At 42.3% G+C, this 245,689-nt stretch overlaps 2 protein-coding genes across 2 annotated transcripts; both read right to left on the bottom strand.

The window, feature by feature from the left end:
* Nucleotides 1-20,433: 20,433 nt before the first annotated feature.
* On the bottom strand, nucleotides 20,434-72,611 carry LOC307122059 (receptor-type tyrosine-protein phosphatase eta-like; the record flags this gene model as incomplete). The annotated part of the gene is made up of 8 exons (XM_079809874.1): nucleotides 72,470-72,611; nucleotides 54,979-55,006; nucleotides 47,679-47,936; nucleotides 22,742-23,005; nucleotides 22,159-22,422; nucleotides 21,604-21,867; nucleotides 21,050-21,313; nucleotides 20,434-20,705 (listed from the first exon to the last, which is right to left on the bottom strand). Exons 1-8 carry the CDS (start codon nucleotides 72,524-72,526, stop codon nucleotides 20,434-20,436), a joined length of 1,671 nt encoding a protein of 556 aa, XP_079666000.1. The 5' UTR covers nucleotides 72,527-72,611.
* Nucleotides 72,612-85,417: 12,806 nt separating this feature from the next.
* LOC307121267 (receptor-type tyrosine-protein phosphatase beta-like) lies at nucleotides 85,418-234,991 on the bottom strand. Its single transcript, XM_079808799.1, has 44 exons — nucleotides 234,668-234,991; nucleotides 179,023-179,047; nucleotides 178,654-178,704; nucleotides 173,476-173,526; nucleotides 166,304-166,354; nucleotides 163,067-163,117; nucleotides 159,833-159,883; nucleotides 154,633-154,674; nucleotides 140,925-141,188; nucleotides 140,315-140,578; nucleotides 139,895-140,158; nucleotides 134,938-135,201; nucleotides 134,355-134,618; nucleotides 133,799-134,062; nucleotides 133,191-133,454; nucleotides 125,024-125,287; nucleotides 124,412-124,675; nucleotides 123,856-124,119; nucleotides 123,248-123,511; nucleotides 120,619-120,882; nucleotides 120,063-120,326; nucleotides 119,455-119,718; nucleotides 115,895-116,158; nucleotides 115,339-115,602; nucleotides 114,731-114,994; nucleotides 112,966-113,229; nucleotides 112,410-112,673; nucleotides 111,841-112,104; nucleotides 111,272-111,535; nucleotides 110,803-111,066; nucleotides 108,608-108,871; nucleotides 108,070-108,333; nucleotides 107,536-107,799; nucleotides 98,682-98,781; nucleotides 98,528-98,572; nucleotides 98,424-98,438; nucleotides 98,244-98,331; nucleotides 97,992-98,082; nucleotides 94,830-94,903; nucleotides 94,605-94,739; nucleotides 94,379-94,495; nucleotides 94,098-94,258; nucleotides 93,839-93,974; nucleotides 85,418-87,249 (listed from the first exon to the last, which is right to left on the bottom strand). Exons 1-44 carry the CDS (start codon nucleotides 234,731-234,733, stop codon nucleotides 87,124-87,126), a joined length of 8,076 nt encoding a protein of 2,691 aa, XP_079664925.1. The 5' UTR covers nucleotides 234,734-234,991; the 3' UTR covers nucleotides 85,418-87,123.
* Nucleotides 234,992-245,689: the final 10,698 nt, after the last annotated feature.

The raw sequence follows: 245,689 nt of genomic DNA, 5'->3' as shown, positions 1-245,689 counted from the left end.
CAGCCCTCCACGTCTCCCGCATCTGCTGGTTTCTTCTTTGTAAAGAAAAAAGATGGAGGTCTAAGGCCCTGCATTGACTACCGCGCCCTCAACGAGATCACGGTGAAGTTTCGCTACCCACTACCATTGGTTCCTGCTGCCTTAGAACAACTTCGCACAGCCAAATATTTCACAAAGCTAGACCTTCGAAGTGCTTACAACCTGATCCGCATTCGAGAGGGAGACGAATGGAAGACCGCTTTCTCTACCACCACGGGGCACTATGAATACCGGGTCATGCCGTTCGGACTGGTCAATAGTCCTTCCGTCTTCCAGGCTTTCATCAACGACGTCTTCCGGGATATGCTCAATAAGTGGGTCATCGTATACATTGATGACATTCTCATTTATTCAGACACCTACCCCGATCACGCCGTCATGTCCGCTCAGTCCTCCAAAGACTCATTGATAACCAGCTCTACGCCAAGATTGAAAAGTGTGAGTTTCATCAGACCGTCATATCCTTCCTGGGGTATATAATCAGTTCTGAGGGGGTCGCTATGGACGACAGTAAGGTCCAAGCAGTACTAAACTGGCCATTACCCACCACTCTAAAAGAGCTGCAACACTTCTTAGGCTTCGCGAATTTCTATAGACGTTTCATCAGAAACTTTAGCATAACTGCATCACCTCTTACCTCTATGCTCAGGAGGGGGAACCCCAAATTGGTCTGGTCAGCCACATCCCAGGACGCCTTTCGTAAGCTGAAGGAGATGTTCACAACGGCTCCCATACTGCATCATCCAGACCCCGAACAACAATTTCTGGTCGAGGTGGACGCTTCCAGCACAGGTATTGGGGCTATTCTCTCCCAACGCCACGGCAATCCACCCAAGCTGTTTCCCTGTGCTTACTATTCACGCAAGCTCACACCCACCGAACAGAACTATGATGTGGGAGATCGTGAACTACTGGCCATGAAGGCTGCCTTGGAGCAGTGGCGACACTGGTTGGAGGGAAGCAGACACCCATTTGTAATCCTAACTGACCACCGGAATCTTGAGTACCTTCGCTCTGCCAAACGTCTCAACCCCCGACAGGCCAGATGGGCCCTGTTTTTCACCAGATTCCAATTCACCGTTACCTACAGACCCGGGTCCAAGAACACTAAAGCCGATGCCTTGTCCCGTCAGTTTGAATCTTCGTTGGCTCCGCCCACTCACGAACCCATACTGTCTCCCACCATCATACTCGCTCCAGTTCAATGGGACATTATGACAGAGATTACCGACGCCCAACAGGCCGAGCCGTCTCCCCCAGACTGTCCCAACGATCGCACCTATGTTCCCACATCCCTTCGCTCGAGGGTTATTCAACACATCCACACAGCACCCAGTTCGGGTCATCCTGGTATTGCAGCTACCATTCACCTCATCAGTAACCGCTTTTGGTGGTCTTCATTACGGTCCGAGGTCGTCACCTTCATCCGTAACTGTGCCGTTTGCCAGACATCCAAGTCATCACGTCATGTTCCTGCAGGTCTATTGAATCCACTACCCATCCCTCAACGCCCCTGGTCTCATATCGCCATAGACTTTGTCACTGATCTCCCCAAGTCGCAGGGCCAGACCACGATTCTCACGGTCGTGGATCGCTTCTCCAAGGCTTGCCGCTTCATTCCCTTGCCTAAAATACCCACCGCCCTGGAGACCGCTGAACAGCTCTGCAATTATGTATTCCGGTTCTACGGACTTCCCGAAGAGATTGTCTCCGATCGTGGTCCCCAATTCACGTCACGACTTTGGTCATCCTTCTTTCAAAGACTCAATGTTAATATCAGTCTGACTTCTGGTTATCACCCTCAGGCCAATGGCCAGGTCGAGCGCCTCAACCAGGAGCTCACCCGCTATCTTCGTTCCTATTGTCACCACAATCAGACTGACTGGAGCCGGTATCTGTTCTGGGCAGAGTACGCGCAAAACTCACTCCAAAAACCATCAACGGGGCTCACATCTTTCCAATGCATACTCGGATACCAGCCCCCGCTGTTTCCATGGTCAGGAGAACCCACGGATCTTCCAGCTGTGGATCATTGGCTCCAGCGGAGTGAGGCAGTCTGGAACAGGGCCCATGTTCACCTCCAGAGGGCAGTAAGGCGCCAGAAGGAACAGGCTGACAGTCATCGTCGCCCACATCCGGATTACCACCCGGGCCAATGGGTCTGGTTATCAACCCGGGACCTTCGTCTCCGATTGCCCTGTAAAAAGCTCAGTCCAAGGTACGTGGGTCCATTCAGAATCATTAGGCAGATAACCCCAGTTTCTTATCGATTAGCGTTACCCCAGGAATACCGTATCTCACCCACTTTCCATGTCTCTTTGCTCAAGCCCGCAGGTGGTCCGAGAGGAGTGGAGAACCTAGATGGGGCCCCTGACCAGAGACCTCCTCCCTTAATCGTGGAGGGCGAGGAGGCTTACCAGGTACACAAACTTGTGGATTCCAGACGCCGGGGCAGATTCCTACAATACCTCGTCGACTGGGAAGGGTATGGTCCGGAAGAACGTTCCTGGGTCAATGCAGATGACATACTGGACCCCTCGCTCATCAACGAGTTCCATAGGAACCACCCGGAGGAACCTGCCCCTCGGCTTCGTGGAAGACCCCGGCGTCGCCCGCCTCCTCGCTTCAGGAGCCGCTCGCAGGGAGGGGGCTCTGTCACAAACTCGGCCCCTGTGGCTCCCTCCGATCGCCACCAGAGGGCTCCCTCACCTGAATACTGATCTTGCTTGACTACACTTCCCATCAGCCTTCACTCGAGCTCATCACACACACACACCTGTTTCCCATTACCCGGACTATTTAGGCCAGTGCTCACAAACGCTCATCGCGAAGTCTTGTTTTGCCACGGTTGACATCTCTGAGCATTCTCCCTGTTTATTGTTACTATCGTGTTCTGGACCTTGGACTGTTTTCGACTATTGTGAGTGTTTTCTGCCTGCCCTGAACTCTTGCCTGTTTCTTGGATTACTCTGCCTTGTCTGCTGCCTGTCCTGACCCATTGCCTGTTCCTGTTCACGATCTGCCTTGCCCTTGATACTGTCGTTGCTGGTGTTTGACCCTTGCCTGTATTATTACGGTTACTTCTTAATAAAGCTGCTGATGGATCCCACTGAGTCTCCCGCCTCGTCACACAGAGATTTATACAAAGAGGAAAGACAACAAAATGAGCTCTGGTGGAGTTGGGAACAGGGAACATTTCTACAGCATTTATGAATTTGTAAAATAATTATTCATAAGTCATATTCAAATAGATTGAGCACGTATGATATAGCAAAAAATATATATATATATATATTAGTGCTGTCAGTTAAACGCGTTATTAACGACGTTAACGCAAACCTATTTTAACGGCGTCAATTTTTTTATCGCGAGATTAACGTTCTTTTTGGTCTAACAAACTTTGTAGTTTTTTCACATGCTGTTGCAACAACTAGTAACGTTAGAAAAACTACAACACCACTCCGGATGTAGCTAGACCGGAAACAAAACATCAGGCACGCTGCGGCTGCCCGCACTCGTTTGGGCCATTAAAAGAGTAGACGTGGATGGCAAGCGTGAGACGCCGAAATGAGAAACGTATTAAGCCATGGTTTAACTCAGGGGTCTTCAACTAAAAGTGCTTGTCTTGAGCGCTGCTTTCTGCTCTGATGGTGCGTACACACCAGGCGCGAATGAAGCGTTTTGCGCGAGTGATTTAAGTCAATGCAAAGACGCAAATAGACATTCTGCGGCGCGGACTAAGCGGCGTGCATGTCGCGGCATTCGCGTCCGGTGTGAACGCACCATCAGTCTCTTCTTCACTGCATGCTTGACCGCGCGTCTGGGTCTGAACGTAGTAACTGAGCATTGCAACGTTAACTGTTTCATTACGTCAAAAGGCTTCGCGGTCCGGATTCGGACCGGAGTCCGCTAGTTGGCGACCCCTGGTTTAACTGCACTATAGGCGGAGTCCTAGTTTACCTTGCATGTGCACTTTGTAATTTTATTTTGTATCACCCTGTTTTGATCCCTTAGAAAGGGCTGTTGAAGGGGCTGTTTGTGCAACAAAGTATTTGTTTCACCCTTTTATTGATGGGCAGTGTTACATTGTGTGAGCGATTATTTGCTCCAAGTGAGAATGTTGGTGTGAAATCGAACACTAAAGTATGCCAATGTTGTTTTCAATAAAACAAACATTTGAACAAAGCAAGCCGATCCACTTTTCTATGTTGATAAGAGCATTAAAATAAGAAAAAATAATGGGACAAAAAGAAATCAAGGGACATTTAGAATAAATAAAAATGTGCGATTAATTGTGATTAATTGTGAGTTAACTATGACATTAATGCGATTAATCGCGATTAAATATTTTAATCGTTTGACAGCACTAATATATATTAAAATTCTACCTACCGGTATATTTTGAGATGCAAAAAGGTTCACTTTCTGTCAAGTTATTTGCAGTAACAGCAGTGACACAAAATGTGTAATTGACTCCAGCAGTCAGATCAGTGATGAGATGGGAAGTGTTACTAGTTTCCATTGCATTTCCGTTTGTTTTATCATCAGTCCATTTTACTTTAAAGAAAGATCTATTTCCAATTGGTTCATGCCATGTCAAAAACACAGATGATGTTGTGATGTTAGACACTGTGAGATTTCTGATCACATCTGGCTCTGTGTGAGGGAGAGAGAGATTGTAAATATTGATTAAAAAAACATCATATAGGACAACAAGTAGAAATACATAAAGGACAAAATGTGAATTGGTGTTACTTCTAATGGATTCACAAATTACTATAAGTCTATTGGTGGGTAAGAAGTAAATAATTTAAACAAACTATGCAGAAAGAAAAATATATTTTATAATTCTACATACTGGTATATTGTGAGATGCAGAAATGTTCTCCTTCTGTTGATCTATCCGCTGCCACAGCAGTGAATTATTGAAAGCTCGATATTTTACTTTATAAAGTTTTAAATATGAATATTTTCTTACAAAAACGCATCGCTTCGCTTCAGAAGGCCTTTATTAACCCCCCGGAGCCGTGTGTAGCAGTTATATGATGGATAGATGCACTTTTATGGACTTCAAAAACTAAACAACAATTCACTGCCATTATAAAGCTTGGCAGAGCCAGGATATTTTTAATATAACTATGGCCTAATCCACAAGTACATGGTATTTTTATAACCAGAGTTTTTCCTCCGTTTAAAAAAACAATCGCGTCTACACAAGCACAGTTTAAAAAAAATCTGTATCCACATGAAAACGCAAAACCACGCTATGCTTGGCTGCCTGATTTCCACATGGGTCCCATCCACGGCACCGATGCACTGAGGGATGCCATGGGCTCAGTGAAACCCTTCTACAAGTTCCTTTACTTTAGACTCAGTGACAGGTAACTGTATCACAGGAGCAGGGCGCAAGTGGACTGTAATAGCTTCACACACTTGCCTTACTATTTTGTATTATTGCATTCTGGCGCCTCTGTTCTGCAATACAATGAGATAACTGCGCATCTGCGTATACATGTGATAAGCGCTGTTAGCAGAGTTATTAAAAGCTACATCCGCCATTGCATAGACTCGACTCATGTAAACAAAAGCGATCTGTCTCAGAGCACAATCTGACGTCAAACAAAGGAGAGATCGGTGCACACTTTGACTTCACAAGCCGAAATCTCCGGTTTCACCATCTACACGACAACGCTGCAACCGGAGTTTCTAAAAATCTTCACCCTGGCCAGAGTTTTCAAAAAAGTCTGGTTTCAGTAACCGGATACTGCGTTTGCGTGTAGACGAACAGCCAAACCGTGTAGAAAAAGCTTTGGTTTTGAAAATACCTGTGTTCGTGTGGACAGGGCCTATGATTGTATTCGTCTGAAAGAAGAATGTCATATGCACCTAGGATGGCTTGAGGGTGAGTAAATCATGGGCTAATTTTCATTTTTGGGTGAACTAACCCTTTAATTGTCAAATAATTTTTTATATATTTGCTCCTTTACAGGAATTTTAGACAGAGATTTATACAAAGAGGAAAGACAATAAAATGAGCTCTGGTGGAGTTGGGAACAGGGAACATTTTTACAGCATTTATGAATTTGTAAAATAATTATTCATAAGTCATATTCAAATAGATTGAGCACGTATGATACAGCAATATATATATATATATATATATATATATATATATATATATATATATATATATATATATATATATATATATTAAAATTCTACCTACCGGTATATTTTGAGATGCAAAAAGGTTCACTTTCTGTCAAGTTATTTGCAGTAACAGCAGTGACACAAAATGTGTAATTGACTCCAGCAGTCAGATCAGTGATGAGATGGGAAGTGTTACTAGTTTCCATTGCATTTCCGTTTGTTTTATCATCAGTCCATTTTACTTTAAAGAAAGATCTATTTCCAATTGGTTCATGCCATGTCAAAAACACAGATGATGTTGTGATGTTAGACACTGTGAGATTTCTGATCACATCTGGCTCTGTGTGAGGGAGAGAGATTGTAAATATTGATTAAAAAAACATCATATAGGACAACAAGTAGAAATACATAAAGGACAAAATGTGAATTGGTGTTACTTCTAATGGATTTACAAATTACTATAAGTCTATTGGTGGGTTAGAAGTAAATAATTTAAACAAACTTATATTTTATAATTCTACATACTGGTATATTGTGAGATACAGAAATTTTCTCCTTCTGTTGATCTATCCGCTGCCACAGCACTGATGCAGAATGTGTAACTGACTCCAGCAGTCAGATCAGTGATATTATAGGAAGTGTGACTAGTTTTTGTGTAATTTCTGTTTGTTTTATCATCAGTCCATTGAAGTTTAAAGAAAGATCTATTTCCAAATGGTTCATGCCATGTCAGAAACACAGATGATGTTGTGATATTAGACACTGTGAGATTTCGGATCACATCTGGCTCTGTGTGGGGAGAAAATAATAATTCATAAATGTTGATAAAAAAATAACAACAGACAAGCAAAGTATTAATAAACTGGTCGGCCAAATTATTGAATAATTAACTGACAAGGGGGAAGGAATTATTCTGATATTTACTCTAACAAAATATTTAGATAGAGTAAGGATAAAAAAATAAGGGAGCAAAAGAGTCTTGGTGGACATGGGAATAGTTCTAGTGCTTTTACAATTTACTAGAAAAAAATATTTATGGTCAGTATGTACTATGTAGCAAGAAACAGATATTTTACATTCTACATACTGGTATATTGTGAGATGCAGAAAGTTTCTCCTTCTGTTGATCTATCCGCTGCCACAGCACTGATGCAGAATGTGTAATTGACTCCAGCAGTCAGATCAGTGATATTATAGGAAGTGTTAGTAATTTCTGTTACATTTCCAGTTGTTTTATCACCAGTCCAATGAAGTGTAAAGTAAGATCTATTTCCAACTGGTTCAGTCCATGTCAGAAACACAGATGATGTTGTGATGTTAGACACTGTGAGATTTCTGATCACATCTGGCTCTGCGTTGGGGAGAAAATAATAATTCATAAATGTTGATAAAAAAATAACAACAGACAAGCAAAGTATTAATACATAACTGTTCGGCCAAATTAAAGAATAACTGACTGACAAGGGGGAAGGAATTATTCTGATATTTACTCTTTAACTAAATATTTAGATAGAGTAAGGATAAAAAAATAAGGGAGCAAAAGAGTCTTCGTGAACATGGGAATAGTTCTAGTGCTTTTACAATTTACTAGAAAAAAATATTTATGGTCATTATGTACAATGTAGCAAGCAACAGGTTTTTTAAATTTTACATACTGGTATATTGTGAGATGCAGAAATGTTCTCCTTCTGTTGATCTATCCGCTGCCACAGCACTGATGCAGAATGTGTAACTGACTCCAGCAGTCAGATCAGTGATATTATAGGAAGTGTTAGTAATTTCTGTTACATTTCCAGCTGTTTTATCACCAGTCCAATGAAGCTGGAAGAAATATCTATTTCCAACTGGTTCATTCCATGTCAGAAACACAGATGATGTTGTGAGGTTGGTTACTGTGAGATTTCTGATCACATTTGGCTCTGTGTTGGGGAGAAAATAATAATTCACAAATTTTGATTAAACACATAACAACAGACAAGCAACGTATTAATACATAACTGGTCGGCCAAATTAAAGAATAATTGACTAACAAGGGGTAAGACATTCTTCTGATATTTTATCTTTAACAGAAGCTTTCATTAGAGAAGGGAGCAAATAAAACTTCTTGGACATGGAAATAGTTCTCATGCTTTCTACAATTTACAAGAAAAAAATATTGGTGGTCAGAAGTCAGTTTAAATGTAGCAAGATATTTTATAATTCTACATACTGGTATATTGTGAGATGCAGAAATGTTCTCCTTCTGTTGATCTATCCGCTGCCACAGCACTGATGCAGAATGTGTAACTGACTCCAGCAGTCAGATCAGTGATATTATAGTAAGTTTTAGTAATTTCTGTTACATTTCCAGTTGTTTTATCACCAGTCCAATGAATTGTAAAGAAAGATCTATTTCCAACTGGTTCATTCCATGTCAGAAACACAGATGATGTTGTGAGGTTGGTTACTGTGAGATTCCTGATCATATTTGGCACTGTGTGTGGGGGAGAGAAAAGTAAATGATAAATAACTTCTGTACAGTATTTTCACATACACCAGCGCTCAGTGAGTGTGTGAGCATAAGATGTTGCTGTACAGTGTTTTGCTCAAAACAAAGGGGTGAGACTTGATCCCCTTTGAAGGACATCAAGAAAACATGTAGAGGAAGTCGCAGAAGACCCTCAGTCAAAGGCCCTCTGTCCCAGAACCCGCGCTCTGGGCTTTTATCCCAACCCCAAAAGCTCTACTTGACATAAACACCGCTATCATTATCCCAGCTAAGGAAGACATTTCTCCTGATCCTCTTCTGGTTCTGTCCAGCATGATAGACTCCATGGTTCCACTCAGGTCCATAACTCCTCATCGTCCTCTGGTTCCATCTTGTTTTCAACCTCTCCTGAGTCTTTATCCTTCTCTGGCAGTGAACGCCGGTCCTTCTTCTTTGCCAGCTCACCAAGAAACTTCCCATCTCACTGGCTTGCTCACAGTCTCTTGGCCCACCAGAGTCACTATGGTTCTGTTTTGTTGCCTCAGCCAAAGAGTTCTGATTCTCTGGCTCTGCTTTGGTCCCCTAATCTCACGGCTCCACCCTTCCCCTCCAATTCCTTGGCTCTACTGTTGTCCTCCATTCTTTCAGCTTCACCCGTCCCTTGTTCCCCCAGCTCCGTATTGACCTGTCAATCCCTTGGCTTCTCTTTGGCTCCACCTGAATACTCCACCAGCTCCACCTTGGTCCTCATTTCCAGTAGCTCTGCCTCAGTCATCTGAATTTTCTAGGTCTGTCTTTGTCCTTCAATCCTTCTGCTCTGCCTCAGTCTCCAGTTCCTCCAGCTCCCCCTTGGTCTTCATTTCCCTGGAGCTGGGATATGTTTCTCTTCTGTGGTCCTGGCCCTCCCTTCCATTACTGCCACCTACAAACAAACAAACTGCCCACCTGAACTGTTTTTTTATTTTTATTTTGGTGTTCCTTGTACGTGTGAGGAGCTGCCCTTGAAGGGAAGTGTGTTTGGGTAATGTCAAAAATCATTTGTTTTTTGCTTTTTTATATTCAAAGACTTTATATATATTAGGGATCGACTGATAACGATATTTTTAGTGTCGATGCCGATACCGATTTTTTTTCATCAGCCTTAGCCGATGAGCGATACGGGCTGCCGATTTTCTTGAGCCGATATTTGGAGACGATACTGTTTTTGCTCCCTCAATTTACATAATAAAAATGACACAATGATCATGATGATAACAATGTTACAAGTCTCAATTTAAAAAAGGAACATTTATTGTACTAAAAAAAATATATATTTTTAACAAATAGTAAAAACAGGCAAGGTAACAAGTAAAAAAAGTTCAGTGCTGAAAATAAATTCTGAAAATAAATATTTAAGCATATTAAAAATGTAATTAAAAGTATGATGCAGCAAAAAAAAAAATATATATATATATTTTAAAATTCTACCTACCAATATATCTTGAGATGCAAAAAGGTTCACTTTCTGTTAAGTTATTTGCAGTAACAGCAGTGACACAAAATGTGTAATTGACTCCAGCAGTCAGATCAGTGATGAGATGGGAAGTGTTACTAGTTTGCATTGCATTTCCATTTCTTTTATCATCAGTCCATTTTACTTTAAAGAACGATCTACTTCCAATTGGTTCATGCCATGTCAAAAACACAGATGATGTTGTGATGTTAGACACTGTGAGATTTCTGATCACATCTGGCTCTGTGTGGAGAGAGAGATCGTAAATGGTGATATTAAAAAAAACTTCTCACAGGACACGAGTAGAAATGCATATAGGACGAGAAATGAACTGGTCACCAAATTAAGGAGTAAATGACTGACAAGGGAGGAGGCATTTTTTCTGATATGTACTTATAATGTGAGCTTTGGAATGATATTTATACTAAAATGAATGAAGACAGCACATGAGTGGTACTGAACATGGGTATAGTTATAGTGCATTTACAAATTATTACAAAATATCTATTGGTGGGTCAGGAGTCAATTAGTTTAACATGTACTTTTTACAGTAGCAAGAAACTTCTCGGTTACGTATGTAACCCTCGTTCCCTGAGGAGGGAACGGAGACTAACGTCAGTGACTGACGAATGGGGGTTTCGCCTAGAAGCCAATTACCTTCGAGGTGTTTAACAGCACCCAATGGCGTGCCAATGCCATGGGCATGCGGAATTTGCATGCGTAACTCCGCCCCACCGCGTGGGTGTATAAGGAAGTATGCTAGCAACATCGCATTATGTATCTGCTGTGGAGCCAAGATCTGAAATCCGCGTTCCAGCAGCACAGCTGACGTGGCTGAGGAACGTACGTCTCCGTTCCCTCCTCAGGGAACGAGGGTTACATACGTAACGAGACGTTCCCTTTCGTTCAGTCACTCCGACGTACGTCAGTGACTGACGAATGGGGGTTCCAATATAACCGCGCCACTCAGCTGTCGTCCAGTGCCCTGCGTAAGTGTGAGATCCCGCCACTTAAGGCCGTAGGACTCCCACTTATCACAGGATTACCAAGGTACACTGGGAAGCATAACCCAGTGAGGGAATGCCAAAGATGCCTACCCGTGGGGAGGACTTAGAGAGTACACATATGACCCGCTGTGGGCTGCATATGGGAAACTCTAGGGTACCAGCCGAAGGTGGATTTTTAACCCTAGGGGTGGCAGGGCTTGCCAAGGGAAAGACACCTGCTCACTGAGGAGGCTTACGGTGGAAATACTTGTGTGGGGGTCGCCGGAGGGAACCATGCACACGGGGCACCTGGCCGGACATGAGGGTCTGGGCTCAAAAGGGCAGACTGAACTGATGTCGGTGTCGACAGTGCTGGAGGAGCTCAGGGCTCTCGGGGAGCTCACCTGAGGAGAATATCGCACGTATCCAGTCCGTGGAGTGGAGTGGCGAGCAAGTGAAGACACCAGAGCCTGGTCCATTACCGGCCCCTCGGGGGGGCGAGTACATAGTCGCACACTGGCTCCACTCGGAGATTGTAGAACCTGGCGAATGTGTTGGGTGTCGCCCAGCCTGCAGCTCTGCAGATGTCTGTTAGCGAGGCGCCATGCGCTAGAGCCCAAGAGGAGGCCACACTCCGGGTGGAGTGTGCCCTCACACCAAGGGGACATGGTCGACCTTGCTGCTGGTAAGCCAAAACAATAGTGTCCACTATCCAGTGAGACAACCTCTGCTTTGAGAGAGCTCTTCCCTTCCGCTCTCCACCATAACAGACAAAGAGCTGGTCTGAGGTCCTGAAACACTGCGTCATGTCTACGTAATCGCAGAGAGCGCGTACTGGACAGAGAAATGCCAAGGCTGGGTCTGCCTCCTCCAAAGGCAGCGCTTGCAGGTTCACTACCTGATCTCTGAAGGGAGTGGTAGGAACCTTGGGCACATATCCAGGCCGGGGTCTCAAGGTCACGTGAGAGTTAGCCGGCCCGAATTCTAGGCACGCTTCGTCAACCGAAAAAGCCTGCAGGTCCCCGACCCTCTTGAGAGAGGCCAATGCGGTCAGCAGAGCCGTCTTCATCAACAGAAACTTAATATCGGCCGACCGCAAAGGCTCAAAGGGAGGCCTCTGCAGAGCACTTAGGACTACTGAGAGGTCCCAAGAGGGAACGAGAGGAGAGCGAGGAGGATTCAGTCTCCTCGTCCCCCTCAGGAACCTAATGATCAGGTCGTGCTGACTTACCTTTTTGTCTCCCAAGAGGTCGTGATGGGCAGATATTGCAGCCAAATACACTTTCAGGGTGGAGGGAGACAGCCTTCGCTCCAGCCCCTCTTGGAGAAACTCAAGCACGGACCCGATCGGGCAATTCCAGGGTCCAGGGCGAGAAGAGCACCAGGTGACGAAGAGGTTCCACTTCAACGCATAGAGGTGTCGTGTAGACTCTGCCCTAGCGGAAGTGATGGTGGCGGCCACCGTAGGTGGCAGGCCACTCAAACCTGCCGCGTCCCATCTAGAAGCCACACGTGGAGCTTCCAGAGCGCTGGACGCGGGTGCCATAGGGTGCCCCGTCTCTGAGAGAGGAGGTCCGGTCTCAGAGGGATAGGCCAGGGAGGGGCTGTCGCAAGGAGTAGCAGTTCTGAGAACCAGGTCTGGCCGTGCCAATACGGGGCGACCAACATGACCTGCTCCTTGTCCTCCCTGATCTTGCACAGTACTCGTGCGAGAAGGCTCACTGGGGGAAACGCATATAAGCGTAGGCCCTGGGGCCAGCTGTGCGCCAGTGCATCCTTGCCGAGCGTGCCCTCGGTCAGGGAATAGAACAGGCTGCAGTGGGAAGAGTCGTGGGAGGCAAACAGATCTACCTGTGTGTCGCCGAACTGTTCCCAAATCAGCTGGACCGTCTGGGGATGGAGTCTCCATTCTCCAGGAAGTGGCTGAATCCGTGAGAGCTCATCGGCTGCACGGTTCAGGTCTCCCGGGATGTGGATAGCACGAAGGGACCTCAGGTGCTTCTGACTCCATAAAACGAGATGGCGGGCGAGTTGAGACATACGGCGGGAGCGTAGACCGCCCTGGTGGTTGATGTACGCTACAGTGGCCGTGTTGTCTGTCCGGACAAGTACGTGTTGACCCCTCAGGAACGCTCGGAAGCGGTGCAGGGCGAACCGTACTGCCAGCAACTCGAGGCAATTGACATGCAGAAGGCGCTGGGGTCCTGTCCAGGAGCCCGCGGCTGCTTGTCCATTGCACATGGCACCCCAGCCCGTGGAGGAGGCATCCGTTGATACAACAACATGCCTGGAAACTCATTCTAAGGACACGCCGGCCCGTAGAAAACTGAGGTTCGACCACGGAGTGAGTGTCTGTAAGCAGGCCCGGGTTATTTGGACCCGGAGCGTGCCAGACCGCCATGCCCATCTCGGGACTCGATTGCGAAGCCAGTGCTGAAGCGGTCTCATATGTAGCAATCCGAGCGGCGTTACCGTGGCTGCAGATGCCATATGCCCCAGGAGCCTCTGAAAATGTTTCAGTGGAACCGCACTCTTGCTCTCGATTTGACAGAGGCAAGTCAGCAGAGACTGCGCGCGCTCGCTCGTAAGCTGCGCGCACATGGCGACCGAGTCGATCTCCATACCGAGAAAAGAGATCCTCTGCACGGGGCAGAGTTTGCTCTTCTCCCAGTTGACCCGAAGGCCCAGACAGGCTAAGTGGTGGAGAACCAGATCTCTGTGTTCGCAAACCTGCTCTCGAGAGTGACTCAGTATGAGCCAGTCGTCGAGGTAGTTCAGGATGCGAACCCCGTGCTGCCGTAGGGGCGCAAGGGCTGCCTCGGCAATCTTCGTAAAGACGCGAGGGGACAGAGATAGCCCGAATGGGAGGACCGCGTACTGGTATGCCCGCCCCTCGAAAGCAAACCGTAGGAACGGTCTGTGTCGAGGTAGGATGGAGACATGAAAGTAGGCGTCCTTCAGGTCGATCGCTGCAAACCAATCGCCGGGACGAACGCATTCGAAAAGACGTTTCGCTGTCAACATCTTGAACAGAAACCTGTGTAGGTAACGGTTCAAGATGCGCAGGTCCAGGATTGGCCTCAACCCACCGGTCTTTTTGGGTACAATGAAGTAGGGGCTGTAAAACCCGGACTTCATCTCCGCTGGAGGGACATGTTCGATCGCACCCTTCGCCAGTAGGGTGGCAACCTCCGCTCGCATGACAGGGGCATTAGCCCCGACCATAGTAAAGCGGACTCCCCGGAAACAGGGAGGAACCTGCGCGAACTGAATCGCGTAGCCGTGCCTGACTGTCTTCGCGACCCAGCGGGACAGCCCTGGAATCTGAAGCCAGGCTCCCAGGAACTGCACCAGCGGGGTCATTCGGACTACAGACGTACCCGGTGTGGGGCAGCGATGCAGCGTTACCGACCCGGACAAGGGAGGCTGTTGGGCGTCCCGGTGTGGGGGTGCGGTTAACGGCTGCGTCCTGACAGAGGAGACCAGGGAAGGACGCACGTTCCACTGGGGTCTGCTCTGCCAGGAGGCTGGCGACAGAGTGGGATGCGAGTGGCGGGACCCGTGGGTGGCGCGCACTGATATCACCGTGTTAATTCTTTCTTTGACCAGATTAGGGTGCTGCTGACCCGGGGGCCAGCAGCTGAACAAAGGATTCTCCCCCGGCCCTCCACCGGGGGAAGGAGTGGTCCTGCTACCATCTCCTGGAAAGAATTTCCCATCCCTGAGCCGTCCGTCTCAGGAGCGCCGCTTGGCCTGGCGTTTAGCGGGGCGCGGGGCGGCCTGAGGGGACTGGGACGCCTTCCTACGGCTTCCTCCGCGACCCGGCCCGGGTGAAGGCTGCTGCTTGGACCGGGTGGGAGGGGCGGGAGCCTTAGGAGGGCGTCCTCGGCGGCGAGCAGGCTGAGGCGACTGTGCCGGCGGCTGGGTGGAAGCAGCAGCTGGCCGCCGGGGCAGTATATGTTTGATTGCCTCAGTCTGCTTCTGGGCGGTTGAAAACTGTTGGGCGAAGTTTTCAACCGCTCCGCCGAAGAGGCCAGCCTGGGATATGGGGGCATCGAGGAAGCGTGTTCGCTCGGTGTCCCGCATATCGGACAGGTTTAGCCACAAATGTCGCTCCTGGACCACATTTGTGGACATCACTTGACCCAGGGAGCGTGCGGTCACCTTCGTCGCCCGGAGAGCGGGGTCGGTGGCGGCACGCAGCTCATTTAAGAGCCCCGGATCAACTCCACCCTCGTGCATGTCCCTGAGGATCCTGGCCTGGTAGACCTGAAGGATCGCCATGGCATGCAAAGAGGCGGCAGCCTGCCCCGCAGCTCTGTGCGATTTCGCCACCAAGGCTGATGTGAATCGACAGGCTTTGGAGGGGTGCTTAGGATCGCCTCGCCAGGTCTAAGCGCTCTGAGGACACAGTTGCATCGCAACAGAACGTTCAACCTGGGGGACCCCAGTGTACCCTGTGGCCGCGGCCCCATCAAGGGTGGAGAAGGCGGAGGAGACTGCAGACCGGTCACGGGAAGACAACGGGGACTTCCAGGACCGGGCAATCTCCTCATGCAGCTCGGGAAAGAAAGGTATTGGGGCGGGGACTGACGTGAGTCAGCGCGGGCTCCCAAAAACCAATCGTCGAGCCGTGATCGTTCGGGACAGGGTGGAGGGTTCCACTCTAGCCCTAGACTCGCGGCTGCCTGAGACAGCATGGCTGTCAGCTCTGGGTCCGACTCGGGCAATGCTGGCGTGCCTGAAGGCGGCAGCACAGCCAAGTCAACATCCTCAGAGGACTCGAGCCCACCTTGTGATGCGGTGACCGACATCGCATCATCCTCCGGAGCGCCAAACGAAATGCGCGAGGGAGCCGGAGCTGGCCCCGCGATTTCGGTCTGAACACTCGCGGGTTGCGGAGTGCTAGAGGGGGGTGTGGCCCGAGGCATGAGCGTCGGGGCTTTGTTCCACACCGTAACCCTCAGGTCACCCTGACCACCAGCCGAAGTACCGACCACGGGGGGTACGGTAGATCGGGGTGTGGTTGAGGGGACTCTCACTTCATTACGAAGATCCTTGAGTCTCGACCGCAGAACCGCGATGGTCATGTTCCCGCAGTGAGAACATGACTCATCCACGAACGCTGCTTGAGCATGCTGAACGCCCAAGCATACCAAGCAGAGATCGTGCCCATCGGAGGAAGTCAGCGACCGGCCACACCCAGAAGTACACGGGCGAGACATCCTGAAAAGGACGTGCCACGTGTAAGCTCTTTTAGGAGAGGAAGCTTCGCAGAGACGCCGAAGCGCCCAGGGACCACACACCAGCTGTCAGACGGACCACTGCGCAGATCAGCAGGCAGGCAGTATGTGATCACTGGAACGCGCCGTAGATCCAACGCCTCTGGAAAGCTGCTCGTCTTGAAGGCTTGACAAAGACTCAGTTGTAGGCTTGAAGGAGTGAAGAGGTACTCTTGGCTCCAAAGCAGAAACATAATGCGATGTTGCTAGCGTACTTCCTTATATACCCACGTGGTGGGGCGGAGTTACGCATGCAAATTCCGCATGCCCATGGCATTGGCACGCCATTGGGCGCTGTTAAACACCTCGAAGGTAATTGGCTTCTAGGCAAAACCCCCATTCGTCAGTCACTGACGTACGTCGGAGTGACTGAACGAAAGGGAACATATTTTATAATTCTACATACTGGTACATTGTGAGATGCAGAAATGTTCTCCTTCTGTTGATCTGTCCGCTGCCACAGCAGTGATGCAGAATGTGTAATTGACTCCAGCAGTCAGATCAGTGATATTAAAGGATGTTTTAGTAATTTCTGTTACATTTCCAGTTGTTTTATCACCAGTCCAATGAAGTTTGAAGAAAGATCTATTTCCAACTGGTTTATGCCATGTCAGAAACACAGATGATGATGTGAGGTTGGTTACGGTGAGATTTCTGATCACATTTGGCTCTGTGTTGGGGAGAAAATAATAATTCACAAATGTTGATTAAACACATAACAACAGACAAGCAACGTATTAATACCTAACTGGTCGGCCAAATTAAAGAATAATTGACTGACAAGGGGTAAGGCATTCTTCTGATATTTTATCTTTAACAGAAGTTTTCATTAGAGAAGGGAGCAAATAAAACTTCTTGGACATGGAAATAGTTCTCATGCTTTTTACAATTTACAAGAAAAAAATATTGGTGGTCAGAAGTCAGTTTAAATGTAGCAAGATATATTTTATAATTCAACATACTGGTATATTGTGAGATGCAGAAAGTGTCGCCTTTTGTTGATCTATCCGCTGCCACAGCACTGATGCAGAATGTGTAGTTGACTCCAGCAGTCAGATCAGTGATATTATAGGATGTTTTAGTAATTTTTGTTACATTTCCAGTTGTTTTATCACCAGTCCAATGAAGTGTAAAGAAAGATCTATTTCCAACGGGTTCATTCCATGTCAGAAACACAGATGATGTTGTGAGGTTGGTTGCTGTGAGATTCCTGATCATATTTGGCACTGTGTGTGGGGGAGAGAAAAGAAAATGATAAATAACTTCTGTACAGCATTTTCAAATACACCAGCGCTTAGTGAGTGTGTGAGCATAAGATGTTGCTGTACAGTGTCTGCTCAAAACAAAGGGGTGAGACTTGATCCCAACAAGGACATCAAGAAAACATGTAGAGGAAGTCGTAGAAGACCCTCAGTCAAAGGCCCTCTGTCCCAGAACCAGCACTCTGGGCTTTTATCCCAACCCCAAAAGCTCTACTTGACATAAACACCGCTATAATTATCCCAGCTAAAGAAGACATTTCTCCTCATCCTGTGCTGGTTCTGTCCAGCATGATAGACTCCATGGTTCCACTCAGGTCCCCAACTCCTCATCGTCCTCTGGTTCCATCTTGTATTCAACCTCTCCTGAGATTTTATCCTTCTCTGGCAGTGAACGCCGGTCCTTCTGCTTTGCCAGCTCACCAAGAAACTTCCCATCTCACTGGCTCGCTCACAGTCTCTTGGCCCACCAGAGTCACTATGGTTCTGTTTTGTTGCCTCAGCCAAAGAGTTCTGATTCTCTGGCTCTGCTTTGGTCCCCTAATCTCACGGCTCAACACTTTCTCTCCAATTCCACAGCTCTACTGTTGTCCTCCATTCTTTCAGCTTCACCCGTCCCTTGTTCCCCCAGCTCCGTATTGGTCTGTCAATCCCTTGGCTTCTCTTTGGCTCCACCTGAATACTCCACCAGCTCCACCTTGGTCCTCATTTCCAGTAGCTCTGCCTCAGTCATCTGAATTTTCTAGGTCCGCCTTGGTCCTCTGAGCCTCCAGCTCTGCCTTAGCTCCCGGTTCTTTGGGCTTCACCTTGGTCCTTGAATCCTTCTGCTCTGGCTCAGGCTCCAGTTCCTCCAGCTCCCCCTTGGTCTTCATTTCCCTGGAGCTGGGATATGTTTCTCTTCTGTGGTCCTGGCCCTCCCTTCCATTACTGCCACCTACAAACAATGCCAACCTGAACTGTTTTTTTTTTTTATTGTGGTGTTCCTTGTACGTGTGAGGAGCTGCCCTTGAAGGGAAGAGGGTTTGGGTAATATCAAAAATAAGTAGTTTTTTGCTTTTTTATATTCAAAGACTTAAATATATATATACATATATATATATATATATATATATATATATATATATATATATATATATATATATATATATATATATATATTAGTGCTGTCAAACGATAAAAATATTTAATCGCGATTAATCGCATTAATGCCATAGTTAACTCACAATTAATCACAATTAATCGCAAATTTTTATTTATTCTAAATGTCCCTTGATTTCTTTTTGTCCCATTATTTTTTCTTATTTTAATGCTCTTATCAACATAGAAAAGTGGATCGGCTTGCTTTGTTCAAATGTTTGTTTTATTGAAAACAACATTGGCATACTGTAGTGTTCGATTTCACACCAACATTCTCACTTGAAGCAGTCATTCACACTTGGAGCAAATAATCGCTCACACAATGTAACACTGTCCATCAATAAAAGGGTGAAAAAAAATACTTTGTTGCACAAACAGCCCCTTCAACAGCCCTTTCTAAGGGATCAAAACAGGGTGATACAAAATTACAAAGTGCACATGCAAGGTAAACTAGGACTCCGCCTATAGTGCAGTTAAACCAGGGGTCGCCAACTAGCGGACTCCGGTCCAAATCCGGACCGCGAAGCCTTTTGACGTAGGCTAATGAAACAGTTAACGTTGCAATGCTCACTGTTGCGTTCAGACCCAGACGCGCGGTCAAGCATGCAGGTACACCGGACGCGAATGACGCGACATGCACGCCGCTTAATTCGCGCCGCAGAATGTCTATTTGCGTCTTTGCATTGACTTAAATCACTCGCGCAAAACGCTTCATTCGCGTCCGGTGTGAATGCACCATCAGAGCAGAAAGCAGCGCTCAAGGCAAGCACTTTTAGTTGAAGACCCCTGAGTTAAACCATGGAAACAATACGTTTCTCATTTCGGCGTCTCACGCTTGCCATCCACGTCTACTCTTTTAATGGCCCAAACAAGTGTGGGCAGCCGCAGCGTGCCTGATGTTTTGTTTCCGGTCTAGCTACATCCGGAGTGGTGTTGTAGTTTTTCTAACGTTACTAGTTGCTGCAACAGCATGTGAAAAAACTACAAAGTTTGTTAGACCAAAAAGAACGTTAATCTCGCGATAAAAAAATTGACGCCGTTAAAATAGGTTTGCGTTAACGTCGTTAATAACGCGTTTAACTGACAGCACTAATATATATATATATATATATATATATATATATATATATATATATATATATATATATATATATATTAGGGATCGACTGATACCGATTTTTTTAGTGCCGATGCCGATACCGTTTTTTTTTCATCAGCCTTAGCCGATGAGCGATACGGGCTGCCGATTTTCTTGAGCCGATATTTGGAGACGATATTGTTTTTGCTCCCTCAATTTACATAATAAAAATGACACAATGATCATGATGATAACAATGTTACAAGTCTCAATTTAAAAAAGTAACATTTATTGTACAAAAAAAAATTATATATATTTAACAAATAGTAAAAACAGGCAAGGTAACAAGTAAAAAAAAGAGTTCAGTGCTGAAAATAAATTCTGAAAATAAGCATTTAAGCATATTAAAAATGTAATTAAAAGTATGATGCAGCAAAAAAAAAATTATATATATATATATATATATATATATATATATATATATATATATATATATATATATATATATATATATATTTTTTTTTTTTTTTTTTTTTTTAAATTCTACCTACCAGTATATCCTGAGATGCAAAAAGGTTCACTTTCTGTTAAGTTATTTGCAGTAACAGCAGTGACACAAAATGTGTAATTGACTCCAGCAGTCAGATCAGTGATGAGATGGGAAGTGTTACTAGTTTCCATTGCATTTCTGTTTGTTTTATCATCAGTCCATTTTACTTTAAAGAAAGATCTATTTCCAATTGGTTCATGCCATGTCAAAAACACAGATGATGTTGTGATGTTAGACACTGTGAGATTTCGGATCACATCTGGCTCTGTGTGAGGGAGAGAGAGATAGTAAATGGTGATATTAAAAAAAAACATCACACAGGACACGAGTAGAAATGCATATAGGACGAGAAATGAACTGGTCACCAAATTAAGGAGTAAATGACTGACAAGGGAGGAGGCATTTTTTCTGATATGTTCTTATAATGTGAGCTTTGGAATGATATTTATACTAAAATTAATGAAGACAGCACATGAGTGGGACTGAACATGGGTATAGTTATAGTGCATTTACAAATTATTAGAAAATATCTATTGGTGGTTCAGAAGTCAATTAGTTTAACATGTACTATTTACAGTAGCAAGAAACATATTTTATAATTCTACATACTGGTATATTGTGAGATGCAGAAATTTTCGCCTTTTGTTGATCTATCCGCTGCCACAGCAGTGATGCAGAATGTGTAACTGACTCCAGCAGTCAGATCAGTGATATTATAGGAAGTGTTAGTAATTTCTGTTACATTTCCAGTTGTTTTATCACCAGTCCAATGAAGTTTGAAGAAAGATCTATTTCCAACTGGTTCATTCCATGTCAGAAACACAGATGATGTTGTGATGTTAGACACTGTGAGATTTCTGATCACATTTGGCTCTGCGTTGGGGAGAAAATAATAATTCACAAATGTTGATTAAACACATAACAACAGACAAGCAAAGTATTAATAAATAACTGGTCGGCCAAATTAAAGAATAATTGACTGACAAGGGGGAAGGCATTCTTCTGATATTTTATCTTTAACAGAAGCTTTCATTAGAGAAGGGAGCAAATAAAACTTCTTGGACATGGAAATAGTTCTTATGCTTTCTACAATTTACAAGAAAAAAATATTGGTGGTCAGAAGTCAGTTTAAATGTAGCAAGATATTTTATAATTCTACATACTGGTATATTGTGAGATGCAGAAATGTTCTCCTTCTGTTGATCTATCCACTGCCACAGCACTGATGCAGAATGTGTAATTGACTCCAGCAGTCAGAACAGTGATATTATAGGAAGTTTTAGTAATTTCTGTTACATTTCCAGTTGTTTTATCACCAGTCCAATGAAGTGTAAAGAAAGATCTATTTCCAATTGGTTCATGCCATGTCAGAAACACAGATGATGTTGTGATGTTAGACACTGTGAGATTTATGATCACATTTGGCTCTGCGTTGGAGAGAAAATAATAATTCACACATATTGATTAAAAAAATTACAAAAGACAAGCAAAGTATTAATACATAACTGGTCAGCCGAATTAAAGAATAATTGACTGACAAGGGGTAAGACATTCTTCTGATATTTAGTCTTTAACAGAAACTTTCGTTAGAGAAGGGAGCAAATAAAACTTCTTGACATGGAAATAGTTCTCATGCTTTTTACAATTTACAAGAAAAAAATATTGGTGGTCAGAAGTCAGTTTAAATATAGCAACAGATATTATATAATTCTACATACTGGTATATTGTGAGATGCAGAAATGTTCGCCTTCTGTTGATCTATCCGCTGCCACAGCAGTGATGCAGAATGTGTAACTGACTCCAGCAGTCAGATCAGTGATATTATAGGAAGTGTTAGTAATTTCTGTTACATTTCCAGTTGTTTCATCACCAGTCCAATGAAGTTTGAAGAAAGATCTATATCCAAATGGTTCATGCCATGTCAGAAACACAGATGATGTTGTGACGTTAGACACTGTGAGATTTCTGATCACATCTGGCTCTGTGTGGGGAGAAAAGAGCAATTCACAAATGTTGATTTAAAAAAAACTGCAACATATAAGCAAAATATTAATACACAGGAGGAAATATGAACTGGTCGGCCAAATGAGTGAATAATTGACTGACACAGTAGAAGGCATTATTCTGATATTTACACTTTAACAGAATATTTAGATAGAGATTTGCACAAAAAATAAGGGAGAAAAAGAGTATTGGTGGACATGGGAATAGTTCTAGTGCTTTTACAATTTACTAGAAACAAATATGGACGGTCAGTATGTACTATGTAGCAAGAAACAGATATTTTACATTCTACATACTGGTATATTGTGAGATGCAGTATTTTTCTCCTTCTGTTGATCTATCCGCTGCCACAGCACTGATGCAGAATGTGTAACTGACTCCAGCAGTCAGATCAGTGATATTATAGGAAGTGTCACTAGTTTTTTTGGCAATTTCATTTGTTTTATCACCAGTCCAAAAAAGTTTAAAGAAAGATCTATTTCCAATTGGTTCATTCCAAGCCAGAAACACAGATGAAGTTGTGAGGTCGGTTACTGTGAGAATCTTGATCATATTTGGCACTGTGTGGGGGAGAGAAAAGTAAAGGATAAGTAACTTCTTTACAGAATTTTCAGATTCAGATCTGTGAGCACAAGATGTTGCTGTACAGTGTTTTGCTCAATGAAATGGGTGAGGTTTGATCCCCCTGAAGGACATCAAGAAAACATGTAGGGGAAGTCGTAGTAAATAGCCTGCCACAGACCTTCTGTAAAAGGCTCTGTCTGTCCTGGAACTAGCGCTCACGGCCCTTTTTGACATAAACACCGGTATCATTCTCCTGGCTATAGAAACCATTTCTCCTCATCCTCTACTGGTTCTATCCAGCATGATAGATCCCTGTTTCCAACCAGGTTGTCCATAGCTCCTCATTGTCCTCCAGTTCCATCTAGTATACAAACTTCCCAGAGTCTTCCTCATCTTCCTTCTCTGGCAGTGCACCCTGGTCTTTCTGCTCTGCCAGTTCTCCAAGAACCTCCTGCTGCACCGGCTCGACTTGAGCCACTGTGGTTATGTTTCTTTGACTCAGCCAAAGATTTCTGATTCTCCTGCTCTGCTTTGTCCCTTCAATCCCACGACTCCACCTTTTCTTTCCAATTCCTTGGCTTTACTGTTGTCCTCCATCCTTCCGAATTTCAGTCCTTGGTCCTTTGATCCTCGAACTTTGCCTTAGTTTCCGGTTCTTCGGGCTGCACCCTGGTTCTGCGATCCTTCTGCTCTGCTTCAGTCTCCAATTCCTCTAGCTCCCCCTTGGCATTTATTTCCCTAGAGCAGAGATATGTTCTCCTCCCATGGCTCTGGCCCTCCCTCCCATTACTATGTAGTGATTTTACTTTAAGCCACCCAGGGACCCCATTTATGTAGTGATTGGTACTCGCGTCACGGCTGACGTTGTTTTTTAGATCACACGTCAGTGAAGAACCAGGAGGTCGACCAATTGACCGTTCGCAAAGACCCGCCCCCTTTAGTTACTGTTGCTATGTCCGACAAGCCATGGCGCTCTCACACCAAACACGTTCTCACGTAGAGAAAATACATCACGGAGCAAAGAGGACACTGACAACACTCAGACAGACAGGACAGAGCAAGTTACTTTTGATATGAAACAAAGTCTGTCAATCAAACTTCAATACAGTTGAAAAAAGAAGGCTACGGGTGAATTGATCAATTGATCAGCACTAATAGCTGATTGGTGAAACAACCGGTAAGGGGCAAAAGTCAATACTGATTAGTTTTTCTGGGTTGCGCCCATTGCTGGAGCGGCTGAGAATGGTCCGCTGTCATCATACAGTATGAGAGCGGCCTCTAGAGGCGAAATCACTGACGCCTCATGCTGCTTGTTTTGAAAATTTTGATGCTGTGCACTGCGCAGAGAGCGCTGACACATCAGGTGCGCATTTAAAGCAAAAATGTGTATACAGCACACTACAGTACATGTTGCCATATCATTATAAAGTACAATTTTTGATGACTAGATGCAGCATTAGCAGAGAAAGAACAACAGTATGTTTGTTTGCCGTCGAGGCTGAGAGGACGCTAACATTAGAAGTACCTCAAGCATTTAAAACAATGTGACAAAAATACACAAAAGTCCGACCCAAATGTTTAATGTCACAGTTGTTACCATCTATTTGCATTAGTTTATATCCAGATGGTCACTTCTATGCATTCATTAGCTGACGTGAGAAAGCAAATTGATATGTTCATGAAGCCGACAGAAACATATACACAAATCAGAAACACATTCGATTTCAGGTTTTTTTTTTTTTCATAATTTTAATTAGATAATCGTCAAGTGTTTGAAATGCCTTTGCGTAGATACACTATATTGCCAAACGTTTTGGGATGTCTGCTGTAGCGTCTTAGGGTTACATATATATTTAAATTAAAAATTAGCTCAATAGGGAATTGTGGGTGTTAATATTTAGGGATTTATGATTAATCACAACGGGTTATAATCTAATCACAAATCTCCAAAATCACCCAAAAGGGGAATACCTAACCTCGGTATTTATGCAATATACAATATATATATGGTTAACAACAATTTATTGCAATTAACTACAGATATATCTATATTAAATAATCACAGAATAACCTCTAGGGAGTTGATTCAAAATTCCTCTCCGTTCTGTTTAAAGAACGAGCTGTAATTCTTTATCCACTCACTAGGTCTATTCTTCCTACCCAATTTTCGGGAAGTTTATCCCTCTGGCCACAAAGGACAAACTTTGGTATTAACTAAAGCATTCAACGATGCTTATGAGAGCTCGTAGCTTAGACCTGACATTAAAGGGACTCGTGTTCTGTGAGCAAAACAATGACAATCAAAACGTGGATATCATGATTTTAATAAAGATTAATACTACGATTACATATGACTAAATAAAGAATACATGTATTTACAGAATAGTGGAAAGTAAAGAGGAGGATGGAAAGGATAGAAATAGAGGGAGGACAGAGGAGAAGAGAAAGAAAGAAGGGTATGATCGTGTCCGATCCGACACCTTCCCGAACATAACCACTAGAGCCAGCAAGAACCATATCACCTTAAACAGGGGTACAATCTTAAAACGCATCTAAATTTCGATATAATTGATACTTGCATGGTTTCTTTGTGTTGTGTAAAGCGAGATGCGTGCGTTGGCGTTTCTTAGTGTTCGTGCGCTGAGGCGTTCTCTCCGTTTGGTTTTTCCGGAGCTTAGTTGGTCAGCGGGAGTTTTAAAGGTGTTTGGGAAGGGAGCCTCTTGGAAGGGAAAGTTCATCTCGTCCAAGCTAGGTTCCTCGGTCTGATGGAGCGCGCCGCTGGCTGTTGTCGCGGAGCGCGTCGATCCTCAAAGGAAACAACAGCTTGGCTGGACCGCGCCGGCTCGCAGGTCGAAGCCCGCGAGCCGCGCTGATGAGATGGGAGGAAAAGGAAATTTGTCTCGTCGGGGTCCTTGCAAGTTGACTGAGCCCAGATATGCTAGTGTTACTGTCTTTTGAAGTCCATTAACCTACGGCCCTCTTCCTTGAGACGACCAATCGTTGGTCTGAATTTCAGGCGGGAGAGTGTTTCTTTGTTCAGACTTTATTACTCAATGGAATGTTCTTGCTGGAAGCCAGAATTGGTAACGTTTCACTCCAAAAGGACTAAACATACTAACGGTACATCTCATAACCATATATTTTACACCATTGACTAAGACAAAGAAAGAGGAACCTTTAGACATCAAACATGCCTTGGTTTAAAGACAGGAAAAGCAGTGCATCTTCTATACAGAGCCATTTTGAGCGTTTAAGATGGCTCTTACATCACGCAAACATAAGAAATATAGGGAGCATACATACACTTAAGAAATCATCATATATGTAATTTCTGGGATAGTTTAATTAGAGGCTAAATAAAGAGGAATGCTTGTGTATGTGTGTGTGTTCGGGTCATTCCCCGGCCGTTCTCGACTGAAGGGGGAGGTAGGTGCCCTGGCTGATTAGAATCTGATTGAAGCTCAGAAAGGGCCATCATAGTATCTTCTGGTCACACTCTAGCCGGTCTTAATCAGTCGGTGGTGCAATCTGACCCAGACTCAATGGAGCCAGTGGGGCAGGGATTTAATTTATATGCAGAGCTGTTTGGAGGAAAGCATCTGAGGTTTCTCCAAACGACTCATCACTTTGATCCCATTAGAGAGACACTCCAGACGCTACAGTCCCCCTTTGTCATGTGACGAAGTCCGGGTGACCTCGTCGGATGACAGTTGTCATTTCAGTCGGATGGCAGGTGGATCTTGGTAGTCGAGCGGCAGGTGGATCATGATGGTCGGCTGGCAGGTGGATCATGGTGGTCGAGTGGCAGGTGGATCATGATGGTCGGATGGCAGGTGGATCATGGTGGTCGAGTGGTAGGTGGTCTCTAATTGTTCTCAGCCTTTGGTTCCTCAGGCTGAGAGTCCATCTCGATGAGGATTGGCATTGTCTCTGTCTTGGTACCTCTCTTCCGTGGGTTTCGTTTGAATCCTAGGGGGAAAGAGGCCGTGTCCTTGGTCATGGACTCTCACATCTCGTGGACCCTCTTGACTAGGATGAAAGCCAGGCCCAGTGTCAGGGTGTGGCCTAATGCTATAGCGAGGTAAAGAGCTGTGTCGGCGGTGGTCCGCGCTTGGCCAACAGGGGAGTTGGTCAGGATGGGCAGCCGGGACTGTTCTTGGAGGGCCGTGTCGATGAGAGTGATGTCAATTGGCTAGGACCCCCCTTTCTCAATCTTTAGTTCCAGTTCTGGATCTAGAGTGAAGTTGTGATTCTTGAAGAAGGATGGGGTTTCCAGCTCTGACCAGTACTCTTCACTTGGGAGGTATTACGATGCCAGATCATCAAGGTGGAGGATGGCACCCTTTGGTACTTGAATCCACATACTCTGGTTGTTTGTGTCCCCTGGAGTGATGGTCGCTCCACGGCAGATAAAGCAGGCAGTAGCCAAGTTCAGGTCTCTGACCTTTTGCAACAGGTGTCGAGGCAGCAGGTGCCATGATGGTGCGTCACCCGTCATCCTGAAGTCCGTCTGTGTGGCGCAGGTTTCTGCTTGTGGTCTCAGGAAGTGGTAAGGGGTCTGTGTGGCCTGAAGAGGGTTTCAGACTGACCTAGTGCTGGTGACAGGAGGGAAGCGGGTAGTTGTTAGCCTCTCAGTCACGAGAAGTCCGAAGGATCGGAGTTCTGCTCTGCTTCTTGTGGCAGTGCTGTTGTGAGCTTGCCTGAGCTGTGTGTGGCAAGGAGTTGGAAGCTTGTCCTTTGCAGTACTCATCTGGTGAGTCCTGTTCAGGGGCTATTTTGCTGGTGTCAGCAGCTCCTGTGACCCTGAGATAGTCGTGTCCAGCTGTCCTTGTGCAGCCTCCGCTTGACACCTGCGTGAAGGGTTTGGCAGAGGGCGTTGTTGTCGACGGCTGCGGGACATCCTGTGGTGTGCGCAGGTTGGACGCGCTGTCTTCCATGGCTTCGCCCAGTGGCTTGTCTGGTACTTGGCGTTTGCCATAGTGACAGTTCTGCATGGGTCCTGTGCTTGATCTGTCCAGCTGCTCTCATGGTTCAACAGCTGTCTGAGCCACTTCAGGTGTAGTTTGTCAATGTGCTGGTGAGCAGTGTAAGTTCTGACAAAGCTAGAGTCTCTTGTTTGATGCAGCAGGGTCGTCTGACACCCAGTCACAAGTTCAGAAGTAGACACATGAGTTGATTCATGCGGGGTGGCTCTGATGGTCATGAGCACCAACGGACGTTTCACATCCCAATCTTTCTGGTTGGCAGACACATACTTTCTCAGCATGCTGGCCCCAGCTCGATTGGTTCGTTCAACTTGGTGTCGTTGGGTGCTCAAAGATATTTAACTCACTTGGAGAAATGGCATACAACTGTGAGGAAGTCCCTGTGGTCCCTCGTCGATCTGGGAAGGGATACTCCCCAGTCTGTTTGAAGGTTTGACCACGGGACTGTGACTCCTCTGCGTTGCAGTGGCTCTGGGGTTTGGGTTTGCCGGTTAGAATTGTCAGCAAACCAGACACTTCTCTAACATACTCTGACACGACTTGCTGCATGCCAGGCCAATATGCCACTTGCTTCTGTGTCTTGTGGCTCTGGTACCGTGGTGTCCGGCACATGGTGCGTTGTGGGCATACATTTAGCATTACCCCCCTTTTGACACTGTGGCATCACAAGCTTTAGCGCTGTGAGGGCGTCAGAGGCATACCACAGAATGTTTGTTTTCGCACGCAGCATGTGTTTGCCGCCATGCGGTCGTCTGAGGCCTGTGGTAGCAGTGAAGTCAGACATCGTGACAGGGTGGTTGGAGGGGTCTGAGAGGTGGTTACTCATAGCTTGTATGGCTGTGTCAGAGGCTTGCATGTCAGCTGTGTCAATGATGGAAATTGTGGAGCCAGCGTAAGCGGCTGTGATGTTGGAATCGTCGCAAGAATAGTTTGTTTGCTGCGGGTTATCGCAGCGCCATCACGGGTGGTTGCGTGGGTGGGAGGTGACCATAGATTGCCGTGAAGTGTGCCAGTCTTGGCCAGGGAATCAGTTTGGTCATTCAAGTCTTTGTCAAGGCCGGGTTGCCTTGAGTGTCCTGTCACCTTTTTCCAGTGGACAGTCATGTTGTGTGTTCTTGTGATGTCATCACAAGCTTGGAACAGGTGTTGGACTGATGGCTGAGTTGTCTGTCCATAGTGAGAGTATGATGTCTGTAGTTGTTACATCATTCAGCTGGAGGTCAGTCATGACCTTGGGGCAGTGAAAGTCAGAGTCTATGGTGAGTTGAAAAGTGCGGAGTAGCAAACTTGAACTTTGCTCTGGTGCTGAGACAGTGTTCTCGCAGCTGGTAGCAAGATTTCTGGTGACCTCTGTGACCTGACAGTCTGGCTCAGGTGATCTGGGTGGCTGGAGAGTAGGGTTGGGCATCGTTTTGATTTGAACGATTCTGATTCCGATTCCGATTCTTAGTTTCGATTCCGGTTCTTTTCGATTCTCGATTCCGATTCTTTGAGGGGTGGAGTCACAACATCTCACAGGCTCATTTCACAGAGGAAAATTGTATTTTGATTCAATAATGAGTTTTAGTTTTTGGGACTTTCTCCGCTGGCATTTTCACTTGCTTTGCTGCAAAGGTGAATGGAGTTTCACATGAGTCCCGGTTTAGCAATAGCATTAACAGCAGTCATATTAGGACTGCTACTAGCGTGGGCAATTTGCGTATAGCTACATTTAAATCTACAAGGGGGAAAAATAATTTCAGTAACGTTGTTGTTCACCACAATTCGCAATTTGGTCAAGGGCTTTGTTATTACACTACCTGATTATGACGAGGTGGGATAATGTTAGTTCACCCTGAAATGAAAATAAAGCCATCTTTTACTCACCCAGCTGTTGTTCAAATGCGCGTGTTCATGTGTGTGCGCACTCCAAGCCGCAGTAGCCTCGTGCAATATTGTCATGACAACCGGTACACAATATTCACTTAAGGAGGTTATATTATTAGTATTATTTCTTATCATATACGTTGTAGAAAAGACGAGAATCGCGTTTTTTTCTATTGAGCTTGATTTCTCCAAATGGTGCGTGTGTGTGTGTGCTTATCCTGGGTGCAATGACGAGTGCGAGTTATTATAGTAGGCATGAGCGCCGGCGGCTGCTGACGGCTCATAGTGTACACAGAGGAGCGCGCTCAGAATAACGGCTGAGCTCAGTGTTTTTACTGAATAATACGGTTTCTTTCTCGCAAAACCTTATAGTGTGCCCCCTGAACACTTTCCATATGGCGCGCGTCTCCCTGTATCGTTGCGGGATACATTTGTTTATTTTTTGTAATGTTTTAGCTGATCGCCATTCACTGCCATTCCATAATAGGAAGGAGCGCGTGCAGGAACAGTATTTTAAATGTCATAGGACATAGGGCACTGGGACAACATCAGGGTAAGTAAAAGAAGGCTTTATTTTCATTTCAGGGTGAACTATCCCTTTAGTAACGTTGGTTAGCGCAGGGTTGCCCTAGGAGGACAGACCTGCGCAGCATTTTAAACACGCTACACTCGTTAATTTATACACCACATATTTGTAGTGCATCCTCCCGTGCACGAAATAAGTTTGTCATATGTGTTGCACTGTGCCGACCCAGGCTTTTTTTTTTTTAAGTGAAATAAAGCCACACTTTTGAGCGCCGATTGCCGTGCTCCATGGCTGCAACAGAACAAACGGGCGTGGCAAGCACTTCCGAAAACTTGCGCGTTTGGAACCGATGATCGGAATCGAAAACAAAATTTCTAAACGATTCCAATGGCATCGTTATTTTTTAAACGGTTCCAAGTTGGAACCGGTTCTCGATGCCCAACCCTACTGGAGAGGCAGAGGTTCTCGTACTTGAGCCCAAATCTTTAGCTGTTTGAAGTCTAGTAGGGGCTCAAGACGATCTAGCAGATCTTTGCAGACGAGAAAGGGGTACGTGTCCATTGGTTGGATGTACACTGGGTGTACCAGACTCATTAGGCCCATCGTTAGCTGGATGGGAGCCATCTGTTCGAGTTGGATCTCGTTTTGGCTGTATGACTGCACATTTAACTCACATTTTGGGATTTCAGAGTTCGATTGTTTAGGAAGTGCAGCTGTCAGCTAAGGGGGTTGAGCGACGCTGTCACTTGGTGATGAAGTCTCTGGATCTTTGGACTGTGGTTGGTGCACAGTGCTTGGTTCAGTCAGAGAGCAGTCAGGAAGGACGTTGGGTGCCGGTCTTAGTCACAGTCGTAAGGTGTCTGGCCTGTCCTTCTTGTCTCCCTTGCGAGAAGTTCTTTCAGAATCCTCAGGATCTCTGCTGACTCAGACGAAGCTGCACCGTCTGGCTTTGGTGAGTGCTCAGACTTGGGTTTGTTTGGGGCGAGCCGTTCCGCCGCTGGCTGTTTGGGCTAGGTGTGCTGCTGATGAGGATCGTCCATTTCTGGGCTGTCGGCTGGCATCTCACGTGGCTCCACCTTTGGGTGGTTAGACAGACGTGGCTTGTCTCAGAGTCTTTCAGAGTGCTCGGACAGGTGCTTAAGACGGGCACCATGCCGGTTGCGCTGCTCTCTGCTGACTTGGAACGGTCTTGACGGTTACAAAGTCTGTCACTGCGTTGTTGCAGGGCGCCCCCTGGAGCCAGCTCTGAACGGTGATCAGAGACAGGGCAAAACATTGGGTTTCTCACAGTCTTTTCAGAAACAGTCTTTTGGTCGGCAGTCCCGTAGCTGTTGGTAGTCCAGCTTTACGGTCTCAGGTTGCCGATCGAGGAAATGCCACGCCTCAAGGCTGGACGTACCTCGGAGTAGACCTAATTGGTTCCATGCGGTCACGTTAGCCACAGGTTACAAGTGAAAGTTCATATCCCGCAGGTAGGTGTGCACGTCTTGGCTTCCTGCAGGGTTTGGGGTGAGAGTTGGGATGTTTCTGGCCAGCTTGTAGAGTTCTTGGGAAGCCATGGTGTGTCTGAGAACGATTCTCTGGATTGGCTCCCACCCCCTTTGCTGCTGGTGGGGGCTCTTGGCTGCTGGCTGGTGACAACTTGGGCAGTGGGCTTTCACCCCCCTTTTGAGCTTGGAACTCTTGGCTGGGGGTTTCTTGGCCCACTTGTCAGGGGAAACTGTGTGGTGTGTGTTTCCCCTTGCTGTTCACTGTGCAATGTACATGTGAACTTCAGTTCTCTGTGAACAGTTTCAAGTTCTTTGTCTTGAATGGTCTTTTTGTTGAACCAAATCTTGGACCTTGGCATGGGCCGTTTGCAAGTGGGTTTCACAAGCTTTGGCCTTGCTGTCTCTTTCCTTTTTCAGTTCAATCTTTGCTCTTGTTAGGAGAGCTTCACCTCGTTGGAGTTTTTCTTTTGGTTCCTCTTCGGATTCTTTCTCCAACTGCTCTCTGTGCTTGTCTCTACACGAAGTTCTGCCAGGGCATTTTGGAGTCTCTTAACTTCCTCCCGAAGTTGTAGGTCCGTTCCATCCTTCCGTCCGCGTCGGTCCTGGGTCTCGAGGAGTAGCTGATCTAGTCGACTCTGCGCGTGGTCCTGGTTCCTCCTCAGCCTGGAGCTTCAACGCTGCCGTTCTTGGCTTAGGGGCTGCAGGTCACCGTGGCTTTAGGCAGGAACGCAGCCTGGTGCAGACAGTTAGTGGAATCTAGGCCGTGCACCTGTTGTCTTGGCCGTGAGCAGCCAGGTGGGGCCGATTTGTGTGGGTGAGTGTTGGATTTAAATAACAATTTTGACAGTGCGGTAACCTAGTGGGTCATTTACTGACACTGGCTGCTGATCGTCAATCTATTATTCAGCTTTCCTTGATGGCTCTCATAGGTTCTGTCTTTAGGTGAATTGGAAGAAACAAAACAACAGAACGGTAGAGTAGAAAAGCGCAAAATAACCAAGAATACTAAGAAGGCACGAAATAAAACAAAATGAGAACATGAGAAGAGATAGATATGGAAAGGCTCTAAGCTTAATACCAATGCTAGGGTTTATGACAGGGCCAACGAGTGAGGGGGCGCTGTTGAGCTATGAAGCCTAGGGGAAAGGTATGGCTTAAAAAAGAAAGGAGAAAGGTGTGGCCAAACACTTAAATGACCGGGAATATGTATATTCTAGGGCTTGCAATAAGTGAATAGGCTTATTTAACTTACTATGCCTGGGGTGAATCGGGGTCGCTTCAGGTGAGAACCGATGGTGAGGTCAATCTCGCCGGCGGTCCCTGGACACTCGACTGCAGTGTTCCCAGATCCTCGTCCCTTGGTACCACGGTGCGCCCACTCAAACAGCGTGTGACTTTTAGCATGACTGGGCAGCACTCAGGTAAGTTTGGTCAACGGCCAGACTGAAGGGTTGAAATTGGGTTTCCTCTGAAATCCCTTTGGAGTGCAAACGGAGGATCAGAGTAATTAACCAAAATGCCCTTGAGCGGTTCAGTTGGACTCGTTGACTTCTCCCTGGAGTGCCCGAAATGCTTAGTCTGCTGCGTGCCGCCGCCAATGGTACGGAGACAGAGGTGTCTGTGATTCACACACGACCGGTGTCAGTTACGCAGGCCAGGTGACTCCACTCACCGGAACCCAGCCAGAAGACAACCGTAAATTCACCACAAGCACTAGGGGAGGTACTACCTGTAAATATATAAATGGCTAACACGGAAAACGTGACATCAGCTTAAGCTTAAACTTGTTTGAACCAAATTCAAATAATTCTGTAAAGTAAGTGAGGTAAAAGACTATTCAATAAAAAGTACTAAAACATAAAATGATTATAATGTTGGTAATTATCAGAACAACCTTGAAAAAGGGAGAAATAGAATTAATTAAATTAATCTATTCAGAAATGGAGCCAAAGGAGAAGAGAGAGAGGAAAGCCAACTTATGAGAGTGCCCAGCAGGGGGCATGCTACTGATAAGTGGCTATCGCAGGCTGAAAAGAGAAGGCTTAATTTAAATTCAGGTTCAAACTTGTTTAAACCAAAATTTAAATAAGTGCAGGGTATCAGACTGGTATGAAATGGATGAAACCATTTGATAAAAATAAAAAAAGGAAAGTTGCTCAAATTGAAACAATGAGAAAGAAAGGGAAACTGACTTAGCAGAAGATGTCACAAAAGGGGCTTATTCCCCTTAGGTAGCCTCACCGGCTGAAAGGAGAACTTAATTTAAATTCAAATTCAAACTTTGTTTAAACCAAATTTAAATAAGTGTGAAAAGTCATTGAACCCGAAAGATTGAATGATATCAAACAATAGCAATAACAGGAAATAAATGAAAATAATTATAATAGTAAACAAATAAAATAACGAGAGTTCGCTTGAGAGAGTTTACTAAGGAAAACATCTGCAGACGTCCACAAGATGGCGTAGTGGAGTCAGGCGTGGGTAATTTGAGAGGTGCAGCACACCTAGCGGGCTGCCCCCTTGTGTTACTCGGAGGTATTACATTACCCATAAATTAGGTGATTAGAAGCTTGAGCGTCCGACAATGGGGAGGGTCTAGCTTCCTAACGCAGCGATTTAACTGCAATCACAAGTGTGAAGGGAATTTGTTTTCAAATTTCCTTTGTGCCAATTTGAAGCACAGAGTGTGTGGCCGGATTTATTTACCGCATATACACACAAATGTAGAACAGAGTATTTTCTCTGCAACAAATTTTAACATGATCAAGGTAAAATAAAATACTCCCATTCACACATCAAGCAGATACTGGCCAGCAGTTTTTTTCTGGTTGATTTGTGCAAGGTGTGTGTTCTGGTTAGCTATGCCAAAACTCCACCTAAGGGGGTGAGATCTCTCAGTTGAATAACATTGGAACACGCAATGATTCAAATCTAGCGATTGATAAGGCCTTTTACAAAACGAATAAGAGGAACACGCTCAAATCGTTATATCATCACGCTGAAAGAAGACTTCTTCGTTCTAACAGGTGGAATTTTTCATATCATCACGCTGAAAGAAGATTTCTTCGTTCTAACATTTACATTTACATACATTTACATTTATGCATTTAGCAGACGCTTTTATCCAAAGCGACTTACAACTTGGGGGTACAATAAGCGATTGGTCGTGAAGAGTCGAGTGAGCGCAACAAGTGCCTGAAATACTTGGTCCGTGTACATTTCTCAGTGTAGGATACGTGTACATACGTGTACATCTCCGTGTACATTTCTAACAGGTGGGATAATACTAAAATGTTCTGCAAAAGAAGTTTCTTTCCCTTTACAGAGACTTTTTATGAACTGCAGTTTCTTTTTTAACAATTAACAGTGACTAAAATGTTTGACCAATATAGACGCTGTTACATAGGACTAACTGAAATGAGCTTTGGGCTTTTCAGTTACAGATACGTGAATTCGCGATTGCGACTTGTCTCACTGAAGCGCGCATACAAGACAACAATTAACACAAATAATATACACATAAAATTGACAAAGTTGCTCACAAAACAGAGTTTAAAATGCCTTTACATGCACATGAACTTTAATGATATCCCATTCTTAATCCGTAGAGTTTAATATGGAGTTGGCCCACACTTTGCAGCTATAACAGCTTCAGCTCTTCTGGGAAGGCTTTCCACAAGGGTTAGGAATGTGTTCATGGGAAATTTTGACCTTTCTTCTAGATTTGTGAGGTCAGGCACTGATGTTGTAGAATAAGGCCTGTTAAAATAATTTTCTGTTGAATTTGTTCTGTGTAACTTTTAATCCAGTATCCACTTAAAAAATATTGGTTGATAGGTTATCGGTAACTACGGCCAACCTATTTATCAGTGTCTGTAAAATTCACTGTCAACCTCTACTTATTATGCATCAAACAAATGAATGAAAGATTATTTATAAACTAGCATCAGCTATATTACCTCCAATGAAAATTAGAAAATCATATACTGATCAAATACAACAATGCCAAGGTCTCCAGAAAGAGGTTTGGTTAAGTGATAGTGACTTTCCCTTTCGAAAGGGAACTCGCGCTGCGTCAGCTTGACGCTACGGGGAACGCCTCCAGCGTGACTGGTGCCTGAAATCACTATCAAAAAACTCAATCCTATTGACCGGCGACAGCCTATGATGTCATCAAGGTGCGACCAGGAAGTATATAAGGGCGCCTTGCCAACATGACAGTATGACTGCATCCCAATTCGCATACTATCCGTACTAAATAGTATTCGAAAAAAGAATTAGTATGTCCCAAATCTTAGTATGTTGAAAAAAGTATTCCAAAGATTCCCGGATGGTCTACTATTTCCGGTCAGAATCCGAAGTGCAGATCGATGCGCACTCTAACGGCTGATATTGCCCACAACCCATTGCGAGATGGACGAGGATTCTATTAGAACTACAAACGCGGATAAAAAGTGTTAAAAAACTACAAACATGACGGTTACGCGAGTCTGACGGTTAAGTGGAGAGGATTAGATAAAGGGGTTTGAGTGAGCAATTATCAGTATTTAACCTGACGAAAAGATATTTATTCAATATTATCCACATTATATTTCTCCTTCAGCAGCATTGAGAACTTTTGTAATGATACGTTTGGCCACTAACTTTGCAAACACATGAGAGGAGTCTCTGCATTAAAGACCCACGAAAGGCAGATCAACGAGCGACTAACGTTACATTTCTCTCCGATACGGTAGGAAATTAAATTGAAAGTGGAGGATTTTAACTGTGACGATGATTGACAGGGCAGTTTAAACGGTGACGGGACGCACGTAACAGAGTCCGTTAAAGATGACGAAGTAGAGAAGCTTCTGCTACACACTCAAAAGTATGTACTTTTTCTTCACAAAAAGAGTACATACTTTTAGGACGTAGTATAAGTAGGCGAATTGGGACGCAGCCTATCTCTTCGTCTTCAGGGACTGTTTTGCCTGTCTTCACGTGAAACGTCTACAAGAAGGATAACAATGAAGTGTGCTGAGGCCACTTCTGCAGAAGTGTGTTTTGAATGTGTAGCTTGCGCTTTGGATACACACACACTGTTTGATACCAAGATTGATACCAATCTTTCGTTTGAAAGCCACGTTTCTAGCATCTGTAAAACTGCTTTCTACCATCTTAAAAATATATCTAAATTACGGCACATGCTCTCAATGCAAAATGCTGAACAGTTAGTTCATGCGTTCATGACCTCAAGGTTAGATTATTGTAATGCTCTACTGGGTGGTTGCCCTGCTCGCTTAATAAATAAACTCCAGCTGGTCCAAAACGCAGCAGCTCGAGTTCTTACTAGAACCAGGAAGTATGACCATATTAGCCCAGTTCTGTCAACACTGCACTGGCTGCCTATTAAATATCGCATAAATTTTAAAATCTTACTTATTACTTACAAAGCACTAAATGGTTTAGCTCCCCAATACTTGAGCGAGCTCTTAACATATTATACTCCATCACGTCTACTGCGGTCTCAAAATTCTGGCCAGTTGATCATACCGAGAATATCCAAATCAACTGCAGGCGGTCGATCGTTTTCCTATTTAGCACCTAAACTCTGGAACAGTCTTCCTAACATTGTTCGGGAAGCAGACACACTCTGTCAGTTTAAATCTAGACTAAAAACACATCTCTTTACTGTGGCATACACATAAAACACTTTTTCAATGAAATGATTGTTAGGCTGCATTAACTAGGTCAGCCGGAACCGGGAACACTTCCCATAACACCTGATGTACTCGTTACATCATCAGAAGAATGGCATCTACGCTAATGTTAGTCTCTCTGTTTTATCCCGAGGTTTACTGCAGTCAGCCGGATCCGGGCCGTATCCAGATCAGATGGTGGACCTGCGCCCAGAGAAGACCAACACAGGACCCCGAAGTGTCTGGGAGACCGTGATTAGACTCCCCCTGAAACTGCCTCATCGACACGGCATCTCAATAAACCCGTCTCCTGCGTGTTGCCTCCGATCATTCGAATATTGCACTTTAATAATTATTTAATCAACATCATCCTCAATAAACCCGTCTCCAGCATGTTGCCCCCGGTCCCTCGAATATTCTGATCTATTATGACCTCCGAGCTGTAAAACTGCCTGAATAATAATAATAATACGCTGTTTGTTAATTGACCAGAGGAGAACTGGCACCCCGACTGAGCCTGGTTTCTCCCAAGGTTTATTTTTCTCCATTAGGTCACCTAATGGGGTTTTGGTTTCCTTGCCACTGTTGCCTCTGGCTTGGCGTGCTCAGTTGGGGACACTAAATTTTTCAACTAAACATCGAAATACATCTAAATAATAAACTAAATTAACCATTTAAACTAAATTACTGATCAAATTATTGATCTAAAGCCCACACTGTCACTGTATGATACTTGAAATTTTTCCAGAATGGCTATACAGCTGAATAAAATTATGCTGCATTATTTTCCTGTTTAACACTGTAAAGCTGCTTTGAAACAATCTACATTGTTAAAAGCGCTATATAAATAAAGTTGACTTGACTTGACTTGACACTGTGTGTTTACTGTCTGGGAGAAGAGCATGCAACTCGGCTGGACCTCTTCTCGAGGGGAGAGGTTTCAGCATCTGGGAAAGACCACGCTCAAGCTGAGGCTGAGCGGCGTCTGAAATGCGCTTCCCAGATGGATCTGGCTCGTCGCTTGGAGACAGTTATGGTTCTTGAGGACGATCCAGATCGCGAGAGGCTCGAGCAGAGGTTGGGTGAGTCAGTTAAAGATGCTGAAGCTTTTCTAACCATCCTGTCCCATGTACAGGGAGTTGCTGGAAGTCATGGAACGCGCTGCGGGTAGACTGCAGCTGCCTTTGCGGCGCGTGAGGAGAAAGGCTGAGCGTCCAAACAGTTCGGACGATCGGTTTCTCTCCGCCCATGACCTCCCAACTCCTGGGAGTCTTCCATTCCTTCCAGATCTCCATCAGCAAACCATACTCAGCCCCGCATCTGTCGACATCGGCGAGCTAAATTTCGCTGATGTCGAGGGACTGCCTGGCTGGGTATGTGTCGGGGCTGCCCGTGGACGAGATGTTATGTTTATCTCGCCTCTGGGCGGCCTGCGACACTGTGGCTCCCACCCTGCCGGTCTAATGCCTGAATGGCAGGGCGTACATGTCAGTGGGTCACGCTGCGGCGGCTTTGCACACCACAGCTGTGTTGCAGGCGTACCAGGCAGACCTGCTGAGGGACCTCGATCAGGGGGAGGGACTCCCCGCGGAGGACTGGGGCGCAGGGGAGGCGGGACACCCGCAACAAGAAGAGGAAGGAAGCCGGGGCTGGTAACCGGAACCAGCATAGGCAGCGAACTCCGCCCTCGAGGACGCGGAGATGAACGCTGCCTTTTTTCCCTTCCTCTGGCTTTCCCCCAGGCGCTTTACATCAGGCCGGTGGGCCTATGATGAGCAGAAAATGTAAGACTCTGCCGGCCCGCCTGGTTTGTTTGTTAAAAGCGCCCCCCTCAGGATGGCGGGCGGATACTAGCTCGATGGCTGGGTTGAAGCACCGCGAGGAGCGATTGGTAAGTCCCCCTCTATGAGGGCGAAACATTTTCAAAACTATGTTTTTCAGGACTTTTTGACCGTCGCTCCCCTGAGGGATTGCTTGGGGAGATTTTGGATCATCGAGGGATTTCGCAGGGCCTGCAGCTCCCCGTGAGTAAGCTAAGAACGATCTTCTTTGCAACATTATGTGGTTGTCGTTCCCTTTTAATGAAGGTTGTTCGCCCCTGGCCTGTCTTTTGATATAAGAACATGGCGTTGTTTATGCATCCTTGTTTCAGCCTCCTCTTGTTACAGAGTCGTCCGGCCAAGGCCCGCCTCCTTCTCTGCATTCTGGGGTTATGAGTAACGCAGTCGGGGTGTTGCAGCAGACAGCGACTTTTGCCAGTGGTCATGGGGCGGAGTTAAGCGTCTTTCGCCGGTTGGCGATTAGACTTTATCTGCGTTTCCGCCTTTCAGAGCTTGGTGGCCGCCATCTTTTGGCGGCCCTCGGCCTCTTCCTGGAGGATGGTTCGGCCGGTGGGTTCTATATTTTCTAAGGAAAAGGTTTGTTTCACCCTTGCTCTATGTCTCTGCTCCACCTCTCTAGGGCTCGGGTTGAGCTAAACATCAGATATAACCTCTGTTTGCGGTTCTGGTCGGATGCTCCTCTGAGGCCCGAGCATTGCCAATGGCTGACGCCCTCGCACTTACGGATGGCCGCTGCATGGAAAGTAAGACAGCCGCCCCGAGGCAGGTGACGTAAGTTGTACTCCCCTTGCTTTAGAGGGTTTTTCGTTATGCACTTCTGCTGAGTACACTGCTGTTGGCAATGTGATTAGGTCCATGTTTGTAGGCACTGCCCGAGAGACTGCGCCGTCCTGGGGGCCCTAGGACACGGCGATGCAAGTTGTCCCTAGCTGCCTCTGGGATGGAGCCAGCCCCAGGTGCGGGCGTAGGAGCCAGCTGGTTGTTAGTAGCCAGCTTGGGCAGTCTGGGCAGCTGGACTTCAGGACAGGTAGTAGGCGTCAACCGGCCTCCCTGCAAGGAAGTCTCGACGCCGTGGCCCACGAGTGGGCCCTGGAGGATCTTCTCCACTGGTGTCGACATCAGCAGTAACTTCGTCAGCTAGTCTCCTTGGGGATGAGTCCCCAGGTGTGATCTGGATTTCCAGGCGTCAGCAGCAGACAGCTGCCGCCAGCCCAGGCGCAGCAGCCAGCCTTTTTTGAGGCCGCCCTGAGGGGTAGGCTCCCGGTTTGGGTTTCCTTCACTCAGGTGGTAGGCCTGATTGGCCTCCCTGAGGGCCTGCTGTGGTCAGCGGGCGCTGCCTGGTCTCCCCTGAGGGGGCACCACGGGCATTGAGTCCCTCGACGGCTGGTACAAGCTGCTAGTAGGTGCTGGATGGCTAGCACGAGTGCCAGTAGGTAGTAGGCCTCAACCGGCCTCCCTGAGTGCAGCCGCTGAGGCGGTGACCATGAAGTGCTATGAGTAGCACATTCTGGCTATGGGCGGCACGCTCTGCTATCAGGTGGAGGCATTGCGCCTCCCTGAAATCGTTCCCCGGTCCCCAGGTTCGGTAACGGATCGTAGCATGGGATGCTATCAGGCAAGCTGCACGGGGCTTCCCTGAGGGGATTCGCTTGGAGTAGTAGGCCCCACGTGGCCTCCTCTAAGGGCACGCTCCTGTCTCGTGGTCTCTGGATAGGTCCAGTCACTGAGCAGAGGGCTGTGATGGAGAAATGCCTGGCATTTTTGCAGGTGGTAGGCCCGCTAGGCCTCCCTGATGATGCGAGTCCCTATCTTCCCAGCTACCTCGAGGGCTAGCACGACTGCGATCAGGTTTCAGGCCCGTATGGCCTTCCTGAGGGTGAGCTCCGCTGTTGGACACGCGAGCACGCGAGTTGAGATGGCGCCGAGGACGGCCGCAACGTCGCGAGCTCTGCTGAAGCATTGTAGTTTTTTGTTTGTTCTGTTTATAGTTTTTGTGTTTTTTGTCTTGGATGTTGTCTGCCTTACTACGTACGACAGACAGACACTTTTGGACATTGGTTCGGCAATCGCACACCGAAAACCGGACTTTAAATTCATCAACGACGACACGCCGTTTACAAACACAGCAGCGGAACCCTTTGTCTGGGTGGCCCGGCCGCGGAGACGCGGCCGGAGAAGGGGCTGTAGAGCTGGCGTACTCGTCAGAGTAAGATGCCGCGCAAACCGACCCCCGCTTCCCAGTATTTTACTGGCAAATGTTCAGTCTCTGGACAATAAACTCTGCGAGCTGAGAGCGCGGATCTCTTTCCAACGAGACACGAGGGACTGCTGCATTATCTGCCTTACAGAAACTTGGATGTCCGCTGAGATTCCAGACTCAGCCATCGAAACCACGGGGTTCTCCGTGCATCGGATGGACAGAGAAAAAGATCTCTCCGGGAAAAGCAAAGGCGGGGGTGTGTGTTTTATGATCAACCGATCCTGGTGTGACCAGAGGAACGTACACTCTATCAAGTCTTTCTGCTCTCCTGATCTGGAATTTCTCATGGTTCTGTGCCGACCATTCTGGCTACCGAGGGAATTCACCGCGGTCATCATCACAGCGGTGTATATTCCCCCACAAGCCGACACAGACCGGGCACTAAAGGAACTGTATAGGTCAGTGAGTGAGCAGGAAACCGCGCATCCTGAGGCTGCGTTTATTGTGACCGGGGACTTTAACAAAGCCAACTTCAAGCGCATCGCACCCAAATACCACCAACATGTTAGCATCAACACGCGAGGGAACCGTGTTTTAGACCACTGCTACTCCCCCTTCAAGGAGGGTTACAAGTCCCTCCCTCGCCCACCATTCGGCAAATCAGATCACGCGTCCATTCTACTTTTGCCCGCTTACAGGCAGAGACTGAAACAGGAAGCACCAGCCCTCAGAACCATCCAGTGCTGGTCGGACCAATCGGACTCTATGCTACAGGACTGTTTTGATCACGCGGACTGGGAGATGTTCCGGTCGGCCTCTGATGACGACATCGAGGTCTACGCTGATAGCGTAACGTGTTTCATCAGGAAGTGCGTAGATGACGTTGTTCCGACCAAAACAATTCGGCTGTACCCAAACCAGAAGCCGTGGATAAATGGGGATGTTCGCGCGGCACTCAATGCGCGGTCCCTCACCTTTAACTCCGGTAATGCGGAGGAGCATAAACAAGCAAGTTATGCCCTCCGGAAAACAATCAAAGCAGCAAAACGCCAGTACAGGGACAAGATTGAAGGACAGTTCAACACCACCGACTCCAGAAGCATGTGGCGGGGAATTAACATCATCACAGACTATAAAAGGAACTCAAACTCCACCGTGAACACCGCTGCCTCTCTCCCGGACGAGCTCAACACCTTTTATGCTCGCTTTGAGGGAACAAACACCGCCCTCGCGGAGAGAGAGCTCGCGGCTGAAGATACAGAGGTTAGTGCACTCTCCGTATCTGAAGCGGATGTAACCCGATCCTTCCGGCGGGTGAACGTCCGTAAAGCTGCGGGTCCAGACGGGATTCCCGGCCGCGTCATCAGAGCGTGCGCGCGCCAACTGGCTGGAGTTTTCACGGACATTTTCAACCTGTCCCTCTCCCTGTCTGTGGTCCCCACATGCTTCAAAACGTCCACCATTGTTCCTGTACCTAAGCAGTCAAAAACACTCTGCTTAAACGACTGGCGTCCTGTTGCTCTGACCCCCATCATCAGCAAATGCTTTGAGAGACTAGTCAGAGACCACATCTGCTCTGTTCTCCCCCCCTCACTGGACCCACTGCAGTTTGCATACCGCAAAAACCGCTCCACTGATGATGCCATTTCATCAACAATTCACACTGCTCTCTCCCACCTGGAAAAGAGGAACACATATGTGAGAATGCTGTTTGTAGACTACAGCTCAGCATTCAACACCATTGTACCCTCCATACTTGACATGAAACTCCGGGCTCTCGGCTTAAACAGCCTGTTATGCAGCTGGATCCTGGACTTCCTGTCAAACAGACGCCAGGTGGTCAGAATGGGCAGTAACATCTCCTCACCACTGACTCTCAACACTGGAGCCCCTCAGGGCTGTGTTCTCAGCCCACTCCTGTACTCCTTGTACACACATGACTGTGTGGCAACCCACAGCTCCAACACCATCATCAAGTTTGCTGACGATACGACGGTGGTAGGTCTCATCACTGACAATGATGAAACGGCCTACAGAGAGGAGGTGCACACTCTGACACGGTGGTGTCAGGAGCACAACCTTTCCCTCAACGTCAGCAAGACCAAGGAGCTGGTGGTCGACTTCAGGAGGAATGAGAGAGAACACCGCCCCATCACCATCGATGGAGCCCCGGTGGAGAGAGTCAGCAGCTTCAAGTTCCTCGGTGTCCACATCACAGAGGAACTCTCATGGTCCGTCCACACCGAGGCCGTTGTGAAGAAGGCTCATCAGCGCCTTTTCTTTCTGCGACGGCTGAGGAGGTTTGGAATGAGCCGCCACATCCTCACACGGTTCTACAGCAGCACCATAGAGAGCCTGCTGACTGGCTGCATCACCACCTGGTACGGCAACAGTACCGCCCGCAGCCGCAAAGCCCTGCAAAGGGTAGTGCGCACGGCCAGCTGCATCATCGGAGGTGAGCTTCCCTCCCTCCAGGACATTTACGCCAGGCGATGTGTGAAGAGAGCTCAGAGGATCATCAGAGACTCTAGCCACCCGAGCCATGGGCTGCTCTCACTGCTGCCATCAGGCAGACGGTACCGCAGCATCAGAACACGCACCAGCCGACTCCAGAACAGCTTCTTCCCACAAACAATCAGACTCCTTAACTCTTGACCCATCAGGATCATAACACACACTGGACAGAATATCACTCAGCACAACCCACTGTAGATACACACACATTATATACACATTTATTATAATTTATTATTTATCATTTATCATATAGCACCTATTGTACATTGGATCTCTACTGTGAATAATAATGGATACTGTACATTGTATATTATTATTATTATAGCTTAATGTATACTGTTTAATGTATGTTTAGTGTATATTGTTTAAAGTATATGTATATTGTAAGTATGTGTATATTGGTTAAAGCTGTGAGAACTACACTCACATTGTGTAAATTATTTATTGTAGTGTTTTACTGTGCTGTGAGTAATTGTGGGCGCATCAGATGTGTAATCTGATGCTGCTTTAAATGTTGTACATGTCATGACTGCTATGTTGCTCGGAACTGCACCAAGAATTTCACCTGCTGTTGCACTTGTGTACATGGCTGTGTGACAATAAAGTGATTTGATTTGATTTGATTTGATTTGATTTGATTTGATTTGAGCAGTCGGCAAGGGTTACCAGGTGGAGGCTCCTCTCGGCCTCCATGGCGGGAACGCACAACTGGCTTTACGCTGACAGCTAGTGGTCACCCGCTATCAGGCGCCGGTCTCTGGCCGTTCGCGAGACCTGGAGGCGGTGTTCTTACCCTAGCACGACGAGACGTTACTGCTGCTATGCGGTCCCCACGGGAGGGGACTTTCATAGTGTGCCTACTGCATGGCTACCTACCAGGCAGGCTTATGAGCTCCTCTCGAATGAGGGTCTACTATGAGCTTACGGCCGCTTGGCGCTGGTTAAGGATTGTAGGCCCCTCGGGGCCTCCCTGGCATAATCAGCCTGTAAGGCCTCTGGCCTCCTAAGCACGTTTTAAAGTAGGTGCTTGGTAGATCCGAGGATCGAGCGGCTAAACTCCCCTCGCTAGCAAGGGTTATATAGCACTTCGCTGAGAGCTGCTCTCCGGGATAACCCGTCTCTGAGATCCGGCTAGTGGATGTTACTGCCTTTCTTGCAGCACCCTAGCGGGATGCCTCTTCGGAGGCGAGTACCAGAGGCTCTGTACTGTACAGACAGGGTTGACCGTATTACGTGTCCCACATTAGACTGGGTCACCTGGTCAGGTCTCCCTGGTGGCATTCGGTGAGAACCTCCCGAATACTGACTGGCATAGGGTTCCCTCGTAGTTCCCTTGCCACGTTCCCTTAAAGGAACCCCTTCTAAGTCGAATGGGTGGTTCCAGGCCTTCGAGCAGGGCCTGGGAAGGACCTCATGTGGGTGAAGGTTCCTTCTTGGGCGATAGCTTGGGCTATGACCGTAGGGAGCGCTGCCACTGACAGCCTCATGTGACCAGAAGGGGAGTGGTTCAGGCATTTCAGTTGAATTTGCTTGTCTTGACAGTTGTCACTGCCAGTGGGCATGCACTCCCGTCGGCATGGCGACGTGGGTATATCGTTCCCCGTAGCGTCAAGCTGACGCAGCGCGAGTTCCCTTTCGAAAGGGAACGTCTCAGGTTACGAATGTAACCATTGTTCCCTGAGAACAGGGAACGAGACGCTGCGTCGCTGTGCCATGCCGCAGGGCCTGCCTGCCGAAAACAGTCCCTTCAGACGATTAGATACTGTCATGTTGGCAAGGCGCCCTTATATATTTCCTGGTCGCACCTTGATGACATCATAGGCTGTCGCCGGTCAATAGGATTGAGTTTTTTGATAGTGATTTCAGGCACCAGTCACGCTGGAGGCGTTCCCCGTAGCGTCAAGCTGACGCAGCGTCTCGTTCCCTGTTCTCAGGGAACAATGGTTACATTCGTAACCTGAGACGTTTTCCCACTGGTTGTGCTGGGTAACAATGCAGCGGGGAAAGGGGCCAGAATCCATTTCAACAGCCTTGAAAATTAAGTTCTGTGGGATGCTGATCTCCTGGAGCATCAAAAGGGTCCTCAAATCTGGAACATGCAGATGAGGCCCTGAAGTGGGTGCAGAAGACCCTTAACAATCTGGAACAAGCAGACAAAGGTACATTGAAGTGAAGGTTTGCTCTCCTGAGCTTGACCTTGTTGCAAATGCTTATTGCTTTGCTGGAAGAAGACTCTAAACATAGTCTTTGTAAATGTCTCTTTCCTCACAGACTGGAGGCTCAAAACATAAAGTCATATCTGTTGCTGCCTCACAAGCTGTAGATTCAGAGCATGGAACCAGGATGGCATATCTGTTATGTCTCCCCCGATGGGAGACGCAGAACTTGGTTGATCTGTTTCCGTCTATCCCCTTACCCCAATAACCTAAGGCGGTTATTGACAGTCGTTCCCCACCAGTGTCTAGTGACGCAGTACGAGTGGCATATCAATACTAACGTAACCTCGGTTTCCTGAGACACGGGAACGAGTACTGCGTAGATGGCCATCCTATTATGCTGCACAGCTCAGTGTTCGTTGCTTCAGTCGAATTGATCTGAAATCCTAAGGCAGAATGCCCGATTATACAGCCAGATGGCCCCAGCCATTTAGGCGGGCTCTGGCAGGCTTTATCGCCATAGACTCGTGCAGATCTGCTGCCTTGTCATTTGTTCAAACTGCTTTCACTGCACAAACCAAATCTCACAGTGTCTAACATTACACCGTCAGCTGTGTTTGGTCGTGCAATGGTCGTGCAACCAATGGTCTTGCAGTATCACTGCATGATTAAAAAAGGCTTCAGGAAATCAGAGAAATAGAGTTTTCCCCAACAGTACTCATTCCCGTATCTCAGGGAATTAAGGTTAAGTTAGTAACCGAGTACATTTTCAATTAAACGATACCTACCTTTTGACTCTCCTTGCTAAAGTTTTGGAGTTATGAGTTTTTACTTTTTTTTCAGAAAAAACAACTCAAAAAATGCCTTTAGGCCTAAAGGGTTAAGAGGCTGAGGGGGTAATGTCACAAATCATTTGTTATTTTAGATTCAAAAACATATTTTGAAATGTTCACAGGCTCTTGGATGTATTTCTGCTTCCGGTCATATATTTCCTGTTTATCATGGTTACCTGTTTATCATAGTTACTAATCATTATAAGGTGTTTCTAGAATAGTTTCTATCTGTTGTGTATTCATACCATTTGTCCTCATCAGTTCTTTGTCAAATCTTGTTTAACGCAATCCCTATTCATGTTGACATCTTTAACTCTAATGCTGTAAAGATTTAGACTTTGAAATTGTGTGTTTCCTGGATTCAAGAGTTTTGGATTTCATTATTAAAGCCTGCAATTAGATCCACATCTCGACTCCTTCCCTTCTGCTCCACTACCCCATTACAGATGGAGGTTACATTAAGAGTCAAATCATTATTTGACAACAACTTAGTAGAATAATGATTCTTATGTCATAAGTCAAATAGTTTGAGCATGTACATTGCAGAAAAAAATTATATTGTAAAAATTCTACCTACCAGTATATTTTGATATGCAAAAATGTTCACTTTCTGTTAGGTTATTTGCAGAAACAGCAGTGACACAAAATGTGTAATTGACTCCAGCAGTCAGATCAGTGATGAGAGTGCTACTAGTTTCCATTGCATTTCCATTTATTTTACCATCAGTCCATTTTACTTTAAAGAAAGATCTATTTCCAGTTGGTTCATTCCATGTCAGAAACACAGATGATGTTGTGATGTTAGACACTACAAGATTTCTGATCACATCTGGCTCTGTGAGAGGGAAAGAGAGACATAGTAAATTAAGATTTTTAAAAATTCATACAGGACACAAATATAAATACATATAGGAAAAAACATGAACTGGACGGCCAAATTAAGGAATAATAGTCAGACAAGGAAAACCAGATATTTTATAATTCTACATACTGGTAAATTGTGAGATGCAGAAAATTTCGCCTTCTGTTGATCTATCCGCTGCCACAGCAGTGATGCAGAATGTGTAACTGACTCCAGGAGTCAGATCAGTGATATTATAGGAAGTGTTACTAGTTTTTGTGTCATTGATGTTTGTTTTATCATCAATCCATTGAAGTTTAAAGAAAGATCTATTTCCAATTGGTTCATGCCATGTCAGAAACACAGAGGATGTTCTGACATCAATCACTAACTGGTCTAAATGTTCTTATACACTTGTAATCAAAATTATTCAACCCCCATTGCAAATCAGGTTTATTGGCAAAATGTCAGCTCTTTGCAAGGAAAAAATCAAATAAAAAGTAATTCAAATATCTCAACACAACAAATGTTCAAGTGGTTTCCCCAAAATTAACTGAAAATGCAACTTTTAATGACTTCTGCAGTCTCAATTATGCAACCTCTTCATGGCAAGCATCTTTAGTACTTAATAGAACATCGTTTTGCTGTTATGTCCTGCTATTCCTGAGGAATCGTAGCCCATTCCTCATGAGCCTCCAATATTCTTTTGTTTGCATGCTTCAACTGCCTTCTTCAAATCCCAACAGAGATTTTCAAGTCAGGTGAATGTGATGGCCACTGTAGAATCTTTTTTCTGCAACCAAGCCTTGGTGGAATTTGAGGTATGCTTGGGATCATTGTCCTGAGCGCAGTCCAGTGTCGGCTCCAGCCCCTGAGCGCAGTCCAGTGTCCTGTCCCAGAGCCTGCTTCAGAGGAAGCTGTCCCAGAGCCCGCTTCAGAGGAGGCTGTCCCAGAGCCCCGCTCTCGAGTCAGTCCTCGAGCACGCAAGTGCAGCCCAGGAGGGTGCTCCCGAGTCTATCCCCGAGCACACCAGTGCAGCCCAGGAGGGCGTTTCCGTGTCTGTCCCTGAAGTCCTGGAGGGCCTTTTAGCAGCCCCCGAGTCAAGTCCTGTGTCTGTCCCTGATGTCTTGAAGAATGTTAAGTCACTTCCTGAGTCTGTTCCCCAAGGATCCACCTTCCCTGCCAATGCAGTCATGGCCCCTGAGTTCTTCCCTAAGTCTTTCCCCAATCAAGAACTTATCCTCAAGACTGTTTCTGACACCATAAGAGCAAACCCATGCTCCCAGTAAGACTCCTAATTTTGTCCCTACTCCTCCCATCCCATCCTCCCTGTTACCTGGTCCTTATGGGTTCCCGAAGTCGGCACCTCTCTGGTAAGCCCCTAACTACTCCCCTGGATTATTTTCCTCCGTCCCAGTTCTGCCCCCCCATGTTTGCTGGCTGCCCTAGAACTCCCAGTTTTGTTCCCCGCCCACCCTCCCAATTGTTGCCACCTTTGTTTCCTTTGCCCAGTTTGGACCCCGGAGACGTCCGTTGGGGGGAGGGTACTGTCAGGATCCTGCCCTAACAGTCTTGTCTGTTGTGTCCTTGTTTAGTGTTTCTTTGTTTGTTTTGTGTTGCGCACATGGCTGTGTCTTTGTTCGTGTGTGCCATTTGTTCCGATTGCTCCGGCTTCTTGTTTGCTGTTTCCACGTCCCCTTGTTTAGTCTGGTCTAGTCCTTGTTTCACTAATTGTGCTCACCTGATCCTCATGTGCTCTGGTCCCTTTATATTGTGCTTTTTTCCCTCATGTCCTTTCTGGTTCGTTGCGTTTGTGTGTATTTGTTGTATGCTCTGTGTCTGGCTAAATCACGTCCTAGTGAGAGTATTTGATCTTGCCAAGTTATAGTTCTTTGCTTTATTTTCCCTAGCCTTATTTTTTGGATTTCTCTAGTTTTGATTTTGTTACTCTCTCTTTATGGTCTTATTTTTCTCACTCTAGTTTCCTTCAAGGTTGCCGTTTTGACCTCCAATTTTTGCTCTTGTCTGTTTATCTCTTGTTGTCTTGTATGGTGTATTCTAGAGGTCGACCGATAGTGGATTTTACCGATACCTAGGTTGGACCGCACCGATTAATCAACCGATAGTTTTTAAAATGAATACTGGATAAAAAAATAAAAAAATACATTAAACCATAACACTCTAAATAAAACAGTGCTGAAACCATGAAAAAGGGCCAAATGAAATACATATGTAAATATGAATATATTAAAATGAGAAGTTCTAACACAACAAATTCTAATAAATAATTTAAACATTAAAATAATATTATAAATACATTTTTTTTTAGCTATAAACTAGAAACATGTACATTTTATAGGTAACACTTTGCAAGTCCCATTTTCTTAGCTAGCTTACATGAACAATATGCATTATGCAATATACATTTTACAGCATGTATTAATATTTTAGCAATACAATTGTACCTTGATCATCCATGTTAGTTCATAGTGCATCAACTAAGTTTAACAGATCAAATTAAAATGTAAACTCAATTTAAATATGTATACAATACTTTTACAGCCTTTATTAACCTTTGTTAATGTTACTAATGGAATATTATTGTAAAGTGTTATTTCAAATAAATCCAAACAGTCTGCTTTTTTAGAACACTAGGCGATTATCTAAACAAAATAACAAAATATGTATTGAAATTGAATGCATTTCTGATTTGTTTATATTTTTGTCAGCTGCATGACGATACAGTTTGCTTTCTCGAGTTGTTACATTGTTTTAACTGCTTGAGGTAGCCTACTGCTGATATTAGCATCCTCTCATCATCTAGACCAAGTACATACATACTTCTGTTCTTTATCTGATAATGCAGCTTCTAGTCAACAAATGAATTACTTATGATTTGGCAACATGTACTGAAGTGTTCTGTATTCATACCGTTTCACTGTCTGTGTTTTAAACGCGCATCTAATGTGTCAGCGCTCTCTGTGCAGCGCTCTCTAGGCAGCGTGTGCTTTCCGTGCAGCTTCACGTGTCAATGTAAACAACTTCAGTGCGTTTTCATTTCGCCTTTAGAGGCCGCTCTTGTGCTATATAATACCAGCAGACCCTTCTCAGAGCTCTCGTACTGTGTAATGACAGTGCACCCTTCTCAGCCGCTCCAGCAACAGACGCAACCCGGAAAAACTATCGGTATGGATTTTTGCAGATAACCGATTGTTCCACCAATCAGCTATCGTGCCAATTAATCGGCAAAACCTCTATTTTCTTCTGTCTTGTGTGTTGTCTTGTGGTGGTTCCTGTCCTGCGTCCTGTTCCATCCTGGTCATTGATTCTCCTGGCCTGGCAACTAGTCTGGTTCTACGGCTAGTCTCATCACCTGCTGTCAAGCCTGGTTCCCTTGTCTCCATCATTGGCCATCACATCTTTGCTGTCTCAACCCTGACCAGCCAGTTCTCCCATTGTGTTCTGCCCCTATTGTTTGGACTTTGTTCCCGCCTCACTATTTCTTGTGCTGTCTCTTATTGTTAACCCCCTCAAGTCGGCGGTTGCGCCGGCGCGATCGACTCGCTTTTTTTCTTATCAGTGCCAAAGAGACTCAAATAACTCTGTCGTTTTTTATCTTTCAGGCAAGTGTTATACATCATTATAATCTGTAAAGTTTCTATTTTTTGTGTACAGTCACAATAAAATCAAAATGTGTTTTTTGCAAAATAAAGAAAACAAACATGATGCGCGATATGCAGCCTCTCTGTCAAAGACGTTCATTCAGATAGTCTTCAGAAAAGGAACTCTAGCTTAGTGAATACTTGTCTCACAAACATGAGACATATGTCTAAAGAAACATTGAAATGTCAGGTTTTAAATAATGTAAACCAAATCGAAATCAAATATTCTGCATTTATGTAATCTGTTTGAAAACAGAGAGATGTCAGTCATTCGTGAGCTTCTTCATTATCCGCTAATGCGACCACACCCACGGAGCGCACGTTCTTTAGAGATTCAAATTCTGACGATCCATGCGTCAATGCCCACATCAACTCAAATTAACACATCAAGTACTGCTGTAGCCTACTTCAACTACATCGTTTTGAGGCGCATTGAATAATCCTGGAATAACCTCATGAAAAGCTGTTAATTTCTGAGAGCAACGGATTCCGCCGCTGAGTGTAAGGTAGGCTAAGTTTATTCTGTTAGCATCTGTGAATATTAAACGCAAAAACCTGCGTGATTACGAGGACTCACTGAAGCTTTCTTTGTTTAAATTAGCTCAAAATTACTGTCAGATGTAAGTAATTACCTTGACAAACTAAACATCATTAAAAAGATCTAAGACTCAAGCTTCTATTTTTTACCTCTGTTTTTTTCTCAAAGTCTTATAGTGACCGTAATTTGTTAATATGTGTCAGGAGTTATGAATATGAAAACCGGCGTCGGTTCCTTTTTTATTGTAATATTTGCGTCAGCTGCTCTCATTCATAAAAAAACTCCTCTATGCTCGTCACGAAGAATTGCAACAAAGCAACATCCCTCAGGGCTTTTAGTTCAAAAGTGTGCAGATGAGGAGAAATATTGATAGATTCTCATATGTCTGTGTAAAATTTCAATACAGAGAAGTATTATTTATTCAATCTTTACCAAAAATGCGCAGATTTAATCATTATGAGCGCTGGATACTCTGATGCACTGTGTTTTCAGTACATTCTAACAGCCGGAGGGAGCTCCGTGCACATGTAGTCCATATATGGTACAGATGAAGAAGATATATTCCATGTGACATTCCAGGAATTCCCTGACATAAACAAAGCTTCCTGAGATCACTATAACATGCAGATAGACACGTTTGATGACAATAAAACACACAGTCGCAACAATATATGGCTTATCTGTGTAATTTATACCATGTTGGGTGTATTCATAATAGATTACATTTATAATGCAATGCTATTCGACATAGCTTTTATAATTATGCAGAATATTGTAAAAATTATATATTTTCTGTCAGATTTTTTGATCCGAAGCCAAATTAAATCACAGAAGGTTATTTAAAACATTTGACTTGTGATATAAAGTAAGTTTGGAGTAAAAACATGGTTTTAATCTCTTAAATTGTTGTGTTTTAATAAATTGGTTTAATAAATCATAAATTATGGTTTAATAAATCATAAATTGTTGTGGCAGATAATTTAGCTTGTTTTAAGCAAAAGCTCACTTCATTTAGATTTTTTCCCCCAGAAAATGTTTACTTATCTAGTAAATTAATCTTGATTTAAGAATTTTAAATATTTGGACTGGAAACAAGAAAAAATACTAAATAAGAAGAGCATTTTTTGCAGTGTAGTCAAATATTTTGATAATTTAAAATATAATAGGCCTTTGTTGACAACATTCTAAATAAACTACAAAAATATATATTTCCTTTGTCCTGTTGCTTAGCTCCCTCTCAGTCACATACCTGAAGCTCATTCATTATGCAGGTCATTATGCGGCCCATTATGCATTCTTTTGTTCTCTCCGGTGTGATACCCATTATTATTTATGATCTTACACGCCTCCTCGCATACTGGCTTTGTAAAGAAAAAGTTTTTAAATCAGTGTATTGTTTTATGTGAATGTGTAGGCTCAATGATTAACATTTGAATCCACTCATACAGTTATCACTCTCATCTGAGACAACATCACACTGAGTGAATCATTTGAGAATGGCTTTAATCCACATCCCTTTCCTTACACCTGAAACTTCCCCAAACTCCTACTCCCTCTCCTGCTAAGATCACCTGAAATACACCCAAAATCTATTTGATTTAAATGTAAATTCTTCATATACAGTATTATTAGTGTTGATATCGTTTGAAATGTTTCAGTGCGACTGGTACAAAGATATCATCACCACAGAAGTAAACAAGAAGATAATAAGAGTTTTTAGAGTTTAGAGATATTTTGCTTATTACGGTGGGTGTGGCTTTTGGAGCCATTTGGTCTCGACCTTTTGGGTCATATGGGTCCGATAAATGGAGTCAGATAAAAGTTGAATTGGAATTAAATCCCAGCTGAAAAGACCAAAACGCGCAGCGACCTTCAACCGCGATCATTACCTTCATTCAACGAATTTCAGCGGCCTTACAGTTTTTGCAGGTTTTAATAAAATGTTATTTAATAACAGTAGTCATATAAGCATAATTCCAGTAGCATACGTCACCCCCTCAGACTTGCGTCGCCAACTCAATCATCAAAATCCTTGGTAATCCTCTGCAAACTTCGACAGCTGTTTGAACCAGCTTTTTCGGTTCTTTTTTAATCGGACGTGCTACTTCGACTTTTGCGTCTTGCGACATCAACCCGGAACTAAAGTTTGATTCAGTCCGATTAATGAACCGGCTCAACTGGTTACTTGCTGGCTCAAACCGGCTCAAAAGAACGATTAGTTCAAGAACCGAACATCACTTGTGTCAAGCCAAGCCAAGCCAAGCCAACTCCAAGTTTTTATTTTGTATCTGTTCATTGGGATTCAATAAACTGCTGTGTTCATCACTTCAACTTGCCTCCAGTGGATTCCGTTACAATACCACATTAAAAATAAACCTTTTAAGTAATATTTTTGCTGCCATTGATTACAAGGACCTTTTTTGCAAACAATCAAATTCTATTCTGCAAAATGTTATCAAAATACAAGATTTTGCTGTAAACTGTATGAATACAATTAGTGACCTGAAAAAAAGTACAATTATTATTACAATATACCACATTAATACTAAAATGAGTAAAATCCAGGTATAATTTCCTAGTAAACATGTTTACTCAATTGTCCATTAATATAAATACTCAATTGTAGAAGCTGAGGTTTTAAAAAAGCGTGTAGTGGCAGGGAGTGCTGAAATATTTAGATGAATAAAGAAGTGGAAACTTAATTTAAGTAATATTTGTTGCTTAAAAAGACATTTTGCATGCAATAAAATATTAATCAAAGAAGATATGACATTGACAGTAAACTGTATTAATGCAGTTTTTCATATTCAAATATCATACTTGTCAGTCTACTCACCTGTATCAGTGATCTGTGCATTCAACCCCTGAGGAAAAAGGTGATGTTAGTAAGTAAGAGATTTTCAAGAGATGTAAAATTGAGGTCAGAAAAATGACTTGCATCTTGCCTTTGACTCATTAACGCTCAACTTCAAACTTGATTTGGACTTAAATCCAGACCTCAGTGAACAACAGTCAGTAGCCATATATACCCAAAAATAATTTCTTCAAAAACCCCCATTTTGTCATGTGCTCCAAGTTCAACACAATGTTAATAAATAATTTTCACAGTATAAAGCCATTAACGACTGGTACAGCACATCAAAAGCAAAAGACCTGTTTTAAACACCTCAATCTGTAATTGTGCTTGTAGCCGCTTGTGCTTTTAGGGGGAACATTTTAACATTTATCTTACAGGTGTAGTTCAACTAAAAATTTAATTTCTGTCATCATTTACCCTCAAAGAGGATATTTTAATTTTGTTCGTATTGTATTCTTTGTTTTTGTTGTTTTATTTTTTCATCCACACAATTGAAGTCAAAGGGCACCAAAACAATTTGGTTCTTCAAAATAACTTATTTTATGTTCAACAGAAAAAGAAAGAAACATCTCGGTTACGTATGTAACCCTCGTTCCCTGAAGGAGGGAACGGAGACGTACGTCGGAACTGACCGACGAATTGGGATCTGTTTTCAGAGACCGACCTACTTCGAGTAATTAAAAACGAGCCAATAAACATTGGCATGCGATCACACATTCCACGCACCGCCCCGCGTTGCAGGTATAAATAAGGAAGTGGAAGTGCCGCATACCGTTTTCAACTGAGGAGCCGAGATAAGTGGCTCTGAAGCACAGCCCCTGGCGACGGGACGTACGTCTCCGTTCCCTCCTTCAGGGAACGAGGGTTACATACGTAACCGAGACGTTCCCTTTCAGTCGGTCACGTTCGACGTACGTCGGAACTGACCGACGAATTGGGATCCCTACCAACACGCCAGGAGGCTGGCCCTTCCAGCGTCCTGCCTGAGCTCGCTGGACCACTCCTATGTTAGAGTGGGAGTCAGGGCTCCGGGCAGGGAAGGACAGTCACTGCTGTTCCTGCAAGACCCACTTAGCGTGACTATTGGATAACGCTGGGAAAGCGTGCCCGTCTCGGAAGATGGTACGCTGCGGACCACGTCCTTCAATGGAAGGAGAGGTGGAATACACATAAGGACTAACCTAACAGGGTAGTGCAACAAATGGCAGTCTCTAGAGTGGACCCAACCTGGTTCCAGGGGGGGAAGAACACAACTAGAGACGACAGAGGAAGCTCTGTCGAGGGAAAGACACGGGGCTAGCCGAGTAGGGTAGCTGGTACCGTGGAAAATACACATTTGGGGTAGCCTAGAGGGGACCGCAATATATGGAACCCAGCCTACACACACGTTCCACAAGCATACGGGTGCAGGCCTGGCATCAGACGGCCACCACGTCTGACACCGAAGGGGTGACGGAGGAACTCACAGGGTTAGCCGAATATCGGGGAACACGACTGGAGCAAAAATAGACGCACGTATCCGGCCCAGAGGGCGGGAGTGGCGTATGCAAGCCGACACTAGAACGGGCACTTAGCGCTGCTGGCCACTGGGGGCGAGAATGCGGGAAGATACCGGCTCTACACGGAGGCTATAAAATCTAGCGAACGTGTTAGGTGTCGCCCAGCCCGCAGCTCTACATATATCTGTCAGCGAGGCGCCTTGAGCCAACGCCCAGGAAGAAGCAACACTCCTTGTTGAGTGTGCTCGTAACCCGAACGGGCAAGGTACGTCTTGGGACTGGTAGGCCAAGACAATGGCATCCACTATCCAGTGGGCCAACCTCTGCTTGGAGACAGCCTTTCCCTTCTGCTGGCCTCCGTAACAGATGAAGAGCTGCTGTGAGGATCTGAAGCTCTGAGTCCGGTCAACGTAAGCGCGAAGAGCGCGGACGGGACACAACAAAGCTAGGGCTGGGTCTGCCTCCTCCGAAGGCAGCGCTTGCAGGTTCACCACCTGGTCCCGAAAGGGAGTGGTAGGAACCTTGGGCACGTATCCAGGCCGGGACAACGTGAGAGTTGGCCGGCCCGAATTCTAGGCACGATTCGTCGACCGAGAGTGCATGCAGGTCCCCTACCCTCTTGATTGAAGCCAATGCAATCAGGAGAACTGTCTTCATGGACAGGATTTTTATCTCAACAGACTGCAAAGGCTCAAATGGGGGACCCTGAAGTGCTCTGAGCACCAGGGCTAAGTCCCAAGAGGGTATCGAGGTAGAACGAGGAGGATTTAGTCTCCTCGCACCTCTGAGGAACCTGACGATTAAGTCGTGCTTACCTAAGGATTTACCGTCTACTGCATCATGATACGCCGCTATTGCTGCGACGTACACTTTGAGGGTGGAGGGAGACAGCCTTCGATCCAACCCATCCTGCAGGAAGGAAAGCACAACGTTAATCGAACACTTTCGGGGGTCTTCCCGGCGGGAAGAGCACCACTCGACGAACAGGTTCCACTTCAGAGAGTAGAGGCGCCTCGTAGAGGGGGCTCTAGCAGAAGAGATGGTGTCTACCACTGCTTGTGGTAGGCCACCTAGAACCTCCGCGTCCCGTCCAGGGACCAGACATGGAGATTCCAGAGGTCTGGACGCGGGTGCCATAGAGTGCCCCGCCCCTGAGAAAGCAGGTCCTTCCTGGGGGGGATCGGCCAGGGAGGGGCTGTCGCGAGGAGTGTGAGTTCTGGGAACCAGGTCCGGTTGGGCCAGTAGGGCGCAACTAACAAGACCTGCTCCTCGTCCTCCCTGACCTTGCACAGTGTCTGTGCGAGAAGGCTCACTGGGGGGAACGCATATTTGCGTAGGTCCCGGGGCCAGCTGTGCGCCAGTGCATCTATGCCTAAGGTACCTCCGGTCAGGGAGTAGTACCACTGGCAATGGGTCGAGTCCGGAGAAGCGAACAGGTCTACCTGTGCAACTCCGAAGTGGTCCCATATCAGCTGGACGCTCCGGGGGTGGAGTCGCCATTCGCCCGGAGGTGTCGACTGGCGAGAGAGCTCGTCGGCTGTCTGGTTCAGCGCACCTGGGATGTGAATGGCACGAAGTGACCTCACAAACTTCTGACTCCACAGGAGGAGATGGCGGGCGAGCCGGAGCATGCAACGGGAGCGTAGACCACCCTGACGGTTGATGTACGCAACGGCCGCAGTGCTGTCCGAACGGACCAGTACGTGCTTGCCCCGAAGCGGTTTCTTGAACCGGGCCAGGGCAAGACGTACCGCCAGTAACTCTAGGCAATTGATATGCCAACGCAGTTGGGGCCCCATCCACAGACCCGAAACTGCGTGCCCGTTGTACGTGGCCCCCCAGCCCGTGGATGAGGCATCCGTGAAGACCACAGCATGCCTCGACACCTGTTCTAGGGACACTCCGGCCCGGAGAAACGAGGGGTCTGACCACGGACTGAAGGTTTGGCGACAGTAAGGAGTAACTAGGACCCGGTACTGACCGCTCTGCCACGCCCATCTCGGGACTCGGTCGTGCAACCAGCGTTGAAGCGGTCTCATATGAAGCAATCCGAGCGGCGTTACCGCAGCTGCAGATGCCATATGCCCCAGGAGCCTCTGAAAGAATTTCAGTGGGACCGCTGTCCTGCCTTTGAACGTATTCAAGCAGTTCAACACTGACCGGACGCGCTCTGGAGTGAGGCGCGCTGTCCGGCTGACCGAATCCAGCTCCATACCGAGATAAGAGATCCTCTGCGCGGGGCAGAGTTTGCTCTTCTCTCGGTTGACCCGAAGTCCCAACAGGCTGAGGTCACTGAGCACCATGTCCCTGTGTTCGCACAACTGCTCCCGAGACTGGGCGAGTATGAGCCAGTCGTCGAGATAGTTGAGTAAGCGAACGCCGCATTCTCTGAGCGGAACAATGGCTGCCTCGACGACCTTCGTGAAGACGCGAGGCGACAGGGACAGCCCGAAGGGCAAGACTTTGTACTGATATGCCCTCCCCTCGAACGCAAAGCGCAGGAACGGTCTGTGTCGAGGAAGGATAGAGACATGAAAGTACGCGTCCTTCAGGTCGATCGCTGCGAACCAATCTTGGGGACGGATGCATTGGAAAATGCGTTTCTGCGTTAACATTTTGAACGGAAGCTTGTGCAGGGCCCGATTCAGAATGCGCAGGTCCAAGATTGGTCTTAACCCACCCCCTTTCTTGGGTACAATGAAGTAGGGGCTGTAGAACCCCGACCTCATATCGGCAGGAGGAACCGGCTCGACCGCGCCCTTCGCCAGCAGGACATCGATCTCGGACCGCAAGACATGGGCATCGCTGCTCCGCACGGAGGTGAAGAGGATGCCCCTGTACTTGGGAGGCCGGCGTGCGAATTGAATCGCATAGCCGAGTCTGATGGTACGGATGAGCCAGCGAGACGGCCTGGGGAGACCTAGCCAGGCCCCCAGAGACCGAACTAGCGGGACCAACGACACCACAGACGTACCCGGGGTGAGGCAGCGAGGTGGAGTATTCAGACCCGACTCGGGAGGCCCGGAGGCAGCCCGGAGTGTTGTCTGAATACTCCAGGTGGGGCAGAGAGTGGGTGAGAAGGCCCGGGGGTGTCCTCGGTGCCCACTCTGCTGCCCCCTGGCGAGGGGTGAGAGGGAAGGAAAGGAGTGGCAAGGCCCGGGGGCGTCGCGCACTGCCAACCTGTCCCTCTCGGGGCTCAGGGAGGGAAGAAACTGCTCTTTTATTGAGAATGTGGGTACCGCTGGACCCCGGAGGGCCAGCGGCAGGATGTTTTTTCCGGTACCAGTCTTGACATTCTCCCCCCGGTCCTCCTCCGGGGGGAGGAGGGGTGCGGACACCACCTCCCCTGGAGCAGCTCCTCTTCTCCCTGGGCTCCCCGTGTCAGGGCCGCTTGCCCTTGCGCTTGCCTGCCGACTTAGCGGGCCCCGACACGGGTTGGGCGGCACCCTGACGGCCGGCACCCTGCTTCCCCGATGGTGGAGGCTGCTGCTTGGGTTTAGCAGGGGCGGAGGCGGCCGCAGGGGGACGCCCTCGGCGACGAGCAGGCGGAGGTGCAGCCGGCGACTGGGTGGAGGCAGCAGCAGGTCGCCGGGGCAGGATGTTCTTGATGGCCTCCGTCTGCTTCTGTGCCACCGAGAACTGCTGGGCGAAGCTCTCGATGGCGTCGCCGAAGAGGCCGGCCTGACAGACAGGGGCGTTGAGGAACCGCACTTTGTCGGTCTCACGCATATCTGCCAGGTTCAGCCATAGGTGGCGTTCCTGGACCACCAGAGTGGACATCGCCCGACCCAGGGTGCGTGCGGCAACTTTCGTCGCCCGGAGGGCGAGGTCCGTTGCGGTACGCAGTTCCTGCATAACCCCTGGGTCGGAACTACCCTCGTGCAATTCCTTGAGCGCCTTGGCCTGGTAGACCTGCAGGAGCGCCATGGCATGCAGAGAAGATGCGGCTTCTCCACAGGCTGTGTAGGTCTTGCCCGTTAGGCTGGACGAGAACCTACACGCCCGGGAGGGGAGACGCGGATGGCCCCGCCAGTCGGAGCCGGTCTTAGGACACAGTTGCATCGCAACCGACCGTTCCACTGGAGGGACCTCCACGTAACCCTTAGCCGCGCCTCCATCGAGGGTAGTGAGGACGGAGGAACTCGCTGATCGTGAACGAGCGCTGTAGGGCGCCGTCCACGACTTCGTGAGCTCCTGATGCACTTCCGGAAAGAAAGGCAATGGGGCGCGGCGCTGAGAACCAGCACGGGCCGTCCCGAGATACCAATCGTCCAGCCGCGAGGGTTCGGGACACGGTGGAGGGTTCCACTCGAGCCCGACACTCGCGGCGGCCCGGGAAAGCATAGCCGTGAGCTCTGGATCAGACTCGCGCAAAGGTGCCACACCCGAAGGGGGCAACGCAGCCGAATCCTCATCTCCAGAGTCCATTAGCTCGTCCCCCGATGCAGCTATCGATAACATATCCTCAGTTGGAGCCCCGAAAGAAACGGGTGGCCCCCTATGGGAAGGACCACCGCGATCTTCCGGGAACTGCGCCGGCGCAGTGGAGGGGGGAGGGGCCCGAGCAGCCTGTTGACTGGGCAGGGGTGCCCTGACCGTCACCCTCAGATCTCCACCAAAGGCATCAGCCAAAGTAGCAGCCCTCTGCTTTGCAGCGGGAGGACCACTAGATCGGGGGATACGCAATGGGACTCCACCCCTTTTCAGGTATTGGAGCCTAGACCGTAGCACTGCGATGGTCATGTTCGCGCAGTGCGAACATGAGTCATCCACGAAAGCCGCCTCTGCGTGCTGAACGCCCAAACACGAGGGACAGCGATCGTGTCCGTCAACTGGGGACAGAAATCGACGGCATCCAGAAACACACGGTTTGAATGACATCTTGAAAAAGACGCAGGGTCAAACCGTGTTGCTCTTTTAGTGATAGAGAGAGAGAGAAAACCGCTCCGTCAGTGCCGAGGCACGCAGGGGAAATGGCCGCGGCTCACAGCAGTTCAAAAGTGCAAGCCCGCTGTGAGCACTCAGAGAAAAAAAGCCCAGCAAGCCGTGAGAACAGCTGTTCGTCCTTTTCTTCCTGGTCGCGACCACCGCTGCAGGGCACCGTCACACCAACACTGGAACACTGGAAGCAGGTAAGGATCTTCTCTCGACTCGTTGTAGAAAAACTCTTCGTAGGAACACACAGATTACTGCAATGCTCGGCTCCGAAGTTGAAAGCGGTATGCGGCACTTCCACTTCCTTATTTATACCCGCAACGCGGGGCGGTGCGTGGAATGCGTGATCGCATGCCAATGTTTATTGGCTCGTTTTTAATTACTCGAAGTAGGTCGGTCTCTGAAAACAGATCCCAATTCGTCGGTCAGTTCCGACGTACGTCGAACGTGACCGACTGAAAGGGAACTGTGATTGAAACTGTGAAAGAAAGAGAGTAAATTATTACAGAATTTTGATGATGACACTTGACGCATACATTTTAACTCTGATCAAATATACAAAATGACTTTATTATTTTACTTTGCTGAACGAAATTCAAAGTCGTCAAATTAAGTCAGTAAAATTGTCTGATGTATCACTGCTGCATATATAAAGTTCCCATTCAGTCGGTCACCGACGAATAGGAATCTCGCTAAAATGGCCAATCTACTTCGAGTGTAACTGAAACAAGCCAATGCACATTTGCATGCAATGATTGCACCAGCTGCTCTGCCTCACAGCGCAGGTATATAATGAGAAGCAGGTGCGTTGCATCTTAAGCTTTTCGCGTTGGATCTATTGCTGCATCAGAGGGTGAGGCTGACCTCTCTCGATTCGGCTGCTTTACCTCCTTTGGGAACTGTGGCGTTGCCCGATTCAGATCCAGAGATGATGGCTATGCTTTCCCGGGCCCCCAACAGGGTTTGGCTTATGTGGAATTATACACTGTGTCCTGAACGCTCAAGGCTGGATGATCAGTTCTCAGCATTACACCCCGGTCCCTTTCTTATCGGAAGTGCATGAGGACCTCACTATGTCTTGTACTCTGGGTTCGGGCCAAATTCCGAGCTCGAAGCCCTCCTCCCCGGACAGCACGCCAAATATGCATTTAAATTTACTCTCCATAAATTATATGTAAGTGTGAACTCGTGAAAGTCAGGTTTCTTAATTTCACCATGCTGCGTCCACCCATCTGCCGGCTGCAGCACCCCAGTTTGCTCATCGCCGAGGGAGCCAGCAGTGCCCAAATTATCAATAAAATAGCAGTTTCCTCTATCTCTGGGTCTCAAGGGGGCATGGAGAGCAGCGGACGATGCAGATCAGGGTCACTCTCATCCTCCTTTTCCTTCACCAGCGGGTAGCAGCAGGCGGTTCAAGGACACAACCAAGCCTTCTCACGCACCCTCTGACCAACCTTGGAACCAGGTAAGTGTTGCACAGCACACTCAGACCTTGCTGCAGTCCGCCTCAAAAAGAGAGCCCCCGAGTCAGATCCCTTTGGTCTCTGCGAGCCTGGCTAGCACTCCCCAGTCCGTCTCGCTGGCTCATTCAGACCATCAGGCTCGGCTATGCGATTCATAGATGTCCCCCCAAGTTCAGGGACATCAAGTTCATTTCAGTGAAGGTTGTCGATACTTGTGAGCTGAGATCGCAGACCTACTGGTAAAGTACGCGATAGAGCCAGTCCCTCCAGCCCATATGACAGGGATTTACAGCCCTTACTTTATTTTACCCAAGAAAAGCGGTGGGTTACAGCCAGTCTTGGACCTGCGAGTTTTGAATTGGAGCTTCAAATCAAGATTGGTTTGTATCGATAGACCTCAAGGACGCGTACTTTCTATTCTCCCTTGACAGAGGCCTTTTCTGCGCATTGTGTTTGAGGGTTGAGCATATCAGTACAAAGACCTGTCCCTGTCCCTGTCTCTCCACGTCTTCACAAAGTCGGCTTTAGTCAAACACTCTCAAACTGTTAATACAGCTGCCACAACACATTATTCAGTGCGTGGACATTTTACCTTTATTTTTCAATAAGATAAACATGTGCCATTTTACTATTACTGGACATGAAGAAACTTTTAAAAAGGTATTTCGCCATAACTGATACAGTATATCCTAACCAGCCTTGTTCATGACAACAGGATCAGAAACTAAAGGGGGCTTGGATCAAAAATAACACGAAAATGAACAAAATGCTTCCACAAAATTAAATTAAATCCATGGCGGGTGTCATGATTAAAGTGAACTTGCATGAAACTGCGATTAGATCCTGATATCCTCTTCCTTTGCCTGACCCGTAACAGTAGACAGATTACAGGAGTTTTGTGAAAGTGCATAATTCATGCTCGAATGAAGTCATAGAGTGCTTCAGTGATGGGAAACATTCTTTGATTGTTTTCTGTATAATTTATTCCCAGTTTTAATATATAATGTGTTTTTTTTCATGCAACTAAAATAATCAATGTGAAGTCTTGATTGAATGCGTAAAAAGCAAACAAATTCATAAACATTTCTTAGCTTGTTTTGTCTGTTTAGCCAGAATATGACATGCCATTTCCCCAAACACAAAAGTATTGCATTCTATTCATCTTTAAATATGTAATAATATTTAGTAATAATTATTATTACAATATCAAGAGCAAAAATCTATATTTGTAAAAAATAAATTATGAGTTACTGATTTTTAAAAAAATGTATGAGCCTATTAAATTATACATGACATTGATGCAAGCTTTGAGCAGCATTAATCAGTCTGTGTAAATAATGCCATGTCAGATGCATCTTTGTAAAGTAAAGACAGCTTTTGTTGATGTGACTGGTAACAGTCTGAAGTATTCTTATTGGTTAAAGCAGTTGCTTAAAATTAAGTATTTGACATAACAGATAACACAGATACATTTTAAGGTCATTATAAAAAATACCCCTTACACAAATGCTCTTGGAAATCAATTACAGGAGGGAAATATTGCCTGTTAATGGAAAATGTACATCTGACCATGCAGGAGAAGTTTAATGTACAATGAGCTTCTGAGAGTATTAAATAATTAACATTAAATAAGCAAATATAAAGGAACCAAACACTGATATGATTTGCTCCAAAAATCCCTGGGGAAACTTTAAATGAGTGACTTCAACAATTTCCTAGTCAAAACAAAGAGCCTATTAAATTACTGAAACTCACAGGGGGAAACAAACATTCCACAAACAAACTTTTCCTGCTATATCCATCAAATATTTACTATACTGATAAAAATGATAATCTATTGCCAGATTTTCTAAAAGCTGCAGACGAGACATCCTTGACGTACGCACTTTTTGACATAAAATCTAGGTCCAAACTTCAGTTTTTCTTAGCAACTGGCATTGCCATATTAAGATGAACATACCATAATTAGCCTACATTACAAAAAAAGTACCATATCCAAAACTTTTAAGAAACATTTTTACTTCTAAATCCGCATATAGAATAAAACTTTTTACTGAGATAAAGTGGTGAGATAAAGTGAGATAAGAGATAAAGGTGAATTTATATAGCACATTTAATACACAGGGGTAATTCAAAGTGCTTTTTAGAAAAACATATTTATATAAAAAAATAGTAATCATAAAAAGGTTAATAGAAAATACAAATACAATAAAAGAAGTAAAAAAAAAATTGGTAAAATGAAATAGAATATACATTAAAAGAATAATGCGGGACATAAAAGGAAAAGAGGGTTGAAAAGAACAGTGCAGTGTGTAGCGAATTAGCTTAAAGGGGAAATATTACTTATCTATAATTCTATAATTATCTAAACTCCGGGTGGAGTGTGCCCTCACACCAAGGGGACATGGTCGACCTTGCTGCTGGTAAGCCAAAACAATGGTGTCCACTATCCAGTGAGACAACCTCTGCTTTGAGAGAGCTCTTCCCTTCCGCTCTCCACCATAACAGACAAAGAGCTGGTCTGAGGTCCTGAAACACTGCGTCATGTCTACGTAAGCGCGGAGAGCGCGTACTGGACAGAGAAATGCCAAGGCTGGGTCTGCCTCCTCCAAAGGCAGCGCTTGCAGGTTCACTACCTGATCTCTGAAGGGAGTGGTAGGAACCTTGGGCACATATCCAGGCCGGGGTCTCAGGATCACGTGAGAGTTAGCCGGCCCGAATTCTAGGCACGCTTCGTCAACCGAAAATGCCTACAGGTCCCCGACCCTCTTGAGAGAGGCCAATGCGGTCAGCAGAGCTGTCTTCATCGACAGAAACTTGTCTAATCAAACAGACGAGCTACTGTAGCTCATATTGCTCAAAAAGTTAATGCTGGTTCTGATAGAAAGGTGTCAGAATACACAGTGCACCGCAGTTTGTTGCATATGGGGCTGCATAGCCGCAGACCGTCAGGATGCCCATGTTGACCCCTGACCACCGTCAAAAGTGCCAACAGTGGGCACTTGAGCATCAGAACTGGACCACGGAGCAATTGAATAAGGTGGCCTGGTCTGGTGAATCATTCTTTTACATCACGTGGATGGCAGGGTGTGTGTACCTGGGGAACAGCCGACAGAGGCAGTGTGATGCTTTGGGAAATGTTCTACCGGGAAACCTTGGGTCCTGCATGTGGATGTGCTTTGACACGTACCACCTACCTAAGCTTTGTAGGAGACCATGTACACCCTTTCATTCCCTGGTGGCTGTAGCCTCTTTCACAGGATAATGAGCCCTGCCACAAAGCAAAAATGGTTCAGGAATGGTTTGAGGAGCACAACAACGAGTTTGAGGTGTTGACTTGGCCTCCAAATTCCCAAGATCTCAATCCAATCGGGCATCTGTGGGATGTGCTGAATAAACAAGTCCGCTCCGTGGAGCCCCACGTCACAACTTACAGGACTTAAAGGATCTGCTGCTAACTTGCCAGAAACCACAGCACACCTTCAGGGGTCTCGTGGAGTCCATGCGTCGACGGGTCAGGGCAGTTTGGCAGCAAAAGTGGGACCAACACAATATAAGGGAGGTGGTCATAATGTTATGCCTAATCAGTATATATGTAATGAGGAAAGTTGCTTTACAAAATCAAATGTCTCATGATATACTGTTAGACTCCCTGAGTGAAGCACGTAGTGTGATTGCAACTGAGTGTTGTTCATACATTCCAGAAAACAATGGTAGAGGAGTCCAAAATCTAGCTAAAGTTCTGCATGAACAGGTAGCTAGATCTTTAATAAATGTATGTAATCAAATGTTTTCATATTTGATTAGGACGGGGGAATGAATGATCTAAGGATTCTCAGTAGCAACCTATGCGTATAACTTCAAGATTTGATGTATGATTGTACATGATCTTATGATCTTACACCTAACCCTACCCTTAAACTTACTCATACCACCACACCCATCCCTAACCCTACCCGTATCCCACCTCAATATAAGCAAAAGTGTTTTGCAATACAATATAAACACATTGCACCTATTTTTTTTTGTGTAAGTAAATAGTAGTTAAAGCCACCTAATATAAAGTGGGACCAAAACACTTGTTGCATTTTTACTGTTCAGACGAAGTCTGAGCATTGAAACATCTCAACTAAGATTATTCAATAAACTCTGCTTGTTTTACTATCATCACTTTGTCTCCTGCTTCTGCTCTTCCCTGGTTTCCCAGTTAAAGTCTCAGGCTGATAGAAGACTGTTAATAGAGTTTTGAGTACCAGACAAGACTTGCTGTTGACAGGTTTTACTACTTTTGGACACCAGACAAAACATATGTATAACTTTTGAGAGGATCCGGCTATGATTTACATTTACACGACAAACATTTTGTTCATTAAAACAAATAGTACTTTTTTTATGAATACCTTTTAAATCTACCTTTTAAAGTGTCTAAATACATTTTGGGGTCACTGTATAAAACAGGTAATAACAGGTAAATTAAATATATTTTAACTACAACAATGGAGATTTGGGAAAAGACACGCAAAATATTGACCTGCTAAATATTTAAATAAACCACCATAGACCACAAAAGACTGCAAAGCATATCTTTTTGATCATTGATGAGCATTTTTTTAATCTAAACCATCAACCATCATACAAATACCAATTCATGCTAAATAAAGACAGACTCTTACCTGAAGAATGAAGAAGAATAGAATTCCTGTGCTTTTGTATTCAGAAAGGCATGCCATCTTGTTGCAATTTTTTTTCAAAGTTGGACTACTCTACATCCTCTTTAGTCACTTTAGTCACTAGTCTTTGTCAAACCACACCGAGTGCTGATGTGAGAGATGTGAGGTGGAGCTGCTGTGACCAAAGTTAAAATTTACTCTTAATGTGAAAATGAGCGCTAATCCATCCCCTCAACCCAAACAGGAAGTTATAATGTTGACTATTTTAAACAGGCAACTTTAGATCCCAATTTTCTTTTCTTTTTTTTCTTTTTTACTTGCGGTAATATCTAGTAAGACCCTGCGAAATATAAAATATACATTTATATATTTTACATAAATTCTTTTTGAATTCTTGAATTCTTGAATTCTTTCAAACGCAGAACAGTAGTCCCATTAAAACATTTGCAAAAATGGTTCAGGAATGGGTTTTTTTTCAGAAACCCCTTATGATGACTAAAAAAAGGAGGACCGTGACGTCGCCCGGTACGGCGCAGCCGGGGCCCCACCCTGGAGCCAGGCCTGGGGTTGGGGCTCGTATGCGAGCGCCTGGTGGCCGGGCCTTCCCCCACGGGGTCCGGCCGGGCTCAGCCCAAAGGAGCGACGTGGGGACACCTTCCCGTGGGCCCACCACTCACGGGAGGGACCGTAAGGGGCCGGTGCAAAGCGAATCGGGCAGCAGTCGAAGGCGGGGGCCTAGACGACCCGATCACTGGGCACGGAAACTGGCTCTTGGGACATGGAATGTCACCTCGCTGGTGGGGAAAGAGCCTGAGATTGTGCGTGAGGTTGAGAGGTTCCGACTAGAGATAGTCAGAATCACCTCCACGCATGGCTTGGGCTCTGGAACCACACTCCTCGAGAGGGGATGGACCCTTCACCACTCTGGAGTTGCCCATGGTGAGAGGCGGCGGGCTGGTGTGGGTTTGCTTATAGCCCCCCAGCTCTGCCGCCATGTGTTGGAGTTTACCCCGGTGAACGAGAGGGCCGTTTCCCTGCGGCTTCGGCTCGGGGATAGGTCTCTCACTGTTGTGTGTGCCTACGGGCCAAACAGCAGTGCAGAGTACCCGACCTTCTTGGTGTCCCTGGGAGGGGTGCTGGAGAGTGCTCCGACTGGGGACTCCGTCGTTCTACTGGGGGACTTCAACGCCCACGTGGGCAATGACAGTGAAACCTGGAGGGGGTGATTGGGAGGAACGGCCCCCCGGATCTGAACCCGAATGGTGTTCAGTTATTGGACTTCTGTGCTAGTTACAGTTTGTCCATAACGAACACCATGTTCAAGCATAAGGGTGTCCATCAGTGCACATGGCACCAGGACACCCTAGGTCGTAGGTCAATGATCGACTTTGTGGTCGTTTCATCTGACCTGCGGCCGTATGTCTTGGACACTCGGGTGAAGAGAGGGGCGGAGCTGTCAACTGATCACCACCTGGTGGTGAGTTGGATCCGATGGCGGGGGAGGAAGCTGGATAGACTCGGTAGACCCAAACGTACTGTGAGGGTCTGCTGGGAACGTTTGGCTGAGTCTCCTGTCAGAGAGATCTTCAACTCCTGCCTCCGGCAGAACTTCGACCAGATCCCGAGGGAGGCTGGAGATATTGAGTCCGAGTGGCAATCCCCGAACCCGGTGGTGGACACCGGAAGTAAGGGATGCGGTCAAGCTGAAGAAGGAGTCCTATCGGGCCTGGCTGGCTTGTGGGACTCCCGAGGCAGCTGACGGGTACCGGCAGGCTAAACGGACTGCAGCCCGGGTGGTTGTGGAGGCAAAAACTCGGGCCTGGGAGGAGTTCGGTGAGGCCATGGAAAAGGACTATCGGCTGGCCTCGAAGAGATTCTGGAAAACCGTCCGGCGCCTCAGGAGGGGGAAGCAGTGCCCTACCAACGCTGTTTACAGTGGCGATGGGCGGCTGTTGACCTCAACTGGGGATGTTGTCGGACGGTGGAAGGAATACTTCGAGGATCTCTTCAATCCCACCGTCACGTCTTCCATCGAGGAAGCAGAGGCTGGGGGCTCAGAGGAGGACTCGTCCATCACCCAAGCTGAAGTCACCGAGGTGGTCAAGAAACTCCTCGGTGGCAAGGCACCGGGGGTGGATGAGATCCGCCCTGAGTACCTCAAGTCCCTGGATGTTGTAGGGCTGTCTTGGCTGACACTCCTCTGCAGCATCGCGTGGCGGTCGGGGACAGTGCCTCTGGGATGGCAGACCGGGGTGGTGGTCCCTCTTTTTAAGAAGGGGGACCGGAGGGTGTGTTCCAACTATAGGGGGATCACACTTCTCAGCCTCCCCGGGAAAGTCTATGCCAGGGTACTGGAGAGGAGAATTCGGCCGATAGTGGAACATCGGATTCAGGAGGAACAGTGTGGTTTTCGTCCTGGTCGTGGAACACTGGACCAGCTCTATACCCTCTACAGGGTGCTGGAGGGTTCATGGGAGTTTGCCCAACCAGTCCACATTTGTTTTGTGGATTTGGAGAAGGCATTCGACTGTGTCCCTCGCGGCGTCCTGTGGAGGGTGCTGGGGGAATATGGGGTCCGGGGTCCTTTGCTGAGGGCTGTCCGGTCCCTGTATGACCGAAGCAGGAGTTTGGTCCGCATTGCCGGCAGTAAGTCAGACTTGTTCCCGGTGCATGTTGGACTCCGGCAGGGTTGCCCTTTGTCGCCGGTTCTGTTCATAATTTTTATGGACAGAATTTCTAGGCGCAGCCAAGGGCCGGAGGGTGTCAGGTTTGGGGACCACACGGTTTCGTCTCTGCTCTTTGCGGATGACGTTGTCGTGTTGGCCCCTTCTAACCAGGACCTTCAGCATGCACTGGGACGGTTTGCAGCCGAGTGTGAAGCGGCTGGGATGGGGAACAGCACCTCCAAATCCGAGGCCATGGTCCTCAGTCGGAAAAGGGTGGCTTGCCCACTTCAGGTTGGTGGAGAGTTCCTGCCCCAAGTGGAGGAGTTCAAGTATCTAGGGGTCTTGTTCACGAGTGAGGGGAGGATGGAACGGGAGATTGACAGACGGATCGGTGCAGCTTTTGCAGTAATGCGGTCGATGTACCGGTCTGTCGTGGTGAAGAAAGAGCTAAGCCGTAAGGCGAAGCTCTCGATTTACCGGTCAATCTACGTTCCTACTCTCACCTATGGTCATGAGCTTTGGGTCATGACCGAAAGGACAAGATCCCGGATACAGGCGGCCGAAATGAGTTTTCTCCGCAGGGTGGCTGGGCGCTCCCTTAGCTGAGGTGGCTCGGGCATCTGTTCCGGATGCCTCCTGAACGCCTTCCCGGGAAGGTGTTTCGGGCATGTCCAACCGGGAGGAGGCCCCGGGGAAGACCAAGGACACGCTGGAGGAACTATGTCTCCCGGCTGGCCTTGGAACGCCTCGGTGTCCCCCCGGAAGAGCTAGAGGAAGTGTCTAGGGAGAGGGAAGTCTGGGCATCTCTGCTTAGACTGCTGCCCCCGCGACCCGGCCCCGGATAAAGCGGTAGAAGATGGATGGATGGATGGGTTCAGGAATGGTTTGAGGAGCACAACAACGAGTTTGAGGTGTTGACTTGCCTCCAAATGTCTCTTGATATACTGTTAGACTCCCTGAGTGTAACACGTAGAGTGATTGCAACTGAGTGTTGTTCATACATTCCAGAAAACAATGGAAGAGGAGTCCAAAATCTAGCTAAAGTTCTGCATGAACAGGTAGCTAGATCTTTAATAAATGTATGTAATCAAATGTTTTCATGATTAGGACGGGGGAATGAATGATCTAAGGATTCTCAGTAGCAACCTATGCATGTAACTTCAAGATTACTGAACTTGAAGTATGATTGTTTGGTTTAAAGGGATGTTTGTCTTCATGAGTAAGTGATAAATGAATGTTTCAATTTCAAGATTTTTAACATCACAGGATGCTTTGGGGAAAAAACACTGGACCCGCTTTATATTAGGTGGCCTTAACCACTATACTAACATTTAAATGAATAATTTGATACAATGCACTTATTGTGTACATACATGTTTTACATTGTACTTACATTTTTAAAAATACCTTCATGTACCACATTTGTAATTAATTTCTGTATTTACACTTTTGACCCTTCCCTAACACCTAACCCTACCCTTACACTTACCCATACCACCACACCCATCCCTAACTCTAGCCGTATCCCGCCTCAATATCAGCAAAAGTGTTTTGCAATACAATATAAACACATTGCGCTTATTTTTTTTTTTGTGTAAGTAAATAGTAGTTAAGGCCACCTAATATAAAGTGGGACCAAAACACTTGTTGCATTTGTACTGTTCAGACGAAGTCTGAGCATTGAAACATCTCAACTAAGATTATTCAATAAACTCTGCTTGTTTTACTATCATCACTTTGTCTCCTGCTTCTGCTCTTCCCTGGTTTCCCAGTTAAAGTCTCAGGCTGATAGAAGACTGTTAATAGAGTTTTGAGTACCAGACAAGACTTGCTGTTGACAGGTTTTACTACTTTTGGACACCAGACAAAACATATGTATAACTTTTGAGAGGATCCGGCTATGATTTACATTTACACGACAAACATTTTGTTCATTAAAACAAATACTACTTTTTTATGAATACCTTTTAAATCTACCTTTTAAAGTGTCTAAATACATTTTGGGGTCACTGTATAAAACAGGTAATAACAGGTAAATTAAATATATTTTAACTACAACAATGGAGATTTTGGAAAAAACACGCAAAATATTGACCTGCTAAATATTTAAATAAACCACCATAGACCACAAAAGACTGCAAAGCATATCTTTTTGATCATTGATGAGCATTTTTTTAATCTAAACCATCAATCATCATACAAATACCAATTCATGCTAAATAAAGACAGACTCTTACCTGAAGAATGAAGAAGAATAGAATTCCTGTGCTTTTGTATTCAGAAAGGCATGCCATCTTGTTGCAATTTTTTTCAAAGTTGGACTACTCTACATCCTCTTTAGTCACTCTGGTCTTTGTCAAACCACACGAGCACTGATGTGAGAGATGTGAGGTGGAGCTGCTGTGACCAAAGTTAAATGTTACTCTTAATGTGAAAATGAGCGCTAATCCATCCCCTCAACCCAAACAGGAAGTTATAATGTTGACTATTTTAAACAGGCAACTTTAGATCCCAATTTTCTTTCTTTTTTTTCTTTTTAACTTGTGGTAATATCTAGTGAGACCCTGTGAAATATAAAATATATATTTATATATTTTACATTGTAATATTGAGGAAATATTATATAGGAAATACTATTTAGTTATTTCCACCTACAGATAGACAGATGAATGGATTTATGACATGTCTGATAAATGTGGGCAAAACTGTTCTCTAAAACTCATCAAATGGTTTTAATCAGATCTCTGTCTTGTAGTAATAATAATGAATTCCTTATTGTCCAGCTGTTATGAAACCATATTTTGTAATGATTCACTGAACAGGGTACTTGTGCAAATATGATGTTGATCTGATTAAATCTCTAGGAAGTTTGTTGAAGTAAAACTGGAAATGGCAAAGACTGCAAATATTTTGCAGAGAAAATTCTAAATATCTCACTTCCTGCAGGGTTTTCAGATTTTGCAAGACCCAAGGTCTGTTTTGTAAGTATTGGGCTTTTACATGTGTCTACCGAATTTCATACTCCTATGTGAACCGTAGCTCGACCGGCGCTTAGTTGAAATTTTGCAGTATATATATATATATATATATATATATATATATAAATATATATATATATATATATATATATATATATATATATATATATATATATATATATATTAGGGGTGCAACAATACAGTTAGTCCACGGTTCAATACATAACTCGGTTTTTAACCACAGTTTTCCGTTCGGTTCGGTTCTGATGGCTTATTTTTTAATAGGCGATAGGAACAGAAAGAGGTTAAGGAGAATTTATTTTTATTTTTATTGCAATACCCTTTCTTTATTTTACTTAAAAAACCCTTGTACACATTCCTAGTGTGTTGTATAATATAAAATAAATGTATATAAAGATTTATACTGGCAGCTCAGAGCTGTACATTAGCATTTAAGTATGAGATTGAATGAATAAATGTAAAATTAAAACTAGGGCTGTCAAAAGATTAATCGCGATTAATCGCATCCAAAATAAAAGTTTGTGTTTACATAATATATGTGTGTGTACTCTGTTAATTATTAAATGTATACATTCATGTATATATTTAAGAAATATTTGCATGTATATACTGTATATACATTTATATAATCTATAATATATATAAATATAAATGTTTTATATATAAAAAATAATATTTTTCTTAAATATATACATGCTTGTGTGTGTATTTATATATAAATAATAATTAACAGAGTACACACACATATATTATGTAAACACAAACTTTTATTTTGGATGCGATTAATCGTGATTAATCTTTTGACAGCCCTAATTAAAACACTACATAGGCAAGGCAAGGCAAGGCAAGTTTATTTGTATAGCACATTTCATACACAGTGGCAATTCAAAGTGCTTTACACAGAAATGAAATAAAAATATTACAGTTATAATAGGAATTAAAAGAAATAAAAAATAAAGAAAATATTGAAAGATAAAAATAAAGAGTATAATTAAAAATAAAAATAAAAACAGGGTTAAATTTAAGCATATAAATTAAAATGCAAGCAGTTCGGACAAAGCACGTACAGTGGCACAGTGCTCATTCAGTAAATGCACAGATGAACAGATGTGTTTTGAGTCTGGATTTGAAAGTGGCTACTGTTGGAGCACATCTGATCTGGTCAGGAAGCTGGTTCCAGCTACGGCTGGCATAATAGCTAAAAGCAGACTCTCCTTGCTTTGAGTGAACCCTTGGTATTTCTAATTGACTTGATCCTGATGATCTGAGTGATCTGTTGGGTTTGTATTTAATCAGCATATCTGCAATGTATTGAGGTCCTAGGTCATTGAGTGATTTATATACAAGTAATAGCACTTTAAAATCGATCCTAAATGTAACTGGAAGCCAGTGTAAAGATCTGAGGACTGGTGTGATATGGTCATATTTTCTGGTTCTGCTCTGCGCAGCGTTCTGTATGAGCTGCAGCTGTCTAATGGTCTTTTTGGGAAGGCCGGTGAGGAGACCATTACAATAGTCCACCCAACTGGTAATAAAAGCATGAACGAGTTTCTCTAAGGCTTGCCTGGAAACAAAGCATCTAATTCTTGATAAATTTTTCAGATGATAGTAAGCGGATTTAGTTATTGCTTTGACATGACTATTGAAACTCAGGTCTGACTCCAAAATCACACCAAGATTCCTGACTAGATTTTTTGATTTCAGGCCTTTAGCCTCAAGATATGCATTCACCTTGAGAATTTCATCTTTGTTTCCAAATGTAGTAATTTCAGTTTTGTCTTTGTTTAACTGAAGAAAGTTTTGGCACATCCAACTGTTAACTTCATCAATGCATTTACACAGAGAGTCAATGGGGCTGTAGTCATTAGGTGATAGGGCTAAGTAGATCTGGGTGTCGTCAGCATAGCTGTGGTAAGCCATTTTGTTATTTTTCATTATTTGGCTGAGTGGCAGCATATACAGATTGAAAAGGAGTGGTGCAAGAATTGACCCTTGTGGGACTCCGCATGTTGTGGATGTCCACTCAGACTTATGGTCACCTATACTCACATAATAACCTCTCCCTTCTAAGTATGACCTGAACCATTTGAGGACCATTCCAGAAAGCCCAACCCAATTTTCTAGCCTGTCAAGAAGTATTTTGTGGTCAACAGTGTCGAATGCAGCACTGAGGTCCAGTAGTACCAGAACTGATGTTTTGCCTGTATCTGTATTGAGGCGAATATCATTTATAATCTTTATGAGCGCTGTCTCTGTGCTGTGATGCGGTCGGAAACCAGATTGAAAATTGTCAAAGTATCCGTTTGAGTTCAAGAATTTGTTCAGCTGACTGAAAACAACTTTTTCAAAGTCTTTTTATAGACTTCACTATAAAATATTCATTGATTCTTATTAAAGCTACTGTATTCAAGTTTTTCAGTCAAGAGCAGTGAGTGATTTTCTCTTTGTCTTTTGTTGTTTTATTAACATTAAAGGGATAGTTAGTAAAAGTAGTAAAATTATGTCATCTATTATTCGCACTCAAGTTGTTTTAAACATGAATACAGTTCTTTCTTCTGTTGGACATAAAATATATTTTGAAGAATGTTGGAAACCAAACAGTTGCTGGTCCCCATTGTAGGAAATCGTTTCAGGTTACGTATGTAACCTCTGTTCCCTGAGAACAGGGAACGAAACGCTGCGTCAGCTGACGCTACGGGGAACGGCTCCAGCATGACAGGTGTCTGAAACTACCATCGAATCACGCCAATCCTATTGACCGGCGACAGCCCATGACGCCATCAATATGCGACCCGGAAGTATATAAGGGCGCCGTGCCAACACATACACATCTTTCTCGTCTGAAGGGACTGTATGGCAAATAGGCCCTGAAGCATGGAAACGAGACGCAGCGTTTCGTTCCCTGTTCTCAGGGAACAGAGGTTACATACGTAACCTGAAACGTTCCCTTTCGAAAGGGAACTCTCGCTGCGTCAGCTGACGCTACGGGGAACGAAATACCAACGCCGCCATGCTGAGGGGAGTGTCTGCCTATTGGCAGTGACAACTGTCAGCACAAGTAATTCACTGAAAAACCTGAGCGACTCCCCCTCAGGTCACACTGGGCTGTCAGCGACAGCACTCCCTACGGTCATAGCCCAAGCTATGCACCTAATTGGAACCCTAACGCAACTGCGTGGGGTTCCATCTAGACAGCTCAAAGGCTGAACCTGCCTGGCGGGTAACCCCCAGCTGTAGGCTAAGCTACCATAGGTTCTACTCATAGAGAACTGGTAACTGAGAAGTGCCTGGACTTGGGAACTTCGCATTCAAGGAGGCCCCGAGGGGCCTACTACCTGATAGCAGTTGAAGCCGACAGTCAGAGCAGTTGGAAAACGGAAACTCGTTTTCTCAGGGAGGCCTACAGAAGGCCTATTACCTGACAGTCAAGCTACATCAGCTAGCCGAGCATCCTGACTCGGGAACTACCCTCAGGGAGGCCTAGTGAGGCCTACTACCTGATAGTAAGTCTTTAGGGAGGCCCGGAAACGGCCTACTACCTGATAGCGAACTATGCTGGCTACCCGAGTATCCTAACTCAGGAACTCGCCCTCGCGGGAGGCCTAGTGAGGCCTACTACCTGATAGTGGGCCTGCAGGGAGGCCCAGTGCGGCCTGCTACCTGCTAGCGTCTCGTGCTAGCTGTTTCTCAAGTGACTGGAGCCCAGGAACATGCCCTCAGGGAGGCCTGGTGAGGCCTACTACCTGTCAGCGATGCATGCTAATCCCGCAGCAGCTGAGGTCACCTCTAGGGACGCCCAGTGCGGGCCTACTGTCAGATAGCAATCCATGCTAACTGTTCACGTGACCACACCTGGGAGCTCACCCTCAGGGAGGCCTATTAAAGCCTGCTAGGCCGCATACCCGGACGCCATACATCGGTGCTTGCCTTCGGAGAGGCCTGGTTAAGGCCTTCCAACTAACAGCAGGCCTTCAGGGAGGCCTGATGAGGCCTACAACCCGATAGCCGGCAGGCTAGCTGTCCCGATGTGCCGAACATCGGTATTTACCGCCAATGAGGCCTGGCGAGGCCTTCCAACTGATAACGTGCCTTATCTAGGAGGCCTGGTGAGGCCTTCCACTTGACAGCCGACCCTCAGGGAAGCGAAATGGCCTATAACCTGATAGCCGGCCAGGCTAGCTTTACCTCGATGCCAAACATGGGTACCTGCCTTCAGGGAGGCCCAATGAGGCCTACCACCTGATAGCCTGCCAAGCTAAAATACACCCGATGCCACACATCGGTACTCACCTCCAGGGAGGCCTGACTGAGGCCTTCCACCTGACAGCCGACCCTCAGGGAGGCTTACTGTGGCCTATAACCTGATAGCCAGCCGGGTTAGTTGTTCCGATGCCCTGCATCGATACTTGCCCTCCAGGAGGCCTGGTGAGGCCTACCCCAATAGCAAGTCATGCTAGCTGCCCGAGTATCCTACCCCGGGAGCTCACCTTCAAAAAGAAGCCTGACGAGGCCTTCTATCTGATAGCAAGCCTACTAGGGAGGCCTAATGAGGCCTACCACCTGCTAGCATTTACTTTACCATGCGAACCGTCAAGTGACTGAGACTCAGAGCACTCCTCCAGCGAGGCCTAGCTTTAGAGGCCTTCCAACTGATAACAAACATGCAAAATGTGAGAGTAACAAAGAAGACCCTGGAGGCTCGTCTTCACGGAGGCCTGATGAGGCCTACCATCTGATAGCCAGTCAGGCTAGCCATACCGATGTCACACATCGGCCCTCGCCCTCAAGGAGGCCGGATGAGGCCTACTACCTGATAGCAAGCTTCATGCTAGCTCCCCGAGTATCCCACTCAGGAACTCGCCTCCAAGGAGGCCTGGTGAGGCCTACCACCTGGTAGCAAGTTTACAACTGACTGCTATGAAACCCTTGACAGTTAGACCACTGGCTGACTAATAACTACCCATTGCACTGCTATGGGGACCCGTCCTCAGGGAGGCTTGTAAAGCCTACAAGCTGTAAACGAGTCTACAATAGCCAGCGTATCTGCCAGGCATTTAGTAAAAACTGGCTGCTTTGACCAAACAACTCTCAAGTGAGAGGAGGCTGACATACACAGGGATGGTACAAAGGTCTCAGAATCACGTAGTGAACAGCCAGAGGTGACAGTGCCTCAGCAACGCACCTCCCTCATCCACATAGCCTAGGCCACATGCCCAACTGAAGCTCCAGCGTCAGTCTCTAGCGAACACACTCTAAAAGAGACAAACTACTCTAACCTGCGGTGGCTTAGGGAAACCGAAGACATATAGTAAAAAACCCCTAAGCGGTAGAAAAACACTCCATTCTCCCAGAAGGGTGTGCTACCGCTTAGTACTCCGCAAACATTTCAAAGAAAAAAGCGGCGGCCTAAACACCACTCTCACCCTGAGAGGAGGCCCTAATTACATACATATGATACCATGAGCGATGGCCTGCCTCGCGATATCTTGATCGCCAAGGGAAAACCAACACACTCTCAACCAGCACCTGGTGCTGTCATAAGCCACCTACAGGGGAAAACTTCAGTTAGCTCCGTCTCAAAAAATCCCATACTCCAACAGGGAATGGAGGTCTGTAAGAAATAATTGTTTTTTTTTTTGTGTGTGTTTAACACAAAAATGACCACTCTCACCTGCGGCACGTAGAGCGAAGACTCACCAAGCAGCTATCACCGCGATGTTCTACCGCCCTTGCATGCCTGAAAGCGGCGCTCTCACTAACCAAGCTAAAGCGGGCCGTCAGAACAAAGTTCTAATCATCATAGGCCCGCCTCAGGCCTGATGTAAGAAGCGCCTGGGAATTAAAAGACACAAAATGATGTTAAAATGTGCATTAAAAGGCATTAAAAAGGAAAAGGGAGAGGGTAGGATTGAAATCCCCTCAAAGGAGGTGACCCATCACCAACGCCGGGCGCGTTTGTCCTGGATCACCTCCCTTAGATCCCTTTTCCTGTGGGACTGGCGTCTCCTCTGTGTCCTACTCCTCACCGGAGGAGGGGCACGGGAGGAGAGGCTCACTCTCTGGTCCATTCTACGGCCCTCAAGCCGCGATGGACCAGGTCCCGCCTGCCTGGGTGTGGACGCAGACATCAGCGGTATACAGGTCTTGAACGCAGCTGAGCGCGCCTTCGCCTCCCTGAACTTCCCAACCACCGCCTCCACGGAGGTGCCGAAAAGTTCAGTGGGCGAAACTGGTGAATCGAGGAGAAAGCTCTTCTCTTTCTCCCCGATGTCCGCCAAGCTCAGCCACAGGTGCCTCTACGTGGCCACCATCGATCGCCCGATCGCGGCAGTGGTTTGTTTAGTGGCCCGGAGAGCCAGGTCTGTGGTGCGGCGCAACTCAGCCACCGCCTCAGGGGACAGCCCCGCCCCCTGGTCGAGGTCTCTCAGCAGATTCGCCTTGTATGCCTGCAACACAGCCATCGTGTGCAGGGTCGCACCAGCCTGACCCGCTGCCGCGTACGCTCTGCCATTCAACCGTGAAGTCGCCTTCAGCGGTCTGGATGGCAGAGTCGGAGCTCTCAGTGTCGATGTACGCCCTGAGACGAGATAGTTCGCGATCGTCTCGTCCATGGGGGGCATCGACACATACCCGTGCTCACCCATCCCCTCAACATCAGCAAAACTAGCTCGCTGATGTCGGTGGATGCGGGCGGAGTACAGGTTCTTCCATGCCGCCCGGACCTCATCATGAAGGTCCGGGAGGAATGGAAGGCTCGTCTGAGGTGCTGGCCTGTGACCGGGGAGAAATCGATCGTCGAGCCTGCTGCGCGCGACCTCTCCCCTAGCGCGCCGCCAAGGCAGCCTCAGCCTGCCTGCGACGCGCTCCACAGCATCCAGCAGCTCAGCGTACGCGGGACAGGGTGGCTGAGAGGGTCCAGGCTGATATCCCCTCAAAGGAGGTGACCCATCACCAACGCCGGGCGCGTTTGTCCTGGATCACCTCCCTTAGATCCCTTTTCCTGTGGGACTGGCGTCTCCTCTGTGTCCTACTCCTCACCGGAGGAGGGGCACGGGAGGAGAGGCTCACTCTCTGGTCCATTCTACGGCCCTCAAGCCGCGATGGACCAGGTCCCGCCTGCCTGGGTGTGGACGCAGACATCAGCGGTATACAGGTCTTGAACGCAGCTGAGCGCGCCTTCGCCTCCCTGAACTTCCCAACCACCGCCTCCACGGAGGTGCCGAAAAGTTCAGTGGGCGAAACTGGTGAATCGAGGAGAAAGCTCTTCTCTTTCTCCCCGATGTCCGCCAAGCTCAGCCACAGGTGCCTCTACGTGGCCACCATCGATCGCCCGATCGCGGCAGTGGTTTGTTTAGTGGCCCGGAGAGCCAGGTCTGTGGTGCGGCGCAACTCAGCCACCGCCTCAGGGGACAGCCCCGCCCCTGGTCGAGGTCTCTCAGCAGATTCGCCTTGTACGCCTGCAACACAGCCATCGTGTGCAGGGTCGCACCAGCCTGACCCGCTGCCGCGTACGCTCTGCCATTCAACCGTGAAGTCGCCTTCAGCGGTCTGGATGGCAGAGTCGGAGCTCTCAGTGTCGATGTACGCCCTGAGACGAGATAGTTCGCGATCGTCTCGTCCATGGGGGGCATCGACACATACCCGTGCTCACCCATCCCCTCAACATCAGCAAAACTAGCTCGCTGATGTCGGTGGATGCGGGCGGAGTACAGGTTCTTCCATGCCGCCCGGACCTCATCATGAAGGTCCGGGAGGAATGGAAGGCTCGTCTGAGGTGCTGGCCTGTGACCGGGGAGAAATCGATCGTCGAGCCTGCTGCGCGCGACCTCTCCCCTAGCGCGCCGCCAAGGCAGCCTCAGCCTGACTGCGACGCGCTCCACAGCATCCAGCAGCTCAGCGTACGCGGGACAGGGTGGCTGAGAGGGTCCAGGCTGATCCTGGTCACTGTAACCACCCTCCTCAGCCATCTCCTGCCCGTCCAGAAGAGCACTCGCTGCAGAGCTACGTGGGGAACTCCCATTCTCCACGTCGACCTGCAGCTCAATCTCGTCAGCCGCTAGATCGTCTGAGAGAACAACGCCTCTCTCCAGACGATCGGCGAGCTCCATCTGGGAGCCCCACGATGTGCGTAGCCGCTCCGCCTCAGCGCGAGCGGGACTCACATCGGTGGCGCCAGACGAAGCGCCCCCTTCCCTCGAGAAGAGGGCCAAACGAGAGCGGAGAGTTCTCAGCGGAAACCTCTCACAGTTTGCACAAGCAGAACCCTCAAGAACTGCTTGTGTATGCTCTTCTCCCAGGCAGAAAACGCACAGAGTGTGTGTGTCTTCCGGTGTCAGAAACCTCTGACACGGGTCGGCACACTTTCTGAAGCTCTGCCTCTTCTCTGTGCAAGGCAAGGCAAGGCAAGTTTATTTGTATAGCACATTTCATACACAGTGGCAATTCAAAGTGCTTTACACAGAAATGAAGTTAAAATAGTTATAAGTGAATAAAATAAAAATATATATAGTATAATAGTTATAATAGGAATTAAAAGGAAATTAAAAGGAAATAAAAATAAAGATGAAATCCCCTATCTGGGGTGGAAGAAAATGGAGAGTCAGGTTTACTTTAAAAATATTTGTCAGGTAACTGTGTTTTCAGACAGTACCCTTACAGACAAATCTTCTTGGCCTAACTTGAGGGCGTTCTCTAGATGTTTTACCCGTCAGAGCAGATCTAAACAGGTCTTCCTCGCACCGGAGGGAGTACTCAAAAAATATTTGTCAGGTAACTGTGCATTTAAACATTACCCTTACAGACAAATCTTCCTGGACAGGAACACCAGGGCTATCTCTACTTTGTTCGACCGTCAGAGTGCGTTTCATCTCAAGTTTAAAGTCTATTACCAGTATCCGTAGAATTACGCTTCGACAGACAGTCCCTGAAGACGAAAAAGATGTGTATGTGTTGGCACGGCGCCCTTATATACTTCCGGGTCGCATATTGATGGCATCATGGGCTGTCGCCGGTCAATAGGATTGACGTGATTCGATAGTAGCTTCAGACACCTGTCACGCTGGAGGCGTTCCCCGTAGCGTCAGCTGACGCAGCGAGAGTTCCCTTTCGAAAGGGAAGGTAATATGGATGTCAATGGCTACCATCAACTGTCTGGTATTCAACTATCTGTGTTCAACAGGAGAAATTAATACAGGTTTGGAACAACATTAGAGTGAGTAAATAATGACATTATTTTAGAGGTGAACTGTCCATTTAAGGACAAGCGGCAGCGTTTTCACTACTGCGCTGCTGTCAATTTAAGACATGCAAGCATCTAATATACAGACGATTTTACTTTCACTTCAGACATAACGACTGTGTTTATGTTAACCTTGTGTGTATTTGACAATATTAGCGCAGTAAGACGACTTAGTCCCGTAATCACGTGTTTGACAGGCTTTTAGTGCTCGTGCTCAGCGCATGTTAAAACGAATGAAACGTTTAAACGTTTTGTTGCCTGTGGCTTGGCGTGCTCAGTTGGGGACACTAAATTTTTCAACTAAACATCGAAATAAATCTAATTAATAAACTAAATTAACCATATAAACTAAATTACTGATCTAATTATTGATCTAAAGCCCACACTGTCACTGTATGATAATTGAAATGAACTGATGACATCAGCGTTTTCTCCAGAATGGCTATACAGCTGAATAAAATTATGCTGCATTATTTTCCTGTTTAACACTATAAAGCTGCTTTGAAACAATCTACATTGTTAAAAGCGCTATATAAATAAAGTTGACTTGACTTGACTTGACTTTAACCAGCAAGGCTTCAAAACGCATGCAAATAATGAACTTTCGTGATTGTGAATAATAGTGTTCCGTGAGTATAACTCTCTGACATAACACCCCCTAACTTTAGTGCATGGTGATTGGATATTTGCTCATATCAGCACGTAGACTCACAGGCACACTCAAACAGAGCCAAAATAAACGTAGAAATAAAAAATAATTAATTAAATGCAAAAAAAAAAAAAAAAAACGCAATTCACAAGCGCGTATTGAACCGGGAATGCCGTACCAAAAGGTTCAATATTATATTGAGAACTGTGGCATCCCTAATATATATATATATACACACATACACACATTTTTTTATTTGGGCCCGAGCACCGATGCTGTGAGGAGGAACCTATTGGAATTGCTCAGCCTATTATTATTCTTCTCTTAAATTAATCAAATTTTTGATGGCCTAAGCTTGCTCGAAAACTCATGAAACTTTGCACACGCGTCAGAAGTGCTAAAAATGTACGTCTAATATGGGTTTCAGAATTAGGCATGGCAAAATGGCTCGATAGAGGCACCTACAAAATTTCAATTAAGCGCCAGTCGAGCTACATTTCACGTTTCACAGCCAAATACCTACAAAAAAAAGTCTCCTGGTCCGAAATCTGAAAACCAACAGGAAGTGAGATATTTAGAATTTTCTTTGCAAAATTGTTTTGCCATTTCCAGATGTTGTACTTTAACAAACTCCTCCTAGAGATTTAATCAGATCAACATCATATTTGGTCAGTCTAATCTAAAGGCCTCAAATTGCAAAGATCTTGATCTTTCGCCATGACACAGGAAGCTGTTGTAAGTCAGACATTCAATGTCCCAAACTTAACATGTTTGATAAGAGTCCTGGCCTGAAGACATCTACATGGCTATATTCAGTTATAGTCAAAGCGCCACCTGCTGGCAGAAGGATGTGTGGCACATCAAAATGACTTTGCTGTATATGTACCCGCTTTAAATGTATCTTGCTGCTGTTTTCCTGAGGTGGCGGTGGCCCCGGGTGCCCTTTTATCGCTGCTTGTTCATTTTTGTGTTTTGTTAGGTTTTGAACTTAAGTTTAAAAGTTTTTAAAAGAGTATGTAAACATGTGCAAATTGACCAGTATATTACATAAAGTTTTGGTGGTGTTTGTGTCTGAGAAAATAATTCATGTAATTTGAAAGATGTCGTCATTGAATGTATTTTGTGCCAAAGCAATAAAAAATTATCCACAATTTAGCTCACATAGACTGATTTGATCACTGTGGGAAGTTTCCAAAAAGTTACGTAATTATTGAATAGGTATTGAAAAATTGACCTAGGTATCGAAAAAAGTGACCTAAGTATTGAAGAGGTATAGAATAGCTAAGTGCTAGTCTTAGCTGTATGACTAACACTTACCTATTCTATTATTTTTTTCTTTAAAAAAACAACAACAAAAAAACAGATGAACTTTCCTAGACTAAATGAGACTTGTTACAGCACTTGCATACTGTTGCCCCTTGTTGGTCTGATTGCTTCATTTGCTCTCCTCATTTGTAAGTTGTTTTGGATAAAAGCGTCTGCTAAATGATTAAATGTAAATGTAAATGTATTGAGAAATGGGTCCTAGCGATTGTAAAAAACTGTAAAGGCTATATAGTAAAGCAACGCTATGCTGGTTCTTTTGATTGGTTCTCTTGTTTGAATTTGCAGTGCATCATGTCTGCCAATTGCATAAATCCATAGCGTTGAAAGCATAAGGCTACATTCTGTCTGAGAGATGCCACCAATGCAAGTCAAATGCTTTATAATACTGTAAATTATGAAAGTCATCAAAGTGATCAAATGTAAGCAGTTACATTACTTTAAGTAATTGAAATAATTACTGTACGTATTACATTGTAAATAGGGTAACTTGTACTCTGTAATAGATTACATTTCCAAAGTAACCTTCCCAACACTGGTATTCCCAATTCAACCCATGTAAGGGTTCCACCAATAGTGGACAATCAACCAATGTAAGCAATGATGTAATGTACATCTGAGTCAACGACATGAAAAAGTGAATTGAAACAGCCATTGATTTATGTCCACATGCCCTCAGCTTCTTATTCTTTAACATCAGCACTTTACGCAACAGGCCACAGACCTATGTTTTCTCAATTTCCCCCTCAAAATGTCTCTAGGAAAAATTAGTGATACAGAGAGCAACAAGAGTTAACATGACTAAGTCTTAAGTTAATGATGGGACACTAAAATGAACAAAGATCGTAGACCCCATTTTGAAACCTTTCACAAACCTAATAAATACACCAACATTTTCAACATTTAGCTCTCCAAACCAGTTAAATATAATTAAAACAGGATGCATTTCCTTGATAGCATGGACACTAGTCAAGTTGCTTTCCAGACTTGTGTTTTATTGTTTTATTAGTCATAGCGCCACCTGCTGGCAACAGGAAATGGCATGCTTTATACTATAATTCACTCGCAGAAACACATTTAAATATGCCATGAAATCCCAAACATGATATAAACACATTAAATCATGAAACACTTGGCTAAGTGCTTATGTATGTGATTAACGCCACGAAACGGGTTGTTGTATACAATGTCCGATCTGCCCCAAACTTCACGTGTTTGATTATAGTCCTGACCTGAAGACATCTACATGCCAATATTCAGTTATACTCAAAGCACCACCTTCTGGCAGCAGGAAATGTGGCACACTGAAGGGACTTTGCCATATTTCTCCTATATTTACCCGCTTAAATGCATGTAGCCCACTATTTGCTGTTTTCCTGAGGCCACCGGGTGGCTTTTGTCCCGGGTGCGAGGGCCCTTTCATCACTGCTTGCAGCTTTAATTCCTTTTGTGTTCACTCTTTTCAGCATGTATCAAAATCATCCCAAAGAATGGATCACAATTTTATTAAAATCAAAAAGAGGTAAAGACCCTATATGCAAGTAGCTTCATATATACAGTACATAATACACACACAAATATGTTAAAAAAAATTCTCCATTCTGTCAATTGACCAGTGTGAAATGTAAGTTGGAAAAGATTCTAGTGCACTATTGTTCAAATAAAAAATAAAAAATGTTAAATAAAATTATTGTAAATGTTGACCATAAAAAGGTATAAATAGTAAAAATGCCTTAAACAGTGCTTTATAAAATACATTTAAGAAATATAACACAAGAGTGCAGGTAATCCCAGCTGCTAAGTATAATAACAATACAGTTGCAGGTCTGATTGCTGAACAAAAGTGCAGTAAACAGAACATCAATATAAAATTACCTATATTTCAGGCACAATTTGGATAGTTTGTATAGCTGTGTTTGTTAGCACTCTTGGAATGTTACTATCAAATCGGATGGCTGAAAATAACAGTATAAAAATAAAATGCAATATAAATTACAAATCCCAAGCGAATGCTCATATCCAGCACAGCAGGTTGAACTTTGTGCACACAGCTAAACTCTTAAACAACAACAACAACAACAACATAATAATAATAAAACTGTACCATAACAGTCATATTTTCTTTCTAAATATCACTATAACAGCACAAACATGTTCACAGTTTTATCATGGGCATGGGCAGGTTGAGAGTGCCTTCTAGTGGGGAAAAAAGAAAAATAATTTTGTTTTGCTCTAAATGGTTAAATAATGTAAGACATACCCCTCTAAATAACATTAAAGATATAAACATTTTATAAAACATGGGATCTCATAAAGGCCTCTATGAGCAAATACAACCATGGCAGTATTAAAATGTACAGGGGTTTGATATTGCAGTAAATATATTGTGTAAAATTATACAAATATTCATTTTGGACATGCCATTAGAAAAAATAAAGATATCTTGAATTAAATATTATAGATACAATTACTTACACATAATTAGAAAATGTTGCATTCTTTCCAGTTCCAGTGTAATCTTTTACATGTATTATTTAAAAAAAAAAAATTAGAATCGTGCAAGAAAATAAATTAGATTAAACTCTATGTAAAGTGTGCATTTTTTAATTATTATGAAAGCAAACTTAAAATTTTCATTTAAATATGCTCTGACTGTTTGATGAGGGCCATCTTGAGTCTATCTTATGATTTCATACATTTTACATTCTGATAGATTGCGTCTGTGTTCTGGTAAATTAAATCCACGTTGGTTCCGGTTCTTGATCGAATGATGTCATACGCACACTGGTGGAGGTAAACATACTGCTCCTGTTGTAGAAAACGGAGAGAAAACATATGAGTCTGCTATAATCGTCAGTTTCTTTGTGGAAATACAATATTACAACAAATGTCAGCTCCAATTTCTATGCTAATATGTCATTTTAAAAGAATAATCTGGGTTCAGTTCAACAACATTAGTTGCATAATGTCCATTACCACAAACATCAACTTGTCCCTTCTTTTCATTAAAAAAACATCTGGGTTACAGTGAGGCACTTACAATTGAAGTGTATGGGGCCAAAATACTCGCGCAAGAATAAATATTTTCAAAACTGGGTACAGGTTATTCTCTTCACCCCTCAACCATCGAACTTTAAAGTAAATTTAAAGCGCAGTAATACCTTCAGCATTCAGATGGACCCTGAAAAGGTGCTAAAAGGTGACATTCACAATCATCCCGATCATTCAGCTCCTCAGCGACATGGTCAAACATTTGTAGTGGGGTCCGAAACCACAGTGGACATTATCAAGTGCACTCATTCAATCCGATAAAGCACCGCAATATCACCCAAGTATCACTTGGTGTATCACCCAAGATGGCGAGTAGATCGCGAGGCTCTGGGTCTCTCCAGATTCTGCAATTTTGCGGTATTTTTCTTGCTCATCTCGGGTCTGTTCGTGCAGAACAGTTGTGGATTAACATCGTACAACCGTGGTGAGATTTTGGATATTGGTTTGCGAATTTTCGACAGTTTTATGGACAATCTTCGACTCCTTCCTGAGATCGCTAGGACACCCGAGGCTATGCACTCTACCCGGCCGGGCGGAAGTGCGCGCAGGCGGCGTCGAGACCGTAAACAAAGGCGGGGGAAGCGCGGAGGACTGAGAGCTAAGCTAAGGCTAACACCACACCGGCTCTCTTTACCCAGCATTTTCCTTGCCAATGTACGGTCGCTAGTGAACAAAATGGAGGAGATTCGACTCAGCATCACACACAGCAAGAAACCTAATCTTCACGGGAAACCTGGTTAAACAGCGGAATACCGGACACCGCTATTGAGCTAGCGGGATGCCACACGCTCCGGGCGGATAGAACATTAGATGGCTCCGGTAAGACCAGAGGTGGTGGATTGTGCATTTACATTAACAAAGCTTGGTGCACAAACTCTGCTATTGTTGGGAGTCATTGTTCAGCTAACCTTGAGTTTCTCATGGTTGAATGTAGACCGATTTATCACACCAGAGGAAACAGAACCTTAGACCATGTTTACACAAACATGGCTGGAGCTTACATTACGACACCCCTCCCCCACCTGGGACAGTCAGATCACCTCTCTTTGTTCCTCACCCCCAGATATGCACCCCTCATCAACCGTGTGAAGCCATCGGTGAAGACCATCAAAGTGTGGCCTGCAGGGGCAGATTCCACACTCCAGGAAAGGTTTCTACACACAGACTGGAGTGTGTTTGCTTCTCAAGCCACCAGTGGCGCTCACACGGACATTGACTCCTACACCTCCTCTGTATTGGATCATATCAATACCACCATTGACAGTGTTACAACCCAGAAACAGATCACCACGTACCCAAATCAGAAGCCATGGATGAACAGGGAAGTGCGACTCCTGCTGAAGTCACGCATTACTGCCTTCAGATCAGGAGATGCACAAGCCTACAGCACATCCAGAGCAAACCTGAAGAGGGGTATCAAAAAGGCCAAGCACTGCTACAAGCTAAAGATAGAGGGACACTTTTACAACTCTAACCCTCGACGCATGTGGCAGGGCATTCAGGCCATCAGTGACTACAAACCCACCCACTCCACCCCCGCAGCCACTGATGTCAACTTCCTGAACGAGCTAAATTACTTTTATGCTCGCTTTGAAAGAGACAACAAAGAAACTGCCACCAAGCTCAAACCCTCAGATGACCACCCACCAATCACACTCTCCTCCACAGATGTCTGCAAGGCACTGAGCTGAATCAGCGCGCACAAGGCTGCTGGACCAGACAACATCCCTGGTCGTGTTTTCAGGGCATGTGCGGAGCAGCTCGCTGGGTTTTTTACAGACATTTTCAACCTGTCTCTTGCCCAAGCAGCTGTACCATCATGCTTTAAACGCACTTCCATTGTGCCAGTGCCAAAACACTCTAGCCCGAGGTGCCCTAATGACTACCGCCCTGTAGAACTCAAACCCATGGTTATGAAGTGCTTTGAGCGGCTGGTCCTGGAACACCTAAAAGACTCTCTACCATACACATTGGACTCACACCAGTATGCCTACCGCAGCAATAGGAGCACAGAGGATGCCGTTTCCATGGCACTGCACTCTGTGCTCACTCACCTGGACAATAAGAACACTTACGCACACATGCTGTTTGTTGACTTCAGCTCAGCATTCAACACTGTCATCCCAACCAAGTTAATAGCCAAACTTGGAGACCTGGGCATCAACACCTCAATGTGTAACTGGATTTTGGACTTCCTAACTGACAGACCCCAGAATGTTCGATCAGGACTCACCTGCTCCACATCCATCACTCTTAACACTGGTGTACCACAGGGCTGTGTGCTAAGCCCGTTTCTCTACTCCCTCTTCACCTGCGACTGCAAGCCTGTGTATGGATCTAATTCCATCGTCAAGTTTGCGGACGACACTACGGTGATTGGTCTCATCAGCAACAACGATGAGACTGCCTATAGGGAGGAGATCCAGCACCTGGCCACATGGTGCACTAAAAATAACCTGCTCCTCAACACCACCAAAACGAAGGAGTTCATCGTGGACTTCAGGAAGGAGTCAAGAGGCACACACGACACCATCCACATAAAGGAACGGCTGTTGAGCGTGTCTCCAGTTTCAAGTTCCTGGGGATCCACATCTCGGCGGACATGTCGTGGACAACCAACACATCCAGCCTGGGCAAGAAGGCTCACCAGCGCCTCTTCTTCCTGAGGACACTGAGGAAGAATCAGCTCTCCTCGGCTATCCTGGTGAACTTCTATCGCTGCGCAATAGAAAGCATCCTGACCAACTGTGTGGCAGTATGGTATGGGAAGTGCTCTGTTGCGGAGCGCAAGGCACTGCAGCGGGTGGTGAAAACTGCCCAGCGCATCACAGGGACTCCACTACCTGCCATCGAGCACATCCAGAGGAAACGTTGTGTGCATCGAGCTCGCAGCATCCTCAAGGACTCCTCGCACCCAGCCCACAGACTGTTTTCTCTCCTGCCCTCCGGCAGGCGTTTCAGGTGCCACCGGACCAGGACCAGCAGACTAAAGAACAGTTTTTTCCCCAGAGCTGTCTCTTTACTGAACTCAAACCCTCGTTGATCCACTATCATATACTGATAACTCTCCTCTCCCCCCTCACATCTGCCTTCACTTTGTTATTTGCACTACCGACTGTTTATTACAGTAACAACTGTTTACTTATGCATTTTGCACTACCATACCTTAATTGGATTATGCTCACTTGCACTGCCGACTGTTATTTACAGTACCTACTGTTTACATTTGCATTTTGCACCGTACTTGTAACTGTAATATGCAATCACTTTCCACTGCACTTTTACACTTTTTTCGGATAGCTTCTGTCCATAATTTATTGCACTACCTTAATCCAATGCTATATTCCTCATCTTAGTCTAACATATCATTGTATACCTCTATCTGTAAAATTCTGTTCATAGTAATAGCCATCTGGATATTATATTATATTCATAGTACATATTAACCTGTAAATTCTGTTTATAGTAATAGCCATCTGTATATTTATTCACTGTACATATTCACCTGTAAATTCTGTTTATAGTAATTACCATCTCTCTATTTATATATATTTATATATATTCAGTACATATCCATGTCCTGCACTTATGCAACCGTTGTATATCCTGCACTTGCTGCTATTGTACTTCTGGTTTGACCTAAACTGCATTTTGTTGCCTTGTACTTGTACTTGTGTAATGACAATAAAGTTGAATCTAATCTAATCTAATCAAATATGAGTGTACAACTGAAGTACGGTCAATGGCTAGAGAATACCCAAAAGTGCTACCGTCAGACCCGGAGATCGGCTGAAGGGATTCGAAAACGGTAAAACTCAACTGTTTAACTCTAGGGGAGTTGGAAAATTAGCCTATTTTCAAAAAAAAGTGGCGTGTTCCTTTAAACAGCAAGCACAAACAATGCAAAAGCAGCATCCTTCCCAGCGACTCAGGGTCCGAATTCACTCACTCCTTCAAGTGGACTATTAGTGGAGTAATGTAGGGAATAGCGAAAAAGGGTATAGAGGGGAATTTCAAACACAGCCCTACTCTCCGCTCTCTTTCCCTTGACTTTGGATCACGTACACCTTTCCACAATTAACCAGCTCATCAAGATCTACATATACACTCACCTAAAGGATTATTAGGAACACCATACTAATACTGTGTTTGACCCCCTTTCGCCTTCACAACTGCCTTAATTCTATGTGGCATTGATTCAACAAGGTGCTGAAAGCATCCTTTAGAAATGTTGGCCCATATTGATAGGATAGCATCGTGCAGTTGATGGAGATTTGTGGGAAACTAAGCTCCCATTCCACCACATCCCAAAGATGCTCTATTGGGTTGAAATCTGGTGACTGTGGGGGCCATTTTAGTAAAGTGAACTCATTGTCATGTTCAAGAAACCAATTTGAATGATTCGAGCTTTGTGACATGATGCATTATCCTGCTGGAAGTAGCCATCAGAGGATGGGTACATTGTGGTCATAAAGGGATGGACATGGTCAGAAACAATGCTCAGATAGGCTGTGGCATTTAAACGCTGCCCAATTGGCACTAAGGGGCCTAAAGTGTGCCAAGAAAACATCCCCCACACCATTACACCACCACCACCAGCCTGCACAGTGGTAACAAGGCATGATGGATCCATGTTCTCATTCCGTTTACGCCAAATTCTGACTCTACCATCTGAATGTCTCAACAGAAATCGAGACTCATCAGACCAGGCAACATTTTTCCAGTCTTCAACTGTCCAATTTTGGTGAGCTCGTGCAAATTGTAGCCTTTCCTATTTGTAGTGGAGATGAGTGGTACCCGGTGGGGTCTTCTGCTGTTGTAGCCCATCCGCCTCAAGGTTGTGCGTGTTGTGGCTTCACAAATGCTTTGCTGCATACCTTGGTTGTAACGAGTGGTTATTTCAGTCAAAGTTGCTCTTCTATCAGCTTGAATCAGTCGGCCCATTCTCCTCTGACCTCTAGCATTTTTTCCCACAGGACTGCCGCATACTGGATGTTTTTCCCTTTTCACACCATTCTTTGTAAACCTTAGAAATGGTTGTGCGTCAAAATCCCAGTAACTGAGCAGATTGTGAAATACTCAGACCCCGTCTGGCACCAACAACCATGCCACGCTCAAAATTGCTTAAATCACCTTTCTTTCCCATTCTGACATTCAGTTTGGAGTTCAGGAGATTGTCTTGACCAGGACCAAACCCCTAAATGCATTGAAGCAACTGCCATGTGATTGGTTGATTAGATAATTGCATTAATGAGAAATTGAACAGGTGTTACTAATAATCCTTTAGGTGAGTGTATACCGACCACATACTCAATTGTCTGGTCCAGGGATGGGTGACTTTGGTACTGGAGGGCCACTGTCCTTCAAAGTTTAGTTCCCTAATCAAACACATCTGCCTGTGATTTTCAAGCAATCCTAAAGACATAGGTAAGGTTTTTCATGCATGTTTGATTATAGATAAAACTAAACTGTCAGGACATTGGCCCTCCAGGACGAGAGCTGCCCATCTTTTGAGTGGTCTTACACACAAGACTCTCTGTTCGCACAGTTTTTCTGTAGAGTTCTAACGATTCACTTGTGAATCCACTGTGAGATATATCCTTACCACTGTACCATCGATTTACCTGCAGTAACATTGAATCATCTTCTACATCTATTTCAGTTTTATACCACCATTAATTCTCCATCTGTTCTGTTTTCAGTGTGTTCAATAACCAATCCAAGCACTTCACAATCCAAGCGGTTCACACAGTCATCCAGCTCATTTTGGCTCAGTTGTGCTTTGAAAAAATTATAAGCTTAAAAATCCTCTAAAAACTGGCCACATTTACTTTCATTGTAAGGCCACATCCACATGAAGCCTGAGCTTTCCCTATCTAATCTTTTTTTATCCTCGTCTCAAGAAATATCAGCACACATGAAACCACTGAAAACGACTCAAAGCGATGTACTATACATGCCAGATCAGTGTGTGGTGCTGTAATTCTGACACAGAGATACACTGAAAATGGAGAAGAAGACTTGGAGCATGCACATGTGGTGTCTGACTAGGGTTGAGATGTGGGGTGATGACATCCTCTTTTCACAAAATATACGAATTGGCTGTACACTCGAAACGCAAGGGTGTCGTTTTCAGATTTATCCACTCTGGGTTTCAAAAAAGAGCGGTTTCAGGCTCCCAAAACGCCGGATCCATCTGGACGAAATGCCGATACGATACTAAATTTTTAACAGGAAGGAGGTGTAAATTGAAATTATTTTAGTGGTTATTAACATTATGCCACAAATGATGCTGACTGAGCTTAACTTGTACTTGAACTGGGAATGTTCTTCTACAGTCCCTTACCTCAGTCTGCACCATAAGAGGCCTGTGCATGCGCATATCATTAACAATTCCGTAGACGTCCACCATGCTTTCTCGTTCAATCTGGAAAATCAGGTGGTCAATGGCAATGAAGGTCCCTGTTCTTCCCACACCAGCACTGAAAAAGTCAGAGGGTCAAATAATGAGATGAAAGTTTAATCAAACGAATGGCAAATGTAATATTTGATGTTTGCATTGTAATATAAATTCATGAATGCTTGTTTATAGAAATCTTATTTACCTGCAATGCACCAAAGTTGGAGAGTGGCGTGAGTACTGGTCCATGTGTTCTCTCACCAGGTGTCTGAAATCAATGAGGACTTCAGTGGTCTGTGGAACTCCATGATCCGGCCACGCTGTGAAGTGGAACTGGCGTATGTTGCGAGTTTCTGCTGTTTTCACCTACAGCATTATCAATCATATTATTGTAAAATATTACTGATTTTAAAACAACAACAACAAAATTCCCTGCTGTAGGCTACTGAATGTACAAATGGAGATATCATGTGCAGGTTGCTTTACATTTTTGATTCTGAAGTCTCTTATGGTCCAGTTCTCCAGTGATATCTCTGAGGTGGTCGTCACTGAGATGTTATGATAATGATTTGTCTCAGATGGCCAGTACTTCTCACATTTCACCTGGAGAAAACACAGAGTGCTGGTTTGCTTTACCCTTGCATATATATGTGCACATTTCACTACTTTTCAATGTGACCAAAAACATTTCAATATTAGATTTTAAACTCACCCGTCCCATCTCGTTGCATTTGGTCAGCATCACTATGGTGTAGATGTTCTTCTCCCAGTTCATTCTCCAGAATTCATTCACTGTAACGGGCAATGGACCCTGAGCAGCTATAAACTCTTTTCTTGAATTGTAGCCCTTAACAAAACAGAAAAAAAAAACATTTATAGATACAACATACAAAAGTCATGTGACATGCTGAAATGTCCCTTCTGCATATGTACTCACTGGAACGTAGTTGGCATTGATGTAGTCATCAAAGGGGTTGCCACACATTGATAATTTCACTCGTGAAGCATCATCTTAACAAGACAAATGAATGCAATTAGTATCATACAGTAGTTCTTTATTAAGAACAATTTGGTATAAAGTCACACTGTATCTATAAGCTTTGTATTTTTGGTTTGTGTGTTTCCACATTGAATTGACTGTTATTTTGTTATATTTTCCCTTGCTTTGAAGTCTTCTTTATGTTTAGTTTTTGGCTATTTCCTTAAATCTTCTTCTTCAAAAAAAATAACTGTTTGGAATTAGATCCACGCGTCTTCTTCATCTAGTAACGTGTTTTTTAACACTCGTCCCTCCCTCACACGCTGTAACAAATCCTTCCCTCGTGGGTCAAAATGACCCGAAGCCCTAAAATTATACTTATCCAGAAAGCTAATTTCATTTTGATAATATTTTTCTATTTTTAATGCAATTTTTTTGTGTATTCGTGGTATAAGTGCACCAAAAGTCCTAAGGTTTTGATCCACTCCGATGAACACTCAATTTCTTTTAAAAACACTCAAGTTTCGGGTCAAAATGACCCACGGGAAGGATGACCTGTCCTGGAGTACCCCCAGCACTGCAAATTGTTACGATCACCAGCTGGAGTGCCCTTGAAAGCCACCAGGGGGCACTCCATCACAAACTGTGGTCACTCCCTCAAGGACTTCATCTCCTATCATCTTTTGTCTGAGGTCATCATCAATGATTGCATCCTTAGTTTTAAGCCTGTTTTTGTATTTCCCTGTTTGCCTTTTCCCCTGTTTCGACTGTCTTAGCTGTATTTGACCTTTACTGGTTTTTGGACCTTGTTTGTGGATTATTCTTTCATCAAACAATGCTTTTGGATCCTCAGTCAGTGCGTTTAGTTTGTCTACATAAAGGTAATCAGTCCCTCAAGGACCACATTCAAGACTTTCTGGACATTGCATACCTGCCAGACTATGCTCTAATCGATTTCTTCTGTTATGGACTCAATGAACATTATCAAAGCTACTCCAGTGCTTTCTGCGCTTTTCTGTCTAGTTTCGCCAGTCATGGGTGTTATGCTAGACACTCCAGTTGCCGCCACGCCTGTGTCTATGGAAAAGATGGCCGCTACTGCTGTGTCTTCGGACAAGATGCCCGCTACACCTGTGTCTTCGGACAAGATGGCCGCTACGCCTGTGTCTTCGGACAAGATGGCCGCTACACTTGTGTATTTGGACAAGATGGCAACTACGCCCGTATCTTCGGACAAGATGGCCCCTACGCCTGTGTCTTCAGACAAGATGGCTGCTACACCTGTGTCTTCGGACAAGATGGCCGCTACGCCTGTGTCTTCGGACAAGATGGCCACTACGCCTGTGTCTTTGGACAAGATGGCCGCTACGCTTGTGTATTTGGACAAGATGGCAACTACGCCCGTATCTTCGGACAAGATGGCCCCTACGCCTGTGTCTTCAGACAAGATGGCTGCTACACCTGTGTCTTCGGACAAGATGGCTGTCACGTCTGTGTCTACAGACAAGATGGCCGCCACGCCAGAGTCTCCATCCAAGATGGCCAACACAGCAGAGTCTTCAGCCAAGATGGCTGCCACGCCCAAGTTTCCAGTCAAGATGACCGCCACACCTGTGTCTTTGGACAAGATGGCTGCTTTGGACAAGATTTGACAAGAACCCGCTCCAGAGTCCACTGCAGCCCTTGAGTTAACTCCAGAGTCCACCCCAGCACTTGAATTCACTCCAGAACTGGCTTCAACCCAAAAGTCCTGGCCACCTGCTCTGCCTGACCACCCTGGCCACCTCCACTCCGCCTCCCTCTGTGAATTCTCTGACCAGTTTAGGAGCGTCTGGAAGCCACCCAGGCTCCAGCCCATGAACCCACTCCAGAGTCCACTGCAGTCCTTGAGTTAACTCCAGAGTCCATCCCAGCACTTGAATTCACTCCAGAACCGGCTTCAACCGATATTTTGAGAAGCTTAGGAGCACCTGGAAGCCATAGGAGGGGGGCTAAGTAACGATCAACAGCTGGAGTGCCCTTGAAAGCCACCAGGGGACACTCCATCACAGACTGTGGTCACTCCCTCAAGGACTTCATCCCCCAACATCCTTTGTCTGGCTTCATCATTACTGATTGCATTCAGTTGTGGCTCATTATCTAATTTCCTCTGTCTATAAAAGCCAGGTTCACTCACTCACTCTTCGCTAAGTCTTGCCAATGTCAACTGCATTTCTAAGAGTTTGTTCTCCAGTTCACCTGGGTCTTAGTTCTTAGTTTTTTAGCCTGTTTTTGTATTTTCCTGTTTGCCTTTGGACTGTTTTTATGGTATTTGACCTGTACCTGTTTTTGGACCTTGTTTGTGGATTTTTCTGTCATTAAATACTGTTTTGGATCCTCAGCCTTTGCATCTCTGAGCAGTATGTAACAGACATTTTGTCTCCCTCATCTAAAACATCTGATTCAACTCATCAGCTCATTAGTAGAGACTGTAAGACCTGAAGTGGGTGTGTAAGGCTACATTCAGACTGTCAGCCCAAATCTTATTTTTTTCTTATTTTTTTTAATTCGACCACCCACATCCCGCCCCCTCCCCTTCACTAGAAAAAAAATCACATTCAACGTGCTGGCATGTGACGCTCTAATCCAAGCGATGATAGTTAGTAGACGTAAATAGACATTTTCACAAACAATGAATGGAAACATGTCTTTTTCTCCTTTTCCATCTCCAAACCTATTCTGCTCACAGGTGATCTTCATCTCTTGCTTTGTTGCAATTTTAAGATTTTTGTCAAATGATATTTATTTTTACTTTACGAACTTCGAGTAGTTTCAGATTAATATGTTTCAGGCTCATAGTTTTGGGTTGGTTTTTGAAGCTGCGGTTCCTTGTTTGTCTTGCTCAGGACTTCTTTTTAGTGGAAATTGTGGATATTCCGCCTGGGCTGGGGGAAGATCCATAATTTCTCCATCATCCTTGATGCCCGTGAGGTTGAGCAACAGGTGCCAACAGGTTGAGCAACAGATCAGTGAGACAATTTCCAGGAAATTTCACACTATTCAGATTCAAGCTTGTGATTTTGGAAAGCTCTTGCCACCTTTTAATATAATATGCGACAGTCAGGCAGTCAGTCTACTCACAAGGTAAAACATTGGTGTAACGGTTCTTGGCCTTGTTTTCAATATCCAGGGCAGCGTTCTTCGGTTGTGCCGTTCCAACAGATTTTAATTCCTGCAACAACACAGTACTTCTTTAGATCTAGACATTTTAAAATCTATTATATTTTATATATTAATCTATTTGACAAGTCATAAGCAAAACTGTTTGATAATATTATAATAGAAAGCAGGAAATGACTTAAAAACACATATATTTGTGTTTCCCATGTGTACCTCATACTCTTCTGCAAAACCACAGTTGGAATCTGCATGTTTCCGCTTAAAGTACTCTTCATAATCTTCTATTCTTAAAGCACAATTACTGTTTATGATAAAAGCAAATGAAAGAATATTGTTACAACTTTAAAAAATGATTAAAACAGTGTGTGGAATAATAATAAAAAAGTTACTTACATTTTAGCTCTGGAAATAGAAAGTAAAAAAGAAAATTTCAGAAAAATTCAGTAACAATATTAAGTTTTGTCAAATAAATGTTCATCTATATCAAACAAACTTACCCAATGCTGTGTACGGGGATGTCAGTACACTGTTTTTTGGTTTGTCTGGAATAGAGAGTAATACATAAATGTTAATAAAAAAATAATCTGGATAACTTCTGTATATCTTGAGCTCTATCCAATCTTCATTTATCTGATGAGACTGGCAACCCACCTTCTTGAATAGAAGAAGAGAATCAGAGTGATAATGAAGAGAGGACAGATTACTCCCACAACTATGCCAGCAATCCAAGCAGCGTCGTTCCTATGTTCTTCTTTTAATTATAAAATAAACACATACATATGTTACCAATGAAGTAACTGCAGTTGAGGTGCCACTAATAGTATTGTAACTGATTCCATATTTTGTTGTTCTTTCTTCTGGAATAGGAGGGAGTTCACTTTGTAATGTGTTTTAAAATTTAAAAGAAGAAAGCCATAACTGATTATATTGACCATATCAGATCTTTTAATGGATGATATGCTAGTGTACTGAGATGCAAATAGGTTAGCCTTAAAAAACACTATCTATTTTATTTATTTTGATTGAGGTTACATTAATAGTCAAACCATTTTTCTAATATTTTCTCTATAAAGGAGCTGTGGATAATGATCAGGGCTGCATTTCCCGATAACGTTGTCCCTTAGCACGCTACGAAGACTCTAAAGGTATAACTTAACTAAAGGTATACCATTTCTAGGTGTGTTCCTCGAACTATACCTTAGGAGGTTGCTTAAGGTAAACCTTCTTAAGTGCGACGTTAGCAGGTGCTGTCCGTGGCGGCGGTGCTGAAGTGGCTTATATCGATAGCTCAAAAATCGATTATTTACTCTATGCAGGGGCTGTTTCACTGCTTTATGCGAACAAAAAATGGCAGGGAGAAAGTGTGTATGTCCACAAAAAAGAATGAATGTTTTGTGGTTGCATAAAAAGAAATATAGGGTGAAAAATACATTAACCAAAAACAGTGTGAATGATTTGCTGCCTTGTTTGTACACCAGCAGCGTGTAGGGCATCTCTTAGTTGAGGTGGGTTGTGGACTTCTTCTTCTTCCTCCTCCTCCTCCTCCTCCTCTTCTGGCAAGGCTGCACCTCCACTGACTGCAATGCTGTGTAGCATGGCTGTAACTACTGCTACTGTACAGCATCTTTCTGGCTTCAGACGCAACCCTCCAGGCACCGAAAACGCATCTTCCAGCGCCCGATTGAGCGCTCCACCAAGTTGCGGGTACGGATGTTGTAATCGTGCTCGGCTTGTGTGGTGGGGTTGGTGACTGGATTTAAAAGATAGGTTCTGAGAGGGTAGCCACTGTCTCCTAAAAAAATGCTCTGGCCGAAAACCCCTATTTCTGCATCTTCACCCACCGCTGAATTGGCCCACACAAAGCTGTCGTGTGTGCTACCAGGCCACTTTGCCACCACGTCCACGAACCTCCCCCTGTGGTCCACCACCACCTGGGCATTGATGGCCGCAAAGCCCTTACGGCAAATGAAGGCCTGGTCTAGTGCAGAAGGGTTGGTGATGGGTATAAGTGTCCCGTCGACAAGGCCTATTATTTGCGGGATACCAGCAATGGCATGGAAGCCTTGGTGCACCTCCATCACTTTGTGCCTGGCGGAAGGCATGCGGTTATATACTCATGGCATGACGAAGCAGGATGTTCCTTACTGAATGAACGCACCGCCACACCGAGTTGTTACTCAGCCCATATCCATCCCCAACCACCTCCAGAAAACTCCCCATGGCATAAAAACGGAGAGCCGCCAGCAGCTGGATTTCAGGGCTGAGAGGGTAGCTCCGTCCAGTTTGTCTCGACAAAGTTGGACCAACAAGATCTAAAAGCTGCTCAATTTGCTGTCGTGGCAGGCGAAATTTATTTGGAATAGCGGCTTCTGACATGTTAGCCAGGGGACTAAAGTTTTCACGTATGAAATAGTGCACATACACTAATTGGCTCCGCGGACGGCGCCGTCTTTGATTTAGCACAACTATTCGCTGTCTCGCTGCCATAGTTTGACCAAACTCCCCTCCACAATCATTCCCTTTAAATAGGCTCCTAAACTTTTCCTGTCTAATGGTTTGCCAGCTGATGTACCTTTGGATAATATAATTAAAAAGCTAAAATTAGTGTAATGACAATTGTAATCCTTGCATTAAAAAAAAATTAGCCTGATTGAACACTGGGTGTATATTACAACTTCAGAATTATATTCGTATAGACTGACATGTAAAGAAGCTTTATGCACAGTGGTGGCCACTAGTGGAATGAACTGTCAGGGCTGCATTTCCCGAAACCTTCTTAACACTACGTCGTTCTTAAGTTATACCTTAAGGTGTACCTTAACGTTAATACGTATTTCCCGAAACTATCTTAGTTAAGAATACCTTCTGTAAGTATTACTTTCGTAAGGTTGGTCTGGACCACTCTTAGCCATACCTTATCACTATTGACAGTTAATTCCACTAGTTGGGTCATTCCACGAAATCGGTGCCTTTTGTGTCCCTAAGAAATAATCAGACATAGAATTATTATAACAAAACATAAATTTGTGATTTAAAAACATAATAATACTATGTATTGTTTCCTCAATATTACATTAAATTAAAGTCAATTAAATATTATTTTAAGTAATTAAAATTGCTTCTAAGATGATAAGGGTAAGGTTTTTGCCATGTCCCTCGATATGATTGTTCTTTTTCAGCAGGACTTTTAATTTGCAAACTGAAGGCAAAATTATTCTAAAATCACATTTGCATATAGCTATAAGTATATTCTTATTGTTAAGCAGTGTTTGGGCATAAGTATACTTTTTTTTTTTTACATATAAATCATTTTATCGTTGTCCCTTGATTCCATGTCATTCCTGTTACCCTCACCAAAAACCCCTAAAAAACAATTGTACATTCCAGTGACATCACTTCCAGGAAGTTACATCATCTCTCATCATTATTCCAACAGTTAAAACACAAGTAATTTTCTCTCTCTCTTTTATAATGTTCTATTTTTGATGATTTATGAGGGTTGACTGAGGTGGGGACATCATGCAATGTCAAACCTGTTACCATTTTTAAAGTATAAAGTAAAATTATTATTTATTTAACATAATGAAATCAATATCTACAAGTAATATCGCTTCAAAGTTTACACCATGTGCTTTTGTGGTATTGTCTGTTAGCTAGCAGTTAGCAAATTAGCTTGAATTTGTCAAACCTGTTACCGTCAGCCCTGTTACTTTTCTAGTAACAGGTTGTGACATGTGGGTAACAGGGATGACATTACATGTGTCACCTAAGCCACTCTGTTTTTAAAGTTTATCTGTGTAAAATGCAAACATTTTTAAATGTCATCCTGCGTGTATTATTGAGCTAATGCCTATATTATTCAGAGTGGGTGGTATATGAGGATCAGTTACATTTTTAGTTAGAATTGTTGGTATTAGTATTATTGGTAATTAAAGTATTAACTGTTTAAATAGTTTTAACATTTGTGTGATTTAAATTTTATTTTATATTTGCACTTTAATGCACTTTTTCAGATGATAGTAGTATGCCATTAAGTGCTGCAGAAAAACAAATGATATTGGAAGAATGTTTGTAACCAAGCAGATCTCGCCCTCCATATTTTTTTCCTACTATGGTAGTCAAAATTTTAGATATCTTTGAAATGTAATGTGCTTCACTAATACAACTATGCCAAGTAAGTGCAAAAAATATAATGCAATTTAAAAAGTTTACAATATTATGTAAACAAATTTGTGCAGTGTATGCTGAAGAATGTGTGTCCTGTCATCCCTGTTACTCTGGTCAGTCCTGTTACCATGATGTCAATCCTGTTACCGTCATTAATTTCATAAAAAATATTAAAATTATATTTGAAATGGCCTTCCCAGTTTTTCCATTGTATACCTATCAACATTGTATTTTGAACAAAGCCCTTCTTTTAATATCTCTCTTGTAAAAATATATATTTTTCTTAATTGGCATGTGATCATCCTCTAAAATTAGTAAATTCTTGGTCATCTGAATGACAAATATAAGATTGAAAAAAATTATCCAAAATTTGAAACAATCCAACTGAAAAGAGGGACTAAAATACTGCTCAAATATGTTAAAACTATAACATATTTCTAATTAAAACTATTGTATATAGTAACGCTTGTGTCTGTAACAGGGATGACAAAAATATCAAAACATGAGGTAGATAAATAGTCATAAAATAAAAAATTTCATAGCCTGAGATGGCACAATAGAATTTATTGTCATTTTAAGCTGTCTTCATTTCATGGATATTTTTAAAACGTAGATTAAACTTATTTTATATTTTAATTTTTCTAAGTTGAAAAGGCACCGATTTCGTGGAATGACCCAGTTGCCACCACTGTGCAAAAAGCGTCTTTACATGTCAGTCTATACGAATATAATTCTGAAGTTGTAATATACACCTAATGTTCAATCAGGCTAATTTTTTTTAATGAAAGGATTACAATTGTCATTACACTAATGTTTGTTAGATTTTTAATTATATTATCCAAAGGTACATCAGCTGGCAAACCATTAGACAGGAAAAGCTTAGGAGCCTATTTAAAGGGAATGATTGTGGAGGGGAGTTTGGTCAAACTATGGCAGCGAGACAGCGAATAGTTGTGCTAAATCAAAGACGGCGCCGTCCGCGGAGCCATTTAGTGTATGTGCACTATTTCATACGTGAAAACTTTAGTCCCCTGGCTACCATGTCAGAAGCCGCTATTCAAAATAAATTTCGCCTGCCACGACAGCAAATTGAGCAGCTTTTAGATCTTGTTGGTCCAACTTTGTCGAGACAAACTGGACGGAGCTACCCTCTCAGCCCTGAAATCCAGCTGCTGGCGGCTCTCCGTTTTTATGCCGTGGGGAGTTTTCTGGAGGTGGTTGGGGATGGATATGGGCTGAGTAACACCTCGGGGTGGCGGTGCGTTCATTCAGTAACAGAAATTAGTTATTTACACAATAATGTAATGCAGCTGCTGGGCAATCATCCCTGATTGTGGAGTAAATTAACACACTATGGAAAATATATTGTAATAATATAAATGACTCTTTCAAATGCCAGTGAAGGCATACTGCCAGTTAGTGTAGCGGGTTGACGCATGATGCGGTTGAGCATGAAATTGCTGGTTCGCGTACTCATGTCAGAATTATATAAAATTTAGTTTGCAAGTTCAACTATTTCTGAAGTGCTTCTTTTATAAAAAAATAAAATATAAAAAATTCGCATAAAGCAGTGAAACAACCCCTGCATAGAGTAAATAATCGATTCTTGAGCTATCGATATAAGCCACTTCAGCACCGCCGCCACGGACAGCACCTGCTAACGTCGCACTTAAGAAGGTTTACCTTAAGTAACCTCCTAAGGTATAGTTCGAGGAACACACCTAGAAATGGTATACCTTTAGTTAAGTTATACCTTTAGAGTCTTCGTAGCGCGCTAAGAGACAACGTTATCGGGAAATGCAGCCCAGGGCTGGATTTCCCGAAACCTTCTTAACACTACGTCGTTCTTAAGTTATATCTTAAGGTGTATCTTATCGTTAATACGTGTTTCCCGAAGGGATCTTAGTTAAGAATACCTTCTGTAAGACATTTGTTCGTAAGGTTGGTCTGGAGCACTCTTAGCTATACCTTATCACTATTGACAGTTAATTCCGATAGTGGCCACCACTATTTCTTTACATCTCAGTCTTTAGAAATTTAATTCTGCTAATTGAAGTGTTTTCATGCAAATAATACTATTGTCATTACACTGATGGCTGTTTGCTTTTTAATTAGCTTATATTATCCAAAGGTATATCAGCTGGCAAACCTTTATGGAGTCTATTTAAAAGGAATGATTGTAGAGGGGAGTTTGGTCAAACTATGGCAGTGATACAGCAAATAGTTGTAAATCAAAGACGGCGCCGTGAGCGGAGCCATTTCTATGTGCACTATTTCATCCGTGAAAACGTTAGTCCCCTGGCTAACATATCAAAAGCAGCAAATTCAGCAGCTTTTAGATCTTGTTGGTCCGACTTTGTCAAGACAAACCTGACGGAGCTCAGCCCCAATATTCAGCTGTTGGCGCTCTTCTCTTTCTTTCTTTTTTCTCCGCTGTAGCTGTTGATTATCTTTCGCGTGTTGCGCCTTTATTGAGTAGGTCATCCAATAACAGAAATGAGTGATTTGCCAATAATGTGATGTGGGCAATCAACTCTGCTTGTGGAGTAAATGAAGACTATGGCAAAATATATTATGATAATATAAATGGCATACTGCCAGTGTAGTGGGTTGATACGTTTGGGCATGAGAGGTTACGGGTTCGCACAATCATTTCAAAATTATTTACAATATCCACGGTTGGATTTAGTTTGCAATTTGGATTATATTTATACGATCTCACGAGTCCTGATAAATGCAATTTCAACAATTTCTGAAGTGCTTCTATTTTAAAGAACACTGCTTTCTCACATAATGCAGTTAAACAGCCCCTGCATAGAGTGAATAATCGATTTTTGAGCCATTGATAAACTAATTCAGCACCGCCGCCTCGGACAGCGCCTGCTAACGTCGCACTTAAGAAGGTATACCTTAAGCAACCTCCTAAGGTTTAGTTCGGGGAACACGCCTAGAAGTGGTATACCTTTAGTTAAGTTATACCTTTAGAGTCTTCGTAGCGTGATAAGAGACAACGTTATCGGGAAAAGCAGCCCAGATTGTATAAAGAGGAAGAGGACACATATTTTGTAATTTTCTGTGAAATTTCTTGACCTATGTGCACAAAATTCAACTAAGAACATGTATGTGACAAAATTCTCACATATAATCAAGAAAACTAAACGAAAAAGATAGTTAGTTAGTGTAAAAGATAGTTAAAAAAATGAATTGATCAATATCAGAACACTTAAAGGATTATTTAACTCCAGAATTAAAATTTCCTGATAATTTACTCACCCTCATGTCATCCAAGATCATGTCTTTCTTTCTTCAGTCAAAAGGAAATCGGAAAACTTTTTTTGAGGAAAACATTGCAGAATTTTTCTCCATATAGTGGATTTCAACAGGACCAACCGGTTTCTACACGATCCCAGCCGAGGAATAAGGTTCTTGTCTAGCGAAACAATCGGCCATTTTCACAAATTTTATATATATATATATATATATATATATATATATATATATATATATATATATATATATATATATATATATATATATATATATATATATATATATATATATATATATATATATATATATATATATATATATATATATATATATATATATATATATACTTTTTAAACACAAAATGCTGTTGGATCACATGTGACAGGCGGAAGGGCAAAAAAAACTTTCACTTATGTCACACGTTACTTTTCCAACGTGGCTACGTAATGCGTTAAGTCGTGGACGCACATCGCAAAACTAGTGTAAGACGAGCATTTTTGGTAAAAAAAATATATAAATTTTTATTCATTTAGAAAATGACTGATCATTTTGCTAGACAAGACTCTTATTACTCGGCTTGGATCGTGTAGAGCTCTTTCAAGCTGCATTAAAACTCCCTTTCCTTTTGCCGTTGGTCCCCATTGAAGTCCATTATATGGAGAAAAATCCTGGAATGTTTTCCTCAAAATCCTTAATTTCTTTTCGACTGAAGAAAGAAAGACATGAACATCTTGGATGACATGGGGGTGAGTAAATTATCAGGACATTTTTATTCTGGAGTGAACTAATCCTTTAATGAAAGATGGTGTGCTTGTTTGCTAAGATGCAAATCAGCTAGCCTTAAAACAATATCTATATTATTTATTTTGATGGAAGTTACATTGAAAGTAGGGCTGGACGATATGACCTAAAATCAAAACCTTGGTTATTTGAAAATTTTACCTTCGATTAAGATTAATGAACAATTATTTTGTCTTGTTGTTGTTGTTTTTTTTGCCCTCATATAGTTCACTGACAAGGTTTGTACTGTAAATATGCTTGACTATTAAACGTGGGATATTTCTTCCTAATGAAAGAATACTCTTTATTTTCAAGAAGTTATTTTTTCTATGGTTCGTAACATTTCTTACAGATTTCTGCTTGTTCTAAATCAGATACAGATAAATTTGCACCATGACTACATTTAGTAGTACATTTATTTGAATGCATTTAAAAGAGAGTAGAAGAGAGCATGTGTGAATTAGTCATACCGTCTCTCTAATAATTGTGAAGCTGTGCGTATGTCATTGCTTCAAAAGTAGAAAAATATATGCTATAACTTTTGAGTTTCTAAGCTACTTCAGTGATAAATCACAGGACAGCGTTGACAATGAGTTTCTGCGCTCCTCTCTGTGACCGCAATCTGTCTACTGTATGCGCGTCCGTGTGTCACAATGCATCAGTACATTTGTTCAATATAATACACATCCAATGGTCTAAAATCACTTCAATGTTCAAACTGGCCAGCCTTAAAACAAAAGTTTAGTGAAGACACTGATCTGGCTTCAAGGCTCGCAAGTTGTGAGACATGGCGCGGCTTGGCTCTCGGTCACAGAAAACAGTTTGCGGGCACTGAAGTACTATGTTTTCCATATTGTTGATATTGAATGGTGTAAAATCACTTGATTGTTCAAACTGGCAAACATACAATTGACAAACTTTCGTGAGGACGCTGTCTGCGTGTATTGATTTGGTGTTTGAGTTCGCCTCCGTGTTGCTTCCATGCCGCTGACTGGACGGGGCGGAGTCATGTGATTACACATGCCGTAGTATGGGCTAAGTATTGACAGGATTAAAAACCAAAATAACCGACATGGGAAAATTCTGAGGTTTCGCTTTTCAATTAATCGTCCAGCCCTAATTGAAAGTCAAATCAGTACTGAAATATTGACTCTGTAGCAGGAGCGTTAGATAGCAATTTGGACAAAGGAATAGCTCTAGTGCTTTTAGAAAAAAGAAGAAAAAAAATGTATGTAGCAACATTATGTAACAATGTAGCAAGCAACAGATATTTTATCATTCTACATACTGGTCTTTTCTGACATGCAGAAAGCGTCGCCTTCTGTTGATCTATCCGCTGCCACAGCAGTGACACAAAATGTGTAATTGACTCCAGCAGTCAGATCAGTGATGAGATGGGAAGTGTTACTAGTTTGCATTGCATTTCCATTTCTTTTATTATCAGTCAATTTAACTTTAAAGAAAGATCTATTTCCAGTTGGTTCATTCCATGTCAGAAACAAAGATGATGTTGTGATGTTAGACACTGTGAGATTTCTGATCACATCTGGCTCTGTGTGAGGGAGAGAGAGACACATTGTAAATGTTGATTTAAAAAAAAAATCACACAGGACAACAAGTAAAGTATAAATACATATAGGATGAAACATAAACTGGTCAGCCAAATTAAGAAATACTAATTATCTGATGTGTACTCTATAATGGAAGCCTTGGAAGGATATTTGTACTAAAATGAATGAAGACAACAAATGAGACAGAAGTAAATTATTTTAAACGTACTATGTACAGTAGCAAGAAACAGATATTTTATAATTCTACATACTGGTAAATTGTGAGATGCAGAAAGTTTCTCCTTCTGTTGATCTATCCGCTGCCACAGCAGCGATGCAGAATGTGTAATTGACTCCAGCAGTCAGATCAGTGATATTATAGGATGTGTCACTAGTTTTTGTGTCATTTCTGTTTGTTTTATCATCAGTCCATTGAAGTTTAAAGAAAGATCTATTTCCAACTGGTTCATGCCATGTCAGAAACACAGATGATGTTGTGACGTTAGACACTGTGAGATTTCTGATCACATTTTGCTCTGTGTGGGGAGAAAAGAGCAATTCACAAATGTTGATAATGATTAAAAAATAACAACAGACAAGAAAAGTATTAATACTTTGGTCTGCAAAATTAAAGAATAATTGACTGACAAGGGGGGAAGGCATTATTCCAATATTTAATCTTTAATAGAAGCTTTAGATTGAGAAGGGAGCAAATTAGTCTTGGTGGACATGGAAATAGTTATCGTGCTTTTATAATTTACTAGAAAACAATATTGGAGGAAGCAACAGATATTTTATAATTCCACATACTGGTATATTGTGAGATGCAGAAATGTTCTCCTTCTGTTGATCTATCCGCTGCCACAGCACTGATGCAGAATGTGTAATTGACTCCAGCAGTCAGATCAGTGATATTATAGGATGTTTTAGTAATTTCTGTTACATTTCCAGTTGTTTTATCACCAGTCCAATGAAGTGTAAAGAAAGATCTATATCCAACTGGTTCATCCCATGTCAGAAACACAGATGATGATGTGAGGTTGGTTACTGTGAGATTCCTGATCATATTTGGCACTGCGTGTGGGAGAGAAAAGTAAATGATAAATAACTTCTTTACAGCATTTTCAGATACACCAGCGCTCAGTGAGTCTGTGAGCATAAGATGTTGCTGTACAGTATTTTGCTCAAAGCAAATGGGTGAGTCTTGATCACCCCTGAAGGGCATCAAGAAAACATGTAGAGGATGTCATAGAAAGTAGCCTGCCACAGACCTATCAAAGGCCCTGTCTGTTCCAGATCCATCACGCAGGGCTTTTACCCCCCAGTTTTGTTGCCTCAGCCAAAGAGTTCTAATTTTAAGGCTCTGCTTTGGCCCTCCAATCCCATGGCTCAACACTTTCTCTTCAATTCATTGGCTCTCTTGTCCTCCATTCTTTCGGCTCCACCCCTGTCCCTTGTTCCCCAGCCCTGTCTTTCAATCCCTTGGCTTCTCTTTGGCTCCCCTTGGGTACTCCACTTTAGTTTTTAAGTCCATACAAGTACATCTATCCATCATATAACTGCTCCACATGGCTCTGGGGGGTTAATAAAGACCTTCTGACCTACTAAAACTTTATAAAGTAAATTATCTAGCTTCCACCAGATCGCCTTCCATATTCAACTTACGGAAAGGGTGTAGTGCCTCTCGCAGTTCAAAATGCTTACGCTACGTCTGACGACATTGCACACCAGTTACATTTTTTTTTTTTTTAGATCTGGTGGAAGCTAGATATTTTACTTTATAAAGTTTTAAATATGGATATTTTCTTACAAAAACGCATCGCTTCGCTTCAGAAGGTCTTTATTAACCCCCCGGAGCCGTGTGTAGCAGTTATATGATGGATAGATGCACTTTTATGGACTTCAAAAACGAAACAACAATTCACTGCCATTATAAAGCTTGGCAGAGCCAGAATATTCTTAATATAACTATGGCCTAATCCACACGTAAACGGGTATTTTTATAACCAGAGTTTTTCCTCCTCCGTTTAAAAAAAACAATCGCGTCCACACAAGCACAGTTTAAAAAAAATCTGTATCCACATGAAAACGCAAAACCACGCTTTGTTTGGCTGCCTGATTTTCACAAGGGTCCCATCCACGGCACCGATGCACTGAGGGATGCCATGGGCTCAGTGAAACCCTTCTACAAGTTCCTTTACTTTAGACTCAGTGACAGGTAACTGTATCACAGGAGCAGGGCGCAAGTGGACTGTAATAGCTTCACACACTTGCCTTACTATTTTGTATTATTGCATTCTGGCACCTCTGTTCTGCAATACAATGAGATAACTGTGCATCTGTATACATGTGATAAGCGCTGTTAGCAGAGTTATTAAAAGCTACATCCGCCATTGCATAGACTCGACTCATGTAAACAAAAGAGATCTGTCTCAGAGCACAATCTGACGTCAAACAAAGGAGAGATCGGTGCACACTTTGACTTCACAAGCCGAAATCTCCGGTTTCACCATCTACACGACAACGCTGCAACCGGAGTTTCTAAAAATCTTCACCCTGGCCAGAGTTTTCAAAAAAGTCTGGTTTCAGTAACCGGATACTGCGTTTGCGTGTAGACGAACAGCCAAACCGCGTAGAAAAAGCTTTGGTTTTGAAAATACCTGTGTTCGTGTGGACAGGGCCAATGATTGTATTCGTCTGAAAGAAGAATGTCATATACACCTAGGATGGCTTGAGGGTGAGTAAATCATGGGCTAATTTTCATTTTTGGGTGAACTAACCCTTTAATTGTCAAATAATTTTTTATATATTTGCTCCTTAACAGGAATTTTAGACAGAGATTTATACAAAGAGGAAAGACAATAAAATGAGCTCTGGTGGAGTTGGGAACAGGGAACATTTCTACAGAATTTATGAATTTGTAAAATAATTATTCATAAGTCATATTCAAATAGATTGAGCACGTTTGATACAGCAAAATATATATATATTAAAATTCTACCTACCGGTATATTTTGAGATGCAAAAAGGTTCACTTTCTGTCAAGTTATTTGCAGTAACAGCAGTGACACAAAATGTGTAATTGACTCCAGCAGTCAGATCAGTGATGAGATGGGAAGTGTTACTAGTTTCCATTGCATTTCCGTTTGTTTTATCATCAGTCCATTTTACTTTAAAGAAAGATCTACTTCCAATTGGTTCATGCCATGTCAAAAACACAGATGATGTTGTGATGTTAGACACTGTGAGATTTCTGATCACATCTGGCTCTGTGTGAGGGAGAGAGAGATCGTAAATGGTGATATTAAAAAAAACATCATATAGGACAACAAGTAGAAATACATAAAGGACAAAATGTGAATTGGTGTTACTTCTAATGGATTTACAAATTACTATAAGTCTTTTGGTGGGTTAGAAGTAAATAATTTAAACAAACTATGCAGAAAGAAAAATATATTTTATAATTCTACATACTGGTATATTGTGAGATACAGAAAGTGTCGCCTTCTGTTGATCTATCCGCTGCCACAGCACTGATGCAGAATGTGTAATTGACTCCAGCAGTCAGATCAGTGATATTATAGGATGTGTCACTAGTTTTTGTGTCATTTCTGTTTGTTTTATCATCAGTCCATTGAAGTTTAAAGAAAGATCTATATCCAAATGGTTCATGCCATGTCAGAAACACAGATGATGTTGTGATGTTAGACACTGTGAGATTTCTGATCACATTTGGCTCTGTGTGGGGAGAAAAGAGCAATTCACAAATGTTGAATTAAAAAAAAAAAAAAGCAACAGACAAGCAAAGTATTAATAAACTGGTCGGCCAAATTATTGAATAATTAACTGACAAGGGGGAAGGAATTTTTCCGATATTTACGCTAACAAAATATTTAGATAGAGTAAGGATAAAAAATAAGGGAGCAAAAGAGTCTTGGTGGACATGGGAATAGTTCTAGTGCTTTTACAATTTACTAGAAAAAAAATATTTATGGTCAGTATGTACAATGTAGCAAGCAACAGATTTTTTAAATTTTACATACTGGTATATTGTGAGATGCAGAAATGTTCTCCTTCTGTTGATCTATCCGCTGCCACAGCAGTGATGCAGAATGTGTAATTGACTCCAGCAGTCAGATCAGTGATATTATAGGAAGTGTTAGTAATTTCTGTTACATTTCCAGTTGTTTTATCACAAGTCCAATGAAGTTTGAAGAAAGATCTATATCCAACTGGTTCAGTCCATGTCAGAAACACAGATGATGTTGTGACGTTAGACACTGTGAGATTTCTGATCACATCTGGCTCTGCGTTGGGGAGAAAATAATAATTCATAAATGTTGATAAAAAAATAACAACAGACAAGCAAAGTATTAATACAAAACTGGTCGGCCAAATTAAAGAATAATTGACTGACAAGGGGGAAGGAATTATTCTGATATTTACTCTTTAACTAAATATTTAGATAGAGTAAGGATAAAAAAAATAAAAGAGCAAAAGAGTCTTGGTGGACATGGAAATAGTTCTAGTGCTTTTACAATTTACTAGAAAAAAACATTGATGATCAGTATGTACTATGTAGCAAGCAACAGATTTTTTAAATTCTACATACTGGTATATTGTGAGATGCAGAAAGTTTCTCCTTTTATTGAATTATCCGCTGCCACAGCACTGATGCAGAATGTGTAATTGACTCCAGCAGTCAGATCAGTGATATTATAGGAAGTGTTATTAGTTTTTGTGGCATTTTCATTTGTTTTATCATCAGTCCATTGAAGTTTAAAGAAAGATCTATATCCAATTGGTTCATTCCATGTCAGAAACACAGATGATGTTGTGACGTTAGACACTGTGAGATTTCTGATCACATTTGGCTCTGCGTTGGAGAGAAAATAATAATTCACAAATGTTGATTAAACACATAACAACAGATAAGCAACGTATTAATACATAACTGGTCGGCCAAATTAAAGAATAATTGACTGACAAGGGGTAAGGCATTCTTCTGATATTTAGTCTTTAACAGAAGCTTTCATTAGAGAAGGGAGCAAATAAAACTTCTTGGACATAGAAATAGTTCTCATGCTTTCTACAATTTACAAGAAAAAAATATTGGTGGTCAGAAGTCAGTTTAAATGTAGCAAGAGATATTTTATAATTCTACATACTGGTATATTGTGAGATGCAGAATTTTTCTCCTTCTGTTGATCTATCCGCTGCCACAGCACTGATGCAGATTGTGTAATTGACTCCAGCAGTCAGATCAGTGATATTATAGGAAGTGTTAGTCATTTCTGTTACATTTCCAGTTGTTTTATCACCAGTCCAATGAAGTGTAAAGAAAGATCTATTTCCAACTGGTTCATTCCATGTCAGAAACACAGATGTTGTTGTGAGGTTGGTTACTGTGAGATTCCTGATCATATTTGGCACTGTGTGTGGGAGAGAAAAGTAAATGATAAATAACTTATTTGCAGCATTTTCAAATACACCAGCGCTCAGTGAATCTGTGAGCATAAGATGTTGCTGTACAGTGTTTTGCTCAAAGCAAAGGGGTGAGACTTGATCCCCTTTGAAGGACATCAAGAAAACATGTAGAGGAAGTCGTAGAAGACCCTCAGTCAAAGGCCCTCTGTCCCAGAACCAGCGCTCGGGGCTTTTATCCCAACCCCAAAAGCTCTACTTGACATAAACACCGCTATCATTATCCCAGCTAAAGAAGACATTTCTCCTCATCCTCTTCTGGTTCTGTCCAGCATGATAGACTCCATGGTTCCACTCAGGTCCATAACTCCTCATCGTCCTCTGGTTCCATCTTGTTTTCAACCTCTCCTGAGTCTTTATCCTTCTCTGGCAGTGCACGCCGGTCCCTCTGCTTTGCCAGCTCACCAAGAAACTTCCCATCTCACTGGCTTGCTCACAGTCTCTTGGCCCACCAGAGTCACTATGGTTCTGTTTTGTTGCCTCAGCCAAAGAGTTCTGATTCTCTTGCTCTGCTTTGGTCCCCTAATCTCACGGCTCCACACTTTTTCTCCAATTCCATAGCTCTACTTTTGTCCTCCATTCTTTCAGCTTCACCCATCCCTTGTTCCCACAGCTCCGTATTGGTCTGTCAATCCCTTGGCTTCTCTTTGGCTCCACCTGAATACTCCACCAGCTCCACCTTGGTCCTCATTTCCAGTAGCTCTGCCTCTGTCATCTGAATTTTCTAGGTCCGCCTTTGTCCTCTGAGCCTCCGGCTCTGCCTTAGCTCCCGGTTCTTTGGGCTTCACCTTGGTCCTTGAATCCTTCTGCTCTGCCTCAGGCTCCAGTTCCTCCAGCTCCCCCTTGGTCTTCATTTCCCTGGAGCTGGGATATGTTCCCCTTCTGTGGTCCTGGCCCTCCCTTCCATTACTGCCACCTACAAACAATGCCCACCTGAACAGTTTTTTTTTTTATTATTGTGGTGTTCCTTGTACGTGTGAAGAGCTGCCCTTGAAGGGAAGAGGGTTTGGGTAATGTCAAAAATCATTTGTTTTTTGCTTTTTTATATTCAAAGACTTATATATATATATATATTAGGGATTGACCGATACCGATTTTTTTTCATCAGCCTTAGCCGATGAGTGATACGGGCTGCCGATTTTCTTGAGCCGATATTTGGAGACGATACTGTTTTTGCTACCTCAATTTACATAATATAAATGACACAATGTTCATGATGATAACAATGTTACTAGTCTCAATTTAAAAAAGGAACATTTATTGTACTAAAAAATATATATATATTTAACAAATAGTAAAAACAGGCAAGGTAACAAGTAAAAAAAGAGTTCAGTGTGTAAAATAAATTCTGAAAATAAATATTTAATCATATTAAAAATGTAATTAAAAGTATGATGCAGCAAAAAAAAAAAAAATATATATATATATATATATTATTATTCTACCTACCAGTATATCTTGAGATGCAAAAAGGTTCACTTTCTGTTAAGTTTTTTGCAGTAACAGCAGTGACACAAAATGTGTAATTGACTCCAGCAGTCAGATCAGTGATGAGATGAGAAGTGTTACTAGTTTCCATTGCATTTCCGTTTGTTTTATCATCAATCCATTTAACTTTAAAGAAAGATCTACTTCCAACTGGTTCATTCCATGTCACAAACACAGATGATGTTGTGATGTTAGACACTACAAGATTTCTGATCACATCTGGCTCTGTGTGAGGGAGAGAGAGATCGTAAATGGTGATATTAAAAAAAAATCACACAGGACACAAGTAGAAATGCATATAGGACGAGAAATGAACTGGTCACCAAATTAGGGAGTAAATGACTGACAAGGGAGGGAAGGCATTTTTTCTGATATGTACTTATAATGTGAGCTTTGGAATGATATTTGTACTAAAATGAATGAAGACAGCACATGAGTGGGACTGAACATGGGTATAGTTATAGTGCATTTACAAATTATTAGAAAATATCTATTGGTGGTTCAGAAGTCAATTAGTTTAACATGTACTATTTACAGTAGCAAGAAACATATTTTATAATTCTACATACTGGTATATTGTGAGATGCAGAAAGTTTCTCCTTTTATTAAATTATCCGCTGCCACAGCACTGATGCAGAATGTGTAACTGACTCCAGCAGTCAGATCAGTGATATCATAGGAAGTGTCACTAGTTTTTGTGGCATTTTCATTTGTTTTATCATCAGTCCATTGAAGTTTAAAGATAGATCTATTTCCAACTGGTTCATGCCATGTCAGAAACACAGATGATGTTGTGATGTTAGACACTGTGAGATTTCTGATCACATTTGGCTCTGTGTTGGAGAGAAAATAATAATTCACAAATATTGATTAAAAAAATTACAAAAGACAAACAAAGTATTAATGCATAACTGGTCGACCAAATTAAAGAATAATTGACTGACAAGGGGTAAGGCATTCTTCTGATATTTAGTCTTTAACAGAAACTTTTGTTAGAGAAGGGAGCAAACAAAACTTCTTGGACATAGAAATAGTTCTCATGCTTTCTACAATTTACAAGAAAAAAATATTGGTGGTCAGAAGTCAGTTTAAATGTAGCAACAGATATTATATAATTCCACATACTGGTATATTGTGAGATGCAGAAAGTGTCGCCTTCTGTTGATCTATCCGCTGCCACAGCACTGATGCAGAATGTGTAATTGACTCCAGCAGTCAGATCAGTGATATTATAGGAAGTGTTAGTAATTTCTGTTGCATTTCCAGTTGTTTTATCACCAGTCCAATGAAGTGTAAAGAAATATCTATATTCAATTGGTTCATTCCATGTCAGAAACACAGATGATGTTGTGAGGTTGGTTACTGTGAGATTCCTGATCATATTTGGCACTGTGTGTGGGAGAGAAAAGTAAATGATAAATAACTTCTGTACAGCATTTTCAAATACACCAGCGCTTAGTGAGTGTGTGAGCATAAGATGTTGCTGTACAGTGTCTGCTCAAAACAAAGGGGTGAGACTTGATCCCCTCTGAAGGACATCAAGAAAACATGTAGAGGAAGTAGTAAAAGACCCTCAGTCAAAGGCTGCGTTCACACTGCAGGCTGAAACGACCCAATTCCGATTTTTTTGCCCTTATGCGACCTGTATCTGATCTTTTCATGACAGTCTGAACGACACAGATCCGATCTTTTCAAATGCGACCCAGGCCACTTGGGTATGTGGTCCAAATCCGATACATATCCGATCTTTTGAAATGCGTCTTCAGTCTGAACTGCCAGGTCACATGTATCCGACCCGCACGTCGTTGATACGCGACAAACGTCATCATTGTAACTCCCGTTCCTTACTCCAGTCCAGTGGTCGCGGTAATGCACAAGAAATAGTTGCTAACCGCCAATAAAAGAAGAAGTACGCACCTGTTGCTAGCCAATACACTCCAACTCCAACGCGTTTCTGCACTGTTATGGGCCGCCGCAGACGTGTCTCTTCCCGTGACAAAGTTAGTTGAAGGCGCTCGCAAACATAATTGAAGGTGGATCTGGTCATTCTGAAGTTACTGACGAATTCGGTATCAGTAAAGCCACTCACATCAGTATCCCACCACTCCTGGCTGCGACTCCGCACACACACACACACGTTTCTCTGTACCGACGTTGCTACCACTGCTCCACAAAACGCCATGGCCAAAAACCTTGCTCTCCTCCTCTTTTTTAATTTTCTTCTTAACATGAGAAGGTTGTAATGGTGCTGGCTCCGTTGCGAAAATAACTTTAATAAAGCTAAACGAACTCCAATGCTGACACCCATATTTGGCTACTTCCGTAAACAACAAGTGACGTCGTTGACCGTTGAGTACTCTTCTGCGCATGCGGGTCACTTCTGGGTCATTTCACGTTCACACAGGAGATCACAAAAGGTCGCATTTAATTGGAAATGTGAACGGCCTTGCAAAAAAATCGCATTTTTTCAAAAAATCGGAATTGAGCATTAAGCCCTGCAGTGTGAACACAGCCAAAGGCCCTCTGTCCCAGAACCAGCGCTCGGGGCTTTTATCCCAACCCCAAAAGCTCTACTTGACATAAACACCGCTATCATTATCCCAGCTAAAGAAGACATTTCTCCTCATCCTCTGCTGGTTCTGTCCAGCATGATAGACTCCATGGTTCCACTCAGGTCCATAACTCCTCATCGTCCTCTGGTTCCATCTTGTTTTCAACCTCTCCTGAGTCTTTATTCTTCTCTAGCAGTGCACGCCGGTCCCTCTGCTTTGCCAGCTCACCAAGAAACTTCCCATCTCACTGGCTTGCTCACAGTCTCTTGGCCCACCAGAGTCACTATGGTTCTGTTTTGTTGCCTCAGCCAAAGAGTTCTGATTCTCTGGCTCTGCTTTGGTCCCCTAATCCCACGGCTCCACACTTTCTCTCCAATTCCATAGCTCTACTTTTGTCCTCCATTCTTTCAGCTTCACCCATCCCTTGTTCCCACAGCTCCGTATTGGTCTGTCAATCCCTTGGCTTCTCTTTGGCTCCACCTGAATACTCCACCAGCTCCACCTTGGTCCTCATTTCCAGTAGCTCTGCCTCTGTCATCTGAATTTTCTAGGTCTGCCTTGGTCCTCTGAGCCTCCGGCTCTGCCTTAGCTCGTGGTTCTTTGGGCTTCACCTTGGTCCTTGAATCCTTCTGCTCTGCCTCAGGCTCCAGTTCCTCCAGCTCCCCCTTGGTCTTCATTTCCCTGGAGCTGGGATATGTTCCCCTTCTGTGGTCCTGGCCCTCCCTTTCATTACTGCCACCTACAAACAATGCCCACCTGAACTTTTTTTTATTTTATTGTGGTGTTCCTTGTACGTGTGAAGAGCTGCCCTTGAAGGGAAGAGGGTTTGGGTAATGTCAAAAATCATTTGTTTTTTGCTTTTTTATATTCAAAGACTTATTTATATATATATATATTAGGGATTGACCGATACCGATTTTTTTTCATCAGCCTTAGCCGATGAGTGATACGGGCTGCCGATTTTCTTGAGCCGATATTTGGAGACGATACTGTTTTTGCTACCTCAATTTACATAATAAAAATGACACAATGTTCATGATGATTACAATGTTACTAGTCTCAATTTAAAAAAGGAACATTTATTGTACTAAAAAATATATATATATTTAAAGGGTAACTAAACCCCTGCTCAGAGCTTAACTCCACCCACTGGCAATTTTCAAAAAATGCTGGAAAAGTGGGCAGAGCCCGGCGGACACAGAGGGGACGAACCGAGGGCGGGGCTGAGCGGAGGGCGTGCACCTGAGACCCGCAGGGACGGGTTGATTGACAGCTGTCTGACTCGTGAGTCGCAAAGATGGAGAATGACTGGAGTGACGCCAGCTTTGCAACAGAGCGGTCATTTCTCCTACCTTCACCTGAAGTGGAGGAGGGTGGATTGTCTGTAGACATAAACCCGGAGCCTTATCAATGCGAGCCGCTGCTCAAACTGCGTTAACTCCCGATGCCGACGATGCTAGTGAAGCAGCCGCGCAAGAGAACCGACCTAATCTATCTGCGTCCGCGGCAATAAAATCGCAAGAAAAGCCTGACGTGTACTGACAACTTCATTATTTAACCGTATTTTCTTCAATACAATGTTAAAGCATGTGTCAAGTGAGTTTCATTCATAATGTTTCCACCAAACATAACATGACAGTTCATACTGGAGTAAAGCCGTTCTCATCATGTGATTGGGGGAAACATTTCTGAGGGCGTGGTGAGCTTGTGCTAGGGGCGCGGATAGTGAGCCGTTGGAGGTACCATCCTACGTCACGATGTACCACAACGTCCAATAGGAAAATTCAACTGCAGTAGCCACCGTTCAACCTTAAGAGGGCAGCACTTTGGCGGTTTTACACCATATTTTATAGAATTAAAACACTTTATACTCAAATGTCAAAACATTTTCTCGAATCAATGAACAGCATTAATAAAGCCCCAGTATTACAGATCATTAACTAAAAAAAGTTGGTTTAGGGTTTAGTTACCCTTTAACAAATAGTAAAAACAGGCAAGTTAACAAATAAAAAAAGAGTTCAGTGTGTAAAATAAATTCTGAAAATAAATATTTAATCATATTAAAAATGTAATTAAAAGTATGATGCAGCAAAAAAAAAAAATATATATATATATTTTTATTATTCTACCTACCAGTATATCTTGAGATGCAAAAAGGTTCACTTTCTGTTAAGTTTTTTGCAGTAACAGCAGTGACACAAAATGTGTAATTGACTCCAGCAGTCAGATCAGTGATGAGATGGGAAGTGTTACTAGTTTCCATTGCATTTCCGTTTGTTTTATCATCAATCCATTTAACTTTAAAGAAAGATCTACTTCCAACTGGTTCATTCCATGTCACAAACACAGATGATGTTGTGATGTTAGACACTACAAGATTTCTGATCACATCTGGCTCTGTGTGAGGGAGAGAGAGATCGTAAATGGTGATATTAAAAAAAAATCACACAGGACACAAGTAGAAATACATATAGGACGAGAAATGAACTGGTCACCAAATTAAGGAGTAAATGACTGACAAGGGAGGGAAGGCATTTTTTCTGATATGTACTTATAATGTGAGCTTTGGAATGATATTTGTACTAAAATGAATGAAGACAGCGCATGAGTGGGACTGAACATGGGTATAGTTATAGTGCATTTACAAATTATTAGAAAATATCTATTGGTGGTTCAGAAGTCAATTAGTTTAACATGTACTATTTACAGTAGCAAGAAACATATTTTATAATTCTACATACTGGTATATTGTGAGATGCAGAAAGTTTCTCCTTTTATTAAATTATCCGCTGCCACAGCACTGATGCAGAATGTGTAACTGACTCCAGCAGTCAGATCAGTGATATCATAGGAAGTGTCACTAGTTTTTGTGGCATTTTCATTTGTTTTATCATCAGTCCATTGAAGTTTAAAGATAGATCTATTTCCAACTGGTTCATGCCATGTCAGAAACACAGATGATGTTGTGATGTTAGACACTGTGAGATTTCTGATCACATTTGGCTCTGTGTTGGAGAGAAAATAATAATTCACAAATATTGATTAAAAAAATTACAAAAGACAAACAAAGTATTAATGCATAACTGGTCGACCAAATTAAAGAATAATTGACTGACAAGGGGTAAGGCATTCTTCTGATATTTAGTCTTTAACAGAAACTTTCGTTAGAGAAGGGAGCAAACAAAACTTCTTGGACATAGAAATAGTTCTCATGCTTTCTACAATTTACAAGAAAAAAATATTGGTGGTCAGAAGTCAGTTTAAATGTAGCAACAGATATTATATAATTCCACATACTGGTATATTGTGAGATGCAGAAAGTGTCGCCTTCTGTTGATCTATCCGCTGCCACAGCACTGATGCAGAATGTGTAATTGACTCCAGCAGTCAGATCAGTGATATTATAGGAAGTGTTAGTAATTTCTGTTGCATTTCCAGTTGTTTTATCACCAGTCCAATGAAGTGTAAATAAATATCTATATTCAATTGGTTCATTCCATGTCAGAAACACAGATGATGTTGTGAGGTTGGTTACTGTGAGATTCCTGATCATATTTGGCACTGTGTGTGGGAGAGAAAAGTAAATGATAAATAACTTCTGTACAGCATTTTCAAATACACCAGCGCTTAGTGAGTGTGTGAGCATAAGATGTTGCTGTACAGTGTCTGCTCAAAACAAAGGGGTGAGACTTGATCCCCTCTGAAGGACATCAAGAAAACATGTAGAGGAAGTAGTAAAAGACCCTCAGTCAAAGGCCCTCTGTCCCAGAACCAGCGCTCGGGGCTTTTATCCCAACCCCAAAAGCTCTACTTGACATAAACACTGCTATCATTATCCCAACTAAAGAAGACATTTCTCCTCATCCTCTGCTGGTTCTGTCCAGCATGATAGACTCCATGGTTCCACTCAGGTCCATAACTCCTCATCGTCCTCTGGTTCCATCTTGTTTTCAACCTCTCCTGAGTCTTTATTCTTCTCTGGCAGTGCACGCCGGTCCCTCTGCTTTGCCAGCTCACCAAGAAACTTCCCATCTCACTGGCTTGCTCACAGTCTCTTGGCCCACCAGAGTCACTATGGTTCTGTTTTGTTGCCTCAGCCAAAGAGTTCTGATTCTCTGGCTCTGCTTTGGTCCCCTAATCCCACGGCTCCACACTTTCTCTCCAATTCCATAGCTCTACTTTTGTCCTCCATTCTTTCAGCTTCACCCATCCCTTGTTCCCACAGCTCCGTATTGGTCTGTCAATCCCTTGGCTTCTCTTTGGCTCCACCTGAATACTCCACCAGCTCCACCTTGGTCATCATTTCCAGTAGCTCTGCCTCTGTCATCTTAATTTTCTAGGTCTGCCTTGGTCCTCTGAGCCTCCGGCTCTGCCTTAGCTCCCGGTTCTTTGGGCTTCACCTTGGTCCTTGAATCCTTCTGCTCTGCCTCAGGCTCCAGTTCCTCCAGCTCCCCCTTGGTCTTCATTTCCCTGGAGCTGGGATATGTTCCCCTTCTGTGGTCCTGGCCCTCCCTTTCATTACTGCCACCTACAAACAATGCCCACCTGAACTTTTTTTTATTTTATTGTGGTGTTCCTTGTACGTGTGAAGAGCTGCCCTTGAAGGGAAGAGGGTTTGGGTAATGTCAAAAATCATTTGTTTTTTGCTTTTTTATATTCAAAGACTTATTTATATATATATATATATTAGGGATTGACCGATACCGATTTTTTTTCATCAGCCTTAGCCGATGAGTGATACGGGCTGCCGATTTTCTTGAGCCGATATTTGGAGACGATACTGTTTTTGCTACCTCAATTTACATAATAAAAATGACACAATATTCATGATGATTACAATGTTACTAGTATCAATTTAAAAAAGGAACATTTATTGTACTAAAAAATATATATATATTTAAAGGGTAACTAAACCCCTGCTCAGAGCTTAACTCCACCCACTGGCAATTTTCAAAAAATGCTGGAAAAGTGGGCAGAGCCCGGCGGACACAGAGGGGACGAACCGAGGGCGGGGCTGAGCGGAGGGCGTGCACCTGAGACCCGCAGGGACGGGTTGATTGACAGCTGTCTGACTCGTGAGTCGCAAAGATGGAGAATGACTGGAGTGACGCCAGCTTTGCAACAGAGCGGTCATTTCTCCTACCTTCACCTGAAGTGGAGGAGGGTGGATTGTCTGTAGACATAAACCCGGAGCCTTATCAATGCGAGCCGCTGCTCAAACTGCGTTAACTCCCGATGCCGACGATGCTAGTGAAGCAGCCGCGCAAGAGAACCGACCTAATCTATCTGCGTCCGCGGCAATAAAATCGCAAGAAAAGCCTGACGTGTACTGACAACTTCATTATTTAACCGTATTTTCTTCAATACAATGTTAAAGCATGTGTCAAGTGAGTTTCATTCATAATGTTTCCACTTCATGTAACATGACAGTTCATACTGGAGTAAAGCCGTTCTCATCATGTGATTGGGGGAAACATTTCTGAGGGCGTGGTGAGCTTGTGCTAGGGGCGCGGATAGTGAGCCGTTGGAGGTACCATCCTACGTCACGATGTACCACAACGTCCAATAGGAAAATTCAACTGCAGTAGCCACCGTTCAACCTTAAGAGGGCAGCACTTTGGCGGTTTTACACCATATTTTATAGAATTAAAACACTTTATACTCAAATGTCAAAACATTTTCTCGAATCAATGAACAGCATTAATAAAGCCCCAGTATTACAGATCATTAACTAAAAAAAGTTGGTTTAGGGTTTAGTTACCCTTTAACAAATAGTAAAAACAGGCAAGGTAACAAATAAAAAAAGAGTTCAGTGTGTAAAATAAATTCTGAAAATAAATATTTAATCATATTAAAAATGTAATTAAAAGTATGATGCAGCAAAAAAAAAAAAAATATATATATATATTTTTATTATTCTACCTACCAGTATATCTTGAGATGCAAAAAGGTTCACTTTCTGTTAAGTTTTTTGCAGTAACAGCAGTGACACAAAATGTGTAATTGACTCCAGCAGTCAGATCAGTGATGAGATGGGAAGTGTTACTAGTTTCCATTGCATTTCCGTTTGTTTTATCATCAATCCATTTAACTTTAAAGAAAGATCTACTTCCAACTGGTTCATTCCATGTCACAAACACAGATGATGTTGTGATGTTAGACACTACAAGATTTCTGATCACATCTGGCTCTGTGTGAGGGAGAGAGAGATCGTAAATGGTGATATTAAAAAAAAATCACACAGGACACAAGTAGAAATGCATATAGGACGAGAAATGAACTGGTCACCAAATTAAGGAGTAAATGACTGACAAGGGAGGGAAGGCATTTTTTCTGATATGTACTTATAATGTGAGCTTTGGAATGATATTTGTACTAAAATGAATGAAGACAGCGCATGAGTGGGACTGAACATGGGTATAGTTATAGTGCATTTACAAATTATTAGAAAATATCTATTGGTGGTTCAGATGTCAATTAGTTTAACATGTACTATTTACAGTAGCAAGAAACATATTTTATAATTCTACATACTGGTATATTGTGAGATGCAAAAAGTTTCTCCTTTTATTGAATTATCCGCTGCCACAGCACTGATGCAGAATGTGTAATTGACTCCAGCAGTCAGATCAGTGATATCATAGGAAGTGTCACTAGTTTTTGTGGCATTTTCATTTGTTTTATCATCAGTCCATTGAAGTTTAAAGATAGATCTATTTCCAACTGGTTCATGCCATGTCAGAAACACAGATGATGTTGTGATGTTAGACACTGTGAGATTTCTGATCACATTTGGCTCTGTGTTGGAGAGAAAATAATAATTCACAAATATTGATTAAAAAAATTATAAAAGACAAACAAAGTATTAATGCATAACTGGTCGACCAAATTAAAGAATAATTGACTGACAAGGGGTAAGGCATTCTTCTGATATTTAGTCTTTAACAGAAACTTTCGTTAGAGAAGGGAGCAAACAAAACTTCTTGGACATAGAAATAGTTCTCATGCTTTCTACAATTTACAAGAAAAAAATATTGGTGGTCAGAAGTCAGTTTAAATGTAGCAACAGATATTATATAATTCCACATACTGGTATATTGTGAGATGCAGAAAGTGTCGCCTTCTGTTGATCTATCCGCTGCCACAGCACTGATGCAGAATGTGTAATTGACTCCAGCAGTCAGATCAGTGATATTATAGGATGTGTTAGTAATTTCTTTTACATTTCCAATTGTTTTATCATCAGTCCATTGAAGTTTAAAGAAAGATCTATTTCCAACTGGTTCATGCCATGTCAGAAACACAGATGATGTTGTGATGTTAGACACTGTGAGATTTCTGATCACATCTGGCTCTGTGTGAGGGAGAGAGAGATCGTAAATGGTGATATTAAAAAAAACATCACACAGGACACAAGTAGAAATGCATATAGGACAGAAATGAACTGGTCACCAAATTAAGGAGTAAATGACTGACGGGGGGGGGGGGGGGGGCATTTTTTCTGATATGTACTTATAATGTGAGCTTTGGAATGATATTTATACTAAAATGAATGAAGACAGCGCATGAGTGGGACTGAACATGGGTATAGTTATAGTGCATTTACAAATTATTAGAAAATATCTATTGGTGGATCAGAAGTCAATTAGTTTAACATGTACTATTTACAGTAGCAAGAAACATATTTTATAATTCTACATACTGGTATATTGTGAGATGCAGAAAGTTTCTCCTTTTATTGAATTATCCGCTGCCACAGCACTGATGCAGAATGTGTAATTGACTCCAGCAGTCAGATCAGTGATATTATAGGAAGTGTCTCTAGTTTTTGTGGCATTTTCATTTGTTTTATCATCAGTCCATTGAAGTTTGAAGAAAGATCTATTTCCAATTGGTTCATGCCATGTCATAAACACAGATGATGTTGTGATGTTAGACACTGTGAGATTTCTGATCATATCTGGCTCTGTGTGAGGGAGAAAAGAGCAATTCACAAATGTTGATTTAAAAAAATAAAAACAACAACAACAGACAAGCAAAGTATTAATGGAGCTTCAGTGATCGAATGGAATTCAAGCGTAGTTCAGGCAGACCACTGATCGCTAAATGATATCAGCTGACGCTCAGCTGATTTGTTACTCCACCTACTCTAATCATCTATAGTATTTAAGCTCATTCAAACTCATGTTCCTCAGTCTGTCGCACAGACATTTACATAAGGCTACAAGCGCTTAAGAATCAGCCCCACACCACCTTTTCTCCGATTCACAACGCTTCAGGAAATCACCCACAGGCGACGCTCGCTGGTGATGTTACGTCTCGCAAAAGCCTCGATTTCCTGCTAAGAAGAACACTCAGCTTTGCCGTTCCAACAGCTTCTCCTGGAGTGCCATTCTTCCAACCAGCCGCAGCAATCACTCTTCAGTTGGAGACTCAAATTCTGGCAGGTAACGATATTAATTCAGTAAAGATATTATGCTCTGAATCTAGCGATAAACTAATCGTTGACTGTGGTGACGTATCTGTGATACTAAAAGAAAAGTGACCCCAGACTCTCTAAGAGCCTCACAATGGCCGAATTTAACATTGAATTTGGAGTGTTTAGAGACGTTATTTGTGAAATTCAACCTGAAAGAAGGCAAGAGCTGGACAACTTGCAATTATTTCAGATCTAGCTATGTCTTACGGCGGCTTGCTGTTTTACGAATATCACAAGTCTTTCTCTGCCAAAGCAGCCATGTATATTCAGTATATATATATTTAGCTTTAATCAGCAGACACTTCACTGGTCACCGTACCCTCTCATGTTCGCTATGAGGTTCATTTTCTCACATGTTTTTCTTGTGTTCCAAAGTAACTTATCTCGACTGGCGGGGAAAGTTCTCAGCTATTGTGGCAACAGTCACCCAAAGATAGTTTGTCCTCGAAGAAACAGTCGTTTCAAGAAACAATAAAGCTGTTCCGTCTACTTTTATCAACACAAGTGAACTCAAGTAGCTTTATAAAATCTATCTGTTAATTGGTTTGCTGAAGGGCTTTTTTGACGGTTTCGCGTTCTTCCTGCCTTCTCGTACACATGTAGTAATATTCAATCTGCCATCAAAGAGCTAATATAGTAGATAGTAGGGGTTTGACGAGACACTTATCTCACGAGATGAGACGAGATACGAGATTGGGTTCACGAGAACGAGACAAGATTTTACATAGTATTTTTAAGAAAACTTCAATGATGAAATGCATGACTAGAAAAAATTGTTTGCAGGTGCATTTGAAATGTTTAACTCATCATCTTGTAATGAATGTCATTTCAGTTCTACTTCTAAATATGAATTCATGCAGTAAAAGACAACAATACTCAAGCACTGTAAAGGTTTTGCCAATAACTCAACTAACTGGCTTCTCTCCTGTATGACTCTCTTCTGACCTTAGAACTGCACATGAGCTTCTGCTGACCTAACTGAACTCCTTCCCACGAATTGATCATAGATATTAAGTGCAAACAATAACCATAATACCATAATCAAAGTGTTCAATATTCAAAGTGCAAATATAGACCACATTTTCTTCAAGCATGATACAGAGCTAAGAGATAGTCACGTGCCTCAGGGAGCCGCTTTCTAACAGCGGTAACGTATTGAAATCGCGTTTGAATGCCCGCTCGCGTTTACTTTCACTTTGAATTTCACAATCACGTGTACACTGGGAATAGTATTCCCAGGGAATGGTACTGGTGGTGCTGATCACGCATTTTCAAATATAAGTCTGACGCTTCTGCTGCGCAACGAATCCTCCACCACGGAGTCCATTAACATGTAACACGCTCAATGCGAGCGCTCGTCTTCTCGACACTCGATCAGTGCTGTGCAATATGTACGGCTCGAACCTGATGCTGATGGAATTGTAGTGACTGTTATCCACCTGAATTAATTGTTTTATTTCTATTAAAAGCCAAACTACAGTGGAGGCGTAATGTAAACGTAGTGTTGGCATATTCTATCCAACTTCACCCTCACACTCGTCATTACAATATGACACGAGACAGCTTTCACCTCGACGAGTAATCTCGTTACAGTTATGCCGCGTTCCAGGCAACCCGTAACCCGTGTTTTTCCAACCTTCTACTAGGGATGGGCAACAGTGGTCGAGTAATCGAGTACTCGAACGTGACAGCGATCATAGATCATGAGAACGACGATTGCCCTGAAAAAAAAAATATTTGTCTCTTTTTTTTTTTATTGGTTATTGTGTCGTTTTGCGCGGTACCGGAGGTCTGATTGGTTAGCGTTACAGCGCCTCCAGACCGGGGCGAAATAAAGTGAAACTGAGGCGTGCACTGCAGTGATGTCTGTAATCACTGTGATCATTAAATGGTTAGTGCAAGATGTGCAGCGCCAATCTGTCATAGCCTACATAGCATTATAATGAGAACACGATGGAAATTAGAATGCTGTAAATGATCTGTGCTTAGTTCCCCGTGTATCAGCTGATCCACAGAGAAACTAGCGGGAACACTCAGACTAGCGCGTGAAGTTCATGTGCGCATTCGCGTCCTTTTCTGCAGATGCACGTTGTAAGATTACTTTTATGTTGACTATCTGATTAATCTAATATAAGAAGCGTTTGGTTGAGCTTAAGCTAGCAAAGCGCTGCCGTTATACCGGCTGTTGTTCATTCTCTTCAGTTGTTTCAGCTCAAATGCATTTCATGCTCGACATGATGGTTTAGAGACAGTCATATTCTTTTTAGATAGGCTATTTCTTTCTCAGAATCATTGACATTAGTAATGCAGCACTGCTATACTGTTCTCGTATTTTTTAACAGTAGACCTAGTTTATTTAAAGTTGTTTTTCGTTATGAGTTCGAAAACGCTCAGTGATGTCTGTAAACACTTCGATCATGAATAATAAAATGAAGTGCATGATGTGCAGAGTCAATCTGTCATAGCATTATAATAAAAACACGATTTTAATAAAATGTTGTTTCTGTGTGCTTTCGTTGTCCGTGTATCAGCGTTGTTAAGGGAAGAGCGCATTCAAAATGTTCCGTTTCAAACCATAGCCTGTCAAATAGCTCGCTGAAGTTCACGTGCGCATTCACGTCCTTTTGTGTTGATTTATGTCGTAAAAGGTTCATAATAATCTTCATATTAATATTGATATAGGGTGCGTTTGGTTGAGTTTATTAACCAGATAGCAAGCTCTGCAGGGTGGTGTTATTTCACAGTTTCAGCTCAAAGGCAATGCTCGATATTACTGACTTGGTTATTTGAGACGGTCAATTTATAAAGATGTTTCTTTTTCAAAGACATTTATGCATCATAATCTAGCAGTTATTTTTTGTTTTATATGTTCATGTTTTCATATACCTGTTTTCATGTCACTTGTATTTGTCAACAACCATTTTCATAACAGTTTTCATTATCTCAATGACGGACAAGCCCCGCCCCCTGCACATGCCCCGCCCCCGAGTACTCGTTTTTGAGACCTATCGATGATCGAAATTGACAAAAATGCCCATCCCTACCTTCTACCCGTGAAAGTGGACTGGAACGGCAGCCAAACCCGTGACTTCCCACCCGTGAACTCGTACTAGATCGATGTACTCCCATGTAGCAATTATGGACGCAGACATATAGATGAGTTAATCTTCCAATGATTCGATCAAATTAACATCCTTTTCAACAAAGCACAATTCAGCTCCAGGAAATCATCATCATCACGAGGGAGATGGGGGCTTGATTCTGCCCAGAGCTACTAGTTCTGACTTCCTATGGACTCGCCACCAAACTCAGTTAAAAGAGGACAAAGGGCTCGTGGTTGTCACAAGACAAAGAAACAACCAGACCTCTGTCTTTGCAATGACCGGTAAATGAACTCCACGACACAGCTAAAACTCAGAGTAAGCTCACAGAAACTGTTAGCTTATGGAGTACATCAAATAACTGAATATTGGACTTTCATTCAAATAGCCTTCGACATAACTTGTTAGTGTGTTTACAACTAATACACGTTAGTTAGACTATTAGGCATGTATATTACTCACAATTCATGCAATTATGTAACTATTGAATGAGTGGATGAAAAAGCATTGTGTTTGATACCGGTGTGTTCGTATGGGTATAATCCAACAGATGAGCTGAATGAAATCTTTATAGAATTGATCATGTCCTTATAGTAAGAAATTAGGTCTAAATGTACTCTCTGCTTAAGAGCAGGAAACTAAATTCTATAGTTAACCCAATTTTGTGGGAGGGGTGGAGACACAGTCACCCCTGAAGCCTAATTGGCCAGAACCCATCCAGGGGATGGGCAAATGTTTGAGTTTAGTCTCAAAACACGAACGAAAAGTTCAGTTCTGTCTACAGTTCTGTACAGTTCAGACCAGAAGCAGTGCAGAGTTCAGCTCAAGTTCGGTTCCAGTTCGGTTCGAGCTGGTTCGCGGCCTGTTCGCAGTTCAGAAATGAGCTCAGTCCTAGCAGTTTGACCAGAGTGAGTTCTGAACGGAGCTCCCAGGAGACGATCTGACGATCGTGACAGACCAACTTCAGAGAAAATGGGTTAACAACGATTTCATTCAGGCCATCTGCTTTTCTCTCACTTTCCTTTCTTTTACTTAAAGTTTATTTTATTTCCGTTAAGTCTCGGGTTCTGTTAAGTTTCGCCGCAAAAGTCTCTCAACAACGAGTTTCTAACAGCGCGCTCCAACTTCAAACAACGCCCACAAGACTTTCATCCAGCCGCCAACACGCCACGTGATTGGTTTCCCCAGACGTCGACCAGACCTTCAGCGAATCAAAGATCCGGGAAAATCCCTGTACAGCCAGGAAAAGGAATTCCCCCTTGTCAGACGACACGCGAAACCCAAACGCAAGTAACGCCTTTTTGATTCCAAGCTGAACTGGTGCATTAGATCAAATGTAATAATCCTGCCTAAGAAACGATAGGAGGTTAAATTACTGATCAATGGTTTCTTCAGGTCATGTTTCATAAATGCATAGATTGCTTAGGATTTCATAATTTCTCTCTCTTAGAACTTATTCTTTCCTCACCTTCTTCCTTTCTGCAACGTGTGAATGTGCGAGTGTGTGTGTTTATGTTAGATATTAGTTTGATGTGTTAGATTAATCAATAAAGTTCCGTTTGTATTCAAAGATAACTGTTCTTGTGTTATGTGCTTATCAATTTAATGTCTTGAACTGCCGATCTAAGTTACCTGGCTGTTAAATAGTGTTTCACTATTGTTCGGATATTAATATCCGCTGCAGAGTTGATATTTACGGCCCGTTCAAATGAACGCTAGAAGAGTCATTTGCTCGGCTGTAAAATAGACTCTCAAAATTCCCTATGAATTCATTAAATTCATTCATTTGAGCTAAATATACATGTTTCCCTTTAACAGAGCCCCCTTTAAGTTCTTACATATCGGTGGACGAACAAGTTAAGGTGTAAACATTAATTCTGAATTATTTATAATCTATAGTGTCATTCGAGTCTTTCATTTTAATTCAGTTCCCCGTTGAGTTATTATTTTATCTGACTCATAGTCGCTACACCCAGTTACGAGTTTTGACGTCACATAGCCCGAGAAGCAACAATGGCAGCCCCCTACGGATGCAGTGTTTATGAAACAAATAACGTAAAATAAAAGGTATAACAGCTTTTTTGCTGTCTGCGCTGTTTTTCTACTCCGTTTCCCTCAAATAAGCAAGGAGTAAGCACCTTTGGCGATAGAAATTATTGTAAATGCGCATACACCCAGTACAGTCCGACATGCTTTGTTTACATCAAACTACCACACAATTCCTTCCGCTCAGGCAGTTTGGCGTGACTTTGCCTGGAACACTATACAGAGTTGTGGTTTGAAGTTGTAATTTACGGGCTCAAAAACCTGCCTGGAACGCAGCATTAGTCTCGCGAGATCTCGTCACACCCCCAGTAGATAGTTTATTAGCAAAGGAAGTAGATAAAGTTTATATGATCGGCCCCTTTCATGAACCTCCTTTTAACGTGTTTCGTATAATCCCTATCGGCATCGCAATGTGAAAATACTGGTAAAAAAGCGGTTATTGATAGATCTTCTCCTATAATTATGGAGTTAAAAGGATCAATAGCTTGTTTCCATCCGAACCCTTATCTCTTTTTATGCATCCATCGATCATGCCATTAAATTAATTAAAACTGCTGGCAGAGGTGCTTGGTTACGTAAAGCTGATATAACCGATGCGTATAAAATTCTGCCCCTTCACTCGTCCTAGTGGCACCTTTTTGGTGTTAGGTGGTGGAACAAGGCATATTTCGCCGTTAGGCTTCTTTTCGGTTGCAAAGTAGCCCGCACATTTTTAACACTTATCTGAAGCCTTGTGCCGGATATTATCCAACAATTGTAAATTGCTGTGTGCTCCACCTACTGGACGATTCTTAGTATTGCTTATCACATTCTCAACCAAATCACTCCATACTCGCACTTAAAGAAACATTTGTTAAACTCTGAGTTCCTTTGTCGGAAGAGAGAGGTCCTGCACACAAATTAAATTTTTAGGTATCGTACTGGATTCTACAATATGCAGCCTCCTTCTAAATGGTCTTAAAAAGGAAGTCCAGCCATTAATGATAAACGTTACCTTTCACACTTCCTCTAGTCCATCTTATGGTTTCTCAGCTGCGCATGGGTTTCTTTAGACAATATACTAAAGCACTCCTGGAAGCGGTATTTCTTTCGGCTTTTTATGGTTTTCTGAGATGTGGGGAATTTACTGCACATTCAAAAAAATTGTATCCTTCCCAAGACCTCTCATTAGAAAATATCTCTCTAAAATCTAACTCTGAAGAGAGAGAAAAAGAAAAGAAAAAAAAAACACGGTAAAAGGTGTTTGTAGCAATTTCTCGTACTAATTCTGAATTTTGTCCCCTCTCTTTCATGGTCCAGTATCTGAACTACCGTGCTCATTCACATTCCAACGAGCCTCTGTTTCCACTGAGGATGAGAACATCATCATGACAAGATGCTGGTTCACACATCACCTACGTCTTCTTTGCCAACATTGTCGTCTCGCCCCTGACCTCTACACAGCGCACTCATTTCGCATTGGAGCGGCCACAACAACTGCTTCTACCATCCCTGCTCCTATGTTCCAAAGAATGGGACGATGGACGTCATCTGCTTTCCAGTGCTACATTTGCCCAGGAACTAATGACATTTTGCAAGCACAGAAATCCATGAATCATTACAACCTATAGACTTAAACTGTTATGATCAGTACCGATAATCATCATGCATTAATATAAGTTTTTTTTGGGGTTTGATAAATTCAGAGTTATCCTAAGTATCACGCATGATCGGATTCCGAAATTAGCTCAAGGAACCGCGTTCCATACCCTATTTGAGGTACGTTACCTCCGGTGATATTGAGGAGCCGCGCTCCTCTTAGACACGCTGTCTCTAGTAGTTACGTTCTGACGTATAGAATTCAACAACGTTATTGTGTTGGGGGATTATGTTTCAAGGATGTATCTCAAGCTGTTTAGCATGGCAGCTCGAGCATCTTTGAGCCTACGCCTTTCGCCAAATCAAAGATTGTCAATAAATTTCATTCTCAAAGTGGTCCTGACTGAAATACATATAGGAGGAAATGGGAAATGGTCGGCTAAATGAGTGAATAATTGACTGACACGGGGGAATGCATTATTCTGATATTTACTCTTTAACGGAATATTTAGAAAGAGATTTGCACAAAAAAATAATAATAAGGGAGCAAAAGAGTCTTGGTGGACATGGGAATAGTTCTAGTGCTTTTACAATTTACTAGAAAAAAATATAGATGGTCAGTATGTATTATGTAGCATGCAACAGATATTTTACATTCTACATACTGGTATATTGTGAGATGCAGAAATGTTCTCCTTCTGTTGATCTATCCGCTGCCACAGCAGTGATGCAGAATGTGTAACTGACTCCAGCAGTCAGATCAGTGATATTATAGGAAGTGTTAGTAATTTCTTTTACATTTCCAATTGTTTTATTATCAGTCCGATGAAGTTTGAAGAAAGATCTATATCCAACTGGTTCATTCCATGTCAGAAACACAGATGATGTTGTGATGTTAGACACTGTGAGATTTCTGATCACATCTGGCTCTGTGTGAGGGAGAGAGAGATCGTAAATGGGGATATTAAAAAACATCACACAGGAGACGAGTAGAAATGCATATAGGACGAAACGTTAACTGGTCACCAAATTAAGGAGTAATAGACTGACAAGGGGGAAGGCATTTTTTCTGATATTATGTACTTATAATGTGAGCTTGGGAATGATATTTATACTAAAATGAATGAAGACAGCACATGAGTGGGACTGAACATGGGTATAGTTATAGTGCATTTACAAATTATTAGAAAATATCTATTGGTGGGTCAGAAGTCAATTAGTTTAACATGTACTATTTACAGTAGCAAGAAACATATTTTATAATTCTACATACTGGTATATTGTGAGATGCAGAAAGTTTCTCCTTTTATTGAATTATCCGCTGCCACAGCAGTGATGCAGAATGTGTAATTGACTCCAGCAGTCAGATCAGTGATATTATAGGAAGTGTTACTAGTTTTTGTGGCATTTTCATTTGTTTTATCATCAGTCCATTGAAGTTTAAAGAAAGATCTATTTCCAACTGGTTCATGCCATGTCAGAAACACAGATGATGTTGTGACGTTAGACACTGTGAGATTTCTGATCACATTTGGCTCTGCGTTGGAGAGAATATAATAATTCACAAATATTGATAAAAAAAATTACAAAAGACAACCAAAGTATTAATACATAACTGGTCGACCAAATTAAAGAATAATTGACTGACAAGGGGTAAGGCATTCTTCTGATATTTAGTCTTTAACAGAAGCTTTCGTTAGAGAAGGGAGCAAATAAAACTTCTTGGACATGGAAATAGTTCTCATGCTTTTTACAATTTACAAGAAAAAAATATTGGTGGTCAGAAGTCAGTTTAAATATAGCAACAGATATTATATAATTCTACATACTGGTATATTGTGAGATGCAGAAATGTTCTCCTTCTGTTGATCTATCCGCTGCCACAGCACTGATGCAGAATGTGTAATTGACTCCAGCAGTCAGATCAGTGATATTATAGGAAGTGTTAGAAATTTCTGTTACATTTCCATTTGTTTCATCACCAGTCCAATGAAGTTTGAAGAAAGATCTATATCCAAATGGTTCATGCCATGTCAGAAACACAGATGATGTTGTGATATTAGACACTGTGAGATTTCTGATCACATCTGGCTCTGTGTGGGGAGAAAAGAGCAATTCACAAATGTTGATTTTAAAAAAACTGCAACATATAAGCAACATATTAATACACAGGAGGAAATATGAACTGGTCGGCCAAATGAATGAATAATTGACTGACGCAGTAGAAGGCATTATTCTGATATTTATACTTTAACAGAATATTTAGATAGAGATTTGCACAAAAAATAAGGGAGAAAAAGAGTCTTGGTGGACATGGGAATAGTTCTAGTGCTTTTACAATTTACTAGAAACAAATATGGATGGTCAGTATGTACTATGTAGCAAGAAACAGATATTTTACATTCTACATACTGGTATATTGTGAGATGCAGAAATGTTCTCCTTCTGTTGATCTATCCGCTGCCACAGCACTGATGCAGAATGTGTAACTGACTCCAGCAGTCAGATCAGTGATATTATAGGATGTTTTAGTAATTTCTGTTTCATTTCCAGTTGTTTTATCACCAGTCCAAAAAAGTTTAAAGAAATATGTATTTACAACTGGTTCATTCCAAGTCAGAAACACAGATGAAGTTGTGAGGTCGGTTACTGTGAGATTCTTGATCATATTTGGCACTGTGTGGGGGAGAGAAAAGTAAATGATAAGTAACTTCTTTACAGAATTTTCAGATTCAGATCTGTGAGCACAAGATGTTGGTGTACAGTGTTTTGCTCAATGAAATGGGTGAGGTTTGATCCCCCTGAAGGACATCAAGAAAACATGTAGGGGAAGTCGTAGTAAGTAGCCTGCCACAGACCTTCTGTAAAAGGCTCTGTCTCTCCTGGAACTAGCGCTCACGGCCCTTTTTTGACATAAACACCGGTATCATTCTCCTGGCTATAGAAACCATTTCTCCTCATCCTCTACTGGTTCTATCCAGCATGATAGATCCCTGTTTCCAACCAGGTTGTCTATAGCTCCTCATTGTCCTCCAGTTCCATCTAGTATACAAACTTCCCAGAGTCTTCCTCATCTTCCTTCTCTGGCAGTGCACCCTGGTCTTTCTGCTCTGCCAGCTCTCCAAGAACCTCCTGCTGCACCGGCTCGACTTGAGCCACTGTGGTTATGTTTCTTTGACTCAGCCAAAGATTTCTGATTCTCCTGCTCTGCTTTATCCCTTCAATCCCACGACTCCACCTTTTCTTTCCAATTCCTTGGCTTTACTGTTGTCCTCCATCCTTCCGAATTTCAGTCCTTGGTCCTTTGATCCTCTAACTTTGCCTTAGTTTCCGGTTCTTCGGGCTGCACCCTGGTTCTGCGATCCTTCTGCTCTGCTTCAGTATCCAATTCCTCTAGCTCCCCCTTGGCATTTATTTCCCTAGAGCAGAGATATGTTCTCCTCCCATGGCTCTGGCCCTCCCTCCCATTACTATGTAGTGATTTTACTTTAAGCCACCCAGGGACCCCATTTATGTAGTGATTGGTACTCGCGTCATCGCTGACGTTGTTTTTTAGATCACACGTCAGTGAAGAACCAGGAGGTCGACCAATTGACCGTTTGCAAAGACCCGCCCCCTTTAGTTACTGTTGCTATGTCCGACAAGCCATGGCGCTCTCACACCACACACGTTCTCACGTAGAGAAAATACATCACGGAGCAAAGAGGACACTGAAAAAACTCAGACAGACAGGACAGAGCCAGTTACTTTTGATATGAAACAAAGTCTCAACTTTGAAATTGTCATGTTTTTAAGAAATTTAAATACAGTTTTGTGGCTCTTTAATGTATCGTGATCGCTGTAGCGCCTCAGTTAAAGCTGCTCGCGAACTGATTATATCTTCCTTATAGTTCATTGATAAGCATGAAATAAACATGAATGAACACTAAAAGAAATGTTGTTTCAACCGCGGAAAGACTTCAGTACACACCGTTTTTCCAAGTGCAAGTCCACCGACGTTAATCTACTAACTCTCCTGACTGCTTTGTCGGACAAACAGCAGATTCGGCGATGTGATTGGTCAGATCGTCTGTCAATCAAACTTCAATACAGTTGAGAAAAAAAGGCGAAGGGTGAATTGATCAATTGATCAGCACTAATAGCTGATTGGTGAAACAACCGGTAAGGGGCAAAAATCAATACTGATTAGTTTTTCTGGGTTGCGCCCATTGCTGGAGCGGCTGAGAATGGTCCGCTGTCATCATAGAGTATGAGAGCGGCCTCTAGAGGCGAAATCACTGACGCCTCATGCTGCTTGTTTTGACACATGATGCTGTGCACTGCGCAGAGAGCGCTGACACATCAGGTGTGCATTTAAAGCAAAAATGTGTATACAGCACACTACAGTACATGTTGCCATATCTTTATAAAGAAAAATTTTTGATGACTAGATGCAGCATTAGCAGAGAAAGAACAACAGTATGTTTGTTTGCCGTCGAGGCTGAGAGGACGCTAACATTAGAAGTACCTCAAGTATTTAAAACAATGTGACAAAAATACACAAAAGTCCGACCCAAATGTTTAATGTCACAGTTGTTACCATCTATTTGCATTAGTTTATATCCAGATGGTCACTTTTTTGCATTCATTAGCTGACGTGAGAAAGCAAATTGATATGTTCATGAAGCCGACAGAAACATATACACAAATCAGAAACACATTGGATTTCAGTTTTTTTTTTTTTATCATAATTTGAATTAGATAATCGTCAAGTGTTTGAAATGCCTTTGCGTAGATACATTATATTGCCAAACATTTTGGGATGTCTGCCTTTACATGCACATGAACTTTAATGATATCCCATTCTTAATCCATAGAGTTTAATATGGAGTTGGCCCACCCTTTGCAGCTATAACAGCTTCAACTCTTCTGGGAAGGCTTTCCACAAGGTTTAGGAATGTGTTCATGGGAATTTTTGACCTTTCTTCTAGATTTGTGAGGTCAGGCACTGATGTTGTAGAATAAGGCCTGTTAAAATTATTTTCTGTTGAATTTGTTCTGTGTAACTTTTGATCCAGTATCCACTTAAAAAATATTGGTTGATAGGTTATCGGTATCTACGGCCAACCTAGTTATCAGTGTCTGTAAATTTCACTGTCAAACTCTCCTTATTATGCATCAAACAAATGAATGAAAGATTATTTATAAACTAGCATCAGCTATTTTACCTCCAATGAAAATTAGAAAATCATATACTGATAAAATACAACAATGCCAAGGTCTCCAGAAAGAGGTTTGGTTGAGTGATAGTGACTATTTCCACTGGTTGTGCTGGGTAACAATGCAGCGGGGAAAGGGGCCAGAATCCATTTCAACAGCCTTGAAAATTAAGTTCTGTGGGATGCTGATCTCCTGGAGCATCAAATGGGTCCTGAGTTGTGGGCACTGCATCTCTGGCCTCTCAACAAGAGCCTTTGGACCTCCCCGTGAGAGTGCTTAATACGATTTCTGGGGGTAGAGCCCCATCCACGAGATACCTCTATGCCTTTTAATGGTCCGTCTTCTCCAGCTGGATAGTAGATGCAATTGCCTTAGCCTGCTCCTTATTGGGCCTGGATTGCCCCATCAGAGTGAAGGCTTACTCCTCATGGCCTCATCTTGGGACATGATCCAGTAGTGTGACCATTGGCAATATCTGTGCAGTGGTCGGCTGGTCCTCGCCGTCCACCTTCGCCAGATTTTACAGCATGGATGTCCCTACCATGCAGGCACAAGTCCTGTCTCTATAACTACGACCTCACCTCTGTTGAGTTTGGTCCACTAGAACCCACTCTTCTGCCTAGCGCGGACACTTGAGCTGACCTTTAACAAGTTCATCTCACTATGTTTCCCTTGTGACTCTGGCGTATGTCAGAGCCCATGGTTTAGGCATCTGCCTCCCCTTGCCTTAATTGTCTAGGGCCCTCCCCAGTGTGCGCTAAACAATGTAGCCCATAAGAACGATTGTATGTGTGGCCGGGCCTTGACCTCAACCCACTGTGCCCTCGTAGTCTTTACGTTAGGTTACGTTAGCATTGATATGCCACTCGTACTGCGTCACTAGACGCTGGAGGGGAACCCAGTACATCATGCCGTGCTATAGCTGCGAACGACTGTCAATAACCGCCTTAGACTGAGGCACTGAGTTAAGGGCCGGCAGATACTAAGACAATGCGGAACGATTGTCTTAGTATCTGCACTGTCTTAGCACCTCCTGGCCCTTAACTCAGTGCCTCAGTCTAAGGCGGTTATTGACAGTCGTTCCCCACCAGTGTCTAGTGATGCAGTACGAGTGGCATATCAATACTAACGTAACCTCAGTTTCCTGAGACACGGGAACGAGTACTGCATAGATGGCCATCCTATTATGCTGCACAGCTCAGTGTTCGTTTCTTCAGTCAGATTGATCTGAAATCCTATGGCAGAATGCCCGATTATATAGCCAGATGGCCCCAGCCATTTAGGCGGGCTCTGGCAGGCTTTATCGCCATTGACTTGTGCAGATCTGCTGCCTTGCCATTGGTTCAAACTGCTTTCACTGCACAAACCAAATCTCACAGTGTCTAACATTACACCGTCAGCCATGTTTGGTCGTGCAATGGTCGTGCAACCAATGGTCTTGCAGTTTCACTGCAAGATTAAAAAAGGCTTCAGGAAATCAGAGAAATAGAGTTTTCCCCAACAGTACTCATTCCATCTCCATTACATTTTCAATTAAACGATACCTACCTTTTGACTCTCCTTGCTAAAGTTTTGGAGTTATGAGTTTTTACTTTTGTTTATGTCACTCAGAAAAAACAACTCAAAAAATGCCTTCAGGGCTTAAAGGGTTAAGAGGCTGAGGGGGTAATGTTACAAATCATTTGTTATTTTAGATTCAAACACATATTTTGATATGTTCACAGGCTCTTGGATGTATTTCTGCTTCCGGTCATATATTTCCTGTTTATCATGTTTACCTGTTTATCATAGTTACTAATCATTATAAGGTGCTTTAGTTTCTATCTGTTGTTAATTCATACCCATTGTCCTCATCAGTTCTTTGTCAAATCTTGTTTAACGCAATCCCTATTCATGTTGACATCTTTAACTCTAATGCTGTAAAGATTTAGACTTTGAAATTGTGTGTTTCCTGGATTCCAGAGTTTTGGATTTCATTATTAAAGCCTGCAATTAGATCCACATCTCGACTCCTTCCCTTCTGCTCCACTACCCCATTACAGATGGAGGTTACATTAAGAGTCAAATCATTATTTGACAACTTAGTAGAATAATGATTCTTATGTCATAGTGTCAAATAGTTTGAGCATGTACAAGGCAGAAAAAAATATATTGTAAAAATTCTACCTACCAGTATATTTTGATATGCAAAAAGGTTCACTTTCTGTTAGGTTATTTGCAGTAACAGCAGTGACACAAAATGTGTAATTGACTCCAGCAGTCAGATCAGTGATGAGATGGGAAGTGTTACTAGTTTCCATTGCATTTCCATTTATTTTATCATCAGTCCATTTTACTTTAAAGAAAGATCTATTTCCAGTTGGTTCATTCCATGTCAGAAACACAGATGATGTTGTGATGTTAGACACTGTGAGATTTCTGATCACATCTGGCTCTGTGAGAGGGAAAGAGAGACATAGTAAATTTAGATTTTTTAAAATTCACACAGGACACAAGTATAAATACATATAGGACAAAACATGAACTGGGCGGCCAAATTAAGGAATAATAGTCTGACAAGGAAAACCAGATATTTTATAATTCTACATACTGGTAAATTGTGAGATGCAGAAAGTTTCGCCTTCTGTTGATCTATCCACTGCCACAGCACTGATGCAGAATGTGTAACTGACTCCAGGAGTCAGATCAGTGATATTATAGGAAGTGTTAGTAATTTCTTTTACATTTTCAGATGTTTTATCACCAGTCCAATGAAGTGTAAAGAAAGATCTATTTCCAATTGGTTCATGCCATGTCAGAAACACAGAGGATGTTCTGACATCAGAGACTTTGAGATTTCTGATCACATCTGGCTCTGTGTGAGGGAGAGAGAGATCGTAAATGGTGATTTTAAAAAACATCACACAGGACACAAGTAGAAATACATATAGAATGAAACATGAACTGGACAGCCAAATTAAGGAATAATAGTCTGACAAGGAAAAGTCATTTTTCTGATATTTACTCTATAATGGGAGCTTTGGAAGGATATTTGTACTAAAATGAATGAAGACAGCTAATCTGTGGTGACGGGTATGGGTATAGTTATAATGCATTTACAAATTACTAGAAAAAAAAGTCTATTGGTGGGTCAGAAGTAAATTAATTAAAACAATTAATATGTACCGTAGCAAGAAACTGTTTTTTATAATTTTACATACTGGTATATTGTGAGATGCAGAAATGTTCTCCTTCTGTTGATCTATCCGCTGCCACAGCACTGATGCAGAATATGTAATTGACTCCAGCAGTCAGATCAGTGATATTATAGAAAGTGTTAGTAATTCCTGTTGCATTTCTGTTTGTTTCATCACCAGTCCATTGAAGTTTAAAGAAAGATCTATTTCCAATTGGTTCAGGCCATGTCAGAAACACAGATGATGTTGTGACATTAGACACTGTGAGATTCCTGATCACATCTGGCTCTGTGTGAGGAGAAAAGAACAATTCACAAATGTTGATTTAAAAACACAACAACACACAAGTAAAGTATAAATACATATAGGAGGAAACGAGAACTGGTCAGCCAAATTAGTGAATAATTGACTGACAAGGGAGAAGCCATTTTTCTTATATTTAATCTGTAACCAAATCTTTAGATAGAGATTTGTACTAAACAAAAATAAAAGGAGCAAATGAGTGGTGGTGGGCATGGGAATAGTTTACAATTTACTAGATAAAAATATTGGTAGTCAGATGCCAACTAGTTGAAACATACTATGTAGCAGGCAACAGATATTTTATAATTGTACATACTGGGGGAAGGCATGCATTATTCTGATATTTAAAGGAAGGGTAGGTGATTGGTTCCAGAAACATTTGTTATGGTGGTTGAAAGTCTCTTCACATCGTGACATCAATCACTAACTGGTCTAAATGTCCTTATACACTTGTAATCAAAATTATTCAATCCCCATTGCAAATCAGGTTTATTGGCAAAATGTCAGCTCTTTGCAAGGAACAAATCAAATAAAAGTAATTAAAATAGCTCAACACAACAAATGTTCAAGTGGTTTCCCCAAATTTAACTGAAAATACAACTTTTAATGACTTCTGCAGTCTCAAAATTATGCAACCCCTTCATGGCAAGCATCTTTAGTACTTAATAGAACACCCTTTTGTGGTTATGTCCTGCTGTTCCTGAGGAATCGTAGCCCATTCCTCATGAGCCTCCAATATTCTTTTGTTTGCATGCTTCAACTGCCTTCTTCAAATCCCAACAGAGATTTTCAAGTCAGGTGAATGTGATGGCCACTCTAGAATCTTTTTTCTGCAACCAAGCCTTGGTGAAATTTGAGGTATGCTTGGGATCATTGTCCTGTTGGAAGGTCCACTGAAACCCAAACTTCAGCTTCCTCACTGACAGTATGAAGTTTCTCCAAGGATTTCTTGAAAAAAAAAAAAATGTATCCATCTCGTCTTCCACATGTGTTCCACAGTGTTCTTTTCAGCATATGCTTCATTCTTCTTGAGACACGCGCTGTGCGTCGCTGTAGTCATCTAACAAGTCCGACTAAATCAGTATACATTGTATTTTATGTACACTTTAGGGGGAAGTATACACACAGTGGAGGCGGAGACAATCTAAACAAAGCAATGAAATGTTGTGTCCAGGTAAATGGACATGCCCCAGACATGTGTCACCAATTCTAATCCAATCAGCATAACCGTGTCATTAAAATGCATAGTTGCTAATCCAATGACTCTGACAGTTTTGCTCATACCTTCACATTATCATAGAGACAAAGGCACAGCTGTGCCTTGGGCTTGTCATACAAAATGGTCAGGAAGTGCATAAAGACAAAAGACTAAAGTCTAAAACACCTGGGCTGATTAACTTGATCTTCATAGAATGTCATCAATCTTTACCTCATAATGTAAAACACAATGTACATAATGTTTTCAGTTTATATACTATCACATCAGAACCTAGAAATAGCAATTTATACATTTGTAATCCCACAATAGACACCCTCAACCTGATGTTAAACAAGTAGCCAATTGCATTCGTCATTACTGTATATAGGTAATTCTGATCCATGCAATGACCAGTGTTGGGGGTAACGCATTACAAGTAACTTGAGTTACTTTATAATATTACTTTTTCCAAGTAACTAGTAAAGTAACGCATTACTTTTCAAAAAAGTAACGCAAGTTACTTTTTCACATTAATTTGGCTGACAGCTCTCCTGCCCCCATGTTGAGAAAAATACGTGCAGAGGCGTTGTGTGTAAACATGATGGTTATTGTAGTTCTAGACTAAATGTGAGCATTTATTTATCTCACTTGCACAATAAAGATTCTGTACTCCTCAAAATGAATAAAATCAGTCAAATAGAAAATCAGAATACTATGCAAACCTCCAATCATTAAATGTTAAATAAAACAACTATTTTTATACATTTAATCTACCTTTATATTTAATTTGCCAATGTCTTGCTGCTGACTAGATTTTTTTATTTTTATTGGTAAAACTTTTTTCTATTCTACCATTATCCAGAATGGCAGCACAGCAGAGCTGCGCCCTCTACTGTTCATGCGTGAATTTGCATTTTTACCTCAGCCTGGGGCTTATTATTTCAATTTTGGTATGAAGAGGTCTTTAACGTTGCACAAAAATATTCTTTTTTTGTTATAAAAAACAAAACAAAAACAAGCCCAGCCCAGCCCAGCCCAGGTGAGAAAAAGTAAAGCAAAAGTAACGTAACGCATTACTTTTCTTAAAAAGTAACTAAGTAATTCAATTAGTTACTTTTTAAGGGAATAACGCAATATTGTAATGCATTACTTTTCAAAGTAACTTTCCCCAACACTGGCAATGACTATCCATTGTGACATGTAGGCATTTTTATCTTTATGTACACAATAATAATCTTCTACAATGTAATCCTTTTATTTGTAATATGTGGCTGTGTGTGTGCTGCTGCGCGTCCTGTTGTGTGTAATACGCATGTTGTAGTGCTGTCACGATATTGGAATTTCTAACTTTGATACGATACCTGGAAAAGTATCGATATTCAACACCATTTTCGATACCACAAGGGAAAAATTGCTGCATATATTGTCAAATATATATTTTTTAGAAAAAAAAATTGTCCATCTATTAAAAGTCTAGGCAATCAAAAATTTATTCGGAAGAGATAACTTTATATGTTAAAGTCCCTGTAAAGTCAAAACTAAACATGTGTTCTGAGTTCCTCACACCACAGATAAATGTGTTATTAACCACCCAGCCAAATTTTAATCATAAAAAAATCCGGGAAGTACATAAAATAGCTTATCAAAAACCTGAAAAAATTAGCAGCTTTCTCTGCTCTCAAACGCTGGGGGCGTGTCCGCTGTCGGCGCCGAAACCACGCCCACTCGCGGGAAAGCGGCAGTAGCACACAAGACAACACTCACTGATCACGAGCGTCTATGATCACGACGCACCAGATGTCGGCGGGACGGGAGGATGAAGGCCTGGGCGGGGGATAGTCGGTTCTGCAGCGGATTATCAGTGAATCCCAGTTGTCTCCGGTGAAAGTTTGTAAAACGATCCGGTGTAAAGTCACTTCAGAGGTAGGTGTCGGTGATGATCCTCAACTCTCCATCAAGGTTGCTGTTCACAAAATTAATCCACCTCTTCATCGTTTTTGGTTTGTAAACTGTTATGTAAGTGGTTGACTATAGTAACTAACAGTACTAACAGTAACTCGCGATCGAACTGATGCGAATGTGCTCTAGTTATGACTGTGTTAGGGGAGGAGCCAGGCTCGGTGGCTCCAGTGCGTCATCGAGCCACCGTTTTAGCCCCGCCCAGAAAATCCTGAACACAGCAACGGTAAAAAACTGTTTAACGGTCTAACTTCTGAATTCAGTACTTCATAGTTCACAGTATTTGTAATTTGTTTCAGCAATACATTTCTAACATTTATAATGTGTTTAGAAAAAAATCTCAGAATTGCCTTTACAGGGACTTTAAAGCTTTTAAGCTTTTTGTCATATATAAACGTTGATCAATTACCATTACAATAATCTCACAAATATTTGCTAACTCAATGTATTTTTTACAATGGGGTAATTTTGTTGCAATAGCTTACACACAGCACAAGATAGCTTGATTTCAAATGGTAAATTGAATTTAAATTGAATAAAGATACAAATGAAATAGACTGCTTTATTTTTAAGTAGGTCTAACAGTAGCATTCAGGTAAAAAAATGAATAAAAAAAAAAGTAATCAAATTTATAATAATATTGGATAATCTTCATTGTAAAAATTTTATACAGATGAAAAAGTTACACAAGTTAATCAGTCAAGAGCAGTAAGTGATCGTTTGTCTTATTGTAGTTTGAATAACATTATCAACAAAGAGAGTGGCACGGCTGCTGTCCCTTTAAGACCTGACACACGCATGGATCCAAAATACTGTTCCTGTCACACATTCTTCCTGACTGTGTTTACGTTAATACTCACCAAGATAGACATTTTTTTAGTGTATTTGTTGAAAAGGCCCAGTATTTTCCATACTAGGTACTGATTTGATGTTTATAGCCGTGATTGACAGAGGAGTTTTGCCCCGCCCACAAGAAGGACGCATTTTTAGTTCTTACAGCTCTGTCAACTGCACGCTATAAAGTGGCTTTCATTGTGTGTGCGTTCGAAAGAAGTAAGAGTGTTGTTTATATCTTATGCTTATAACATCTTGTTTCCTGTCTTAGTGGGAGAATTTGAGTTTTAAGCTGTTACCAGTCTATTTATCATAACTGTGTCATCGTCATAAGTGCGCGAGTCCGAAGCGAATCCAGCCATCCAGCTATAACGCGCACATTTAATGCAATTAAATAAGTTTGTTTATTGCATTATGATTATTTAGATATTAATATGATAATCAGCATATAGAGTTTTGATTATGTATCCCCTTTCAGTCAGTAGTGTTTGGCATGTTTATAGCTGTCGTATCTGCTTATGCACAGTAATGCGCCGTTAGATAATCGACCTCTGGCTTTGTGATTTCTTGCTGACGCCCCCTGGTGATCACAGACTAAAATGACAACATCAGTGAAGTCCTTTAGATCTATTTAACAGTATTTGACCATTTAATAAGCTGGGAAAAGGAGCTCATTTTTGCACTTGTATGTCAGAGGCAGTTTTATTACTATTTATTATGTGTGTGCGCTTCAGATGTGAGCACCAAATCGGCGGGAATTAGTAGAATCATGTGCAATCCCGTGCGAAATTCAGTGACACCAACACTATTTAACTGGAGTGAATGAGAGGAGGCGGGTGCGTCTCAACTCACTGTCGGTCGGAGAGGAGAGGAGAGCAAGAAAGCGCATCTGGTATCGGTGTATCGATACTGTAGAAAGGAGTATTGGTATTGTTTCAGTTATATCAGTATCGATACATATCTAAATATTAGGGATGCCACAATTCTCAATATAATATTGAACCGTTCGGTACGGCCTTCACGGTTCAATACGCGCCTGTGAATTTTGTGAAAATCGGTTTTGCATTTAATGAAGTATTTTTCTACAAATTCTATCATTTGCCTCCATCCCAATATACTGAACAACGCGACATACATTCACATCACACGTTAGTGGTAGAGTTATACTCACGGAACACTAGAGTTATTCACAATCACGAAAGTTCATTATTTGCATGCGTTTTAAAGCCTTGCCGGCGCACTAAACGGCCGTCAAACGTCTCGTTTACGTATGTAACCCTCGTTCCCTGAGGAGGGAACGGAGAGGTACGTTAGTGACTAACGAATGGGGGTTTCGCCTAGAAGCCAATTACCTTCGAGGTGTTTAACAGCGCCCAATGGCATGCCAATGCCATGGGCATGCAGAATTTGCATACGTAACTCCGCCCCACCACGTGGGTATATAAGGAAGTACGCTGGCAACATCGCATTATGTATCTGCTGCGGAGCCAAGATCTGAACTCCGCGTTCCAGCAGCACAGCTGACGTGGTTGAGGAACGTACGTCTCCGTTCCCTCCTCAGAGACGAGGGTTACATACGTAACCGAGACGTTCCCTTTCGTTCAGTCACTACGACGTACGTTAGTGACTAACGAATGGGGGTTCCAGTATAACCGCGCCACTCAGCTGTCATCCAGTGCCCTGCGTAAGTGTGAGATCCCGCCACTTAAAGCCGTAGGACTCCCACTTATCACAGGATTACCAAGGTACACTGGGAAGCATATCCCAGTGAGGGAATGCCAAAGATGCCTACCCGTAGGGAGGACTTAAGAGTACACATATGACCCGCTGTGGGCTGCATATGGGAAACTCTAGGGTACCAGCCGAAGGTGGATTTTTAACCCTAGGGGTGGCAGGGGCTTGCCAAGGGAAAGACACCTGCTCACTGAGGAGGCTTACGGTGGAAATACTCGTGTGGGGGTCGCCAGAGGGAACCATGCACACGGGGCACCTGGCCGGACATGAGGGTCTGGGCTCGAAAGGGCAGACTGAACTGATGTTGGCGTCGACAGTGCTGGAGGAGCTCAGGGCTCTCGGGGAGCTCACCTGAGGAAATATCGCACGTATCCAGTCCGTGGAGTGGAGTGGCGAGCAAGTGAAGACACCTAGAACCTGGTCCATTACCGGCCCCTCGGGGGGGGCGAGTACATAGTCGGACACTGGCTCCACTCTGAGATTGTAGAATCTGGCGAATGTGTTGGGTGTCGCCCAGCCTGCAGCTCTGCAGATGTCTGTTAGCGAGGCGCCATGCGCTAGCGCCCAAGAGGAGGCCACACTCCGGGTGGAGTGTGCCCTCACACCAAGGGGACATGGTCGACCTTGCTGCTGGTAAGCCAAAACAATGGTGTTCACTATCCAGTGAGACAACCTCTGCTTTGAGAGAGCTCTTCCCTTCCGCTCTCCACCATAACAAACAAAGAGCTGGTCTGAGGTCCTGAAACACTGCGTCATGTCTACGTAAGCGCGGAGAGCGCGTACTGGACAGAGCAATGCCAAGGCTGGGTCTGCCTCCTCCAAAGGCAGCGCTTGCAGGTTCACTACCTGATCTCTGAAGGGAGTGGTAGGAACCTTGGGCACATATCCAGGCCGGGGTCTCAAAGTCACGTGAGAGTTAGCCGGCCCGAATACTAGGCACGCTTCGTCAACTGAAAAAGCCTGCAGGTCCCCGACCCTCTTAAGAGAGGCCAATGCGGTCAGCAGAGCTGTCTTCATCGACAGGAACTTAATGTCGACCGACCGCAAAGGCTCAAAGGGAGGCCTCTGCAGAGCACTTAGGACTACTGAGAGGTCCCAAGAGGGAACGAGAGGAGAGCGAGGAGGATTCAGTCTCCTCGCTCCCCTCAGAAACCTGATGATCAAGTCGTGCTGACTTACCTTTTTGTCTCCCAAGAGATCGTGATGGGCAGATATTGCAGCCATGTACACTTTGAGGGTGGAGGGAGAAAGCCTTCGCTCCAGCCCCTCTTGGAGAAACTCAAGCACAGACCTGATCGGGCAATTCCAGGGGTCTTCTTGGCGGGAAGAGCACCAGGTGACGAAGAGGTTCCACTTCAACGCATAGAGGTGTCGTGTAGACTCTGCCCTAGCGGAAGTGATGGTGGCGGCCACCGTAGGTGGCAGGCCACTCAAACCTGCCGCGTCCCGTCCAGAAGCCACACTTGGAGCTTCCAGAGCGCTGGACGCGGGTGCCATAGGGTGCCCCGTCTCTGAGAGAGGAGGTCCGGTCTCAGAGGAATAGGCCAGGGAGGGGCTGTTGCAAGGAGTAGCAGTTCTGAGAACCAGGTCTGGCCGTACCAATACGGGGCGACCAACATGACCTGCTCCTTGTCCTCCCTGATCTTGCACAGTACTCGTGCGAGAAGGCTCACTGGGGGAAACGCATATAAGCGTAGGCCCTGGGGCCAGCTGTGCGCCAGTGCATCCGTGCCGAGCGTGCCCTTGGACAGGGAATAGTACAGGCTGCAGTGGGAAGAGTCTTGGGAGGCAAACAGATCTACCTGCGCGTCGCCGAACTGTTCCCAAATCAGCTGACCGTCTGGGGATGGAGTCTCCATTCTCCAGGAAGTGGCTGAAGCCGTGAGAGCTCGTCGGCTGCACGGTTCAGGTCTCCCGGGATGTGGATAGCACGAAGGGACCTCAGGTGCTTCTGACTCCATAAAACGAGATGGCGGGCGAGTTGAGACATACGGCGGGAGCGTAGACCGCCCTGGTGGTTGATGTACGCTACTGTGGCCGTGTTGTCTGTCCGGACAAGTACGTGTTGACCCCTCAGCAACGCTCGGAAGCGGTGCAGGGCGAACCGTACTGCCAGCAACTCGAGGCAATTGACATGCAGAAGGCGCTGGGGTCCTGTCCAGGAGCCCGCGGCTGCTTGTCCATTGCACATGGCACCCCAGCCCGTGGAGGAGGCATCCGTTGATACAACAACATGCCTGGAAACTCGTTCTAAGGACACACCGGCCAGTAGAAAACTGAGGTTTGACCACGGAGTGAGTGTCTGTACGCAGGCCCGGGTTATTTGGACCCGGAGCGTGCCAGACCGCCATGCCCATCTCGGGACTCGATCGCGAAGCCAGTGCTGAAGCGGTCTCATATGTAGCAATCCGAGCGGCGTTACCGCGGCCGCAGATGCCATATGCCCCAGGAGCCTCTGAAAATGTTTCAGTGGAACCGCACTCTTGCTCTCAATTTGACGGAGGCAAGTCAGCAGAGACTGCGCGCGCTCGCTCGTACGCTGCGCGCACATGGCGACCGAGTCGATCTCCATACCGAGAAAAGAGATCCTCTGCACGGGGCAAAGTTTGCTCTTCTCCCAGTTGACCCGAAGGCCCAGACAGGCTAAGTGGTGGAGAACCAGATCTCTGTGTTCGCAAACCTGCTCTCGAGAGTGACTCAGTATGAGCCAGTCGTCGAGGTAGTTCAGGATGCGAACCCCGTGCTGCCGTAGGGGCGCAAGGGCTGCCTCGGCAATCTTCGTAAAGACGCGAGGGGACAGAGATAGCCCGAATGGGAGGACCGCGTACTGGTATGCCCGCCCCTCGAAAGCAAACCGTAGGAACGGTCTGTGTCGAGGTAGGATGGAGACATGAAAGTAGGCGTCCTTCAGGTCGATCGCTGCAAACCAATCGTCGGGACGAACGCATTCGAAAAGGCGTTTCGCTGTCAACATCTTGAACGGAAACAGTTCAAGATGCGCAGGTCCAGGATTGGTCTCAACCCACCGGTCTTTTTGGGTACAATGAAGTAGGGGCTGTAAAACCCCGACTTCATCTCGGCTGGAGGGACAGGTTCGATCGCACCCTTCGCCAGTAGGGTGGCAACCTCCGCTCGCATGACAGGGGCGTTGGCCCCGACCATAGTAAAGCGGACTCCCCGGAAACAGGGAGGAACCTGCGCGATCTGAATCGCGTAGCCGCACCTGACTGTCTTTGCGACCCAGCGGGACAGCCCTGGAATCTGAAGCCAGGCTCCCAGGAACTGCACCAGCGGGGTCATTCGGACTACAGGTGTACCCGGTGTGGGGCAGCGATGCAGCGTTACCGACCCGGACAAGGGAGGCTGTTGGGCGTCCCGGTTTGGGGGTGCGGTTAACTGCTGCGTCCTGACAGAGGAGACCAGGGAAGGACGCACGTTCCACTGGGGTCTGCTCTGCCAGGAGGCTGGCGACAGAGTGGGATGCGAGTGGCGGGACCCGTGGGTGGCGCGCACTGACATCACCGATCTCTGGGGGCTCAGGGATGGGAGTGTTAGTTCTTTCTTTGACCAAATTAGGGTGCTGCTGACCCGGGGGCCAGCAGCTGAACAAAGGATTCTCCCCCGGCCCTCCACCGGGGGAAGGAGTGGTCCTGCTACCATCTCCTCGAAAGAATATCCCATCCCTGAGCCGTCCGTCTCAGGAGCGCCGCTTGGCCTGGCGTTTAGCGGGGCGCGGGGCGGGCTGAGGGGACTTGGACGCCTTCCTACGGCTTCCTCCGCGACCCGGCCCGGGTGAAGGCTGCTGCTTGGACCGGGTGGGAGGGGCGGGAGCCTTAGGAGGGCGTCCTCGGCGGCGAGCAGGCTGAGACGACTGTGCCGGCGGCTGGGCGGAAGCAGCAGCTGGCCGCCGGGGCAGTACATGCTTGAGAGCCTCAGTCTGCTTCTGGGCGGTTGAAAACTGTTGGGCGAAGTTTTCAACCGCTCCCCCGAAGAGGCCAGCCTGGGATATGGGGGCATCGAGGAAACGTGTCCGCTCGGTGTCCCGCATATCGGCCAGGTTTAGCCACAGGTGTCTCTCCTGGACCACATTTGTGGACATCACTTGACCCAGGGAGCGTGCGGTCACCTTCGTCGCTCGGAGAGCGAGGTCGGTGGCGGCACGCAGCTCATGTAAGAGCCCCGGATCAACTCCACCCTCGTGCATGTCCTTGAGGATCCTGGCCTGGTAGACCTGGAGGATCGCCATGGCATGCAAAGAGGCGGCAGGCCGCCCCGCGGCTCTGTGCGATTTCGCCACCAATGTAGATGTGAAACGACAGGCTTTGGAGGGGTGCTTAGGATCGCCTCGCCAGGTCGAAGCGCTCTGAGGACACAGTTGCATCGCAACAGAACGCTCAACCTGGGGGACCCCAGTGTACCCGTTGGCCGCGGCCCCATCGAGGATGGAGAAGGCGGAGGAGACTGCAGACCGGTCACGGGAAGACAACGGGGACTTCCAGGACCGGGCAATCTCCTCATGCAGCTCGGGAAAGAAAGGTATTGAGGGCGGGGACTGACGTGAGTCAGCGCGGGCCCCCAGATACCAATCATCGAGCCGCGAGCGTTCGGGACAGGGCGGAGGGTTCCACTCTATCCCTAGACTCGCGGCTGGGTCCGACTCGGGCAATGCTGGCGCGCCCGAAGGCGGCAGCACAGCCGAGTCATCATCCTCAGAGGACTCGAGCCCACCTTGTGATGCGGAGACCGACATCGCGTCATCTTCCGGAGCGCCAAACGAAATGCGCGAGGGAGCCGGAGCTGGCCCCGCGATTTCAGCCTGGACACTCGCGGGTTGCGGAACGCTAGAGGGAGGTGTGGCCCGAGGCATGAGCGTCGGGGCTTTGTTCCACACCGTAAACCTCAGGTCACCCTGACCACCAGCCGAAGTACCGGCCACGGGGGGCACGGTAGATCGGGGTGTGGTTGAGGGGACTCTCACTTCATTACGAAGATCCTTGAGTCTTGACCGCAGGACCGCGATGGTCATGTTCCCGCAGTGGAAACATGACTCATCCACGAACGCTGCTTGAGCATGCTGAACGCCCAAGCATACCAAGCAGAGATCGTGCCCATCAAAAGAATTTAGCGACCGGCCACACCCAGAAGTACACGGGCGAGACATCCTGAAAAGGACGTGCCACGTGTAAGCTCTTTTATGAGAGGAAGCTTCGCAGAGACGCCGAAGCGCCCAGGGACCACACACCAGCTGTCAGACGGACCACTGCGCAGATCAGCAGGCAGGCAGTATGCGATCACTGGAACGCGCCGTAGATCCAACGCCTCTGGAAAGCTGCTCGTCTCGAAGGCTTGACAAAGACTCAGTTGTAGGCTTGAAGGAGTGAAGAGGTTCTCTTGGCTCCAAAGCAGAAACATAATGCGATGTTGCCAGCGTACTTCCTTATATACCCACGCGGTGGGGCGGAGTTACGTATGCAAATTCCGCATGCCCATGGCATTGGCACGCCATTGGGCGCTGTTAAACACCTCGAAGGTAATTGGCTTCTAGGCGAAACCCCCATTCGTTAGTCACTAACGTACGTCGTAGTGACTGAACGAAAGGGAACACGTGATTACTGGACTAAGTCGTCTTACTGCGCTAATACTGTCAAATCCACACAAGGTTTACATAAACACAGTCGGTTATGTCTAAAGTGAAAGTAAAATCGGCGCGTGTCTATTAGATGCACGCAGGTCTTACGTTGAGAGCAGGCAGCCAGTGAACACGCCTTAAAGGGACAGTTCACCTCTAAAATTATGTCATTATTTACTCACTCTAATATTGTTCCAAACCTGTATTCATTTCTCATTTTTGAGTGAACTATCAATTTAATGTTAATACAACAACAAAAGACAAAGAGAAAATCACTCACTGCTCTTGACTGAAAAACTTTAATACAGTAGCTTTAATAAGAATCAGTGTATGTTTTATAGTGAAGTCTATGTAGTGTTTTATTTTTACATTTATTCATTCAATTTCATACTTAAATGCTGTACACAGGGTTCCCACTCTTTTTCAGCAACCATTTTCCAGTACTTTTCCAAGACATTTTCAATTTTACTACGGCGGGAATAAAAGACAAGGATCATGCCAAATATTGCTTTCTAAGTCTTTAAAAGCCGTACAGTTTATTGCCATTACTTAACAATCCAGCATTTTTGAATATGAGCTCTTAATCATACATTATGACTATGGAAGCTTGTTTACACCACAGAGTAGAAAGAAAAGGTAATTGTGACTTTTTATCTCACTATTCTGACTTTCTCGCAATTGAGAGTTTACATATTTGTGATATAAACGCGAAAATTGTCGCAATTCTTTTTTCCTCAGAATTGGACTTTATAACTTGCAATTGCAGTTTACATCTCACAATTCTGAGAAAAGAGGTCAGAATTGTAATATATAAACTCGCAACTGCGCAAAAAAGTCAATTGCGAAGAAAAGGTCAGAATTGCGAGTTTATATCACGCAATTCTGACTATTTCTTGCAATTCTGACTTTATAACACACAAATGTGACTTTATATCAAAATGATGTGATTAGGTAGCAGCTTACGAGTTAACATTCACTGCATACATTTGAGCAGTTAATAGGATTAGCTATTAAACATCATTATTCAAATACTACTCATACGTATCAAACTCAGCATTCCTGAACATGTGCTTTCTGCAACTAGCGCTAATTATTTGGGCCAGCGATAAACTCTTTATACTCGGCTAAAGAAATAACTTTTTCCCAGACAACAAGATTTTCCAGGACATTTTACATTTTCTCTAATTTTCCATGTGTTTTCCAGGACTGGAAAATTTGTCATCAATTTTCCAGGTTTTCAAGGTTTTCCAGGACGAGTGGGAACCCTGTGTACAGCTCTGAGCTGCCAGTGTAAATCTTTATATATATATATTTTATATTATACAATACACTAGGAATGTGTACAAGGTTTTTTTTTTAAGTAAAGTTTTAAGTTTAAGTAAGGTTTTTCAATTCTTTTAAGTAAAATAAAGAAAGAGAAATAGTATTTTTTTCTCCTTAACCTCTTGCTGTTCCTGTCGCTTAAGAATAGAATAGCAAAAAACTGATGTGACAAGCCATCAGAACCGAACCGAACCGAAAACCGTGGTTAAAAACCGAGGTATGTATTGAACCGTGGACTAACTGTATTGTTGCATCCCTACTAAATATCTATATTTTTGACAACACTGGTGTGTTGTTCACCCGCCTATAGGCGCATATTACTAACAAAAAAAAATACTGCGCTATTGACTTTAGACCAGGTTTCAGTTGGTCAATGGCCCAGTCGATTTCAGATAAATAAAATAGCAACCCGCCAACAATTTGCCTGAACACACCTCGTTTTCAGACAAGCACGCCCATGGGTGCACAAATGGGTTCAAATGCATTTGATATTTAAACAAGTGGACGTAAAAATGATAACTTCGTCGGGCTGAAAGTAGCAAAAATCACTTGCCGCATTGCGCCGGGTGTATGATAGGGCCCTAAATTTGTAAACTGCAGATTACGGCACACATGAAAACCTGTTTGATACTCATTATGTGAAATGAAATAAGTACAATTATTATTTACCACATTTACACTAAAATAAATAAAATACTAATGCAATTGTCCTATTAACGTGTACTCAATTGTCCATGAATGAAAATACTCACTTGTAGGAGCTGGTGTTTGAGAGCTTGTAGTGGCAGGAGGTGCTGAAAAAATAGATTTATGGAGTAATAGAAACATAATATAATATTCATTGACATGATTAAAAGGACATTTGCATGCAATGGAATTCTGTATTGCAAAAACTGTTAATAGAAGACCACATGACATCATCTGTAAACTGTGTAAATACAGAGTTCCTTCAATATCGTTGAACAACGGCAAGGGGCCTGATGCCGGACGTTCCTCCACGTCCGGCACCGAGGGCGGTGGAGGACTCACAGAGTTTGCTTCTGGAGAATATAAGCGTCGTAGCGCAGCAAGCCGACAAGAGCCGGGGCCTCTCAGTGCTTCTACACGTTTGAGGTGAGAACACAGGAGGAGACCGGCTCTACACGTAGGCTATAGAATCTAGCGAACGTGTTGGGTGCTATGCTGACTGCAAAGGCTCAAATGGGGCATTCTGAAGTGCTCGGAGCACCAGAGCAAGATCCCAAGAGGGTATGGAGGGAGGGCAAGGAGGATTTAACCGTCTCGCCCCCCTAAGGAACCTGACGACCAGGTCGTGCTTCCCAACCGTCTTACCTTCTACATGGTCGTGATAGGCGGATATTGCAGCAACATAAACCTTGAGGGTGGAGGGCGACAGCCTACGCTCCAACCCCTGTTGCAGGAAGGAAAGCACAGACGCGATCGAACATCTTCGGGGGTCTTCTCGGCGAGAAGAACACCACTCGACGAACAGGTTCCACTTCAAGGCGTAAGCCTGTCTTGTAGACGGCGCTCGTGCCGAAGTGATGGTGTTAACTACCTCTTGGGGTAAGTCACCTAGAACCTCCGCAGACATGAAGCTTCCACAGGTCTGGACGCGGGTGCCAAAGGGTGCCCCGTCTCTGAGTCAGAAGGTCCTTCCTCAGAGGAATCGGCCAAGGAGGGGCTGTCGCGAGGAGCATAAGTTCTGGAAACCAGGTCCGGTTGGGCCAATACGGCGCCACCAGCAGGACCTGCTCCTCGTCCTCCCTGACCTTGCACAGAGTCTGTGCAAGTAGGCTCACTGGGGGAAACGCATATTTGCGCAGCCCCTGGGGCCAGCTGTGCGCCAGGGCATCCATGCCGAGTGTTCCCTCGGTCAGTGAATAGAACCACTGGCAGTGGGACGTTTCTGGGGAGGCAAACAGGTCGACCTGTGCCACCCCGAACTGTCTCCAAATCAGCTGAACCACCTGGGGGTGGAGTGAAAGCTCGTCGGCCACACGGTTGTGCACACCAGGGACATGAATGGCCCGAAGCGACCTCAGACACTTCTGACTCCAGAGGAGGAGATGGCGGGCGAGTTGCGACATGCATCGGGAGCGCAGACCACCTTGTGTTGTCCGTGCGGACCAGTACATCTTTGCCCCGTAACCACGCTTTGAGGCGGCTCAGAGCAAGATGCACTGCTAGCAACTCGAGGCAATTGATATGCCAATGCAGGTGCGGGCCCGTCCAAGGCCGAGCGGTGTTACTGCCGCAGTGGCCGCCATATGCCCCAGGAGCCTCTGAAACGGTTTCAGTGGAACCGCCATCCTGCCTTGAAACGTGTTCAGGCAGCTCAGCATCGACTGGACACGCTCCTCCGTGAGGCGCGCTGTCTGTTCGACCGAATCCAACTCCATACCGAGAAAAGAGATCCTCTGCACGGGAGCAAGTTTGCTCTTTTCCCAGTTGACCCGAAGACCCAACTGGCTGAGGTGTCTGAGCACCAGGTCCCTGTGTTCGCACAACTGATCCTTGGACTGTGCTAGAATGAGCCAGTCGACGAGATAGTTGAGGATGCGAACGCCTTGTTCTCTCATGGGCACAAGGGCCCCCTCCGTGACTTTCGTGAAGACACGGGGGGACAGGGACAGCCCGAAGGGCAGGACTCTGTACTGATATGCTCGACCCTCGAACGCAAAACGCAGAAACGGCCTGTGTTGAGGAAGAATCGAGACATGAAAGTACGCGTCCTTCAGGTCGATCGCTGCAAACCAATCTTGGGGACGGATGCATTCGAAAATGCGTTTCTGCGTGAGCATCTTGAACGGTAGCTTGTGGAGGCTCCGATTCAGGACTCGCAGGTCCAAGATTGGCCGTAACGCACCGGTTTTCTTGGGTACAATGAAGTACGGGCTGTAGAAGCCGATCTTCATATCGGCTGGAGCGACCGGCTCTATCGCGTCCTTCGCCAGTAGGACAGCGATCTCCGCACGCAGGACATGGGCATCTGCAGCATTCACCGAGGTGAAGCGGACGCCCTTGAACCTGGGGGGGCGCCGGGCGAACTGAATCGCATAGCCGAGCCTGATGGTCCGAATGAGCCAGCGAGACGGACTGGGGAGCTCTAGCCAGGCTCGCAGAGACCGTGCAGGCGGGACCATAGGGACCACCGGCGTACCCACCGTGGGGCAGCAAGGTGGAATGCAGGTACCGGGCTGGGGCGGCCCGCAGTGAGGTGAGAGTGTGCTGTGCAACACTTACCTGATTCCACAGGTGGGCAGGAGGAACGTGAGGAGGTCGTCCACTGCTGCCCGCTGGCGAAGGGGGAGGATGAGTGTGGTCCGACGTTTGACCGGCCACAACTCTCCGAGCCCCCTGAGGACCCAGAGATGGAGGAAACTGCTCTTTTATTGAAAATTTGGGAACAGAAACAAAACGGAACACAAGATTCTCCTCCCGGCCCTCCTCCGGGGGATGGAGCGGTGCGGTCACCGTCTCCAGAAGAGCAGTCCTCCCCATCTCCGGGTCGCCCGTCTCAGGGCCGCTTGCCCTTGCCCCTGCCTTTGCCACCTCTCTTGGCAGGAGCCTGGACGGACGGGGCGGCCTGCTTGCGCCCGGCTCCATGACGTCGCTTGGGTGGAGGCTGCTGCTGCGACGCGGGAGCGGAGGCAGACGCAGGCGGCCGCCCTCGGCGACGAGCAGACTGAGGTGCTGCCGGCGGCGGGGTGGAGACAGCAGCTGACCGCCGTGGCAGGATGTGACTGATGGCCTCAGTCTGCTTTTGTGCAGCCGAGAACTGCTGGGCGAAGTTCTGGACCGCGTCGCCGAAGAGGCCGGTCTGGGAGATGGGGGAGTTAAGGAACCTGATCTTGTCGGTCTCCCTCATGTCTGCCAGAGATGGCGTTCCTGGACCACCATAGTGGACATCGCACGACCCACGGCCCGCGCCTTAACCTTCGTCGCACGAAGCGCGAGGTCCGTTGCGGTTCTCAGTTCTTGGAGAACTGCGGGATCGTGGCCACCTTCGTGCAGGTACTTCAGTGCCTGGGCCTGATGAACCTGCAACAACGGCATAGCGTGTAAGGCAGAGCCTGTCTCTCCACAAGCCTGGTGGGCCTTTCCGATCAGATCGGACGAGTACCTACAGGCTCGGGAGGGGAGACACGGGTTCCCCCTGGATGTGGAGTTAGGGCATAGTTGCATAGCAACGACCCGTTCCACGGGAGGAATCTGCGTGTAACCCTTTGCAGGTCCGCCATCGAGGGCGGTGAGGGAGGAGGATCCACTGGGCCGGCTTCGGGCAGTAAAAGGTGCCGTCCATGACCGAGTGAGCTCCTCGTGCACCTTCGGGAAGAAAGGAACCGGGGTGGGGCGCTGAGAACCACCCCGAGAAACCAATCATCCAACCTTGAAGGTTCGGGACACGGTGGAGGGTTCCACACGAGCCCGATCTTCTCTGCGGCCCGGGAAAGCATGGCCATCATCTCTGGATCTGTATCGGGCACAGCGGATCTTCCCGAAGGAGCCCCCTGCGCCGACACGTCATCTCCAGAGAAGTCTGACCCTCCCTCCGATGCAGCGATGGACATCTGATCATCAGGGGGAGTCCCGAAGGATACGGATGGTGCACATCTAGAGGACGGCCCACCACGTTCCAACGGCAGCTCTGCTGGCTGCGGAGTGCGAGAGGGATGAGGGTTCCCCGGGGGTTGGTTCCCTGGGGGAAGCGCGCTCACCGTAACCCTCAAATCACCCGTGCTACTGCCTAGATCGAGAAAGAGGCACGGGGACTCCACCCCTTGCGAGATGGAATCTAGACCGCAACTCCGAGATGGTCATGTTCCCGCAGTGAGAACATGAGTCATCCACCAGTGCTGCCTCAGCGTGCTGAACGCCCAAACACGAGATACAGCGCTGGTGACCATCCCTTGGTGACAGGTAACCACCTCATCCAGAAACACACAGATAGAATGTCATCTTGAAAAAGACGCAAGCTCTATCTGTGTTTGCTCTTTCAGAAGGACGCTCTCCTTAGTGCTGAAGCACGCAGGGGGCGGGGTCGCGGTGACACAGTCAGGGGGTGGGTGCAGCCTGACGTGCACGCTCTCTCACACGAAGGCGCTCTCTTACCAGCCGTAAGAACGGCTTTTCAGCGCTCTCCACCTAGCGCACCGAACCAGCTGTGAGAACAGCCTTTGTGGTTGCTCTAACAAACAACAAAGAGAGATGATCCGAAAACCACGCAACCGCTGCTGTGCCGTCACACCAACACCGACTGAAGAGATCGCTTCTGAAAGGCGGCTTCCGTCTTCAGTCAGGACTGCGAAGTAGTGAGTGATATCTGGCGTTACCATCTACCACCCGGCTCCGAAGCAAAAGGTTGATTTGATGCAATCACCTGTGTCTCATTTATACCCGCACGGCGTGGCATGAGCACCTGGTGCAATCATTGCATGCCAATGTGCATTGGCTTGTTTAGTTACACTCGAAGTAGATTGGCTCTCGCGAGCGAGATTCCTATTCGTCGGTACTCCGACGTGGCGTCGAGAGTGACCGACTGAATGGGAACCATAGTTTCTGGGAGCGGCTTGCTTCAGCCTATCAAAAGCTGTTGCTGTTGTGTTGCCTGCTTCCCTTTATAGCTTACACCTTACACCGGCACGCATCACAAGGTGACGCAGCACCACAAGATTGGAGTTGCACATTTGCTTCAGAAACAGTCATGCATTCCCCAAAGCATCATCGTTGGATGCAGAGTCTCGCTCCCCTCTTAGGGAACCTAAGAGTTTTTTTTCCTATTAAAATGTTCAATTTTAACTGGTAGATGCTGATGTTTGATACTCAGGATGTGAAATGAAATAAGTGAAATTATTATTTATCACATTTACTCTAAAATAAATAAAATACTGAAATAATTTTCCTATTAACATCATGTGTACTCAATTGTCCATGAATGAAAATACTCACTTGTAGGAGCTGGTGTTTGAGACTCAGAAGAGCCTGTAGTAGCAGGGGGTGCTGTAACAAATAAGATTTGTGGAGAAATAGAAACATACTTTAAGTAATTTTCATTGACATGCATAATATCCAAGGACATTTTTGCATGAATAGAAATTCTGTATTGCAAAAACTGTTAACTCTTTCCCGGCCATTGATGGACATTTTCGTCATTTGTGAGACAATGCTTCACCGCCATTGACAGAAATTTCTGGCTTTGCTTGTTTTCCCTGTTATATGGTAGGGGATGCTATTATACATCTTCTGAAAGATTACTAAATGTCCTGATCAAAACACAGGCGAAGAAGAAGCAGAAACAAGTGAATTGTATTCACTAGAGAAATCAACTCTTTTACTAAATATATGCACCATATTAGCCTATATATATTTATTATATTAGCCTATATATTCGTTATATTCTACTTAACCTGATAGTGTATCTTGATTATTTCATGTATGTTTAAATAAACCTGTCATGAAACTGACAGACACTGTGTAGGCTATAAATTATTATATTTCAACAACGAATTGGAGAAAAAATATATTTTATAATTAGATTTAGAAGTTATTGCAAAAACTACCTTATGTGAAGTTTACATGTTTGCGTACTATGTTATTTGAGTGTTGATTATTATACCTAAAAATAAATAGCAACTGAATTTAGGCTAATATTTTGGGCTCTGTTGTTAACCTTTAATATTAATGTTCAAGTAAGGGCTCCCTATATATTTTACAGCAATATCTTCAATAAACTTTTAGTTATAATTTAATTAATTTAAGGACAGACAAATTTTTTTTCAGTAAACCACTGTTTAATACAAATAAATAAAAAACAATTTTGTAAAACTGCTGTACCGAACCCGTACCGAACTGTGACTTCAAAACCGAGCTACGTACCGAACCGTCAGTTTTGTGTACCGTTACACCCCTAATATGTAAAGTAACACGATCATCAACATTAAAAAGCATATAAATCAAAACTGCCTAACTAGTCGACCCAGGATGAGCCATAGGACTGTGCAAGCTTTGGGGGTGTTGATAGACCTGACCTACTCCATCTATGTTTTGATCATCATTCTGAATCCAATCTCGATGTAAGTCTTTAACTAAAATGTCATTTTTAACTGGTAGGTGCTGATGTTTGATACTCAGCATGTGAAATGAAATAAGTGCAATTATTATTTACCACATTTACACCAAAATAAATAAAATACTGATGCAATTGTCCCAGTAACATGTAGGGATTGAACGATTACTGGTTTCACGATAAACCACGATAAAATGTACTGACGGTTAGTAATATCGTTTAAAATTTAATTATCATTAAAACCGCGTTTGATTATCACGATTTTGAAAATTCACGCTAAATCCTGTCCAGTCAGCATCAGTCTGACGCAGCGCGCAACATTGTTTTTTGAATGAGAAAACATTGGTGACATTTAAGGGATAATAATGTATATTTAATGTACAATTATTACACAGATTTTCTTAAGCACATAAATAATTACGGGGACATATTGAATTAAAATGAGATTAATGTTTTAAATCTTGCCTGTTTATAAATCCATTTTGTACAGTGTACAAAACAATCATCCAGACAAGATGATCACAAGAAGTTACAGTAATAATTATAGTAGTATTAATAGTAAAGTACTCTGATTTCATTTTCAATACAATCAAAAACAGAGACAGAAGTTGCATTTGAATGAAACGAGAGAGCACGTCTGTTGAGTCTCCCATACATGAACTGGTTTTAAAAAAAATGTTATACTGTTGTCTGAGGTCAACTTATTACGTTTGCGTGGTTTTTACATTCAAAAACATCATATTGATTGGAATGTTATTTCTGTATTACTTGGCTCGCCCGATCAGTGAATATAACTGCGAACCGTACCGTCTGAAAAACACATAGCCCCAGGACGTTGGGCTTTTAAAAAAATCAAGGCCGAGCCCTGGCCCATACAAGTCCGAGTATGATCACGAATGAAGCAATAACACTTCAAATAGAGGATTCTCCAGCCGGTGACAGCGTGCTAAGGTATATAAAAACATGTTTTACTCACATAAGTGTGTTGCACCGTTCCTGTCAGATCCAATATAGAGGGCACAGCATTGTGTTTTAATCTCAATATGTCTGCAAATCCAGTCTCGACCTGTATCTTGTTTACAATCGATTCTGCGGTGAAATGAAGCGAACAAACGCGCAATGTCTTACGCACGTGATCTGGAACCGGCATGTTTATTGTTCTGTAGCGCAACCCGTTTAGCTCCACGAGTCGGTGGGCGGGCCTGAGGCGGCGCTTCTGCGTTCTATGATGTCAAGGGTCGACATATTCTGAGATCGATCGTTTTCTAGGCCTGGTGTCAATAAAAGCTTTTCTCTGACTAACAAGAACGTTTTCAGCGCACCGAACCAGCTGTGAGAACAGCCTTTGTGGTTGCTCTAACAAACAACACAGAGAGATGATCCGAAAACCACGCGACCGCTGCTGTGCCGTCACACCAACACCGACTGAAGAGATCGCTTCTGAAAGGCGGCTTCCGTCTTCAGTCAGGACTGCGAAGTAGTGAGTGATATCTGGCGTTACCATCTACCACCCGGCTCCGAAGCAAAAGGTTGATTTGATGCAATCACCTGTGTCTCATTTATACCCGCACGGCGTGGCATGAGCACCTGGTGCAATCATTGCATGCCAATGTGCATTGGCTTGTTTAGTTACACTCGAAGTAGATTGGCTCTCGCGAGCGAGATTCCTATTCGTCGGCACTCCGACGTGGCGTCGAGAGTGACCGACTGAATGGGAACCATAGTTTCTGGGAGCGGCTTGCTTCAGCCTATCAAAAGCTGTTGCTGTTGTGTTGCCTGCTTCCCTTTATAGCTTACACCTTACACCGGCACGCATCACAAGGTGACGCAGCACCACAAGATTGGAGTTGCACATTTGCTTCAGAAACAGTCATGCATTCCGTAAAGCATCATCGTTGGATGCAGAGTCTCGCTCCCCTCTTAGGGAACCTAAGAGTTTTTTTTCCTATTAAAATGTTCAATTTTAACTGGTAGATGCTGATGTTTGATACTCAGGATGTGAAATGAAATAAGTGAAATTATTATTTATCACATTTACTCTAAAATAAATAAAATACTGAAATAATTTTCCTATTAACATCATGTGTACTCAATTGTCCATGAATGAAAATACTCACTTGTAGGAGCTGGTGTTTGAGACTCAGAAGAGCCTGTAGTAGCAGGGGGTGCTGTAACAAATAAGATTTGTGGAGAAATAGAAACATACTTTAAGTAATTTTCATTGACATGCATAATATCCAAGGACATTTTTGCATGAATAGAAATTCTGTTTTGCAAAAACTGTTAACTCTTTCCCGGCCATTGATGGACATTTTCGTCATTTGTGAGACAATGCTTCACCGCCATTGACAGAAATTTCTGGCTTTGCTTGTTTTCCCTGTTATATGGTAGGGGATGCTATTATACATCTTCTGAAAGATTACTAAATGTCCTGATCAAAACACAGGCGAAGAAGAAGCAGAAACAAGTGAATTGTATTCACTAGAGAAATCAACTCTTTTACTAAATATATGCACCATATTAGCCTATATATATTTATTATATTAGCCTATATATTCGTTATATTCTACTTAACCTGATAGTGTATCTTGATTATTTCATGTATGTTTAAATAAACCTGTCATGAAACTGACAGACACTGTGTAGGCTATAAATTATTATATTTCAACAACGAATTGGAGAAAAAATATATTTTATAATTAGATTTAGAAGTTATTGCAAAAACTACCTTATGTGAAGTTTACATGTTTGCGTACTATGTTATTTGAGTGTTGATTATTATACCTAAAAATAAATAGCAACTGAATTTAGGCTAATATTTTGGGCTCTGTTGTTAACCTTTAATATTAATGTTCAAGTAAGGGCTCCCTATATATTTTACAGCAATATCTTCAATAAACTTTTAGTTATAATTTAATTAATTTAAGGACAGACAAATTTTTTTTCAGTAAACCACTGTTTAATACAAATAAATAAAAAACAATTTTGTAAAACTGCTGTACCGAACCCGTACCGAACCGTGACTTCAAAACCGAGCTACGTACCGAACCGTCAGTTTTGTGTACCGTTACACCCCTAATATGTAAAGTAACACGATCATCAACATTAAAAAGCATATAAATCAAAACTGCCTAACTAGTCGACCCAGGATGAGCCATAGGACTGTGCAAGCTTTGGGGGTGTTGATAGACCTGACCTACTCCATCTATGTTTTGATCATCATTCTGAATCCAATCTCGATGTAAGTCTTTAACTAAAATGTCATTTTTAACTGGTAGGTGCTGATGTTTGATACTCAGCATGTGAAATGAAATAAGTGCAATTATTATTTACCACATTTACACCAAAATAAATAAAATACTGATGCAATTGTCCCAGTAACATGTAGGGATTGAACGATTACTGGTTTCACGATAAACCACGATAAAATGTACTGACGGTTAGTAATATCGTTTAAAATTTAATTATCATTAAAACCGCGTTTGATTATCACGATTTTGAAAATTCACGCTAAATCCTGTCCAGTCAGCATCAGTCTGACGCAGCGCGCAACATTGTTTTTTGAATGAGAAAACATTGGTGACATTTAAGGGATAATAATGTATATTTATTGTACAATTATTACACAGATTTTCTTAAGCACATAAATAATTACGGGGACATATTGAATTAAAATGAGATTAATGTTTTAAATCTTGCCTGTTTATAAATCCATTTTGTACAGTGTACAAAACAATCATCCAGACAAGATGATCACAAGAAGTTACAGTAATAATTATAGTAGTATTAATAGTAAAGTACTCTGATTTCATTTTCAATACAATCAAAAACAGAGACAGAAGTTGCATTTGAATGAAACGAGAGAGCACGTCTGTTGAGTCTCCCATACATGAACTGGTTTTAAAAAAAATGTTATACTGTTGTCTGAGGTCAACTTATTACGTTTGCGTGGTTTTTACATTCAAAAACATCATATTGATTGGAATGTTATTTCTGTATTACTTGGCTCGCCCGATCAGTGAATATAACTGCGAACCGTACCGTCTGAAAAACACATAGCCCCAGGACGTTGGGCTTTTAAAAAAATCAAGGCCGAGCCCTGGCCCATACAAGTCCGAGTATGATCACGAATGAAGCAATAACACTTCAAATAGAGGATTCTCCAGCCGGTGACAGCGTGCTAAGGTATATAAAAACATGTTTTACTCACATAAGTGTGTTGCACCGTTCCTGTCAGATCCAATATAGAGGGCACAGCATTGTGTTTTAATCTCAATATGTCTGCAAATCCAGTCTCGACCTGTATCTTGTTTACAATCGATTCTGCGGTGAAATGAAGCGAACAAACGCGCAATGTCTTACGCACGTGATCTGGAACCGGCATGTTTATTGCTCTGTAGCGCAACCCGTTTAGCTCCACGAGTCGGTGGGCGGGCCTGAGGCGGCGCTTCTGCGTTCTATGATGTCAAGGGTCGACATATTCTGAGATCGATCGTTTTCTGGGCCTGGTGTCAATAAAAGCTTTTCTCTGACTAACAAGAACGTTTTCAGCGCACCGAACCAGCTGTGAGAACAGCCTTTGTGGTTGCTCTAACAAACAACACAGAGAGATGATCCGAAAACCACGCGACCGCTGCTGTGCCGTCACACCAACACCGACTGAAGAGATCGCTTCTGAAAGGCGGCTTCCGTCTTCAGTCAGGACTGCGAAGTAGTGAGTGATATCTGGCGTTACCATCTACCACCCGGCTCCGAAGCAAAAGGTTGATTTGATGCAATCACCTGTGTCTCATTTATACCCGCACGGCGTGGCATGAGCACCTGGTGCAATCATTGCATGCCAATGTGCATTGGCTTGTTTAGTTACACTCGAAGTAGATTGGCTCTCGCGAGCGAGATTCCTATTCGTCGGTACTCCGACGTGGCGTCGAGAGTGACCGACTGAATGGGAACCATAGTTTCTGGGAGCGGCTTGCTTCAGCCTATCAAAAGCTGTTGCTGTTGTGTTGCCTGCTTCCCTTTATAGCTTACACCTTACACCGGCACGCATCACAAGGTGACGCAGCACCACAAGATTGGAGTTGCACATTTGCTTCAGAAACAGTCATGCATTCCCCAAAGCATCATCGTTGGATGCAGAGTCTCGCTCCCCTCTTAGGGAACCTAAGAGTTTTTTTTCCTATTAAAATGTTCAATTTTAACTGGTAGATGCTGATGTTTGATACTCAGGATGTGAAATGAAATAAGTGAAATTATTATTTATCTCATTTACTCTAAAATAAATAAAATGAAACTGAAATAATTTTCCTATTAACATCATGTGTACTCAATTGTCCATGAATGAAAATACTCACTTGTAGGAGCTGGTGTTTGAGACTCAGAGGAGCCTGTAGTAGCAGGGGGTGCTGTAACAAATAAGATTTGTGGAGAAATAGAAACATACTTTAAGTAATTTTCATTGACATGCATAATATCCAAGGACATTTTTGCATGAATAGAAATTCTGTATTGCAAAAACTGTTAACTCTTTCCCGGCCATTGATGGACATTTTCGTCATTTGTGAGACAATGCTTCACCGCCATTGACAGAAATTTCTGGCTTTGCTTGTTTTCCCTGTTATATGGTAGGGGATGCTATTATACATCTTCTGAAAGATTACTAAATGTCCTGATCAAAACACAGGCGAAGAAGAAGCAGAAACAAGTGAATTGTATTCACTAGAGAAATCAACTCTTTTACTAAATATATGCACCATATTAGCCTATATGTAGTGACAGCAAATGTAGTGAGTTTGCTTTCTTCTTCTCAGAGAAAATCATTAATATCAGAAATGCGATCAGCACATCCTTGAGTTGCTCTGAGGTGAATCAGATCAGACCACAGCCTCAGAAAGTTACTATGACTGATTTCGAAGCAATTGATGGTAAAATTTTAGAAGAAACAGTACAGCACCTTAAAACATCAACCTGCGCCCTTGACACACTCCCCACTTCTTTTTTCAAAAGTGTGTTTAACTGTTTAGAAGCAGATCTCCTAGAAGTGGTAAACGCCTCACTTCTTTCTGGGACTTTTCCAAACTCCCTAAAAACCGCAGTAGTTAAGCCTCTCCTGAAAAAGAGAAATCTGGATAACTCCATATTGAGCAACTACAGACCAATCTCAAATCTCCCCTTCATAGGCAAGATCATTGAAAAAGTTGTTTTCAGTCAGCTGAACAAATTCTAAAGCTCAAACGGATACTTTGACAATTTTCAATCTGGTTTCCGACCGCATCACAGCACAGAGACGGCCCTCATTAAGATAATAAATGATATTCGCCTCAATACAGATACAGGCAAAACATCAATTTTGGTACTACTGGACCTCAGTGCTGCATTCGACACTGTTGACCACAAAATACTTCTTGACAGGCTAGAAAATTGGGTTGGGCTTTCTGGAATGGTCCTCAAATGGTTCAGGTCATACTTAGAAGGGAGAGGTTATTATGTGAGTATAGGTGACCATAAGTCTGAGTGGACATCCATGACATGCGGAGTCCCACAAGGGTCAATTCTTGCACCACTCCTTTTCAATCTGTATATGCTGCCACTCAGCCAAATAATGAAAAATAACAAAATGGCTTACCACAGCTATGCTGACGACACCCAGATAATTTTTTTGTTTGTAAGCTTCGTTATGTCACTGAATGTACGTGGGTTTATTGAGAATCCGACATTGGATCTTCTTGAGAAATGTCGCAAGGATGATCTGTTGGCAATAGCTGAACACTTCCAAATCTCAGTTAGTCGGCAGTCATCGAAGAGAACGATTAAAACTGTCGTGTTGGACGGTCTTTCGGAATTAAATGTTTTGAGTTTGCCTGAGACTGTTAGAGACGCAGATCATATCAGTGAGGGTATGACGACTCGTGAACGCGCGGAGGCTGATGCTGAGGAGGTGAGGCTTGTTGAGGCGGAGGCTAAAACAGGTTTACCTCCATTTGAGCCATTTTCCCCGTCTACGCCGGGTTCTAGAGAGAACGCGCAAGTAAAGATTCGACTGGCCCGACTCCGTATGGAGGCGGAAGACAAAGCACACGCCCGACGCGCTGAATATGATCTGCGGCTTGAAATACGGCGGCTTGAGATTCAGGCTGAAAAAGAGGTACAACTGCGCCGGTTGGAGTTAGAGGAGGGGAAGCTGTCTTCTAGGTCCACTGGCCGGTCTGCTTCTGAGTCACCTGGCCAAAATTCGACGGAGCGTGGCTTGTCTACTACAGCTTTTGATGTGAGTAAACATATTTCATTGGTGCCGCTATTTAGAGAGATGGAAGTGGATAGTTATTTTGGTGCATTTGAGAGAATTGCGGGGTCGTTAAAATGGCCAAAGGAAGTGTGGACGTTGCTGTTGCAGTGTAGGCTTGTGGGGAAGGCTATGGAAGTATTTTCTACGTTGTCTATGGAAGATAGTCTAAAATATGAGACCGTGAAAGCAGCTATCTTGCGCGCTCTGAATTAGTGCCGGAAGCTTACAGACAAAGGTTTCGTAATCATAGGAAAATTAGCAATCAGACTTTTGTTGAATTCGCACGTGAGAAGGGAGCATTGTTTGATAAGTGGTGTACTTCAACTAATGTTGTTGATTTCTCGTCTTTACGCCAGCTGCTGCTTCTCTGGGATTTTAAAAGGTGCTTGCCTGAACGCATTGTTTTGTATCTGAATGAACGGAAGGTTACGGAAATGTCTGCGGCTGCGGTCCTAGCAGACGAGTTTACATTAACCCATAAAAATGTGTTTAATACCGCGCGTTGTGATAGAAACATTTCCGTAGGTTTTCTGCCGCAAACTGTTAATGTTACACCTAAAACAAGGGTGGAAGTACCTAAAGAGAAACGTGAGTGTTTATACTGTCACAAAATAGGCCATGTAATTGCCGATTGTATAATGCTGAAAAAGAAACAGCAAACTCCCAGTGCACAGCCTGTCGGTTTGGTAAAAACCATTTCAGCTCCCGTTGACTCTGTTTACCAACCGTTTATGTTAGAAGGTTTTGTGTCACTCAGTGCCCAAGGAGATGATCAAGTGGAGGTACGGGTGTTGCGAGACACTGGAGCTGCGCGCTCGTTCATTTGTGGTGATGTGTTGCCATTTTCGGAGCAGTCCAGTGTGGGTTCTAGTATCCTTGTGCAAGGTATTAGTATGGAGGTATTGAAAGTGCCGCTGCATCGTGTGTATTTACAGACTGAGTTGGTTGCAGGTTTCGTGGATGTGGGTGTGCAACCTAGGTTGCCAGTGCCTGGTGTTGAGTTCATTCTGGGCAATGATTTGGCCGGAGGTAGAGTGCTGCCAGTACTAGAAGTACTGGATAAACCGGTGGTTACTTCTGGTACTGAGGAGTTAACTCTTCGGTATCCTGATGTTTTTCCCGCTTGTGTGTTAACTCGGTCCCAGATAAAGAGGATGGGGACTGAGTTTACATTGGATGACACGTTTATGTGCACAGATGATGTTGCAGTGGAACACGTGCATCGTGAGACAGTAAACGAAAAGGTTAGTGGTACGCTGACATCTCTGCTACCTGTAGGTCGTGAAAAGTTAAGTAAAGCCCAATGTGATGATGAAACTTTGACAAAGTGTTTTGATGCTGTGTCTGAGTCCACAGGAGATGCATCATATTTTATGGAAGATGGTTTACTACTGCGGAAGTGGCAGCCTAGGGTGGTCGAGGATGCAGAGTGTTCCACTGTTTGTCAGGTAGTCGTGCCTTCAGAGTATCGTGCACAGGTGCTCTCACTCGCCCATGACCATATTATGTCAGGACATTTAGGGGTGACCAAGACTTACAATCGGGTGTTGCATCATTTTTTTTGGCCCAGGTTGAAAAGGGATGTTGCGACTTATTGCCGTACATGTCCTACATGTCAAGTCATGGGGAAACCAAATCAAGTTATTCCTCCTGCGCCATTAGTTCCAATTCCGGTGCTCGGGGAACCTTTTGAGCATGTGGTGGTGGATTGTGTCGGACCATTGCCCAAAACTAAGACCGGTCATCAGTTCTTGCTTACGATGATGTGTGTATCAACGCGATACCCGGAAGCAGTGCCATTGCGAACAATTACTTCTAAAGCAATCATTAAGGCGTTGGTTAAGTTTTTTTCTACTTTTGGTTTACCTAAGATCGTACAAACAGACCAGGGCACAAATTTTATGTCCAAGCTGTTTTCACAAACTTTGTGCTCGTTAGGTATCCGTCACCGTACATCCAGTCCATACCATCCTGAAAGTCAAGGGGTGCTCGAGAGATTTCACCAGACACTTAAATCTATGTTGAAGAAGTATTGTTCAGATACGGGGAACGAGTGGGACGAGGGTGTGCCGTTTGTTCTCTTTGCAGTTCGTGAAACCACTCAGGAGTCGTTGCGCTTTAGCCCAACTGAGTTAGTCTTTGGACATAGTGTCCGTGGGCCACTGAAAGTTCTTAAGGAACAAATGCTTGGTCTGGATGACAGTGTAAGTCCTACAAGGAATATTCTTGATTATGTGGCTCGTTTCCGTGAACGGGTACAGGAAGCTTGTGCTTGTGCTAAAGAAGCCCTTTCTAAAGCTCAGTTTAGCATGAAACAACACTTTGATAAAGCAGCAGTGTCACGATCGTTCTCAGTGGGTGACAAGGTACTTGTTTTATTACCAATTCTAGGTTCTGCATTGTCTGCACGTTTCGCTGGTCCTTATGAGGTGGTGGGAAAGAGAAGTGACACTGATTACATCATTAAAACACCTGACCGTAAGAGACAAAAACGTGTGTGTCATATTAATATGCTCAAAGCTTATCATTCCAGGGAAGAAGCATCTCATTGTTCAGGGGAAAACACAGGGCCCGTGGTTTCATCTGTTGCTGTGAATTGTGAGTTAATACCATCATCCCTTGGTGATGCTGAGCTTGATGCTGATGAGGTGAGATTACGTGTTGACCCGTTGCCTTTCACACCACTGTCTAATTCTGAGATTTTAGCTGACCCTTCCACGTTGTTGTGTCATTTGCCAGAGGATCAGCGTGCAGACATCGCTAACCTGATTCAGTGTTGTCCTCAGATCTTTGGAGATGTACCCAAGCAAACTGACGTACTTTGCCATGACATTGATGTTCACAAGGCTGCTCCTATCAAGCAGCACCCTTATCGGGCAAACTCTGCAAAGCGGGTTGCAATGAGGAGAGAGGTTGAGTATTTGTTGCAGGAGGGTCTTGCAAAACCCAGTGTTAGTCCATGGAGCTCTCCATGCATTTTAGTTCCAAAAGCGGATGGAACTGTCCGATTTTGTACCGATTATCGTCGGGTTAATTCTGTAACAGTGCCAGATTGCTTCCCTCTGCCAAGGATGGAGGACTGCATCGACAATGTTGGTGCTGCTAAATTTGTGAGCAAGTTGGACATGCTCAAGGGTTACTGGCAGGTGCCACTTACACCAAGGGCATCAGACATCTCTGCTTTTGTAACCCCAGACTCATTCCTGCAATATAACGTTATGGCCTTTGGCCTCAGAAATGCACCTGCTACTTTTCAAAGATTAGTAAATAAAGTAATGGCAAACGTACCTAACTGTAGAGCATATTTAGACGATTTAGTGGTCTATACTTCTACCTGGCCTGAGCATGTGTCAGTACTGACGACGGTGTTTCAACGACTTGCCGATGCGTCATTAACTTTGAATTTGGCTAAATGCGAGTTCTGTAAAGCCACAGTGACCTATTTGGGTAAGCAGGTAGGCAAAGGACAAGTTCGCCCGGTGGAGGCAAAGGTTGATGCCATCAAAGAATTCCCTGCCCCCACTACCCGTCGCGAGTTGAGGAGGTTCTTGGGCATGGCAGGGTATTACAGAAGTTTCTGTAAGAATTTTTCTTCTGTTGCGAAACCCTTGACCGACTTGCTTAGCCCTGCAAAGGAGTTCATTTGGTCAGCTGAGGGCCAGAGTGCTTTTGAAGTCATCAAGCATTTGTTGTGTAGCTCTCCGGTGCTGTCCGCTCCTAATTTTTCTGTGCCGTTTAAGTTAGAGGTTGACGCGAGCGCAGTTGGAGCAGGGGCTGTGCTGCTGCAGGAAGACGAGGAGGGTATCGACCACCCAATTTGTTTTTTTTCTAGGAAGTTTAACAGACATCAGTCTAACTACTCTACCATTGAAAAGGAGGCGTTGGCTTTATTGTTGTCATTGCAACATTTTGAAGTTTATGTCGGGTCTACTTCGTATCCTGTGGTGGTTTATACCGATCACAATCCTCTCACATTCCTGGGTCGTATGTACAACCAAAACCAAAGGTTAATGCGATGGGCTCTAGTGGTTCAAGATTATAATATCGAGATTCGGCATAAGAAGGGAGTGGATAATGTGGTCGCGGATGCCCTTTCGAGGGTGTAACTCCTGTGAGTGGCAATTCTGTGTACAAACATTATAATTCCTATAATGTTTGATTATAAGGGTGGGGGTGTTACATGATTTGGTTGTTTTCCCTCCCCTTTTTGTTATTGGTTGCTGTGTTTCTCCCCTTTGCTATGTTTTGTTGTCTTTGTTTTCCTGTTCTTCCCTGTCGCTCAGTTGTAGGTGCTGTGATTGGTTGCTTCTCCAGATCATTTGGCGTGATGGACCTGGAAATTGACCAATCATCAACTGTGCTTCACCATAAAGGACACCTGGTGGAACGGAAGAGGGGGGGCGGAGCTTGGAGTGTGTTTGTTGGCTGTGCCATTTGTGTCGCTGTCTTAGTGGTGGTTCGCTTTGCTCGTTGTGTTTTTTTTTCAGAGAACGTCGTTCCTGTTCGATACTTTGCCGGCCCGGAGAGTAGAGAAAAGGGAAGTATGTCACGTGACTTACATCTTACATACACGTAGAGTTCTCTGTTAAACACATTAGGTAAGGAGCGGGTGCAACCCTTTGTATGTTTTTGTTTTAGTTAGTGAAGTTTAGTTATGGCGTGTTGAACGCTGAAGATTTCTTTTGTTGCTGTTTTGTTTTCAGTTAGTGTAGAGGGTGGGGATTTGTTAGTAACGGGTTTTGGTTTTGTTGTTTTGTTTATTTAGCACCGCTCGTTTTCCTTCTCTCTGTGGTCTGGTTTAATTCACTATATCTTGTTTTCTTTTTATTTCTTTCTGTTTGTTTGTATATAGTTGTAAATATGGGTTGGATTATGTTTTCCATGGTATAAATTTATCTGTCTGTTTAAATAAAGCGAACCACTTATGGTTACCGCTACCCCGTTTGTCCTCGGTTTATTCCTCCTTAGTTACTCCCCAGAGTCCAAAATAAAAGAGTGTTGACACGGATATTATGTGCGTCAGTTCTACCTCTATGCCAACATGAGACGTAACAGGGAACCTAAGAGTTTTTTTTCCTATTAAAATTTTAACTGGTAGATGCTGATGTTTGATACTCAGGATGTGAAATGAAATAAGTGAAATTATTATTTATCACATTTACTCTAAAATAAATAAAATACTGAAATAATTTTCCTATTAACATCATGTGTACTCAATTGTCCATGAATGAAAATACTCACTTGTAGGAGCTGGTGTTTGAGACTCAGAAGAGCCTGTAGTAGCAGGGGGTGCTGTAACAAATAAGATTTGTGGAGAAATAGAAACATACTTTAAGTAATTTTCATTGACATGCATAATATCCAAGGACATTTTTGCATGAATAGAAATTCTGTATTGCAAAAACTGTTAACTCTTTCCCGGCCATTGATGGACATTTTCGTCATTTGTGAGACAATGCTTCACCGCCATTGACAGAAATTTCTGGCTTTGCTTGTTTTCCCTGTTATATGGTAGGCGATGCTATTATATATCTTCTGAAAGATTACTAAATGTCCTGATCAAAACACAGGCGAAGAAGAAGCAGAAACAAGTGAATTGTATTCACTAGAGAAATCAACTCTTTTACTAAATATATGCACCATATTAGCCTATATGTAGTGACAACTGAGGTGAATCAGATCAGACCACAGCCTCAGAAAGTTACTATGACTGATTTCGAAGCAATTGATGGTAAAATTTTAGAAGAAACAGTACAGCACCTTAAAACATCAACCTGCGCCCTTGACACACTCCCCACTTCTTTTTTCAAAAGTGTGTTTAACTGTTTAGAAGCAGATCTCCTAGAAGTGGTAAACGCCTCACTTCTTTCTGGGACTTTTCCAAACTCCCTAAAAACCGCAGTAGTTAAGCCTCTCCTGAAAAAGAGAAATCTGGATAACTCCATATTGAGCAACTACAGACCAATCTCAAATCTCCCCTTCATAGGAAAGATCATTGAAAAAGTTGTTTTCAGTCAGCTGAACAAATTCTTAAGCTCAAACGGATACTTTGACAATTTTCAATCTGGTTTCCGACCGCATCACAGCACAGAGACGGCCCTCATTAAGATAATAAATGATATTCGCCTCAATACAGATACAGGCAAAACATCAATTTTGGTATTACTGGACCTCAGTGCTGCATTCGACACTGTTGACCACAAAATACTTCTTGACAGGCTAGAAAATTGGGTTGGGCTTTCTGGAATGGTCCTCAAATGGTTCAGGTCATACTTAGAAGGGAGAGGTTATTATGTGAGTATAGGTGACCATAAGTCTGAGTGGACATCCATGACATGCGGAGTCCCACAAGGGTCAATTCTTGCACCACTCCTTTTCAATCTGTATATGCTGCCACTCAGCCAAATAATGAAAAATAACAAAATGGCTTACCACAGCTATGCTGACGACACCCAGATCTACTTAGCCCTATCACCTAATGACTACAGCCCCATTGACTCTATGTAAATGCATTGATGAAGTTAACAGTTGGGTGTTCCAAAACTTTCTTCAGTTAAACAAAGACAAAACTGAAATTACTACATTTGGAAACAAAGATGAAATTCTCAAGGTGAATGCATATCTTGAGGCTAAAGGCCTGAAATCAAAAAATCAAGTCAGGAATCTTGGTGTGATTTTGGAGTCAGACCTGAGTTTCAATAGTCATGTCAAAGCAATAACTAAATCCGCTTACTATCATCTCAAAAATATATCAAGAATTAGATGCTTTGTTTCCAGGCAAGACTTAGAGAAACTCGTTCATGCTTTTATTACCAGTAGGGTGGACTATTGTAATGGTCTCCTCACCGGCCTTCCCAAAAAGACCATTAGACAGCTGCAGCTCATACAGAACGCTGCTGCCAGGATCCTGAGCAGAACCAGAAAATATGACCATATCACACCAGTCCTCAGATCTTTACACTGGCTTCCAGTTACATTTAGGATCGATTTTAAAGTGCTATTACTTGTATAAAAATCACTCAATGACCTAGGACCTCAATACATTGCAGATATGCTGATTAAATACAAACCCAACAGATCACTCAGATCATCAGGATCAAGTCAATTAGAAATACCAAGGGTTCACTCAAAGCAAGGAGAGTCTGCTTTTAGCTATTATGCCAGCCGTAGCTGGAACCAGCTTCCTGAACAGATCAGATGTGCTCCAACAGTAGCCACTTTCAAATCCAGACTCAAAACACATCTGTTCAGCTGTACATTTACTGAATGAGCACTGTGCCACTGTACGTGCTTGTCCGAACTGCTTGCATTTTAATTTATATGCTTAAATTTAACCCTGTTTTTATTTTTATTTTTAATTATACTCTTTATTTTTATCTTTCAATATTTTCTTTATTTTTTATTTCTTTTAATTCCTATTATAACTGTAATATTTTTATTTCATTTCTGTGTAAATCACTTTGAATTGCCACTGTGTATGAAATGTGCTATACAAATAAACTTGCCTTGCCTTGCCTTGCCTATATATTCATTATATTAGCCTATATATTCGTTATATTCTACTTAACCTGATAGTGTATCTTGATTATTTCATGTATGTTTAAATAAACCTGTCATGAAACTGACAGACACTGTGTAGGCTATAAATTATTATATTTCAACAACGAATTGGAGAAAAAATATATTTTATAATTAGATTTAGAAGTTATTGCAAAAACTACCTTATGTGAAGTTTACATGTTTGCGTACTATGTTATTTGAGTGTTGATTATTATACCTAAAAATAAATAGCAACTGAATTTAGGCTAATATTTTGGGCTCTGTTGTTAACCTTTAATATTAATGTTTAAGTAAGGGCTCCCTATATATTTTACACCAATATCTTCAATAAACTTTTAGTTATAATTTAATTAATTTAAGGACAGACACATTTTTTTTCAGTAAACCACTGTTTAATACGAATAAATAAAAAACAATTTTGTAAAACTGCTGTACCGAACCCGTACCGAACCGTGACTTCAAAACCGAGCTACGTACCGAACCGTCAGTTTTGTGTACCGTTACACCCTTAATATGTAAAGTAACACGATCATCAACATTAAAAAGCATATAAATCAAAACTCGACCCAGGATGAGCCATAGGACTGTGCAAGCTTTGGGGGTGTTGATAGACCTGACCTACTCCATCTATGTTTTGATCATCATTCTGAATCCAATCTCGATGTAAGTCTTTAACTAAAATGTCATTTTTATCATGTTTGATACTCAGCATGTGAAATGAAATAAGTGCAATTATTATTTACCACATTTACACCAAAATAAATAAAATACTGATGCAATTGTCCCAGTAACATGTAGGGATTGAACGATTACTGGTTTCACAATAAACCACGATAAAATGTACTGACGGTTAGTAATATCGTTTAAAATTTAATTATCATTAAAACCGCGTTTGATTATCACGATTTTGAAAATTCACGCTAAATCCTGTCCAGTCAGCATCAGTCTGACGCAGCGCGCAACATTGTTTTTTGAATGAGAAAACATTGGTGACATTTAAGGGATAATAATGTATATTTATTGTACAATTATTACACAGATTTTCTTAAGCACATAAATAATTACGGGGACATATTGAATTAAAATGAGATTAATGTTTTAAATCTTGCCTGTTTATAAATCCATTTTGTACAGTGTACAAAACAATCATCCAGACAAGATGATCACAAGAAGTTACAGTAATAATTATAGTAGTATTAATAGTAAAGTACTCTGATTTCATTTTCAATACAATCAAAAACAGAGACAGAAGTTGCATTTGAATGAAACGAGAGAGCACGTCTGTTGAGTCTCCCATACATGAACTGGTTTTAAAAAAAATGTTATACTGTTGTCTGAGGTCAACTTATTACGTTTGCGTGGTTTTTACATTCAAAAACATCATATTGATTGGAATGTTATTTCTGTATTACTTGGCTCGCCCGATCAGTGAATATAACTGCGAACCGTACCGTCTGAAAAACACATAGCCCCAGGACGTTGGGCTTTTAAAAAAATCAAGGCCGAGCCCTGGCCCATACAAGTCCGAGTATGATCACGAATGAAGCAATAACACTTCAAATAGAGGATTCTCCAGCCGGTGACAGCGTGCTAAGGTATATAAAAACATGTTTTACTCACATAAGTGTGTTGCACCGTTCCTGTCAGATCCAATATAGAGGGCACAGCATTGTGTTTTAATCTCAATATTTCTGCAAATCCAGTCTCGACCTGTATCTTGTTTACAATCGATTCTGCGGTGAAATGAAGCGAACAAACGCGCAATGTCTTACGCACGTGAGCTGGAACCGGCATGTTTATTGCTCTGTAGCGCAACCCGTTTAGCTCCACGAGTCAGTGGGCGGGCCTGAGGCGGCGCTTCTGCGTTCTATGATGTCAAGGGTCGACATATTCTGAGATCGATCGTTTTCTGGGCCTGGTGTCAATAAAAGCTTTTCTCTGACTAACAAGAACGTTTTCAGCTCTGGAACTTACAGTATATTCTTATATCACGATGAACTTTTATATATCAAAGGCTCAAGGTAAAGTTGATTTCTCAATTCATCACCCCTTTAAGTTCGTATTTAATTTGTCCCCTGCCTTTTTTTCTTCTGAATTAGCCTAATGTTTTAAAGATTTTTTTTTTTTTGTGGCTCTAACCAAAGTAAACTTTTTTTGCTTTAAAGACATTTTTTGGTTAAAATGTTCTAAAGAAACTGAAAAATTGTCACACTTAGTTGTAAATTGAGAAATGTTAATTCAGAGCTTGTTAATCCTGAATATAACTTTGTAAAAGTATTGAAAGAAATCTTCATAATCATTTTTAATATGGCAATACTGTCAACCAGATATTCTAACTATAAACAATAGGCATAGTAACTCCAATTTTGGTTAAAATGTAAAGTTCATGTATTTGCACAGCAGGATAATTAGTTACCAAAAATGTATGTTAGGAATTGTTTTGGGAATCGGATCGTTACTCCCAGAATCGGAATCGGATCATTAAGTGCCTTAAGATTCTCACCCAGTAGGGGGTGCTATTACATGTGAAAATTATCAAAAATGCTGGTGCTGGCTGGCAACTTTTTTCAAAAATTCTGGCGGGGAAAGAGTTAATAGAAGACCATAAGACAGCGGGCCCTATTTTAACGATCTAAGTGCATGGTCTGAAGCGCATGAAATCTGACCAACTGCTGGTACGCTTCAGGCCCCCTTAGAAGGGTTGCTCTCCCACTAAACAAACAATCAGCAGGTGGATTAATGAAGCTATTTCAATGGCTTATAAGGCACGCAGTCTGCCTTCGAGTCATGGTACATTCCTCTCTAAGTATAATTTTCCTATTAACGTGTACTCAATTGTCCATGAATGAAAATACTCACTTGTAGGAGCTGGTGTTTGAGATCCAGAAGAGCTTGTAATAGCTGGGGGTGCTGTAAAAAATTAGATTTATGGAGAAATAGAAACATAATTTAAATAATATTCATTGACATGCTTTAAAATGACATTTTTGCATGCAATTAAATTCTGTATTGCAAAAACTGTTAATAGAAGACCACATGACCAAAAAAAAAAAAAAAAACATTTCTGAATGTACAATTAAATGTATTAATTGTCGATCTATATAAATTCTATCTGATAGGTGCTGCTGTTTGATGCAATTATCATTATAATTCCACGTTAGCAATAAAAATGAATAAAATACAGCTATAAGTGCAAAAAAAAAAATTAGGATGTGACTGTATACTCACTTGTACTGAAATCTGCATTCAATCCCTGAGGAGAAAGGTAAAGTTTATAATTAATAGAGAGAAAAACTTAAGTCTGACTTGACTTGGACTTAAGTCCAGACTTCTGTGATCAACAACACTCAGTAGCCTTAAAGACAGAAAATGTGTTCTAATACAACCATTTTACCCTTCTTGAATTTGCCGTTGCCTACAATGAGATTAAATACACCGTCTCGCCACTAGATGGAGACATTGCCTTTTCTGTCTTCTACTCTTGTAACAGCTCATTTAGACAAGGATGTGCAAAATGCATAGTTATATCAGAATACATGCTGACTTAGTTATCTGGGATTAGTTGTTATTGAATTTGATAATGTGAATGCTTACGTGTTTTTCTGTAAGCAGCAGGGGCGTAGGAACTACTTTGACTTTGGGGGGGGGACATTTTGGCCACTATGAATCAACGTCCATCCTACCATAATAGTAACATAAAGTATGGTGACATGGTACACGTATGTATGTTTTGCTCATGTGATAATGTAACGGGAAAACAACATTCTGCATGTTGAAGTTTGCAGTAAGTGCTCATTTATTTCACCCCCATTTCCTTTAAAAAAATCTATTTTGCACTAGGTACACAAAATACTTCCTCTCAGTGTCTTTTGGACAAAAATGTCCTCATTGGAACCCATTAAAACTGCAATTTTTAATCCCATTGCCATTTAACTATAAAATGATGCAATCTTTGTTAATAGGCTTTTATTCTGTTGGCAGAAAATAGGCTAAAACAAACTTGCCCTCAAATAGAATAGATATAGACAAAACAGCATATTAATAATAGCCTAATAGAGATTGAACGGGCTATTCCAAACTGCGATTATTCTGGTTAAAATGTGTGTTTTTTTTTTTTTGTTTTTTTTTACAAATGAAAAATGTATGCATACCGGTATAACATTTTATATATTAATGTTTATATATTAATGAGACTAATAATAATTATTATATTCGATAAATGCAAATATTTAACAAAATTAAAATAGAGTATTTAAGAATAAATAAACAATATAATAATATTATTAATAATAACATTTATATTTTACAGAAAACTGCTGGGTTAACTGTTAATTTGCAGACAGCATATGACTAAAAATCATTAGAAAGGTCTAAGGATTTAATGTAAAAAATAAATGAAATTCTGTGCTTTTTATCTGTGATATCAATTTCTTAAACTCTATGTATTTAATATGCAATATGAGCCTCTTATGCATCCACTGTGGGGAAAAAACTGTACATTGGAGAAAAACATGGATTGTCATATAGATTTATTTAGAGATAAGTATTACTTTTCTTATTTGTTACCCAAACGTTTAATTCATACTGAAGCCAGAGGGCGCCCTTGAGCAGAAACTCCACATTTGCCTCAGAGAAGTAATCGTTAGCACTAATGTGAAGCTAGCGATGTAGGATAAACAAAAGATAGAAACGCTTTGACTGATGAAATAAACAAGACAATAAACACGACTGCATCAAGATATGATGTATTTGAGTCCTTCAAGGCTTCACTATTTTCATAATAATAAGGTATCCAGTGCTGATTGAGTGCAGACTTTATCAATGTATAGAATAATATAAAACAATGCATGTCTGCCTCATTCTGTCCAACAAAATACAACGTTATTAAACGTAGACATATTTTGCGGGCAGGTAATTGCCTTTATCATGGGATTTGTGGTTTTATCACCGCATACGTGTACCAACACCAAAATCCCCCAGAAAGAACTGCAACACCCCGAACGAACGCTCTGAGGGCGGCGTAGCAAACACTCCAGAGCTCCGCTTTGTAGTCTATGATTCGATACTTTTTTGCTTCTGTGTAACGTTTATAACTTTATGCGGCCAGTCTTTTTGGAAATGAACAAGGATAAAACCTTTTTTTTTTTTTGACCTAACTGAATGAAATTTAAAGGTCCCATGGCATGAAATTTTCATTTTATGAGGTATTTCAACATTAATATGAGTTCCCCTAGCCTGAATATTGTCCCCAAGTGGATAGAAATGTTGATCGGTGTAAAACCGAGTTCTGGCTGTCTTTCTCTGCCTTTGAAAAAATGACAGGCTAGACGAGCCAATCCTGAAGTCTCCTGGTTTGACGTCCAAGCAGGAACGGTTAACTCCCTTTCCTCCGCCCAGAGAATCTGTCACGCCCATGCAAACGCTCGAGAGATCATGGGTTGTGAACGAGTGAATGCTGGCAGTTTCTCAGTGTTTGGATGTACAAATGAAAACAGAAGTCTTTTTTCAGTTCCTTCTGATCTGTGATCAGTGATTTCTTATGTGTAGCTAATTATTTATTATTCGTGCACACACTGCGGCTTCTCTCTCTCCCGACAGAACGGTGTTTTCGTGTTTTCTATCTTGTGAGTCAGTGTTTTTGTACGTCCTCGTCGCGTCTATCTGTTCTTCAATGTGCATACAGTCGTTTCTGCTCAACATCAGCAGAGTAACATCTTTAGAGATAAACCTTACACACGCCGAAGCTCGGCCTTCAACATCCCCGACCCCCAGTACTGCATCTGGCCCACAGCGGAGGCACCAAACGCGGCGTGAGATTAAGCAGAAGGAGGGTAAGCGTGAGGGTATCCGGCTAGGCTAGCCAGCTTTCCCCACAATAAACTGGATTACATTCGATTACTGCTGTTGTGTCTTTGTTTGCGCTGTGTAAGTTACTCAATGCGCGTCACTGACGCTTTTCATATGATTGGAACATATCTAGAAATAATGCTATACTCAACACTTACTAACTCGTTCATCTCGACAGCTGTAATGGTACATTGCATGTGTTACAAAGTTGGTAGAATAATGATGAAGACGGACTCGGCGTGACTGGGACTCGTGTTTATTCAGAACTCTCAGATACAAACACAATAAACTCGCGCTGATAGACAGCGCTTTCACAAGTCACAACTCCGTAGTTACTATAAATAACTTTGTTAGCAATCGCTCCGTCTCCGTGATGTCCGGTTCGCGACCGAATCATTCTTTTGAATCGGTTCTTTTTAGTGAACCGAACCAGTTCACCAAATCGGACTGAATCGTTCTAAACGGTTCGCGTCTCGAGTCAGCGCTGATCCATAATTTACTAAAGTTACTAACTTTCTGACATGAGTGACAGCCCCTCCGACTAGAAATAAACTAATAACCTGAAGTATATTCTAGTAACTACAACAGTTCACCCTGAACTGAGACATGCTGAGAGAACTAATGAGAAGTGAACTCCGGTCCATCCGTCTCTCTGGCAGCAGCTCGTGCGTCGTAGACCTCGTTAAACCACGCCCCCTCCGCTCATTTCAAATGCAAAGATGTCAGCCAATCACAACAGTGGGCGTTTTTACTGAAGTCTCACAGCAGACACGCCTCTTGAAACAGGGCAGTCAGCCACAGGGCAAACCGCAGTATAGATAAAATGCCTTTTATTTCTAAATTATGACATTTTATGATGTAAAAATCATACTAACAATATAAGTACACCTCAGGAAACACTATAAAATAATAGAAAAATGCCATGCCATGGGACCTTTAAGACCTCGGATGAAAATCTGGCCGTTTTTAAGACATTTTAAGGCCTTAAATTAAAAAAAAAATTATAATTTTAGACATTTTAAGACTCCGCGGGAACCCTGTAATTTTAACTGCTTGACTGAGACTAATTTACCTCATACAAAGTCGAGTCATATTCCATTTCAAAGCTGGTGCGCACCGGTAACGTATTTGCATGTTCCTAGTGTAATGTTCACGTCTATGCCTATCAGATGCTCCGAGTCCGACTATAGGTGAAAAGTGAAGAATATGAAGCTGGTGGGCGAATGGTGATTATTAAAATACTGTATAGCATGAAATGGGACCTACCACTCTGGCTTTGACTTGCTGACAAAACCGAATATCATCTTTGTCGCACTCGCGCTTTCAAAATAAAAGTTCAAAATGTACAGTTTTTGTCCCTGCGGAATAGGCTAATTTTTGGGTGGGACACATGCAGCATTTTCAAATATTGAGGGGGACACGTCCCCCCGGTTCCTACGCCAATGGTAAGCAGTTGCTGACATCGGGAATAGTGAGATACATGGTGAAGTAATGCTGTTCAACATCACAAAAGCACTTTCAGGGGAAGTAAAGTATACAATGAGTACCTAAAATCATGTCATAAAAACATAGATGGAAACTAACTTCTTCCCTCTCGGCTTTAGAATAGAAACACTGACACGCTTTGCTCCAAATACCCCAGGTGAAACATCAAATGAGTAATGACACCACCAACTTCCTTGTCACAAACAAAGAGCCTGTTAAAATACTGAGAGAACCTCAGAAGGGGAGGAAACATCCCAAAACTCACTGCTATATAACCTGTTATATCAATTAAATATTTACTATACTGTTAAATATAAAACCATGTTAAGCTATTGCCATTAAGCAACTTTTAAACCATGATCCACACGATAGAACAACATTCATTTGAAGTTTCAATTAATTTATCAATTTATTTGTATAGCGCTTTTAACAATACATATAGTTTTAAAGCAGCTTTACAGAAAATGCAGGTTTCTACATTACAATTTAGGGTCCTACTTTATATTAGGTGGCCTTAACTATGTACCTACATCAAAAAATAAGTACAATATACGTACTGTGTTCATATTGTATTGCAAAACACTTTTGCTGATATTGAGGTGGGATACGGGTAAAGTTAGGTATGGGTAAGTTTAAGGGTAGGGTTAGGTGTAAGGGAAGTGTCAACAGTGTAATTATAAATAAAATTAATTACAGATGTAATTGCATGCACACATTAAATAAACATTATGTAAGTACAATGTAAAAGCATATGTGCGCAATAAGTGTATTGTATCAAATGATTAATTCAAATGTTAGTACATAGTAAAGGCAACCTAATATAAAGTGGGTCCCAATTTAGTGTAATCTGTTATGAGGGGTGATGACTGTATCAAAATAATATCCATATGTCAAAAACGTACAGGTTTAAGATGATACAATTCATACATTTTGCCAATATCATGCATTCATCTAGACAGAAACAATGAGAAAGTCAAAACGGGGAAGCAAAAAACTAATTTTCAGAAGAAGAAGAGACTTTTGAGTTTGGACATGTTCTAGTCTTTTTTGGCAAAATAATATAATATTTAAATACCTATCCAAAATAAACACTTCATAAAGCATACAGCTTTTCTTGCCATTTAATTAAAACCAAGTATTTTTAATAATTTTCATGTAAAACAAGTCTTTCTGTCTTTAAACATAAATGAAAATTACAGTAGATTCCATAAATCCACAATATTTGAGAAATGCTTATGTGTCATATATCAATTTTGGTTCTCCTGCAGCTCAAAAAAGCCAGACGCACCAATTTTATTAATGCAAACTTTACACAGCATATCTACAACGGAAATTAAATGTAAGTGCTGTGGTGGTGTATTATCATTAATAATAATAATAATAATAATAATAATAATAATAATAATAATAATAATAATAATGTTTTATTTATATAGTGCTTATAATCCCCCATGTTAGCATATGTAGGATAACAATTTGCATTGTCCGCAATAAAAAAATTCCTAGCAAATGTCAGTGTCGTTGGATTTGATTCCCAGGGAACATGATGCTGGTAAAAACAGTGGGATTTAAGCACATAAAATGTTACACATAAACAGGCCTGCGAGCACTGAATTTGTTTTTCCATGTGTAATTTGCATAGGTGTCCTTATCAGAGCCATGGAAAAATTGTTTGGTTACTTTTTAAGTCTGATACAAATCAGTAATAGAACAATATTTGATTATACTAACCCATTAGTTAATTATTTTATTGCTTAGTTCTTGGTTTCGAGTGTCCTCTATCTTACTCGTCCTCTATACACTTACCCACAGCTCTTTACCATATAGTCAGACAAATTTAAATTGAAGTTAACATATTTTATCGTGTCTAGTGAGACTGATATTTCCAGTCCTGAATGCTGTTTTGTCAATGCCCATTCCAGTTAAAGCTATTCATAGTTTCACACGCTTATAGGAACGCCCACCTGGAGGGAAAAACAAGGTTTCAACTGAATTTGATCTTTTAATATCACTGTTTTAGTACATTACGGCACTCTAAGGGTGGGTTGCAAAAATAAGGATTCTTTAGCCTGTCGTCAATTCGCCCTCCGTCTGCTGCTTGATCACGGTTTTACTGCGTAATTAATCTGTGTTTAAAATTAAGTGGTGCAACAACTCGATTTAAAATAAAACCCATGTCAACAAATCCTAGATTAGGGTCAAACGTTGCTTAATTGAATCCTTATTGGTCCAACCTACACATTAAATGTAGAACGTTCCACTGTTTTTAGTGATTGAAATACTGCAGTAGGTGCTATATGTGGATCATAAGTGGCCAAAATGTGCATCACATATTTTTGTTTTAAGATGGAAATTTGACTTGTGCTGCAGTTTAATGGAGTTCTATGGCGGTTTTGCCCTCCAATGTTCCGCGACAGTCACGTGACTATAAACTATGAATAATAAAAACAATGACACAAATAAATTTTTACTTAATAATCTGATCTGATAAAATGATCATATTACTGAAATCAAAGGGTCAAAGTATGGCTGGCAACATCATGACCCCTTTGGTCTAGTGTTAGGCCGGCCGATATATCGGGCCGATATTTGCCGATACACGATATTTTTATGTGTATCGGCATCAGCCGATATAAGGCTGCTGCGTTCGCCGATATTTTTTTCCCTGCATTATTTACAGTAGGGCTGTCAACGAATATTCTAAATTCGAATATATATTTGAATAGTTTTTAAAAAACAAATTTCGAAGGTGAAAATTAATATTCGAATAAATAAAAAAAAGTGGGAAAAAAACGCCCGCGGTAGTAGAGGCGTGGCTGCCTGCTTTGCGAGTGGGCGCTAGCGCGCCTGAAGCCTTGTGTTCTTTGGCCTGTCTCCGCAGCGCGAGCCTCCGCTGACTGCGCGCGCTCCTCCCCAAACGGACGAGGTGTTTATATTTGACGCGCTCGCCGTTGTGCTTTTCATTGAAACGACAGATGCCGACTCAGAGTAATTGTTCTATAAACTATCAGGAAAAGCGTCGAGAAGAAGTGGGCTAATGTACACAGGTGACCATATTTATTTTAGTACACTTCACCGAAAACCACACTACAAAAGAATCATGTAAAACAGATCAAAATAAACCTTGATATTACTTGTGACATGAGAACAAAATGTATGTAGAAATGTAACGTTAACTTATACAACTCAATTTATGATATCTAAATGTTTCCTAATTTCACTAAACACTTTAGTGAGTTTTCACTTAGTTTCGTGAACTTTTCTTTATTAAACGGGCTTTATTATGCTTTTGTAGGCTCGTTTTGTAAATATAAGCAACTAATTTGTATGTGCAAACTGGACCACCCTTACTTTGCATCGCCCGCCACAAGCTCTCTGTCTGCAACACGACAAGAGGCCATAACGGAGAAATTAATTTAGTTCATTTGTAAGGACATGAGAGCGATCAGTGTCGTGGATGGGGCAGGCTTCAGGGAGTTCTGTCAAGCAATGGAACCGAGGTACTGACTGAATAGATATTGCATGAATGAAGGATAAATGCACTGCTTCCACTGGTTTGATTATTTACCGTTTCATGTCAAGGAAAAGTTCCATGTTTACCACAGCACAGCTCGCTCGGAGCGTTCAATAATATGCTGTAAAACTTATATTAATATTTGTTTCAATCACTGAATGAAGCCTGCTATATTTGGGACAAGAGTCGCGACCTTAAATTGCTTGCACAAAACTCTTGATCAGCCTCAAAATGTGTGTGTTAATTTAAACCGTTATGCGCAGAGAGCGTGAGGGCGATAGAGAGTAAGGTCTGCGGTCTTTAGCCATTAGTTGATTTACTTGTTTTTGTGTAGGTAATACGTTGTCAAATATGTTTAAACTGAAATAGACTACCTATATAATAAGTAGTTATGTCTCTTTGTATTCATTTGTCCTGTTATTGACGTAATGCGCGTCATTGATAAAATGCGCAACCAGATGTTCGAATAGTTCGAATATTCGTGCTTTTTTTAGAGGGAATATTCGAACGTCATTTTTGAGCAATTTTGACAGCCCTAATTTACAGAAAGGCGTCCACAGACAGCTCTCACCGTCTTCAAACTCTCTTGCTCTCCCTCCCTCGCGCATATTAATCAAAATCAATTGAGAATTGACACGATGGTAAAAGGTCGAAAAACTGAAGTTTCACGTGGAGCATTGGGAGATTTTTTCCTGAATTACCGCTGGTGTTGCTCTACAAGAGATTAAGTTAAGTGCACCTACACTCTAAAAAATGCTGGGTTAAAAATAACCCAAGTTGGGTTGAAAATGGACTAATCCAGCAATTGGGTTGTTTCAACCCAGCAATTGGGTTGTTTTAACCCAGCGATTAGTTTATTTTAACACAGCGATTGGGTTGTTTTAAGCAAACATTTAACCCAACCGCTGGGTCAAAACAACCCAATTGCTGGGTTAGTCCATATTCAACCCAACTTGGGTTATTTTTAACCCAGCATTTTTTAGAGTGTAACCATTAAATGACTAGGTTGTAAATAGTTTTAAAATTAAGTATAGTACAGTCAGTGTACACTTTATTATGCTGCTTGCTTGTTGATAATTTGTGCAATAGTGTAATTATTTTATTTATGCTTAAATGTTTATTTTCAGAATTTATTTTCACCACTGAACTCTTTTTTTATTCTCTTGTTCTACCTCACCTGTTTTTACTATTTGTTAAATATTGTTTTTTTTTTAGTTCAATAAATGTTCCTTTTTTTAAATTGTAAATTTTAAATTGTTCTCATCATGATCATTGTGTCATTTTTATGATGTAAATTGAGGGAGCAAAAACAGTATCGGCTCCAAAAATATCGGCTCAAGAAAATCGGCAGCCCGTATCGGTCATCGGCTAAGGCTGATAAAAAAAATCGGTATCGGCATTGGCACAAAAAAATCCATATCGGTCGATCCCTACTTTGGTCTGATATACCCGATTAAAATCACTGTTAATATTTTTCATATTGAATTAACATTGATATCGCAACACTGTTTCAACATCGCATTATGCTAAATCTTAAAATTGAAATTTGAAACATTTGTGAATATGCACTGAATCTTTAATTGCAAGTGAAGCTTTTAAATTGGACAAAACCGAAATATTACTATGTTTAGTTTCACTAGTTCAGGGGTGTCAAGTCGTGCTCCTGGAGGGCCACTGTCCTGGGCTGTGTTTCTCAAAAGCATTGTGAGCCAAGTTGATTGTAGAGACCATGTTTCTATGATCTACTTAGGCCTACGATGCTTAGGCCTAATACCCTGTCCAAATACACACACACTTGCAGTCTTTGCACTTGACAACTTGTCTACTTACATGACGTATTTCCTGTATTTGGCCCAAGTACAAGTACAGGTGTGAAGACTGCAAGTGTATATATATAACTTTTGATTACCCAATGGGACACATTATAGTGTTGCAAACTTCTTCTTTTTGACTTTCTCAGTTTGTGTAAATCCACTTGTGGTTCACAGTATTTAATTTTTTTCCCACATTCATTTCACACATGTCTAGTACAATTATATGGTTTTGTTTCATTAGTACAGTGTATACTTTTTTCTTGATTTACCCCGAAAGAATGGAAGTGAAGTGTGACAACATGCCCCATAGGTGGGGTACATTGTAACATGACCAAATGACAGCTTAAAATGTTCCCTGATATAATGAAAAAAATATACAAGACAAACTTAAATATATTTTGTCAGTAAAATACAATTATTAACTTTTTCAAATAAAAGAATGACATTTTTGAATCATTAAAAAGAAACCAAACACACCGCAAAACAGTTATACAGCATAGTTCAAAACAATAATAATTAAGCATTTCTGAACATTGATTCTCAGTCGTTATTCACCTTTTTCTCATGGTTTCTCAATAAAATTCATAAAAGTATAGAATATAATAGCGTAGTTCTAATAGGGGCTCATTGTAGTCACAACTGGGATTTAAACACCGGCTCGTGTCTTCTGCTGGTTAGATCAGCATTAAAGAACTATATCAACTGTTAAATAACAGATATAAGATTAAAATAATATCAGATGTGTCTTATTTTAAATAAACACAAAAAACAGAGATGACAAATAAACTTAAGTAAGAAATTAACTTTTGCTATGGTTAAATAAATGTAAAAGGCACGCGCAAGTGACGATTCTGTCAACCAATCAACATTCTGCAGTGAGTCTAGCTCCGCCCTTTAGTACCGGACTACTGTGCTAGGTACCCCAACGGCAGTGCCAAAAAAGATTCACAACTTCTGACAATGGAAACGTCATAAATTGCATACCTTACTGAACTGTACTGAACCGTACCGCTCAGTGGAAACGAGCCATAATAGGTACAACCCTTTTAGACCATGTGCCTGACGCGCCAGACATTTTTTCTGCCGTTAAACTAGCAAAAGTGGACTCGGACACGCCCTAAGTGCACCTGCGCCATGAGCTTCGGACCATGCGCTCAGATCGTTAAAATAGGGCCCTTTATGTTTTACTACCAAATGATTTGTAATATAATTGAATTACAGTGGAACGTTTTCTTTGTCATCTCGTGATTTCGGGGCATGCGAGTTCCCGAACATAATGCATGATGGGATACGTTTAGCCTTGAATACCGCTCCGGAGCAGTATTCCAAGACAGTGTGGGTTTAGCGTGCAATAACCCTCTGGGGTTCTTCGGGTCAAAAATGACCCAAAGTGTTTTATAAAAATGTTTTAAAAATCGTAGCTTCATCGGAATGGTCCGAAGCTTGGTGACTTTATTGGTACTTGGTATATGAACACCCCAAAAAATTGGGGACAGAATTTGAAAAGTCTAAGTGGTCGTAAAAAAAATAGTCACACTCAGGACCTTCGGGTCAAAAATGACCCCTATTGGAAATGAATGGGAAATTGGCAAAAATATGAAAATACAGAGTTTTTTTGTGCATACAATCTACAAATCAGCCAGGATACAGAAAAAAAGGACTCAACAGTGAAGGGGTGAATCTCTAAAACATCAAGAGTGCAAAACAGACAAAATAACTCACACACACACACAAAAACACATTTAGCTTTTGGAATGGCACGCGCTCATTTGTGTGTGCGTGTTTTTTTGTGTGTGTGTGTGTGAGTTTTTTTTTTATTTTTGAATTGTTTGACAATTTTTTTTAAGACCACTTAGACTTTTCAAATTCTGTCCCCAATTTTTTTGGGTTTTCATATACCAAGTACATTTTTTATAAAACACAAGATATGCTATTGCGTGATAAAAATGCTCTATGTGTCCACCGGATGGCACTGATCTCATTTAAAAAAATTGCTTTCATGAGGCCTAGGCTTGACTTTAAAATGAAATACAGCTATATGAAATACATATATATTTTAAAAAAAAAATATATATATATATATATATATATATATTATTATATATTATTATATATTATTATATTCAATGGGAAAAAATTTGTCATAATTATTGCATAAATATTAATTATAAATCATGAAATTATCTCAAAACACCCCCCAAATTTTTTTTTTTTTATGATTTTACTCAAATCTTGTTTATCTTAATCCCGCCCTCCGGGTAATTTTTTACCCGAAGGTCCTGAGTGTGACCCATAAAGGAAGAACCCCAGAGGGTTAAAGGATTAGTTCACTTCAAAATGAAAATGTCCTGATATTTTACTCTCCCCCATCTTATCCAAGTTCATGTCTTTCTCTCTTCAGTCGAAAAGAAATTACGTTTTTTGAGGAAAACTTTCCAGGATTTTTCTCCACATCATTGACTTCAATGGCAACCAACAGTTGAAGGTCAACAATAAACTATAAATCTTGTAATTTTATATTATTTGTGTAGGCCCGTATAATTATTTACATTCATATATAAATTAAATTTAAAATGAAATATAAATAATTTTTTATAAATGTATTTAATAATAACTAGGGCTGTCAAAAGATTAATCGCGATTAATCTCATCCAAAATAAAAGTTTGTGTTTACATAATATATGTGTGTGTACTGTGTATAATTATTATTTATATATAAAAACACACACAAGCATGTATATATTTAAGAAAAATGTATTATATTTATATATAAAATATTTATATTTATATATAATATAAATTATATAAATGTATATACAGTATATACATGCAAATATTTCTTACATATATACATGAATGTGTTTGTATTTATATATACATAATAATTAACAGAGTACACACACATATATTATGTAAACACAAACTTTTATTTTGGATGTGATTAATCGCGATTAATCTTTTGACAGCCCTAATAATAACACAAGTAATTTGTACCTTTTCATTAAAATTAGTCCAAATATTTTTTTCAAGAATTACTTTTTGTAATTGCAATTTTTTTTAACTATCCACTAACCTAATTTAATATATATTTTTGCCATAGCTTGTGATTATATAGTGATTGCGATGTAGAAATATATGAATGATACATTTATAACCCTTTTATTTTGCCAGTTTGTTGTGCTTGTTTCAGTTATTTACTGAATTGAATATATATTTAAATATTTAAAGGTGTTTGCTGTAATCTTACACTGTAAAGTGATAACTTAAAAGGGATTCAATTCATAATTATTTAATGATCGAAGCACACAAAAAATGTATGACAAAGCCCTAAAACTGACAATTATTTGGCAAAATCGCGAGCCGCTGGTCGGCTGGGCCAAGCAGGATTTTACCACCTCCGCCTCATTTTAAGAGAGAAAAAACCCTGTTAAGACATGGGACAGTCTTGCGCACTTACTTCCTGACGTGTACACAACTCTCAAGTGGCCGCAAGTTTGAGTATTTGGACCAGCTAGTTAATAGACACAGTTGAATTTCTTTGATGTACACTTTATAACCTGTATGCAAATTATAGAGAAAAAAAACTTCCTATTATTTGTATATTATTTGTACTCTAGTTCCTTATGAGATTGGCCTTACTTCACTACTTCATGTACTGTATATATCCCTATACTCGCTCTGTTACAAGTCCTGCGTCATTCATTTAAACTCCACTAAAAATAATAATAAAAACAACTGAAAAGTTGAAGAATGATATGTAGCTCTGAGCTATACAAAATGCATTGATACTGTACATTCTGGTTTATCAGAAGTTTATGTACACTGGTAAATGATATGCTATATGGTAAATATTGATCTGAAAGACACACAGTTACAGTATCTGTTTTGTGAAAGCTAAAATAACCATGCACGCATTCCAGGGTTTGTAAAGTTTTCATAAATTAACCATGCAAAATAGTCTCTCTTATCATACCAACTACACAATAGACTGTATATTAAAATGATTTCGTGAGAAGCAAAGGGAAGCTGGCACCACTAGAGATGCAAATTGTTGAAGAGAAACCCCTAACAAGGCGGAAAAAAAACACAAGCACAGCTATGACTGAATATCATCATATCATTCCCATATGACTTTATTTCCTCCAATGGACACATGTGTAAGGAGAATCATACGGGTTGCTGTTTTCCATGCAGTTAGTTATGCTGCCTTCGAGCTCATTGCATTCAAGTTGACTAGAGAGGGTGTTCATGTCCTCCAATTTTACTAGGAAACTAGTTATGATGATATTTCCGATAGCACGTGATTGAAGGCAGCATAAGTCCCCATTGTGGCATAACTAGAGATATTCCAGGAACAAGTTAAGCAGTATATGATATGTGGAATAATTTTGATTACCACAAAAATGTATTTCGACTCGTCCCACCTTTACAAAAAGCAAAAATTGAGTTAGGATGAGGCACTTAGAATGGAAGTAAATTGGGACAATTTTTGAAGAATTAAAAATATGAAGCATAAATGTTTATAAAAATATGTTTTTGTTCAAATCTGTGCTATAAAAAATATAATAATATATTATAGATCAGGGGTTTTCAAACTTTTTGTGTGTGTGGACCACTAGTTGTAATCAAGAAATTTCGCGGACCACCTCATAATACACATAATAAAATATATGTCTACACACAGACCTACCTGAATTAATCCGCACCTCTAAATAGGCTTACTAGCACTAAAACTATAACTGGTCATCACATCAGTTCAACAGGCTTGTTATTAAAAGAAAGTTTACTGGATACAACGGCTGCCACATATTTATTTTATTTATTTACTCAAGTGCATAATCAGGTTCATTTAAACAACAGGCTTATTTTGCAATGGAGTATGAAATCTATACAGTGATAAGAACACTTGGATATAGTCAACATTTCAAAATCTTTGGCAAATTTAGAGGATTATTAGAGTTATTATTTAAAGTTTACAAGTCCTCAAAAAGTGAGGCATTGAACTTGAATGTCACGGCCGAGCGCCACTAGCCTATTTTAGTAATCACACAATAACTTGACAATTTAATTTAAATTGTATATCAATATAGGCCTACATATTCTTTTTACTTTTAATTTTTATGGGAATTTCCTGGTAAAATTAAGGTAAAAAAATATTTTATTTTGCCTTTCCACGGACCACCTGCAGTACCCTCACGGACCACTAGTGGTCCGCGGACCACAGTTTGGGAATGGCTGTTATAGATAATACAATAATATACTTGATAAAAATATTTAATTATTACATACATATAATATAAAATAGAATAAATAAATAAATCCAATAATATGTATAATATGTATAATATGTATAATATAAAATATATAATCAATATGATAAAAAAATTATGAGAACTTTATAGCTCAATTAACTAGGGATTATGTTCTCATAATTTTAGCCGTTATGTTGTCATGCCAGCAAAGTTAAATATAACTTTTATACAATGAATAATTTTTGTATCATATATTTATTATATATTTTATATTATATATATATTATACTTGTTATTATTGGATTTATTTAATTGAGCTATAAAGTTGTTCTCATAATTTTTACAGTTACTTTTAAGTTGTCATGCCAACAAAGTTGAATATAAGGTATAATTTTTGTTATCATATATTTATTATATGTACTATTATTATTATTATTGGATGTATTTAATTATTATATTTTATATTATATTTATTTAATAATTATATGTTTTTATCAAGTATATTTTTATAGTATCTATTATAATATATTATTATATTTTTATTATAAAATGTTTAATTATGTTATATTAAACATATTGTTTAAGTCTTGTGGCTATACTTTTGAAACAGCAAGTGTTAAATAATTGCCTCTGTAGATTTATCTTTAAAAAAATAAAGAGAGGAACAAGTGGAAAAATTATTTTGTGATAATCAACATTACGCCACAGTTGGTTGAGCTTGATATGTACTGAATATTCCTTTGAGCTTCAAAAAGATGCAAAAATATGCTAAACGTAGTCACTATATGTGAAAAACAAATGAACATTTAAGTCATAATATTTTTAGTGAATGGAAAAAATAATACATCTACAATGGACCAAACAAAATATGGTAAAGAATCTGGAGCTGATTTCCCTAAAAATGAGAATTTAACCACAGTAAAAGCCTATTCAAGATGGCGAAAAGTAATAGTGTATTTCTTCTAGACGGGCTAAAACATCAGACCCACTCAAAAGCTGCTTTGGTAGTGACTGAAGTTTCTTCTGTATTTTGGTGTGCTTGGTAATTATTATATCCCTGACCTTCTAGGAAACTGTTGTTGTGTTAAACTCATTGGCCAGAATGGCAGACCTGAAAGCAGTACAGCTTCCTGTGCGCTGGGAGAACGGGATAGCCAAAGCGATTGAGTGGTGAGAATAACAGGAAAAGAATGATGTAAACTTCTTGAGGTTGGGCTTTCCACCCTGTGACCTCCAGACCGTCTGGCCTGAGTCTCAGGTTCATATTGAAGCTTTGACACGAACACAAGGCTACTTTCGCTGTTCTTTTCTAGATGTTATTGTTGAATCTCAGGCCAGAAGGTGGTTCTAAACCCTTCAAAACATGTTCATTATCCGGTTAAATTATTTGCTGATATTGGCTTACAGCCTGAATTATGTTGCAGCAGTCATAACAAACATTTTAAGGCCAACAATTGTAATTTATGAAAAACTGGAAAATCATCAAGAGAGTTGGGATGGTGATTCAAAATTCTCACATCACTACCTGTCACAATCTGGGGGGTATTCCAGAAAGCAAGGTTCATTTACCGTCACATATACTCTTTAGTGCTCTTTAGTGTGAGATAGGGCTGCACGATTAATCGAAATTGAACCGCAATCACGATTTGTCTTATGTGCGATTATGAAAGTGCAAAGGCGGCGATTTTAATGAAATAAATAAATGCCCAGCGTGTCATTGAAGAGTAAACGCTGCTCCGTCTGAAAGACTGCGAGTTTGAGTCGCTTATAACGTGCGTTTGAAAAAGCAACACGTGTCAAACATCTTCACAAACTAGTAATGTGAAGTGTTCATAAACCTGTTGTCCAACCAAATACGTTTAACAACAGGTTTTAACTCACTTCATATCGTCAGTCGAGCTGATGTGGCTTCTTATCACAGAATGTCAATCAGCACTGCTTTATTATTATGAAAATACCATATTACACCATATCTTGATGCAGTTGTGTTTATTGTCTTCATGTTTAATCAGTCATTTCTATCTTCCTTTTATTCAGCCTACAGCGCTAGCTTAGCTTCAAGTTAAGGATTTCCCATAGGGATTTCCTGAAAACGAATGATTACTTCTCTGAGGCAAATGTGGAGTTTCTGCTTGAGGGCACCCCCTGGCCTCCAGTATGAATTAAACTTTTTGGTAACAAATGAGAAAAATAATACTTCTTTCTAAATAAATCAATATGACAATCCATATGTTTTTCTTAAATATACAGGAGTTTTTTTCCCCCACAGTTGATGCATAAGAGGCTCATATTTAATATTAAAGACAGACTTTAAGAAATTGATCTCACAGATAAAAAGCACTGATTTGTATAATATAAATTTTAAAATAAATCCTTAGACCTTTCTAATGCTTTTTAGTCATAGGCTGTCTGCATATTAACAGGTAACCCAGTAAAAAAAAAAATTTAAATAAGTTTTCTGTCAAATTTAAATATTATTATTAGTAGCAGTAGTAGTAGTATATTGTTATATTTATTCTTAATTTTTTTTTATGAAATGAAATGAAAACGTCACTGTAATAGTAATATTTTTATTTAGCAATAATAATAATCATAATAATTATTATTAGTCATATTAATATATAAACACAAAATGTTATATACACACTTTTCATTTGTAAAAAAAAAAAAAATTCACATTTAAATGGCAAATCGCAATTTTAACCAGAAATCAAAACAGGCACAGTAATAGGTGCACGCCAGCCAATGAGATTGCCATTTGCACATTCGTTTCTTCTTGTTCAAAAAGGCTTAATAATTCCAAATGAACGGCGTTCATTTACAGGAAAATACAACAAAGAATAATTGTTTGCATGTAGCACGTCAATTCTGCGTGGTATGTAAGACTCTCTCGCTCTCTCTTTGAGTGTGTGTGAAACACTGAGTGCTCTCAGTCGGGCGCCTCACACTAGTGTTTACTGTGGGTCAAATACACTGCACATTCATTGAGATGGACTGAAATAGTTTGCTTTACCGATCGATTGAGAAAGAGCGAATCTCTTAAGCACTCAGTCCATTTGCTCAGCGAGTGAAAAATATCTGTGTGTACAGGTTCCAGATTGTAAAGCTAGCCCCTTGTTTAGCGATAAACTCCTCCGCAGCTTCCACCATAGTTGTTTTTGCTCTGCACGTGAGAATGCGAACGGGTCGCCTCATTAACTAGGCTTTATCTTTATTATCGCGGGAAGACAAATTCTTATCGTGGGGAGATTTTTTACCGGTATATCGCAAACTATAAGATATTGCCCATCCCTAGTGGTCACCCTAGTTGCCCCCCTCTGGCTGGTCTATCTCAGAGGTGAGCTTGCAGATGTTATAGGTCAGCATGCGTCTCTGATGGTCTGCTTATAGAGTCCGCGGGACGGGGTGCAGCTAATATAGCAGTTGCAAGAATACCTGTCCTCTTCTGTTGAAACTGTTGGCAGATGAGTTCCTTGACTAAAGTTCCACTTCCGCTGCTATCCCATTCGGCTTGTGATAAGGCCGAAGTTGAAAGCTGGAATAGTGGTTGAGTTCGAGGTGTTGCAATCCATGCTTAGTCTAAAGCCCTATTCGGACGGGATTAGTTTAACATGGGGAGGTGGGGGTAAAGTAATTATTACCAGAGGTTCTCTGTGATTTTAGTCATACTGAATCTTTTGAGAATCTTTTGTTTGTCTGTTCCGCCAAAACTTCAATAAAAGAGCAGTTTCCAATATCTCTGGGTGCCAAGAGAGCGCGCTTGGCGGTGGTCGACGCTCCCATGCCTCGCCACCCTCAGGTGCCTCTCCCTTCGCCAGCAGGGGACGCCGGCTGTCGGGACGCACACAAGCGGCCTCCCCACACACGCACGTCCCCTCCGCGGATGCAGGTAAGTGTTGCACAGCACACTCAGATCCCGCTTCGGGCCGCTCCCATGCCGTCCGAGCCGGATCCCTGCGTTCCGCCTCGCTGCCCCGGTACGTCTGTGGTGCCGTTGATCCCCCTTGCTCGGAGTCTGGGAGCCTGGCTAGCGCTTCCCAGCCCGTCTCGGTGGCTCCTCCATACCATCAGACTCGGCTATGCGATTCAGTTCGCCCGGCATCCCCCCAAGTTCAGGGGCGTTCACTTCATGACTGTAGTGGAGGCGAACGCCCCCGTGCTCAGGGCGGAGATCGCAGTCCTACTGGCGAAGGACGCAATAGAGCCGGTCCCTCAAGCCGATATGAGGGCTACGAGGTGCCGCCAAACCTTCGGCCCGTTGTCGGACCCTTTGTTTCTACGGGCGGGAGTTCCCCTAGAACAAGTGTCCAGGCACTCCGTTGTCTCCACGGATGCCTCATCCACGGGTTGGGGTGCCACGTACAACGGGCTTGCAGTTTCGGGTCTCTGGACGGGGCCTCAACTGCAATGGCATATCAATTGCCTCGAGTTGTTAGCAGTTCGTCTTGCACTCAGCCGCTTCAAAGTGCCGCTCAGAGGCAAGCACGTTCTGGTCAGGATGGACAACACTGCGGCCGTAGCGTACATCAACAAACAGGGTGGTCTACGCTCCCGTCGCATGTCACAACTCGCCCGCCATCTCCTCTTATGGAGTCAGAAGCATCGAAGGTCGCTTCGTGCCATTCACATTCCGGGCCTGCTCAATCGTGCAGCTGACGAGCTGTCACGTCAGCCGGTGCTTCCGGGAGAATGGCGACTCCATCCCCAGGCGGTCCAGCTAATCTGGAGTCGTTTCGGGGCCGCACAGGTAGACCTGTTTCGCCTCCCCAGAGACGACCCACTGTCAGTGGTTTTATTCCTTGACCAAGGGAACCCTCGGGTCGGATGCCCTGGCCCACAGCTGGCCCCGGGAAGAACGCAAGTATGCGTTTCCCCCAGTGAGCCTTCTTGCGCAGACACTGTGCAAAGTCAGGGAGGATGAGGAGCAAGTCCTGTTGGTCGCTCTGTATTGGCCCAACCGGACTTGGTTCCCGGAACTAGTGCTCCTTGCGACAGCACCTCCCTGGCCCATTCCTCTGAGGAAGGACCTCCTGACTCAGAGACGGGGCACCCTATGGCACCTGCGTCCAGACCTTTGGAAACTCCATGTCTGGTCCCTGGACGGGACGCGGAGGTTCTAGGTGACCTACCGCAAGCGGTAGTTGACACCATCACTTCCACTAGAGCCCCCTCTACGAGGCGCCTCTATGCGTTGAAGTGGAACCTTTTCGTCAATTGGTGCTCTTCTCGCCGAGAAGACCCCCGAAGATGTTCGATCGGATCTGTGCTTTCCTTTCTACAAGATGGGTTGGAGCGAAGGCTGTCTCCCTCCACCCTCAAAGTCTATGTTGCCACTATCGCCGCTAATCATGAGCTAGTAGATGGAAAATCTCTAGGTAAGCACGATCTGGTCGTCAGGTTCCTAAGGGGGGTGAGGAGACTAAATCCGCCTCGTCCTCCCTCCATACCCTCTTGGGACTTAACTCTGGTGCTAACTGCACTACAGAGAGAACCCTTTGAGCCTCTGCAGTCAGCTGAGTTGAAAATTTTGTCGTTAAAGACAATACTCCTGACTGCGTTGGCCTCCATCAAGAGGGTAGGGGACCTGCAGGCATTTTCGGTCGACGAATCGTGCCTGGAATTCGGGCCCGGTAACTCTCATGTGATCATGAGACCCCGGCCTGGATATGTGCCCAAGGTTCCCACTACTCCCTTCCGGGACCAAGTGGTGAGCCTGCAAGCGCTGCCTTCAGAGGAGGCAGACCCAGCCCTAGCTTTTCTCTGTCCCGTCCGTGCTCTCCGGACTTACGTGGACAGAACGCAAAGCTTCAGGACCTCAGAGCAGCTCTTCGTCTGTTACGGAGGACAGCAGAAGGGAAAGGCTGTCTCCAAGCAGAGGATGGCCCACTGGATAGTGGATGCCGTCGTCTTGGCTTATGAGTCCCAAGACGTGCCCTGCCCGCTCGGGTTAAGAGCCCACTCCACTAGGGGTGTTGCCTCTTCCTGGGCGCTGGCTCATGGCGCCTCGCTGACAGATATTTGTAGAGCTGCGGGCTGGGCGACACCTAACACGTTCGCTAGATTCTATAGCCTCCGTGTAGAGCCGGTATCTTCCTGTGTGCTCACTTCCCATAGTCAGTAACACCGAAGTGCCTGTTCTAGTGTCGGATTGCTGCGCCATTCCCTCCCCTATGGTAGACGGATGCGTGCGCTTATTTGCTCCAGTCGAGTTCCCCAGAACGGCGAACCCTGTTGAGTCCTCCGCAACCCACGGCAGTCAGACGTGGCGGAGCGTTCGACACCAGGTCTAACACTCGTATGCATTGGTGGAACTTGTGTTAGGCTGGGTTCCATATGTAGTGACCCCCACGGCGGTCCCATATGTGTATTCTTCCACGGTACGGCTCCCTACGGCGAGCCCGTGTCTTTCCCTCGGCAGAGTCTCCTCTGCCGTCTCAGGTAGGTGTTGTCCCCCTCCTCTAATTGGCCGGGGCCACCCCTGGGATTTCCGTATGTTGTGCTGCCCACGGCCAGCCCATACGTGTATTCTCCACATGGTAACTCCCTCTGGGCATGATGTGGCTTCCGCAGCGGCCTTCACAGTCACGCTTTCCCAGCGTTATCCAATACAGTCAGCTGAATGGGTCTTGCGGAACAGCAGCTTGGACTCTCCCTGCGTGAATTTCCCCGCCTGCATCAGATCGGGGTCTGAGGGGCTCATCGCTGGGCGCTGGAAGTGGTAGTAACTATGGCATTTTCCAAAGGGATCCCAATTCGTTGGTACGTCCGACGTACGTCGAACGTGACCGACTGAAAGGGAACGTCTCGGTTACGTATGGTAACCCTCGTTCCCTGAAGGAGGGAACGGAGACGTACGTCCTGTCGCCACAGTTGCTGTACCATCTCTGCAGGTTGAGCCACTACGTTTGGCTCCTCAGTGAAAAACAGCGTGCATTCGCTCTCGCTTCCTGTTTATACCCGCAGTGCGGGGCGGGGCAGGGCGGGGCGCGAGATGCAAATCTCGCACGCCAATTGTTCATTGGCCGGTTCTATATAGCTCGAAGCTGATAGGGGCTCCCAGAAGTGATCCCAATTCGTCGGTACGTCCGACGTACGTCTCCGTTCCCTCCTTCAGGGAACGAGGGTTACCATACGTAACGAGACGATTTCTATATTAAATAACTTACGCAGTCATTTGAAAACTTTCTGTGGGACATAAGTTCACAAACAGCGTGCGTGAATCACCGCCTGCGCGCTCTCTCTCTCCCTTTCAAAATGCTCAAATGGCTTCACATCAGCGCATCGCATGTGCACTAAAATCGCTGCTCAGTTGACACAGGATTTGCCACTTTGCACAATCGAGGCAGTGTCGCATCGTGACTAAAGTTTATCATTTGCATTTATTTTTAAGTCTTGCCAGTGTTCAAACCGCTCAGCACTCGCGTGCACGGTCTGGAGAGACACACACAGGCCATCTCACAAAAAGCTTGCGAGTACAAATTGCGCTGAAATTGTCAGATACACACAAATGTGTGTACTAAATTACCGTCTTGACGAGTGTGCACGTAAACCCCGTCGTGACTCGCGAGTGAACGTTTGTGCAACTGCATGTAACCTATCCGTGTTCGCTCTTAAAGTGACAGCTGTCGAATAAACTGCTGCTGTCTCTGAGTTTCTCTTTGTCTTGTGTTGTTTGATGAACCTTTATGACACTCACTGCTCTTGAATTACTAACTTTTGCAACCTTAAGTGTAAGGATTAAACTAATTTAATTTATTCAGGGAAGACCAATATTAATTTAAATTTGATTTCTTATTAAATGTCTTTAGTATTTCTTACCTCAATACTAATGTTAGACCTACCTGAAAAATTGTTTTTAAAAACAAATATGCACTGCATGATCAAATATTTAGGTGAGATAATTATATACATTTATTATATACATTTATTTGGGAAAGATGGCCTACAGTAGCCTTAAGTTGTCTCATTTTCTAAAATAAACACTTGGTGGTTCTTCAAGATCTTGACTCAGTTCATTTAGAGTTAGTTTCATTTCTACAAATGGTGCAAACTCTGCAAGATTATATATAAAAGATTGCCATTCCCCTGCCATTCTGTGATCGGCAGTGATCGGCAATCGGCGGATCATGATCTTGGTGATCGGTAATCGGTGATCGGCCCCAAAAATGCTGATCGGAGCATCTCTAATATACACATACATATACATATATACATATACACACACACACACATATATTGTGTGTTTGCTCACGTGAAAACAGGAAGCAACGCACATGACGACAAGGAGGTTACGGTGGTGCGTAAAGCGAGTTACCCCTCCCACTTCTGCTAGTTTTACTGAGATGTCTTATGAGAATTGGCCATTAATATTACAGACGTCCTGAGGTAAAATTACTTTACCCCTACCTCCCCATGTTAAACTAATCCCGTCCGAATAGGGCTTAAGGATGATAGCAATCTTTCTATTGAAGTTTTTGGCGGGCGTGATTGTGGTCTCACTTTCTCTGCTAGCCCCCTTTGGCTTGTGATAAGGTGGTAGAGTTAGAAGTGTTGGTAACTTGGTACTATGCTTTGTCTTAGGACAGCAGCAACCTGCCTACTTCTTTTGTTGGTGGATACTGTTGCACACATGCCAAAGTGACTGTCCTTTCCTTCCTAGCTTGGTCTAAAATTGTGCTTATTCACATCTTGACCAGGCCTTTTTGCAGTATTGACATTCCCATAGCGTCAATCTGACACAGTGTTGAGTTCACTGGAAAGGGAACATCTTGGGGTTTAGAATGTAACCCTGGTTCCCTGAGAAAAGGAACGAGACACTGCATCACTTTGCCATACCGCATGCACGCCTGTGCATCTTCCCTCAGAGAATTAGAATTGTCACCTGACTACTTCAAAGGCCAATTTCATTGGTGCATTGGCACACATGCTTCAGACAGGAGCATTCTCATATAGGGTCAATCCGACGTCTCATTCCCTTTCTCAGGGAACCAGGGTTACACTCCCAATATGTTACCATAAATGCTTGTTAGTACATTCAGCAATTCGCTTTAACCATATTTCAAAGATAATAGAATTGATTATGACATTTTATTTAAAGATGTACTTAAGTCCTATTTAAAGGGATAGTTTAGCCTGACGTCATCATACTCAATTCTAGTCAGAATATGAGTCTGATACTGCTCCGTTGGGCTGTGATTATGGGGCGTGTTTCAACCGAACCAGGAAAGACCTCAATTGGATAGACCTACAACCAATCAGAGCAACGGAGCGACGCATAACGTTAGTTGTCAAATGTCAACAGAACTCAACTGCACTGTGTTGCCATGTCCGCGGGTTGAAGCGACCCCAATTATGTGATATACAAACCCAGGAATGCGATTTTTAGCTGCCAGCTAGGGCTGTACGATTAATCGAAAAATAACCGAAACCGACATTCAGAACTTCTAACCGACGTATTTTTCCCATGTCGGTTATTTCGGTTCTCACTAGGGATGGGCATTTTTGTCAATTTCTCATTTCGATCATCGATAGGTCTCAAAAACGAGTACTCAAGTAATTGGGGGCGGGGCATGTGCAGGGGGCAGGGCATGTCCGTTATTGAGATAATGAAAACTGTTATGAAAATGGTTGTTGACAAATACAAACGTGACATGAAAACAAGTATATGAAAACATGAACATATAAAACAAAAAATAACTGCTTGATTATGATGCATAAATGTCTTTGAAAAAGAAACATCTTTATAAAAGGACTCAAATAACCAAGTCAGTAATATCGAGCATTGCCTTTGAGCTGAAACTGTGGAATAACACCACCCTGCAGAGCTTGCTAGCTGGTTAATAAACTCAACCAAACGTACCCTATATCAATGTTAATATGAAGATTATTATGAACCTTACGACATATATCAACACAAAAGGACGTGAATGCGCACGTGAACTTCAGCGTGCTAGATTTTACAGGCTATGGTTTGAAACGGAACATTTTGAATGCGCTCTTCCCTTAACAACGCTCATACACGGACAACGAAAGCACACAGAAACAACATTTTATTAAAATCCTGTTCTCATTATAATGCTTTGACAGATTGATTCTGCACATCATGCACTTAATTGTATTATTCATGATCGAAGCGTTTACAGACATCACTGCGCGTTTTCAAACTCATAACGAAAAACAACTTTAAATAAACTACCCAGCGGGCACCTTGATGTCAATTTGACGTCAAATATGAGTCAAGACTTGACCAATATACTGTACACACCATTTTAAATTCAGTTTGGACAGCAATTTCTTCCAGTGTTAATTGGGTGAAAATCGGAAGTTAATCCCGCACTAAAATTAATTTTATGGACATGTTGGCCAAAATTTTTGACGTTCAATTTACATCAAATCAATGTCATGTTTTAGACATCAAATTGATGTCATATTGACATCACATTGACATCAATATTTAGTAATTATTTTTCTTTAAGTTTAAGTATTTTTTCTTAACTGAGGCCTCGAAACGCATCCATTTGGCATTTCCTTTCGAACTGTGTTGGATTTGTAACATATTTTACATGAATCAATGTTTTAAAATCGTGTTTGCAAAAACAACAATAAAAAAAATCTTAAATGATAAAAGTGCCACAATTGTCCCACTTTCATGTGGAAGAGTGGCATTTTGCAGTAAAATGTAATGCGTTAATTATAAATGCTTATGTTTGTAAATGCTGCGTGACTTTGACGTGTTTTAATGGGCGTGCGCGTTGAACATTCAACTCGATTTCAAACACTGGAGCGCGCAGAGTTGCCATGGAAACGGCGCAGCAAGCAACAGCTGACAACCAACCGACAAGCTGCAAAGCTCCCTCTGTCGCTTTTGTTTTCACTGCTTTCAGGTGAGTTTAGTCTGTAAAGTTACACAAATAATACACACAACTGTTCCTGACCCTTTTCTTACGTGTAATTGATGCTTCTGTTGAATATTTACTTTATAGAAATGTAACTTTAGTGTCTTCGAAGTTCATTAGCATCTCAACCGTCTCAGAACAGGTAAGTTAACGTTAACGTAAGCTCTTGTTTATAAAAGTTTGGACTTTTAATCAAATATTTATGGTAGATGACAGGTTTTGATAGTTTTTGTAAAGGTTTTGCTGCCAATTGAATGGGTCATTAGAAGTTGGCTAATTCATTTACAGTAACGTTAAATGTTAATCGATGACATCACTTACACAGAAAAAAATGCGATCGCGAAAATTGGCTGAAACTGGTTAAAATATTGAAAAAAAATGTTCTGTGATTTCAGGAAGGACAAAATAACCCCTCTACAACAGAGGGGAAGCTCTCAAGATCCCAACATGTCTGAAGGAAGCTGCTGACAGAGAAGTAGGAAACACAGGTGAACTGAAGAAGTTAATTAATCTCATATCCATTTGAACAATATGTTTAACCTATCACATACATCTATCTTCTCTTTATTTTCTCATATTAAATGTTTTATTTATTTAATTCATTTTAGAAGGCTTTGACATCCAAATATAAGTGACGCTGTATGAACAATATTAAATGAATAAGTAACTAAAAACATAAATTCTGATACCCTAAGAATAACAGAAATATGTTCTGTATTAATCTTTCTCTTTTCTGAGAAAGATCTTTTTTTTTTACCTTTCTTTCTCACATTTCACCTCTGCTGTAGCTTCTTTCCTTTTAATACACCTGGCATTGTATACTAAATATTGTTTGCTCTGTGATAAATTGTTTATGTTGATGCTTTCCAGGTTGAAGCCCTGCACCGTAGCAGAGTTGGAGTGGATCTCCTATTGGACATCTCTTAAGGTGCTATGAACCATGTGACTAGTAAGTGAAACCTCAAACATACACGTTCAAAAGTTTGGTGTTGGTGTTGTATATCTTTGAAAAAAGTATCTAATGCCCACCAAGACTGCATGTATTTGATTAAAAGTACAGTAAAGACAATAACATTGTGAAAGAGTATTAAAACAGCTGTTTTCTATTTGAATATATTTTTAAGCGTAATGTATTCCTTAGGGATGCACCGAATATTCGGCCACCGAAAATTTTCGGCCGAAATTGCCCCAAAAGTGCATTTTCGGTTTTCGGCCGAAAGACTTTTATCACCGAAACAACATGGCCGAAATGTTGTGATGACGCAAACAGAAACCGCGACCTGCACGTGCTAGTCTGAAGCGGCATGTCTGCGGTGTGGACGTATTTCAGTATATCTGAGAAACACCCACGTCTGCTCCATGCACAAGCACTGACAGCGAGAGCTCATGTTCTCGATGAGAAGAGGACCAGACTTCACTGTGAAACCGAACGCAATCTTTAACAGTGGGCATGTTTTAAGTGCGGAACACACTTCAATCTGGCGGCAGCGCGCGCGTGAACGCGATCATCTGTGAGCGCGATCGATCATCTCTTCCTTAAGAATAAACATGAATGAACATCTAAGGTGTGTTGAGGATGCATTACAACTTACTGTCACGTATCATATGTGGTGTAATCGCTCAGTCAGTGTTTCAACGGCAGAAAGACCTCAATATAACTGCTGTAAACTAAACAGTCATGTAGCATCATTTACCTCAGGCACCTCAGTGTCCACAGCTGTTAGTTCACTAGAAAAATCAACTCTTTCACTAAATATATGACCTATATTAGCCGTTATATTCATTATATTCTACTTAACCTGTTAATGACATCTTGATTATTTCATGTATGTTTAAATAAAATGACAGACACTGTGTATAAATGATTATATATCAACAACGAATTGGATAAAAAACTATTTTATAATTAGATTTAGAAGTGATTGCAAAAACTGCCTTATGTGAAGTGTACATGTTTGTGTATTATGTTATTTGAGTGTTGATTATTATACCTAAAAATACATAGCAACTGAATTTAGGCTAATAGTTTGGGCTCTGTTTTTAACCTTTAATATTAATGTGCAAGTAAGGGCTCCCCATATAGTTTAGAGCAATATATTCAATACACTTTTAGTTATAATTTAATTCATTTAAGGACAGACTTTTTTTTTCAGTTAACCAATAAAAATAAATAAAAAGCCATTTTGTAAAACTGCTGTACCGAACCGTCAGTTTTGTGTACCGCTACACCCCTATTCTACAGTTAACATATGGGCTATGGCAGTCTTTGCTTTGATAAACTATTATGTTAAAGGCCTACAGAGAAAATAGTTGTATCTTTAAGCAGTTGCACTTGTTCTGAATGCACTTTCTTGTAGTAGTCCTACAGAGAAAATTTTTAAATGCACTAGACCTAAATGCACTTTGTTTTTATGAGAGAACATTTAATTTAAAAACCTTTCTGTAGGCCTGTACATTATTATTTAATGTACAAATGAGTGGGGTCAAGTTAAACATTTTAGTTTGAATTTTATTTTATACTGTGCATTGTTGCAATGTGCTAAATAAATATTGGCATAACTTGTAATTGATTTATTCTTTGAAACTTTAATATTAATGTATGCAATTGCAATGCCTTGATTTTAGTAAAGTTAGTACACAGTCATAGCCATAAATGCAATGGTACTAATATTTGGCATAATTTCTTTCGGTGTTTCGGCTTTCGGCCTTGGTTTCCTCTTTTTCGGTTTTCGGTTTCGGCCAAGAATTTTCATTTCGGTGCATCCCTAGTATTCCTGTGATCAAAGCTGTATTTTCAGCATCATTACTCCAGTTGTCAGTGTCACATGATCCTTCGAATGATTTGCTGCTCAGTTATTATTAATAATGGAAACAGTTGTGCTGCTTAATATAGATTTTTTTTATTCAACAACATTTATTCAAAATAGAAATCTAATGCTACATTAGTCCACTAAGACCTTTGTTCATCTTCGGAACATGAATTAAGATGAACAACGGATTTTTTGTTGAAATCCGATGGCTCAGAAAGGCCTCCATACACTAAGCACCATGACGCATGGACGAGAATATGACGTAGAGCCGGCGTTCGGGCATCCAGGAAATGCACACTTTAGCACCATTTGAGCACTAAGCCAAGACCTAAAGCACAATCAATGTAGAATTCAGCAGCTTAGATACGGCGAGTCTTCCTCTGCTTGTAAACAAAGCTCCTCGCTTTCGGCTCTACGTCATATTCTCGCGTTCACGTCAGAGGCCCAGACGGGACACAAGAACGCTTCATTAAATTATTGTAGAACCACTGCAGTGAGAAGGACTTTTTAACAACGTCTTAAGTACCTTTTATGGGTCTTGAGAGAGGAAATGTCATTGCTGCCAATGGAGGCCTTTCTCAGCCATCGGATTTCAACTAAAATATTTTAATGTGTCTGAAGATGAACCAAGGTCTAACGGGTGTTGAACAACATGAGGGTAAGTAATTAATGACAGAATTTACATTTTTGGGTGAACTAACCATTTAATTGAATGTTGGTGCAACTCACCCTATAGTGTGTTTCATGTTAAAGGGTTAGTTCACCCAAAAATGAAATTCTGTCATTAATTACTCACCCTCATGTCGTTCGAGACCCGTAAGATCTCCGTTCATATTCGGAACACAAATGAAGATATTTTAGTGTAAAGCTGATGCTGAGAAAGGCTTCAGACAGGCCTCCATTGGCATTCAGTACATTTCCTCTCCCAGGACGCATAAAAGGCACTTAAAACGTCGTTACAAAGTCCATCTCACCACAGTGACGACAATAGTTTTTGTGCGCAAAAAAAAATCAAAATAACACCTTTATCCAGCTTGTTCTTCCCTTCCGTGTGTGCCTCCACGACGCATGCGTGAGAATATGACGTGGCGCCAGCGTTCGGGAATCCATGAAATGCACACTTTAGTCCAATTTTGAGAACTACGCCGAGACCTAAAGCACGTTCAATGTAGAATTCATCAGCTTAGAGACGCGCGTCTTCCTCTGCTTGTAAACAAATCGCTTCTGGGTCATGTGTCCGAACGCCGGATCTGCGTCATATTCTCATGCATGCGTCGTGGAGACACACACGGAAGGAAAGAACAATTTGGATAAAGGTGTTATTTTGATTTTTTTTTGCGCACAAAAACTATTGTCGTCACTGTGGTGAGATGGACTTTGTAACGACGTTTTTAGTGCCTTTTATGCGTCCTGGGAGAGGAAATGTACTGAATGCCAATGGAGGCCTGTCTGAAGCCTTTCTCAGCATCAGCTTTACACTAAAATATCTTCATTTGTGTTCCGAATATGAACGGAGATCTTACGGGTCTCGAACGACATGAGGGTGAGTAATTAATGACAGAATTTTCATTTTTGGGTGAACTAACCCTTTAAGCGTTTTAAAAACTTCCTGCTGTTTTTAGTGACTGAAATAGTGCAGCAGGAGCTGCCCTCCAGGGCTCGCAACAGTCATGTGACTGAAAACTATGACTAGGCATGTGTGTCCACTGGTGTGGAGCAGAGTGAGCGTTTTCATTTTTATGTTCATTTGGAAGCTGAGCTTCTCCCTCACGTGCGAGCGTGAAGCTCAGCTTCTATAGGAATTAAATGAAAACACTCGCTCTGCTCCACACCAGTGGACACGCACCATAGTATTTGGGGCGCTAAAGACACACCGTACCTTTCAGCTCGGTTTAATATCCTTGTCATCATCATTTCCTTTTTTAGAAATTCTTCATCCACAGATCACAAGACTATGGTGTTCTTACCGTGGAATAAATAATAAATAGGCTAAAACAAACCGGCACACAGTTTGCTAAAGATCAGTTCTGTCAGTAGCCTACTGTAGTTAAAGTCTTTTATTATTAGAATGGCAGCACAACACAGAAAGTATAACACTAGCTTTAGAGAGTTTAAATTACTTTGTGAATAAATGATAAACAAGTGATGGTTGCTGAAAATCGTATTAATGCTCTGAATGCTGTGAAACGAGTAATACAATATTTGCTCCATCTTCATTCAGGTGCTGTACAGCAGTCAAGCCCAGCATCTTCAGAGGCTGATATAAACAAATCATATGAAGAACTATATCTGCTCCCGACAGATATGGGGGAATGGGCAGCGATTGATCTGTGTTCAGATTCAGATTAGGTGTACATTTATCTACATCAATCATCTTTTTCCATGCTATTTTAATTTGCTTTATATTGTTTCTAGATACAAAATCCTGTATTGTATGTACCAAAATGCAATAGTATTTTTTACATATAAGCCTGATGAATAAATTGTTCTTACATTATTACTTTTGTGTCATTATTTTGGTGGTCCGGAAGACATCAATGTGTAGATGTCAAATTGACATCAAGTTTTTGACATCAATTTGATTTGCATTTTTGACCTGTTTTTTGACGTCAATGTTTGATGTCAATTTGACGTCGTTTTGACATCAATTGCCCGCTGGGTAGGTCTACTGTTAAAAAATACGAGAACAGTATAGCACTGCTGCATTACTAATATCAATGATTCTGAGAAAGAAATAGCCTATCTGAAAAGAATATCTGTCTCTACCATGTCGAGCTCGAGCATTAATGCATTTGAGCTGAAACTGAAGAGAATGAACAGCCGGTATAACGGCAGCGCTTTTTCTATCTTATTAAGCTCAACCAAACGCATTTTATATTAGATTAATCAGATAAACAACATAAAGGTAATCTTCTGCATCTGCAGAAAAGGACGCGAATGCGCACATGAACTTCACGCGCTAGTCTGAGTGTTCTCGCTAGTTTCTCTGAGGATAAGCTGATAAACGGGGAACTAAGCACAGATCATTTTGCAGCATTTTCCACGGTGTTCTCATTATAATGCTATGACCGATTGGCGCTGCACATCTTGCACTAACCATTTAATGATCAGTGATTCCAGACATCACTGCAGTGCACGCCTCTTCCCTTTATTTCGCCGTGGTCATGAGGCGTGCTGTATAACGCCAACCAATCAGACCTCCGGTACCGCGCAAAACGACGCAATAACCAATAAAAAAAGAGACAAATATTTTTTTTTCAGGGCGATCATCGTTCTCATGATCGATGATCGCTGTCACGTTCGAGTACTCGATTACTCGACCACTGTTGCACATCCCTACGTGACTCCGCCCCGTCAGTCACATCAAGTACAGTTTCCAGGCACACAGAAAGATGCAGGAGCAGTTATCTGTGTTTATAGATGCCGAGAATCACTATAGTAACTTCATGTTTTACACAGTTTATACAGGTCAGTTAATTGCTGTTCTTATAGCCTACGCGCTGACACACACACACACACACACACACACAGGCGGTGCGCGCAAGACCCGAAGCCAGATCGCTTTCACTTTCGTGCTCATGAAGTTTGTCAAGTACATGCTTTTAAAGGCTTGCCAGTTTCAACATTTAAAGCGATTGTGCACTATTCAAAAACAACAATACTTATCCGTTCAGTGCTCAGCTTTTTTTCTGTGACACAGAGATTCGAGCCGTGTCGCGTCTCTGACAACACGCGCACGCGCGCCCTGAAGGCAGATCTTTCACGTCCTCACAAAGCTTGTCATTTGTATGTGGTTTAAGCCCTGCCAGTTTGAACAGTAAAGTGAGTTTCGACCATCAGATGTGTATTATGTTGAACTAATGCCTGATATATTGTGACAAACGAACACTCAGACAGAAGCTCGCTCATCACGTGAAGATTGCGCGCAGAAACGCAGTGTCACCGCCGTCCTGTGACTAAAGTCACTAAAGGAGTTTAGAAACTCAACCGTTATAGGCATACATTTTAATACCTTTGAAGTAAGTACAAACCACAGCTTCATAATGAATAGAGACGGTATGAGTAATTCACACACACAATCACTCTCATATCTCTACTCCCATAGACAATAACTGCTAAAAGTAAAGCGTTTCCTTCAAGTATTTTAAAATCACAAAGAAATGCACTTTTTCATTAGAAAAAAAAAATCCACCTTTAATAGTAGAAAATATTTACAGTACAAACCTTATCAGTGAACTTACTCAAAAACCTTATGAGGGCAAAAAAAGCAAAAAAAAAAAAGCAAAATAATCGTCCATTAATCGTAATCGAGGTCAAATGTTCAATTAATCAAGGTTTTTATTTTTGGTCAAATCGTTACAGCCCTACTGCCAGCCCTGCCAAAATAACACATATTTTACCCCCAAAATGCCTTTTTTTCCCGGAGAACCCCCCCTGGAAAGCTATTGGGTTTGTTTTTGGCTAGTTTTGAGGAACGTTAGCAATTGGGCGGGTTTTGTTGTAAAAACTTGGCAAGCCTGTCTGCACGCACGCTGGAATAAGTAGCCTTACATTAGAAGAACAAGATTAGTGTAAACGATCTTTGCCGGTGTTGTAAAAAAAGAATTTAAGGATACACAGAGTACTTACCAACACGATCATCATTTCTGAGAGAAATAGTAAAGATGAACGCATATACGAACAAGTTCTCCGTTTAGGATTAGAACAAACTCAACCCAAGCGGCTTTTGATGACGTGGATGATTACGTTACTGTTTATCATCTGTCCATCATCGTCTAAAGCCCGCCCTGACAATTTCATTGGTCCGAACAGTTTCTGTTCGGGCATAATTACTTCTCTACCGATCAATTCCAGACCGAACTGCCCGGGTAAAAATGTTGTGGGCGGGGCTAAGTTCGGCTGGCATCCAGGCTAGGGATAGTTCACCCAAAAATGAAAATTCTGTCATCATTTACTCACCCTCAAGTTGTTCCAAACCTGTATACATTTCTTTGTTCTGCTGAACACAAAAGAAGATATTTGGAAGAATGTTTGCAACCAAGCAGATCTCGGCAGCCATTGACTACCATACTAGTATTTTTTCCCCCACTTTGGTAGTCAATGGTTACTGAGATCTGCTCGATTACCAATATTCTTCCAAATATCTTCTTTTGTGTTCAGCAGAACAAAGAAATGTATACAGGTTTGGAACAACTTAAGGGTGAGAAAATTATGACAGAATTTTCATTTTTGGGTGAACTATCCCATTAAGTGGGTAAAATTCTAATTACCTTTAATATAATGTAATAGATTTGAACTTAATTGTAAATAACATACAATCAAGTGTTCGAAAACATTACATTCAGTTTGTTTTAAATTAGGGCTGTGCGATATTGAAGAAAAATACCTTGTTAAATAATACGATATTCAATATGGGATACGATATTGCTTTAAAGCTACACTATGTAACTTTTCCGTCCACTGAACTAGACACCTGAACTAGGGGTGGACGATTATTTTGTTATCTTAATATATCTTTGTTATTAAAAATAAGAACTAAAAACGGTAGTCTTCACATTAATTAAAGAGCACCTATCATGGAATTTTGAAATTTACCTTTCATGTAGTGTGTAACATAGATCTAAGTGAACAAAAACATCCTGCAAAGTTTTGAAATATGACAGTACACCGTAGTTATTTTCTTTCAAAAGTAAGAGTCGACTCTGAGTCATTTTTAAGAATCTTTAGAAGACAGAAGCTTTTTCTCTGACTAGATGACGTCAACTTGTCAAGTTATTTGAATACGATACGCCCACTTATTGCGCTCCAGGACGCCAGTGAAAACTAGAAAACATCATGGCGACGAGACGCTGTGTTCTGAAGTGCGACTCAAAAGCAAACTTTTTTCATCTGCCCAAGGATGAGCATTTGAAGACTAAGTGGCTTGAAGACAAACCATACATTGTCGCGATTGTGTGTTTATTTAATCGTCAAATGTCTCTATTTGCATGTTTCGCGATCTCAGGAAGCTTTTATTATGGACTTCTATTATGGCACATGGTATCTTCTTCGTCTGTCTGTACCATATATGAACTACATGTGCACAGAGCGCCCTTCGGCTGCCAGTATGAATTGAAAACAACACATAAGAGACATCTGCGCATTTTGAGGAAGTATTGAATAAAAAATACTCCTCTGTTTAGAAATTTGACACAGACATATGATAATCTATCAATATGTCTCCTCATCTGCACACTTTTGAACTAAAAGCCCTGAGGGATGTTGATTTGTCGCGAGTCTTCGTGAGGAGAATAGAGGAGTTTTTTTTATGAATGAGATCAGCTGAGGCTCATATTACAATCAAACGGTTCCGACGTGGTTTTCATATTCATAACTCCTGACACATATTAACAAATTACTGTCACTATAAGACTTTGATGGGCGTTCCGTTTCCGAAAATATCTGCACAGACTATACCAATCACAACTGACTGGGTCATCGGACCAATCACCGCAGATTAGAAAAAAGTGAATCACAAAAGGAATCATTTGAGAATCGCTGTCAAAACAGGTAAAAATAAATGCATATTATAAGAAAACTAAAGTCTTTTTTGTCATTGCATGCATGCAAAACTGTTGTTGGGGACTTCTAAAACAATATTTGGAACATTTTAAATGCCATAATAGGTGCTCTTTAAATATACACTGACACATAATAAAGCTACAAAGGTTATTCAGCCAAGAGCACTGAGAGATTTTCTCTTTTTCTTTTATTGTTTGACAGACAGAGGCAGGTTTACTGTTTACTGTATTGGCAGGTTTACTGTATTAGCAGGTTTACTGTATTAGCAGGTTTACTGTATTAACAGGTTTACTGTATTAGCAGGTTTACTGTATTGCAGGTTTACTGTATTAGCAGGTTTACTGTATTAGCAGGTTTACTGTATTAGCAGGTTTACTGTATTAACAGGTTTACTGTATTAGCAGGTTTACTGTATTGCAGGTTTACTGTATTAGCAGGTTTACTGTATTAGCAGGTTTACTGTATTAGCAGGTTTACTGTATTACTGTATTGCAGGTTTACTGTATTAGCAGGTTTACTGTATTAGCAGGTTTACTGTATTAGCAGGTTTACTGTATTACTGTATTGCAGGTTTACTGTATTAGCAGGTTTACTGTATTAGCAGGTTTACTGTATTACTGTATTGCAGGTTTACTGTATTAGCAGGTTTACTGTATTAGCAGGTTTACTGTATTAGCAGGTTTACTGTATTAGCAGGTTTACTGTATTACTGTATTGCAGGTTTACTGTATTAGCAGGTTTACTGTATTAGCAGGTTTACTGTATTGGCAGGTTTACTGTATTACTGTATTGCAGGTTTACTGTATTAGCAGGTTTACTGTATTAGCAGGTTTACTGTATTAGCAGGTTTACTGTATTGGCAGGTTTACTGTATTGCAGGTTTACTGTATTAACAGGTTTACTGTATTAGCAGGTTTACTGTATTAACAGGTTTACTGTATTAACAGGTTTACTGTATTAGCAGGTTTACTGTATTAACAGGTTTACTGTATTAGCAGGTTTACTGTATTAGCAGGTTTACTGTATTAACAGGTTTACTGTATTAACAGGTTTACTGTATTAGCAGGTTTACTGTATTAACAGGTTTACTGTATTAACAGGTTTACTGTATTGGCAGGTTTACTGTATTAACAGGTTTACTGTATTAACAGGTTTACTGTATTAGCAGGTTTACTGTGTAAGCAGGCTGTCACTTTAAGACCTAATGCAGTAGTTTTTCGCAAGTTATTGCGTTTAATAACTTTTTAATGTCAAGCAAGTCACATAAGTAACAGTGGTGTGCCCAGTCTATTCGCTGCTATATGCGTCGACCTAAACCGTACACTTTTCACAATGTTGAAGTAGCCTATTAAAATCATTCAGATATTGCGTGCCGTTGCGATATGCATATCGCAATATGTACATTTGCGATATTTCGATATATTGTCCCTATTTTAAATGTGAAAATATGTACTTGTTTTTCATAAGGGTTCCTGAAGTCGTCCTTATATCTTAGGCCAAAAAGTTAATAAATGATTTTGCCAGCTCTGAATGGAAAGCAGGTAGAACAAATGCAAATTGTTTATAGAGGATAAGGGGGGTATTCCAGAAAGCAGGTTATGTGGCAATATTACACATAATTATATGTACTATTAATATATACATAATATACAATATTATATATTCATTATAAAGAATTAGAATAAAAAATAAAAGTTTAAAATGTTAATTCAATTCAAATATATTTATTATTTATTTTATTGTTATCTCACACATGGATCTGCATTCAATTAATTAGCATCACACAAACAATATAATCCTTATTCTCAGTGAATAAAGAATACTTATGAAACGAAGACATTGAAAGAATGATTGCATAACCACCCAATTGGTGGCAATGTGCACCAAGTAGGTTATGTAACTCGCCATTAAACAAAAGAAGAGGAGGAAGTAGAATGGCCGCTTTTTCTTTGCGTCTGATTCCGTGGTAAATCATGGATTCGTCGCTCTGTTGAGAATGTCTTCTGTGTTAACGGTTAACATACTCTGAGTTGTCTGAACTAACTGACTTGTTTTTGGAACCAGCATACCTTGAGTAAGCAAGCTTTGCGTTAATCAACTGACAGTTCCAGGTAGGGCTGCTCGATTATGGAAAAAATCATAATCACGATTATTTTGGTCAATATTGAAATCACGATTATGTAACACGATAATTTCACATGACTTGTGTTCACATGGGAATGTGTTGTATTTATTAAAAATACACCTTTCAACAATTCAATTGAAATTGTAACATTTGTTGTACTTTTTGAACTATTAAAATAAATAATATAACATATATTCGAATCAAAGTATAAAAGTATTCACGTAAAAATGATAACCACAAATAAATAAGATCAACAATATGGTTCGGCTAGATATGCTTTTCAGGTACGTCTAACATTAGTTTTCAGGTACAGAAATGTATCAAATGTAAAATAACATTGCATATTAGAGTGCATAAATTAAAGATTAATCCTATTAAACTTACAAAAGCTATTCAATCAAGAGCGGTGAGTGATGTCCTTGTCTTTTGTTGTTTGACATTAAACAGACAGCAGTAAAGGCTACTGCCCCTTTAAGACCTCGCGTCTTCTTTATCGACTGTATAAAGTTTACTTAAGGCATATACAGACTATGTCTGCTAAGATACTCATCAAGATGGACATGTTGACATACGTTTTGTGTGAGTTTGTCCGTTTAAGAGCAAGACTTGAAAGAGAACTCAATATTTGCGCGCTGAGAGACGTGTGCGCGCTTTCGGATGAACGCACAGAGACACATTTTCTCACAGCGCGCGCGGCTTCTCATTCTAAACCTAAACCCTAAAGCACTAAACCCGGGTGATGACGGTGAAAACGACTGGTCATATTCGAAAATATGGCAGCACTCGCAATCTCGCATGCATTGAACAAAGTTTACAAAGAGAGAATTATTTGAAAAATATGAAGGAAAAAAAGGACGTTTACACGGCTCCCCTGCTCTCGTCAGTTTTTGTTTCTTTATTAGATTGTCATAGGTCACTCTGTTTAATTTTCAAGTGGTTAAACAAATTTGTGATGTTCCCTTGCGTTGCAGCCACTACCATGTAGCAAATCTTGCACGTAGCATGTTTCTGCTCGTCGTCTGATTCCTCGAAGCCAAACTGTTCCCAGACAACGGAGTTGGTTTTGCCTTTTTTGCTCACCAAACGCTGCTGTAACTGCCCTCCTTCTGCCATCTTTACTCGCGCCGAGTTTTTACATTCCAGCGGATGATATGCACACGAGACTCACGAACTGAGAGAGATTTGTGGGTTCGGGAGGGGCGGATGTGCGCGTGTGCGTTTCATTCAGAACGCAAGGCAAAATAATCGTTTTTTCTCGATTGTACTATTTTGGTGATCGTTGGGAGGCAAAATCGAAATCGAAATCGAAATTCGATTAATTGCACAGCCCTAGTTCCAGGTAGGGATGGGCATGATTAATCGACGACCGATAATTGATCGTTAAGAATTTCGTCGATCACGTAAATTTTTTATCGATTAAAGGGTTAGTTCACCCAAAAATGAAAATTCTGTCATTAATTACTCACCCTCATGTCGTTCGACACCCGTAAGACCTCCGTTCATCTTCGGTACACAAATGAAGATATTTTTGTTGAAAGCTGATGCTGAGAAAGGCTTCAGATAGGCCTCCATTGGCATTCAGTACATTTACACTCCCAAGACCCATAAAAGGCACTTAAAACATCGTTACAAAGTCCATCTCACCACAGTGACTCTACAATAATTTTACGATGCGACGACAATAGTTTTTGTGCGCAAAAAAAAATCAAAATAACACCTTTATCCAGCTTGTTATTGTCTTCCGTGTGTGCCTCCACGACGCATGCGCGAGAATATGACGTAGCGCCAGCGTTCGGGAATCCATGAAATGCACACTTAAGCCCCATTTTGAGAACTACGCTGAGACCTAAAGCACGATCAATGTAGAATTCAACAGCTTAGATATGCGGGTCTTCCTCTGCTTGTAAACAAATCGCTTCTGGGTCATGTGTCCGAGCGCCGGATCTGCGTCATATTCTCGCGCATGCGTCGTGGAGGCACACACGGAAGACAAGAACAAGCTGGATAAAGGTGTTATTTTGATTTCTTTTGCGCACAAAAACTATTGTCGTCGCATCGTAAAATTCACTTTGGTGAGATGGACTTTGAAAACGACGTTTTAAGTGCCTTTTATGGGTCTTGGGAGTGTCAATGTACTGAATGCCAATGGAGGCCTATCTGAAGCCTTTCTCAGCCATCAGCTTTCAACAAAAATATCTTCATTTGTGTTCCGAATATGAACGGAGGTCTTACGGGTGTCGAACGACATGAGGGTGAGTAATTAATGACAGAATTTTCATTTTTGGGTGAACTAACCCTTTAATCTAATGCTTTTTTTTATCTAATGCAGGTTGCGTTGCGTAGTGTGAGTCTTGAAGCAATTAAATTAATTTAATCATTTGACTGTGTGGTGAAGTTCACTGCAAACATTGCGATGCCGTGTATAAGTACAACACGGCCACGACTCAAATGATGTACCACTTAAAAAAAGTGCGTCCGTCCCTGGTTAATGTCGGTGGCGGTGCATCCTCTCAGTCTAGCATCAAGTCGGCGTTAGCAGGGGCGTAGTTTATGGGGGGGATGGGGGGAGGTAACCCCCCCAATATTCGAATCCATCAGTTACAACCCCCCCCCCCCCCCCCCCCATAATTTCAACATGAAAATCACTGTAGATCAAATGTAACATTATGTAGAATTCATCTATTTTTTAACAATAATTTTGTTCCTAATCAAATATGAGTTTGTCATAATAAATCAGAGAAAAAATACTCCCCCTCCATTGAACCGATTGGTAACGCCCAACCAATGAGTCGCACTTTCACCAAAACAACCTGAAAACAATGCGAGTAGTGTTTGAATGGGAGAGCACACGGTAACGTTAAAGCCAAAAATGAAGAGAAGCGCTGCACAGTGGAATATATTTCACTGCTGGTCAGAGAGGGATGCAAAAAAATTAAAATAAAGCATGTACTGAGAATGAGGTATGATAATATTGTGTAATAGCTAAGTACACACCACATAGGCTCGTTCAAGAGCCCCCGGTGAGGAGGGAAGTCAAACGCTGGTCATCCCATTCAGAGATCACGCTACAGGCAGCTCTTGATGACGTCGACTGGGACATGTTCCGCGCGAGTTCTGAAGACGTCAGCGAGTTCACAGAAGTGGCGCTCTGCTTTATCAACACACTGACAGAGCAAGCCACACAAACATTAACTATAACGTCCTTCCCTAATCAGAAACCGTGGGTGGACAGTTAAATTCGCACTGCAGTAAACTCGCGCACCACCGCTTACAATGCCGGTCTCCTAACGGGGGATATGAGGGAGTACAAAGCTTCATGTTACGCCCTCCGGCGCGCCGTTAAAGCCGCAAAACTCCGCTATAAAGACCGAGTGGAATCTCATTTCCAACTCAACGACTCCCGGCGGATGTGGCAGGGACTGAGAACCATCTGTGCTTTTGGAACTAAATCCTCTGCAGAGGTGAGAGCTGATCCGTTACTGGTGAACGAGTTAAACTCTTTCTATGCTCGCTTTGATGGTAATCGCGGCAGCGCGACTCCGGCGAGTGACGCGTCAGAGAGAGTCCCTCAGAGCAGCAACGGTCACGTGATCTCTGTCTCGGAGGACGAGGTTCGGAGGGCACTCAAACGTGTGGATGTCAGGAAAGCTGCTGGGCCGGATGGTATTTCAGGTCGTGTTCTGCGGTCCTGTGCTGATCAGCTCGCAGGGCTCTTTACATCCATATTCAACGAGTCCCTTGCTACATCTGTTGTCCCCACCTCCTTCAAACGATCCTCCATCATCCCTGTACCTAAGATCAGTAAACCCTCTTGCCTAAATGACTATCGTCCAGTGGCTCTCACATCTTTAGTCATGAAGGTCTTTGAGAGACTCATTAAAAACAACATTTGCTCCTCCATTCCTGACACTTTGGACCCTCTTCAGTTTGCCTATCGTCCCAATAGATCGACTGAAGATGCCATTTCTCACGTCCTTCACTCCTGCCTCACTCACATCGACAGCAAAAGTGGGAACTATGTCAGGTTGCTATTTATTGACTATAGCTCAGCCTTTAACACCATAGTTCCCATTAAGCTAACACACAAACTCCTGGATCTAGGCCTGAATTCTTCTCTCTGCCTCTGGATTGAAGATTTCCTCACTGGCAGACCCCAGGCGGTGAGAGTAGGCCAGTTCACCTCCACCTCCATCACCCTGAGTGTTGGAGCTCCACAGGGCTGTGTGCTGAGTCCCCTGCTCTACTCTCTCTACACCCATGACTGTTTGTCCACACACAGCTCCACCTCCATCATCAAGTTTGCTGATGATACTGTTGTCCTGGGTCTCATCTCCAACAACAATGAGACGGCATACTTGGACGAAGTGGAGCAACTGACATCATGGTGCCAGGACAACTGTCTCTCTCTGAATGTTAACAAGACCAAAGAACTGATTGTGGACTTCAGGAAGAGACAGCATCGGTCATACTCCCCTCTCATGATCAGCGGGACACCGGTAGAGAGAGTGAGCAGCTTCAAATACCTGGGTGTGAACATCTCCGAGGATCTGACCTGGACTACACACATCCAGACACAGGTGAAAAAAGCCAGGCAAAGACTGTACCACCTGCGCCAGCTGAGGAAATTCAGGGTTTCACCAGCCATCCTGAAAACTTTCTATCGAGGGGCGATAGAAAGTGTCCTGACTCAGTGCATCACAGCGTGGTACGGGAACAGCACCAGTCACGACTGCAAAGCCCTGCAAAGAGTGGTGCGCTTATCCGAGCGCATCTCAGGCTCAGCTCTCCCGTCTCTGCAGGACATCTACACCAAACGCTGCAGAGGTAGAGCTACCAAAATCATCAGAGACATTAATCACCCTGCAAACTCTCACTTCACCCTGCTGCCATCTGGTAAGCGCTTCCGTAGCCTGATGGCAAAAACTGAAAGACTCAGGAGGAGCTTCTTCCCCCAGGCCATCAGACTCCTGAACTCAGTCACGTGACTTCACTTCACCCCGCACACGCATAAACATACGGTTTTTTAACATTAACATCCACATACTGCAATTGCACTGCACTTTACTTTCCTATTGTTACTGCGTAACAACCTGTAATAAACCTTGCACATTATACTTCTTTATATATACATATATATATATTTTATGTTAACCACTTATTTTTAAGTCTACAGTTTATCTCACTTATCATATCCACATATTTTTTATATTTTTATTTATCTTATTTCCTATTTTTATCTTTTACTTGATTTATTTATAATTCTACTTATGTTAATACTTTTTATTCTAATTTTATTCTATTTCTATTTTAATTTCTTGTAACTGTTATTTGCACTGTCCATGGAGCGGACCTGTTTACATTTCACTGCCAGTTGTATATTGTGTATATAACTGTGTATGTGACAAATAAAACTCTTGAATCATATATTTTAGATAGCTAATCCATTGCAATGTATTTAGCTATAACTATCAGTTACCAAAGCAGCCGTCTGTTTTGCTAGTTCATTTTTCAATAGTGTGTAATTATCAATGACAAAAGTATTAATATCGGTGTTTGTTTTCTTCCTAAATTAATCTGACTTTTGAACGAATTGGATGAATAAACGATTTGTGGCTCACTCACTTTCAATTTTTTTTAAAAAATGCATTAAGGTGGAATGTAAAAATCTTAAAATAAATGTCTAAATGTTGTCTCTTTCATATTTACCATACCATACCAACTTTATTTGTTAAGCACTTTACAACAACCATAGTTGACCAAAGTGCTGTACAGAAAAAACATATGTACAATTAATAACCACACAATCAAAGCATTTGTATATGTTGTATATGTTGAATTTGTAATCAGTTAAAGCATGTAGATGATAGATTAGATAGATAGATAGATAGATAGATAGATAGATAGATAGATAGATAGATAGATAGATAGATAGATAGATAGATAGATAGATAGATAGATAGATAGATAGATAGATAGATAGATAGATAGATAGATAGATAGATAGATAGATAGATAGATAGATAGATAGATAGATAGATAGATAGATAGATAGATAGATAGATAGATAGATAGATAGATAGATAGACAGACAGCAACGTTCAACCCCCCCAATGTTCAAACCAAATCTACACCCTTGGGCGTTAGCACAGACTCGGAGCTGTGATGCACAACGAGCAGAGACAATTCCCCAAGGGATCTGCAAGTTCATTGAGTTGGATATTCTGCCATTAAAGGTCCCATGGCATGACATTTTCATTTTATGAGGTTTTTCAGCATTAATATGAGTTCCCCTAGCCTGAATATTGTCCCCAAGTGGATAGAAATGTTGATCGGTGTAAAGCCGAGTTCTGGCTGTCTTTCTCTGCCTTTGAGAAAATGACAGGCCAGACGAGCCAATCCTGAAGTCTCCTGGTTTGACGTCCAAGCAGGAACGGTTACCTCCCTTTCCTCCACCCAGAGAATCTGGCACACCCATGCAAACGCTCGAGAGATCATGGGTTGTGAACGAGTGAACGCTGGCAGTTTCTCAGTGTTTGGATGTACAAATGAAAACAGAAGTCTTTTTTCAGTTCCTTCTGATCTGTGATCAGTGATTTCTTTTGTGTAGCTAATTATTTATTATTCGTGCACACACTGCGGCTTCTCTCTCTCCAGACAGAACGGTGTTTTCGTGTTTTCTATCTTGTGAGTCAGTGTTTTTGTACGTCCTCGTCGCGTCTATCTGTTCTTCAATGTGCATACAGTCGTTTCTGCTCAACATCGGCAGAGTAACATCTTTAGAGATAAACCTTACACACGCCGAGGCTCGGGCTGCACTGGCCGGTCGGCCTTCAACATCCCCGACCCCCAGTACTGCATCTGGCCCACAGCGGAGGCACCAAACGCGGCGCGAGATTAAGCAGAAGGGGGGTAAGCGTGAGGGTATCTGGGCTAGGCTAGCCAGCTATTCCCACAATAAACTGGATTACATTCGATTACTGCTGTTGTGTCTTTGTTTGCGCTGTGTACTCAATGCGCGTCACTGACGCTTTCCATATGATAGGAACATATCTAAAAAATAATGGTATTATCAACACTTACTCATAACTCGTTCATCTCGACAGCTGTAATGGTACTTTGCATGTTACAAAGTTGGTAATAATGATGAAGACGGACTCGGTGTGACTGGGACTCGTGTTTATTCAGAACTCTCAAATACAAACACAATAAACTCGCGCTGACTGACAGCGCTCTCATAACTCAGTAGTTACTATAAATAACTTTGTTAGCAATCGCTGAGCTCAGTCTCTGGTAAATTAGTGATGTCCGGTTCGCGAACGATCTTTCTTTTGAACCGGTTCTTTTTAGTGAACCGAATCAGTTCACCAAATCGGACTGAATCGTTCTAAACGGTTCGCATCTCCAGTCAGCGCTGATCCATAATTTACTAAAGTTACTAACTTTCTGACATGAGTGACAGCCCCTCCGACTAGAAATAGACTAATAACCTGAAGTATATTCTAGTAACTACAACAGTTCACTGAACTGAGACTGACAGAACCGATGTGAAGTGAACTCCGGTCCATCCGTCTCTCTGGCAGCAGCTCGGGCCTGCTCGTGCCTCGTAGACCTCGTTAAACCACGCCCCCTCCGCTCATATCATATCAAATGCAAAGATGTCAGCCAATCACAACAGTGGGCGTTTTTACTGAAGTCTCACAGCAGACACGCCTCTTGTAACAGGGCCTTCAGCCACAGGGCAAACAGCAGTATAGAAAAAATGCCTTTTATTTCTAAATTATGACATTTTATGATGTAAAAATCATACTAACAATATAAGTACACCTCAGGAAACATTATAAAATAATAGAAAAATGCCATGCCATGGGACCTTTAAGTTTTGTTGAGGACAATGGTTTTCTAGAACTGATACATTTATTGTAACCAGCATATCACTGGCCATCACGACGTAGGCTACCATCACCAGACTAGGGTTGGGCATCGTTTTGATTTGAACGATTCTGATTCCGATTCCGATTCTTAGTTTCGATTCCGGTTCTTTTCGATTCTCGATTCCGATTCTTTGAGGGGTGGAGTCACAACATGTCACAGGCTTATTTCACAGAGGAAAATTGTATTTTGATTCAAAAATGAGTTTTAGTTTTGGGACTTTCTCCGCTGGCATTTTCACTTGCTTTGCTGCAAAGGTGAATGGAGTTTCACACGAGTCCCGGTTTAACAATAGCATTAACAGCAGTCATATTAGGACTGCTAGCGTGGGCAATTTGCGTATAGCTACATTTATCTACGAGGGGGGAAAATAATTTCAGTAACGTTGTTGTTCACCACAATTCGCAATTTGTTATTACAGTACAATCACTTACCTGATTATGACGAGGTGGGATAATGTTAGTTCACCCTGAAATGAAAATAAAGCCATCTTTTACTCACCCAGCTGTTGTTCAAATGCGCGTGTTCCTGTGTGTGCGCACTCCAAGCTGCAGTAGCCTCGTGCAATATTGTCATGACAACCGGTAGGCTACACAATATTAACTTAAGGAGGTTATATTATTAGTATTATTTCTTATCATATACGTTAGAATCACGTTTTTTTCTATTGAGCTTGATTTCTCAAAATGGTTGTTTGTGTGTGTGTGTGTGTGTGTGTGTGTGTGTGTGTGTGTGTGTGTGTGTGTGTGTGTGTGTGTGTGTGTGTGTGTGTGTGTGTGTGTGTGTGTGTGTGTGTGTGTGTGTGCTTATCGTGGGTGCAATGACAACAGTGCGAGTTATTATAGTAGGCATGACCGCCGGCGGCTGCTGACGGCTCATAGTGCACACAGAGGAGCGCGCTCAGAATAACGGCCGAGCTCAGTGTTTTGACTGAATAATACGGTTTCTTTCTGGCAAAACCTATAGTGTGCCCCCTGAACACTTTCCATATGACGCGCGTCTCCCTGTATTGTTGCGTGATACATTTGTTTATTTTTTGTAATGTTTTAGCTGATCGCCATTCACTGCCATAATAGGAAGGAGCGCGTGCAGGAACAGTATTTTAAATGTCATAGGACATAGGGCACTGGGACAACATCAGGGTAAGTAAAAGAAGGCTTATTTTCATTTCAGGGTGAACTATCCCTTTAATAACGTTGGTTAGCGCCAGGGCCGGCCCTGACCAATTTGCTGCCCTAGGCAAGATTTTACTTGGTGCCCCTTGTGTCAAGGTTTAGCACTACATGTTAACAGTCTTTGGAAACACTCGTAAACTGTTTTTTTTTGTTTGTAATGCATTGATGTTTTATTTTTATTGTTGTTGTTTTATATGATGTCCAGTCCATTCTACCCCATCATTATGTTCATGATATTATTATTATTATTTTTTATTTTTTAAAGGCTGATGATAGTCAAACTATTCAAAAAATTGCACCTATGCCACATTACAGCCTAAACACAAAGAGCAAGAGTGCATCTAACATTCATGCACAAACTATTCATTGAGAACTAGCAAAAGTGTTTGTTTTCCAGTAGATGGCAGCAATCTTCCACTAAACTATGAGCATTCATGTTTTCACCAGGAATTAAAGAGAACTATAGATATTTAATGTGAATTTTACATAAAATGCTGCTATTTTAAATAAACCTGTATATAAATATCATTACTAATTTGGGCAAATACATTTAAAAATTGATATACACCCCCTTAAAACTGCACAACTGCAGAGTAAAAACATTAGGCTATTAAAAAAGTGATATTACATGCGTTTAATATTATTTATTTTTTACAAAATCACACTGGCTGTGGCCTCTGGAGAACCCAGAACAGCTGCTTGCATAAAGTATTAATTAGCAAACATTAGTATTTTACTACTATGCAATTAAATAAACTGTTCATTAATTTGCCTACATCACTTTACTTCTGTCTTTACACTGCAGAAAATGCTCTTCTTATTTAAACAAGAATCTTTTTCTTGTTTCCAGTCCAAATAAATAAAAATTATTAAATCAAGGTGCATTTACTAGATAAGTAAAATTAATAAGACATTTTTCTTGTTTACTTGAAAATAAAATCAAAATTAAGTGAGTTTTTGCTTAAAACAAGCAAAATTATCTGCCAAAGGGGTGAGAAAAATAATCTTATTTCTGTTTGGGACAGAAACAAGATTTCAATCAGAAACAAGATTATTTTTCTCACTCCATTGGCAGATAATTTAGCTTATTTTAAGCAAAAACTCACTTAATTTTGATTTTATCTTCAAGAAAACAAGAAAAATATCTTCTGTCATTTTACTTATCTAGTAAATGCACCTTGATTTAAGATTTTTTTTAGATATTTAGACTATAAACAAAACACAAATACTACGTAAGAAGAGCAGTGTATCCCTTATCTTCCCTGCATCAGAGACTTCTGTCTTTTTTGACACTTCAATTCGGCCATCCGTCATAAATAATCAGGCAACTTACACTGTGTCAACACCTGGCGCGAACGGCCAAGCACCCTAAAAAATGAAAGCAATCCTGTCTGCGTCGGATGCGGCGAGAGGCGACGCAACAACAAATTCCCCTAAAGATAAACTGATCGCGCGCATGATCGCGCGTTGTATTTCTGACGCACTTCAAGTAGATCGGCGGGGGGAGATTGATGAGGCGGACCGGGAAGATGCGGGGACTTAGTTACGTTTTTGCGCTTTATTTGGTAATATTTCAAATTAATATTAATAAAATAGTAATACATTTTGGCGCCCCTATGGATGAGTGGCGCCCCTAGCATTTGCCTATTCCGCCTATGCCACGGGCCGGCCCTGGTTAGCGCAGGGTTGCCCGAGGAGGACAGACCTGAGCAGCATTTCAAACACGCTACACTCGTTAATTTATACACCACATATTTGTAGTGCATCCTCCCGTGCAAGAAATAAGTTTGTCATATGTGTTGCACTGTGCCGACCCAGGCTTTTTTTTTTTTTAAGTGAAATAAAGCCACACTTTTGAGCGCCGCTTACCGTGCTCCATGGCTGCAACAGAACAAACGGGCGCGGCAAGCACTTCCGAAAACTTGCGCATTTGGAACCGATGATCGGAATCGAAAACAAAATTTCTAAACGATTCCAATGGCATCGTTATTTTTTAAACGGTTCCAAGTTGGAACCGGTTCTCGATGCCCAACCCTACACCAGACTGGTAGAAACTCACTACGAAGAACGAAAGCAGCAAGCTGTTAAAAGAATTGCGCAAAGCTGAGAGAGTTGCTCTAACTACAGACTGCTGGACCGCTTTAACAGATGAGAGCTATACATCATCATAACCTGCCAGCTACATAATTCGCTACGTTTCCATTACAGATTTGCCCAAAACTTTTGCGATATTTTCTAAAGGTCGATAAAAAAATATTGCGAAATGACGGCGTTTCCATTAACTGATGTTATGCGACTAAAATAATTGTTCTCTTCTCGTGATAGTCATTCCAAAATCTACATGCTACGTATGTTGTTAGGTTTATGTATATCCCAGCCACCGCGCGCCATTATTCTTAATGGAAGGAGACGTGTGTGTTATCCAAGCATTGATGGCAAGGAAAGGAAGGCACCTTATAGGCTACTACTTGAGCGGCACATATGAGGTGGTATGATAAATTGTGGCATTTTATAACTATTGTTTTTTATGAGTTTAATAAAGAGCTCTGTCTCGTCTTCTGTCCAAACATACCATCATCTGTAAAGAATGATCCACTTTTACATATGCCAGGTGTGACGCACTGCCACATACAGAGCAGTGTTAATTTTGACAGCAAATTTTGATTTAGTTTTAGTCATAGTCTTTTGACTAAAATGCCATTTAGTTTTAGTCTAGTTTTAGTCGACTAAATATCATAAGATTTTAGTCGTAGATTTAGTCGGCTAAAATCGAATGAGTTTAGTAAAATTGTAATACATTAAGCATTTAAGCATTACATAACCGACTGTCACTTGAACTGACATTTTGACATCATTTTGTTTTTGACACTAAAAATACACGAAAGAGAGCTCAATTCACTTTTTTTGTTTGTTTTTTAAAAACATCTATATAGTTTTTATAACTTTGTATTTCTGTTTAAGTTAGTAGGCCATATCAGGTTAAGCTAAAGCTTCAAATAATTGTTTTTTTTATTTTATTTCAGTTAACATTAATTTAATTTCAAGTAATGAAGTTTTTTTTTATGGTTTTAGTGAACTATTATAACCCTGATATTTTATTGAATATGTGTCAAATACTGGTCTTTCCTCCTGACTATGAATTAAATGGGAATTAAATTAAATACAGTTTATTGTGTAACAAAAAACGAATATATAATGCGTGACTTTTAATGATAAACAAGCTCGAAATACACCGGGACTCTTATTTTGAAATGTCTATGCCTTACTATTGCAGTTGCAGGAGCTCATTCAAGTTCAGATGAGGAGATAAAATATGCATTGTTACAACCGTCTAAAACATATTACTATATAAACATGGTAAAGTAAACATTGTCATTACTCATCAGCATTAGTTCATAAACAATTGCCTGGCATAAATGTGCGCTATTCATTGATTGTGAGCTGCTCTGGAGCGCTGTATTGGGGATGCGCGAGCCTGTAGAAGCACAACAGCGCCGTGTTTTCCAGCTGTTAGATCAGCACGTTCAAATCATGTGCGCATCTGTTACACAGGACATCAGTTCTGACTGAATCTCTTCAATAATCGACCCTCCCTAACATTTTCATCTCGTTTTTATTTGTTGACGAAAATGACAGTTGATTTTCGTCATAGTTTTTGTCATCCAACACTAGTTTTTATTTAGTTATCGTCTCCTTTTCGTCAGTGAAAAAAGGTTGTTGACGAAATTTATGACGAAAATTAATCGTCAACGAAATTAACACTATTACAGAGACAAGTGATATCTTCATGGTGATAACTCAAAGTTATTTTTTTTTACCACTTCGCTATTTTGGCTTGGAATTTCGTTTGTTGGAAATATAAACTGAATTTAGAAATGCTTTTGAAATAAAAAACTATGCGTTTAATAAATAAAATATATTTTTGAAATGAAGCGTTTGGAGTGGAGTACAAAATAATCTGTTCCCAGAATCCACGGCCTTTGCCGTTATTGTAAGTGTACACAAATAAAAGTAGAGAGTTTACTGTTTATTATAATTATGTCTTGCTCTAATCTGTAGTATGGCTAGACATTAAGGAGTATAGTGATTGTATCCGCTGTCATAAAGGAAAAAATCCATCAGAAGGCGCCGATGACTTTGTTGGACAGAGGGTTAAAGAAAACGTAGCCTATTTAGTTTCATATAGTTAGGCTATGTTAAAATATTATAATTTTTTAATTTCATATGTTGATTATAAAAAGTGAGCAGCATGAGTAAACATCAGATGCGCATATGTCTGGGGACATGGATTTTGAGCACTTTGTTGAATTGTGTTTTCTAGAAAGTCTTTCTTTAAAATTCGTTTTGTATGAATTGTATTTAAATTTTGATCAATGTTTAATACACTATTTGCCTGTATATTTAATAAGTAAGAAGCAAACCAAGATCGCCTTTGAGTTACATGTTGACAAAACCTGTCAGATCTAAGTATTATTATGTTTTTGTTTAAGTTATTGTTTAACATGAATCTTTTTTATTATTATTATTATTTTGGAACAAATGAGGTCTCTGTTTAAGAACGCCGGCTTGCTTTAGAGCACCGCATATGCACGCGCATATATGTTTGCCCAATGGAAACGCGTCAATTTCGCAAAAACTCCCACATATCGCAAAAAAGTTTTTACGCTCGCATGAGGTGGTTTTTCAGGCAATTCGAAAAAGGAAATTTTCGCAAAACTGCAATGGAAACAGTTTTTTCGCATTTACAGGTCACCTGGTACGGTCACGCATTGCTCTCACATAGGGCCTACATATCATTTTTTTTCCACTCAAGTAAGTACGAGATCTCATGTCGTTAAAACGACATATATTTTCTCCTAATAAGGAAAGTGGCGTAACTTTATAATGACGGACCCCGGTGCAACCACAAATATCATAACTATCTATAGTAATTATGACATATATTCAAGAAATGTATTCAAACAGAAAGACTATATAGTTTATATATATTAGACTATATAGCTATAGTTTCAGCCTTGCTCAAAGACTAGGTCAATCCATTCCCGACGATCTTGGTTTGCTTCTTATTTATTAAATATAGCCTACAGCCAAATTGTTGATTAAACATTGATCAAAATTAAAATACAATTTATACAAAACTAAATTAATTTTAAAGAAAGACTTTCTAGAAAACACAATTCAATTGTGCTCAAAATCCATGTCTCCAGACATATGTGCATCTGATTATGTAGCCTTACTCATGCTACTCACTTTTCATAATCAACATATGAAATTAAAAGATTATAATATTTAGACATAGCCTAACTATATGAAACTAAATAGGCTACATTTTTTTTACCTTTCTTTAACCCTCTTTCCGACGAAGTCGTTGTTGCCTTTTGATGAATTTTTTCCTTATTCCAGCGGAAACTTAAAATTCTCTGTCATTTTTAGCCATACAGATAAGTGCAAGACATAATTATAAACTATAAACTGTCTACTTTTATTTGTGTACACTCACGATAACAGCAAAGGCCGTGGACTCAGGGAACAGATTATTTTGCACTGCACTCCAAACGTTGTCTTCATTTCAAAAATATATTTTGTTTATTAAACGCAAAGTTTTTCATTTCAAAAGCATTTCTAAATTCAGTTTATATTTCCAAAAAACGAAATTCCGAGCCAAAATAACGAAGTGGTAAAAAAAACGTTGAGTTACCACCATGCAAATTCAAACTTTTCGCTCGTCTCTGGCAATGCGTCACAATAACCTGGCGTATGTAAAAGTCGATCAATCTTTACAGATAATGGTATATTTGGACAGAAGACGAGTTCTTTATTAAACTCATAAAAAAACAATAGAATATAAAATGCCACAATTTATCATAACACCTCATATGTGCCGCTCAAGTATAAGGTGCTTTCCTTGCCATCAGTGCTATAACACGCACGTCTCTTTCCATTAAAAATAATGGCGTGCGGTGGCTGGGATATACATAAACCTAACAACATACGTAGCATGATTTTTGGAATAATTTATCACGAGAGGAAAAAAAATGTTTTAGTCGCATAACATCAGTTAATGGAAACGCTGTCATTTCGCAATATTTTTTTGTCAACTTTTAGAAAATATCGCAAAAGTTTTACGCAAATCTGTAATGGAAACGCGGCTAGGGACAGCAGCAACCAAACCTCTCTACTCTATCCATTGCCCTTCCCTGGGCGTCATCTTAAAGCTAGATAGACGACCTTACGTGCTCCGCTCCCAAAGGACAAATTATGCGTATTATACTCTGTTAGAAAGTGTGTGCTTTTACATAATTTGCTCACCATAATAACTCCCAACCAATGGAATCTAAGACAAACAATGACACACACACACATCAAACAAAGCGACTTCCTGAAGACAAGCTGATGGCGTATGTTCACATGTCTATTTATAGTCTTGCTGACTCACTTAACTACTTCAAAGGCCAATTTCATTGGTGCTTTGACACACATGCTTCAGACACTGGCTCACGTATTTCCATAGAGTCAAGTGTTCAGTTCCCTCGAAAGGGAACTAAAATATACTTTACTGTCATTCCTACTGACACTTGTATGTCATGTATTTAACATATTTGTAATTCAAAATTTGTAGTGATGGAATAGCAATTTAGTATATAATTATAATCAGGTACTTTGTATGTGCTTTATGTTAGTCACACATCAATAAAAGTGTACTTTTTTTGAAGCATGACAAAAGATTATTAAGACTTTAATGATTTGAAATGCTCTTTAAAGTAAAACATTTAATTACAAACTAAGTGCACTTTTTTAAAGTGTACCTAAGTAACATAGTCATTACAATGTTTACTCTCTTTAGGTACTTTTATTTCATAACTATTATATTACCTGCATTTTTTTAAATATATAATTCAATACAAATAACTAAGTGCACTTATTTTTGACAAAGCAATAATGTAGAAACCCTGTGTAGAAATTAGCCGCTATATTTTTATTGTCATTGTGAGAAATATGAAGGAAACATGAGAGAATTAGTAATGTGTGATTTGTAAACTATTCTCTCTTTCTTTTTAGTTGGATCTCTTTAATAAATTGGTTGATTCGTTCACAAACTGGACTGATTCAGTTTTTCTGAACTCAATGCAAATGTCAGTCTGTACATCAAACAAAGCTTATCGTATGACGTCAAGAGGGAAATAGTGCACACCTCAGTTATGATACTTCTGTGGTGCTTCTGTTTCCTTTGTGAAGCTTGCAAGCTTTAGTTCACATGCGTAGAAGAGAGTGAAATGAACAGAACATTATTAAAAAAATGATTTTCCTTACCAGAAATAAATTATTTGAAATGACGCATGACGCTTTCGGCGGTGGACAGGGGTCAGCACGGGCACCCTGACTGGTCTGCGGCTTTGCCGCCCCATACGCAACAAACTGTGATGCACTGTGTATTCTGACACCTTTCTATCAGAACCAGCATTAACTTCTTGAGCAATTTGAGCTCCAGTAGCTCGTCTGTTTGATCGGACCACACAGGCCAGCCTTCGCTCCCCACATGCATCAATGAGCCTTGGCCGCCCATGACCCTGTCGCCGGTTCACCACTGTTCCTTCCTTGGACCACTTTTGATAGACACTGACCACTGCAGACCGGGAACACCCCACAAGAGCTGCAGTTTTGGAGATGCTCTGACCCAGTCGTCTAGCCATCACAATTTGGCCCTTGTCAAACTCGCTCAAATCCTTATGCTTGCCCATTTTTACTGCTTCTAACACATCAACTTTAAGCACAAAATGTTCACTTGCTGCCTAATATATCCCACCCAATAACAGGTGCCGTGATGAAGAGATAGTCAGTGTTATTCACTTCACCAGGTCATAATGTTATGCCTGATGGGTGTATATAAATATATACACACATAACTTCTAGAACTTCTCCTTTATCCAGTGTCAGCTCTTCTCTTCTCTGAGTGGCATGTTTACTGGCATGAGGGCGGGACAACCTGTCACTCACATGAGATCCACCAATCGCAAACTACAACCATCCAATCAATTCCCAATGGATAAAATTGGCCATTTCACTTGGAAATATGTCACAATAGGAAAGAAAAGAATATCGCAACTTCAGTTTCATGCCGATTTTAAGCGTTGATAAATTGCTAAGAGACTTAATATGCATTTTACATCACCTTAACATGCATGTCACATCACCTTCCTTCCTTTGTCATAAGTTAAAAGAGATAAACATCAATAAAAATTGCTCTGTTTTATTTATTCCATCCACAATCACATCATATCGTAATTAAAACACATATTACAATTCTGACTTCGCACAGTGTAGAAACTTACCAGGAAGATTGTCGGACACACACAATGTGGACATCGCATTGTAAATCAGCTAATAAAGATCATGTCTGGAGACAATATCAATGTGTTACTAGGTCTTCTTAGTCTACAATCTAAGACTTAATCTACAATCCCGGGGGTTTCATTAGATTTGAAAAGATGGCTCGACTTGTATTTGTCAGCAAAACTGTGAAACCAGAATGTACAGTATGTGGACATTTAAAAAGCACTGGTGTTTTAGTGGATGTAGGCTATAAAGTCAGTTTTCTTCAAATTCACACAGGTTTCCTTATAACCACAAGCGTAGTTCATCATATTAACTATGAAAATGATCAACTAATATAGTTGAAACGGGTCCAAATACTTGTTATTTGTTTGTAACTTCTTTTCGTGACATTTTTAGACTGAAAAATGTGCTTGTAATATATATCTAGTGTATGAAATGCAATGATATTAATACATTTTTAATTGTGTGTTTGGGGCCACTCACAATTATGTGATGTATTGTTGATAAGTAAACAAATGTATTGTGTAATAAGTAAACAAATAATAGATATATCATATTTTGTCCAAAATATTGAATTGAATTGTCATAGAACAAATATAATCTTTCTTTCTTTCTTACATTCTTTCTGTCTCTCTAAGGTATAGGCCTACCCATTGTTTTATCAAATATACATTTACCAAACAAACGTATGTTCGTGAAACTTGAAAAATGTGCTTGGCAATGTTTCATTAAAATAAATGTCATTTTACATATCTAGAAAATGCATCTTACACTAGAAACAAGACAAAAATACTAAATAAGAAAAGCATTTTTGCCGTGTAGCCTAATTGTTTTTTGTTTTATTCGATGTAGGATAGGGTTATTAATAACCGGTAGCTAAATGAAACAGAAATTTTGTCAAAAATATTGACCTAGCCTACTATTTCAATAATTTTTCAATGAACACAAATGACAACAACCCATGTATTTTAACCAACAAAACATAAGTTCGACCTTTCTTTGCAGGCAAGACTTTTAGGAGCACAAAATCAGTAAACTGTAACAAGTGTGCTTACATGAACTAAACTTGTGTTTTATCTTACCAGTCAAACATAAAAATACAAACTTATGCTAAATAAAGAAGGTGTCTTACCTGGAGAATGACAAGGAACAGAAGCGCTATGCCTTTACATGGAGTTTTGACTGAAAGACATCCCATCTTAATTCATGAATCGTAATATTCCTGAGGGGCGATCTTCATATCATCTTCAGATAAGTTTCCAGCGACTTTTCTGAACTGTCCGGTCCTTCCTTGTCAAACTGCGCCGCACACTGATGTGAGAGGTGTGAGCTCTTGCTCAAGGTGAAGCTGACTGCTGTCACCCAGAGTTAAATGTTACTGTTTCGGTGAACGGTGTTAATGTCCCGCCTCTGCTTCACTCGGCTGAACGGCCGTTGCGAAACTCATCGCTTCACTAATCGCTTCACAACATTACCAAAAATAATGACTGCTATTCCGCCCCCACAGTCCAAACAGGAAGTTATAATGTCCTCAATTTTAAACAGGCCACTGTAAATCGTAAACTTCACGAAAGTATGGGAAACAGACGCTTTTTTTTACTTTTGGCAACATCAAATGAGGCTAAATGAGGTCAAAATAATAATAATAGCTATAACTTATGTTTAACATTTTTTGGGACTGAAACTTCCTTTTATTTCCCCCTGAATGCACTCACTGCTCAAATTAGTTCTTCTGATGAAGATTTGCATAACTTCAAAACGAAACACACACACACACACACACACATACACGTACACCGATCAGGCATAACATTATGACCACTGACAGGTGAAGTGAACAACACTGATTATCTCTTCATCACAGCTCCTGTTAGTGAGTGGGATACATTAGGCAGTAAATGAACATTTTGTCCTCAATGTTGATGTGTTAGCGAAGGCTGGCCCGTGTCGTCCAATCAAACAGACGAGCTACTGTAGCTCAAATTGCTCAAGAAGTTAGTGCTGGTTGATAGAAAGGTGTCAGAATACACAGTGCATCGCAGTTTGTTGTGTATGGGGCGGCATAAGCCCCTGTCCACCGCCGAAAGTGCTCACAGTGGGCACGTGAGCATCAGAACTGGAGCAAGGACTGATGGAAGAAGGTGGCCTGGTCTGATGAATCATGTTTTCTTTTACATCATGTAGATGGCCGGGTGCGTCGCTTACCTGGGGAACACATGGCACCAGGATGCACGATGGGAAGAAGGCAAGCCGGCGGAGGCAGTGTGATGCTTTGGGCAATGTTCTGCTGGGAAACCTTGGGTCCTGCCATCCATGTGGATGTTACTTTGACACGTACCACCTACCTAAGCATCGTTGCAGACCATGTACACCCCTTTCATGGAAACGATATTCCCTGGTGGCTGTGGTCTCTTTCAGCAGATAATATGCCCTGCCACAAAGCAAAAATGGTTCTCTTGGTGCCAGATACCACAGCACACCTTCAGGGGTCTATAATATTAGGTCATAATGTTATGGCTGATCAATATAAATATAGTAAGAGACATGGGTGTGGTAAGTGGTTTACATATACTGTATTAAACGCCTATTATACGCATTCATTTCATTGTTAATGACTATTGTAATCTTTCTCTTCCTGTAGATTCAGAGCCCATTCTGAACATGTTTACTTAAGTTCTGGACGAAAATAGTACTAATTATACTTGCGCAATGCCCAGGAGAGGGAATGACCATGTTTGCACACAAATATTTAGAAGTTCTGAAGCTTTTCTTGGAGATTCGGTGTTTACTATGATGACTGTATGATATCGCTTTCAGATTCATCTATGTAAAGGGCCATGAAGAGATGCCCACAGGCCCTGTCACTGTCCCATGTCTCTTGTGTTTGGGTGGTTCCTCTCAGGGAGGTCATTATCCAGCTTCAATTAAAAGCCAGTCCCTATACTCTTCTTTCTGAGTGGGCATCATGTAATCAAAGAAACCTACGACACAAACATACAGATCATATCATTATATACCCAACTCTCTTCTCTTTTTCTGCTAAAATGACATAACAAATAATGCAAAATGTTACAATATTGTTCTTTTCGTTGTCCTGTTAGTTACGTCATAATGTCATTTAGCATCAGTGCTGAGGAAATTTACTTTTAAAAGTAATTAGTTACAATATTGTGTTACTCCTTAAAAAGTGACTAATTGCTTTACTTATGGAAAGTAATGCGTTACTTTTGTGTGTGTTTGTTTTTTTTGTTAGTTTTTTTTGCCTGAGCTGGGCTTGCTTATGTGTTTTGAATTTGAGAAACATTCTATTTTTGACAAATGTAATGGCACATCAAAAGTGTTAATGCAAAAGGAAATGCAAATTCACGCCTGTGCAGGTCAAATGATGTGCTGCCGTTTTGGATTGCAGGAGTTGAAAGTTCAACGCTCTTACTTTAGCAATAAAAAACAGAAATGAAACACAAATGTGATGTTTATCTTAGGTCATTTTTGCTTATTAGTATGTTTGAATTGGTTAATCAAAGGTCAGCAGCAAAGGCATTGGTTAATAAATTGAGATTATAAAGTATATGAGTATTATTTAATTATTGCAGGTTTATATTCTGTAATTTGGATTTTAAAGTTTTTATTCAGACAAGTTAGCTATTTTAGTCTTTAAATATGGATATTTTTATTACACAAACGCATCACTTCGCTTCAGAAGGCCTTTATTAACCCCCTGGAGCCGTGTGGAGCAGCTATATGACGGATAGATGCATTTTTATGGACTTCAAAAACTACCCATCAATTCACTGCCATTATAAAGCTTAGAAGAGCGAGAACTTTTTTTTATATAACTCCAATTTTATTCGTCTGAAAGAAGAATGTCATATACACCTAGGATGATTTGAGGGTGAGTAAATCATGGGCTAATTTTTATTTTTGGGTGAACTTAAGTAAGTTTTTGATTGATTCATTTCCGTTGAGAAAAACATTATAGGCCTACTAACTTAGGGGCTGCTTGAATGACACTGTTTTCAACTGAAAACAGCATTCAGGCCGTTCATTTACATGACAACCGCGTTTTGGTGGCTTAAGAACGCAAACTTTGAAATAGGTTTCAAAGTGCAAGTTTTGAAAACGATAGCGTAATCATCTCCATGTAAGTTCAAAAACGTGAATCTGTAAAAACGGTGACGGCAGTGGCATGCACATGCATATTTCGACATTGGCAATTTCTTGCCTGGCATGCATAATACAGTGTTTTTAGTCGCTTCTGCGGATCCATGTGAATAGGGATAATTTTGATAACGTTTTCATCTGAACAGAAGGTATGGTCTAATTGACACAATCTCTGCTGACACTCTGCCTTGTGGTCATGCCTAGGCGCCTTCATCTGATCTGGATACGGTCCGGATCCGGCTGACTACCGTAAACCTCGGGATAAACAGAGAGAATTAGGAAACCTTACTAATATTGTGTTGGTCCCCCTTTTGCTGACAAAACAGCCCAGACCTGTCGAGGCATGGACTCCACTAGACCCCTGAAGGTGTGCTGTGTTATCTGGCACCAAGATGTTAGCAGCAGATCCTTTAAGTCCTGTAAGTTGTGAGGTGGGGCCTCCATGGATCGGACTTGTTTGTTCAGCACATCCCACAGATGCTCGATTGGATTGAGATCTGGGGAATTTGGAGGCCAAGTCAACACCTCAAACTCGTTAATCTCCTCAAACCATTCCTGAAACATTTTTTGCTTTGTGGCGACGCATTATCCTGTGAAAGAGACCACAGCCACCAGGGAATACCGTTTCCATGAAAGGCTGTACATGTTCTGCAACAATGCTTTACTTGGTACGTGTCAAAGTAACATCCACATGGATGGCAGGACCCAAGGTTTCCCAGCAGAACATTGCCCAAAGCATCACACTGCCTCCGCCGGCTTACCTTCTCCCCATAGTGCATCCTGGTGCCATGTGTTCCCCAGGTAAGCGACGCATACACACCCGGCCATCCACATGATGTTAAAAAAAACGTGATTCATCAGACCAAGCCACCTTCTTCATTTCTCCGTGGTCCAGTTCTGATGCTCACATGCCCACTGTTGGTGCTTTCAACATTTGACAGGGGTCAGCATGGGCACCCTAACTCTGACTGACCCAGTCTTAGCCATCACAATTTGGCCCTTGTCAAACTCGCTCAAATCCTTACGCTTGCCCATTGTGCCGTGATGAAGAGATAATCAGTGTTATACACTTCATCCGGCAGTGGGCATAATATTATGCCTGATCGGTGTATGTTGTAAATTAGATATATTTTTAAGACGAAAAAATGCAGTTTTACAGATGCTAGAAATGTGGCTTTCAAAAGAAAGATTTGTATCAAAGAGCACACCCACACTCTAAAAAATGCTGAGTAAAAAATAACCCAAGTTGGGTTGAAATTGGACTAACCCAGCAATTGGGTTGTTTAATGGGTTAAATGTTTGCTTAAAACAACCCAATTGCTGGGTTAAAACAACCCAATTGCGGGGTTAGTCCAATTTCAACCCAACTTGGGTTATTTTTTACCCAGCATTTTTTAGAGTGCAGGTTCCTAACTGACGACGAAGACTTGACAGCACTTCCACAAGTGTTAGACAGTATTCTAGGTTATTACATGCAGTGGTTTTTGGTCCAATAATTTGAATATCTGTTTTTCTGTTGCCCTCTGAATTAAGTAGTAGGAAATTACTAGTCCAATTTTTTATATCAGTTATGCATTCCGTTAATTTTGTGCATTTCTAAGTTTCGTTTTGGGGCATGAAGAAACATAGAGCTGCATATGATGCGTTACCCCCAACACTGCTCAGCACTATGATGTTAGTACGTTGAGGGTGGTCGTTAGGGCATTGCTGTATTGTTGCTAAAGTGTTTAGGATGCTTGCTCTAGGGCTCAGATAGTTCTAGACCCAAGTCTACTGTTGTGTCCAAAATCACAGGCTTTATTAGGTACTTGGTTTGAAACTTACTTTGCAACTGTTAAAAAAGTACATATAATGTGTGTTATATGAACAGAAATCGAATGTACTACATCCACCATATCATACGGAGTCATTTGCAGCGCTTCACTGGCATTCACAAATCCTCCTCCGTGGCCGTATGGGATAGTAAAACATCTAGTGGATGCACACTTCAGATTATTAACAGAAGTAACAGGTCATCCAGGTACCTTTCGCATACTGTTTTATGAAAACAATGAATTTCACATCCCAGCCTATATGATGCATCTGCACACTCTAAAAAAAGCTGGGTTAAAAATAACCCAAGTTGGGTTGAAAATGGACTAACACAGCGATTGGGTTGTTTTAACCCAGCGGTCGGGTTAAATGTTTGCTTAAAACAACCCAATCGCTGGGTAAGTCCATTTTCAACCCAACTTGGGTTATTTTTTAGAGTGCAGAAACTCTGTGAGAGAGTTTGTTGGAAGTGTTTTGCAAATTTTCTGGTGTTTATTGAACTTGCTGTCTGTGTCCACACAGGACGAGTGGACGATCGGAGTGACCAGTGCCGCGCACAATTAATCGTATATTAACACAATATTGCCGGTTGCACCATGCTGTGCGTAAGTTACAACTTAGCCTAGTTTTAACATTAATGGGCACTAAGTTACAACTTACACACTACTCCATATCAGAGCCGGCTCGGCTGCTTAGAGCCCCGCCGCCACTAGGGGGCCCCCTAACTACAGATTGCACTCGCCAGCGTCGCCGCAGTTTATCACGCATGACGCTCAATTCGCGTCATTCGCACCGCGCGAAAAGCGCCTTCCGCGCCGCGGGACCTCCAGACGCTCGTCAACGCGCCTTTCCATTGACTTAACATTGAAATCAAATCACTTGCGCCAGACACTCTATTTGCGTTTGGTGTGAACGCAGCATAACGTTAGCTGTCCGTCGATTATGCTGAATCAACATTGATTGCGCTATGGTCCAGCCGTCGGCCCCAGCTCTGGGCTACAGACCGCGTAGAGACAGACCCACCTCCTATGAATGTATTTTCTTTTTAACAGTAACGTTAAATGACCTACACTAGTTCTGGGAAAGAAAAAAATGAAGAATCTTTGTCTCAATAGACGCTTATTACAATAAAAAATAGTTTAATTATTGAACATTCGAGAGAAAGAAAATAAAAAGGAAGAGAAAGAGCAATCATTTGACAGTCAAAATCAAAATGAAGTTTAAAATAAAGCGGTTAAATACAAGCTTTTTCTTATGGTCTTAACTGAATAGGCAATTAAAGATTATTAATAAATATTCATCTATATACTATTATGAAATATTTTATATATTGTTAAGCTAAATCGCCCAGACCATTTAAACCTAAAGAAAACACAGTGTCCTCTCTGAAACATTATTGAATGATGATCGATACAAGACACCTAAAAGCAAAATGGATTTGTGGTAAATTTTAGTAAAGAAAACTGTAAAAAAAAGCAGGTTCCCAATTGAAAATTTTCTAGTGAGCGATCACATCTAAATTTTTCAGTTGGCCAAATTGAATTAATGTGAATTGATGCAATTTAATTCAATTAAAATTCAAGAAATTAAATTTGGCCAACTGAAAAGTTTAGATGTGATCGCTCACTAGAAAATGTTCAATTGGGCACCTGATTTTTTTTTACAGTGAATGTATTACTGTATGTAATCATAAAAGGTAAAAAAATATCTCACTCCATGCTGTGAAGGTTTAAAATATGAACAGTATGTAAGAGTTAATCAACCAATAATTAAATAATATAATTTAACATTGGATTTCTTTTAATTTACCCTTAACATAATTGTAAAAAACAAAATGTCACTTCCTCAGGAGGAGCCATTCTTAAATATTTTGGTGGTCGTGGAGAAACATTTCAGGAGGCTGACACCAGAGATGACACAAGAAAATATTTCCCACTGCCTTTCTTTTGAATAGTTTTGTGCGCAACTTCAACATAGCTAATTTTCCTCTTGCCAATAAAAAAATTCGTTTTATAATCATAATTCACTATGTTGTCTAATTGTACTTTAATATTAATTTAAAATTAATGTGTTTTATCTACTCTGCATACTGTATTTATTATGAATTATATTGTAATCTCAACAGCTGGAGGAGGTGACTCTACTGCTGCTTCAGTAGAGCATAGCGAGCCGCATACCACTATGGCTAATGTTGTAAGTTAGCTATATATTGTTAATGCTAAATTATTAATATTTATTTGTTTACAACAAATTGACCTTATGTATGAAAGAAATTTGCAAATCTGTAATCTTTACTTTTACTGTTTCAGTGAGTGTACTTTAATAAGCAGTAAAATAATTGTAGGCAATCATGTTAAAAGATATACAGATGAAATGTGTAAGTGTTAGGTTGTATACAGTTGCTGGTTTGCGGTGCAATACTCCATTATTCACTGCAAGGCAGGGCCCCAAAATTATCCTGCTTAGGGCCCCCAGATTTACAGAGCCGGCCCTGCTCCATATTTTTGGTTGCATCATTAGTTGAACATATAAATCTGCATTAAAACATATAAACTCAACTAATTATTTATAGAAGCCTCCAATCACGAGTAGCAGTTGGAATAAAATAGCAGACTGACTGAAATGCATTAATAAGCCAACAGACTTCAATTCATTAGACATGTATGATAATGCTGATATTTACACTTGCTTACATTTTAAGAGAGATAACATTATGTGAATAGATTACTTTGTTAGCAACTCTTTTTTACAATCTACTATCTACTGTTTGTTCTGCCTCAAGAATAAATGGTGCAGCAAAATAAAGTACACAGTAAGTTACAAACTAGCTTGTAGTTATTGAGCCTCTAGTGTGGACTTCACATTCGAATTTAGGAACTTACGAATAGCTGGTACAACCCCCTGGTGTTTAATACTTTTCTCAAGATGTTATTTCAAAAATATTGTTTTTACATCATTCATGGAATGTTTTTTTTTTCTGAAGCATTATATTAGATTGAAGATTAAATTAGTTTGCACCTTTTTAAGTGGAGGTGATACTCCTAGCCACTGCTACTTTCTTTCAAGAGTAGGCCTACCCTATTGAACCAGGAACAATAATAATTAAAAAATTTATTTGAAAATAATAATGTTGTGTATAATGAGGGTTCAACTTATATAGCAAACACAAATGAGACTAATTCATTACACACAGCTGAAAACCAATTAAACAAATGAGGAGCGGGAAAACTGAACCAAGGAACCATGTGACAAACTGAAACGAACTAGGTTTCCATGGAGACTGTAAACATCCGCCAGCGTCGGGGCTGGAGGACTGGCTGTGCTTCGTGGAGATGGCATGCAAAACAGAAATCTTGACAGACTTATGGTAGAGAGTCCATGTAGGTCAATGAAAATAAGTCAGAGTTCATGGTGCTGTCTAGTAACAGTGATGATGAAGGTACCAGGTGGGAGTCGCTAGCTTTTAAGTTTATCAGCCAGTCCACGTTGTCCATCTTCACTACTCTTTCGTCCGCTGATGTCATGGGCTCACACCCCTGGTCAGACTCACGATGGCGCTCCGCTTCTGGGGCGAGGGTCAGCTCTGTCCTCTTCTCCTTGGGTTCCTGCTGACGCGTCACAGGGGTGGTAACTCTCTGTCTGCGTGGGGCTCACACAGAAGCCGCATTTCCACCGAAATTACCCGGAACAATTTGTACCAGGAACTTTTTTTACAGGAACTTTTTCCCCCCCAGACCTGCTACTGTCTGCGTTTCCACGGCGGTCTAAAGTACCGTGAAGATTAGGCAAATTAGTCCAGAGACGTGAGACTGCGCGCGGCTGCTCCTCCCAGTCAGCGACGGACAGTAATCATTTTTGTGCGGCACTGTGTGCAACAATAACAAGTAGGCTATGGAGGAGATGCAAGCAGCGCTGCTTTTGCTGGTTATGTATTGGTTTACTAAAGAGGTCATTAACAAAACTGCGGAAAAGAGCTAAAGCGTATTCTGAAAGCTCGTAAAGCTAGATTTAAAATAAGACAACGTATGTTATTATCAGCTATTACGGACATTGACCGTGCGATTGCTGAGACGAACGCGCGCCATCAGACAGAAAGAGCAAGACTGATATTTACTGAACGAAGGACGAACCTCGCAAAAGACTTTTAAAAATGCCGGTTGAAATAAAATGCTGCGTGAGCTCAACCAATCAGCATGCTCAGCGCCCAAGTCCCACCCCCGAAAGTTCCCGAACTTTGAAAAAGTACTACCTCGGGAGCAGGGCCGTTCGGAGGGGGAAATATTTACCCGGAACTTCATTTAGACCCTGGTTCCTGCGGTCGAAATACACAGAGTACCACCCCAAAGTTCCTAGTTCCTGGGGAAAGTTCCTGCGGTGGAAACGCGGCTAAATACTCTGGGTCTAGCAATGCTCCGAATCGGTACGTGACACTCTCCAGACACCTAATGACAGTTTCCCTCCAGTCCAATCCTGTGGCGTCTGGGAGGTTGATAGGGTGATTGAAAATTTCCCCCGATCCGGAACAAAGTCTTCAGGGTCTCGTCGTTGAGGGAGCTGGTGATGGCCAAACAACAAAAGTCTTTGACAAAAGAAAAAAAAAATCATTATTTTGGCCCTATCGTCCATTTTTGGCCAGTTCGGTCATCTGAATGATGTACACGGAAGTGCAGAGGATAGAGCAAAACAAAACACTGGTCACAAATTGTTTTTTTAAAGAAAATGTTAAAAGAGAAATGTTGGAGGAGATTGAGTTTGTTGCCAACCCCTTTTTGTTTGAACTGTGAGAGGCGTCAAAGCTTATGCTACTCCTACATCCTACGTCATACATTGCATCAGCGGTTACTCTATTGGCGTAAGTCGACTTGCGTAGGCCGTCTGGTGGAAGCTAGTTATTTTAGTGTATAAAGTTTTAAATATGGATATTTTTCTTACAAAAACCCATCACTTCGCTTCAGAAGGTCTTTATTTACAGCCAGAGTCATATGGATTACTTTTATGATGGATGGATGCATTTTTTTGGGACTTCAAAATCAGGACCGCCATTCACTACCATTATAAAGCTTGGAAGAGGCAGGATATTGCTTTGAGGGGAGGGTCTATGGGCGGGTAAATCTATGGGGTTTTTTTTTTCTTCAGATCTTTCAATCCAAGGACCAAATAAACTCAATTTACATATGATAGCCCCAAGACCAGCTGAACGCTGAGTGTGTGTTAGAAATCAGGAATGGTGAGAAAACACTGCACTTTGTATGTTTTCATCTTCAAACCAAACTAAAATTCCCATAATGTTAGGTCAACATTAGGTCAGTAAGCGCAGAGCAGACGGTCTTTTGCACTCTCAGAAAAAAAAGGTACAGTGGAGGTACAATTTTGTTCATTGGGGAACAAAACATATAACTGTACCTTTAAAGGTACACAATTGGTCCTTAGGGTACAATTATACCATTGTTTTCCTCTACTTAGAGCAGGGGTAGACAAGTTCGGTCCTACAGAGCCGCTGTCCTGTAGAGTTTGGCTCCAACCCTAAAAGACATCTATAGAAGCTCTTATTGAGAATTAAGGTTTAAATGTTGATGATTTTATTGAAAATATCTGGTCACTGTTATGGTGATCAGTGTTTCCTTTAGTTGGGCAGTTTGACTATTGCATTTTATGCGAGTTTTTGGTTTTTGTTAAAGTGTTAACAAAACACATAATCTGTTCAAATCAAAAGAAGCCACAAACAAAAACTGTCATGAAGAAAAATGTTGGACTAAACTCATCACTGGCTAAAAATGTTAATAAATACTATTCACCAACAATACTTTCTTGCCAAAGATCAGACATTCTGAATTTTGATTTTTAAATACATTTTAAGGGGGTAAAGTTTAGACGCACACAGATATCAAGAATCAGCATATGAATCAAAACAGTGGTGACATACTTCATGCTGCAATGCATACTGGGAGCCTTGAGTTTTATACTGTGGTGGCTTAGTAGGGTTGGAGCTAAACTCTGCAGGACATCAGCTCTCTAGGACCGAACTTGCCTACCCCTGACTTAGAGGTACAAAAATGTACCCTTACGAGTACCACCCCAGTGACGGCCACTTATACCTTAAAAGGTACAATTTTGTACTCTTTTTTTTGAGAGTGTGTGGCTGCTCAAACACATTCGACCACATGAGCGTTTACACTACGAA

The sequence above is a fragment of the Gobio gobio genome (genome assembly GCF_949357685.1).
Source record: "Gobio gobio genome assembly, chromosome: 25".
NCBI classification, from domain to species: Eukaryota; Metazoa; Chordata; class Actinopteri; order Cypriniformes; family Gobionidae; genus Gobio; species Gobio gobio.
Note: the sequence above shows the minus strand (reverse complement) of the source record. Positions and strands in the feature narration are given on the sequence as shown.

What these genes read in the sequence shown, in the direction of transcription:
- LOC307121267 (XM_079808799.1), bottom strand. Translation starts at nt 234,733, where the DNA reads ATGGGATGTCTTTCAGTCAAAACTCCATGTAAAGGCATAGCGCTTCTG. An exon ending in CTCTTCTTCTATTCAAGAAG is followed by an intron (nt 98,573 to 98,681) that starts GTGGGTTGCCAG and finishes TCTCTATTCCAG; the next exon opens with ACAAACCAAAAAACAGTGTA. An exon ending in CTCTTATGGTGCAGACTGAG is followed by an intron (nt 87,250 to 93,838) that starts GTAAGGGACTGT and finishes TTTCTACAACAG; the next exon opens with GAGCAGTATGTTTACCTCCA.